The sequence below is a fragment of the Rutidosis leptorrhynchoides genome, chromosome 6 (assembly GCF_046630445.1).
Source record: "Rutidosis leptorrhynchoides isolate AG116_Rl617_1_P2 chromosome 6, CSIRO_AGI_Rlap_v1, whole genome shotgun sequence".
Lineage (NCBI taxonomy): Eukaryota > Viridiplantae > Streptophyta > Magnoliopsida > Asterales > Asteraceae > Rutidosis > Rutidosis leptorrhynchoides.
In genome coordinates, this window is record NC_092338.1 from 345,538,389 (window position 1) to 345,789,546 (window position 251,158).

General features: G+C 33.6%; 2 protein-coding genes and 1 pseudogene across 2 annotated transcripts; 2 read left to right on the forward strand and 1 right to left on the reverse strand.

The window, feature by feature from the left end:
• Window positions 1-65,596: 65,596 nt before the first annotated feature.
• Window positions 65,597-67,724, reverse strand: LOC139854765 (uncharacterized). Its single transcript, XM_071844049.1, has 2 exons — window positions 66,781-67,724; window positions 65,597-65,666 (listed from the first exon to the last, which is right to left on the reverse strand). Exons 1-2 carry the CDS (start codon window positions 67,722-67,724, stop codon window positions 65,597-65,599), a joined length of 1,014 nt encoding a protein of 337 aa, XP_071700150.1.
• Window positions 67,725-82,590: 14,866 nt separating this feature from the next.
• LOC139854766 (uncharacterized) lies at window positions 82,591-83,430 on the forward strand. Its single transcript, XM_071844050.1, has one exon. The coding sequence runs from the start codon at window positions 82,591-82,593 to the stop codon at window positions 83,428-83,430; it is 840 nt and encodes a 279-aa protein (XP_071700151.1).
• Window positions 83,431-84,017: 587 nt separating this feature from the next.
• On the forward strand, window positions 84,018-242,285 carry LOC139854767 (uncharacterized; annotated as a pseudogene).
• Window positions 242,286-251,158: the final 8,873 nt, after the last annotated feature.

Sequence of the window (251,158 nt, forward strand, 5' to 3'; positions counted from 1 at the left end):
TTCTTGGATATGTTTAAACAAATAAATGTCAATCTTCCTTTCATTGATGTGATTTCAAGATTGCCTAGATATGCTAAATTCTTGAAAGATCTAATCACAAATAGAAAGAAAATGGAAGAACTCTCGGCTGTTACTATGAATGCCAATTGCTCTGCAGTACTGTTGAATAAGATACCAGAGAAATTATCAGATCCAGGAAGTTTCACGATTCCATGTTTTCTGGGTAGTCTTAGTTCAATAGAAGCATTGGCAGATTTAGGTGCAAGTATAAATCTAATGCCGTATTCACTATACGCTAAGCTAGACCTTGGAGAATTGAAACCAACACGAATAAGCATAGAACTAGCAGATCAATCAGTAAAATATCCTAGAGGGATAATGGAGAACATGCTAGTTAAAGTTGGTACTTTAGTATTTCCAGTAGATTTTGTTATTCTGGACATGGAAGAAGATTCTCGAGTTCCTCTCATATTAGGAAGACCATTCTTAAACACGGCTAAAGCAATAATAGACGTGTTCGGTAAGAAATTGACCCTAAGTATAGAGGACGAGAGTGTTACCTTTTCTGTTGATAAAGCCATGCAACAACCGCAATCTGCAGATGATACATGTTATTATATTCAAACTATAGATTCACATGCAGAATTATTAGAAGAATTTCTAGAATTACAAGGAACAGGGGAATGTTCTTTAGGAGAAGGAACTGAACCAATTGATGAAACTGAAATGTTAGCTACACTTATGGCTAATGGATATGAACCAACAACAGAAGAAATTCAAATGCTAAAAAAAGAAGACAGATATCGATATAAATCATCGATAGAAGAACCACCGACATTAGAATTAAAGCCACTTCCAAACCATTTAGAATATGCTTATTTACATGGTGAATCTGAATTACCTGTAATAATATCGTCTTCTCTTACGAAAAATGAAAAATCTCAACTCATTTCTGTGCTAAAAGCTCATAAACCAGCTATTGCATGGAAAATTCATGATATTAAAGGAATAAGTCCTTCGTATTGCACACATAAAATCCTTATGGAAGAAGGTCATAAAACGTATGTGCAACGTCAACGAAGACTAAATCCTAATATGTAAGATGTTGTTAAGAAAGAAATTATTAAACTGCTAGATGCAGGTTTAATTTATCCAATCTCTGATAATCCATGGGTAAGCCCAGTTCAATGCGTACCTAAGAAGGGTGGCATGACTGTCATCACAAATGAGAAAAATGAGCTTATTCCTACTAGGACTGTAACAGGATGGCGTGTTTGTATTGATTATAGAAAATTAAATGACGCCACCAGAAAAGATCACTTTCCCTTACCTTTCATTGATCAAATGTTAGAAAGATTAGCCGGAAATAGTTACTATTGTTTTCTTGATGGTTTTTCCGGATATTTTCAAATTCCAATAGCACCCGAAGATCAAGAGAAAACCACATTCATGTGCCCTTATGGTACTTTTGCTTACAAACGCATGCCATTTGGACTTTGCAGCTCCCCTGCAACCCTTCAAAGGTGCATGATGGCGATTTTTCACGACATGATAGAAGAATGCATGGAGGTTTTCATGGATGATTTTTTAGTCTTCGGTGATACTTTTGAATCATGTCTAGTTAATCTTGAATGAATGCTTATTAGATGCGAACAATCAAATTTAGTATTTAATTGGGAGAAATGTCATTTCATGGTTAATGAAGGCATCGTTCTTGGACATAAAATCTCAAAGGAAGGAATTGAAGTGGATAGAACTAAAGTAGATGTAATTGCTAAACTTCCACATCCCACCAATGTTAGAGGAGTTAGGAGTTTTCTAGGGCATGCCGGTTTTTACCGACGTTTAATAAAAGATTTTTCTAAAATTGCCACTCCTATGAATAAACTCCTAGAAAAGGATGCACCATTCATCTTTTCAGATGAATGCATCAAATCTTTTAATATTCTTAAAGAAAAACTCACTAATGCACCAACCATGATAACTCCAAATTGGAATCTACCATTTGAACTAATGTGCGATGCAAGTAATTTTGCAATGGGAGCCGTTTTAGGACAAAGGATTGAAAAACGATTTCAACCTATTTATTACGCTAGTAAGATGTTACAAGGAGCACAAACAAATTACACAACTACTGAAAAAGAACTCCTTGTTATTGTCTTTGCTTTTGACAAATTTCGTTCATATCTCGTTCTAGCTAAAACGGTGGTCTATACTGACCATTCTGCTCTTAGATACCTATTTTCAAAACAAGATGCCAAGCCACGATTAATCCGTTGGATCTTACTCTTACAAGAGTTTGATATTGAAATCCGAGATAAAAAGGGAGCAGAAAATCTCGCTGCTGATCATCTTTCTCGTCTTGAAAATCCTGAATTAGAAGTTCTAAATGAATCGGCCATACAAGACAACTTTCCTGATGAATATCTATTGAAGATAGATTATAATGAAATTCCATGATTTGCAGACTATGCAAACTACTTAGTATGTGGATTCCTTGAAAAAGGGTTGTCGTACCAAAAACGAAAGAAATTCTTTAGTGATATAAAACACTATTTCTGGGAAGATCCACATTTGTTTAAAAGTTGTCCCGATGGAATAATACGCCGATGTGTATTCAGAGATGAAGCTAGTCAAATCTTAAACCATTGTCACACAGGACCAACAGGAGGGCATTATGGGCCTCAACTCACAGCAAGAAAAGTTTACGATGCTGTATTCTATTGGCCTACAATTTTCAAAGATGCACACCTTCTTTGTAAATCCTGTGATGCTTGTCAAAGGGCCGGAAAAATAAGTCAACGAGATGAAATGCCACAAAATGTCATTCAAATATGTGAAGTATTTGACATTTGGGGTATTGACTTTATGGGTCCATTTCCAAAATCTCATAATAATCTCTACATTCTCGTTGCCATTGATTATGTATCTAAATGGGCGGAAGCACAAGCTCTCCCAACTAACGATGCACGAGTTGTAGTCAACTTTTTAAAACGTCTTTTTGCAAGGTTTGGAACACCGAAAGCTTTAATAAGTGATCGGGGTACTCATTTCTGTAATAATCAACTTGAGAAAGTTCTTAAAAGATATGGAGTAACTCATAAAATCTCCACCGCATATCATCCACAAACAAGTGGACAAGTTGAAAATACCAACCGAGCTTTAAAACGTATTCTAGAGAAAACCGTAGGATCAAATCCGAAGGAATGGTCCATTAAATTGGAGGATGCACTCTGGGCTTTTAGAACAGCCTACAAAACTCCAATTGGAACCACACCTTTTAGACTTGTTTATGGAAAAGCATGTCATCTTCCAGTAGAAATTGAGCACAAAGCATTTTGGGCTTTGAAAACATGTAATCTTGATTTACATGAAGCTGGACGTCTATGATTAAGTCAACTAAACGAATTAGAAGAATTAAGACTTGAGGCATATGAAAATTCCTTAATCTATAAGGAAAGAACGAAGAAATGGCATGATAAAAGAATCAGAAGTTCAAAAGAATTTAAAGAAGGAGACAGAGTTCTTCTTTTCAATTCACGATTCAAGCTATTTCCTGGAAAATTGAAATCAAGATGGTCTGGACCATTTATAGTCAAAAGAGTTTTCCCATACGGAACAATAGAGTTAATAAATTCAAATGGGATTGAATTTAAGGTTAATGGTCACAGAATTAAACATTACGTACATGATCCGATGGAAGTTGACAACGAAGTTAATCACAATTTCAACACCACATCTAACTAAGTGTGGGGAGGTTCGAATCTTTTTAGGGTAATATGTATTTCTGTTAGATTTAGATATTCTGTTTTCGTGTAGTTTCCGAGAATGGAATCCGAATGGTCTTTCCCTAGCATACCCTAAAGAACTAGTCTTCTCCCCCCATTCTGAATTTTTATTTTTTTAGGTTTTATGAAATGAAGAATTCCTTTGATCTGAACCATGGTCTAATGCTACATGCTATGATTACTAAACGTAATAATGACACACTCCCGAGTGACCTGGTATCAGTAATAAGAGCCAAATTGGACGGAGTAAGAAAAGAACTCAGAAACGATCATAATAAGTTACATTTTGGTAAAGGAAAATCAAAATCCGCAGCTAAAAGAAGAGCACGACACCTTGAAAGATGTCATAAATGCGGAAAATGGTCACACGAAGGAAAATGCTCGACGAATCAGACATATTCCAATACCGAGTTCGTTACTTTATGTAGAGAAGGACCGTTCATATGTTTCGAAGAAAAAACGTTGAATGCTCGAGGTTATGCCTATGTAGCTATGGAAAACCAATTAGTCCGACTATCTTATGAGTGGGCTCAAGCAGGTCACTGTGAATTCTATCTCACAGGTAAGTATGTACAGTTTTTATTTTTATTTTATTGCTTTTAACCTTTTGATAATAAATGCTAAATCGTTCGCTATAATGTATTAAATTGGTATTCAATAAAATTAGGTTTTGCGACCGAAATTATTGATATCATACAAAAAATTATTAAATCACTGCGAAATTTACCGTTTATTCTTAAGGTATAAATATCTTTAATCAATTAACCCAAAATATTTCAAAAATTCGTCAGGAGTAAAACTAGGTAATATAACCGAAATTACTTTACCGAAAAAGAGGGGCGTATATTTTTGTTAATACTTGATTGATCAAAGTGGGATAAAAGACCAAAAAGATTTTTAATTTTATTTTTACTTGTTTTTAAAACTAATATTAAATTATCATTATAAACTTTTTAAAATCAATATATTTAAGTTTGTAAATATTTAAAAAATTAATATTTTTAATATAAGTTTGTATGTATAAAATCAAAAATATAATATTAGTTTGGTGTGAATTTTTAAAATTTTAGATATGAATTTTTAATTTTATGCATTTTAAATTTAAGTTTGGTGTGAATTTAAAAACAAAAATTTACTTTATTTCACTAAAATAAAAATATGATTTTTAAAATTCGTCGTGAGTTGAAAACTAGGTCATTGAACCGAAATTGCTCTACCCAAGGGAGGGACGAGAACTTTTATTATCATTATTTTTAATCTTATTAAATTAAAGTAAGTCAAAAACATTAAAAAAACCCCCAAAAATCTTTACTTTTTAAAACAACGCTTTGAAATGACAAATTTTAAAATTTTGTCGAGGGACGGACTAGGACGATGATCCGCAACGCCCTCATCCTAAAAAGAAATAAAATTTTAATTTTTAATTAATTATATGTTTCATTAGTATAAGGTTTTTATTTAAAAAAAAATGCAAAAAGTTACTGTACCCGGACCCCATGCGATCGCATGGGATTTGGCCTTCAGAGCCATGCGATCGCATGGAGCTGAATATTTGGACAGAATCAAAAAGCTCAGTGGGTCTGCTTCTGTCTCCATAAAACACAACACACACACACAAAAAAAATGTAGAGAGAGAGATGAATGAGAATGAAGGTGATGTACTAGTGTATCAATATGTAGGCACTTGTATGTAATATTTAGTTATTTAAAGAGGTTTGGGTCATTTTTTCCTTGTTGTGACCACTCTATAAATAAATAATACACGAACATACACATATATACACTCCTAAAATCGCCATTTTTTTTTACCAAATTCAACCAAATTTCTCGCTATAATCCGCTCTAAACATGAATTTGATAAGAAGTTTATCAAGAAGGGTAACAATTTCAACCCTAAACCTCTTTAAATTTGATTATTAGTGTTCTTGAGCTATAATTTACCTAATTTGATTTTGTTAATTTCTAGTGTAATTAGAGTTAAATTGTTAGTATATTATGCATGTATAACCTAGATTGATGCTATTTAACATGATTTGAAGCCAAAAACTTCAAAATTTTTAGAAATCTAGGGTTTGTGTTCTTGAGCAATTTGGGGCTTTTTAATATAAACAGGTTATGGCCGATTTTTGTCATGAATTATTGCTAAATTAAGTAATGTAACATGTTTAGGTAGCTAAATGATCCAAACTTTGATCCTAAACATGATTTTTGAAAATTAAAGTGGACTTTTTAGGTCTAAAATTCATGAACTTGATTAAATTGATGTAAATGCCATTTGAGACTTGTTTAATTGCTAGTAATGACTATTTTGACATGTTATTTTAGTTAAATGCTTATGAACTTTGTATACATTTTCATATATGCTTATTTGAAAAAGTGTAGAATTGATAAAATTGTGAAAATGAGCATAAGTTTAATTTTGATTAAACATGTCATTATGATTGTTTTAAGTTGTTATTTTGATAACACTAATGCATATTTGGATGCACAAAATTTGTGTTTAATGTGTTTTGCAGAGATTTACTAATACTGAAACTGGAGGTGCATCATCATCATCTAGACAACCACAACCGGAACCTGAACCAGAAATGCAATATGAACCTGAACCGGAACAACAACAGGAACCACAACAACAACCTGATCAACATGTACCTTATTATGATCTGCTACAATTTGTTGATGCCTTTATAGTATTTCCGATGCATTCGTCTGTAAAATACCCAACGATTCCTGAACACACGTTGCATCCTAATCTAAGATTTGATAGAAGTTGGAGAGATTACCCAACATATCAAAGTAACAAATTCAAACTGATACCGAAAAATGTAGAAGTGCCAAGGGTAATCGATTGGGAGCCTTTGGAAAGGGTCCAACTTGCTAACTCAGTTAGACAGCATTTGATCCAAAGGTATGGCAGCTCTTCTTTTCACGATTGGGAACGTTTATTCACCATTCGTAGACCTGTATATAAGGAATGGTGCATTGAGCTTATGAGTATTATAGTTTTAAATGCAGATGTAGATAGATTAGATGATAAAAGTTTTCTTAGATTTATACTTGACCGTAGGATGTACAGGATGTCCATGCTGGACATGGCCAGGGCTTTGCAGATATATACTCCTGGTGAATTACTACTACCCGATTGTATGAATTTGATTTATTGTGGTGAAAGGGTAGATAGGAATTTTGACGCGAACGCCGTCTGGAGGCGTATGTCAGATTATAATGTTTTTACGCTGGGAAGAAAACACTCCTACTTACATATTAACAAAGCCGAGCTTCGTATAATTCATAGATTTTTGGCTAACTCGATTACACAGAGAGGTCACAACATGGAGAAAATGACCTTACATGATTTATTTTACCTAAAGTGTATTCGAGACCCAAGAGGCTTTGTTAATATCCCTTACTGTGTTGGTTTTTATTTGTCTAAAATGGTAGAAGGAATACAGGAAGGGGGAATAATAGGAGGAGGTATTTTTGTTACTCTCATTGGAGAGTATTTGGGTGTAGATAGGGACCAAGGGGGTCCACTTTTGGAATGTAGGGAACATGTTGAGCCTTTAGGATTGAAGGTCTATCAGGGTGCTAAGGTATTAAAGAACAGACGAAACCAGGCAGTACCCTATGAAGGTCGTCATCCACAGGTAGAGAGAGGATCAGATGAGGAAATGGAGGAAGCGGATGACATTAGGGATGTCATTAGGGAGGCTATGACTGGCGTCTACCAGCATGTAGATGAGGTAGATATGATAAACGAGGAGAGATTTAGTCGGATGGAGCAGTGGCAAGCCCGGAATGATTACGAGCATTCCAGGCAACGACAACATGATAGATGGGACTATCATCAGCGTCAGATCATGAGCCAGCTGTCACCTCAGGATCACTACGTTTTGACCCGACCCGCTTACTATCCTCCACACCAGCCCGAGATTAGACCACCATATACTCTCTACGACCCTAACCAGGCCTACCAGTACACCTATCACCAACTATGGAACCCAGACGACAACATGAACTGGAACCCCTATCCAAATTGATATAGTTCTGTTGGTAATTTCTATGATTTTTATCTTTTTATTATTTTTATTTATTTATGTTTAAACATATGATATTGTGATACATTAATGTATTGTTTAATATTTATATTATTTTGTACTAGTATTTCATATTTGATTTTAAAGTGGGATTTAAAGTCCCATTTCAAATTACCATGCATGTTTATATTTGTATGTATGTATATTGTCAATTTTATACAACAGGGTAAAACAGCGCATTTTCAAAGACTGTCATTAAGTTCAGCAAAAGCTACTGATTTTGATGACAAAACGAAAAACAAATATGATGTAACAACAAGACAGAATGAACAAATGATGTGCACCATTTATCATTCAACAAACAAACGCCAATATGTTTGGAAACTTTGGTAAAATTTAATCCTTTTTCTACACTAATCACCCTCAATAATTTAAATTGTTACTGATTTCTTGCAAATGAGGGCATTGCAAGATCTTAAGTGTGGGAAGGGGTTAAATTCTTTCGGATTTTTAAAATTTTAACTTATACACTTGGTTACCATTAAAAATACTAGTAACGCAGTAGTTGTATTAGAATCTAGTGCTCTCTGATAATAAAGAACAGCCCTAGTCTTATATACTGACTACCCAATTCTAGTAAATTTTTTAAAAATTTTCAATTAAATGAACTCAAAATCATGTTTATACATATTTATGAGCGATAAAACTAGGTATTAACACTGAAATTATTGTTACCTCGGAAAGGACATAAATTGAGAAACAAACCAAAATGTTAGAATTCATTTAAAATGGAATAGAGGACAATAAAAAGGCAAAGAAAGGAAAATAAAAGCCAAGTGTGGAAAAAATTTACCAAGTTATTTAAAACATATATCACATATTTTTGTACAAATAACTGAGGATACTTTTGTTTTAGACAATTTTATCAGTTTTACCCAATTTCTTATAATATATTTGAAAGAAAATATGGATCTACACGATGAATTAATTCCATCATTAAAAGGAAGTAAAGTCTTCCGAAAAAGAAACGCGCTTCTTTATTTAGGTCAGGAAGTTGTCGTCCAGACCAGTTGTAGAGTATACGAAAAACCTTGAAAAGTTTTCTCGAAAATCAGCTGGAAATCCACGGACCTCAGCATCAAACAGGGTCGCCAAGTGGTCAAACATTGGTCCTTTTGAAATCTTGGAACGTGTTGGACCCGTTGCTTACCGTTTGGATCTGCCAGCACAATTGAGCTCAGTTCATCCTACCTTCCACGTGTCAAACTTGAAGAAGTGCCTTGCTGCACCTGAACTTATCATACCACTTGAAGAACTTACGATTGATGACAAACTTCACTTTGTGGAGGAACCTGTTGAAATTATGGATCGTGAGATCAAAACTTTGAAACGCAACAAGATTCTGATCGTCCGAGTGTGATGGAATGCCAAACGAGGACCTGAGTTTACTTGGGAGCGAGAGGATCAAATGATGCGGAAGTATCCTCACCTTTTCCCGACTCCTCCATCTACCTCAGCTTAAATTTCGGGACGAAATTTTCTTTAACAGGTGGGTAATGTAACGACCCTGGACTTTCCAACGTTTATTTATTAATAATTATTATTATTAATACGTGTGATTAAACGAATGTATGTTATTACATTTACATGTTGCCATGATTGCCCGTACTTGACTTTAATTGCCCGAAACGTCTTTGTGACACGCGAAACTTTCACGAATAATATTTTTAGATATTATTTGCATTCATGATTAAGTTTTATTAATCATTTTAATTAACTATGGTTATTAGTTAGTTAATTCGGCTTTAATTGGTTTAACTTGTGAATTAATGAAACTTGGGCTTGTTTAATGTTAATGGACTCATGAATATGGGCTTATAAACCCACCCTACACCTTGTTGGATTAACTAGCCCATTTATACTACATGTAAGTATCATCATTAAGTGTAACTAGTTAGTTTAAGGTGATTGGAATCTAGTTATACATCTTCCCCATGAACTAACCCCTAATAACCAACTTTGTAAGACTTTACATGCAAGTGACCAAGGAATAAATCCCTCCCCCCTTAGAGCCAAAAGCCGTCGGCCTTTAGGCCTTTTGATGGGGTTTTGGTTTCAATTTTTTCATTACTTGTTTACTCACATTCTCTCATTCTCAAAAACACTCTCAAACTTGCAACTTTCTTTCTCACTTTTTCTCTCTTTTCTCTAGTTCTTGTAAGTAAACTTGAAGCTTTTTCTTCCTTTATTTTTCTTTGTAAAACCGTGACCTTACACCTTAAATCATCATCATCTTTGTTCTTTGTTGTTAATTGTTTGTAGTTGTTAGTTGTTGTTACTTTGTTACTTGTTATTATTTACTTACTAGTTTCCAAGAATCAAACTCTTTAGTTTCATTCTTCATAATATCTTAATTTTCAAGAACACAAGAACATAAACTTACTAGTTTATGATTCTACATTTATTGTTTCAAAAGTTTGTAAGTTCATAGTTGTTAAACTCATATTTGTAATTCATGTTAGTAAACTTTAAAGTTTACTTTCTTAAAGATCAAACTTTGGTTTGAATCTTTAAAGTATGAACAACCATGACCTATTAACTTATTTATTTAGTTTGTTACTTCATATTATGCACTTTAATTTCATGTTTGTTGGTTATTATTGGTCAAGTGTTACTAGTTAACCTTGATCTCATTTCTCTTGAACTAAAAGTTAACTTTACTAGTTCAAGAACATGTAAATGAAACTTTTTAATTATAACTTGGTACACTTATGTTAGATCTAGACTTTTGAGTCTTGGATCTTCAAGATCAAACTAAGAACTATGTTCTACAACTCAAGATCTTGATTTCATAAGTTTACTTTCAAGTTTGTAACTTATTATTAGTTTTAAAGTTCATGTATGTGTTAGATATAAGGCTTTGATGTGACTTTGGTTCATCAAACTTCATACAACTCTTAAGTGAGTTGTGCTACATGTCTTAGACCTACACTTGTGTCATAATAGTCAAAACTTGGTTAATATTACTTTTACATTTCATGTATGTGTTGAATCTAAGACTTTGATGTAACTTTGGTTCATCAAACTTCATACAACTCTTAAGTGAGTTGTGCTTCATGTCTTAGACTTGCACTTGGGTTATGATGGTTAAACCTTGGTGAAAATGATGCAAACACATCAACGAGTTGTACACTTGAAGCTACATGCATCAAGGATGAGAACCGTGATAAGCATCGAACACCAAGAACCACCGGAACCTACTGACCTGTCTGTTTTCTGTATTCTGGGTCTGATCAGTAAGACCTGGGCTTTTGTGATTATGATTTTCAAATAGCTCTGTTCGAGTAGATAACTTTTCATATAGGACTCGTCTTAATCCGAGTTACGGTTTAGGATTTATGGCCCTCCGATTGTCACTATGTCCTTTTAACGATGTGCAGAAATTTCTGACCTACTCGCACTTAGACCGTCGCCATGGTCAAACGAAAACGGTATAGTTCATAGGGATTTGAAGCCGGAGGAAGCACATTTCCTAGCCCTGGAAACCCTTCTATGGGCAATCCCTAGTGATTGGTGCCCCACCCATCATTCCCTATACCCTTATGGGTGGGTTGTAGAACAGAGAAAATTTTACCACACTTAAAGGACTCATATACGGAGCCATGGCCACTGGTCTCACCTTAATTCAGTAAGGGTAGAGGCCGTGGTGACTGATCGAATTCAGCCCTTGTTTTAAACTACTTTCATAAACGAAACTTACTTTACACCTTTTGTTTGATGATGAATGATGATGACCTTTAAGACCTTATTTACATACTTTTAAACCTATTCGGATGATTTACTGACTTAGTACTATTTGACTTAGGTTGAGGACCCGTTTGGACAACCTTCATTACTTGCTTACTTTCCGAGTCATACTTTACCGCTACTTTATCATTGTGAGTTATAGGATTCTCTTTTTACTTTAACTTATTTTGGGAACTGAGAATACATGCGGATTTTATGTTTTACATACTAGGCACGAGTACTTAAACTTATATATGTGTGGGTTATACAACGGCATAAACATTCCCTTTAGCTCGGTAACGTTTAATCATTGGTTTTTGAACCGTGAACGCGAATCTTAGATATGGATCCATAGGGTTTGACATCCCCACTCGGGCTAGTAGCGCTAGCATTTAACGAGTGTTTAATACTTCGTAAACATACGCACTTGCCAAGTGTACTTTCAGGGGGTATAAACGTTAAGTTAGTTACCAAGTGCCCACGGTTAACATATACTTTATCATACTATTTTAAAACGCTCTTTGTAGCACTGAAATCTCGTGGTCTACCTTACTTACTGTTATACTTAAACTATAGCTCACCAACCTTTGTGTTGACGTTTTTAAGCATGTTTTTCTCAGGTGCTTAAGGTTATTTTTCTTCAGCTGTCGTGCTAGTCTTGCCGTAGACACCCGCTGCTCTAGTGTTATCACTGCATGAACTACTTTATCTTGCATTCAAACTTATTACATTTGAAACTATGTTTTGTAACGACCTAAGGGTCACATACATTTATTCATGCTTGCTATTCGTAGAAGCATACTGTTGGTGTAAAACAATTGACGTCGGTTATGATGTCATCTTTTTATCGTGAATGCAACTTCTTTTATTACAGCATGTAGTACTTAACCTTGTAATGATCCTATTGTTGATGATTCGTACACGATGGTTTTGTACGGGGCATCACAAATTGCATCCGACACGTTATAGACCATAATTAAAAGCATGTCATGGGACAATGCCTTAACAGTTGCTTGTTCAACGCTTTCCTTTACAACCGGACGGTAGTTTACCAAAAGGTAATATACGGAGCAAATATACTGGACGTGTTGCTTTCCCAATACAAGGTTAGCTAGTGGGTGACACAAAACCGCAAGTTTTGAGCTAAAATTTTCAAATCTGAAACTCACACAACCTACAAAAATATTTTGCAAACACCGGTGAAGGGTTATTTCGGAAAACTTATCTAGGGTAAAAGCTAGATTGAATTTTCAAAAGATCAAATGTTTTCATAAAGATCTAATTTCCTTAAGGATCTAAATTTTTATAGTCATGTGGGACTGTAAACGACAACGTTACTATCATTGTTTATACCGCCGTATAGAAATCACTGATGTATAAAGTGTGAAGAATAAAGAAGTGATTCTAGTATTTTTATTTCAAGACTATATTGCTTGAGGACAAGCAACGCTCAAGTGTGGGGATATTTGATAATGCTAAAAATGAACATATATTTCATAGCATTATCCCTCAAGAAAGACAAGCTTTTATTTGCAATTGTTCTATTTACAAGTGATATTCGTTAAATAATAAAAGGTGAAGACAAAAGACAGATTCGACGAATTGAAGACGCAAACGACCAAAAAGCTAAAAAGTACAAAGTACAATCAAAGTGGTTCAAATTATTGGTGAGAAACGTCTCAAAATTACAAGAGTACAAGTCGCAAAACGCAAAATACAAGATATTAAATTGTACGCAAGAACGTTCAAAAATCCGGAACCAGGACCAAAGTCAACTCTCAACGCTCAACGCAACGGACTAAAAATTACAAGTCAACTATGCACATAAATATAATATAATATTTAAATAATTCTTAAAATTATTTATATATTATATATATTTATATAAACCGTCGGCAGAATGCAAACAAAATCTTGTGAGCTGGAAAAAGGGGCCATGCGATCGCATGGCCTGGAGGCTATAACTCCATGCGATCGCATGGTGAACAGTGACAGGTCAGGTCCTATAAAGTTCGCGAGTTTTGGACGAATTTTTACACCATCTTTTTCTTCCTTCTTACTCACTCGTAATATATATATATATATATATATATATATATATATATATATATATATATATATATATATATATATATAATATGTTAATTTTAATTTTAAATTCTAATAATAAGGGTATGTTAGCGAATGTTGTAAGGGTGTAAGTCGAAATTTTGTCCGTGTAACGCTACGCTATTTTTAATCATTGTAAGTTATGTTCAACCTTTTTAAATTAATGTCTCGTAGCTAAGTTATTATTATGCTTATTTAATACCGAAGTAATCGTGATGTTGGGCTAAATATTAAAATTGTGTAATTGGGCTTTGGACCATAATTGGGGTTTGGACAAAAGAACGACACTTGTGGAAATTAGACTATGGGCTATTAATGTGCTTTATATTAACTAAATGATACCTCGTTAATTTAATATATAGACTTATAATTTGACGTATTTATATATAACCACATACGCTTGACTGGGTACGGTGGGCGGGATATCTATAAATACCAATAATTGTTCATTTTACCGGACACGGAACTGGATTAATAGTTAATAGACTTGTTGAAATAGGAGTGGATTACATTCAAGGGTAATTGGTGTAATTGTTAACAAAGTAATAAAACCTTGGTTTATACGCAGTCGATAACCTGGTGTATTCATTAAACAAAGTATTAAGACCTTGTTACAATTCGAATCCCCAATTAGTTGGAATATTTGACTTCGGGTATAAGGATAATTTGACGAAGACTCTCGAACTTTATATTTATGACTGATGGACTATTATGGACAAATCCGTATGGACATATCGAATAATCTAGGTCAATGAACAATTAACCCATGGTACTAAACTAAAAACAACACGTCAAACATCATGATTACGAAAGTTTAAATAAGCATAATTCCTTTATTTCCTATTTAATTTCCTTTATTTCATATTTAATTGCACTTTTAATTATCGCACTTTTATTTACTGTCATTTTATTTAATTGCACTTTTATTTATCGCATTTTTATTTATCGCAATTTCATTATCGTTATTTACTTTACGCTTAAAATTAAGTTATATTTATTTTTAATATTTTACATTAGGTTTTAACTGCTACTAAAGTTTTAAAATCGACAAACCGGTCATTAAACGGTAAAAACCCCCTGTTATAATAATAATAGTTAAAAATATAGCATTAAACTTGGCGAGTTCCCCGTGGACGAACCGAACTTACTAAAAACTACACTACTGTATAATTAGGTACACTGGCTATAAGTGTTGTAGCAAGGTATAGGTATATCCACTCTATAAATATATAAATAACTTGTGTAAAATTGTATCATATTTAATAGTATTTCTTAGTAAAAATATAACTATTTTGTATACACATCTACGCACATCACAGATCAAGAAACTTGGTGATCAAGAAAACGAAGTTCTAGAATGTACGAAAGAGGATAGCCGCAGGCTATATGTAACAACCCTGCTATTTCCGTTAAGCTTCGTTAACTATACGTTAAGTTATTTAACGGAACTTACTTGAATTTTGTGTATTTGATCTAATTAAATGCATACTTGAGTTCATGATGAACTACTATATGTAATAGATTATTATATTAGCCGAAAAACGTATTTCATGTTTTGAAATACTGAGGAAACGATACGGTTTTGAAAACTGCAACAGAGGTCCTGTGAGACTGCGAAACGATCGATTTTGTAATAAAATAATTATTTTTAATAATTATTAACTTTAAGAAAAACTTATTTAATTTATTATATATTTAATGAATTAAACTTGGTGGGATGGGTTTTAACGACCGGTTAACGTTCCAGGAACTCGGTACGATTAACGGCAACTAGAAACGAACCACACTTAGCGTACTAGCAAGCCAAAGCATAATATAATTTAATTTTAATAATTATATTATAAAATTATTATGTTTTAAAAATCTTTTCAATTTATTAGAATCTATATTGATTAAAAACGCGAGAAATTAACGTTTAGCGACTCGGTTCGCGTTTTTGGGCCACAGAACTTATCGACACCTAACGGGCTACACTATGAATGTACTAATTTGTTAAATTCAGCTCATGGACTTCCTCTTGGACCCTCATGGTCGAAATCCACCTTAACCCCCCTTGTTGGACCTTTTTGTTCACTAATTTGCTTAATGGGTTGTAGTTAGGCCCTAAAACTAACCCTTAAAACCCCTAATTATAAAAACACACTTATTCACTCCCTCATACCCTAGAGCCACGAAATTTATAGCCTCCCATCATCATCTTCATCGTCGATCACCATCCCCACAAGAACACCACTCAAAACTCAAAAATAGAACAAGTCTCGTCAATTAAAGTTGTTGCTTTCTTCATCCTCTACACGTATATACTTGAAATTTGTGTTTTTAAGGTATAATCACTAACCCTAATATTTCTAGATCATATTTTTGTTCAATTACATAGTGTATTAATGTGTAGTGCTCAATTGATTGCATGTATAGTTGTTGTTAGTCGTTAATTTGCTCGATCGTTGTCTTTTGCATGAATCACGAATTTAATTGTAATGAATCTGATTAAATGAGTTTATGTACTGATCTTTTAATGTATCTATATGGATAGATCTCGAAAAATTAATAAATTTGGACTTTGGATTTGCGTATTTTCGTGACCGTATGCGTAAGTTATGATCAATCGAAGTTTTCGTTAGGGTTTTGCATGCTATACGTATTTTCTGTTGTATGTGCTCTATGAATTAGTCATTGATATGATAAACATTGAATTCTTTGTGAAAAATTACTCAAGTTGGGCTCAAGAATCGTGTCAAAAGGTTTTGTATTGTTTTCAGTGTGATAAAATGAAAATTGGCGCTTTATATTGAGCTGAAACTGTTTTCGTAGTCACAGGAAATGATCTCACATGAATTATAAGTTGATTGAGACCTTGACCTTCTGGAATATGATTATTTAGATGCTCCTAAGCATATTACATTTGTATGATAACTTTTTAAAACGTAGTTTGATATGTGTTATATGAATCACCAAATGACATGTCTGATTGTTGCTCAAAAACTGAAGGTCTGACTTTAATGAATTAACTGTACAAATTGACTACATGAAAGTCTTTGGTTATTTTACCACTAAAACTTTTGAGTATCTAGAGTAATCTCCAATTGACTGTTCATTAAAATATATTTTCTAAATTAAATGAGAATTTTTCGAATATATTTGCGCGTGCAGAAACTGATTTGGTAAACCTTAATTAGACCCTTTCTGAAACCCAACTTGTAGACATCGTATGAGGCTCTGGCCAAGCTTTTTAGAATCTTTTATTAGTCTAGTTGTGATCTGGAGTTGTTCATATTATGATGATTTATGTGCTATGAATTATGTGCGTTGCTTGCGACACGTGCATGAATTTGATGCTAAACGATAAACTGTGAACGCGTACTTGACAAACTGTGAACTAAAACATGTTAGTTGACTTAGTATTGATATGTTGACCAATATTGCATGACCTACTGATATTTTTTACTTTAGTTGACCACTTGACCAAGTTTGACTTTTAGTTTGACTTTGATTGACTTTTGTTGACTTGCTTGGACTAGTTAACTTTTTCTTGCATGTTGAGTCAGTCTGAGCACTAGGGTACACTATGGGTTGACATAGTATGACTTATGTATTTACTTAAGGTAACCTATTTGATTAGGTTGCGTTTTACGGTCGTGATCGTCCGACTACCATATTGTTTTACTAAGAGTTTACTGTGCATTTTCAAGGTGAGTCTACAGTCCCCTTTTCATTAACATTTTTGGGATGAGATAACATGCTATTTCAAATTGTTTTACATATTAGGCACGAGTAACTTAAATGAATTTACATATGAGTTCAGATCAAAAATCCCTTAGCTTGATTTTATTAATTACTTTACGTAAGCTCGACTTATAGGGACGGTACCGTTAGGTTTGACAAACCTCGCCTCAACGTACGGGGTGATTATTGTAACTTTGTAATACCCTATCTATTTCCATTAAGCTTTGTTAACTGTCCGTTAAAGTATTTAACGGTGTTTACTTTCGATTCGTGTATTTAATTTAATTAAATGCATACCTGAGTTCATGATGAACTAACATATTTAATATATAATTACATTAGCCGAAAAACTTATTTCATAATTTGAAATACTGAGAAAACGACAAGGTTTTGAAAACTGCAACAGAGGTCTCACGAGACTATCGGGTAATTGAAATTAACAAAACTTTTAATCTTTGACATCATCATCAAACTAATTAAATAAATAAACTTACAATGATCAAGGACTAAATCGTATATTATAAAATAAGAAAATCAAAATAGATAATATATATATATATATATATATATATATATATATATATATATATATATATATATATATATATATATATATATATATATATATTAAAGCTTATCTAATACATATCATTTAGACACAAATTTCCACACATGGAACCTACTAGTTTTAACCTTAAGGAAAAGACTCACTTAAAGTAGCCAAGATTTTCAACATTAATGGGCTACTATTATTTTAATTACACACGAGTTTTATTACACACCGTTTATTCTAAAGGTGACTCTATAAAGAGATGTATTTACATAAATAATATTGTAATACATATTGAAATATAAGGACTAAAAATGTAAATGTGGAATCCATTTCATTCATTCAATTCATATTCATACGTAAGTAAATGAACGTGTCACTTTCAACTTTATTTGGCCAATTATATAATACATGATATGATCTCATATCCCTTGAATATAGGAATCATGTCCCACGTAGTATATCAATCAAATCTATGCTTACATTTAATATGAGATATGCTAAATATTAAATATGATATTGTCTACAATAAATATAAATAAATATTTATTAATTCGTAAGCCATGAGTCTATATATACACCCTTAAAACCTCACAATTTATTCACCACCATAACACCATCATCTACTTGCTATTTGCAAAAACCTTGAGCATCAAATTTGTTCCTTGCATCATTCTACATCTAGTAACGTGTGTTGATTGCCCTAGAAAGGTATAATTGCAAACCCTAAATTAATAAATCTGATTTTTAATGTTAATCTTATGCATTAGATGTTCTATTGCTTAATTGGTCGCGTTTGTACATGTAATTAGTCATTGTATTGTCCGATCTACGAGTTAGGGTTTAATCACGAATTGTATTGCTATGCTACTGGTTTTTGTGACTTTGTTTTCTACAATTACAATATGTATAGATGAATAGCTAACAAAAAACTATTGAATTTGCTCGCTGGAATCGCATGATTTCGTTTAGTATAGCCTAAGTTATGATCGTTTGAAGTTTCGGTATGTAATTGTGCACTAAAATGAAAACTGCAATTTGTGAGTTATGAATTGGCTTATAAACTGATGATATATGGATAGAGGATTGAAAAACACATAAAATGGACTTGGATATCATAGTAAACAGATTTGTAAAAGTCGTTTTATGATTACCCGATTGTTCGTGCTACAATGTATTGACTAGTAATTAGTTCATAGACCAAACAACCACTTAATATGCTTTTTGATGACCAAGATTTTGTTTTCTGTAAATTGCATGAGTAGTACTTGATATTTCATGTATACTTCATGTGCTAAATATTCCTAGATATTCATATATTCGACCTCGAAAACAGCTACCTGATTAGGATCGAATCTGTCTATTTTGCACCAATAAATGTCTAGCATGAAGTAGGAGTTGAATTGGACTTTATTCTTCTATTATGTTGTAGTATATATGTTACTTAGCATATCTCTTTTATATGTCTACCCTCTGAAAGCTTCGTTTGATATGTGTTGTATGCGTGCCAAAACCAAAGGTCGAAATTCTGTCTAAATCAGAAAACCTGACTTGTTGGTCAAAACTGTACGAATTGGCTAGATAGATTTATTTGATTATTTTACCACTGATAATTTAGAGTGTTTAGAGTCATCTCCAATTGGCCGTTCATTAATTTCTATTAATATCAACTATTTCTTTTTGGAGTCCAGCATGGGTTTTTTTTTGTCAAGAACATTTGATCGCATTTGAAACTATTTCTTTTTAAATAATGTTATAGATTATTTACTTATGTCATTAATATAAACATTTGGTTTTATTTTACTTTAATGAAAATGCTTTTGAAATCAATCCGATTACTTTTCCGAAAATGTCTCATATAGAGGGCGTGACCGTTAACTGTGGGACCAGAAGTTAATATTCCGTTAGTGAGTTCTGACGGGGTGTTACAAACTTGTACACCTGATCAGTGTATGCTTAGAAAGGGTGAAAGGAAGTAGCGTAGCGACTTTGCTATCCACAGGGTCAAAGCCTTATAATCAAGTGCTCATGTTAATGTATAATTTTTACGATGTTTTTCAGAAATCTCGTGGCTTAACTTACGATGAATGATACTTAAACTTGATGTTTACAAACTAGAAACTAGACATGGTAATGTCTACAAGCAGTTGAAACAAAAAAAACTTTTTGATGTCACACACAGTTGAAACATGACATCGCCGATTACCAATAGTTTAACACTTGGCGTTTGCTGTATACAAACTTTTGACATTAAACTTTGATGGTTTAAACTGATAAATGTTTACAGATTTCTGAATACTGATTTTGGATATCGATTGCTGATAAACGATTTTAATAACTGATTTTCGATAAATGATTTATGGAAACTATTTTATGAAACATACGAGAACTGTTTACTTAAATCTGTAGATTCACTCAACTTTATGTTGACCCGTTTTGCATGTTTTATCTCAGGTACTAGTTGTTTCCGCTGTAGAACATTGTTGTTACGTAGAAGTCAAGTCAAGTACTGGGACCAGAGTTAACATCACCGTTAATGCATTTTGACGGGGTGTTATAGGTGGTATCAGAGCTTTGGCTATAGAAACTAGGATGCATTAGTGTGTCTAAATGTAGGGCGCATTAGGGCGTATACCTTGGATGACTATTATACACCATGCTTACACTGTTTGCTTCACTATGCTACATGTAGGGCTATGCATTACATCACATACAGATACACCCTATACCCATATGATATGGCCTTGGACTAAATACTATGTCACGCATTACATCACATTGACTTACGTTGACTACGCTATCTTGAACTTATGGAGTAATGTCGAATGGAAATGTGAGATAGCGTAATGTAATGACCGGGATTACATTACGGTAACTCATATAGAAGTTTCGACATCGCAAATAAGAAATTGGGAGCGGGTCAAGTAGGTTACTTGGATAAATACCATTAGAACACAAACCGTATAATCTCATACATGAGTAGAAATTTACACTGTGCAAATTAATTGTTATTATAACCTATAAAAATCATTTAATCACGTCATAACTCGTCACTAATTGACACTTTCCGTCACCATCGATCACCACTTGACACTAGGAAGACACTGCTTGGAACATACTCATCATCTCATACCACTACTCCTTACTACTTATCGTTGCTAGCTACTACTTAACGCCGCCTCTCACTGCTACTCTCGGCCGATCACTACTTCTCACTGCTTGTCATTACTAGTTACTACTTAATGCTACCCATTGCTACTTACTACTGCTAAATACTACTCATCACTACTAGCACCTCCACGATTTACTACTAGCTATTATGCATCACGACTCATTTCTGATATATCTTAGAGGATGAATCCCCTGTGACAGCCCGCACAATACGTAGTATGTATTGTCTACTTGAATTCCGAATTACCTATCATTCAGCCACTTGCGACTTCACGATTTTACTTTCCAATACTAGTCTACCTGAAGAGGTATTCACACCCTCCCTCATAAAGGGTATTCCGTTCTTCTTCCCCACCGATGTGGGACAAGTCTGATGACTCACCCTGCTTTCAACATTAACTTCAATGAAGTTCGTCACGAGTTCGTTCTTACTCAACAATCATAATGTTTATATACTATCAACATTGGTGCTGATAGAAGCTTTATCGCTATAGAATACCGTCACAACATTTAGAACCCAATACCTTCCTTAGACAACGTATACTCTATATAACTATTAAACTGGGAAGTTTTGACCTCGTGGTTGGAATGGACTGGTTATCTGACGACAAAACCTAGGCTGCTGCGACCAGAAGGCTATTCGAATTCCTCTCACCAACGGAGATGGTGTACGGAGAGAAGATCAGTACACTGTTATGTTACATAAATTGCTAGAAGGTCCAGAAGTGCATGAGATAAGGATTTCTCACAATTCTGGAAAATGTGAGCAAAGTTGAACCACCAATTAAGGGACCCGAAGATGTCCAACAGTTAGAAATTGTTCTTAAGGTCCTTCCGGAAGAGTTACTAGGTCTTCCACCTCACCGTGAAGATGAATTTCAGATTGATCTAGTTCCAGGAGCGGTCCTAGTGGCTCGCGCACCGTATAGACTTACACCTCTAGGGCTACGAGAGTTGTTGGCTATGAATGCCAAGCTGAGGAACAAGGTGCTCGCACTAAATAGGAACTCCCCTATGGTGAAGAACATCAGGGTCATAATGCGTTGATCTGTGGAAAGTGTAAGAAGGCAACTACATAGCCAAGGACATCAGAGATGAAGCTCCAGTTCTTTTTGTAAAGAAGAAGGATGGATCTATGAGACTTTGTATTGATTACAGAGAACTGAATAAGCTAACTATCAAGAATAGATAACCGTTACCAAGGATCGATGATTTGTTTGATCAGTTACAAGGATCAGGATGTTACTCTAAGATAGATCTGAGGTCAGGTTACCATCAGATGAGAGTAAAGGAGACAGATATACCGAAGACAGCGTTTAGAACACGCTACGAACATCATGAATTTATAGTAATGCCATTTGGATTGACGAACGCACTGGCAGTGTTCATGGATCTCATGAACCGTGTGTGTAAGCCATATCTAGACAAGTTTGTTGTTGTATTTATTGAAGATATTGTGATGACCCGGAAATTTCTGACCAAATTTAAACTTAATCTTTAACATTTCTGACACGATAAGCAAAGTCTGTAAAACTGAATCACAAAATTCTTGAACTATTCAAATACCCTTCGTTTATTCACAATGATGCACAAACAATTATATGTAAATAGATACATATACTATAACTTGAAAACGTAACAAAGTGTTGAGTATATGATACTGTGCATTAAACTTATTGGTTTGATTATCTGATTGATATATTTAGCTACAGAGTTAAAAGATTACGCCAAACGATTGACTTAAAAGATATTTATTAAGTCCCTTAAGGATTATGATATTATTACGGATCTCTGTTGTAAGGTCCACGTTGATTTGAGAAATCATTCAATTTTAATAGTATTCGGAATAAATGGTAAATTGTTAGATAATGAAAGATAGATAAAAGTTAGTGGAGAACTAAACTACATAATATTCAATCGATTTTGTTTCAAACGTGTGAAAACGTTTATCGATATAATAGAATTGGTTAATTAAGTGTGTTTATTTAAATAACGTAATTTGGACACATACAATAATAAAGAATATTAACTGTTAGAATTAGTTATATGAATAATGTGAGATGTGTATTTTAAAACGTGTTTATTAATATTAAAAATATATATTAACTTGGTCATAAAACGATTTGATATTATATATATATTCACAAATAGCGAGACAATGATTTATAGAAGTAAATTATAACACCCCGCCAAAATACCATCTGACGGCGTGTTAATTTCCGGTCCCACGGTTAACAGTTACGCCCTCTATATGAGACGTTTAAAGCAATCGCATTTAATTTTATTTAAAATAATAACTTTCAAAAACAAAAGTCAAAAATCCCAAAATAGAAACACTGTTGTGATCGTAACCACAAGCCAACAGTATTTAAACAGTATAAAAGTTTTAAATGCGAAAGTAAATAATGTTCTTTAAAATCAAATGCTGACTCCACGGCCAGTCATGCAGCAAACACAGCGGAAGCATACCTCTTAAGGACCTGAGAATAACAACACGCAAAAACAGGTCAACAAATAATGTTGGTGAATCTACAGGTTTAAAGTAATGTAACAGTATCTGAAAAACAGTTATCAGAAAAATAGTTTAATTTCATTGACCACTAGATTCTATCGCTTGCATAAACCGAGCACCTGAATACTAGCATTAACCCGAGTATAGAAACCACTACACCCGACCTTACCTCGTAAAATGTTATACACTTGTTCAAATGTATCTAATGTTCAAAATAAATGCACCACTGCTTTTATAGTGGGTGAGGTTGTCAACCTAACGGATCCGTCCATCTAAATTGTGCTTACACCGATGGTATTAAAAGTATTCAAGCTAGAGGCTTTTTGAACAAACTCATTATGCATATGTGTAGTACTCATGTCAATATAAAAGTAATTGAAAATGTAAATATAACAGCGTGTATTCTCATCCCTGAAAACATGTAAAAAGCGGGACTGTAGACTCACCTTTGAATAAGCTCGGAATGAAAGACAAATGACTTGTACGGTTTAGACCCGAGTAATGTAACCTAAGTATACGTATGTAGGTTGGTCAATATATGTATCTTAAATAAGTGTGGTTTCATAGTGTACGTTGTCTTATTGCTCGACTCGACGCGTTTCAAAGTAAAAGTCAACTATATCATGCAAGTCAAACAAAGTCAACCGAAGTCAAACCGAAAGTCAAACTTGGTCAAAGTAGTCAACTAAAGTCAACATCAGTAGGTTCATATCAAATATTGGTCAACATGTCAAACCTAAGTCAATCAATACGTTTTAGGTCATGAATGATCATTTTCACAATTTCAGTTTATCGTTATGCACAAAGTTTATGAACACGTAGCATACTTAGCACATTATCTCATAGTACAAAATTCAAGTAAATATAAAAGACTCCAGATCATAATTAGACTCAAAATCAATTCCAAAAAGTCCAGCCAGGGACTCATACAACAATTAAAAGTCAGGAATCAGAAGGAATACATTTGGGGTTTGCCAAGTCAGTTTCTGACCATGCACCGATTTCATTTTGGCTATATCGGGAGTTAGGAACATGAAATTGATACAAGACCAGTGGAAATAGTTCAAGGAAAAATCAAAGTAACACATATCAAAAATCTAGCCACTTTTGTTTAGCCAATTTGTACAGTTTGTTCGTGCAATTTGATCATTCAGTTTTCAGTTCAAGTCAGAATTCACATAAAGTATAGCTCTATTGTGCCCAATGCATAAGGTTTAAGAGATTAACATAAACTAACAATAAGTCACATATCATATTAAGTTTCATTTTCCAGAAGCATACATGCTCAATCAATATAAAAAATTCACAAAGTACAAAACCGTGTTCAATTTACAGATTCGATTCCCATTTCGTTAGTCACATTCGCATACGATTATCCGAAGATCTAGATACAATTAACCTATGATATCTACATGAAATATGAAGTACTTTTTGTCTATTTTCAAATATGCAAAGCTTTAATCACATAGATTAACACATTTTATCATACAATGTTATTTTTATGCAAGTGCTGTATAAAACTACATTTACACTAATTCTAGCATATCTCGGGCTATACATAAGCAAACGACATGATATCCTAGTCTAAATTGAGTGTTTTTAAATTATATTTCCAGTGGTATAAGTCTCACATGCCAATTCGTTGTCTATCAATACCAGATTTCTGATCAAGCAACAAAAACACAACGATAATTCAAATCGACATAACTTAATCATACGAAAACGAAATCAAGCGAATCCAAAGCATAAACTCAATAGTTTTTCGCAAGGAATCTGATTATAACATAATAATTAACATTTGAAAAACTTAATTTTTCTGATCAAACAAATACAAATTCGTTTTTAAACCCTAGCGCATCAAACAATCAAAATAACGATTACAATTAACACGTATGCGTATAGACTTGAGCAATTGACAACATTATGAAACTCACATGAAAATCAGATTTTTAAGATTTAGGGTTTATGCAATTATACCTTTGATCGCTAAATTAAATACACCAACGCGTAGAGGAGATCGGGAATTACAACTTCCGTGTTCAAGGTTTAATCTAAAAATCAAAAATTGATGGTATGGTGGTGGTGATGATGTCGATGGTGGGAGGGAGCCAGGGAGGGATCGATTGCAGTTTTTGTGTAAGGGTTTACTAATTTTAGGTTAATACTTCTATTTATACTAACCCTAGTTTCACAAATTAGCACATAAGCCCCTAAACTTATCAAAAATTAAAATATAAGGGGGGGTATGGGGAGGGGTCGGGCGAATGGGGCCCTCAGGGGGTTCCCGGGCTCTCGTTTTGTAATCCCGTGTATTCGTGGTCCGTTTTAAGTGCCGTTTAGTCGTACCGAAGGCCCGGAATGCTAATCCGATCGTTAAACGCAACCAATCGCTTAATTTATTAAAAACCCAATAAATTAAATATTTTAAAAAGTTAATAATTAATAAAATTAATTATTAAAATAAACCCGAGCGTTTCGTTGCTCAAAAAGCTATTATCAAAATCGTATCGTTTTTATCGTGTTTCATTATCCGAAATATTTATTTGAATCAATATCAACCCATATTAATTATTGAAACCCTCCAAAAGTCAAGTACGCATTTAATACACGTAAACACATAAAAGTTAAATAATCGTCGTTAAATAAACTAACGGAAGGTTAACGAAAGTAACGGAAAAATCAAGGTTGTTACATTACCCACATGTTATTGAAAATTTCGTCCCGAAATTTTAGTGATCGTCCGCTGAAGTAGTTTCCTCGGGAAGCAATTGCGGATACTTCAGCCTCATCTAGTTTTCACGCTCCCACGTGAACTCTGGTCCTCTTCTCGCGTTCCACCGAACTTTAACGATAGGAATTCTGCTTTGCTTCAACTGTTTGACCTCACGGCCTAAGATTTCAACAGGTTCCTCAATGAAATGAAGTTTGTCATCGATACGTAGTTCCTCTAGAGGAATAATCAAATTATCATCGGCTAGGCACTTCTTTAGATTGGATACATGGAAAACGTCATGAATACCGCTGAGTGCTTGTGATAGTTCCAATCTGTAAGCTACTGGTCCAACCCTTTCAATTATCTCAAACGGTCCAACATATCTAGGACTCAGCTTACCTCGTTTCCCAAATGGTACAACACCCTTCCAAGGTGATACTTTAAGCATAACTTTATCCCCAACTTGGAACTCTATGTCCTTCCGTCTAACATCGACATAACTCTTTTGACGACTTCGAACCATTCTCAATCGTTCCTGAATCTGTAAAACTTTCTCAGTTGTCTCCTGAATAATCTCAGGACCTGTCAACTGACTATCTCCCAACTCGCTCCAACAAACGGGAGATCTACACTTCCTTCCATACAATGCTTCAAATGGTACAACTTTAATGCTCGCATGGTAACTGTTATTGTATGAGAACTCAGCTAGTGGTAAATACTTATCTTATCCATTTCCAAAATCAATGACACACGATCTCAACATGTCCTCAAAAGTCTGAATAATTCGTTCGCTCTGGCCATCCGTCTTGGGGTGATATGCTGTACTCATATCTAAACGAGTCCCCATTGCTTTCTGCAATGATTGCCAAAACGTGGAAGTAAATCTGCTGTCGCGGTCGGATATAATAGATATAGGCACTCCATGCCTAGAGACGACTTCCTTAATGTAAATCTGAGCCAACTTCTCCATCTTATCAGTTTCCCTTATCGGTAAGAAGTGTGCGGACTTAGTGAGACGATCCACGATAACCCAAATAGTATCGTGACCTCCTGCCGTTCTCGGCAGTTTCGTAATGAAGTCCATGGAAATTCCTTCCCACTTCCACTGGGGAATCTCTGGTTGAATCAGCAATCCTGATGGCTTCTGATGCTCAGCCTTGACTTTGGCACAAGTCAAGCATTTCCTTACATAAGTAGCAATGTCAGCTTTCAAGTTCGGCCACCAATAAAATGCCTTCAAATCTTGGTACATCTTATCTGATCCCAGATGAATTGAGTATCTCGACTTGTGTGCATCCTCCAACACTAGTTCTCTCAATCCACCAAACTTTGGTACCCAAATTCGGTTAGCAAAGTACCGTGTTTCGTACTCCTTGATGTCAAACTTCTTATCCATCCCTTTGAGAAATTCAACATCAACATTCTCTTGTTTCATGGCTTCTTGTTGTGCTTCGCGGATTTGTGATGTGAGATTCGTACGGACAACTATGTTAAGCGCTTTAACCCTAAGAGGTTTCTCTCTTTTTTTTCTGCTTAAAGCATCTGCCACAACATACGCCTTGCCCGGATGGTATTGAAGTTCGCAGTTATAATCATTAAGTAGTTCCATCCAACGTCGTTGTCTCATGTTGAGCTGCTTCTGATCGAATATGTGCTGTAAACTCTTATGGTCAGTGAAGATAGTGAACTTGGTTCCAAACAGGTAGTGTCTCCACATTTTAAGTGCAAAGACAACAGCTCCTAACTCAAGGTTGTGCGTAGTGTAGTTCTGCTCGTGAATCTTTAACTAACGCGATCCATAAGCAATAACTTTGTTTCGTTGCATAAGCACGCAACCCATTCCTTGAAGTGAGGCATCATAATAAACTACAAAATCTTCACTTCCCTCGGGTAGAGACAATACTGGTGCAGTTGTCAACTTCTCTTTCAACAACTGAAATGCAGTCTCTTGCGGTTCTGACCACTCAAACTTCTTGCCCTTATGAGTCAATGCGGTTAATGGTCGGGCGATCTTAGAGAATCCTTCAATGAATCTACGGTAGTAACCAGCTAGACCCAAAAATTGCCTAATCTGCGTTGGCGTCTTTGGAGTTTCTCATTTTTTAACCGACTCAATCTTTGCTGGATCGACCTGTATTCCCTTGGCCCCTACAACATGGCCAAGAAATTATACTTCTGGTAACCAAAAGTCACACTTAGAGGACTTTACATACAGCTGCTCTTCTCTAAGCATAGTCAATATCGAACGTAGATTCTGTTCGTGCTCTTCTCTGTTCTTGGAGTACACCAATATATCATCAATAAACACAATGACGAATTTATCTAGGTATGCATTACACACACGGTTCATGAGGTCCATGAACACTGCTGGTGCGTTCGTCAAACAAAACGACATCACTGTAAACTCATAATGCCTATAACGTGTTCTAAACGCTGTCTTCGGGACATCATCTTCTTTGACTCTCAATTGATGATACCCGGATCTCAAATCAATCTTCGAATAACAACTAGATCCTTGTAGCTGATCAAATAAGTCATCAATCCTCGGTAGCGGATACCGATTCTTGATTGTTAGTTTGTTCAATTCTCTGTAGTCGATACACAATCTCATCGACCCATCCTTCTTCTTAACGAACAGGGCCGGAGCTCCCCAAGGTGAAGAACTCGATCTAATAAATCCCTTGTCTAACAACTCTTGCAATTGACTAGACAACTCTTGAAGTTCTGGGGGTGCAAGTCTGTACGGTGCGCGAGCCACCGGTGCCGCTCCTGGCACTAAGTCTATCTGAAACTCAATTTCTCGATGCGGTGGGAGACCAGGTAATTCCTCCGTAAAAACTTCAAGAAATTCCTTAACTATAGGAACGTCTTCGGGTCTCCTTTCTTCTGGTACAATTTGGCTTACATGGGCCAAGAACGCGATACATCCCTTTCTCACATACTTTTGGACTTTCAAGCAGTTAATGAGATGTAATTGTGAGCCATTCTTTTCACCATAAATCATCATAGGTTCACCGGCAGCAATAGGAATACGAATAGCCTTTAGGTCACAGACCACCTCGGCTTTGTTATCAGCTAACCAGTCCATTCCAACCACAAGGTCAAAACTTCCCAGTTAAATAGGTATCACATCAATGCTAAAAGGCTTACTTTCTAACGTCAAAATACAATCACGATAAATCTTATCAGCTCTCATCAAGTTACCATTCCCTAGTTCTATGGAATACACGTTATCTAAGGAAGAAACAGGTTTCTTAACATTGTGACAAATATCCTTTGATATAAAACTTCTATCAGCGCCAGTATCAAACAAAACATAAATAAGTTGATCATCAAGTGAAAACGTACCCGTGACTAGCTTTGGATCATCACGAGCTTCCGTAGAATTGATGTTGAACGCCCTTCCTCGAGCATTCCCATTGTTGTTCTTAGGACAGTCCTTCTTGAAATGACCCGGCTGTCCACAACCATAACAGTTCTTACCACCATTAGCATTGTTCGTGTTGCTTGTAGTGTTGTTGTTGTTGGTGTTGCCGTTGAGGTTAACCTTGCAATCTTTTGACAAATGACCAAACTTCTTACACTTGGTACAGGCCAGCACTTTGCATTCCCCACGATGGTGCTTTCCGCATCTTCCACACAATGGTAGTTTTCCCTTGTAATTCGTGTTGGATGAAGATCCCTTCTCAAAGTTACGGGGCATCTCTTGCTTCTCACCTCGATTCTGTGCGAGATTTCCAGTATAATTCTCACATCATTTCCTGTTCCCATTAACTTCATTTCCTGTAACAGGCATCTCTTTTCCTTCCGATCGGCTCACTTGCTTCATTCTATTTATCGCCATGTTGATGACTCCGAGTATTGTCTTTCGTTGATGGGAATGGACAAAACCAAACTCTTCCATCGGCAATTCCGACATGTACCTCTCGATTGCTCTTTCCACTGATGAGACCAAATGTGGGTAAAGCAACGACAGTTCCCGGAATCGGTTAGTGTAACTAGCAATGTCGTTTCTAATGACCCTTTGGTTCAGAAGTTCATTTTCCCATATTATCCGCTCTCGTCGGGGACAATATTTCTCAATCGTGCAATCAAAACCTGCAGCTATAAGAGCTTCCATCACACGCTGGTTAACGAGTTCTTCCAATTGAGCCTCGAGCATTTCAGTAGTAAACATGGCCTCCTTCTACACAAACGATACATCGAGGTAAGATCAATGAAAAATAGAGTTATTAAAAATATACTAGCAACGAGTGTTGAAGACTAGTAAATAATAGTACGAAAAGATTCGCTAGTAGTGAGAAGTAGTGTAAGTAGTGATAGTAGTGTTAGTAGTATTAGTAGTAACACTAGTGGTAGTAGTAGTGGTGCTAGTGTTATGTAGTGATAGTAGTAACACTAAGTAGTAACATTAATGGCAATAGTAGTAGTATAACATAACACAAGTATTATGATCATACAAGTTACTAAATACAGAATATTACCGCATGCAATAAAAGATAATAGTTACTAATAGCATAATCCACCATTAATATAAACAAAAATCCGGAAGTGATAAACCAAATTCCAAAGTAGTAAACCAAACAATAAACATAATTTGCTAATAGCCCGGTTTATAACACCCGGTAAGTTTTATATAAATAAAGTATGGTGGATGGAAAAGGAAAAGAAGCTCATAGTCAATGACCCTTCACTTCCTCTTTTGTCGGGTATGGATGGAAGGTCCATCATTCCTCGGCCTATTACGTTCCGCCTCTAACGCAGCAACCCTGGCAGTTAAGGCTGCTATCAATCTCGCCATCTCAACGAACCTTGCTTCAGCCTCGTACGTATAAGTATTTATACCTGTGACTTTTTCCTCCATCCTCTCTAGATCATCGGGGTGCAGATATGTCCTAGCAATATCGCTCAAGGCGTTAACACGATCAACAATATCCCTGTTACGGTTAGTATGAACCAAATCCAATGCATAAAGATTCATGGGATGGTTAGGTATTCGATGCAGAGCAGGTGCCGGTGCTGGGGCTGGAGCATTCACCTCAGCCACACTGGAGTCGCTATCACTGCTTCTTGAATCCTGTGACATCTAACTCATAGTACAAGAACACAAACGAAATAGATTAGTCAAGTAAATAACGTTAGTCACAAAGTACTCATGTAATGACTAAGTCTCGGTCATAGTCTAGACTCATCAAGGTGTCCTAATGACCAAATCAGACACACTAATGCAAGTCCTAGTTTCCCTACGAACCGTTAACTCTGATACCAACTATAACACCCTGCCAAAATACCATCTGATGGCGTGTTAATTTTCGGTCCCACAGTTAACAGTTACTGTGACGCCCCGTACTAAATCATCACGTACGGACCATCATCAACAGGATCATTACAAGGTTAAGTACTATATGCGTTTTCAAAACAGAGTTTGCATTCATTAATAAAAGTGACGTCATAACAAACGTCGAATGTTTTACAATCCAAAAGTAAGCTTCACTAAGTAGAAGCATTAAATAAGTGTACGTGACCACAAAGGTCGTTACATAACATAGTTCCAAAAGTATATAAGTTTGAATGCAAGATAAGTAGTCATGCGATAACAACTCTAAGCAGCGGGTTCTACAGCACGACTAGTATGATAGCGGAAGCGACTTCAAGCACCTGAGAAATACACGCTTAAAAAGGTCAACACAAAGGTTGGTGAGCTATAGTTTAAGTATAACAGTAATGTAAGTAGGCCACGAGATTTCGGTGCTACAACGAGCGTTTCAAAAGTATGTAAAAGTATATGCTTAACCGCGGGCACCCGGTAACTAACTTAACGTTTGTATACCCCCTGAAAGTGCACTTGGCAAGTGCGTATAACCTCAAAGTATTAAACACTCATTAAATGCTAGCGCGACTAGCCCGAGTGGGGATGTCACACCCTATGGATCCATATCTAAGATTCGCGTTCACGGTTCAAAAACCAATGACTAAACGTTACCGAGCTAAAGGGAATGTTTCTGCCGTTATATAACCCACACATATATAAAGTTTAAGTACTCGTGCCTATTATGTAAAACATAAAATGCGCATGTATTCTCAGTTCCCAAAATAAGTTAAAGTAAAAAGGGAAAGCTATAACTCACAATGATAAGTAGCGGTAAAATAGTAGTAATGTAGAGTCGGGAAAGTGTGCAAGTAATCGGTCCAAAAGTCCTCAACCTAAGTCAAATAGTACTAAGTCAGTAGCTTGTCTTAAAAGGTTGATAAGTATGTAAATAAGGTCATAAGGGTCATCATCAAACATCATCAAACGAAAGGTATAAATATGTTTTGTTCATAAAGGAAGTTTTAAAACGAAGGCTGACTTCGGTCAGTCACCACGGTCTCTATACCTACTGAAATAACGTGAGACCAGTGGTCATGGCTCCGTATATGAGTCCCTTAAGGGTTGTAAAAATCTCAGAAGCAAACTCGTCTTAGTTTGACCGTGGCGACGGTTTAAGTGCGAGTAGGTCAGAATTTTCTGCACAACGTTAGAGGACCTAGTGACGATCGGAGGGCCATAAATCCTAAACCGTAACTCGTATTAAGACGAGTCCTAAACGAAAAATTATCTACTCGAACAGAGCTAACTGAATATCACAGTTACAGTAGCCCAGGTGTTTAGGTCTGACTCAGAAAACAGTAAACAGAAAACAGAAACAGAAAACTAGAAAAGTAAATGGACTTAGTGACGCTCGGAGGGCCATAGACTCTAAACCGTAACTCGTATGAAGACGAGTCTTATATGAAAAGTTATCTACTCGAAAAGTTCTATCCAAAAATCAAGGTTAGATCAGCCCAGACCTACTGGTCTGTTACGGGTTCAGCTGATCAGAAAGTTTGGACAGAACAGTAAGTTTAAGGGAGTTCCGGTGGTTTTGGTGCTTGATGTTCATCATGGTTCTCATCCTTGATGCATATGGCTTCAAGTGTACAACTCATGGATGTGTTTACATCATTTTAACCAAATCTTGACCATCATAACCCAAGTGAAAGTCTAAGTAAAGTCATTAAGTTAAATCATAATTACCATCCCTTGAATCTTTACTTTAGTGAAACCATAGGTTACAAAACTTTGATTATCAACTAGTAAAGTGTAATTTGAGTGCAAGAATGAAAATGATAAGCTAAATAAACAAGTAACAAGTTCATGAGTTTCATACTTTTAAAGATTCAAGCCTAGGTCTTGATCTTTAGAAAGTAAACTTCAAGTTTACTAACATGAATGCATGTATGATTTTTTTACAATCACGAACTTACAATCTTTTATAACAATAGAGGTAGAACATAAACTAGAGAGTTTTGTTCTTGCATGTTCTTGTTAGCACAAGATAAATGAAGAATCAAACTAGAAAGTTTGCTCCTTAGTAATTAGTATGTAACAACAAGAAACTAGTAATTAAAACAACTACAAGTAAGTAAGCTATAACAAGATTAAGTAACAATTTAACAACAAAAGAAATGATGATGAAGATGATTGTTGGGGGCTGTTTTAGATGAAGAAAAAGAAGAGTAAATAAGCCTTGTTACTTACCAAGTAGAGAGAAAAATGAGATCAATTGAAAGTGTGCAAGTATGTGTAAGTATAAGTGAGATAATACTAGAGAATATGTAGTCAAAATTTAAAAAACAATCCCACCCTCCAAGACCCCCATGGTGGACGGTTTTTAGGCCATCCATGGAGTGGTCAACATGCATTATTCTTGCATTGAAGTGTGGTGTTTGTGTGGAATGGGAAAAGCTAAGAGCATGAGGGAATATTGCTAGCATGCTTGTAAGAAATTGTCTTCCACTTAATTTATTTATTCCATGTTTATTATTAATTAGCCATTAGCATAATATGGGCTCCTAGTAGTCCATTAAGGGAGGTAGAGTGGGCCTATAAGTCCATAACCATGAGTCCATAACATTTAACAAGCCCAAGTTCAAGTAATTTACAAATTATTCCAACTAAAGCCCAAGTAACTAACTAATCACCATAGTTAATTAAAATGATTAATAAAATTAATCATGAATGTAAATAATACTTGAAATTATTATTCGTGTAAGTTCCGGGTGTCACAAAGACGTTTCGGGCATTAAAGAATCAAGTACGGTTAATCATGGCAACAAGTAAATGTAATAACATACATTCGTTTAATCACACGTATTAATAATAATTATTATTAATAAAATAATGTTGGAAAAACCAGGGTCGTTACATTACCCACCTGTTAAAGAAAATTTCGTCCCGAAATTTTAAGCTGAATCTGAAGGTGATGGAGGAGGTGGAAAAAGGTGAGGATACTTCTGTCTCATTTGATTCTCTCGTTCCCAAGTAAACTCAGGTCCTCGTTTGGCATTCCATCGAACTCGGACGATCGGAATCCTATTGTGTTTCAACTCCTTAACTTCACGTTCCATAATTTCAACAGGCTCTTCCACAAAGTGAAGTTTGTCGTCAATAGTAAGTTCCTCCAATGGTATGATCAGTTCAGGTGGAGCAAGACACTTCTTCAAGTTTGATACGTGGAAGGTAGGATGAACTGAGCTCAATTGTGCTGGAAGATCAAGGCGATAAGCAACGGGTCCAACGCGCTTCAAAATTTCAAATGGACCAATGTACCGCGGGTTTAACTTTCCGCGCTTTCCAAAACGAATCACACCCTTCCAAGGTGCAACCTTCAACATAACGCGGTCACCAACGTTGAATTCAAAGTCTTTACGTTTACTATCAGCATAACTCTTTTGGCGATCACGAGCTACCTTGAGTCTGTTTTGAATTTGGGCAATCTTCTCTGATGTTTCGTGGACTATCTCTGGCCCGGTGAGTTGCACTTCACCTAGCTCGGCCCAACAAAGAGGAGAACGGCACTTGCGGCCATACAATGCTTCAAAAGGTGCAGCTTTAATGCTCGAGTGGTAACTGTTGTTGTAAGAGAATTCGGCGAGTGGCAAATGCCTTTCCCAGGCCTTTCCAAAATCAATAACACATGCACGTAGCATGTCCTCCAAGGTTTGAATTGTTCGTTCACTTTGCCCGTCAGTCTGAGGGTGATATGCAGTGCTCATGTCGAGGCGAGTTCCCATGGCTTCTTGCAAAGAACGCCAAAATCTAGAAGCAAATCGAGGATCGCGATCGGAGATGATCGATAAGGGTATACCGTGTCGTGATACAACCTCTTTAATATAAAGTTGAGCAAGTCTCTCCATTGTATCGGTTTCTTTCATTGCTAAGAAATGTGCAGTCTTGGTAAGACGGTCAACAATAACCCAAATGGTATCGTATCCGCCCACTGTCTTTGGCAGTTTGGTGATAAAGTCCATAGTTATCATCTCCCACTTCCATTGTGGGATTTCCGGCTGTTGAAGTAACCCAGAAGGTTTTTGATGCTCGGCTTTAACCTTTGAGCAAGTCAAACACTTACTAACATAAGCTGCAACGTCTTTCTTGAGATTCGGCCACCAATATTGTTCTTTAATATCATGGTACATCTTGCCCGCTCCGGGATGAATCGAATATCTTGACTTGTGAGCTTCATCCAATATGAGGCTCCGTAAGTCTCCATAGCGTGGTACCCAAATTCTTCCGGCATAACATCGGAGTCCGGATTCTCTAACCTCGAATTTAGAGACGAGAATGTTCAAATATTCATATCGTAAGTGCTTCTCTATGAGAGCCTGTTCTTGGGCTGCTCGGATTTGGTTCTGGAGGTTGGAATGAATCGTGATGTTCAATGCTCGAACGCGAAGAGGTGCCGACCTCTCCTTTCGGCTTAAGGCGTCAGCAACAACGTTGGCCTTACCCGGATGATAGCGAAGTTCACACTTGTAATCATTTAGCGTCTCAATCCACCTTCGTTGTCTCATATTCAAATGTTTCTGATCGAATATATGCTGGAGACTCTTGTGATCGGTGAAGATAGTGCATTTAGTTTCATAAAGGTAGTGCCTCCACAATTTGAGCGCAAAGACAACGGCTCCAAGTTCAAGATCGTGTGTAGTATAGTTTCGTTCGTGGATCTTAAGTTGACGAGAAGCATAGGCGATGACCTTCGTGCGTTGCATAAGCACACAACCATAACCAGTTTTCGAGGCGTCGCAGTAAACAACAAAATCGTCATTACCCTCAGGAAGTGATAGGATAGGCGCGGTGGTTAACTTCCGTTTCAAGAATTGAAACGCTTTCTCTTGCTCGTCTCCCCAAACGAATTTCTTTCCTTTGTGAGTGAGTGCGGTTAGCGGACGTGAAATCAGAGAGAAACCTTCGATAAACCTTCGGTAATAACCGGCAAGACCCAACAATTGGCGGATGTGAGTCGGAGTAGTGGGGGTCTCCCACTTGCTGATAGCTTCGATCTTGGCGGGATCAACTTTGATGCCCTGGTCACTCACAACATGACCCAAAAACTGAACTTCCTTCAACCAGAATTCACACTTGGAAAACTTTGCGTAAAGTTGCTCATGTCTCAAAAGTTCAAGTACTAATCGGAGATGATGCTCGTGTTCTTCTTCGCTCTTAGAGTAGATGAGGATATCATCTATGAAGACTATAACAAATTTGTCCAAGTACGGCTTGCAAACACGATTCATAAGGTCCATAAATACAGCAGGTGCATTGGTCAGACCGAATGGCATTACAAGAAACTCATAATGTCCGTAGCGGGTTCTAAATGCAGTTTTCATCACGTCACTTTCCTTCACCCTCAACTGGTGATAGCCGGATCGTAAATCGATCTTTGAGTAAACACACGATCCTTGCAGTTGGTCAAAAAGATCGTCAATTCATGGGAGAGGATATCGATTCTTGATTGTTAATTTGTTGAGCTCACGGTAGTCGATACACATTCGGAAAGATCCATCCTTCTTCTTTACAAACAACACAGGCGCGCCCCACGGCGAAGAACTCGGTTGAATAAACCCTCGATCAAGTAACTCTTGTAGCTGGCTTTGCAATTCTTGCATCTCGGAAGGTGCAAGTCTATAGGGTGCGCGAGCTACAGGTGCAGCTCCTGGCACTAAGTCGATTTGAAATTCTACTGCCCTCGGTGGCGGTAATCCAGGCAATTCTTCGGGAAAGACATCGGAGAACTCGTTCACAATACGCACATCTTCCACTTTCTTCTCCTCGGTTCCTACGGTTTTCACATGAGCTAGGACAGCAAGGCGTCCTTTCTTCATTATTTTCTGTGCTTTAATGCAACTGATGAGGTTCAATTGAGAGCTACATCTCTCTCCATAAATGATCAATGGCTCGCCATCTCCTTGCGGTATACGAAGAGCTTTGTCTCCACAAATAATCTCGGCTCTTATCTTAGTCAACCAATCCATGCCAACAATAACATCAAAACTTCCCAACTTAATGGGTATCAAGTCTATCTCAAAGTCTACACCGGCTATGTTGATAATAGCCCCTCGGCCAATTTGGTCCACTTTTTCAAGTTTTCCGTTGGCTACCTCGACAAGCATACTTTCCTTTAAAGGAACTAACGACCAATCTAACTTATCACAAAAATGTCTACACGCATAGCTCCTATCGGCACCAGTATCAAATAGGACAGAAGCTAAAAGATTGTTGATTTTGAATATACCTGTCACCAAGTCGGGGTTGTCGCGGGCGTCCCTTGCATTAACATTGAAGGCTCTAGCACGTGGTGGTCCGCCATCCTTACGCTTGTTTGGGCACTCGTTCCTGAAATGGCCCGTCTTTCCACACTCATAACATTTCCTAGGCCCATTATTGTTGTGGTTTGGCTTCACGTTCAAAGTAGTAACCTTACAATCCTTACCAACATGCCCAGTCCGTTGGCATTTCTCACAGACAACATTGCAATACCCGGTGTGGTGCTTATAACACCTCTTGCATTGTGGTAAAGTTCCTTTGTAGTTCGGGTTGGAGCTGTTGTTGTTGTTGGGGTTGGTGTTGTTGTTGTTTTGCCTGAAACCTTCATGTCGCTTTGCCGGGTTTTGATCATAGTTTCTACCTCGGTTGTTGTTGTTGTGGTTGTTGTCCCATTTCCTCTTCTCGCCACTACCAGTTTCAAACTTAGCCTTCTCCGGCTCGTCAAGGATGATTTGATTCAAGAGAGTATGCGCCATGCGCATTGCTTCGGGAACACTTGGTGGATTGGATGAGGTAACATTGCCCTTGATGGACTTAGGAAGTCCCGAGAAGTATTTTTCCAAGCGCTTAAATTCGGGGGTGACCATGGTTGGTCACATAAGAGCCAACTCCAAAAACCTACGATTGTAACTGTTAAGGTCGTTCCCTACGGTCTTCAATTGCATAAATTCAATTTCCATCTTTTGGATTTCGGTCCTCGGACAGTATTCCTCGATCATAGCAGATTTAAATTCTTCCCAAGGCGTAGCATACGCCTCATCAATTCCTTGCGCTTGGGCCATGGTATTCCACCATATAAGCGCGCCATCGGAAAGCGTGCAAGATGCAAATTTCGTTTTGTTAGCCTCAGAGCAATTGCTAACCCTGAATACCGATTCTAACTTTTCGAACCATCTTGTGAGACCGACTGGTCCCTCAGTGCCACTGAAGTAGTGCGGCTTACAGCTTTGGAATTCCTTATATGTACACCCAATTTGGACGGGTGGAACAACTGGTGGTGGTGGTGGTGGAGCTTGGGGTTGCCTTTCAGCTAGAGCAGCAGCAACACGCTCGTTAATCATTTCTTCAATTTGTGCTGCGGTAGGGGTTGATCTCCCGTTGGCCATGATGTTCTAAACAAACATTTTTGACTCAAGTCAAAATCCAGTATGCAAATAATAATAATATAGTATATAACAATCAACATGAAAACAGCACAACACATGTTGATTAAGTAACGCAAGCAGATATAAGTACCACAAAACTATGATAATGTAAATAGAACACTTGTGCAAAAAGTAAACAACACAAATTTCCATTCATTAAAGGTAATAAGTTCCATACATTACAATAAGTTCGTACGATACATAAGTGAAATATGAAATTTCAAAAGAGATTACAATACAGAATCTAATACAAAGTCCTACGGTGATGGTGGGTGCAAGATGTCCAAAACCTGAGCCAACTGCTCCTCAAGCTCAGTAACTCGGGCCTGAAGAATCTCAATCTCCCGCCTCAGTCCCTCATTAGAGGAAGATGGTGGGGCAGGTGGTGCTAGCGGTGCAGGTGGTGCTAGTGGTGCTGAAGTAGATGGTCCGGCTCTGGGTGGAGATGGTAATATCAGTGGGTCAGCAGGGTACGGCACCAGCCGTTTACGAGCAGTAATCCTCTGACGCCGACCAAAAGCGTCAGTGATAGTACGACCCGGAATAATGCCAGCGAAGCGATACCGCTTCTTCGGCGGGGTAGAGGGTGCCTGAATCGGTCTGTCAGCGGGATCCTCCTCATCACTGGAGTCATCAGATGTGGTGTCGTCTGAAGGAGCATCGGTGGAAGACCCGTCGTCTGAATCATGTGATGGTGACACGGGTGGCTCAACTGGATATCCGAAGGCGGCCAACATCTGTCGGTGTCGGCCTGGCGTAATCACTGCTAGGTACCCGTCGGGAGTGCGTCGGCAGGGAGTGCGCCAGTGATTACGAAAAGGACCCTCCCCGAACTCCGCGGGGATCTCCATACCACCAATGCGAGCCAGTTGCCTCGGGGGTCTGGAAGAAGACGCTGGGGCAGGTGCACTAGAGCTAGCTCCGGAAGTGGAAGCGCCGGGATCGCCAGTGGGTGTCGGGGCCGAAATATCGGCAGCAGCAGCAGCAGCAGGTATAGCAGTAGGTGGGACAACGGGGTCTGAGCCTGTACTGCCCGGAATGCCAGCAGGTGGAACGTCCGACATCTGAACAAGGAAAAATAAATTTTTCCATGTCAGTAAGTCATAAAGCACGCAAATAATTGGCCAATAGTTTAAATCATGTATAACAGTAACTAGCATGGCAATAACAGCAAATCGTATGAAAGTAGCATGCAATCGAAAGCAAATAATAGCATGCAGTAGTGAAAACATGTAGTAACATACGGCATATAGCAGTAAAGGTAAGCAGCAACATGTAGTAAACACAGCGGAAACAAGTAAACTAGCAAGTTGTAGATTAGTCCTATTAGTGAATCCTACTCGGGTCGGTCTTAGACTCACTAATGCATCCTAATTCCCTACAACCAAGGCTCTGATACCAAATGTGACGCCCCGTACTAAATCATCACGTACGGACCATCATCAACAGGATCATTACAAGGTTAAGTACTATATGCGTTTTCAAAACAGAGTTTGCATTCATTAATAAAAGTGACGTCATAACAAACGTCGAATGTTTTACAATCCAAAAGTAAGCTTCACTAAGTAGAAGCATTAAATAAGTGTACGTGACCACAAAGGTCGTTACATAACATAGTTCCAAAAGTATATAAGTTTGAATGCAAGATAAGTAGTCATGCGATAACAACTCTAAGCAGCGGGTTCTACAGCACGACTAGTATGATAGCGGAAGCGACTTCAAGCACCTGAGAAATACACGCTTAAAAAGGTCAACACAAAGGTTGGTGAGCTATAGTTTAAGTATAACAGTAATGTAAGTAGGCCACGAGATTTCGGTGCTACAACGAGCGTTTCAAAAGTATGTAAAAGTATATGCTTAACCGCGGGCACCCGGTAACTAACTTAACGTTTGTGTACCCCCTGAAAGTGCACTTGGCAAGTGCGTATAACCTCGAAGTATTAAACACTCGTTAAATGCTAGCGCGACTAGCCCGAGTGGGGATGTCACACCCTATGGATCCATATCTAAGATTCGCGTTCACGGTTCAAAAACCAATGACTAAACGTTACCGAGCTAAAGGGAATGTTTCTGCCGTTATATAACCCACACATATATAAAGTTTAAGTACTCGTGCCTATTATGTAAAACATAAAATGCGCATGTATTCTCAGTTCCCAAAATAAGTTAAAGTAAAAAGGGAAAGCTATAACTCACAATGATAAGTAGCGGTAAAATAGTAGTAATGTAGAGTCGGGAAAGTGTGCAAGTAATCGGTCCAAAAGTCCTCAACCTAAGTCAAATAGTACTAAGTCAGTAGCTTGTCTTAAAAGGTTGATAAGTATGTAAATAAGGTCATAAGGGTCATCATCAAACATCATCAAACGAAAGGTATAAGTATGTTTTGTTCATAAAGGAAGTTTTAAAACGAAGGCTGACTTCGGTCAGTCACCACGGTCTCTATACCTACTGAAATAAGGTGAGACCAGTGGTCATGGTTCCGTATATGAGTCCCTTAAGTGTGGTAAAAATCTCAGAAGCAAACTCGTCTTAGTTTGACCGTGGCGACGGTTTAAGTGCGAGTAGGTCAGAATTTTCTGCACAACGTTAGAGGACCTAGTGACGATCGGAGGGCCATAAATCCTAAACCGTAACTCGTATTAAGACGAGTCCTAAACGAAAAATTATCTACTCGAACAGAGCTAACTGAATATCACAGTTACAGTAGCCCAGGTGTTTAGGTCTGACTCAGAAAACAGTAAACAGAAAACAGAAACAGAAAACTAGAAAAGTAAATGGACTTAGTGACGCTCGGAGGGCCATAGACTCTAAACCGTAACTCGTATGAAGACGAGTCTTATATGAAAAGTTATCTACTCGAAAAGTTCTATCCAAAAATCGAGGTTAGATCAGCCCAGACCTACTGGTCTGTTACGGGTTCAGCTGATCAGAAAGTTTGGACAGAACAGTAAGTTTAAGGGAGTTCCGGTGGTTTTGGTGCTTGATGTTCATCATGGTTCTCATCCTTGATGCATATGGCTTCAAGTGTACAACTCATGGATGTGTTTACATCATTTTAACCAAATCTTGACCATCATAACCCAAGTGAAAGTCTAAGTAAAGTCATTAAGTTAAATCATAATTACCATCCCTTGAATCTTTACTTTAGTGAAACCATAGGTTACAAAACTTTGATTATCAACTAGTAAAGTGTAATTTGAGTGCAAGAATGAAAATGATAAACTAAATAAACAAGTAACAAGTTCATGAGTTTCATACTTTTAAAGATTCAAGCCTAGGTCTTGATCTTTAGAAAGTAAACTTCAAGTTTACTAACATGAATGCATGTATGATTTTTTTACAACCACGAACTTACAATCTTTTATAACAATAGAGGTAGAACATAAACTAGAGAGTTTTGTTCTTGCATGTTCTTGTTAGCACAAGATAAATGAAGAATCAAACTAGAAAGTTTGCTCCTTAGTAATTAGTATGTAACAACAAGAAACTAGTAATTAAAACAACTACAAGTAAGTAAGCTATAACAAGATTAAGTAACAATTTAACAACAAAAGAAATGATGATGAAGATGATTGTTGGGGGCTGTTTTGAAGAAAAAGAAGAGTAAATAAGCCTTGTTACTTACCAAGTAGAGAGAAAAATGAGATCAATTGAAAGTGTGCAAGTATGTGTAAGTATAAGTGAGATAATACTAGAGAATATGTAGTCAAAATTTAAAAAACAATCCCACCCTCCAAGACCCCCATGGTGGACGGTTTTTAAGCCATCCATGGAGTGGTCAACATGCATTATTCTTGCATTGAAGTGTGGTGTTTGTGTGGAATGGGAAAAGCTAAGAGCATGAGGGAATATTGCTAGCATGCTTGTAAGAAATTGTCTTCCACTTAATTTATTTATTCCATGTTTATTATTAATTAGCCATTAGCATAATATGGGCTCCTAGTAGTCCATTAAGGGAGGTAGAGTGGGCCTATAAGTCCATAACCATGAGTCCATAACATTTAACAAGCCCAAGTTCAAGTAATTTACAAATTATTCCAACTAAAGCCCAAGTAACTAACTAATCACCATAGTTAATTAAAATGATTAATAAAATTAATCATGAATGTAAATAATACTTGAAATTATTATTCGTGTAAGTTCCGGGTGTCACAAAGACGTTTCGAGCATTAAAGAATCAAGTACGGTTAATCATGGCAACAAGTAAATGTAATAACATACATTCGTTTAATCACACGTATTAATAATAATAATTATTAATAAAATAATGTTGGAAAAACCAGGGTCGTTACAGTTACGCCCTCTATATGAGACGTTTAAAGCAATCGCATTTAATTTTATTTAAAGTAATAACTTTCAAAAACAAAAGTCAAAAATCCCAAAATAGAAACACTGTTGTGATCGTAACCACAAGCCAACAGTATTTAAACAGTATAAAAGTTTTAAATGCGAAAGTAAATAATGTTCTTTAAAATCAAATGATGACTTCACGGCCAGTCATGCAGCAAACACAGCGGGAGCATACCTCTTAAGGACCTGAGAATAACAACACGCAAAAATAGGTCAACAAATAATGTTAGTGAATCTATAGGTTTAAAGTAATGTAACAGTATCTGAAAAACAGTTATCAGAAAAATAGTTTAATTTCATTGACCACGAGATTCTATCGCTTGCATAAATCGAGCACCTGAATACTAGCATTAACCCGAGTATAGAAACCACTACACCCGACCTTACCTCGTAAAATGTTATACACTTGTTCAAATGTAGCTAATGTTCAAAATAAATGCACCACTGCTTTTATAGTGGGTTAGGTTGTTAACCTAACGGATCCGTCCATCTAAATTGTGCTTACACCGATGATATTAAAAGTATTCAAGCTAGAGGCTTTTTGAACAAACTCATTATGCATATGTGTAGTACTCATGTCAATATAAAAGTAATTGAAAATGTAAATATAACAGCGTGTATTCTCATCCCTGAAAACATGTAAAAAGCGGGACTGTAGACTCACCTTTGAATAAGCTCGGAATGAAAGACAAATGACTTGTACGGTTTAGACCCGAGTAATGTAACCTAAGTATACGTATGTAGGTTGGTCAATATATGTATCTTAAATAAGTGTGGTTTCATAGTGTACGTTGTCTTATTGCTCGACTCGACGCGTTTCAAAGTAAAAGTCAACTATATCATGCAAGTCAAACAAAGTCAACCGAAGTCAAACCGAAAGTCAAACTTGGTCAAAGTAGTCAACTAAAATCAACATCAGTAGGTTCATATCAAATATTGGTCAACATATCAAACCTAAGTCAAACAATACGTTTTAGGTCATGAATGATCATTTTCACAATTTCAGTTTATCGTTATGCACAAAGTTTATGAACACGTAGCATACTTAGCACATTATCTCATAGTACAAAATTCAAGTAAATATGATAGACTCTAGATCATAATTAGACTCAAAATCGATTCCAAAAAGTCCAGCCAGGGACTCATACGACAATTAAAAGTCAGGAATCAGAAGGAATACAATTGGGGTTTGCCAAGTCAGTTTCTGACCATGCACCGATTTCATTTTGGCTATATCCGGAGTTAGGAACATGCAATTGTTACAAGACCCATGACCATAGTTCAAGGAAAAATCAAAGTAACACATATCAAAAATCTAGCCACTTTTATTTAGCCAATTTGTACAGTTTATTCGTGCAATTTGATCATTCAGTTTTCAGTTCAAGTCAGAATTCACATAAAGTATAGCTCTATTGTGCCCAATGCATAAGGTTTCAGAGATTTATATAAACTAACAATAAGTCACATATCATATTAAATTTCATTTTCCAGAAGCATACATGCTTAATCAATATAAAAAATTCACAAAGTACAAAACCGTGTTCAATTTACAGATTCGATTCCCATTTCGTTAGTCACATTCGCATACGATTATCCGAAGATCTAGATACAATTAACCTATGATATCTACATGAAAGATGAATTAATTTTTGTCTATTTTCAAATATGCAAAGCTTTAATCACAGAGATTAACAAATTTTATCATACAAGGTTATTTTCATGCAAGTGTTGTATAAAATTACATTTACACTAATTCTAGCATATCTCGGGCTATACATAAGCAAACGACATGATATCCTAGTCTAACTTGAGTATTTTTAAATTATATTTCCAATGGTATAAGTCTCACATGCCAATTCCTTGTCTATCAATACCAGATTTCTGATCAAGCAACAAAAACACAACGATAATTCAAATCGACATAACTTAATCATACGAAAATGAAATCAAGCGAATCCAAAGCCTAAACTCAATAGTTTTTCGCAAGGAATCTGATTATAACATAATAATTAACATTTTAAAAACTTAATTTTTCTGATCAAACAAATACAAATTCGTTTTTAAACCCTAGCGCATCAAACAATCAAAATAACGATTACAATTAACACATACGCGTATAGACTTGAGCAATTGACAACATAACTATGAAACTCACATGAAAATCAGATTTTTAAGATTTAGGGTTTATGCAATTATACCTTTGATCGCTAAATTAAATACACCAACGCGTAGAGGAGATCGGGAATTACAACTTTCGTGTTCAAGGTTTAATCTAAAAATCAAAAATTGATGGTATGGTGGTGGTGATGATGTCGAAGATGGGAGGGAGCCAGGGAGGGATCGACTGCAGTTTTTGTGTAAGGGTTTACTAATTTTAGGTTAATACTTCTATTTATACTAACCCTAGTTTTACAAATTAGCATATAAGCCCCTAAACTTATCAAAAATTAAAATGTAAGGGGGGTATGGGGAGGGGTCGGCCGAATGGGGCCCTCAGGGGGTTCCCGGGCTCTCGTTTTGTAATCCCGTGTATTCGTGGTCTGTTTTAAGTGCCGTTTAGTCGTACCGAAGGCCCGGAACGCTAATCCGATCGTTAAACGCAACCAATCGCTTAATTTATTAAAAACCCAATAAATTAAATATTTTAAAAAGTTAATAATTAATAAAATTAATTATTAAAATAAACCCGAGCGTTTCGTTGCTCAAAAAGCTATTATCAAAATCGTATCGTTTTTATCGTGTTTCATTATCCGAAATATTTATTTGAATCAATATCAACTCATATTAATTATTGAAACCCTCCAAAGGTCAAGTTCACATTTAATACACGTTAACACATAAAAGTTAAATATTCGCCGTTAAATAAACTAACAGAAGGTTAACGAAAGTAACGGAAAAATCAGGGTTGTTACATAAATGAACAAAACACTCGAAAGTTTAAGATATACTTTGACTGGTGTAGTTTATGGATAATTTAAGGCTATATTTTGACAAAGGTACGTGTCACGAAACGTAAAGTACAAGTTTTCTCGGCGCACGAAAGGACATTCGAAAAACCGGAACCCGGACATAGGTCGAGCGTCAACGTACAAAATGACGGGACTAAATTTACAAGTGAACTATGCACAAGAATATAATATAATATATATATATATATATATATATATATATATATATATATATATATATATATATAATTAATATAAATTATATATATTATAATTATATTTATTTAATATGTCGACAAACAAAAAGTTAAAACATGTGAGCTGGAAAATCAAGGCCATGCGATCGCATGGCCAACGCCTCTCAACTCCATGCGATCGCATGGAGGCAAAAGTCTGACCTGATGCTATAAAATGGCATTTTGCTCGACACTTATCACACACACATACATATATTCTTATTATCACTCCGTATGAAATATATATATATATATATATATATATATATATATATATATATATATTATTTATATTATTATTAAGATTAATATTATTATTAATCTTATTATTATTAGTAGTACTATACATAAAATACTACGACGAGGTCATGAGCGTGTCACTTTCAAAATGGTTTTCGAGCGGGATAGAGCTAAGGAAACTATGGGTTATAGCTATGGAGGTTATGGGTAATGTTCGTGAGTATTATTTTGCAAGTCAAACCTAGTATTTATCATCTCTGTTACGTCTACGTACTTTCCTGCAATATTGAATCATAATATTGATACGTGAGTATTCATATCTTATCTTTTATATATTAATAATGTATCCATGTCTAGTGCTCGAGTATATATGTTTATAGGCTAAATTTCGTCGTTAAAAGTTTATGATGAATCACGAATTAAATACATATTTTACTGATAAAAGGTATATGATATGCATGTTTTTGGAAAGCTGGCGAAAAATCAATAACTTTTCATTTAGATATCGAATAGTTTCAATGAACGGATTAAAAGTTATGATCAACTGAAATATGATTGACGTTAATTGGAACTGCTTTTGAATCTGCAATTAATATTTAAACAACCATTTTACGAGATTGATAAATTGGGTTTTTGAATACTACTAGCCGAGTAAATGAATCCTTATATAAGGCACGTCTCGTTTTGATGAACAATTGTCAAAATTGATTATTTTATCATATTTTAAAGCCTTATAAAAACTATAATCTAATTTTACAAGAATTGAGAAACTATGTGAAATGTTAAAATGTTTCGATTGTCATGATCATTCAACTATAGTATTGAGTCAGATTGACTTGTTGAAATGACTTTTGATAACTTTTGTATGTCGATCTCGAGCATTAGGATTATGATACACTATGACCAGACCTAGCTTGTTAGACATTTATTGACCAACATATGTTCTCTAGGTTAAGATCTACGGTTATTTGGTATTCCGAGTTTCGGTCACATTTCGGTGAACGACTTTATGTGCTGCTAAGGTGAGTTTCATTTGCTCCCTTTTTAATTGCTTTTGCAATATATTTTTGGGCTGAGAATACATGCAATTTATTTTAAACACAATGGACACAAGTACATACTAAATTCTACACCGAGTTTGAACCGAAAATCCCTTAGCTTTGGTAACTAGTAACTACCAGTTATAAGAACTGGTGGGCGCGAGTAGTTGTATATGGATCCATAGGGCTTGACATCCCCGTCTGTTCCAGGTATAGAAACCCTAACCTGAACTATAAAATAGACGTATATTTTTGGGCTGAACTATAAAACAGATGTATGCTATTTGAGTTTAGTACACATTGGTTTGCGTGTATTATACACGTTGGTTTGCGTGCATTGTACATGTTGGTTGCATGTATGTTAAAACAGGGGTACTTATTATAGACGTTAAAGCTTAGTTACCAGGGTGCTCAATCTTGTAGAATATTTTGATAAACGTCTCGGATGAAACAACTGAAATCGTGTGATCCACTTTTATATACAGATTATACGAAACATTAAAACTATGAACTCACCAACCTTTGTGTTGACACTTGTTAGCATGTTTATTCTCAGGTTCCCTAGAAGTCTTCCGCTGTTTGCTTATATGTTATACAAGCTATGTGCATGGAGTCTTACATGACATATTTTCGAAAAAACGTTGCATTCACCAAATCATCACCATGTATCTATTTTGACTGCATTATCAACTGAAGTATTATTGTAAACTATTATATTACGGTGATTGTCTATATGTAGAAATCATCATATGTCGAAAACCTTTGATTTAAATATTCATTTATGGTGTGCCTTTTCAAAAGAATGCAATGTTTACAAAACGTATCATATAGAGGTCAAATACCTCGCAATGAAATCAATGAATGACGTGTTCGTCCATATGGATTTGGAGCGATCGTCACAGTTGGTATTAGAGCGTTGGTCCTAGCGAACCAGGTCTTGCATGAGTGTGTCTTACTGATAGTTGTTAAGATGCATTAGTAAGTCTGGACTTCGACCGTGTCTGCATGTTAAAAGTTTTGCTTATTATTTCTTGTCGGAAACTACATGCTTATCATTCTTAAGTCTAGACACGTTTTCCTGCATTTATTGCATAAATAGTGTATAGACAAAAATTCATATCTTAGCGTACCTGTTACTGTAAACTTTTCCTGACATCTTCCAAAAATTTCTCCGTAATTTATGGGATTTTGGTATTATATATACATATGTAAATTATGTATTGAAGAATATCAATCTAAGTTCTATAATCTAATTCATATCGAAAATCAACTCCCTAATTATACAAGATGGATCCCGCATTTAGTTCAAATTCCTTAAACTCCGACAGCTATTTCGATATGGATATTCACCTGAATTCCGAAGACAGTGTAACCGGAATTGATCAACCAATCAGCCATCACCTATTCTGGATGAATTGGGGATGGGTTCGTAGTCTGCTTAGTAATTGGAGACAAGAAGAAGGTGATCTCTTCCATCCACTACATTGCCCTCTTGACGAAGAACCTGAAGTACTTACCGGCGAACCTATTCGAGATACCATTTTCTCTCTCATTTCCAGAGTGTCTCGTCACGATTATATATTATCTCAAATTCTAGATCTTATTCGTCCACTCGTCTGAACCGACAATCACCCCGGTGTAATAGAAGAAGTCAACGAGCTTCGCGCTCTGGTAGTGGCTTTGGAGAAAGTGGTGCAAAGGTTACAAGCACCAGCAGCAGCACCGGCAGCAACAGTACCACCATCAGCAACACCAACAGTACCATCACCACCACCAACAACAACATCCGCATCCCACACCTCAACATCACAATTTGTACCTCGAACATCAACGTCATACGCACCGTAGTTACCAATAAATACCAGCAACAATAATCGATGAAGTATTAACTCATTTCCCCTGAAGAAATTTTATGTATATTTAATATATATGAATTTTGAAATCCAAATAAATCTTTTCGTACTAAGCTATTACGTGTGAATCTTAACTGGTAGGTACTACTCGGTTAGTTCATATTACTAATATGCAATGATGTACATCCTTGCTTAACAACTTAACCATTGTTAACTACAATCTCTGTTTCAACTTAATGAATTCTATTTCATAATAAACCAAGTGTATTATTCAATTACATAATTGATTTTACATTTTCATTTTCGATATACTCGAAACTTTCCAGAAAACATCATCTGTGCCTTGTAAGGTTCACAAAAATTCCACGAGCATCAACATCCTTCACCGAGGAATAAGGATAAATAATGAAGTATCAATTACATTAGCGAAATACTCCGCAAAGATTATGTAATCTTTAATGTTTTAGAGATTAATCATTTCTAAGTCAAGCCGAAAATCAAATGAGCTTATGACATTAACTCATTAAATTTGTGTTACATCTGAAGAAAATATACATACATATATTTTCATAAAGATGGTAATAAAAATTCTATTGTACAAAGTATTAATTGTGAAATCTTTAACGGGTAGGTAATACCCGAGAAATATTAAAGTTCACAATTAATATGTTACACTGTGCATTCTTCAATTTTGATTCAAAAATCATTAACTATACTCACTACCTTAACTGCAATACACAATCATTCTCATACAAATTCGATTACATATTCTGATATTGACGGATCAGAATCCAAGTCATAACTATGAACCGGTGACATCACTCTTAGATCTCTACGTCTTTCAAAGCTATACTTTGACTTCAAAACTGTGCAAGATCCTTTAGCGTTGTTTTTACCAAAAATAACCTTGCAATCCCTTTTCAAAGTATCCAGTTTTACTACACTTCCAACAAGTCAACTTCGACTTTTCAGATTAGCCTTATTATAACCTTGACATATACGTTTATGTTACTGGGGAACCTTTCATGTCCCACCACATTAGTAGTAAATTTACCAACAACTTCATTGATCCTTGACCTTCCGAAAAATCCTTATACTCATTGAAACCATATCATGTACTCATCCACATCTTGTAACAATAATTGCCATACCAACTACCAGGAATTAGCAATCAGTATTTAGAATTTCGCAGCAATTCTACGCCAACAGTTATATATATACATATAATGGCTATCTTCTAAACTTATCTACTTCGACTGTGAAATTTCTGAAAAACACCCCAAACTGCGAAACTAGTTCTCCGAAATTGGAAAATTGCCGATGAAGCAGCAAAAACTGTAAACGATCTTAACAGTCAAAAGTTTGATGATAAAGAATAATATGGTGGTAAAGCTGAGAAAAAGAGAAGGTTTGGAACTGGAAAACGGATTGAGCAGACCATGAAGGAGGCTGTGGACAAATCACAAAGACTAAACCTGCCTTCAAAGAATACAAATGATTCAGTATCTGCTGAAGTCATTAACGAATACCTTGCTCCTGACTCAAAATCCGTTACGAACAAATCTTCTTCATCATCCTTCGATATTAGAAATTCTAAGATATCACCGTATCTTTCATTATAAATATCCTCGATATTTCTGGAGATATCTTCATAACTATTCTTATCTGAAATCATTCATCTCTTTGCGCTATCTGTGTTACATCATAAAAGAAACTATTTTAGTTTCAAAAATCTGAAAAATTCGAAAAATGGATGTTTGAAGTAATGTTGGGAATTGAAGCATGAGTTAGTATAATATAATGACACTTGATCAATGTGATTATATTACAGTAAATCATGCTGAGTTTCTAATGGAACATGATAAAGGTTCACAGATCCCACCCTCATCATGAACAATGCTATTTAACTCTTTCATTCTATATAATCTCTAAATATATCAAGAAAATATATTTCTTGATGATTCGGTCTTTTCCGAATATTCTGGTAATTTGACAAATCAATATCGTACCAGTAGAATTCCCTTCTTAGAACATTAACTATGTTCATTTCAAAATCCATACCTACGAATTCTGGACCATTATTCGTTTGACTTGAAGGCGGAAAGAGAGAACGAAAGCATGAAGCTCCGAAATATAACGGAAAATATAAAGCCCGATAAAAACACATAAATTACAAACCATGTATATCAATAAGTATTGCAACGTAAAGACACGGGAGAACTAAAAACACTATAAAGCCAAGAGTATAGTAAAAGTGAATAGATTCCTCCGGCGGCAGATGAAAAAGAAGAATGATAGATATGAAAGTTAGGAGTATATCAAGAATCAGAACTGGATGAAGCATTTTCACAATCTATTAAGAAGTATGAAATAAGGAAGAAGATTATAGGAGTGGTGAAAATAAATGAAATAGAAGAGGTCAATTTATATAAAAATATCAGACATAGCAATCGAGGCAGATTACGCATTTAATCAAAGGAAATCTTAATTTTCTTAAATTTCGAAGAATCAAATCTTATTTAAATTATGAAGATTTTCTATTCCTTAAATTTCGGAAATCAATCGTTACTACATCAAGAGATAAGACGAATCTCTATTCTCCATTTCACTCTATTACGATAACTTCTCTCATACGCTTCGAGTAATCGGATTGTTTTATCCATATTATTCAACGGTGATAAAACTCTATTTATCAACTCATGTACGTCATGAAAACATTTTTATTGTTAGCCATGACGACCTCACTCAAATTTCGGGACAAAATTTCTTTAACGGGGAGGTACTGTGATGACCCGGAAATTTCTGACCAAATTTAAACTTAATCTTTAACGTTTCTGACACGATAAGCAAAGTCTGTAAAACTGAATCTCAAAATTCTTGAACTATTCAAATACCCTTCGTTTATTCACAATGATGCACAAACAATTATATATAAATAGATACATATACTATAACTTGAAAACGTAACAAAGTGTTGAGTATATGATATTGTGCATTAAACTTATTGGTTTGATTATCTGATTGATATATTTAGATACAGAGTTAAAAGATTATGCCAAACGATTGAATTAAAAGATATTTATTGAGTCCCTTAAGGATTATGATATTATTACGGATCTCTGTTGTAAGGTCCACGTTGATTTGAGAAATAGTTCATTTTAATGGTATTCGGAATAAATGGTAAAGTGTTAGATAATGAAAGATAGATAAAAGTTAGTGGAGAACTAAACTGCATAATATTCAATCAATTTTATTTCAAACGTGTGAAAACGTTTATAGAATTGGTTAATTAAGTGTGTTTGTTTAAATAATGGAATTTGGACACATACAATAATAAAGAATATTAACTGTTAGAATTAGTTATATGAATAACGTGAGATGTGTATTTTAAAATGTGTTTATCAATATTAAAAATATATATTAACTTGGTCATAAAATGATTTGATATTATATATATATTCACAAATAGCGAGACAATGATTTATAGAAGTAAATGACCAAAACACTCGAAAGTTTAAGATGTACTTTGAGTGGTGTAGTTTATGGATAATTTAAGGCTATATTTTGACAAAGGTACGTGTCACGAAACGTAAAGTACAAGTTTTCTCTGCGCACGAAAGGACATTCGAAAAACCGAAACCGGGACATAGGTCGAGCGTCAACGTACAAAATGACGGGACTAAATTTACAAGTGAACTATGCACAAGAATAATATATATATATATATATATATATATATATATATATATATATATAATATAAATTATATATATTATATTTATTTATTTAATATGTCGACAAACAAAAAGTTAAAACATGTGAGCTGGAAAATAAAGGCATTGTGATCGCATGGCCAATGTCTCTCAACTCCATGCTATCGCATGGAGGAAAAAGACTGGCATGATGCTATAAAATGGCATTTTGCTCGACACTTATCACACACACATACATATATTCTTATTATCACTCCGTATGAAATATATATTATTATTATTATTATCATTATTATTATTATTATTTATATTATTATTAAGATTAATATTATTATTAATGTTATTATTATTAGTAGTACTATACATAAAATACTACGACGAGGTCATGAGCGTGTCACTTTCAAAATGGTTTTCGAGCGGGATAGAGCTAAGGAAACTATGGGTTATAGCTATGGAGGTTATGGGTAATGTTCGTGGGTATTATTTTGCAAGTCAAACCTAGTATTTATCATCTCTGTTACGTCTACGTACTTTCCTGCAATATTGAATCATAATATTGATACGTGAGTATTCATATCTTATCTTTTATATATTAATAATGTATCCATGTCTAGTGCTCGAGTATATATGTTTATAGGCTAAATTTCGTCGTTAAAAGTTTATGATGAATCACGAATTAAATACATATATTACTGATAAAAGGTATATGATATGCATGTTTTTGGAAAGCTGGCGAAAAATCAATAACTTTTCATTTAGATATCGAATAGTTTTGATGAACGGATTAAAAGTTATGATCAACTGAAATATAATTGACGTTAATTGAAATTGCTTTTGAATCTGCAGTTAATATTTAAACAACCTATTTACGATATTGATAAATTGGGTTTTTGAATACTACTAGTCGAGTAAATGAATCCTTATATAAGGCACGTCTCGTTTTGATGAACAATTGTCAAAATTGATTGTTTTATCATATTTTAAAGCCTTATAAAAACTATAATCTAATTTTACAAGAATTGAGAAACTATGTGAAATGTTAAAATGTTTCGATTGTCATGATCATTCAAATATAGTATTGAGTCAGATTGACTTGTTGAAATGACTTTTGATAACTTTTGTATGTTGATCTCGAGCATTAGGATTATGATACACTATGACCGGACCTAGCTTGTTAGACATTTATTGACCAACATATGTTCTCTAGATTGAGATCTATGGTTATTTGGTATTTCGAGTTTCGGTCACATTTCGGTGAACGACTTTATGTGTTGCTAAGGTGAGTTTTATTTGCTCCCTTTTTAATTGCTTTTGCAATATATTTTTGGGCTGAGAATACATGCAATTTATTTTAAACGCAATGGACACAAGTACATACTAAATTCTACACTGAGTTTGAATCGAAAATCCCTTAGCTTTAGTAACTAGTAACTACCAGTTATAAGAACTGGTGGGCGCGAGTAGTTGTATATGGATCCATAGGGCTTGACATCCCCGTCTGTTCCAGGTATAGAAACCCTAGCCTGAACTATAAAACAGACGTATGCTATTTGAGTTTAGTACACGTTGGTTTGCGTGTATTGTACACATTGGTTTGCGTGTATTGTACATGTTGGTTACATGTATGTTAAAACAGGGGTACTTATTATAGACGTTAAAGCTTAGTTACCAGGGTGCTCAATCTTGTAGAATATTTTGATAAACGTTTCGGATGAAACAACTGAAATCTTGTGATCCACCTTTATATACAGATTATACGAAACATTAAAACTATGAACTCACCAACCTTTGTGTTGACACTTGTTAGCATGTTTATTCTCAGGTTCTCTAGAAGTCTTCCGCTGTTTGCTTATATGTTATACAAGCTATGTGCATGGAGTCTTACATGGCATATTTTCGAGAAAACGTTGCATTCACCAAATCATCACCATGTATCTATTTTGACTGCATTGTCAACTGAAGTATTATTGTAAACTATTATATTACGGTGATTGTCTATATGTAGAAATCATCATATGTCGAAAACCTTTGATTTAAATATTCATTTATGGTGTGCCTTTTCAAAAGAATGCAATGTTTACAAAACGTATCATATAGAGGTCAAATACCTCGCAATGAAATCAATGAATGACGTGTTCGTCCATATGGATTTGGAGCGATCGTCACAGATATTCTGGTATATTCTAAGAACGAGAAGGAACATGAACAACATCTCCGTTTGATACTTGAGATGCTCAGGAAGGAGCAGTTGTACACAAAATTTTTGAAGTGTGACTTCTGGCTACAAGAAGTTAAATTTTTGGGTCATATCGTAGGTGTCAATGGTATTCAAGTTGATCCTATGAAGATAGAAAAGGTCAAGAAATGGGAGACTCCTAAATCACCAACGCAGTTTCGAAAATTCTTAGGTCTCGCTAGTTATTATAGGAGATTCATTGAGGAATTTTCTACTATTTCCTGACCGTTAACAACATTGACTCACAAGGGTACGAAGTATGAGTGGACTGAGCAACATGAGTCTGCATTTCAGTTGTTAAAATAGAAATTGACTACTGCTCCGATTTTGTCTTTACTCGAAGGGAATGAAGATCTCTTGATTTACTGTGATGCTTCACGACAGAGTTTTAGTTGCGTGTTTATGCAACGGAAGAAAGTGATTGCCTATGGATCACGACAACTGAAGGTACATGAACTGAATTACACTACGCACAACTTGGAACTTGGTGTTGTGGTCTTTGCACTGAAGATGTGGAGACACTACTTGTATGGTACTAAGTTTACTGTTTTCACCGGTCACAAGAGTTTGCAGCATATCTTTGACCAGAAACAACTCAACATGAGGCAGAGACATTGGGTAGAACTATTGAACGACTACGACTGCAAGATCCGCTATCATCCTGGAAAGGCTAACGTCGTTGCAGATGCCTTGAGTAGGAAAGAGAAGGCTAAACCTCTCCGAGTTAGAGCGCTGAATATGACTATCCGAACGAACCTTACTTCTCAGATACACGATGCACAACTTGAGGCTTTGACGCAAGAGAATATTACTATTGAATCACTCAAGGGCCCAGATAAACAGTTTTCCATTAGTGATGATGGAACTCATTATTTTTCTAATAGAATTTGGGTACCGAAATTTGGCGTATTAAGGGAACTAGTACTAGATGAGGCACACAAGACAAGATACTTTAATCACCCAGGATCCGACAAGATGTATCAAGATCTTAAGGAACTGTACTGGTGGCCTAATATGAAAGCCGATATTGCTACATATGTTGGTAAGTTCTCGATATGTGCTAAAGTCAAGGCAAAACATCAGAAACCATCAGGACTGCTGACACAGCCGGAGATTCCCCAGTGAAGATGGGAATGTATTACAATGGACTTTATTACTAAGTTACCCAAGATGATGGGAGGTTACGACACCATCTGGGTTGTTGTGGATCGTCTCACTAAGTCAGCTCACTTTCTACCGATTAAGGAAACGGATAAGATGGAGAAGTTGGCACATATTTACATCAAAGAAGTGGTATCCCAACATGGAGTGCCGATATCCATTATTTCCGACATAGACATCAGATTTACATTTAGGTTCTGGCAAACATTACAGGATGCAATGGGAACTCATTTAGACATGATTACAACGTATCACCCATAAACTGATGGCCAGAGCGAGAGAACCATCCAGACATTGGAAGACATGCTGAGGGCATGTGTTATTGATTTTATAAATGGATGGGATAAGCATTTGCCACTAGCTGAATTCTCATACAACAACAGTTATCACGCTAGCATAAAGGCCGCGCCTTTTGAAGCACTTTATGGCAGAAAGTGTAGATCTCCCGTATGTTGGACTGAACTAGGGGATAGTCAACTGACTGGTCCTGAGATTAACACGAAACAACTAAGAATATTTTACAGATTCAAGAAAGACTGAAGACGTCTCGAAGTCGTCAAAAGAGTTATGCCGACGTTAGAAGGTGATATTTGGAATTTTAGGTTGGAGACAAAGTTATGCTCAAGGTATCACCCTAGAAGGGTGTAGTGCGTTTTGGTAAAAGAGGAAATCTAAGTCCAAGATATATTGAACCATATGAGATTATCGAAAGATTTGGACTGGTAGCGTACAGACTGAAACTAACGCAAGACCTCAGCGAAATTCATGACACTTTCCATGTTTCTAATTTGAAGAAATGTTTATCAGACTAAAGTTTAGTGATTCCTTTAGAAGAGATACAAGTTGATAGTAGACTTCATTTCATGGAGGAACCTATTGATATCATGGACCGTAAGGTCAAACACTTAAAGCAGAGCAATAAACCGATCGTTAAAGTTCGAAGGAACGCAAGCAGAGGACCAGAATTCACGTAGGAACGTGAAGGCCAAATGAAACAAAAGTATCCGCAACTGATTTCAGACGAAACAACTCCAACCGACGTACACTAAATTTCGGGACGAAATTTCATTAACGGGGGGATAATGTAACAACCCTGCTATTTCCGTTAAGCTTCCTTAACTGTCCGTTAAGTTATTTAACGGAACTTACTTGAATTTTGTGTATTTAATCTAATTAAATGCATACTTGAGTTCATGATGAACTACTATATTTAATAGATGATTATATTATTCGGAAATCCTATTTCATGTTTTGAAATACTGAGGAAACGATACGGTTTTGAAAACTGCAACAGAGGTCCCGTGAGACTGCGAAACGATCGACTTGTAATAAAATAATTATTTTTAATAATTATTAACTTTAAGAAAAACTTATTTAATTTCTTATATATTTAATGAATTAAACTTTTGGGATGGGTTTTAACGACCGGTTAACGTTTCAGGAACTCGGTACGATTAACGGCAACTAGAAACGAACCACACTTAGCGTACTAGCAAGCCAAAGCATAATGTAAATTAATTTTAATAATTATATTATAAAATTATTATGTTTTAAAAATACTTTCAATTTATTAGAATTTATATAGATTAAAAAACGCGAGAAATTAACGTTTAGCCACTCGGTTCGCGTTTTCGGGCCACAGAACCTATCGACACCTAACGGGCTACACTATGAATGTACTAATTTGTTAAATTCATCCCATGGACTTCCTCTTGGACACTCATGGCCAAAATCCACCTCAAGCCCCCCTTGTTGGACTTTTTTGTTCACTAATTTGCTTGATGGGTTGTAGTTAGGCCCTAAAACTAACCCTTAAAATCCCTAATTAGAAAAACACACTTATTCACTCCCTCCTACCCTAGAGCCATGAAATTTAAAGCCTCCCATCATCATCTTCATCGTCGATCACCATCACAAGAACACCACTCAAAACTGAAAAATAGAACAAGTCTCGTGCATTAAAGTTGTTGCTTTCTTCATCCTCTACGCGTATATACTCGCAACTTGTGTTTTTAAGGTATAATCACTAACCCTAATAATTCTAGATTAGATTTTTTTCAATTACATAGTGTATTAATGCCTAGTGCTCAATTGATTGCATGTATAGTTGTTGTTAGTCGTTAATTTGCTCGATTGTTGTCTTTTGCATGAATCACGAATTTAATTATTATGAATCTGATTAAATGACTTTATGTACTGATCTTTTAATGTATCTAGATAGATAGATCTCGAAAAATTAATAAATTTGGATTTTGGATTTGCGTATTTTTGTTATCGTATGCGTAAGTTATGATCAATCGAAGTTTTCGTTAGGGTTTTGCATGGTATACGAATTTTCTGGTATATGTACTTTATGAATTGGTCATTTATATGATAACCATTGAATTCTTTGTTAAAATTTACTCAATTTGGACTCAAGAATCGTGTCAAAAGGTTTTGTATTGCTCTCGGTGTGATAAAATAAAAATTGGCGCTTTATATTGAGCTGAAACTGTTTTCGTAGTCACATGAAATGATCTCACATGAATTATAAGTTGATTGAGACCTTGACCTTCTGGAATATGATTATTTAGATGTTCTAATCATATTACATTTGTATGATAACTTCTACAAATGTAGTTTGCTATGTGTTGTATGCATCACCAAATGACATGTCTGATTGTTGCTCAAAAACTGAAGGTCTGACTTTAATGAATTAACTGTACAAATTGGCTACATGAAAGTCTTTGGTTATTTTATCAATGACACTTTAGAGTGTCTGTAGTAATCTCCAATTAGCCATTCGTTAAAAGCTATTTTCTAAATTAAATGAGAATTATTCTAAAACTGTTGCGCATGCAGAAACTGATTTGGTAAACCTTAACTAGACCCTTTCTGAAACCTGACTTGTAGATATCTTATGAGGCCCTGGTCAAGCCTTTTAGAAACTTTTATGAGTCTAGTTGTGATCTGGAGTTGGTCAAATTATTATGATATATGTGCTATGAATTATGTGCGTTGCTTGCGACACGTGCATGAATTTGATGCTAAACGATAAACTGTGAACGCGTACTTGACAAACTGTGAACTAAAACATGTTAGTTGACTTAGGATTGACATGTTGACTAAGATTGCATGATCTACTGAGATGTTTGACTTTAGTTGACCACTTGACCAAGTTTAACTGTTGGTTGACTTTTGTTGACTTGCTTGGACTAGTTGACTTTTGCTTGCATGTTGAGTCAGTCAGTCTGAGCACTAGGACTATACGTACACTATGGGTTGACATAGTGTAACTTATGTATTTACTTAAGGTAACCTATTTGATTAGGTTGGGTTTTATGGTCGTGATCTTTCGACTACTGTACTGTTTTACAAAGAGTTTACTGTGCATTTTCAAGGTGAGTCTTCAATCCCCTTTTCATTAACATTTTTGGGATGAGATACATGCTATTTCAAATTATTTTACATATTAGGCACGAGTAACTTAAACAAATATACATATGAGTTCAGATCAAAAATCCCTTAGCTTGATTATATTAAATACTTTACGTAAGCTCGACTTATAGGGACGGTACCGTTAGGTTTGACAAACATCGCCTCAACGTACGGGGTGCTTATTTTGTTGTAACTTGTACACCTGATCAGTGTATGCTTAGAAAGGGTGAAAGGAAGACGCGTAGCGACTTAGATATCTGCAGGGTTAAAGCTTTATAATCAAGTGCTCATGATAATGTATAATTTTTACGATGTTTTTTAGAAATCTTGTGGCCTAACTTACGTTGAATGATACTTAAACTTGATGTTTACAAACTAGAAACTAGACATGGTAATGTCTACAAGCAGTTGAAACAAAAAGAACTTTTTGATGTCATACACAGTTGAAACATGACATTTCCGATTACCAACAGACACTTGACATTTGCTGTATGCAAACTTTTGATATTAAACTTTGATGGTTTAAACTGATAAATGTTTATAGATTTCTGAATACTGATTTTGGATACCGATTACTGATAAACGATTTTAATAATTGATTTTTGATAAATGATTTATATAAACTGTTTTATGAAACATACGAAAACTATTTACTTAAACCTGTAGATTCACTCAACTTTATGTTGACCCGTTTTGCATGTTTTATCTCAGGTATTAGTTGCTTCCGCTGTAGAACATTGCCGTTACTTAGAATTCAAGTCAAGCACTCGGACCAGAGTTAACATCACCGTTAATGGATTTTGACGGGGTGTTATACTATACCCATTACAACGGACGTCTATAGTGGCAGTTTTCCAAAGTTGTAAATAAATGACGAATTTTCCAGTTTTTAAATATAGTTTTTTTTTTTTTTACTTTTTATATTCAAAGTTACGAATTTAGTTTAGATTTTAGGGTTTTAAGTTAGTTTTGAAACTTCTTTTCTTTTGCTTTTTGGATTCAAGGTGTTCAAGTTTTTATCTTACTTTAAGGTACCATTCTATTTAATTTATTTCATTCTTTTATATTATGTTTAGTTTTATTTGTATGCTTTTATTTTCGTATCTAACCATGACTAAACGTTCATGGTGGTTATCTGGACAAAAAGATGAACTGGGATTAAAACTAATGGAAGCCGTCGGCTCTGGTGTTTATAACCGAGGGCTATACTCCAGAAAGCCGACGGCTATGGATGAAAATTTCGGTAGTTTTGGTCTTAACCAGAACTGTTGAATTCTGGCTTCTATGATTGTATGATTCCGTTTATTATTGTTATGATTTAAGACTTAATGGATTGCTTAATTTGTAAGTGGATAAATGCTTAGGTTAACACATCATTAATTTAAGTTATTTTTTTACTTGATTTAAATTACTTAGAAGATTAGCACATCTGAAAAAAGTGTTTAAATTGCATGAAGTTTAGTTAAGAATTTCTAGGAGTAGTTTATGGATGAATATTAATTACACTTATATAATATTGATTAAATTGTTAGGCTTGATTAATAAACCATGGTTGTTGTTAATTTGTATGGACAATTTCATGAGAATCTGAATAATGTTGAATCTGATTAGGTTGATTAGCTTATCTATTTGTCAGTCTGATTGAACGTTATCCTAGTTCTCATCACTAATGTTGAATCTGATTAGGTTGATTAGCTTATCTATTTGTCAGTCTGATTGAATGTTATCTTAGTTCTCATCACAAAACTTACTTGATATTTATTATGAAATTATATGAATTCTATAAAATCGGGATACTTACTTTGTATGCCTACTTAGTTGATAGGTTTATTCCCCTTGTTCTGGTCCATAGCTGCAACTCCTTTTCCTTTATTCTTTACAACATCTTTCAAACCATCCGCATCCACCTTCGCAGTATTCTGAATGTTGACATTCTCAGGACACTGAGTGTCCCGATGTCCAGAAACTTTACAACCCGAACAATGTGGAGGATTCCACTCTTATTCAATAATAACAAGATCTATAGACTTCCTTACACCATTCAAATCTGGAGTCGCATCTGTTTTATGCTTCTTAAGATCTCGTTTTGCTGAAACTTCAATCATAGCTCTAGCATAACTCATACGACCTCAAGCTCAACACACATTGTGCTCGTGTATGAGTCCAGCATGATGGGATTTCCAATTTTTAATGCAATGATACTTATACCATCTTCATTATAACCTGTCAGCAGAACATCATGGAGTTTAACCCAAACTGGCACCGTTATCAAGTCTTCCTTGGATAACACTATATTGGCCCACTACTTTCTCACCATTATTAGCATGGTTCTAATCATCTATGGTACATTCTTCAATACATCTAACATCCTTGAGTCGTGGCTAATTTTAAAAAGAAAAAACATTTTGCATTCATCATTATTTTTTTAATTTCAATGCCATACTTTCCTCGTACATTCATTACATAGTTTTTAACAAATGGATAGGAATACATTTACCAATAACGTACCCATATAATGTGTTCATATACATTTCAGTAGCTTCCAACAAAAGCGATAATGGTAATTCTACATTTATACCATCCTCCATATTACTTACACTATCATAATATCAAAAATCAACCTTTTGATAATCAACCTTACCATGAAAAGCATTACGATAGGAAACAGCAACACACATCTAACCACCATCAGTCCTTGCAGCAGCAGGTCTATTCATCGTACTACCATGTACGCTAGCTTAGTTAACACACCTTGAAGTGGGGAACGTTGATTTCTCTTAGGGTCTACACATAATGGCGAAAATATGTAATCTTGTTTTTCTTTATCATTCAGATCATTATGATTCATCTTTCTCATCCTCACACAATGAGTTAACCGAATGAACACTCACCCTTTATTGATCTTGAACATTTTGATCAACAGGCGATGCCACAAATTCGTTTAAGCTCAACCGCGAACTCCCTTCCATATCCTAAATGGGTACATCGGCTAACGTGTTATCCAAATCAGACTTTGCTTTCGAAATAGAATCATCTTTTGCAACTTGACGAGTTTGATTCATCCTTACCTCCAACAGTGGTTTTTTAAAACCCGTGGTTAGGGTTTTTAAGAATTCTTCTTTTTATTTTCACATTAAGTCTTACCCATGTCAGAGTACCGAGTAAAACGAACCTAGAAATAAAATTAAGTGTAGAGATTAGAACAATATTGAAGAAGAATGATCAAGATCCATGCCGCAGTTTTTCTCCCAAGAAAGTGGGGGTAAACTAGGGGGTGTTAAATTTTTGTTTAATCCATAGCTTAAAAAGTTTAGAAGCCAATTTTTTAGAATTTATACCAATAAGTGTTCGTGTATTTTTTATTTATTAATTCCTCTTGTCTAAATGAATCTATAAAGATTAGTGGGGATTTAGTGATTAATAAAATAAAAAATAATAAAATTTATTTGTTTTATTTGTTAAATAACAATCTGAATAATTATAATTAATAAATTAACCATGTAATATGGGTAGTTAAATGGCAGTTAGTAAATTAATGATTTTAATAGAAATTCATATTTATTTGAATTTTTTTTATTAAAACACGTATTATTTAATAAGTCAAGAACAAACGTCCTTTAGTAACTATTCATATTAAATTACTATATTATACAATAGATAAAAATGGTGAATAGTAACTAGGGGCATTTTTGTCCTTTCACATTTTTTTACTTCTAATTAAATTTCACTAAATTACTATATTATCTAATAGACAAAAATAGTGAATAGTAACTAGGGGCATTTTCATCCTTCTATATTTTTTTACTTCTAATTAAATTTCACTACACCAACAAAGACCCCACACTTTTTTCAAATATTCAAATCGACCCCCCAAACAGGGGGTAAAGTGTCAAATAACCATTTTCATAAAAAATCTTAAATAAACTCCACTCAAATATTCAACGGGTCATATCTTCTCGCTCGCAACGAGTTAAATTTTTCCGACACCATCGTTAAACTCGAAATAATTTTAGAAACACAATGTCACTAACTATACGCAAAACGGACGCTTTTTAAAAAACGCTAAATATTTGGGGTACTTTTTATACACATTGATTTCGTGTTAAATTTTTAAAAGTCGATAATTACATAGCTAAACGCGGAGATGGACATATATTGTTAATTTAAAATAACATTTAAATCTTTCACGGGTATACCTTTTAGTTCGACTCGAGTTGCGCTTCAACGACATCATTCTTTAGCCACGAAATAATTTTACAAACTAAACGCAATAAAATACATTGAAAACCGAACTCCCGGCGCGAAGCGAGGGTTCAACAACTAGTTCCATACTATTGAGTCAATTAAGTGCAATTTAAACATGGACTAAATATAGTTCTAAGGGCAAATCAGATTAAAAAAAGTAAGAATTTAGAAACAAGCAATTGGTCCACCGCGCGATGCTGCGGTAAACTTAAGAATTTAGAAAAGTCATAGGTTATCGCAAAAAGTTGTTGGTTGTTACATACAAAAGGTTATTACATGAGTTTGCATACATTGCATAATCACATACTCTTTTTGATCTTGGAATGTCTTTCCTGCACTTGTAGTTAGCGAAAGTTGTCCAACATGACTGTAACATCCGGAATATATTAACACAATTTAATAAGGCACCCTAAAACATAATAGCCCGAGATATTTAGCGTTTTTTGAAAAACGTCCATTTTGTGGATAGGTAGTTGCGCTGTGTTCATAAAATTATTTCGAGTTGAACCGTGGTTTCGAAAAATATAACGCGTGGCGAGCGAGAAGATGTGGTCCGTTGAAGATTTGGATAATTTTTTTATTTTAAGTTTTTTTATTTAGAAATATGTAAGTTTCACCCTTTTTTTAAGTTTTATTATTTAGAAATATGTAAGTTTCACTTTAGCTTTGGAGTTTAGGATGTTTGACATTTGGTGATAAAAGGTGCTAGTTGGTACAACGATTTAAACGTAATGTACAACTCCTCTAAGCATAAAGTTGATTACTATTCATAAATAGTAACTCAAACTCAAATTTGCTGTATATATGTATAATATAATGTTACTCCTATCTTTTAATGCAATTTTACTAAGCAATTGTTATATGATAAATGAATAAGTAATTGACACGTGTTTATTAATACGATACAGTTTAGGATAAAATGATTATTTATCCAGTTACCAATCGACACACGGCTCGCATCTGATTGGAGATTTTCTTGACTTTAAGCTATGTATTACAAAGCGCCACGTGGGACCATCTGGCCCCACCTATCTCTCTCAATCGTGGAGTTGCGTCCAACACGGCTGTTATAAAATAAAGTCAAAAAAGTTTAGTTTTTGAAAAAAAAGGAAATTGCTATTTTCAGATCATAAACTATTGTCACCAAGATATAATAACTCATATACAGTAATTAACTTGTACAATTTCTTAGCAAAATTAATGTAGTGTTCTGAAAATGTATATATTAGATTTGTTAAAAGACATAGTTATTTGATTGATTGTTTGTGTGGTGGGGTACCATGGGTTCCACTTTGTTCGATTCTTTTTTGCGGGAGAAAGCGGGTCACTTCTATGTGAGTGCTCGGTGTTGACGCGTGTACAGTGGCGACTGGGCCCCACACTCCGGGACCATCATCGGAAAATATCCCGATGATAACGTTAGCGTGCCACTAATTCATTTGATCAAAGTTTATCTTTGTTAGCATATATAATTTAGATCACTAAATACTTATTCTTTATCATTCATTCATTCTTCTAGTAACATAATAACATTTTTTTTCTAGTAACATAATAACATTAACATACTTTTTTGATAAAGATGATGAATCATTCACTGTTTGTTTGTGGAATCTGCTAGTACCCGAATTACGAAGTACATGTTAAGGTTTAATTTATCACAAGGTTAAGGCTTTTGTTAATTATTTAGAGTAGCATAGTAAATAAATAGTAATTGAATGCAATATAATTTTTTTTTTTTTGAAAAGCAGGATATCATTATCAAAGGAAAGAAACAACACAAGGAGCAGAGGGCCAAAAATGCCAGCCCAGGCTACTCAAAGACCACGATATTTACAACAGAAGCTTGCAGAGACAGCAAGCAAACAGAAGTAAACTCACTAGACACACGACACGAGACATACATACAAATATATAGATGACACACGAGACATACCCAAAACAAATACACGAAGCAAACCCACTAGGAACACGAGACAAACATACAATTATATAGATGACAGATAAATGCTAGGATCACTCAACCATGTAGTCCAATCGAAGTTCTTTTTGCGCGATCGATTTGAGATCCACTCGAAGGATTTGATTTGGATCTCATTCAACATAACCGGGGTTGTCCATGATTTCCCGCGAAAGACTAAATTGTTGCGATTCTTCCAAATGTAGTAGACGCAAACCCACTCGACCGCTTGCCATATTAATCTCCCGAAGCTAGTCATTGGAACCGAAGCGTTTCCTCGAAGAATTTCACTAATGCTTAGATTTGAGAAGTTACCTAGCCGCCACCAATTAAAGACTCTACACCAAATATCCATTGAAATGTTGCAAAAGATTAAGGAATGCTCCACACTTTCTAAATCGTCATCACAAATTGGGCACCGAACGGTATGGAGATCAATACCCCGTTTGTCGAGTTCTAATCGAACGGGGATCCGATACTTCAAAACCCTCCATGCAAAGATCTCAAGTTTTTTTGGAACCAAATTGTTGCGAAGAGTTTCGTTCAAATAAGTATTACCCGATAGAATTTGTTCATCGAGATGTGAGGACAGAACCTTAACAGTGAAGATACCATTTGAGTTTAAGGACCACTTCCACTTGTCTACACTTCCTGAATCAAACACGAATTCGGAAAGCATACTAATTAAATTCTGCAGCTCGCCTGCAGTGCGTCCACCCGGGACCCGAGACCAGTCCCATGCAAAGACAGAATTTGGTTCAGACGTGTCAATGCGATCTCGGATAAGTGCATCTGGTGACTTCTCCAGCCTATAAAGACGCGGAAACCTTTCACTTAATTTATTGTTGCCGATCCACTGCTCGTTCCAAAAGGATGTGCTTGACCCGTTTCCAACACTTTTAGAGAAAGTATTCCGAAACGGAATATTAAGATCTTCAATTAGATTACCTGCAATGATAATATTTTTCCAAGCGCCTGAAGACGGGGAATGACCAAGATCACTCCCAATTTCCAAGCCGCCACTCGGACCGTAAATGCTACGAATTATTTTGACCCAAAAAGAGTTGGTTTCGGTTTTAAACCTCCACCACCATTTTCCCAATAAAGCAAGATTTTTCCCTTTTAAAGACCCAATATTTAGCCCCCCATTCCCATAAGTTGACATGACACATAAGTTGAATGCAATATAATTTAACGTGGTTGAACGTGTGATTGTACATAAAATGTTTGCGGTTTAAGAAAAATGACTTCAAGGAAAAAGAGAACCTATTATATGTGTAGACAAATGTTTTTTACTTCGATTTTATTTACTAGTTAGACTTTTTACTTCGATTTTAAGAAAAATGACCAAGGAAAAATAGAACCTATTATGTGTAGACCAATGTTTTTTACTTCGATTTTATTTACTAGTTAGACTTTTTTGTGCCGTTGGTCCTTCAATTATACACCAAATAGGAAACAGCATCCCTTCAGTTTTTTTTCCTGCTTACAGCATCCTTCCATTATCTCATTTAAACATACAGAGTTCCTCCGTCAACCATCCGTTAAAAATATCCGTTAAGTCATGACATGTGCTATGCATGTGAGGATAATTCGTCTTTTTATAAAGACAAATATGTACTTTGCTGCTACTGTCACGAGTGCTATATCATCGTCATCATTATGAGTCAAATTCATAATTCTTTTTGGTGATTCATACAACAAACGAAGAACAGATTCATGATCCGTATACCTTTCTAAATGTTCATCGATCATCAGAATCCATTAACAATAACGGAATCATATCAAATCGGATCCTGGTCATCATCTTAACCGAAAATTCAACTCGTTGTGATCTCCGGAGTGATTCAACTATGTTCAAATCGAATTACATGGTTATTCAGAGTCACGATCTCTTCCTGAAGTTTCGTGTATCTTCAAATCAGATTACAAACTGCTACAGATTTCACGATCTTAAGGTCAACGATTCTACACTTTTGGTAAACTTTTTGATTCGGATGAATCAATGTGTTTCAGGTTAGAAGGATGATTCACGAAGGTTCTAATGGTGATTATAAGAATTTTTCATGAAGGAATCACTTATTGAAAGTGTCCGAAAACGAAATTCAATATTCATGTTCATATGAAGTTTTCGGCCCTGTTCATCTTAATTTTGTGAATTCGAAGATATTTTTGGTGAATGATTCTTCACATACAGTGTTAATTGCTGCTATTGGAAGCTTACAGATTCAATTTCGAAGTGATATTGCATCAGATTTAAGTTTGAAGAATTTTTGTTCTTCATCTTCATGAAGATGAAGACGGTTATGATAAGAAGCAGTTATGATACGGACTAGGATGTTTGCTAGATTCGCTCAGCTTGATATTGAATCAAATTCGCACACTTGAAGATGTGTGATTCGCACTTGCAACCACAACCGCCACCACCGCTGACTGTTTGTGATACTGATGTAGGTTAATCATGAAATTGATGTTATACTTATGTTTTATTTTGTGTGGATTTAGGTTTACAAATTATGGTTACATGTACAAACGAGCTGTAGAACTTATGCCACAATCATATACCTATGTTTTAAGGGTAATTCATTTTGTGTTAATTTAAGTTTAGTTTTACAAATTATGGTAAGGAAATAAATAAAATTTGTGTGGATTTAGGTTTAAGTTTTAGTTTTTTGTTTTATTTTTAAAAAAAATTAGGGTTTGTAAATTTGGGGAAGAACATGTTAAGCAAACTTCAGATTTAGATAAAGAAGAAAGATGAAAAGACGATTTTACCCTCACATGCAATGCACATGTCATGACTTAACGGGCATTTCTAACGAATGGTTGATGGAGAGACACTGAAACACAAAGTTGTAAAATAGAGGGATGCTGTAAGCAGGAAAAAAAACGAAAGGGGTGCTGTTCACTAGTTGGTGTATAATGGAGGGACCAACGGCACAAAAAAAGTCTACTCGTTATAATCTAAAAGTGTTTGGTTGAGATTTTTGTAGCTTTCATTGCATTTGAGTTTTTTAATTTTGAAAAAGTAAATGGCCGATAACTTACATATTTTTTTAAGTGTGTTTAGTATATTTTTCTAAGTTAGAAAAATTTATAGTTGAAATTTATGTTTGGAAGATCGTTGTTTTTTTGCTGAAAACATGAATATGAATATATATAATAAATTTAGAAACCTATCATCAATAAATTAAAGAAAAATAAACAGATAATATACAACCAATGGTGAACATCACGACTAAGAAGTTGAGAAACGAAAAATAAACACAACGGCATAATCTAGGAGCAAACTACCACCATGGCAACAAACTACCACCAAAAGCAGGCCTAATTACAAAAAGAAAAGCACAAAACAAACACCGTATTACAAAGACTACAAAAAATAACAAGGTCAAAGACAAACAGTAAGGAAACAAAACATGTTGAACCACTCAATTATTAGGGGATCCTTCACTATTCTCATCTTTAAAACTCGCCATAAAGCTACTAAGTATTTTCAATTCCGAACTTGGAGTGATCTTCTTCTACCTTTTGTTCTTAGGATTTAACAGCTTGCCTTCAACTCTAAAAATTTAAAGATTTAAGTGAGTCACATGCTTGAAGATTGGACATTCATGTGTGAAATCTAACTTTTAAATATCACTAAAAACTATCACACATATAGGCAACTATCATATCCGTGGTAGTAGAAGTTAATAGTAAATCCCGGTTCGTTCCCCGAGAAGCAGAGTATTTAAGAATTTAAAACTAATAATTAACCTAATTAAAGCGGGTTTTAAGATGAATATGTATATGTATTGAACTAAGATAATGCGCAAAGTAAAAAGAACAAGAAATCAATGAAGAGGCCGAAGTCAGTTCTCTTGACTAGGATAGTTTGTTAACCCTTTTTATAATAATCGCAAATGTGCGTGGTGATACGGCAATTATCCGTCGATTCTCACAATTTAGTAACAGTTATTTATCATAGGAGATGTCGCTAACCTAGATACAAGTTAATTCACCATTAATTAAATAACTTTGTGACTTAGTCTATTCTTATTCTCATAAAACATAGGCTACACTGGTGTCCCGATTATAGCCACACGACTGTAAGTACTAAACGCAAATCAATCACGAACTATGTTCCTACTCTTGTGTCTCGCATGCAGTTACACAATTGTCTAGATCGCTCTAGGTGTTGAAGCACAAGCAATATTTTGCAACCTAACTGTCGTTAACTTACTAACTTATGTAACTAGTTCAAACGGAATAATACTAACAAAAATGGATCTTTTAACTAAGCACACAATCAAATAACTTCAAACTACTCAAGAATATAATCCGATTTTAGGTTATTTTGGTGACCCTTTACTACCTCACAATTATTTCAGCAAATCAATAGTTTAATCGCTAATCGTCTAGTTATAGTTTGGTGTCACTTATGTAATTCAATGAATTCTAAATTATTCATTCAATTGTCGTTGAACAATCAACAATTTTGCGATAAAACTAATTAATACGCATATATAACGGTGGTTCTTCAATCAGACATAATCATGAGCAGTTAATCAATTATATAAAACAAAAATATAAACTATCTATCACCAAGGTTCAATTATATAAGTAGATACATAAAGATTTAGCTAGACATGGTAATAAAAGAAATCGTCATACACGAAGAATAATAATTAAGAATCATAGTATTAATCAAGAGAAAAAGAGTAATTGTTACAAAATGATTAAACACAACCACAATTTGTAAGCTAAGTGTTAAACCACAAAAACAATCATGAAAAACTCTCAAAAGACGACCTAAAGCTGCTATAGAAATTAATTTTTCATGAAGTAAAGTCATACCCAAAGTTAGGGATTACCCGTTGTATTTATAGATGAAAAATTGGACCCGCTGACCGAATCATTTTCGCGCCCGCGACTAGAAACTTCTCGGTCGCGAAATGTTGATTTTCATTTTCGCGACCACAATTTCTTAAAAGTAACTTCTCGCGATCGCGATTAAATTCTCGCTACCTCGATTGGTTCAGCAATTTCGAGCTGCTCTTTAATAAAGTTTTTGCGGGCACCACTCAACAAGTCACAACCATAAGACTCATTTTGCGACCACAAGAACAATTTCGCGACCACGAGAATCAGGCTGAAGGTAAATTTCTCGTTGCTCATCTAGAATCTATATTTCAACGTATTTTGAGCTGAAATCTTGCTAAAATCTTCAACAAAGCTCCAACAAACCATTTTATCTTCTAAATCATCACTTTGATTGATTACGCACCGAAAGATCTTCAAAAACCATCCAACACCATAAGGTTGGGAACTCATATAATGACTAAAAATATGTATAAATGGAGCGATATTATACTCATCCAATGACTCAACAGCCTTAATAGAATCCGTGAAATTCAAAATCTTCATCTTATATGTAAACCCACCAAAATCACCCCCGTAAGAGTTGAATAACTATGAAATACCTCCACCGAATACCCCATAAGAGACGAGAATGAGACTAATCTCACTGTGGCTAGATGTGCAAATTTTTGATATGAACGAGACTCGAACTTATGTCCATATAGTGAGTCCCAACATCAAAAGCAACGAAAAACATCCACGGTTAAGCGCTAGTTAGGTTGAACGTTTGAGAGAATATATACCAGTTAAAACCACGACATCTAAGTAATATTAAAATAATTTATTACTCTTTTTTTGTCTTGTGAATAAAGATAAAGTAATTAAGGGCGAGCAAAACACCGAATTAATCAAACTGAACCATATTAACCGATTAAACCAAACCAAACCCATAATCAAAGTCTCGATTAACGTTTTTGAATTAACAGAAATTTGTGGGCCGGTTATAATAATAAGTGATACCCGCCCCAAATTAACCGCACCCTCTTCATTATAATCATACAAAAAATAATGAAATAATCCCTTATATATTACACTTATAAAGTTACGTATTCGTAATTTGATTGATAACTTGTTTAATCATATAAAATATAACTTGTTTATTACGAAATTTGTAAATACATAGTGTGTAGTCCTATCTTCTAACGGAAGACTATTTATTTAGTCGATTTGTTTTTGGATGTGCTTCATGGTTTTGTCCTCATGACATTTTGTATGTGAAGTGTATGTTTATAGTGTATGTATGGTTTTAAGCTCCATTGTTCATTCGAAAAGTAAAATGTGTATTAGTGTATTTATCGATTATTATATAACTAAAAGTTTGCTTTATAAAAAAATACAAAGGGTGTCGTTCAGTCATTGTCCCCTTTGAAATAAATTTTATTTAAATACTATATTTGTTTTAATATAATTAGGTTCAAACTCATTTTTACGCGTAAATGGTTAACTATTTAACAGTTTTTTTTTATATCAAGTGGTTAAATAGTTTAACCGAATTAATTAAATCATTATTAACCGAACCGAACAATTAAAATGTTTTATTAACATAAGTATTGATCATGAGGGTGGTTATCATACATAATCGTCCCAAACCTCTCCATGCTCACCCCTAATAATAAAATTCTCATAACATAACTTATGTCTTTATAACTAACATTTATATAACATATCAATGAAATGTTAACTTCCCATGTTAATCATGTTAAACCTTTTTAGCGTTTCCAACATTGATGATTTAATACAATCAATTTTAGTGTAACAATTATTGGCAGTGATTACATATAACCTCGTTATATTCTCGTGTTTTATCATTTTTGCTATTTTTCTTCGTGTTCTTCACTTTATTTCGTTTGTTGTCAGTGGGTTTGATAACCTTGGGTTTCAAGTCTTGTTAGGGCTCACGTGTTGTATTCCAAACAAGTGGTGAATGCTAGCATGATGGAGGGTTCTTCGACGGCGGATCATGTTAACGAATTGAATTTGATTTTAACTCGGTTGAAATCGGTGAATATTAAATTCGATGATGAGCTTGAGGCGTTATTTTTTGCTATCTTCATTGCCCGATAGTTCGGCCAGTACGGGTACGGTGGTTAGTGGTTCTTCTGGAACTACTAAGTTAACTTTTGAGGGAATTCGGGATTTGATTCTTAGTGAAGGTATTCGTAGGAAAGATTCGAATGGAGGTTCGGGTTCGGTTCTAAGTAATAGTCGGGGAAAAGCTAGGTCAAGAAGTCCATCAAGGAGCAAGAACGTGGTATGTTGGAATTGTCAACAAGTTGGTCACTATAAGTCAAAGTTCCCGAGTCTTAAGTCGGGCGGGAGCATGTGACTACGGTGATCTACGATGCGTTGATGCGCCAAAAAGAGGTTTTTGACGAATATTGGGTTCTAGATTCGGGTGCCTCATATCAAGTTACCTCAAACATGAACGCGATGGTGAACTTAAAGGAATACTCCGGTAAGGTTCGAGTTGCGGATGAGAGTACACTTGATATTGCGGGTATTGGTGATCTCGTGGTTAGACACTTGAATTATGCTTGGATATTTAGGAATGTGCGGTTCGTTCGAAAGCTCAAGAGTCGATTGATCTCGATTAGGCAATTGGATGACGATAATTGTCATGTCTTATTTGGAGATCAAAAGTGGGTATTGTTTAAGAGATATTATGTAGTCGCTCGCGGGTATAAAAGGGGAACCATGTATATGGTGAAGTTCCTAAGGATGAATGGCTAGATGATTTTGTGGATGTCAAAAGTCCTATTGTGCTAATGATTTCCGGTATTGTTTAGGGATCTTGTTTGAGTGGGAGCTCAAAGGAAGTTGAAGCTAGTGAAAATTCGGGTCGAATTGGGTACACTAGAGCTTTCGTCACTTCGGGAAGATCTTCTCCAATGGCAACTTTGTTGCGGTCGGTCGATGTTGATGAACAAGGGGTTTTCTTAAGAGTCATGGTTAATGATACATCTGTACATTGTAAGTTGACTCGGGATGAAAATTTGGGTTTGTTAAAAGACGTGCACATGTATATGGTCGATGTTTCAATGGTAAAACCAATGGTGTTAAAGTGGACGATTACGTGTGCAAAAGTGCTCTCGTGCAAGGTATTAATCGGTAATGTCCATGTGTTCGTTCTACCGGCGGGTTTATTCTTTATTGAAAAGTTAAATCGGGTGGATGATATTGTGTATGGGTGGATCGCTTGGGCGATGAGTTGAATGGGTCGGGTCGGACTCAAACGACCTGTTATCTCCAAAACTAAGGAGGTAGGCGTCATAGCCAAAGAGAAGTTCTTGTTTCCCAAGCTAGTAACAAAAGGATCGAATTATAGCTCAGCGGTATTTTTTGATGTCGAAAGACTTCACTTGCTCGAAGTTTATTGGGTGAATTGCGACGTGATTCAGGTTCAAATCCGGCCGTATCAAAAGGAGGTATTATTAGCAGGTCAAGTTGTTGTTGTGGGATGATGATAGTAATGATGATGTTAGGTTAAAATTCTCTTCGAGTGGGAGATTGTTGGGAGTGCGAATCGAGTTAAACAATGATTCAAGAAAACAGAAAAACTGTTGCACGGGTTCGAGATCGCGAGCCTAAAACTCGCGACTGGAGTTTCTGCTCGATGTGCTTCTCGCAATCGCGAGAATATACAAAGGAGGTGACTCGAGATCGCGAGTTAGGATTTGACGGCCAAAGTTTCCAAAACCACGTTTTCTTGTTCGCTAACTTGTTCCCTTGTTGAGTTTTGCATATTTAAACATCCTATTATAACCCATACATGTATCTATGAAAATTATCAATAAAAGAACTCTCTTTGGTGGCCGGGGATTTAAGTAATCATTCGTGATTACATATAACCTCATTATATTCTCGTGTTTAATCGTTTTTGTTATTTTTCTTTGTGTTTTTCACTTTGATCCGTTTGTTGTCAGTGGGTTTGATAACATAGGGTTATCAAGTTTTGTTAGGATCACGTGCTTTATTCCTAACAACAATAATAATAATAACAATACTAATTTTCTAATATTGATATGGTACGTATTAAAGGTGTAAAATATAAAAAGTCATACTATATGGCTTATAGCCTAGCGCTATCGAGGTATGAGTTTGAGTTCCATTGTGAACTATTTATTGGGCATGTACGTTTGTGTGTATATGTTCGACCCAAATAGTTACAGTTTCATAAGTTAGACACGTCAAAGGGTATTCGACCTCCCACAGGGCCGAAAAACGGTCGAAAAACAAAAGTTACAAAGGCTTTTCTAGCTAATCGACCCAAGAAATATTCGACCTCCCACAGGGCCGTCCTGTTAAATTTAATGGGTCTTGCTCAATAATTAAATGAACCCTTTAAAAAGAAATACCACAAAAAAGATGAGAACTGCGAGAACTTTTGAATTTCATAGTTTTCATGCATTTATATGCAACAAATTACATGCAAATGTTAATAAATGTTCATATCATTAACAAATATATGTTCATTATCACAAATTACATGTTAAATTGTTAATTATATAAAGTGTTCACATGTTACACAAACATGTATGCACATGTGAACAGAAAACTATATATTTGATTCTATAGGTAAAATATACGTTTTTTCAAACTATTTTATGTCCATTCTTACTCTCTATTAACATTTATGAGTGATTCAATTTATTCACATGTGAAAATCTTAGTAAATTAATAGTTCTCGCGGTTCTCGCCTTTTTTGTGGTTCTCGTGTGAACTTATGGCTATATATATAATATTAGGCTACTTTTTTAGGCCTCTATACATATTGGGCCATGTGCGACCGTACGTCTTGCACGCTTCAATATTCGGCCCTAACCTCTCATGATTTCTAAACCAATTACAAAAGGGTATTTGATCGGGTCTTAAACGCCGATCATTATCGATGTTAAGAGGTGGATATTACGTGTATATTTGAGGTTTAGAAAGTTATTTCATGAGGTTTTTATAACGAGTAACGATTTGGGACGAGAACGCGAAAACGGGGGTTAAAAACAAGAAAAAAATGAAAAAACGGAAGCCCAGCCGCAAGGAGGCGACTGGGGGCGCAAGGAGGCGCCTGATGGGTGCCAAAACATCTTCAGGTGGAAAGCTGACAAAAGGAGGCGGCTGGTTTTTGCGGCTGGGCGCATGTAGGCGCCCGGTGAGAGTAATTTGCGGCTGGAACTATTTTTGGATAAAATTTAAGGCCGAATTTGAGGGATTTAATGCTTGGGGGTTACCTACTTCACCCCTATATAATAGAAACCCTAGGCTACGAATTTATATCATCTTCCATCAGTTTTTAGAGCATCAAACACACAAAAACACCATTAATCATCATCAAATCAAGATTCATGCTAGGTTTCAAGGAGTGTTCTTCATGCAACTTCAAGAAGCAACCATGATCATCATCACCAACATGCTTGTCTAGTTTCTTTCACTTTATTCCTTCCATGAACAATTGATACATGTATTCTTTTCATTCAAGTTTATGTGGTTTGTAATGTTATGAAACTTATGTCTTTTAAATTGTGGTATTATAAACCATTTGTTTATTTATCAATGCAAGTATTATTGATTGTGATTATTGCAAGTTGAATTATAGTGATTTAACATTGTGTTCTTGATCCAACTTAATGTTAATTAGATTAAGGATAAAGACATAGTGTCTAGGTTGCATGATTCAATCCCAAGATAGTTAGAATTGATAAGCCTAAGAAATCTTGTCTATCAGATTTGATCAATACTTGAAAACATAATACTTGTTTGAATGAATGCATGTTAGATTGAGATTGTGAAGGGATAAAGACTTCCATCCAATTGATTACAACCTTTTTAATTAGCTCGTTGTTTATGCTCTTAAATACTCAAAGTTTACACTTGCTTAGTAATTGTTAATCTAGTCTTTACTTTAGTTAATTTTAGTTAATCACAAACAAACAAATCCTGAAATTGCTTGCTAGTTAACCATAGCTTCCCGTGGAACGAATCCTGCTTACCCTATCTAAAGTAGAGTAATTAGGCTATTTTTGACCGGCTCTTCAACACCGATCAAATTTTGGCGCCGCTGCCGGGGAAGTGTGCGCTTGATTGCAAGCTCTTATTTTATTGCTTTCGTGTTAAATTAGAAAAACCATAAAAATTATAAAACCAATAAAAATCCAAAAATAGTGTTTTGTTTATTTTGTTTTTGTCAGTTTTACGCTCGGTGTTCTTGTTTTTGTTGAAGTGCAGGTTAGTGTATGCAAACTCGGAGTTTGGGAGATCAAAATCTTAAGCCTTTAGACCTGAAAATCGAGAAATCTACAAAAGCTAATCGAAAAGCTACAAGAATCTTAAAGGGTTCGACAGTGGCTTCAGCATCCACTCAACCACAGTTAGATCCACAGTTAGAGACACATCCGATTGTTCCACCAAACTCTCCTAAGTCAGAGTCTGACATTGAAGAGGAAGTTTTTGATCAATGAGACGAGATGGCCGAACGACCAAGAGGAGTAGACACCTACTACCAACCGGGTGATTTTGAGGATCATTCACCCATTGTTTATCCTGCACCGGCAGGAGGAAACAACCGACGATTTGAGGTCCGACCTCAACTCATTTCGATCTTGCCAACCTACCGAGGTATGGCTAATGAGGAACCATATGAACACATAACTAAATTTAATAGGATATGTGCTACTAATCAGGTAAACGGTTTCACTAATGATGAGGTACGTCTTCGATTATTTCCTTATTCACTTAAGGATAAGGCAAAAAGATGGTTTCTCTCCTTGCCCGCTCAGAGTATTAATACTTGGGAGGAAATGAAAAAACGATTTTTAGAGGAATTTTACCCCATAAGTAAAACTTCAGACATGCTTACGCAAATAAAATCTTTTAAACAATTACCGGGTGAATTATTTCATGAAGCGTATGAACGTCTGAAGGAGTTACTTAGGGCATGCCCACACCATGAGATACCCAATGTAGTGACCCGAACTTTTCCATGTTTATATATATTAATTGAGATTGATATTTACATGACTAAATATTTCCAACATGTTAAGCAATCAAACTTGTTAAGACTTGATTAAATGAAATAAGTTTCATATAGACAATTGATCACCCAAGATGACCGGCGATTCACGAACGTTACAAATTTGTAAAAACTACATGTTGTGGTATATATAGACATATATATATGGTTGACATGAGATTATGATGAGTAAGTATCTCACTAAGTATATTAACAATGTGTGATATACATAAGAAATGAAATTACTAAGTTAAGAAACTCGAAATGATATATATAACGATTATCGTTATGATAACGTCTACTAAATACATATGTATCATATTAAGATATTGAAACACTATATTTAACATGATAAAATGATATTTAAATATATCATTAAGTGTGTTAACAATGAACTACATATGTAAAAACAAGACTACTAACTCAAGAATTACGAAACGAGACTTATATGTAACGATTATCATTGTAACGATATTTTAATGTATATATCACATTAAGAGATATTAATACATCATAATATCATGATAATATAATAATTTAACATCTCATTTGATATAATAAACATTGGGTTAACAACATTAATTGAGATCGTTAACTTAAAGGTTTCAAAACAACACTTACATGTAACGACTAACGAAGACTTAACGAATCCATTAGAATGTATATACATGTTGTGTTTTGATATGTATTCTTACACTTTTGAAAGACTTCAAGACACATATCAAAGTACTTCTACTTAACAAAAATGCTTACAATTACATCCTCGTTCAGTTTCATCAACAATTCTACTCGTATGCACCCGTATTCGTACTCGTACAATACACAGCTTTTAGATGTATGTACTATTGGTATATACACTCCAATGATCAGCTCTTAGCAGTCCATGTGAGTTGCCTAACACATGAGGGAACCATCCTTTGGCAACTAGCATGAAATATCTCATAAAATTACAAAAATATTAGTAATCATTCATGACTTATTTACATGAAAACAAAATTACATATCCTTTATATCTAATCCATATACCAACGACCAAAAACACCTACAAACACTTTCATTCTTCAATTTTCTTCATCTAATTGATCTCTCTCAAGTTCCATCTTCAATTTCTAAGTGTTCTTCATAAATTCCATAAGTATAGTTTCATAAAAATCAAGAATACTTCCAAGTTTGCAAGTCTATTTCCAAGCTTTCTAATCCATTCCAAGTAATCATCTAAGATCAAGGAACCTTTGTTATTTACAGTAGATTATCTTTCTAATTCAATTTAATATTTATATTCAAACTTTGATTCAATTTCTACAACTATAACAATCTTATTTCGAGTGAAAATCTTACTTGAACTGTTTTCGTGTCATGATTCTGCTTCAAGAACTTTCAAGCCATCCAAGGATCCTTTGAAGCTAGATCAATTTTTCTCATTTCCAGTAGTTTTATCCAGAAAACTTGAGGTAGTAATGATGTTCATAACATCATTCGATTCATACATATAAAGCTATCTTATTCTAAGGTTTAAACTTGTAAACACTAGAACATAGTTTAGTTAATTCTAAACTTTTTCGCAAATAAAAGTTAATCCTTCTAACTTGAATTTTAAAATCAACTAAACACATGTTCTATATCTATATGATATGCTAACTTAATGATTTAAAACTTGGAAACACGATGAACACCATAAAACTGGATATACGCCGTCGTAGTGAAACCGGGGGCTGTTTTGGTTTGGATAATTAAAAACTATGATAAACTTTGATTTAAAAGTTGTTCTTTTGGGAAAATTATTTTTCATATGAACATGAAACTATATCCAAAAATCTTGGTTAAACTCAAAGTGAAAGTATGTTTTTCAAAATGGTCATCAAGATGTCGTTCTTTCGACGGAAATGACTACCTCTTTAGTAATTGACATGTAACTTAAATTTCTGACTATAAACCTATATTTAAGAATCCATGATTCTTAAATTAGAGTTCAATATGAAACCATAGCAATTTGATTCACTCAAAACGAATTTAAAATGAAGAAGTTATGGGTAAAACAAGATTGGATATTTTTGATCTTTTTAGCTACGGGAAATGTTTAACAAATCTATACAAATCATATCCTAGCTAACTTATATTGTATTATACATGTATTCTAATATATTATGTAATCTTGGGATACCATAGACACGTATGCAAATGTTTTGACATATCATATCGACCTATGTATATATATTATTTGGAACAACCATAGACACTCTATATGCAGTAATGTTGGAGTTAGCTATACAGGGTTGAGGTTGATTCCAAAAATATATATACTTTGAGTTGTGATCTAGCCTGAGACGTGTATACACTGGGTCGTGGATTGATTCAAGATAATATATATCAATTTATTTCTGTACATCTAACTGTGGACAACTAGTTGTAGGTTATTAATGAGGACAGCTGACTTAATACACTCAAATCTTTGAAACATAATAAAAATGGTTGTAATTATATTTTGATCATACTTTGATATATATGTGCATATTTGTATAGGTTCGTGAATCGATCTGTGGCCAAGTCTTATTTCCGAGGAAGGAAATATCTGTGAAAGTGAGTTATAGTCCCACTTTTAAAATCTAATATTTTTGGGATGAGAATACATGCAGGTTTTATAAATGATTTACAAAATAGACACAAGTACGTGAAACTACATTCTATGGTTGAATTATCGAAATCGAATATGCCCCTTTTTATTAAGTCTGGTAATCTAAGAATTAGGGAACAGACACCCTAATTGACGCGAATCCTAAAGATAGATCTATTGGGCCTAACAAACCCCATCCAAAGTACCGGATGCTTTAGTACTTCGAAATTTATATCATATCCGAAGGGTGTCCCGGAATGATGGGGATATTCTTATATATGCATCTTGTTAATGTCGGTTACCAGGTGTTCAGCATATGAATGATTTTTATCTCTATGTATGGGATGTGTATTGAAATATGAAATCTTGTGGTCTATTGTTACAATTTGATATATATAGGTTAAACCTATAACTCACCAACATTTTTTTGACGTTTAAAGCATGTTTATTCTCAGGTGATTACTAAGAGCTTCCGCTGTTGCATACTAAAATAAGGACAAGATTTGGAGTCCATGTTTGTATGATATTGTGTAAAAACTGTATTCAAGAAACATATGTCGATGTAATATATTTCTATTGTAAACTATTATGTAATGGTCATGTGTAAACAGTATATTTTAGATTATCATTATTTGATAATCTACGTAATGTTTTTAAAACCTTTATTGATAAAATAAAGGTTATGGTTGTTTTAAAAATGAATGCAGTCTTTGAAAAATGTCTCATATAGAGGTCAAAACCTCGCAACGAAATCAATTAATATGGAACGTTTATAATCAATATGAACTGGACATTTCACCCAAGTGGGAATTGGTTAAAGTTTTCTATGATAGTTTAGATTCCCAAAATAGGCAGTTTCTTTTGGCGGCTAGTGGTGGGGCATTCTTAACTCGGTCTAGTGATGATGAATGGACGTTCTTCGAACAGTTAAGCAAGGGTTCAAAAACCCAAGCTTTGGTTGATCGTAAACAACCTAGTACCTCCCGAGTGAATCATGTTTTCGATTCGGGTGGTTCATCTAGGAACTTAGAGCAGGAATTTGATGATTTGAAAATGCTTATATTTAACAACCCAAACCAGGGTCATGCTTGTAATGTTTCGCAGGTTCAGGAAGTATGTGAGATTTGTGGAGATCCTTCTCACTTTGCATATGGATGTAGAAATGGGATTCCACCGGTAAATCAGCACATAGTGGAAGAACAAGTTAACGAGGTTCAGGGATGGAGATATGATCCATACTCCAACACGTATAATCCGGGGTGGAGAAATCATCCTAATTTTAGTTGGAGCAATAACAACGCTCTGAATGCTAACCAAGGGAACCAACTTAGACCACAAAACAACTTTCAAAACCAGGGTAACTTTCAGAACCAAGGCAACTACCAAAGAAACTAGCAAAATCCTTATCCCAACAACCGAAACCAAAACTAAAACAATTATCAAAACCAAGGCCAAAACCAAAACCAAAATCAAAACAGTACTTCAATTAATCAGCCATCTAGCTCGGATGCTAAGATGGATGCTTTCATCTCCGAAATGCGAAAAATGATAGAAGTGCAAAATAAGTCGATTGGTGCATTAGCTAAGGAGATCGGTAATGTAGCGGAAAGTAAGGGAAATAGGGAAACAGGTACAATTCCAAGCTACACAATTCTAAATCCAAATCATAAGGATCAGGGAAAAGGGCATAGCGTTAACATAGTAGGTACCTTGAGAAGCGGAAATAAGTATGACAATAAGGTAGGTGAAAAAGAGGTAGTGCAACCAGAGCCAAGTAAGTCTCCTATTGTTCTTGATGAGGAAGAGGTAAGTGAAGTCGATGACCAAGGAGAAGGGGTGAAAAATAAGGACCCAATTGTTAATGAGACCGGGAAATCGGAGACGGAATCAAAATCCGTCCCATTTCCCAAGGCCTTAGAGTCCCCAAACCAGTTCCCTTATGGGAAAAAGGGACCACAACCAGAGGACATGTGGGAAACGTTTAAACAGGTTAAGATAAATTTACCCCTCCTCGATGCTATTAGGCAAGTCCCGTCTTATGCTAAATTTTTAAAGGACCTTTGCACTCAAAAGAGGAAGCAAAGGGCGACTTTACTCAAAAAGGTGGAGCTAACCGAGCACCTAAATGCATTTGTTTCGGGTACACTTCCACCTAAGTTTAAGGACCCAGGGACCCCGTTGATAGCTGTGACTGTAGGAAACGTGAATGTGAAAAAGGCATTATTGGACCTAGGAGCTAGCATTAATATTTTACCTTTTTGTCTAGTTGACCAATCTGAATTGGGTTTAATGAAAAGAACCGACATAATAATTCAACTAGCGGACCAGTCAATCAAAACACCTAGGGGGTATTAGAATATGTGATAGTAAAAGTGGAGGATTTTTATTACCCAGTTGACTTTGTTGTTATGGATATTGAACCTAGGAATAGAGATGCCCAACCCACTATAATTTTGATACGCCCGTTCTTGGCCACCATTAATGCTCACATTAATTGCCGAACGGGTGCTATGGACATATCTTTCGGGAATCGCAAGATGAGAATTAATATCTTTAATTCTCTTCACACCCCGAATGTCCATGAATGCTATCGGATAGATGTGATTGATGAATTAGTGGAAAAACATACTTCTGACCTAATAACCAATGACCCAGTAGAAATATTTTGCTTAGGTGACGAAGAGGATGTTGAATGTGAAGAGGTTAAGGCAGTAGAATTAGCAGTAGCAAGTACAATGGATGCTAGGTTGCCACCGTGGACTCATAAATTTGAGCCATTACCTAAATCCATTGATACTAATACGAGACCTTCACTAGAGTCACCACCAACTCTTGAGTTAAAACCCTTACCTTCTCATTTGAAGTATGCATTTTTAGGTACTGACGGCACTTTGCCAGTTATTATTGCTTCAGATTTGATAGGTGTGTAGGAAAAAACTTTGATGGAAGTGCTTCATAAGTACAAGGCCGCAGTAGGGTGGACGATAGCTGATTTGAAAGGGATAAGTCCCTCAGTGTGTATGCATAGGATAGTTACAGATCTGAAGGTTAAACCTGCTCATGATACGCAATGCAGGTTAAACCCGAATATGCAGGAAGTTGTAAAGAAGGAAGTTCTCAAGTGGTTAGATGCAGGGATTATTTTCCCTATTTCGGATAGTCAGTGGGTAAGCCCCACGCAAACAGTGGCAAAGAAAGTTGGGATAACGGTAATGGAAACTGAGGAAGGTGAAACGATCACAACCCGTCCCGTGAAGGGTTGGCGGGTATGTATAGATTACAGGAAGCTGAATGCTGCGACTTCAAAAGATCACTTTCCCTTGCCTTTTATTGATCAAATCATCGAAAAGTTGTCAGGTCAGAAATTTTATTGTTTCTTAGATGGGTATTCGGGATACAATCAAATACCTATTCACCCTAATGACCAAGAAAAAATGACTTTTACTTGTCCTTATGGAACTTATACTTTTAGACGAATGCCTTTTGGTTTATGTAATGCACCTGCTAATTTTTAAAGGTGTATGGTGAGTATTTTCTCAGAGTTCATAGGCGAGTCTTTAGAAATTTTCATGGATGATTTTTCAATATTTGGCAAGTCTTTTGAGTCGTGTTTGAGTATGTTGGAAAAAGTTTTAAAGAGGTGTTCCGAGACCAACCTTGTCCTTAGTTGGGAAAAGAGCCACTTTATGGTAAGGGAAGGGGTGGTTTTGGGACACATTGTATCTGAACGGGGATTCGAAGTCGATAGGGCAAAAGTGCAACTTATTTCCACATTACCTCCACCAACCAATGTTAAGGGGGTAAGATCGTTTTTGGGACATGCAGAATTCTATCGTAGGTTTATCAAAGATTTTAGCGTTATTTCTAAACCATTGTGTAATTTGTTATTAAAAGACGCACCTTTTGACTTTGATGACCAATGTAAGGAGGCCTTTAACACCCTTAAGCGTAAGTTGACCGAAGCACCCATTTTGCAATCACCCGATTGGACCAAACCATTTGAAATTATGTGCGACGCTAGTGATTTTGCAGCCAAGGCTGTTTTAGGTCAAAGAGTTGATAGGAAACCGGTTGTTATCTATTATGGTAGTAAGACGTTCTCGGATGCCCAGGTGAACTATACCACAACCGAGAAAGAATTATTAGCAGTAGTGTTTGCCTTAGACAAATTTAGATCGTATTTGTGGGGGTCTAAGGTAGTTGTCTTTTCAGACCATAGTGCCCTAAGGCACTTGCTTGAGAAGAAAGAGTCTAAGCCTAGATTGATTAGGTGGATTTTGTTGCTACAAGAGTTTGATTTGGAAATAAGGGATAAAAAGGGTATAGAGAATGTGGTAGCCGACCATTTATCTAGGATACCCCCGCCACTGTTTGACCCTGCTAAACCAATTCAGGAGAATTTCCTGGACGAATGTTTGTTTTGTGTTGTGCAGGTACCTTGGTTCGCGCATATTGTTAACTATTTGGTTACTAACAAGATACCGAAACATTGGAACAAGCACAAGCGGGATTACTTTTTATCGCAGGTTAAGCATTATATTTGGGAGGACCCGGTTCTTTACCGAATTGGACCCGATCAAATTATAAGAAGATGTGTGGCGGAAGATGAGCATAAGGACATTCTAGCTCATTGTCATACTTTTGCATGTGGAGGACACTACGGAGTCAAGAAAACCGGGTACAAAGTATTCAACTCAGGTTTCTTTTGGCCTACTATTTTTAAAGACGCATGTGAGTATGTTAAAAATTGTGCTAGGTGTCAAAGGATGGGGGGAATCTATAAGCGTAATGAAATGCCCATGAACCCAATCTTGGTTTGTGAAATCTTTGATGTTTGGGGCATAGATTTTATGGGACCCTTTCCACCTTCTTTTGGGTTTGAGTATATACTAGTAGCCGTTGATTATGTCTCCAAGTGGGTGGAGGCTGAGGCTACTCGGACCAATGACCACAAAGTTGTCCTAAAGTATGTTAAGAAAAATATTTTTTGCCGTCATGGTGTACCTAAGGCCATAATTAGTGATGGGGGTTCGCACTTTAAGAACTCGCATTTTGCTAAACTTTTAAAGGATTATGGGGTAAATCATCGAATTGCTACGCCTTACCATCCCCAAACAAGTGGGCAAGTAGAAGTATCTAATAGGGAATTAAAAAGGATTTTAGAAAAAAACCATAAATCCTAATCGCAAAGATTGGTCTTTAAGACTAGACGATGCGCTTTGGGCTTGCTTATAAAACCCCTATTGGTACTTCACCTTATCGACTTGTTTATGGGAAGGCATGTCACTTACCTGTTGAAATTGAGCATCGTGCAGAATGGGCTATTAAACAGGTGAACATGAACATGGATGAGGCAGGAAAAGCAAGAAAGTTAGACCTATCGGCGCTGGATGAGTTGAGACGCGATGCTTATGAAAGTTCAAAAATTTACAAAGAGAAAACGAAAGCATTTCATGATCAGCAAATCGTAAGGCGGACGTTTGAAGTGGGGCAAAGTGTGTGGTTGTTTAATTCAAGGCTAAAGTTATTTGCAGGTAAGTTGAGAAGTAAGTGGAACGGTCCCTATGTGGTTACCAAGGTTACTCCGTATGGGGCAATTGAAATAAAAGATCCAAAAGGTGGGGAACCGTTCTTAGTTAATGGGCAACGATTGAAAATTGCTTCCGGTTTGTCACTTGATGATGTTAGGGTAGTTGAGACAATTCGGTTTGAACCCATGAAAGTCCATCAACTTAGAACAATTCGGGTGAATGAATTAAAGAATTATGTTAGTAAAGAGAACATTGAAGCGTGGCTTGATCAAAATGTTACTATTAGTTGTATGCCCAATTGTGACGTTTGGGATGATGATGGGCGATTTGATGATGCGCCCGAGGACGAGGTGTCCGAGGTTATTTCAGATGAATGTTTTGATGAGTTTGATGAAAAGTTGTCATTGGAAGAAGATGTTAAGGGAAGGCCGGAGTTCCGTCGTCAAGAAGAAGATCCAGGGGAAGTATTGTTCGAATTGAGTTTCATTGGGGTCTTACCCCACTTTGCTAATGATCATCGTGAATTCAAGGTGATTGCCGATACGGGGTCTACAATTAATATCATGTCATACGAGACGTACAAGCGATTATTTCATGACAAATGTTCTTTATGTTCGTTGACTAAATCTGATGCGGTCATCACACTTGGCAATAATACTAAGTGTCAGGCACTTGGTGTACTTCGTGATGTGATGGTTAGTGTGAAAGGTGTTTTCCTTGAAGTACCATTCACCATTTTCGATATGCCTACAGATGAAGATGTTTCATTGTTAGTCGGGTGTGGATTCATTGCAACTGCGGATTGTAAAATAGACCCGGGTGCAGGTTCTATCACTTTTGAAGGAGGAAACGGAACTTTTAGATTTTGTAATTCGGAAAATATGCGTTTTCCTTCGGCATATATAGTTGTGAGAGAATTTGATGAGGGTTATTGTATGATGCTTGAGATACAAGAGGTTAAAATAAATGAAGTAGTTAGTGAAGAAATGGTAGAGGATGCTATAAACATGGAAGAAATCTATCAAAGTGTTGAGTGTGGGGGTATTCGTTTCGATCAACGCTTAGACTCTGAGTTAAGCGAAGATGAATGAGCTGAAATTATGTATGACTCCATGAAACGAAAGTATAAGGAGTTCAAGAAAGCTAGGAGCGACCACAAGTTAACCGAGAAGATGTTGTTCGAGTTATGTCCGGAAGAACGTGAAGTACTTCTAGAAATAATTGAAGAAGAAAAGTCTTTTCATCTCTACTTGGAAAGAAAATTGAAGAGGAAGAGTGATGAGGGTTTGATCAAAGATGAAACCATTTGTGTTAACACGGTTATGGAAACACCCGAAGTAGAAAAAGAACAGGATGTGGATGTAGAGGAGATTCATGAGACGCTTGAAAGTATGTGGGGAAAAGAAAACACAGAAAGATTCATGAATAACATCAAAACATCTTTTGTTGATGATGAGGGGTGGACAATTGAAGTTGAATACGTTGAGTCCAAACCAAAATGTGAATTCAAACCTCGCATTAAGTATAGAGATCCGGGTGAGTTTTTGGTTATTTGTCAATTTAAAAAGAAGAAGACTTACAGGGCTTTGCAAGATTCGGGTGCAAGTGTTAATATGATGCCAACTAAGGTTGCAAAATCAATAGGCATCCGGGAGTTGGTTCGAACTAATACGAGTATTCGATTTGGAAATCAAACGGTTGATGACCCAATCGGGGTTGCAGAAGATGTTCTTTTCATTATCTACGGTATTGGTTACAAAGAAGATTTCTTCATTATGGATTGTGAACCGGATGCAAACACTCGAATTATATTGGGACGAGGATTTCTAGCAACAGCAAGAATGTCACTAGATTTTGATACGGGGACTTTGATAATTAAAGATGAAGATAACATGATCACGCTGCGTATGGAAGATGGATTCGGCTCTAGCAACAACGGGGCCGATGATCCGGACAAATGCTAATCCAGAAGAGGAGTCGAGTGCACGACTCGAAAATAAATACCGCACCCTCTTGTAAAGTTTGTAAGCTTTATTTTTGTGTTTGTTTTTATTTTTCGTACATACGAGCGGAAAAAGGACCACATTTATGAGGGAGTCGGGTTAAACTTATGGACTATCTCTATTTTAGAGCATTGAGGACAATGCTTTGCTCTAAGTGTGGGAGGGGGTCAAAGAAAAAAATTAATCCCGACATCTATTCAAAAAAAAAAAAAAAACACTCCCAGCCGCAAATTACGGTGGCCAGCCGCAATTTGCGGTTGGCTTTTTCCAAAAAATCATTCAGGTAAAATACTGGCGCATGTGGGGGATGGTTTTTTGCGACCGGGCACCTCATTACGCCCACCCACCGCAAGGAGGCGGCTGGGTCGGGTTTTGATGTTGTAGCGTGGGGGTACGAAATAGTTATATATTTTTAATACGAAATACGTTACAAATTACACAAGTTTTAATTATTTATTTACAGATGGAATATACCTAAACCTTGCTACAACACTATAGGCAGTGTACCTAATCGTAGAGTAGTATAGTTTTTAGTAAGTCCGGTTCGTTCCACAGGGAGACGACTTATTTTACACTATATTTTTTTATATAACTATATTTGTACAAAATATAAATATATATATTACAATTATTATTATTATAAAAAGGGGGGTTTTACCGTTTAATGACTGGTTTGTCGATTTTATATTTTAAGCGAATCGTAAAGTAAATGACAATAATTAAAGTGCGTAAAATAAATAACAATAATTAAAATAATAAAAAAATAAAAGTACGAGGAAATATAAAATAAAATAATTATGCTTATTTAAACTTCCATAACCATGATGTTTGACGTTTTGATTTTAATTAATTGTCCTGGGTTAATTGTCCTTTGTCCTGGATGTATTTGAAACCTATCTGGTTTTTGTCCATAATAGTTCATCGGTCATAATTATAAACTGCTCGGCAAATTTAACCTTATACCCGAAGTCAAATATTCCAATTAATTGGGGATTCGAACTGTAACAAGGTCTTAATACTTTGTTTAATGAATACACCAGGCTATCGACTGTGTGTAATCTAAGGTTTTAATACTTTGTTAACAATTACACCAATTACCCTTGAATGTAATCCACCCCTGTTTTAATGAGTCCATTGATTATTAATCCATTCCCCGTATCCGGTCAAATGAACAATTATTAGTATTTATAAATATCCCGCCTACCGTACCCGATCAAGCGTATGTGGTTATAGATAACTAGGTCAAATTGTAAATCTCTATATTAATCAAATATAAAGTCCATTAATAACCCATAGTCCAATTTCCACAAGTGTCGTTCTTTTGTCCAAACCCCAATTATGGTACAAAGCTCAATTACCCCGTCTTTAATATTTAGCCCAACATCATGATTACTTCGGTTCAAATAAGCATAATAATAACTTAAGTACGAGACATTAATTTAAAAAGGAGAACATAGCTTACATTGATTATTTATCGCGTAGTATTACACGGACAGAGCTTCGACTTCAAAACCCGTAAAATAACCTTTACATTACCCAAACTAACTAATATAAAACTACCCTATACTATATATATATATATATATATATATATATATATATTATATATATTTATTATTACAGAGGGAGTATTATTATTTTTTTGGTGTATCAAACTCGGCAGAAGCTCGTGCCTTTTATAGGCATTTCTGATTTTGGCTGCTCCGCTATCGCTTAGCAATTGTGCCTTCCAGCTCCGAGATCGCGGAGTGACGCACTCCAGCTCACCAACTTTTGGCATTTGCTTGTCGACGTTATATTATATAATATAATATATATATAATTTTATATAATTATTTAAATATTATATTATATTCTTGTGCATAGTAGACTTGTAATTTTTGGTCCGTTGCGTCGGGCGTTGATAGTTGGCTCAGGTCCCGGTTCTGGATTTTCAAACGTCCTTTCGTATAATTTAATATCTTGTACTTTGCGTTTCACAACTTGTACTCTTGTCATTTTTAGACGTTTCTCATCAATAAATTGAACCACTTGGATTGTATCTTGTACATTTGAGCTTTTTGGACGTTTGCGTCTTCAAATCTTCGTTTTCGCCTTTTGTCTTCTCACTTATTTATTTAAACGAATATTACTTGAATATAGAACAATTGCAACTGAAAACTTTACATATTGGAAGGATATTGGTACTAAATATATGTTCATTTGGAGCACTATCAAATATCCCCACACTTGAACGTTGCTTGTCCTCAAGCAATACAAAACTTGAAATTAAATCACACGAATCACTTCTTTATTCTTCACACTTTATACATCAGTGATTTTGATACGGCGGTATAAACAATGATAGTAACGATGTGGTTTACAGTCCCACATGACTATAAAAATTTAGATCCTTTAGGAAATTGGATCTTTATGAAAACATTTGATCTTTTGAAAATTCAATCTAGCTTTTACCCTAGATAAGTTTTTCGGAATAACCCTTCACCGGTGTTTGTAAAATATTTTTGTGGGTTTTGTGGGTTTCAGATTTGAAAATTTTAGCTCAAAACTTATGGTTTTGTGTCACCCACTTGCTATCCTTGTATTGGGAAAGCAACATGTCCAGTATACTTGCTCCGTATATTACCTTTCGGCAAACTACCGTCTGGTTGTAAAGGAAAGCGATGAACAAGCAACTGTTAAGGCAATGTCTAATGACATGCATTTGATTATGGTCCAAAAACGTGTCGGATGCTATTACTATCCTTTGTAGGAGCAATAGTAAAGATCATCCTATAATTTTTCTGTCTGGCACAAGGTCCTGTCTCCGACCATGCTATGCAACCACCGTTCTTACGGTTGACACCCGATTTGGTTCAGGTGACCTAATGAATTCCAGGTGAATTCCTAGGATTTTACGTTTAATGGTAATGAACGCATTGAAAATAGGTTTTCAGAAAACAAATCGGTTTGTAATTTTGATCAAAATATTTTCTCGTTCAAGCTCGAGTTTAGATATCATTGAATTCCATGAGTTTGTAATTCTCAATCTTTAAGGTCAATCTCAAGGATTGTGTAATATCAGGCTTAAAAGCTAATTTTTAATCTTTAAGGAGATTATCCTTTCTGGGAGTCTGATTCATTAGCCTTATCAAGCTAATTTGCACGGCGCCCTCCCATTTTACGAGATAAATCCTTCTCATGGTTAGGATAAATCTGACCACATAGCGACCCTGTTTGATGCTGAGGTCCGTGGATTTTCAGTCGATTTTTTGAGAAAACTTTTCAAGGTTTTTCGCAGACTCTACAACTGGTCTGGACGACAACTGCTTGACCTAAATCAAGAAGCGCGTGTCTTTTTCGGAAGACTTTACTTCCTTTTAATGATTGAATTGATTCATCGTGTAGATCCATCTTTTCTTTCATTGGGTAAAACAGTTAATTTAGTCCAAAACAAAAGCACCTGCAATAACTTTACAGAAACATGTGATAGATAATTTTTAATTGAATAACTTGGTACATTCTCCCCACACTTGGCTTTTTTTCATGCATATTTTTATATCTTAATAAATAAATTCAAGCGTTTTAGTTGTTTCTCAATTTATGTCCTTTCCGAGGTAATAATAATTTCGGCATTAACACCTAGTTTTATCGTTCATAAATATGTATAAACATGATTTTGAATTCATTTAGTTGAAAATTTTTCAAATTTTCATAAAATTTAGAAAATAAGCCAAGTATAAACCCGAGAGAATTTATAACCCTTCCCCACACTTGAGATCATGCAATGCCCTCATTTGCATGAAATCAGACTATAATTATAAATTCATGAGGGTGATTAGTGTAGAAAAGTAGTTAAAGATACCAGTTTTTAATTACAAAGCTCGTCGAATGATAGATGGCGCGCCTCATCGTTCATTCCTTCTTGTTTTATCACACATGTTTTTCTTCAAAAACGGTTGCTTTTCTGAACTGTTTGCTAATATTTAAAAATACGTCTTTTACCCTAATCGTGCATTTTTATTAACGAGTTATGCACTAACCCGAACCTCTAATTTAATGTTAAGTGGGGTTAGACTTCCCCACACTTAGCTGACGACATGTGAAGTCGGTAGAATAAGTTCCACGAGTGAGCCAGTTATTTACATCTCGGGTGGTATAAAATATACCAATGGGTTTAAAGATTAGACCCACCCGATCGTCACTACTTAATTCTTTTTTAAGTGTAGCTTTTAGTAAATGGATATGTATCTTTTCTGGTTCTTGGTCAAATGGATCGATATACACTGACATACATACTATAGGGTGGAAAATTCCTAACATTTCCTTCCGTTTATTCTCGGGATCAAAGTTTTCACCTCTATTACCCAATTGGGTAAAATCTGAGGTGTCATTATTTATTACAGCTCGTAGTTCATCTTCGGTAGATGACTCGTCTATTGAGAATATTGGGTTGGAAGGTTGTGGCTGGATCGAAGCAAATTCTTCTTCATTAACGGTCCTTATCGGTTCCTCCACTTTGGTCTCGGGGGTAAAATTTTCAACGTTATCGTTTTCCCAAGAGTACCAATTTGTCACCCTTACTTCTTCTTCAATCATTGATTGATCGATGATTTCATCGGTAGAGGCTAATGTGTCGATATGTTGTGAAATTGGTAAAGCTGAATAAAAAGTATCATCGGAATAGTTGGTGATTTCGGAGCTCTCGAATTCATTAAAATTCGATGATATGAGATTTTCTTGCACAATACTCTTCAGATTAACAGGTGTGTAATCTGATAGAGTTTCAGCTTGCCGATTTACAAACTCTATCATTTGTTCATTTTGAGCATCGAGTTCTTCGAGTTTGATTTTCATATTGTCCAATAGATTTTCAGACACATAATTTTTCTCGTCTTCTGGTTGTTGAGTTTGGAAATATTCTTGGGAATAATCCCAATTTGAATTGTATTTCTCATAATCGTTCCATTCAGGTTCCGTGGGTGCGTAATTTTCCATAGGAACGTAATAATAACATTCCCATGTTGAATGATAATCTCCACAGATTTCACAACCAGTTATTGTTTCGTCATTCGTTATCCAAGATTGACCGAACGAATTGTCATCAACACCCGTTTGAGAGTATTGATTTCGTATGTCATAAAGAGTTTCCAAAATATTCTCGAAATTTTCCATAATGCGCTTATTACCAAATTTTAGCTACAATGTGGTGCATTTGCTAATTATTCTATTAGTTATAAATAAAAAATTATATAAGTTATCAAATTAATAGACTTTTCTGATTTTGCCCACGTTTCGAATAGCCAATAGATGCAGCAGGTAGCCAGGACCCTTTAAATCGGAAGCCCACAACTTGCCACTAACAAATTCAACTATTACTACGAACCAGAAAATTTGGATGTCTATCAATTTAACCGCTTAAAATAATTTTTCGTTTGAAATTTTAGAGAAGAAATAGAAAATCTATGTCCTAAAAACTAGCGTGTCGAGAAATAAGAAAGAAAAAGATTACGCGTCGAAAAATAAAAATAAGAAAGAAAAACGTCGAAACTTAAAAGTCTAAAAACTATATCTAAAAAGTTGCGCCTAAAGGTATTGAAACTTAAAAGAAATTCTATATCCAAAACGGCAATAACTTAATTAGGTACAAAAATCTAAAAACTGCGTCGCAAAATTCTAAAGCGCCTAAATCTTAATCTAAAGAAAAAGCACTTAAGGGATTTTACGGCAAAGCCTAAAAATCTAGAAATATAAAATAACTACGGCAAGAACTAAGTTTAAAACTAATTACGAACGAAACGATTAAAAATATACAAATAATAAAAAGATATATTATACAAATGATAAAAATAAAATTTTATATAAAATTATTATTTTTATAGTATTATTATATAAAAAATATTAAACTAAATGTGACAAATACTAAATTAATTAAAACTTAAAAAATAATTAAACTAAATAATTAATCTAAACCTAAATAATAATAATTATTAAAAAAATCTAACCCTAAAACCGTAATTAATGCTAGGGTTGACCTGTCAGGTCCTCCTACGCGATCTCGTAGGATTTTGCTTTGTAGCTCCGCGATCTCGGAGTATGCAGGTTCAATTTAAACTCGTTTTTTTTAATTTTATATTGTTTTTCTAAAAATTATATACAAATATATTTATACAAATATAGATTAAAAATATAGCGTTTCGCCGAGTCCCCGGCAGCAGCGCCAAAAACTTGATGTTGTAGCGTGGGGGTACGAAATAGTTATATATTTTTAATACGAAATACGTTACAAATTACACAAGTTTTAATTATTTATTTACAGATGAGATATACCTAAACCTTGCTACAACACTATAGGCAGTGTACCTAATCGTAGAGTAGTATAGTTTTTAGTAAGTCCAGTTCGTTCCACAGGGAGACGACTTATTTTACACTATATTTTTTTATATAACTATATTTGTACAAAATATAAATATATATATTACAATTATTATTATTATAAAAAGGGGGGTTTTACCGTTTAATGACTGGTTTATCGATTTTATATTTTAAGCGAATCGTAAAGTAAATGACAATAATTAAAGTGCGTAAAATAAATAACAATGATTAAAATAACAAAAAAAATAAAAGTACGAGGAAATATAAAATAAAATAATTATGCTTATTTAAACTTCCGTAACCATGATGTTTGACGTTTTGATTTTAATTAATTGTCCTGGGTTAATTGTCCTTTGTCCTGGATGTATTTGAAACCTATCTAGTTTTTGTCCATAATAGTTCATCGGTCATAATTATAAACTGCTCGGTAAATTTAACCTTATACCCGAAGTCAAATATTCCAATTAATTGGGGATTCGAACTGTAACAAGTTCTTAATACTTTGTTTAATGAATACACCAGGTTATCGACTGTGTGTAATCCAAGGTTTTAATACTTTGTTAACAATTACACCAATTACCCTTGAATGTAATCCACCCCTGTTTTAATGAGTCCATTGATTATTAAACCATTCCCCGTGTCCGGTCAAATGAACAATTATTAGTATTTATAAATATCCCGCCTACCGTACCCGATCAAGCGTATGTGGTTATAGATAACTACGTCAAATTGTAAATCTCTATATTAATCAAATATAAAGTCCATTAATAACCCATAGTCCAATTTCCACAAGTGTCGTTCTTTTGTCCAAACCCTAATTATGGTACAAAGCTCAATTACCCCGTCTTTAATATTTAGCCCAACATCATGATTACTTCGGTTCAAATAAGCATAATAATAACTTAAGTACGAGACATTAATTTAAAAAGGAGAACATAGCTTACATTGATTATTTATCGCGTAGTGTTACACGGACAGAGCTTCGACTTCAAAACCCGTAAAATAACCTTTACATTACCCAAACTAACTAATATAAAACTACCCTATACTATATATATATATATATATATATATATATATATATATATATATATATATATATATATATATATATATATATATTTTATATATATATTTATTATTACAGAGGGAGTATTATTATTTTTTTGGTGTATCAAACTCGGCAGAAGCTCGTGCCTTTTATAGGCATTTCTGATTTTGGCTGCTCCGCTATCGCTTAGCAATTGTGCCTTCCAGCTCCGAGATCGCGGAGTGACGCACTCCAGCTCACCAACTTTTGGCCATTTGCTTGTCGACGTTATATTATATATATATATATATATATATATATATATATATATATATATATAATTTTATATAATTATTTAAATATTATATTATATTCTTGTGCATAGTAGACTTGTAATTTTTGGTCCGTTGCGTCGGGCGTTGATAGTTGGCTCAGGTCCTGGTTCCGGATTTTCGAACGTCCTTTCGTATAATTTAATATCTTGTACTTTGCGTTTCACAACTTGTAATCTTGTCATTTTTAGACGTTTCTCATCAATAAATTGAACCACTTGGATTGTATCTTGTACATTTGAGCTTTTTGGACGTTTGCGTCTTCAAATCTTCGTTTTCGCCTTTTGTCTTCGCACTTATTTATTTAAACGAGTATTACTTGAATATAGAACAATTGCAACTGAAAACTTTACATATTGGAAGGATATTACTACTAAATATATGTTCATTTGGAGCACTATCAGGTTTCCATTTATAAAAAAAAAAAAAAAAAAAAAATTCAAAACCACTTCTACTCCATACTCGCGGTCGACGAAGAACACCCCCAAAAACTCAAATTTTTTGATTTTTTTTACCAAATCCACTCATAATCCATCAAATAATCATAACATAACATCATCCAAACATCAAACCTTCATCAAAATCAAAAATTTTTGGTTTTAATTGGGTGTTCTTGAGAAAAACCCAAATTCAAGGGTTTTCAATTTTGGGTAAATCTTGCCACTAATTGAGTAGTTTTTTCAATCATTCATCAAGGTACTTCAATTCCTATGTTCTTTTCTCTTTTTCTTTGTTTAATTTTAATTGTTGATGTTAATTGTGTTTAGGGTCCGAATTTACTAGTATACTTGTTCATCTCTTATTTTATTTAATTTTGTTTGTCTAATAGAATGTTTTAGGGTATGTCTAAGTTCGAAATTGTTAGTGTTTCATTGATTTATTGTTAAATTCGAGTTTGTTTGTTTGATAACATGTGTTAGGTTATGTTTACATAATTGTTTCATGATTTAAGGTGAACTTAAGAAATTACTTGATAGTAGTTGACTAGGTTTGACTTCTTAAGTCTAAATCAATTATGTATTGTGTTAAGTGAGTTAATTTTGTGATTATTGCATACCTTGATGATGATAAAGAAATTTAGTGGTATAAGTGTGATGTCTCTTGAAGCAAGCATGAATAAGTAAATGTATATGGCTTTAGGAGTTTAGAAGTGATGAAGTGGGGTGTTTTAGAAGTTAAAGTGCATGATTTTTATAATTGAAGTTGGAATAAGATTCGAAGATAAAAGTTAAGAATGCATGTATTGCTTTGTAATGTGAATGATTATTATTTAAGCAACTACATGTGGAGTGAATGTTTATTTGGACACTAATTGTGTGATTAAGTGTTGTTTTTCAGGAATAATGAAACAAGCACGAGGTGGTAAAGGTAAAGAAGTATTTGAGGCTTCAAATTCTAACTTGGACTTGGCGGATTTTCCAAGGCTTAAAGAGGCACCGTATGAGGCACAAGTCCAATTATACTTGCAAAGAAAGACCACGTTGTTAAAAGGAATGTTATACGAGAGGGATTTAACTCGGGTATCATGGAGAAGGTACGGTGTCTTTACGGTTTTTCAAAAGTGGGGTTGGGAGGCGGCGCTTACGCCAGTGATATGTGGTTGGGATGATAATCAAATCCCGATCAAGTATAATGTAGTTTATTCGAATCATGTCCTTAAGTGGATGTCCACGTTGAAATGGGAAGAAGGAGATGATTTTCCGAGGACACTTAGATTAGTTGGGAAAGTGAATAACAGGGAGATTCCACTAACAATGGAGACGTTCAACCAATTAGCACACTCGGACTTGCAATATGATGCGGGTATTGATTTGCAAGGCCGAACTGAGTATGATTATCCCACAAGGGAGCAACTGTTTGAACCTCTAGCGGATAGATATGATGAAATGATTCGGGAGTTGTTTCATGTACCACCGGGTACACTAATGCATAGGTTCACGCTAGAAAAGAAGCGGTTAAAGATAGTGCCCAAACTTCTCTTAACGGTGATTACAAGTAATATACTGCCTTGAAGAAGTGACTTAACCGAGGTTCGGTTGTATGAGCTTCCTTTGTTATATGCCATGGTTACTAATTCGGTGGTGCCATCTGTCACGACCCGGAAAATTCCGACTAATTTTGAACCAAACTCTCGATACGATTTAATATTTTTGACACAATAAGAAAAGTCTGTTAGGTTGAGTCTCAAAAAGTTTGAACTGTTTCATATGTTCAATTGACCTTCGACTGTTCTCGACGATTCACGAACAACTAATTGTAAATAGATACATGTATATTTATATATATATATATATATATATATATATATATATATGTATGTAAATATTTCTTGTAAATATATATAATTATATTAAAAATATATAATATATTTATTTTAGTAGTTAAAACTTGCTATTTAAAACTGTTTGCATATAGAAAGAGAATACATTAAAAATAACTGATTTCGAGCCTAATTAGTAAACGTCAGTGACACTCGGTGGACGTTTTGTTAGTTTTAATATAGATGTAATACACATTCATGAATGATTAAGATAAAAGTTTGACTGTAAATTGATTACGAAAATTTTAGATTTGTTAAAAATATTTTTACATTTTTAAGTTTAAATATTAGTACTCCGTATAGATAAATTGGAACTGAAAATAAATAATTATCTAATCTTTTTGATCAGGTTTCAAACAGTTAATGAGTGAAATAATTAAATATATTTAATCTAAAAATTTGGGATTTTTAGAAGCACTTTTATACGTTAACTGTTTAGCAATGGACACGATATATTATCCCTATAAACTGTCGGCAAAGATTTATGAATTGAATGATTGCCTTAGCACGTTTAAAATTTTCAATTTAATATTATAATTAGTAATTAACTGTAGATTATTTGTCTTCTTTTTCTTTTTCTTCCACTTGCTCCTTATGCATAATTGAGAAAAACAAACTAGTAGCTGTGTTATTTGATCATTGTGTTTACTCATATGGGTATTATGTCATGCACTAAACTAACACCTTCTTCAAACACATATTTTCTTTGCAATTATGAAAACACGTTTTTTTTTATGTAATAAATAATTATTATTATATTTAATTTAATATTGTATTATATCTAATCTAATTATATATAAATATATGTTACATATACATAAACAGATGGATAGAAAACCATCATCACCAAACGCCAAACTCTCATCACTATAACCATAGTGAGCCGCCGTCAATCTCCACCACCACTAACCACCATCTTCAACCTCCTTGCAACACCATCCTCCACCACCTTACACCTTCACGATCACTACCTTATAACCACCGGAACATCACCACAATACCACTTTCGGTTTTATTATTTGTGGTTTCTAATGTGAATGACCCAAACAACTTTCCACCGGTCATCTTCTACATCACCACAGCCAGCACACCATCCATCGACACTCACTTCAAACCCTCACCTATAATTTTTTTTTTCTTTCTTCTTTCTTTCTGTCGCTTAACCTTTACCATGGGAAACCGTTTGTCGATAATAACTGCTATACCTTTCTTCATATTCAACCCGTCACCTTCTAACATCATTAACCCGCTACAACTACACTTGAATGATTATTTTTTTCGGTTACTGTGGCAATAAGGGTGGTCGCTAAATAATAGAGAAGGTGTCCACAACATATAGTTTGTCAACTTGGGTAATTAAATATATTCATGCTTCAACTTTTTTTTCAAATACGTGGGACATGGATGGAGTTCTTGGCCGACCATTATGGGACACCCAAGTTGACGAGTAGTTAATTTTTTTTATGATGATGAAGTAAAACAACGAAGATGTGTTGTTTCTTAATCCTGTTTCGGTTTCAACACATACTTACGCGTGTTATTTATGTTCCTAAGCCTTTTACTGATTAAAGTTAATAATAATTAATGAAGATGACGATGATGAAAAATTAAATGGGTCTAGTTGTGGAAGAAGAAGAAGCTATTTAATTCGAGTTATATATATATATATATATATATATATATATATATATATATATATATATATATATATATTTTAGGGAGATAATATTTCAGATAAACATAAATGGATTAATGGTTAAGGGTTGTTTGCGTTATACGGAAGGTCGCAGGTTCAAGCCTTGATTGTGGCATTTTTTTTAGAAAAAGAAAGAGAAGAATAAGGGAAAACAGGAAATTATGGGTTATATAGATTTAAGTGGCGATTAATTCAAATATCAACGAACAGAGTAGTGGTTTGGGTGAGGGTTGTGTGAATGAGAGGTCACGGGTTCGAGTCTTGGCAAGGACAGTTTTATTTTTGGAGCTTATACCCTTAAGGTAGTAATTTATAATTATTAGTATTATTAGTATTATTAGTATTATTATTAGTAAAAGTATTATTCTTATTATTCTTATTATTATTATTATTATTATTATTATTATTATTATTATTATTATTATTATTATTATTATTATTATTATTATTATTATTATTATTATTAACTTCAATATTAGTATTAGAATTATCATTTTTATTAAAAATTATCATTTTTAATATTTTTATCAGTATTATTACAAATTTTATCATTTCTAATATTATATTATTGCCACTATTTTAGTATCATTGAAATTATTATTTTATCAAACAAATGATATTTATATAGATATATATGTTTACATATAACGTAATTGTATTGATATTTTTATAATAAATATTAAGCATTTATTTAAAATATATAAAGTAAATATAGCTAATTAGGTTATTAAGGAAACATATAGCTTATCAATATAATTGATATAACTAATAAAGTTATAAATATATAAACTTGTTCGATTACGATTATATGTGTTAATATATATAGTATTGATATAGGTTCATGAATCCAAGGCCAACCCTGCATTGATCAATACAGTCATATGTATTTTTACTACAAAATACAATATGTGAGTTCATTTGATTCCCTTTTACTCTTTACATTTTTGGGACTGAGAATACATGCGCTGTTTTTACAACTGCTTTATTAAATGCTTTTGAAATATATTTTGAACTGCGAATACATGAAATGCTTTTATAAATGTTTGACGAGATAGACACAAGCAAAACATTCCTCGAATGAATTATTATGCAAACGGAAGTTCTGTGGATTATTATTGAATTATGTGGACATGATAATTGCCACCAATTGATGAATATATTTTTCCCTGATTATTATTGCTTGGTAACCTAAGAATTAGAATCGGGTATGGCCCTAATTCACGCGAATCCTAAAGGTAGCTACCGGGTTTAACACCCCCACCTAGAATGTTCACTAGACGGAAGAGCTAGTGGGCGTGGTGTTTAGTACTTCGAAGTTTATATGATTATTATACAGACGAGATGTTCTGTTTTGGGGATATTATTTATGCGCATTATATGTTAAGGTCGGTTACCAAGCCAAGCTATGAAAGCAATGAAAAGTGAATGTTATGTATCGAGAGAATGATTTTATACACAGGTTATGTGTATGTTATTTTTGTGCACGAGATATGTGTACGATTACTAAGATTTATGAAAGATGATTTTGTACACGAAAAAGGTGTACTGTATTTAAAAGATATCGCATGTACATTACAGGTGGGTATAGGATTCGGGCCCATTTGTACCATGCAGGATTTAAATCTTGTGGTCTATCAAAATGATGAATTTTATTGTTTTATGATAAACTTTTGAACTCACCAACCTTTTAGTTGACACTTTAAAGCATGTTTATTCTCAGGTATGAAAGAAATCTTCCGCTGTGCATTTGCTCATATTACATGGAATCGTTCATGGCATATAGAGGTCAGAACCTCGCAATGGGACCAACTGTTGAAGACTTCATCTAGATGGATTAGGACGGGGCATTTCAGTTGGTATCAGAGCGGTGGTCTTAGCGAACCAGGTCTTGCATTAGTGTGTCTAACTGATAGTTGTTAGGATGCATTAGCGAGTCTGGACTTCGACCGTGTCTGCATGTCAAAAGTTTTGCTTATCATTTTTGTCGGAAATCATCTGCTTATCATCCTTAGGAAATTACCTGCTCATTATTCTTAGTCTAGACACGTTTTACTGCATTGACTGCATAAATAGTGTATAGACAAAATTTATATCTTAACGTATCTGACAATTCATATCTTAGCGTATCTGTTACTGTAGACCTTGCCTGATATCTCTCGTAAATTTCTCCGTAATTCAAGGGATCCTGGTACTATATATATCTATGCATGTTATGCGTTGAGAATACATCCAACTATCAATTGCTGTCACTAACTCTTCATATCAAAAATCTTTTCTGTGACCGCGTAAGATGGCCTCTACAAATCGACCAAGTTCCTCTGACTCTGAAGACAGCGTGACGGGGACGCAACAACCAATCAACTACCGTGATTACTGGAGAAAATGGGGGTGGGTTCGCGACATACTCACCCTATGGAAAAGGGAAGAAGGTACTCCATATCATGAACCGAATCTACCACCTAACCTTGGAGTACTCGACCCGCTCACCGGTGAACCTGTTCGCAACACTGTTTATACCCTCTTTGCGAGAATTTTTCGTCTTGAGACTACCATTAATGGAACTAGAGGAGATATCCAACCTCCACCTCACACTAATAACCAGCCAGGGTTAGTAGAAGAAGTCAACGAACTTCGTGCCCGAGTAGTAGCTTTGGAGAATATGATGCAAAACTTACCAGCTTCAGCAGCATCACCGGCACCAACAGTACCACTAGCATCAGCACCAATACCACCAACAACGCAAGCCTCAACACCAAACATCTCAACATCTCATTCTGTACCTCGAGAATAATCGTCATTCTACATATCGTTCTATCTACTTTATCTTCATCGATTATCTTCGTTCGACATGGCGATTATGTAATTTCTAAAGTTTTAGAGATTATGTAATCTAGTACTAACGGTAAATCAAATGAGTTTAATATCTTATTGACTCATTAAATCCATGATTACATCTGAAGGAAATATATATGCAGATATATTTTCATAAAGATTGTAATTAAAAATTCTTTTGTACAAACTGTTAATGGTGAAAATATTTTAACGGGTAGGTAATACCCTAGGAATATTTAGATTTCACATTAAAAAGTTACACTGTACATTCTTCAAATCTGATTCAACGATCATTTACTATCCTGTTTACATCCACAGATATACGAATCCGTTCACCACAGAATAACCATTTTTATTCAATTTTATATCTGGATTTTGACATCTCAGAATTCAACAAGTGGCATAATGAAGAAAACGTTTGACAAAATAAAAATTTGATAGAAACAAACAAATTAACTACGAAAAAAATTTGTTAGGAATCCACGCTAACTGTTCCAGCTAACTGTTCCTAGCTAACTGATTACATTTTATTTATCGCAGTTTGTTTATCGCAATTTAATTATCGCAATTTATATTCTCGCAATTTTATTTATCGTCATTTATTTTCTGTTATTTATTTTACGCACTTTAAATATCGGGACACGTATACAAGGTTTTGACATATCATATCGACGCATCTATATATATTATTTGGAATCACCATAGACACTCTATATGCAGTAATGATCGAGTTCTCTATACAGGGTTGAGGTTAATTCTACAATAATATATATAGTTTGAGTTGTGATCGAGCCCGAGACATGTACACGGGTCACGATAAGTATTAATTAATTCGAATATTATATATTAAACTATATATGAATGATTGGACTGTTAACTGCGAACTATCGACTGTGGACGAATAATATTGGACGATTAAAATGATTAAAATACTGATTATAACATATGAAACTAAATAATTCTTCAAGTTTGCCACTTGATTTCATCTTAAACCTCATTTGAATCTTGACGATTCCAATCCATGTTCAAATCTTTCATGATTCTTGAAAACACCTCGATCGAGAGGATAAACCAGCCGCACTTCATCTACGGAAGAAAAGATTGATGCATATAGTTATGTACCTGAAAAACCCTCGGAAACTGGGTAAATGTTTAACACGTAGCTGTGCTAATTCCTTTCGTGTTATTATTACCCAAAATAATTTGGTAATCCCTTTCAAAGTAGCAAATTTTGTCACAGCTCCAGCAATTCAACTCCGACTTTTCATCCGAAACAACCTTATTATAACCTTGATATATATGCGTACTCTTTATTGTTACTGGGGAACCTTTTATATTCTACCATATTACCATAAGCGTTTAATCATCTAAAAACACAATTATCCTGAAATCACCTCGGTTTGATAACTGATGACCCAGGTCCGTTAACTTTGAAAATGCTAATGAAGCAGCATGTTGTAGATGGTCTTAATGGCCAAAAGTTGATGATAAAGAAGGAAGTGTTAGGAACGCTCGATAGAAAATTTGGTACTGAAAATCGGATTGAGCTAACCGTGAAGGAAACAAAGAACAAATACAAGGACCAAACCCTATATTCAAAGAATCCAGATAATTCTGGATTTGATGAAAACTTTAGAGAATATCTTGCTCCGAAGTCATGTTAAAATCTTGCGGAAAAAAAAAAAATTTTCTTCATCAACCTTCGAACTTAGAAATTCCAAAATATCATCATAAATATCTTCGATATTTCTGAGGATATTTTCATAAATATTCTTGCCCGAAATTATCAACCTCTTCGTGTTTTCTGTATTCCATTATATTGAAAACTTCTGTAAAATCTAAGTATAAATCATGAATGAATTCTGGAGAAGTGTAGGGAATTGAAGCATGAGTTAGTATAATATAATGGCGCTTGGCCAAAGTGATTATATTACAGTAAGTCATGCTAAGTTTTTAATGGAAAGTGATGATTCACAGAATATAACGTCATCATGTGCCATGTTACATAACTCTTTCATTCTACTTAACCTCTAAACATATCAAGAGATTATATTCTTGATAGTTCTATCTTCAGTAACTTTGATAAATTTGAAAAATCAAATCGTGCTATCACGTTCCTTCCTGCTCAGGACATTATAATCATTCGAAATTCTATATTTACGAATTCTGGACCATTATTCGCTTGACTTGAAGTCGGGAAGAGAAAACAAAAGCATAGAGCTTCGAGATATAAGGGAGAATATAAAGCCCGATAACAACACATAAATTACAAACCGTGTATGTCAATGTTTATCACAACATAAAGACACGGGAGAATTAAAAACACTATAACCCCAAGGGCGAAGTAGAAGAAAGTAGATTCCTCTGGTGGAAGTTGGAAAAGGAGAATGAATGTTGCGATAGTAAGGATGAGGACAAGGATCAGAACTGGATTAAGCATTTTCACAATCGTTTGAAAGTATGGATCGAGAAAGAAAGAATTGGAGTGGTGAAAATAATGTAACGAAAGAAGTTCATTTATAGAGAAGATACCAGACAAAGCAATCTAGACAGATAATCGCATTAAATTAAAGAGGATCCTAATTTTTCATAAATCCCGAAGAATCAAATCCTATAGATTTCCAAGATTTTCTTTTAAATCCCTTGAATTCCGAAATTCAACAGAGACTACGTCAAAAGTTAAAACGAACCTCTATTTACTTTATTTCACTCTTCTGTGATAACTTCACTCATACGCTTCGAATAACTCAATTGCTTTATCAATATTACTCAATATTGATAAAACCCTATTTTGTCAACTCGTATTCGTCATGAAAACATTTTTATTGTTAGCCATGATTACCTCACTCAAATTTCGGGACGAAATTTCTTTAACGGGTAGGTACTGTCACGACCCGGAAAATTCCGACTAATTTTGAACCAAACTCTCGATACGATTTAATATTTTTGACACAATAAGAAAAGTCTGTTAGGTTGAGTCTCAAAAAGTTTGAACTGTTTCATATGTTCAATTGACCTTCGACTGTTCTCGACGATTCACGAACAACTAATTGTAAATAGATACATGTATATTTAAATATATATATATGTATGTAAATATTTCTTGTAAATATATATAATTATATTAAAAATATATAATATATTTATTTTAGTAGTTAAAACTTGCTATTTAAAACTGTTTGCATATAGAATGAGAATACATTAAAAATAACTGATTTCGAGCCTAATTAGTAAACGTCAGTGACACTCGGTGGACGTTTTGTTAGTTTTAATATAGATGTAATACATGTTCATGAATGATTAAGATAAAAGTTTGACTGTAAATTGATTACGAAAATTTTAGATTTGTTAAAAATATTTTTACATTTTTAAGTTTAAATATTAGTACTCCGTATAGATAAATTGGAACTAAAAATAAATAATTATCTAATCTTTTTGATCAGGTTTCAAACAGTTAATGAGTGAAATAATTAAATATATTTAATCTAAAAATTTGGGATTTTTAGAAGCACTTTTATACTTTAACTGTTTAGCAATGGATACGATATATTATCCTTATAAACTATCGGCAAAGATTTATGAATTGAATGATTGCCTTAGCACGTTTAAAATTTTCAATTTAATATTATAATTAGTAATTAACTGTAGATTATTTGTCTTCTTTTTCTTTTTCTTCCACTTGCTCCTTATGCATAATTGAGAAAAACAAACTAGTAGCTGTGTTATTTGATCATTGTGTTTACTCATATGGGTATTATGTCATGCACTAAACTAACACCTTCTTCAAACACATATTTTCTTTGCAATTATGAAAACACGTTTTTTTTATGTAATAAATAATTATTATTATATTTAATTTAATATTGTATTATATCTAATCTAATTATATATAAATATATGTTACATATACATAAACAGATGGATAGAAAACCATCATCACCAAACGCCAAACTCTCATCACTATAACCATAGTGAGCCGCCGTCAATCTCCACCACCACTAACCACCATCTTCAACCTCCTTGCAACACCATCCTCCACCACCTTACACCTTCACGATCACTACCTTATAACCACTGGAACATCACCACAATACCACTTTCGGTTTTATTATTTGTGGTTTCTAACGTGAATGACCCAAACAACTTTCCACCGGTCATCTTCTACATCACCACAGCCGGCACACCATCCATCGACACTCACTTCAAACCCTCACCTATAATTTTTTTTTCTTTCTTCTTTCTTTCTGTCACTTAACCTTCACCATGGGAAACCGTTTGTCGATAATAACTGCTATACCTTTCTTCATATTCAACCCGTCACCTTCTAACATCATTAACCCGCTACAACTACACTTGAATGATTATTTTTTTCGGTTACTGTGGCAATAAGGGTGGTCGCTAAATAATAGAGAAGGTGTCCACAACATATAGTTTGTCAACTTGGGTAATTAAATATATTCATGCTTCAACTTTTTTTTCAAATACGTGGGACATGGATGGAGTTCTTGGCCGACCATTATGGGACACCCAAGTTGACGAGTAGTTAATTTTTTTTTATGATGATGAAGTAAAACAACGAAGATGTGTTGTTTCTTAATCCTGTTTCGGTTTCAACACATACTTACGCGTGTTATTTATGTTCCTACGCCTTTTACTGATTAAAGTTAATAATAATTAATGAAGATGACGATGATGAAAAATTAAATGGGTCTAGTTGTGGAAGAAGAAGAAGCTATTTAATTCGAGTTATATATATATATATATATATATATATATATATATATATATATATATATATATATATATATATATATATTTTAGGGAGATAATATTTCAGATAAACATAAATGGATTAATGGTTAAGGGTTGTTTGCGTTATACGGAAGGTCGCAGGTTCAAGCCTTGATTGTGGCATTTTTTTTAGAAAAAAAAAGAGAAGAATAAGGGAAAACAGGAAATTATGGGTTATATAGATTTAGGTGGCGATTAATTCAAATATCAACGAACAGAGTAGTGGTTTGGGTGAGGGTTGTGTGAACGAGAGGTCACGGGTTCGAGTCTTGGCAAGGACAGTTTTATTTTTGGAGCTTATACCCTTAAGGTAGTAATTTATAATTATTAGTATTATTAGTATTATTATTAGTAAAAGTATTATTCTTATTATTATTATTATTATTATTATTATTATTATTATTATTATTATTATTATTATTATTATTATTATTATTATTATTATTATTATTATTATTATTAACTTCAATATTAGTATTAGAATTATCATTTTTATTAAAAATTATCATTTTTAATATTTTTATCAGTATTATTACAAATTTTATCATTTCTAATATTATATTATTGCCACTATTTTAGTATCATTGAAATTATTATTTTATCAAACAAATGATATTTATATAGATATATATGTTTACATATAACGTAATTGTATTGATATTTTTTTAATAAATATTAAGCATTTATTTAAAATATATAAAGTAAATATAGCAAATTAGGTTATTAAGGAAACATATAGCTTATCAATATAATTGATATAACTAATAAAGTTATAAATATATAAACTTGTTCGATTACGATTATATGTGTTAATATATATAGTATTGATATAGGTTCGTGAATCCAAGGCCAACCCTGCATTGATCAATACAGTCATATGTATTTTTACTACAAAATACAATATGTGAGTTCATTTGATTCCCTTTTACTCTTTACATTTTTGGGACTGAGAATACATGCGCTGTTTTTACAACTGCTTTATTAAATGCTTTTGAAATATATTTTGAACTGCGAATACATGAAATGCTTTTATAAATGTTTGACGAGATAGACACAAGTAAAACATTCCTCGAATGAATTATTATGCAAACGGAAGTTCTGTGGATTATTATTGAATTATGTGGACATGATAATTGCCACCAATTGATGAATATATTTTTCCCTGATTATTATTGCTTGGTAACCTAAGAATTAGAATCGGGTATGGCCCTAATTCACGCGAATCCTAAAGGTAGCTACCGGGTTTAACACCCCCACCCAGAATGTTCACTAGACGAAAGAGCTAGTGGGCATGGTGTTTAGTACTTCAAAGTTTATATGATTATTATACAGACGAGATGTTCTGTTTTGGGGATATTATTTATGCGCATTATATGTTAAGGTCGGTTACCAAGCCAAGCTATGAAAGCAATGAAAAGTGAATGTTATGTATCGAGAGAATGATTTTATACACAGGTTATGTGTATGTTATTTTTGTGCACGAGATATGTGTACGATTACTAAGATTTATGAAAGATGATTTTGTACACGAAAAAGGTGTACTGTATTTAAAAGATATCGCATGTACATTACAGGTGGGTATAGGATTCGGGCCCATTTGTACCATGCAGGATTTAAATCTTGTGGTCTATCAAAATGATGAATTTTATTGTTTTATGATAAACTTTTGAACTCACCAACCTTTTGGTTGACACTTTAAAGCATGTTTATTCTCAGGTATGAAAGAAATCTTCCGCTGTGCATTTGCTCATATTACATGGAGTCGTTCATGGCATATAGAGGTCAGAACCTCGCAATGGGACCAACTGTTGAAGACTTCGTCCAGATGGATTAGGACGGGGCATTTCACCATCCTTGAGGTTATTGATGATGTACTGGATTTCGGAGTGTCGAGATTTGGTGAAGTCAAGGGCTATTATTCCATATGCCCGATTTTTGTCGTTTTTCTTGCTTAAAAACCAAGGAGTTCCAGCAAGTACAATACCCTTCGTAGCAAAAATACAATATATGAGGGATAATGTTGTTGGGTTGACTTTTAACCACCAAGGGAATGTGTATAGAATTGAGGATCGGGATAATGAGGAGATTCACATTCATGGGCAAGCAAATGACTATGTGTTAGGATCGGATAATGAGGAAGCACATTCAATGAGTACGGGGGAGTGTATTAGGGAAGGTGTAGCAAGAGCGGATGACGTAGGTGACGAGGATTACGACCCAAATGAGGAAGGTACTAGCGGAAGGAGAAACCGGTATATTATGATTGAGGAAGAAAGGTTGATTCAGATGGAAGAGAATAGTGCTAGAGTTCTTGAGACCGCCCGGGCTCAACTTTATTTGACCGAGTATTATAGGCAACGGGATTATGTTCGGGATAATCGTAGATGCCAATATGACGATGTGATGAATGACCGTATGGTTACTCCTTATTATGAGCCGGTTGATTATATTAACTATGCTTCATCTCTTCCTGAAGAAGCGGAGTATGTTGAACCACCCGCACCATGTATCGACCCACGATTGTTTTTCCAACAACCGGAATCACTTCCCGACCATATGGAGCGTGCTAGAGAGGAAGGAAGGAAGAGTGTGTTTGACATGTCGGCATTGTCCAAGAGCATCTTCGAAAGTGTATTTGGTCCCGATCATAGGACAGGATGAGCCTCACTGATTCAATTCAGGTCCGGTGCTCCGTGTGTAATAAAATCTGTATGTACAATTTTCTTTTCTTTTCTTTTATTTTCTTTTATTTATTTTTCTTATTTAGTAGGTAAATGAACTTTGTGGGTATGTTCACTGCAAGCCCTCACGAGACAAAACTCGTCCACCCGAGGGAATCAGGTGGTTTAAAGCGGATCCCTCCGAAAGTGGGCTAGTTAGATTTTACACTTTTTCTTTTGTTTTTCTTTTTTAAGTTGTAATGGAAGGATAAATGTAATCGAATGGAATGCGTGATGATGAATCAAAATGATGTGCGATGGTTACTATTGAATGGTGAACTTGCGAGTATCTCGGTAATGCATTAAATTTCCCCCTTTTTCTTTTCACATAAGTATTGTAATATTCTAAACATGCGTACGAGGGCGTAGCATGCTTCAAGTGTGGGGGAGAAGGGGAAATTTTTAAATTTTTTGGGATACATTACTTGGTTTGAAGCTTAAAGTGAGTAAAACATTATGGTTATTAAAGTTGAACAAAATTTTTATCATAATTTTATAACAAACCAAGTGTGATTTTTGTGAAAAGGAGTTGAAAGAATAAATGAAGTGGCATGGTATTAATGGGTATTAAGAAAAAGTTGGTTGTAAACATCTAAATTAAACAAAAAGTTTCAAAGTGGTCAAGTTAAGAAGTAAAGTCTTCTTAGTTGAGTTATCAAGGTGTTTTCAAAAAGGAAGTAAAGTCTTCCGATTTATGTTTTAAAAGCGCTTTTAGTGTAGCTTTTTACCCATGAATTGACGAAATTGAAAGGTACAAAATGTCATTTCCTGTTCATTCACATCTTGTTTCGATACCGGAAACGACTTGTTCTGTGTCGCTATCCAAAACTAGGATTAGCTGTGGATGACACTAGCCATACCCGCAGTTCGCTGCAAAACTGCCAGTATAGGGGCTGGATAAATATTCCTACACGAGAGCCATGCTTGGGGCTAAAACCACAAAACGAGAGCTCGATGGAGCCAAATCCATAAAACAGCCAGTATAGGGGCTGGATAAATATTCCTACACGAGAGCCTGGTTGGGGCGTATAATACCGCTAAAAATAGAGCTATATGGGGCTAAATCCACAAAAACTATTTCTCATTATAAGTCACGTGGGACTTAAATTCCACTTCGTCGATTGTCCACCCTGCTCCGAGAGTAACCGGAGGAGTTGTTGGGGCATGAGATGAGTGCCGTGATCCTAAAACACTGGAAGAACCAAAAAGGGTGTCTTCGGACACTCTGGCACACCAACCTTTAAAACAAAATATGGAATTGACGGTATATGGTTCTTTTATCTAGTTCATATGGCGGATGGCTCTCACTTGACTTATGTTTTATTTGAAGATCACCAAGTTTGAAGTTTTGTTACATTTTTGAAGTATTTGCTCGAGACGAGATGTTCACATGATCGAGAAGTTAAAGTTCATTAAGTGAGAGCCATGTCGGAAGAATTTATGTTCCACATTGAGTTCAAGATGTTGCGGTTTTATACAATCCTTTGAAGATTTATCAGTTGTTAAAAAGCTTAATTAAAGGTTCGAGTCGAAGATTTTTTTTGAGATTGTTTGAGGACAAACAATGATAAGTGTGGGGGAGTTGATCGGGTCTTAAACGCCAATCATTATCGATGTTAAGAGGTGGATATTACGTGTATATTTGAGGTTTAGAAAGTTATTTCATGAGGTTTTTATAACGAGTAACGATTTGGGACGAGAACGCGAAAACGGGGGTTAAAAACAAGAAAAATGAAAAAACTGAAGCCCAGCCGCAAGGAGGCGGCTGGGGGGTGCAAGGAGGCGCCTGATGGGTGCCAAAACATCTTCAGGTGGAAAGCTGACAAAAGGAGGCGGCTGGTTTTTGCGGCTGGGCGCATGTAGGCGCCCGGTGAGAGTAATTTGCGGCTGGAACTATTTTTGGATAAAATTTAAGGCCGAATTTGAGGGATTTAATGCTTGGGGGTTACCCTACTTCACCCCTATATAATAAAAACCCTAGGATACGAATTTATATCATCTTCCATCAGTTTTTAGAGCATCAAACACACAAAACACCATTAATCATCATCAAATCAAGATTCAAACTAGGTTTCAAGGAGTGTTCTTCATGCAACTTCAAGAAGCAACCATGATCATCATCACCAACATGCTTGGCTAGTTTCTTTCACTTTATTTCTTCCATGAACAATTGATACATGTATTCTTTTCATTCAAGTTTATGTGATTTGTAATGTTATGAAACTTATGTCTTTTGAATTGTGGTATTATAAACCAATTGTTTATTGATCAATGCAAGTATTATTGATTGTGATTATTGCAAGTTGAATTATAGTGATTTAACATTGTGTTCTTGATCCAACTTAGTGTTAATTAGATTAAGGATAAAGACATAGTGTCTAGGTTGCATGATTCAATCCCAAGATAGTTAGAATTGATAAGCCTAAGAAATCTTGTCTATGAGATTTGATCAATACTTGAAAACATAATACTTGTTTGAATGAATGCATGTTAGATTGAGATTGTGAAGGGATAAAGACTTCCATCCAATTGACTACAACCTTTTTAATTAGCTCATTGTTTATGCTCTTAAATACTCAAAGTTTACACTTGCTTAGTAATTGTTAATCTAGTCTTTACTTTAGTTAATTTTAGTTAATCACAAACAAACAAATCCTGAAATTGCTTGTTAGTTAACCATAGCTTCCCGTGGAACGAATCCTGCTTACCCTATCTAAAGTAGAGTAATTAGGCTATTTTTGACCGGCCTTTCGACACCGATCAGTATTCGTCTGTTTAAATGTTATTAGAGCAAATATATACTTATTTATTTTTAAGTATTAATAAACAAATCTTAGTAATTAAGAATTGACGTTTTCATATTTTCTAGACGTACATTTATGTTTTAGCAACAAGAGCTGATCATTTCCTTCAAAAGTTGCCCCAAATGTTCATGCATTGAGAAAGTTATTGAATGTACTAACGATCTTGACTTTGAACCGACAAAGGACGATTATTAATTATGTGAGTAATTAAATAATTAATAGAGTATACGGATTGGTGTTGCTCTCAACAAAATTTTGACTTCAGAACGCTATTGAAGTATTGAACAATGTTTCCTCACATTTTAATAGTGTTTTGACTTGTGTTGTACATTACTTTTTTTTTTAACGGCAGAAACAAAAACTTTTATTAATAAGAAAATATATATATATATATAGTAGAGGGAGCTCTAGTTACACGAGATAAAAACGGAAAGATAAACTAAGAAACACGAAATAACATAACAAAGCGAGACTAAAGATGACCACCCAAAAACTGTTCAGGAATGACCATAGAGTACCCACGTATATGACAGACTTGAAAAAATCAAGCAGGGCGAAGGAGATGCTACAGTACTGTCAAAAAACAGCGACAGAGTACATTTTGCACTATACGTGCGGACATCTATAACCAAATGAGGCAAAACAGTTTGGGCTGCAAGTTCAAAATAAAATCAACCAATTCCCGAACGGCTAAAGGCGTCCAACTCAAAGATGCGTGGGTTACGAATCCAATGATCACATTCCAGTTGTGCCTTTTTGCTTCTATTAGATATCCATTCAAAAGTCTTCAATTGGATTTCTTTGAAAACAAGGCCACAAGTTGCTTTTGATTTGGTGAAGGTGTTAACATTACTGTTTTTCCATATCAAATAACCCGTAATCAATTCGATTGCTTGCCACATCTGCTTTTCAAAAAGTGAACAAAACGAAATACCATTACCAATTTGTGTTGTACATTACTTAATACTTAGTTTTTTTTTTCTTTTTATTTCCTAGATTAACACTCTAATTTGTTTTTAAAAGAAATTAAGAAACCCGGAAGCTAATGTCCTTTACTCCTCCACATTTCCAATATCAATGTTCTAAGCGTAACCCTAAAAAAATTGCGTTCACTATTTGTGCTGTTTTTTTCTATCAATAATTGTACGTATTGTATTAAATTGTATTGTTTTTGCACGAGCCAGAGATCCTTCTGTATGGAGTTTCTTTGCCCTCGCATAGAACGAGTGGTGATTTTTTCTACATGTGGAATTATCCGCATCTTATTTCCCGTACATTCACATTTTTTGAAATTATGCATTACTATTTTTTTTAATGGTGATATCTATAAGATATTTGATATTGATGAAGAAGTTAATTAATTTCATTCACGAACGTACATGTATACATATACAAGTTAAGTGATAAGATGCAACAATCAATAGCTAAAGTATAGGAAGGGTAGTTGAGATGATAATCGGCATGTGAGGTTGTTACGTGATCATATTATCCATTCAATGTATCTGGACTATTATGCCCCCGCAAGACGGAGGAACCGTTGGTGACTCCAATCTTGGACCGAAAACGAAGATACGGTATCCGGGACAACGGTTTAGTCAGAGTATCTGCCAGTTGATCAGTTGAGTTAATATGTTGAACTTTGAGTGTGCCATCTTGAATTTTCTCTCGGACAAAATGGTAGTCAAGCGCGATATGCTTCATTTTGCTGTGAAAAACGGGGTTTGCACAAAGGTAAGTGGCACCAACATTGTCACAATAAAGAAGTGGTGGAGTAATGCCAAGCTCGGACAGTAGATTTCGTATCCAAATTAGATCGGATGTCGCATTTGCTACTGCCTTGTATTCCGCCTCAGTAGAGGAGCGCGAAACGGATTTTTGTCGACTTGATTTCCACGATACAATGTTACCACCAAGATAAATGATATAACCCGAGGTAGATCAACCATTTTCTGTAGTGCCACCCCAATCCGAGTCACTAAACACAGTGTGACATGTAGATTGTCCTCGTTTGAGAAATAAACCATAGTGAATGGTGCCTTTGAGATAACTGAAGCGACCCATCCTAATCTATAAGGACGAATACATTAACATATGGATACATTGTGAGGTATTTGATCTCTATATGATACATTTTACAAACATTGCATTCGTTTTTTTTTTAAAACAAACTTTCATTTACATCGAAAGTTGACAGGCATGCATACCATTTCATAATATCCAACCTATAAATGACCTAATCTGTCATTTACTTAACAATAATCTCTATTGAACTCAACGACTTAAATGCAACATCTTTTAAAATATGCCATGAATGACTCCAAGTAATATCTTTAAAATGAGCAAATGCACAGCGGAAGATTTCTTTAATACCTGAGAATAAACATGCTTAAAAGTGTCAACCAAAAGGTTGGTGAGTTCATTAATTTATCGTAATCATTCATTTCCATCATTTTAATAGACCAGAAGATTTTCATTTCCATTTCTCATAAATAAACATCCCATGCATAGGGATAAAAATCATTCATATGGATTGAACACCTGATAATCGACATTCACAAGATGCATATAAGAATATCCCCATCATTCCGGGGCATCCTTCGGACATGATATTAAATTTTCGAAGTACCAAAGCATCCGCAACCATGGATGGGGCTTGTTGGGCCCGATAGATCTATATTTAGGATTCGCGTCAATTAGGGGGCTCGGTTCCCTAATTCTTAGATTACCAGGCTAAAAGGGGCATATTCGGCTTCGATCCATTCAACCATATAATGTAGTTTTCGATTACTTATGTCTATTTCGTCAAATATTTATAAAAGTACATGTATTCTCAGTCTCAAAAATATATATTGCAAAAGCATTTAAAAAGGGAGTAATGAAACTCACAATACTGTATTTCTAGTAAAAATACATATGTCGTCATTGAACAAGTGCAAGGTTGGCCTCGGATTCACGAACCTATATTAAGTATATATATATATATATATATATATATATATATATATATATATATATATATATATATATATATCTGTTGGTCAATATATGTCTAACAATTTAGGTCAAGTCATAGTGTATCACAATCCTAGTGCTCGAGATTATTATGCAAAAGTCAACAAAAGTCATCTAATCCAAAATGACTTCCAAAAATTGTATACATAAATATAGTCGTTAACTATATCTATCAGATTTTATTAGAGTAATTAATAAAAGTCATTTGTTAATAAAATTTATATTTAAAATTTATATATGATAAAATATACTTTTATATATCTTAAATAATAAAATTTATAAAGTTCACTTAATATCATAAAAATATATAGTGGTATGTAGGGGTGTTCATTTTCGGATATCCGAAATTCGGATATCCGAATTTTCGGATATCCGAAAATTCGGATAGTGAAAAACCCCATCCGAAATCCGAATCCGAAATTTCGGATATCCGATTTCGGATATTCGAAATTTCGGATTCGGATATCGGATTATCCGAATATCCGATATTTTTGAAGAATTTCGAATATTTTCGGATAATTTTTCGGATATTCGGATAATTTTTGGATTTTTCGGATATTTTTCGGATATTTTTCGGATATTTCGGATATTTTTCGGATTTTTTCGGATTTTTTTAGAAATTTTCGGATATTCGGATATCCGAATATCCGAAAATTTTAAAAACTCCATCCGATATCCGAATCCGAAAAAATCGGATATCCGATTTTCGGATATCCGATTTTTCGGATATTTTCGGATTCGGATTTCGGATAATTCGGATTCGGATTTCGGATTCGGATATTTTGAACACCCCTAGTGGTATGTAATTATATTACGTGTGGTAAAAATATCTTCGTATCACATATTTATTTGATAAAATAATATTGATAATTATAATAATAATAATAATAATAATAATAATAATAAGTAAAAGTTGTGTTATTTTGTAATAATAATAATAATAATAATTATTCTACTTAATAATAACAATATTTATATTTACTAAAAATGTTATTATGATGAAATGATAATTTTTATTAATAGAAATACTAAAATGATAATGATATTTTATATTAACAATGATATTACCATAAATAATAATTTTTGCAAAAATGATAGTTTTAATATTAATAATACTTTTAATAATAACAATGATAAAAATAATGAAAACGATATTGTTTTTTTTATTTAAATCAATACCTTTCAATATTTTAATTTCATCATGATACTTATACTCATTATTTCGTAATTAATTTGTTAATAGCTTTTAGTCGTCTTTTATATCGCGTTCATAATAAAGATAATAATAGTAATCATAATAATTAGATGTTACTAATATTGGTTTTAATTATAATAATACTAATAATAATAAATATTATGATAATATTAATGATAATACTAATAACTATTTTAATGATAATAATAATAATAATAATAATAATAATAATTATAATCTTAACGATAATAACGATAGTAATAATAATAAAAATAACAATTTTTAATGATAATACCTTTTATTAATAACGATAATGATAATAATAATAATAATAATAATAATAATAATAATAATAATAATAATAATAATAATAATAATAATAATAATAATAATAATAATTAGATAATAATTATAACGACGATAATAACGACGATAATAATAATAATAATCATTTTAACAATAATACAAAAATTCAGTTGACTATAACTTCTAATCTGTTCATTGAAACCATTCGAGTTCTAAATGAAAAGTTCTTAATTTTTTGCTAGCTTTCCAACGAAATGCATATCATATACCTTATCTCAACCGTATATGTAACTAGTTCATAATATATCGTCAACTATTTAACGACAATATTAAATGTACAAGCATGTAATATCCTATATACTCGAGCACTAGTCAGGGATACACTATTAATATATAAAAGTTAAGTTATGAGTGCTCACGTATCAATATTGTGATTCAATATTACAGAAAAGTACGTAGATGCAACGGAGATGATAAACGCAAGGTTGACCTCACGAGCTATACCCCCGAACATTACCCATAACCTCCATAGCTATAACCCATAATTTCCTTAGCTCTATCCCTCTCGAAAAACCCGTCTTGAAATAACTCACTCATAACCTCGTCGTAGTATTTTATGTATAATAATACTAATAATAATACTACTACTAATAATAAAAATACGATTAATAATAATATTAATCTTAATAATAAAAATAATAATAATAATATAAGTATGAATATATTGAGAGAGATATCGAGTGTGAATTATAATTCAGAAACTTAGAACGATCGAGCTTTTAAGCAATCTTTCCCACCTAAACCCCCCATGCGATCGCATGGGGCTTGAATGGTATAGCCATGCGATCGCATGGCTAAGTGAACATGGCCACATTCGACTTTTTAAACCTGCCGACACTTTATATTATATTATATTATATATATATATATATATATATATATATATATATATATATATATATTTAATTTATATAATTATTTATATATTATATTAAATTCACGTGCATAGTTAATTTTTAATTTTCGTTCCGATAACTCGTACGTTGTCCCTCGACTTATGTTCTGGTTCCGGTTTCTCGAACGGCTTTTCGTACACTCAGAAAACTTGTTCTTTATGTTACGCGACGTGTACCTATTATCAATAACTAGACTTAATCATCTATAATCTATATTACCCAAAGTATAATCTCTTCATCTGACTGTTGTGGTCATTTGCTTCTATAAATCAATATTTTGTTGTTTATTAAAATACATTTACTAATATCAAAACGTTTTATATTTAAATTATACATTAACGCATTGTAATATATATATATATATATATATATATATATATATATATATATATATATATATATATATATATATATATATATATATATATATATATATATATATATATATATATATATATATTCTTATTAAAAAAATATAAATTTGTATATCTTATATATAATTGAAATATCTATCTAATTATATTTCAAAGTTCAAAATGTGTAAGTAATAGAAAATATTATGTCGTATCACGTTTACATTTTTGAAACAATATATATATATATATATATATATATATATATATATATATATATATATATATATATATATATATATATAATTTATGATACAAAGCTTTAATTAAGTTCTTTAAAAGTTATGAACAAATTATCTTATAAAACGTTTTTCTAATAAAGTTCTTTTTAAACCAAAAAAAAATATTTTTGTACGTTTGAAACAATATTAAATAAATATGAAACCTTTGTTTTCGAAAACTAAATATATTTAAGAATCATTTTACTAAAAAGGTTATAATAGAAGAAGTTGTTATATCGTAAAACGTTTTAGAAAAGTAAGATTAAATATACTCTTAATAGGTTTCAAGTTTTTAAATTAACGTTTGTTGATGAAACGTGATATAAAATCCAAAGGTTAAATAAACATATGAAATCATCTTAATGTAAAATGTCGATATCCAACGTCTAAGTTATTTACATTCCACGTTCCAACTTTAAGATGAAAGTTAAAATAGTTATCTTATTAAAATCACGAGGAAAATGTTGTAAAGCATAAATTGAAAATCAAATAGGAATCTCCACTAACTCTTGTCTAGTTCCCGTTAATTGATACTTTTGTTCTTACTTGCAATTCACTTTACTAATTATTCCTAATACCGTTAAAAGGAAAAGTTTCCTAAATCAAAGTGGACCTCTCAACAGAGACTCGTAATCATAATTCAATGTATCTGATAATTCAATCATTTGATATTATTTTCTAATTTCACCGATAAACATATTGAAACAAATACGTTCATGTAAAGTATTATACGTTTAATACTTTGTTATTATTTTCAAGTTATATTATATACATATATATGTATAATCATATCCATTTAATGGTTCGTGAATCGTCGAGAATAGTCGAAGGGTAATGAATGTATGAATACAGTTTACACTTCTTGAGATTTATCTTAACAAACTTTGCTTATCGTGTCGGAATCATATAAAGATAAAGTTTAAATTTGGTCGAAAATTTTCGGGTCGTCACAGTACCTACCCGTTAAAGAAATTTCGTCCCCGAAATTTGATCGAGGTCGTCATGACTAACAGTAAGAGTATTATTATGACGAATATAAACTGATACATAGAGTTTGATCATGATTAAGAAATACGGATAAAATAATTTGATTTCTCGAAGCGTATGAGAGAAGCTATCGTAAAAGAGTGGATTGAGAAAATAGAGATTTGCCTTATCTTTTGACGTCATCACAGTTGATCTCTGAATCAAAGAAAATCTTTGTAATCTATATAGGATTTGATTCTTCGGCAATTAAGAAAATTATGATCCTCTTCGATTTAATGCGATAATCCATTTCGATGTCTCCGTCGGATATTTCACTATAAATCCACCCCGTTGTTTCCTTACAACTCACATCTTCTATTCTTTCTCCCTCAACTCATATTTTAAAGTATTCGTCAATATGCTCCATCCAATACTGATTCTCGATATATTCCTAACTTTCATATCTGTCATTCTTCTTTTTCATCTACCGCCGGAAGAATCTATTTACTTCTACTATACTCTTGGTTTTATAGTATTTTTAGTTCTCCCGTGTCTTTATATTGCTATATGTATCGATATATGGTTTGTAATTTCTGAGTTGTCGTTGGGTTTTTGTTGAGTCCCCAAAATAATTAAAGATTTAATTATGACAAAACTGTAATTTATTTGCACTAAAATGTTATGTGCAGCCAGCACAAGTTTGTTTATGTATAGACAGCAAATATTGCTGTGTCTAGTGTTTAGTATGCTGCCTAGTCTACCAGCACAAGGTAGAGTGTATTCTTCAAATCAGCACAGGATGAGTACCCAGCAATTCAAGAATATCAAGTGACTCAGCATAAGAAGAACCAGTAAACCTGGTAAGCAGCATACAACACAAGACAGCCATGCTCCATTACAAGCATGGTGGTTTCCTGAGTGGTCTACATCAATTGTACTATTCAACAGAAGTCAAAGACAAAATTGAACAGGAAAGGACACGCGTCGGCGGCTGACAAGTGACCTTACAAGACCACGTGGGAATGCAGAAGTTTAACACATGTGCAGACATGTGTTATACTTTGTCAATGCCTAGGGAACACAACATTCTATTTGTTTAAACGAATAGTGGTGCCAAACCGAATTGAGGTGTTCCTGCAAATAGCTACCAAAGAGGAAAGAGGAAAGCACGCTCTCTGATACAGTTATCCCCACAAGTATAGACATCCTATGTATCAGTGGATAATAGAACCATTACACGGTTAATAGGACTACTATAAATTGTTGTATCCACTATTGTAACAACTAGTGGTGTGGGTTTATTTATTTAGAGTCCAAAACGTGTAATAGCTTTAAGTTTATCCTCATAGCTATACCTAGGTAAATCTATATCAACCAACTATCATTCCGCTAAGGATAGTTGTAATTCTTTGTGATTTAATCAATAAAGAATAACAGTTGAAAAATTACCTTTGACTCTATTTACATTACATGCTTGAATAATAAACCGTGTTTAATTGGTTAGTTAATTAAAAGAAATTGTATTCACCCCCTACAATACTCCGGTTGTTAATCAAGGGACCAACAACTGGTATCAGAGCTTCATTCTTGATAATTTAATATATTGGATCTAAATTCTCTCATGGCTGCATACTCAAACACAGCTTACCTTGAAAATGGCTCATCCAATAGACCACCCAAATTTGATGAAGATTAGTATGAAACTTGGAAGGCAAGGTTCATGCTTCACCTGGAGTCTATTGACCCACTTATGCCTGGTATTGCCACAGATGGTCCATTTGTTCCAACTGAGACTATTGATAACATCCCAGCTACTGCTGACACTCCTGCTGTTTTTGGCAGAGAGGTTATTCTCACTCCAGCCAGATGGGATGCTAAGGACAAACGTCGTGTTGGACTTGACCCTAAGATTAGAACTCTGTTAGCTATAACTTTACCTAACCACCTGTTCAAACTGATTAAGGAAAAGCTGAATGCTAAGCTTATGTTAGACTATCTAGATGTCACTTATGAAGGCATGGATGAGGTTAGGCAGAACAAGATTATTTCTTTGAAAAAAGAGTATGAAATGTTCTTTGCCTATAAGAATGAGACCCTTAAGCAAACCTTCATTAGGTTTAACTCCTTAGTTGCTAACCTGCTTACTTTAAAAATCACATATACTGATTTTGAACAAGTAAACAAATTTATTGACTCACTGCCTACTAAATGGAAACCTGTCACTGACCCTTTAAGAACCACCCAGAACTTAAAGAACTTTAACATGTCCTCTCTCTATGGTACACTTTGGAACCATGAGAAGGCAGAAGCTAAACTTGAACTTAATTTAAAAGAAAACTTTAAGTCTGCCCCCACCACCTCAAAATCCTCAAAAATTGATGATACTACTCTTATTGCTGCTGCTAAAATGAAAGCTCAAAAAGCTTTACTGGTTCAAAAGTTGATGGCAGAAGATGAGTCAGCTGAAGATGAGGTGGATAGTGGTAATGGGTCTGAAGAAAGCAGTGATGATGAAGATGATGTGGAAGGGTTTGCTGAAGGTATGGCTTTGCTGGCTAGGCAGTTCAAAAGGTTCAATTGTAATAGAACCAGCAAGCCATACAAAGGGAGTAAGAAACCAAGTGCTAGGTATATCAGCAAATCTGTCAAGGGTCCTAAATCTGAGTGTTACAATTGTGGGAAGGTTGGACATTTTGCTGCTGAATGCATGTCCAGGAAACCTTCATCATCACATGCTAACTCCTTCTCAAAAGCTGATAAGTACAAGAACAAGTACAAAGCTATGAAGGCTCAGATAAAGGAAAGTGCAAAGGCTGATAAGAAGGGAAAGAAGCCAGAAAAGGTTCTAGTTGCTGAGCATCATGATTGGGATGAAACCAGTTCTTCTTCATCTTCTGACAGTGATACTGATGATGATGATGCTGGTTATGCTTCTGGTAAAAAGATGTGTTTGATGGCCAAGGAGGTCGAAGAGTCTGAAGAGGAGAATAATGGTACTATGTTTTTGGCTGATATGAGGGAAGCTGATCGGAATAAGGATTCACCTCAATGGAAATCTAAAATGCTGTATAAGGTTGATAATTTTCGAACTTATACTGATGATGAAAAAGCTGAAATGTTTGACTACCTAAGAGTTGATTTATGTAGAGGCAGTAAACGTGAAGAAGTTTTGAAAAATGATAACAAATCTTTAAATGATAAACTTAAAAGCAAAACTGATGAAATTAAGATCTTGAAGGATGAAATTTCAAAACTTGAAAAACAAAATTTTGCTTTAAAGTCTCTTCACGTTGAGGCAGCAGATGTTAAGAACCAGCTAAACGACCTCAAGAAGGTTATTGCTTCATGGTGTACATCTACTCAACGCACAGCTAAGTGTGTAAATGAGCAGGTGCCTGCCCAAGTTGAGGCTTTCTTTGCTGGTGACTATGCTGCTGCTACTCTTGCAGAAGTTACTTACATGGAACCCATTCTTGAAACAGATCCTGAAGCTGTCTTGCCAAATACCTTTGCCAAGATAGTTAAGGGTAAAAAGGTCTTAACAAATAAGTTTGTCATACCTACTGTGACCCCACCACCGTCCATGAAAGAAATTTTAGAGGATGAAGTAAAAGCCAAGGAAACCAGTACTTCAATTGCTGAAACTACTGATCCCTCTAGCATCTACTATATGACTCCAAAGGAAAGACGCATTAAAAGGGAAATCACTGAAAACAATCAAAGAAAGTTAAAATCAATTGATTCCCCTTCGTGTTCAAATTCCACCGATGCTGAGCCAGCTGATGAAAATTGTATTGGTAAACCAGTAGCTGATGACAAGCTTGCAAAACGCAATACTGGCAAGTCAAAGGCAGCAATCAAGATTCACAAGAATTGACCAGCATCAGCTAACGGGTCAGTAACTTCCCACGCTGATTCGTCGAACAAAGGCAAAGCAGTATATCATGATTATGGTACTGGTTCTAAAAGGAAAGCTGCCCTTAAGGGAAAAGCTAAAGTGAACCAAATTGTGGAATCAAGTGCCGTGTCATCTATCACTGAGATAATGACTGTCAAGCTTGACCAGCTCATAGCTGCCATATCTGAAAGTAGACCCGATCTTACTGCATCCATTTACTCAGTGTATGACCGGTCACCTATGTGACAGCAAGTTTCACTTAGCCAACCGGTGTACTTTAACCCTAACCCCATCTGCTGCTGTCTCTTCAAGCAAACCAGCAGACAGGAAGAGATCATCAAAGATGACCCTTCCAGAACCCATCCTTGGATGGGTTCTCAAAAAGAACTAATCTCTTAGCTACTGTGCAGGGCATTCAAAACAAGCAAATCTGGTATCTCAATAGTGGTTGTTCGAGACATATGACCGGATGTAAGTCCCTGCTGATGGACTATCAAGAAAAGGATGGTCCAGTGATGTTATGCGAGGTGTATATGAAATAGCTTATATTTTACAACGAAATACTATTAAATACGATACAATTTTACACAAGATATTTATTTATTTATAGAATGGATATACTTAAACCTTGCTACAACACTTATAGGCAGTGTACCTAATCGTACAATAGTGTAGTTTTTAGTAAGTACGGTTCGTTCCACAGGGAAATCTTTTAAACAAAGCTTAACGCTATATTAGTTTTATTTTATAAAAATACAAATATATATAAGTAATATTATTATTATAAAAAGGGGGTTTTTACCGTTTAATGACCAGTTTGTCGATTTTTAAAACTTTAGTCGCAGCTAAAACCTAATGTAAAATATTAAATAAATAAAAGACTTAATTTAAAGCGTAAAGTAAATAACGATAATGAAATTGCGATAAATAAAAGTGCGATAAAATAAAATTACGATAATTAAAGAGTACGAAAATTAAAAGTGCAATTAAATACAATGACAATAAATAAAAGTGCAATTAAATACAATAACAATAAATAAAAGTGCAATAATTAGAAGTGTAATTAAATATGAAAATAAAGAAATTATGCTTATTTAAACTTCCATAATCATGATGTTTGACGTGTTGATTTTAGTTTTATGCCCATGGGTTAATTGTCCTTTGTCCTGGATTATTTAATATGTCCGTCTGGTTTTTGTCCATAACAGTCCATCAGTCATAAATATAAAGTGCGAGTATCCTCGTCAAATTATCCTTATACCCGAAGTCAAATATTCCAACTAATTGGGGACTTAAACTGTAACAAGGTTTTAATACTTTGTTTAATAATTACACCAGGTTATCGACTGCGTGTAACCCAAGATTTTAATACTTTGTTATCAATTATGCCAAGTGTCCTTGTACATAATTTCACCCCTGTTCTAATAATTCTAGTGACTATTAATCCATTCCCGTGTCCGCCCATCGTGTCCGATCGAGTGTATGTGGTTATTTATAGGTACATCCAATTGTAAATCTTTATATTAAAATTAACAAACTATCATTTAGTTAAACAAATATAAAGCCCATTAATAGCCCATAGTCTAATTTCCACAAGTGTCGTTCTTTTGTCCAAACCCCAATTATGGTACAAAGCCCAATTACCCAATTTTAGTATTTTAGCCCAACATCATGATTGCTTCATTTTAAATAAGCATAATAATAACTTAGCTACGAGACATTAAATTAAAAAGGTTGAACATAACTTACAATGATTAAAAATAGCGTAGCGTTACACGGACAGAATTTTGACTTACACCCTTACAATATTCGCTAACATACCCTTATTATTGGAAATTAAAATTAAAATTAAAATTATAATATATATATATATATATATATATATATATACGTTGAGAGAGTTGGATGGATGGATATATATATATATTTTTGATGCACCAAACTGCGACTTTTATAGGCATGTGGGCTGGAAAAGGGCCTCATGCGATCGCATGGGCTTTGCCCTTCAAGGCCATGCGATCGAATGGCCAGCTGGGGAGGCTCACATGTGGTTGTTTTCTTCTGTCGACGGTTTTATAATATAATATAATATATATATTAATTTTAAGAATTAATTATATATTATATTATATTCATGTACATAGTTGACTTGTAATTTTTAGTCCGTTGCGTCGAGCGTTGAGAGTTGACTCTGGTCCCGGTTCCGGATTTTCGAACGTCCTTGCGTACAATTTAATATCTTGTACTTTGCATTTCGTGTCTTGTACTCTTGTAATTTTGAGACGCTTTTTTTTATCAATAATTGGAACCACTTTGATTGCACTTTGTACTTTTGAGCTTTTTGGTCGTTTGCGTCTTCAATTCGTCGAATCTGCCTTTTGTCTTCACCCTTTATTATTTAAATGAATATCACTTGTAAATAGAACAATTGCAACTAAAAGCTTGTCTTTCTTGAGGGATAATGCTATGAAATATATGTTCGTTTTTAGCATTATCAAATATTCCCACACTTGAGCGTTGCTTGTCCTTAAGCAATATAGTCTTGAAATATACTAGAATCACTTCTTTATTCTTCACACTTTGTACATCAGTGATTTCTATACGGCGGTATAAACAATGGTAGTAACGATGTGGTTTACAGTCCCACATGACTATAAAATTTAGATCCTTTAAGGAAATTGGATCTTTATGAAAACATTTGATCTTTTGAAAATTAAATCTAGTTTTTACCCTAGATAAGTTTTCTTGAATAACCCTTCACCGGTGTTTGCAAATTCTTTTTGTGGGTTTGGTGGGTTAATGATATCTAAAATTTTAGCTCAAAACTTGTGGTTTTGCGTCACCCACTTGCTAACCTTGTATTGGGAAAGCAACACGTCCAGTATACTTGTTCCGTATATTACCTTTCGGTAAACTACCGTCCGGTTGTAAAGGAAAGCGTTGAACAAGCAACTGTTAAGGCAATGTCCCCTGACATGCTTTTAATTATGGTCTATAACGTGTCGGATGCAATTACTATCCTTTGTAGGAGCAATAGTAAAGCTCACCCTTATAATTTTCCGGTCTGGCACAAGGTCCTGTCTTTGACCATGCTATGCAACCACCGTTCTTACAGTTGACACCCGATTTAGTTCAGGTGACCTAATGAATTCCAGGTGAATTCCTAGGATTTTACGTTCAATGGTAATGAACGCATTGAAAATGGGTTTTCAGAAAACAAATCGGTTTGAAATTTTGATCAAAATATTTTCTCGTTCAAGCTTGAGTTTAGATATCATTGAATTCCATGAGTTTGTAATTCTCAATCTTTAAGGTCAATCTCAAGGATTGAGTAATATCAGTCTTAAAAGCTGATTTTTGATCTTTAAGGAGATTATCCTTTCTGGGGATCTGATTCATTAGTCTTATCAAGCTAATTTGCACGGCGTCCTCCCCATTTTATAAGACAGATCCTCTCATGGTTAGGATACGTCTGACCACTTGGCGACCCTGTTTGATGCTGAGGTCCGTGGATTTCCTGCTGATTTTAGTGATGACTTTTCTAGATTTTTCGTTAACCTACAGCTGGTCTAGACGACAACTTCATGACCTAAATGAAGAAGCGCGTTTCTTTTTCGGAAGACTTTACTTCCTTTTAACGATGGAATTGATTCATCATGTAGATCCATCTTTCTTTCAAATATATTACAGTAAATCGGGTAAAACTGATTAAAATCGTCCAAAACAAAAGTATCTTCAGTTATTTGTTACAAAAATATGTGTCTTATGTTTTAAATAACTTGGTAAATTTTTCCACACTTGGCTTTTATTTTCTTTTATTTGCCTTTTTATTGTCCTCTATTCCATTTTAAATGAATTCTAACATTTTAGTGTGTTTCTCAATTTATGTCCTTTCCGAGGTAACAATAATTTCGGTGTTAACACCTAGTTTTATCGTTCATAAATATGTATAAACATGATTTTGAGTTCATTTAATTGAAAATTTTGAAAATTTTTACTAGAATTGGGTAGTCAGTATATAAGACTAGAGCTGTTCTTTATTATCAGAGAGCACTAGATTCTAATACAACTACTAAGTTACTAGTATTTTTAATGGTAACCAAGTGTATAAGTTAAAAATTTTAAAAATCCGAAAGAATTTAACCTCTTCCCACACTTAAGATCTTGCAATGCCCTCATTTGCAAGAAATCAGTAACAATTTAAATTTTTGAGGGTGATTAGCGTAGAAAAAATAATTAAATTTTACCAAAGTTTCCAAACATATTGGCGTTTGTTTGCTGAATGATAAGTGGTGCACATCATTTGTTCATTCCGTCTTGTTGTTTCATCACATTTGTTTTTCGTTTTGTCGTCAAAATTACTAGCTTTTGCTGAACTTAATGCCAGTCTTTGAAAATGCGCTGTTTTACCCTGTTTTGTACAATCGACAATATACATACAATACAAATATAAACATGCATGACAATTTGAAATGGGACTTAAAATCCCACTTTCAAATCCTAAATGTGAAATATTAGTACACAATAATAATAAAAATGATAAAAATTACATAAATATATCCAATAACATAAGTTTAAACATGAATAAGTAAAAAGATAAAAACATAAAAATCATAAAAAATAACCAATGGAATTAAATCAGTCTGGATAGGGGTTCCAATTCATCTCATCAGGTGGGTTCCATTGTTGGTTATAGGTGTCCTGATAGGCTTGGTTATAGTCATACCAGTTAAAGGTGGTCGGATGTCAGGGTTGTGTGGCGGAAAATGAGCAGGTCGAGTAGGTACGTAGTTATTTGGTACCTGATATGATAGCTGGCTCATGATTTGGTGCTGATGAACTAACCAGCTATCGTGTTGGCGTCGCCTATAATCCTCGTATACTCGCTCGGAGTTCCACTGCTCGTACATACTATGTCTTGCCGCGTTCATCATTGATTCCTCATCTATACCAACGTGGACGTCAAGAATAGCATCTCGAAAGACATCCCTAATGTCTTTCGCTTCCTCCATTTCCTCGTCTGAGCCCCTTTCTACATGTGGATGAGGGCCCTCATAGGGTACTGCCTGGTTACGTCTACTTTTCAATACCTTAGCACCCACATAAACTTTCAATCCTAAAGGCTCAACCTGTTCTCTACAAAGCTGTAATGGACCCCCTTGGTTCCTATCAACACCTAAATACTCTCCAATAAGAGTAACAAAAATACCTCCTCCTATTATACTCCCGTCCTGCATTCCTTCTACCATTTTAGATAAATAAAAACCAACACAGTAAGGGATATTGACAAAGCTTCTAGGATCCCGAATACACTTTAGGTAGAATAAATCATGTAAGGTTATTTTTTCTTTATTGTTACCTCTTTGTGTAATCGAGTTAGCCAAAAATCTATGAATGATACGAAGCTCGGCTCTGTCAATATGTGTATAGGAGTGTCCTCCCGCTCGTGTAAAAACATCAAAATGTGACATACGCCTCCAAATGGCATCAGCGTCAAAGTTGATATCTACCATTTCACCATAATGAATCAAATTTGTACAATCGGGTAGTAGCAACTCACCAGGAGTATATATCTGTAAGGCCCTGGCCATGTCCAACATGGACATTCTGTACATCCTACCGCCAAGGATAAACCTAAGAAATCTTCTATCATCTATTCTAACTATATTTGTATCAAGTGATACAGTACTCATGAGCTCAACACACCATTCCTTATATACAGGTCTACGAATGGTGAAAAGACGTTCCCAATCTGTAAAAGAAGAGTTCCCGTACCTCTGAATCAGTAGCAGTCTGACTCTATTAGCTAGCTGAACTCTTTCCAAAGGATCCCAATCGATTACCCTTGGCACCTCTACATTTTTAGTTACCAATCTGAATTTGTTCCTTTGATATGTCTCGTAATCTCTCCATCTTCTATCAAATCTCAGATTAGGATGCAAAGTGTGCTCAGGAATCGTTGGGTATTCTACTGGCGGATGCGGGGGAAATACTGTGAATTCATTAGGTAACTGTAGCGGATCATAATAAGGTACGTGCTGATCAGGCTGATGTTGTGGTTCCTGTTGTGGTTGTTGTTCAGGTTCATATTGCATTTCTGGTTCTGGTTCTGGAGCTGGAGCAGGTTGTCTAGATGATGATGATCCTGAACCTCCAGTATCGGCTTTCTGCAAAACACATTAAACACAAAATTTGTGCATCCAAATATGCATTAGTGTTATCAAAATAACAACTTAAAACAATCACAATAACATGTTAAATCAAAATTAAACTTATACACATTTTCACAATTTTTTCACAATTCTACACTTTTAAATAAGCACATATGAAAATGTAGACAAAGTTCATAAGCATTTAACTCAAATAACATGTCAAAATAGTCATTAGTAACAATTAAACAAGTATCAAATGGCAAATATATCAAATTAATCAAGTTCATGAATTTTGGACTTAAAAAGTCCACTTTAATCTTCAAAAATCATGTTTAGGATCAATGTTTGGATCATTTAACTACCTAAACATGTTACACTACTCAATTTAGCAATAATTCATGACAAAAATTGACCATAACCTGTTTATATCAAAAAGCCCCAAATTGCTCAAGAACACAAACCCTAGATTTCTAAATTTTTTGAAGTTTTTGGCTTCAAATTATGTTAAGTAGTATCAATCCAGGTTATACATGCATAAAATACTAACAATTTATCACTAATTACACTAGAAATTAACAAAATTACATTAGGTAAAATATTGGTAATTATCACAAAAACTAGGAATTTATAAAGTTTAGGGGTGTAATTTTTACCTTTTTGCTGAAGAATGCGAATCTAGGCATGATTAGAGCAAGAAATTTGACGAATTACGGTGAATTTTGGTGAAATTTGGAGAGAATTTGAGTGTGTTTTCGTATGTGTTTGTGTGTTGTGGTGTTGAAGAACAGCTCGCTGCCCTTTTGTGTCTGGCCTGATTTCCAGCCTCATGCGATCGCATGAGGTTGGAGTGTAAACCCCATGCGATCGCATGGGTATCCGGGTACAGTGTTTTGGCCCTTTTTTTTTAACATATAAAACTTTACACATTATAAAACATAAAATTAATAAAATTTTAAAAATTTGTTTCTTTTTAGGATGAGGGCTTTTCGGATCGATGTCCTAGTCCGTCCCTCGACAAAAATTTTAAAATTTGTCATTTTTAAGTGCGGTTTTAAAAGCAAAGATTTTTGGGTTTTTTTAATGTTTTTGGCATACTTTAATTCAATAAGATTAAAAAATAATGATAATAAAAGTTCTCGTCTCTCCCTCGGGTAAAGCAATTTCGGTTCAAAGACCTAGTCTTCAACTCACGACGAATTTTAAAAATCATATTTTTAACTTAGCGAAATAAAGTAATTTTTTTTGTTTTTAAATTCACACCAAACTTAAATTTAAAATGCATAAAATTAAAAATTCATATTAAAAATTCACACCAAACTTAAATTATATTTTTGTTTTTATACATACAAACTTATATTAAAAATATTAATTTTTCAGATATTTACAATATTAAAGAAGTTTACAATATTAATTTAATATTTATATATTAATTTTAAAAACATGGTAAAAAAAATTGAAAATCTTTTTGGCTTTTATCCCACTTTAATCAATCAAATATTATCAAAAATATGCGCCCCTCTTTTCGGTAAAGTAATTTCAGTTCCATGACCTAATTTAACTCATGACGAATTTTTGAAATATTTTTGGTTGATTGATTAAAGATATTTATACCTTAAGAATAAACGTTAAATTTCGCAGTGATGTAATAAATTTTTGTATGATATCAATAATTTCGGTCGCAAGACCTAATTTTATTGAATACCAATTTAATACTTTATAGCGAAAAAATTAGCGTTTATTATCAAAAGGTTAAAAATAAAAATAAAAATTGGAAACTGTACATACTTACCTGTGAAATATATTTCTTAGTGATATGCTCTAGCCTACTCATAAGATAGTCGGACTAATTGATTTTCCATGGCTACATAGGCGTAACCTGGAGCATTCAACGTTTTTTCTTCTAAACATATGAACGGTCCATCTCTGCATAAAGTAATGAATTCGGTATTGGAATATGTCTGATTCATCGAACATTTTCCTTCGTGTGACCATTTTCCGCATTTGTGACATCTTTCAAGGTGTCGTGCTCTTCTTTTCGCTGGGGATTTTGATTTTCCTTTACCAAATTGTAACTTATTATTTTCGCATCTGGATTCTTTTCTTACTCCGTCCAATTTACCTCTGATTAATGATACTATTTCACTTGGAAGGGTGTCATTATTACGTTTAGTGATCAAAGCGTGTAGCATTAGACCATGGTTTAGTTCACAGGAAGTCTTCATTTTGAAAAACCTAAAAAAAATAAAAATTCAGAATGGGGGAGAAGACTAGTTCTTTAGGGTCTGCTAGGGAAATACCATTCGGGTTCCATTTTCGAGAACTACACGAAAACAGAAAATCTAACTCTAACAGAAATACATATTATCCTTTAAAAGACTTGATTCTCCCCACACTTAGTTAGCTGTGGTGTCGAAATTGTGATTAACTTCGTTGTCAACTTCCATCGGACTATCTATGTAATGTTTAACTCTGTGACCATTAACCTTAAATTCAATCCCATTTGAATTTATTAATTCTACTGTTCCGTATGGGAAAACTCTTTTGACTATGAATGGTCCAGACCATCTTGATTTCAATTTTCCAGGAAATAGCTTGAATCGTGAATTGAAAAGAAGAACTTTGTCCCCTTCTTTAAATTCTTTTGAACTTCTGATTCTTTATCATGCCATTTCTTCATTCTTTCCTTATAGATTAACGAATTTTCGTATGCTTCATGTCTTAATTCTTCTAATTCGTTTAGTTGACTTAACCGTAGACGTCCAGCTTCATGTAAATCAAGATTACATGTCTTCAAAGCCCAAAATGCTTTGTGTTCAATTTCTACTGGAAGATGACATGTTTTTCCGTAAACGAGTTTAAAAGGTGTGGTTCCAATTGGAGTTTTGTAGGCTGTTCTAAAAGCCCAGAGTGCATCCTCCAATTTAATGGACCATTCCTTCGGATTTGATCCTACAGTTTCTCTAAAATACGTTTTAAAGCGCGGTTGGTATTTTCAACTTGTCCACTTGTCTGTGGATGATATGCAGTGGAGATTTTATGAGTTACTCCATATCTTTTGAGAACTTTCTCAAGTTGATTATTACAGAAATGAGTACCCCAATCACTTATTAAAGCTTTCGGTGTTCCAAACCTTGCAAAAAGACGTTTTAAAAAGTTAACTACAACTCGTGCATCGTTAGTTGGGAGAGCTTGTGCTTCCGCCCATTTAAATACATAATCAATGGCTACGAGAATATAGAGATTATTATGAGATTTTGGAAATGGACCCATAAAGTCAATACCCTAAATGTCAAATACTTCACATACTTGAATGACATTTTGTGGCATTTCATCACGTTGACTTATTTTTCTGGCCCTTTGACATGCATCACAGGATTTGCAAAGAAGGTGTGCGTCTTTGTAAATTGTAGGCCAATAGAATCCAGCATCATAAACTTTTCTTGCTGTGAGCTGAGGCCCATAATGCCCTCCTGTTGGTCCGGTGTGACAATGGTTTAAGATTTGACTAGCTTCATATTCGAATACACATCGGCGTATTATTCCATCGGGATAACTTTTAAACAAATGTGGATCTTCCCAAAAATAGTGTTTTATATCACTAAAGAATTTTTTTCGTTTTTGGTACGATAATCCTTTTTCAAGGAATCCACATACTAAGTAGTTTGCATAGTCTGCAAACCATGGAATTTCATTATAATCTATCTTCAATAGATATTCATCAGGAAAGTTGTCTTGTATGGCCGATTCATTTAGAACTTCTAATTCAGGATTTTCAAGACGAGAAAGATGATCAGCGGCAAGATTTTCTGCTCCTCTTTTATCTCGGATTTCAATATCGAACTCTTGTAAGAGTAAGATCCAACGTATTAATCTTGGTTTAGCATCTTGTTTCGAAAATAGGTATCTAAGAGCAGAATGGTCAGTATAGACCACCGTTTTAGCTAGAACGAGATATGATCGAAATTTGTCAAAAGCAAAGACAATAGCAAGGAGTTCTTTTTCAGTAGTTGTGTAATTTGTTTGTACTCCTTGTAACGTCTTACTAGCATAATAAATAGGTTGAAATCGTTTTTCAATCCTTTGTCCTAAAACGGCTCCCATTGCAAAATCACTTGCATCGCACATAAGTTCAAACGGTAGATTCCAATTTGGAGTTATCATGATTGGCGCATTAGTGAGTTTTTCTTTAAAAATATTAAAAGATTTGATACATTCATCTGAAAATATGAATGGAGCATCCTTTTCTAGGAGTTTATTCATAGGAGTGAAAATTTTAGAAAAATATTTTATGAAACGTCGGTAAAAACCGGCATGCCCTAGAAAACTCCTAACTCCTCTAACATTGGTGGGATGTGGAAGATTAGCAATTACATCTACTTTAGCTCTATCCACTTCAATTCCTTCCTTTGAAATTTTATGACCAAGAACGATGCCTTTTTTAACCATGAAATGGCATTTCTCCCAATTAAGAACTAGATTTGATTGTTCACATCTAATAAGCATTCGTTCAAGATTAACTAGACATGATTCAAATGCATCACCGAAGACTGAAAAGTCATCCATGAAAACTTCCATGCATTCTTCTATCATGTCGTGAAAAATTGCCATCATGCACCTTTGAAAGGTTGCATGGGCGTTGCAAAGTCCAAATGGCATGCGTTTGTAAGAAAAAGTACCATAAGGGCACGTGAATGTGGTTTTCTCTTGGTCTTCAGGTGCTATTAGAATTTGAAAATATCCAGAAAAACCATCAAGAAAACAATAGTAACTATTTCCTGCTAATCTTTCCAACATTTGATCAATAAAAGGTAAGGGAAAGTGATCTTTTCTGGTGGCGTCATTTAATTTTCTATAATCAATACAAATACACCATCCTGTTACAGTCCTAGTAGGAATACGCTCATTTTTCTCATTTGTGATGACAGTCATGCCACCCTTCTTAGGCACGCATTGAACTGGGCTTACCCATGGACTATCAGAAATTGGATAAATTAAACCTGCATCAAGCAGTTTAATAATTTCCTTTTTAACAACATCTTGCATATTAGGATTTAGTCTTCGTTGGCGTTGCACATACGTTTTATGACCTTCTTCCATAAGGATTTTATGTGTGCAATACGAAGGACTTATTCCTTTAATATCATGAATCTTCCATGCAATAGCTGGTTTATGAGCTTTTAGCACAGAAATGAGTTGAGATTTTTCATTTTCAGTAAGAGAAGACGATATTATTACAGATAATTCAGATGGTTTAAGTGTAATACCACTTCTTGTGGTAATGGCTTTAGCTGTTTCATTCTGAGGGTTAGCATTTGTATCACTAGGTAGACTTCCCGATTTTCTTTCACCTATTAACCTTGCTAGGTTGCTTAATTCTTGTTCCAGATTTTGAATAGAAGCTTGTTGATTTCTAAATGCTTGAGCATTTTGTTCATTCGTTTGTTTCTGGGATGTGAAAAACTGTGTTTGAGATTCAACTAGCTTCGTCATCATATCTTCTAAATTCGGCTTTTTATCATCGGTTTGTGGTGGTTTGTTTTGAAAATTAGGTCTTTGCTGGTTGTAAGTATTATTGGATACTTGTTGATTGTTAGGACCTTGTTGGTTGTTGTATGGAACATTGCGATTATAATTCTGGTTTTGATTGTAAATCAGTTTTGGCGGTTGATAATTATTCTGATAATTATTTCCAGGCCTTTGGTTTAGATATGAAACATTCTCTCTTTGTTCCATTGTTAGTTCAATACTGAGACAATCTTTTGTCAAATGTGGTCCTCCACACTGCTCACAACTAATTCGTATTGAGTGAATATCTTTGGTCATCTTTTCCATTCGTCTCTCGACAGCATCTATCTTTGCAGAAATGGAATCTAAGTCATGGATAGAATTGGCTCTAGCTGCTTTAGATGATCTAACGATATCTTTTTCTTGGTGCCACTCATGTGAGTGAGAAGCAGTGTTATCAATAATTTTATAAGCATCAGTTTCTGTTTTCTTCATAATAGAACGACCAGCTGTTATGTCGATGTCTTTCCTTGTAGTGATGTCACATCCTTGGTAGAATATTTGTACTATTTGACAGGTGTCTAAACCATGTTGCGGACATCCTCTCAATAACTTTCCAAATCTGGTCCATGCCTCATATAGAGTTTCATTTGGTTTCTGTGTGAATGTAACAATTTCTCCTTGAAGACTCACCGGGTTTTAGATGCCGGAAAGAATTGTTTAAGAAATTTTTCAACTAAAACGTCCCATGTATCAATCGCCCCTTCAGGTAACGATTCCAACCAATCTTTGGCTTCTCCCTTTGAAGTCCAGGGAAATAACATGAAATATATCTGTTCATCTTCCACTTCTCTTATTTTAAATAAAGTACGGATCCTATTAAAGGTACGAAGATGTTCATTTGGATCTTCCTTCGGCGCACCACTAAATTGGCATTGATTAGTCACCATATGTAGAATTTGTCCTTTGATTTCATAATCTGACGCATTAATGTCTGGATGAGTAATTGCGTGACCTTGGCCAGTGCGTCTAGCTCTCATTCGGTCTTCCATTTTAAAGGTTCCAGATTTTCCATGATTGAATTTGTTGAATCTGAATCACTAGAGGATTCTGATTTAATGGTTGGCTCCTCAACAATCTCTGTTTGAATGATTGGTGGTTCTGGAGGAAAAATTAATGGTTCAGGATCTCGGAATCGTCCCTGAATATTCTCCGGATTCTCAATTGTGAGGTTGGGTTCAAAAAATGGATTATCGAAAATTTGAATTGGAGTACTTGGTCGACTGGATGACGATTCTAAAGAAAAATCAACGGCGACAATGTTTGCTAGATGTCTTGATCGAGTTACAGGTGGTGAACGTACAAAAGGTGGTGAACGTTTTGCTCGGTGCATTCACTGAATATCTTATTAGTTTTTAAAAAGAAAGAAAAATTATATAAGTTATCCAATTAATAGACTTTTCTGATTTTGCCTACGTTTCGAATAGCCAAAAGATGCAGCAGAGGGGCAGGATTCGTTTGATCTCAATATAATTGAGTACTGTTTGGCTCCAATAACCCGGTCCACGTACAAATTCAACTATTACTACGAACCAAAAATTTTTGATGTCAATCAATTTAACCGCTTAAAATAATTTTTCGTAATTTAAAGAAATTTAGAGAAGAAGTAGAAAATTCTATGTCCTAAAAACTAGAATGGCGAGAAATAAGAAAGAAAAAGAGTGCGTCGGTATTAAAATTGGAGAAATAAGAAAGCAAAAGTGTGACTTATAAAACTTTAAAACACTCGACTAACCCAACCTTATTATTATCACTAACTTAAAATTAAAATTGCAAATTGAGATAACTAATTGGAGTGATAATTGATACATGGGTAAAAGGCGTCGAAAAATAAAAATAAGAAAGTAGCGCGTTGAAACTTAAAAAGGAATTAAAAACTAAGAATTAAAAGTTGCGTCTAAAAATATTAAAGCTTACAAGTAAAACTATATCCCAAATGGCAATATCTTAAAAAGGTACTAAAATTTTAAAAACGGCGTCGTAAAATTCTAAAGCATCTAAATCTTAGTCTAAAGAAGAAAAAAAACACTTAAGGAATTTTACGGCAAAGCCTAAAAATCTAGAAATAAAAATAACTACGGCAAAAATTATATCTTAAAACTAAATATGAGCGAAAAATACAAAAATTACTCTAAAACAAATAAAAGGGACAAAATATAAAAATATACTAAAAGTTGTTAAAAGTACAATTTTTATAAAAATATTATTTTTATATTATTTATTTTATAAAACTATTAATTTTATAATTTATTAAAACTAATTAAACTAAATAATACAAATTAAAGAATTAAAACTAAACTAATTAATAAAATATTAAAACCTAATTAGGGTTTAAATATAAAAAATAATAATACACCGTAATGATTACAGTTTTTAGGGTTGCTTGTGGCGTGTCAGGCACTCTCATGCGATCGCATGAAGTTATGCCTTCGGGCTCATGCAATCGCATGAGCCAGGGTTTTGGGCCAGGTTACGGGCTGCTACGGTACCAGGCCTCGAGAGTTTTTATTTTTATTTTTTTTTCTGTTTTGCTGTTTTAATATTATATAAAATAAAAATATAACTTAAATAAAAATTTAATTTTTAAAACTAAAATAAAAATAAAGAAACTTTATAGAACTTAAATATTTCACAAACTCTTAAAAATATTTATATTTTTGTTTTTCTTTTTATATATTTGAATTTTTAAAACGTATTTTTACAAAAACGTATTTTTATAAAAGTAAACTTAAAAATTAATAAAAATATTTTTTTATATTAGCGTTGCGCTTTCGGCGTTTAAGCAGAATTGGTCCCCGACAGCGGCGCCAAAAATACTTGATGTTATGCCAGGTGTATATGAAATAGCTTATATTTTACAACGAAATACTATTAAATACGATACAATTTTACACAAGATATTTATTTATTTATAGAATGGATATACTTAAACCTTGCTACAACACTTATAGGCAGTGTACCTAATCGTACAGTAGTGTAGTTTTTAGTAAGTCCGGTTCGTTCCACAAGGAAATCTTTTAAACAAAGCTTAACGCTATATTAGTTTTATTTTATAAAAATACAAATATATATAAGTAATATTATTATTATAAAAAGGGGGTTTTTACCGTTTAATGACCGGTTTGTCGATTTTTAAAACTTTAGTCGCAGTTAAAACCTAATGTAAATTATTAAATAAATAAAAGACTTAATTTAAAGCATAAAGTAAATAACGATAATGAAATTGCGATAAATAAAAGTGCGATAAAATAAAATTACGATAATTAAAGAGTACGAAAATTAAAAGTGCAATTAAATACAATGACAATAAATAAAAGTGCAATTAAATACAATAACAATAAATAAAAGTGCAATAATTAGAAGTGTAATTAAATATGAAAATAAAGAAATTATGCTTATTTAAACTTCCATAATCATGATGTTTGACGTGTTGATTTTAGTTTTATGCCCATGGGTTAATTGTCCTTTGTCCTGGATTATTTAATATGTCCGTCTGGTTTTTGTCCATAACAGTCCATCAGTCATAAATATAAAGTGCGAGTATCCTCGTCAAATTATCCTTATACCCGAAGTCAAATATTTCAACTAATTGGGGACTTAAACTGTAACAAGATTTTAATACTTTGTTTAATAATTACACCAGGTTATCGACTGCGTGTAACCCAAGGTTTTAATACTTTGTTATCAATTATGCCAAGTGTCCTTGTACATAATTTCACCCCTGTTTTAATAATTCTAGTGACTATTAATCCATTCCCGTGTCCGGTTAAATGAACGATTATTCGTACATATAAATATCCCGCCCATCGTGTCCGATCGAGTGTATGTGGTTATTTATAGGTACATCCAATTGTAAATCTTTATATTAAAATTAACAAACTATCATTTAGTTAAACAAATATAAAGCCCATTAATAGCCCATAGTCTAATTTCCACAAGTGTCGTTCTTTTGTCCAAACCCCAATTATGGTACAAAGCCCAATTACCCAATTTTAGTATTTTAGCCCAACATTATGATTACTTCGTTTTAAATAAGCATAATAATAACTTAGCTACGAGACATTAAATTAAAAAGGTTGAACATAACTTACAATGATTAAAAATAGCGTAGCGTTACACGGACAGAATTTTGACTTACACCCTTACAATATTCGCTAACATACCCTTATTATTGGAAATTAAAATTAAAATTAAAATTATAATATATATATATATATATATATATATATATATATATATATATATATATATATATATATATATATATATATATATATATACGTTGAGAGAGTTGGATGGATGGATATATATATATATATATATATATTTTTGATGCACCAAACTGCGACTTTTATAGGCATGTGGGCTGGAAAAGGGCCTCATGCGATCGCATGGGCTTTGCCCTTCAAGGCCATGCGATCGCATGGCCAGCTGGGAAGGCTCACATGTGGTTGTTTTCTTCTGCCGACGGTTTTTTAATATAATATAATATATATATTAATTTTAAGAATTAATTATATATTATATTATATTCATGTGCATAGTTGACTTGTAATTTTTAGTCCGTTGCGTCGAGCGTTGAGAGTTGACTCTGGTCCCGGTTCCGGATTTTTGAACGTCCTTGCGTACAATTTAATATCTTGTACTTTGCGTTTCGTGTCTTGTACTCTTGTAATTTTGAGACGTTTCTTATCAATAATTGGAACCACTTTGATTGTACTTTGTACTTTTGAGCTTTTTGGTCACTTGCGTCTTCAATTCGTCGAATCTGCCTTTTGTCTTCACCCTTTATTATTTAAACGAATATCACTTGTAAATAGAACAATTGCAAGTAAAAGCTTGTCTTTCTTGAGGAATAATGCTATGAAATATATGTTCGTTTTTAGCACTATCATCCAGTTGTATCATATGGAGATAATTCGTTGGGTTACACAAAGGGTTTTGGTACTTTAACAAATGAGAATGTTACATTTTCAAATGTAGCATATGCCGTTGGGCTTAAACATAATCTACTCAGCATAAGCCAACTGACAAGCAAAAGTGAGATAGTCCAGTTCAAAAAGAAGATTGGCACTATTTTTGATAAGACAAGAAGCCACTGCTGACAGCAAAAAGACATGAGAACATGTATCAAATTGACATGAACACAGCAGTCACAACAACTGATACTTGTTTTTATTCAAAGGCAGCAGACAACCTTAAGTGGTTATGGCACAAGAGACTCTCACATCTCAACTTAAAAGATATTCATAAGTTATCTAGTAAAAGTTTGGTGTCTAGGCTACCTACAATGTCTTATGTGAAGGACAGATTGTGTCCTGGTTGCGAAAAAGGGAAGCATCACCATGCCTTATTCAAGTCCAAACAAATTTCATCTGTTGAGAAACCATTTCACCTACTTCATATGGATCTCTTTAGTCCTGTTAATATAGCCAGCTGTAGTGGGAAGAAGTATACACTGGTGATTGTTGATGAATATTCCAGATACACTTGGGTATTCTTTTTGAAGCAAAAGAGTGAAGCTGCTGATGAAATCATCAATTTTATCAAAAGAATAGAACTACTGAATGGGCAACTGGTGAAGCAGCTTAGAAGTGATCATGGTACAGAATTCAGAAATGCATCATTGGAAGAATTTTGTGCTGACAAAGGTATTTCACAGAACTTTTCAGCTGTGAGAACACCTCAACACAATGGTGTTGCAGAAAGAAGAAACAGAACTCTCATTGAAGCAGCAAGATCTATGTTGGCTGAGTCTGGGCTGAAAAATTCATATTGGGCAGAAGCTGTGAACACTGCATGTTTTACCCAGAATAGATCTTTAATTGTGAAAAGACATCAGAAAACTGCTTATGAAGTTCTCAAAGGCAGAAGACCCTCAATTTCATTTCTTCATGTATTTGGCACTCCCTGTTTGATTCTAAAAATAGGGATCAGCTAGGCAAGTTTGATGCTAAGGCTGATGAAGGTATATTCTTGAGATATTCCAACCTGTCAAAGGCATATTGGGTTTTCAATAAAAGAAGGGGTTGTTTTGAAGAATCCATTAATGTTACATTTGATGAAACTGCCCCTATTTCATCTACTAGTCAAGAAGATGAAGAGTTAATGTTTGAAGAGCCTACTCAGCAAGCTCTTGATGACGAAGAAGAACCAACTGCAAATCCCTCACCAATCCATGTTGATGGGTTCTCTGATGATGAGATGAAACATTCTGTTTCATCTGTGTCTAAGCCATATAGACCTACTGGCTCTACTGAAGTTTTACAACTGGAGCATAGGTCTACTGGTCCTGAAGGATCTCAAGCTGGTACTGGCTACACTCATAATGAACAGCTGTCTCCAACTGCTGCTCATTCCTCTGAGCCAGCTGATGATCAAGATGCTGTGTGTTCCACAACAAGCTCACCTGTTCATAACACTAGATGGACAAAGGAGCATCCAATTGAACAAGTTATTGGTAATCTGGCAATTGGTGTTAAAACAAGAAGACATGCAACCAGCAACTTTTGTATGCATGTAAACTTTGTGTCTACCATTGAACCTACATGTCCTGATGAAGCTATTAAAGATCCAAGCTGGGCAGGAGCTATGCAAGAAGAGATCTCCCAGTTTGATAGTAATAAGGTTTGGACATTGGTACCTAAACCTGATGATGAAACTAAGAAGATCAATGGTACCAAGTGGGTCTTTAAGAATAAGATGGATGAAGATGGGATTGTGATCAGAAACAAAGCTCGATTGGTAGCTCAGGGTTTCAAACAGGAAGAAGGATTGGATTATGGAGAGACATATGCTTCAGTGGCTAGGATGGAAGCTATCAGATTATTCTTAGCATATGCTGCTAAGATGAACTTTAGGGTATTCTATATGGATGTTAAATCTGTATTTCTAAATGGGAAGCTGCAAGAAGAAGTTTATGTCAAACAGCCTCCTAATTTTGTAAGCAGTAAATATCCAGACCATGTCTACAAGCTAGACAAAGCTCTTTATGGCCTCAAACAGGCACCAAGAGCATGATATGAGAAACTTCATGTGTATCTCACTGGTATAGGTTTTAAAGTTGGAACAATTGATACCACTCTGTTCTCAAAAAAGATAGATGGTGATCTCTTGCTGGTACAGATATATGTGGATGATATTATTTATGGATCTAAAAATGAGAAACATTGTCAAAAATTTTCAAAACTTATGTCAAAGACATATGAAATGAGCTTACAAAGAGATTTGCAATACTTTTTAAGATTACAAATTAAACAACTTGATGATGAAATTTTTATAAGTCAAGATAAATATATCAAAGATATGTTAAAGAAATTTGGTCTGACCTGTTTAAAAGATATAGGGACCCCAATGGCAGCATCTATTAAAATAGATGCTGATCCCAATGGTGAACCAGTTAATATCACTGAATATAGAGGTATGATTGGGTCTCTACTTTATCTTACAGCCAGCAGACCAGATATTATGTTTGCCACATGTCTCTGTGCAGATATCAAGCTGATCCTAAAGAGTCACACTTGCTAGCAGTAAAAAGGATATTTAGGTATCTGAAAGGTACTACTAAACGTGGTCTTTGGTATCCCAAAGACCAGGATTTTCAGCTAATTGGGTATTCAGATGCTGACTTTGCAGGGTGTAAAATAGACAGGAAAATTACTACTGGTGGTTGCCAGTTACTGGGTGGTAGGCTAGTCAGCTGGACGAGCAAAAAGCAAAATACTGTGTCCACATCTACTGCTGAAGGACTATGGTGTTCATGTTACAAAGACTCAAATCTACTTTGATAACACAAGTGCTATTGCTATTACCAACAATCCTGTGATGCATTCAAGAACTAAGCACATTGACGTTCGATATCATTTCATAAGGGATCATGTTCAAAAAGGAGATGTGGAGCTACATTTTATTTCAACAGACCAGCAGTTAGCGGATCTTTTCACAAAGCCCTTAGATGAGAAACGTTTTAACTATCTCATCTCTGAGCTGGGTATGCTTGAACTTTAAAATAAAGGCAACTTTGTTGGTGTGCTGGCTCTACAACATGTAGGGCAAACCAGTAAGTCAAAATTTCTTTCACTTACTGCCTACATGTCAAACAGTCAGCACAATAAGGTCTTTTATATCATGGTAATTCAATGTTCAAAACGAAATAATAAATAGCTCACAATACTTAAATGATACCTTAAATCTGAAACTCATTTACTTCCAATGATTTAAAATTAAATTCATTACATATTAAATGTCACAAAGAATTTTTGTATTTAATACAAAATTTATCTTATGGTTTTTTTAACTTCAAATTGATTTGAAAACTGCTGCATTTAATGCTTAATGGGAGGCATGAGTGTTCAAGCCGATTAAACGTCATGTCAACAGTCTGTGTCCCCTCGAAAACGTGCCAGTCTGTCACATCTGCCCACGCGCCTGCAGATGACAGTTGCCATTTTCTCTCTCCTGCACTTTTTCCATCAATCCGAAAGGTTAAATAAGGCGATCAACTCCACATAATAACCTTCGGTTATTAACTCTTTGATTTACCTTTCAAAAACACACCCTTCTCTCTAAAATCACAAATCTTCATATCTTTCATACATCTATCTTCAACGATTTCATCAATGGCAGACCAAGAACAACAACATCCACAATCACCACCCATAGAATACAAACCGGAGGAACACCAACCACAGCAACAACAACCAGAACAGCAACCTCTACCGGTCGTTGAGGAACAAGCTATACAGGGTCCACTGTTCAATGTTCACCCCAATCTGATCAGGGCTGCTAATGCACAAGACCATGCACTGATTCGCCTTTCCAGAGGCAATGCAGCACACGCTCTCTTTATTCCCAAGTCTAAAGCCAACATTGGCTATGAAGCTTTGATTGACTACATCAGGCGATGCCCCTTAGCGAGATCCATCACCGGAGTTCCTTCTCGCCTCTATCTGACCTGTTTAGCGAGATTTTGGTATCCTGCCACCATAGACACCACTCAACAGAATGCTCCTTGGATTCGTGGCATGGTGACTGAAACCCTCAATTGATCGATCACTGTTGATGCCCTCCGACGTGCCCTTCAATTACCCGGTGGTCCATTTCTTACTTCACCGACGAGTGATGATTTGAGGAGGGAAGTGCTGGAAACGATTGGTTATGCTGGTCCAATTGCTCATTCACCACTAAGGAAGAACATGCCACCGCTATGGTATTACTTCTTTGGACTGCTGACCCAGTGCATCAGCCAAAAGTCCGGTAGTTTTGATCAGTGCTCAGATTTTGAGCTCAAAATTGGTCATGGTTTGCTGTTCAACAGGAACATTGACTACGCAGCTGAGATCTACCTCAGGTTAAGGGAAATGATGCTTGCACCCAATCCCCTATCCAAGGTTCTTGAGCCTTGTGTTTGAAAATGAGCTGGGTGAAGCTTACCAGCAGATTGCTGATGAATCATTTGACCTGCCTCTAAAGAAAGGGGGGATGCCAAAGGATAAACCTACTTCTCCATATGCTGCTTTGAAGCCAGCAATGCTTGAGTATCTCGCTGCTCAAGGTGGATTTGCCCCTACCACTGCCTCTGGTTTTGCACCAGCTGAGGGGGAGGGACCTCAGCAAAATCCAGCTGTGAAAAGGAAGAAGCCAGCTACCTCAACTAGTACAGCCACCGTCTCACATACTGGTAAAACAGTAGTTGTATTAGAATCTAGTGCTCTCTGATCATAAAGAACAGCCCTAGCCTTATATACTGACTACCTACTTCTAGTATTGGAATCCGTTGCTTAACTATTTCTTGGTAACAGGTAAATCCAAACGAGCTAAAGCTGGCTCTAAGCAAACCACAGGAAGGATTGCCCCTAGTCTCAACTGCTGCTTCTGCAAAGAAAGCTGCTATGGAACCTAGTACGTCTCTAGACCAAATAGCAGAAATCTCTAACTTAATTAAAAATCTTTTATCTGCTGACTTGAAAAATGAAATTGGAGTTAAAGACACAACCTTTACTCCCAATCTGACTGGTTTTAAAACTTATGTTAAGAAGAGTAGCAACCCATACTCTTCTAACCAGGCACTTCCACATTTTTCTAAAAAGAACATCATGCAATATCCTCTGCTGACAGTACAACCAGCAGAGAACATAACTGACCCCCAAAGCAGTCTTGAGCTGGTTCCTCATCGTGTTGAATCAGCTCAGGCCACTGCACAGCCTAAATGTTACTTGGATCCTGCTAAGAGTCTCACTCCTACATCATTACCAGCCAGAACTCTTACACTATCTGGGTCAACATGTATTGTCAATGAGTCAGCAGAGTTACAGCTGTACTTACATACACCTAACTCTGTCTCAATCGAAAGGCTGACTAAATTACCAGTCTATCCCCAGAGACCAACAACAGAAGCAATTGTTGAGTCAAATTTATTTGGTTCTACAGTTGTTAACATAATATGTTCTTTTGTTTAAGTTCTTAGCAGGGTAGATGAACAGGCAGAGGGGGAGCAAGAAAAGGATGTTATTATTTCTACTGATGAGCTCTCCGTTCCTGCTACTGTTGGTGGTGCTACTGATTTGTCTACTGGTGGTACTACTACTGGCACTGTTGCTTCTACTGCTACTGGCTCTACTGGAGACAATGTGGTTGCTGGTTCCACTGTTCTTACTGATAATGAGGAGTTAGCTACTGATGATATTTCTGCTACTCCTCCTACTGTCTCTGGTATTGCTGCTTCAACCACTGATTCTATTGTGGTTGAGGAGATGATAATGGAACCTCCTCCTGCACTTGAAAAGGTCATTGGTAATATTGTTAAGGAGGTTCTTGATATTGATATTTCTGGCACTACCACTGTTACTTCTCCAACTGCTTCTATTGAGGAGATTATCACAGGTAGTGACCAAGATGACGTGGTGCTTACTGATGAGCTTCTCGCGGCACATGCTGCCTATACTGTACATGTCACTGGTTCTACGGAACCCACTATAGATGCTGGTACCTCTGCTACTGCCACCATTGATTCTTCTCAGGCTACTGCTTCTGCTGAAAAGAAACCATATGTGTGCCAGGTACCAGATCCTGATGAAGTTGTACCTAACTTCATCTATAAGGGAGCTTCCATCACTCCTAGAGTTGCCTTGCTGGTGGATCAGCTGACCATTGATCCCCAAAGTGCTATAGTCTCAGCCAGCAAATTACCAGAAGAGGAGCTGACTGAGCTATTATCTCAGCTGGATCGACCAGCAAGAGAAGATATATATGAGAGGTTGGCCACGCTACAACAAGTTAATGAGTAGCCATACTATCACTACTTTGGTATGGCTCCAGCTGCTTCTCCATGGCCTGGTACATGGAGGCCTCTCAAGTTCATCATAGATCCTGCTACTGGTAAATGTGTTATACAGAATGTCCCTGATTTGCCAGTACCTTCTAATTCATCAGCTTCTTCCTCATCATCTTCTTCATCTGATGATGATGCTGATAAAGGTACTGGTAAGGGCGGACCAGTCACTCATGATAATGTGAGTGGTTCCAAAGACAAACCAGTGGATCTAACTGATGATGCTGATAATGATGCTGATAAGAATACCAGTGGTTCTAAACATTCGGGTGAAGGTAAAAATGATGGTGATCATGGTGACGAGTCAGATTCTGACCTTCCACCTCCACCACCCCACGGAGGTACTTCTACGTTAGCTGCTAGTGATCGTCCCTCAACCAGCAGTTTTAATGCTGATGAGGTAGCTGCCATCTCCACTATGGCTGTTTATAAGACATTAGCCAAGGTTACGCCAGATCTCCAAAGCACCATTCGCTATGCTATTGTTGATAGAATGACTGAGGCCATACGCAGATCTGGGGAGGTTACCACTTCTACCATTGAAAACCAGCTCAAACAAGTATGTGCTTTTGCTGATCTAGCGGTGGATGCTATTGTCAAACAATTTGAAGAAGAGGAGGACCTTAAGAGGCGAATCATCTCTCATAATGAATATGCTGATCATTATGCCCGTCTTCAAACTGATCTTGATGATGCTAATCAAAGGAATCTTTTTCTTAATGAAAAGAATCGGGTATTGGCAGAGAGGTTGGATTCATAGGAGCAGCAAATGGCTAATATGGTTCATGTCTCTGCTTATCTTCAATTGGTGGAGACTATGCAACAAATGGCTGCCCTACAAGCAGATGTTAGGGCCACTCTTAATCAAATGGCCATGGGTGTTGCAAGAAATGAAGTTAGAACTTCAAATCTGTGTCTCCGACAATATGGTGTAGATCCTGTGCCCATCTTTCTCCTGCTGATGCTGACTGGAACAACTTTGTATTTTCAGTTCCCGAGTCAAAAAGTGACCTTGATGCACATGTTTCCCCTGATCACCCTTCTGCCCCTGCTGATGACAAAAAGGGGGAGAACAAGTCTAAAAAGAAGTCCAAAAAGAGAAAAAAATCTGAGAGGGAGCATGAGCATGAGCATGAAAAGGCTCCTAAACAGCAAAGGAGAGATGGTGATGATGATGGTACTGGTACTGATCAAGGTGCTGGCACTAAGCCCATCAATGCTCATACTGAAGCTGGTGTACAGGTTGCTGGTGAATCTCAACCCAGTGTTTCTACCACATCAGTGGATGATATTGGTTCTGGCAGTAAGCCTAGTGATATTTTTGAGCTGGCTGTTGCTGAATCTTTTGTTGTCTCTCAAATGATTGAAAGGAAAATGAAAAGAAAACTGGAGAGACATCAGAAGAGACAGCAAGATTTAAATGATTCCTTTAATGCCAAATGGGAGGCTTATGTTACTCGTAAACATTACATAATTGAACATAGAAGAAGCCTGGACCCAGACAAGTTGGATATTAATGATGAACTAATTAGCATTAAAAGGTACAAAAGAGATGCTCGTAAAAGAAATGCTAAGTTCATGGTTAAGTATGACAAGAAAAGGGCAAAGCTGTATGCTAAGCGAGCAGACAGGATCAAGAGAATGACCCCTGAAGAAATGAAAGATTATCTGCAATCTACTGGGTCAGGGGGAGTAAGAGCTGACGTGTTCATGAAATGGCTAGATGCAATATTAGAAACTAGCTCATCTTCTCTACCAGCATCTTCTGCTCAGCCAGCTACACAATAACAGCCAGCAGAAATAACAAACCTTGATGTTGATGATGTTAAGGGGGATCATCTTGCTATTGTTCCCAATCTGCCTCCACAAGAACCAGTATCAACACAAGAACCATCAGCTGAACCCATTCCAATCGACAGACAAAGGGTGAAATTTGCTCCTAGGGACAATCAGCCCCTAAGGAAAGGACCCCTATTTGAGGCAGCTGATGAAGATACTGTGGCAGCTGTGCTAGCTGATACTAGTCAGTCAGCTGGTACTGAAGACACAACAAGGAGTGCTGTGAATGAAGACCCAGCCAGAAGTGTGCTGCGGGGTGCTACAAGTGTTGAAGACCCAGCAAAGGTGGTTGAGCTGGGTGCTAATCAAGATGATGATACGGCTAATCCTGCTGACTTTACAGTCTGGGGTAGAGGAGATCACTTATTTGTTCAATCACCTATCTCTCCCTGGACCCTTACTTATTTTAACAGAACACAGGATAATCGTGTTAATAAGTTTCCAGTGAGTTCTTCTGGCATTGCAGAATCAATCATGTATCCTCCATCTTCCCCAAAACGTCATGATAAACACACTACTTGGGAAGATGATTCAGTTTCCTGTGGTGAGCCTGATCTATTTAGAATGAATCCAGATGAAAGAGAGGCTTACAGGCTGGAGATCACTGTACCAGAATTGCTTGAGCAAAGACAAGCAGCTATTAATGAAAGTATATGCCAAGTTAGATTGCTGCATCATCCTCTTGATCAGCCATTCTACATCACTGCCTTGACTTATGGCATTGAAATTGGTGTATATTTAAATAACAGCGGTCAAAGGCTCTCTACTGATGAGGAGAAAGCTCAATTTTAAGAGGCTCTGCCGATTATTATCTGTTGGGCTTAGAAGCTGAAAGGCAAAGAAGGGAGGCTGCTGATGCTGAACTTGCTGAGAGGTTAAGGCTTCAGGAAGAAGAAGACAAATTGGCTGCTGATAGAAAGCAAGAGGCTAAGTCCCTCAAATTAGTTAAAGCCATTGTCAAGGAACAGGATAAGGCCTTTGATGAACTAGAAGCTACTGAGAAAGTACCTGCTACTGCTCCTATAGAAACTGACCGAACCATAGAACTATCTGATCATTATTATATGAGCAGGTATGGTGATGTGATGAATAGAAGATTAAATCCCAGCAAGATCATCAAAGTGCACAGAGGCTCAAAAAGAGCTTTCAATGTCAGCAGGGAGAATAATATTCAAGAAAGGATAAACTATGATGAGTTACGATCCTTAGGATTCAGTGAATGGATGGAGATATTGGAGTACTTCATTGGTAAAGCTGAAAGTGGTATTAAAAAGACATTGAAGCCAGAACTCCAAGAGCTCTTCAACAAAGCAACAAAATTTGGGAATGCACCAGTAGTAAATGTAGAAGAAGTACTCTCTCAAAAACCTAAAGAAAAGAAATCTACTGGTGAAGGCCCACAAAAAAGAGATCCCATCATTCTACCTCCTCATATCCCTGTATTTGACCCTGCTGATATACCTATCCTATTTCCTGAAGCCTAGAAAATCAAACAAGAGGAGCTATCTGAAGATGAATTAGATAAAGATAAAGATAGATAGCCCTCTAGTGCTCAAATTGTACCTTTTGTTTATTTCATTTTTCATTATGATGTTCTTGCAATTACTGTATATACTCTATTGTAATGAAAGTGAAATGAGTTTATCTTCAAAATCACATCAAATTATAAGATATAGATAACTCACCAAAAGATCCCAAAACAAACTTAAAAAGGGACAAGTTTACTGCCTATTTTTCAAATAGGTCCCTCTGTGCTAGCATTAGTGTTTTCTCTAAATGTCATAAGTTTTTTCATATTACGACGGAGTGCTGTCCAAGTAATTTTCAAAACGAGTTTCCGAGCGAGCCAGAGCTAAGGAAAATATGGGTTATTGCCAAGGAAATTATGGGTAATGTTCGGGGGTATTTTTGTGAATCAAACCTCGTGTTTATCATCTCCGATGCGTCTACGTGCTTTCCTGCAATATTGTATATCAATATTAAACTGTGAGTTTCATAAGATCCCTTTTACTCTTTACATTTTGGGCTGAGAATACATGCAAATGCTTTATTAACCGATATACAATATTTATATGTGTGAGTTTCATATGATCCCTTTTACCCTTTACATTTTTGGGCTGAGAATACATGCAAATGCTTTATTAACCGATATACAATATTTATATGCGTGAGTTTCATTGCTCCCTTTTTAATTGCTTTTGCAATATATATTTTTGGGCTGAGAATACATGCAATTTATTTTAAACGCAATGGATACAAGTACATACTTAATTCTACACCGAGTTTGAACCGAAAATCCCTTAGCTTTGGTAACTAGTAACTGCCGGTTATAAGAACTGGTGGGCGCGAGTAGTAGTATATGGATCCATAGGGCTTGACATCCCCGTCCGAGCTAGAGCGCTAGCCTTTAAACGGACGTATGCTATTTGAGAAGCATACACGTCGGTTTGCGTGTATTATTAAGATGATTATACAAAGGGTACAAATTATATATACGTTAAGTTTAGTTACCAGGGTGCTCAATTTCGTAGAATATTTTGATAAACGTTTCGGATGAAACAACTGAAATCTTGTGATCCACCTTTTATTTAAAACATAATGATAAACGTTTTGAATAAAACAACTGAACTTTTGTAATCCACATTGATATACGGATTATGTGTAATATTAAAACTATGAACTCACCAACCTTTGTGTTGACACTTGAAGCATGTTTATTCTCAGGTTTCTAGAAGTCTTCCGCTGTTTGCTCATACGTGATACAAGTTATGTGCTTGGAGTCATACATGCTATATACAAGAAACTTGCATTTATCAAACCATTACCATGTATCTTATTTTGACTGTATTGTCAACAGATGTATTATTGTAAACCATTTAAATGGTGATTGTCTATACGTAGGAATCATCAGATGTAAAAAAAACTGGAATTTATATATTCATTTATGAAATACCTTTTCAAACGAATGCAATGTTACAAAACGTATCACATAGAGGTCAAATACCTCACAATGAAATCAATGAATGACGTGTTCGTCCATATGGATTTGGAGCGATCGTCACAAAAATGTTATGTGCAGCCAGCACAAGTTTGTTTATGTATAGACAGCAAATATTGTTGTGTCTAGTATTTAGTATGTTGTCTAGTCTACCAGCACAAGGTAGAGTGTATTCTTCTAATCAGCACAGGATGAGTACCCAGCAATTCAAGAATATCAAGTGACTCAGCATAAGAAGAACCAATAAACCTAGTAAGCAGCATACAACACAAGACAACCATGCTCCATTACAAGCATGGTGGTTTTCTGAGTGGTCTACATCAATTGTACTATTCAACAGAAGTCAAAGACAAAGTTGAACAGGAAAGGACACGCGTCGGCGGCTGATAAGTGACCTTACAAGACCACGTGGGAATGCAGAAGTTTAACACATATGCAGACATGTGTTATACTTTGTCAATACCTAGGGAACACAATATTCTATTTGTTTAAACGAATAGTGGTGCCAAACCGAATTGGGGTGTTCCTGCAAATAGCTACCAAAGAGGAAAGAAGAGAGCACGCTCTCTGATGCAGTTGTCCCCACAAGTACAGACATCCTATGTACCAGTGGACAATAGAACAATTACACGGTTAATAGGTCTACTATAAATCATTGTATCCACTATTGTAACAACTAGTGGTGTGGGTTTATTTATTTAGAGTCCAAAACGTGTAATAGCTTTAATTTTATCCTCATAGCTATACTTAGGTAAATCTGTATCAACCAACTATCATTCCGCCAAGGATAGTTGTAATTCTTTGTGATTTAATCAATAAAGAATAACAGTTGAAAAATTATCTTTGACTCTATTTACATTACATGCTTGAATACTAAACCGTGTTTAATTGGTTAGTTAATTAAAATAAATTGTATTCACCCCCCTCTACAATACTCCAGTTGTTAATCAAGGGACCAACAGTTTTATATCCTCCTTTATATTTCGAAGTCCCTGCTTATGTCTTCTATAATCATTGTCATCCACAGTTAATGCTCTCTCCTATTTGCTGCAATTTATACTCCAATTTCTATTTTAGAGTTGCATTCTTTCGTTTCCTCTTCTTTCGATTAAGCATCGCTTGTAATGGTTCAGAATTCGCAGATATGAATTTCGGAATGAACATAGTTAATGTTTTAAGAAGAAAATGGTAATGGTATGATCTTGATTTGTCAAATTACCAGAATACCTCGGAAAAGACCGAATCATCAAGAAAATATTTTCTTGATATTTTTAGAGATTAAGTAGAATACTAGAGTCGTGTAACATGGCGCATGATGACGTTATGGTCTGTAAATCATCACGTTCTATTTAGAAACTCAACATGAATTACTGTAATATAATCACGTTGATCAAGTGTCATTATATTATACTAACTCATGCTTCAGTTCCCAACACTACTTCAAAAACATTCATACTTCAAACTCGAAGGTTTCAGATTTTTAGAAACTAGAACAGTTTCCTTTATGATGTGATACAGATGAGGGGATAAAAGATTTCAGAAAAGAATGAAAATATCTTCAGAAATATGGAGGATATCGTCCGCAAGGGTTTTGGAATAAGGAGCAAGGTATTTGCTGAGAATTTTAGCAGACACTGAATCATTTGGATTCTTTGAAGGTAGATTTCATCTTTGTAATTTGTCCACAGCCTCCTTCATAGTTTGCTCAATTCGTTTTCCAGTTCCAAACCTTCTCTTTTTCTGAGCTTTGCCAACACACTATTCTTTTTCATCAAACTTTTTACTGTTAAGGTTGTTTACAGTTTTTGCTGCTTCACCAGCATTTTTCCACTTTCGAAGAACCAGTTCGCAGTTCGGAGTGTTTTTCAGAAACTTCACATTCAAAGTATGTAAGTCTAGGAAATAGACATTATATGTTCACATATAACTGTTGGCGTAGACATGCTGCGAGATTTCAAAATACTGATTGCTAATTCTTGATGATTCGTATGGTAATTCTCATTACAATATGCTGATGAGTACATGATAGGGTTTCCAATGAATAGGTACAGTGATTTTTCGGAGAGGCTTAAAGATCAATGAAGTTGTTGGTAAGTTTACTGCTAATGTGACGAGATATAAAAGGTTCTCCGGTACCGTTGACGAAAAGGCAACGTATATATCAAGGTTATAATAAGGTTGTTCCGACTGAAAAGTCGAAGTTGACTTGCTGGAGCTGTGACAAAATTGTCTATTTTTAGAAGGGATTGAAAAGTTATTTTAGCTAATAAATTCCAAAGGATCTGACACAAATACGTGTTAAATTATGACTTTGGTTTCAAGAGTTTTTCAGGTACATAACTGTGGGTAACTGATAATGCTAAAAACGAACATATATTTCATAGCATTATTCCTCAAGAAAGACAAGCTTTTAGTTGCAATTGTTCTATTTAAAAGTGATATTCGTTTAAATAATAAAAGGTGAAGACAAAAGACAGATTCGACGAATTGAAGACGCAAACGACCAAAAAGCTCAAAAGTACAAAATACAATCAAAGAGGTTCCAATTATTGATAAGAAACGTCTCGAAATTACAAGAGTACAAGATTCAAAACGCAAAGTACAAAATATTAAATTGTACGCAAGGACGTTCGAAAATCCGGAACCGGGACCAGAGTCAACTCTCAACGCTCGACGCAACGGACTAAAAATTACAAGTCAACTATGCACATAAATATAATATAATATTTAAATAATTCTTATAATTATTTATATATTATATAAATAATAAAAATCCGTCGGCAAGAAAGAATCCAAAGTTTGTGAGCTGTATTTTCAAACTCCGCGACTCGCGGAGTTTGAAGGCAAAAAATGTCGCGAGTCTCGGAGCCCCAAATTCTGAAACACCCTATAAAAGCAAACGAATTCTGATCGCAAAAAACGAACATATATCCATCCATCTCTCTATCTATATCGTAATATTTATATTTATAATTTATATTTTAATTTTAATTTTAATTATAATTCTAATAATAAGGGTATGTTAGCGAATGTTGTAAGGGTGTAAGTCGAAATTCTGTCCTTGTAACGCTACGCTATTTTTAATCATTGTAAGTTATGTTCAACCTTTTTAATTTAATGTCTCGTAGCTAAGTTATTATTATGCTTATTTAATCCGAAGTAATCATGATGTTGGGCTAATTATTAAAATTGGGTAATTGGGCTTTGTACCATAATTGGGGTTTGGACAAAAGAACGACACTTGTGGAAATTAGACTATGGGCTATTAATGGGCTTTATATTTGTTTAACTAAATGATAGTTTGTTAATGTTAATATAAAGATTTACAATTGGGCGTCCCTATAAATTACCATATACACTCGATCGGACACGATGGGCGGGGTATTTATATGTACGAATAATCGTTCATTTAACCGGACACGGGAATGGATTAATAGCCACTAGAATAATTAAAACAGGGGTGAAATTATGTACAAGGACACTTGGTATAATTGATAACAAAATATTAAAACCTAGGGTTACACTCAGTCGACATCCTGGTGTAATTATTAAACAAAGTATTAAAATCTTGTTACAGTTTAAGTCCCCAATTAGTTGGAATATTTAACTTCGGGTATAAGAATAATTTGACGAGGACACTCGCACTTTATATTTATGACTGATGGACTGTTATGGACAAAAACCAGACGGACATATTAAATAATCCAGGACAAAGGACAATTAACCCATGGGAATAAACTAAAAATCAACACGTCAAACATCATGATTACGGAAGTTTAAATAAGCATAATTCTTTTATTTCATATTTAATTTCCTTTATTTTATATTTAATTGCACTTCTAATTATAGCACTTTTATTTAAGTTTATTTTATCGCACTTTTATTATTCGCAATTTCATTATCGTTATTTACTTTACGCTTTAAATTAAGTCTTGTATTTATTTATTATTTTACATTTGGTTTTAACTGCGACTAAAGTTTTAAAAATCGATAAACCGGTCATTAAACGGTAAAAACCCCCCTTTATAATAATAATATTACTTATATATATATTTGTATTTTTATAAAAGTAAACTAATATAGCGTTAAGCTTTATTTAAAGATTTTCCCTGTGGAACGAACCGGACTTACTAAAAACTACACTACTGTACGATTAGGTACACTGCCTATAAGTGTTGTAGCAAGGTTTAAGTATATCCATTCTATAAATAAATAAATATCTTATGTAAAATTGTATCGTATTTAATAGTAATTTCTGCTAAAATATAATAGCTATTTTATATACACCTCGCATAACTATCAAGTATTTTTGGCGCCGCTGCCGGGGAACAATTTAGCTTAAAAGCCGGAAGCGCAACGCTAATTAAAAAAAAAAACGCGTCAAATTTAAAACTGTACCAGAGTTGAATTTTGGAACCCCGCGACTCGCGGGGTTTGCTACTTGGAATACCGCAACTCGCGGAGCCACTCTGACACCGACAGAAACCCTAATCTGCATTTAATTAGGAGTAATTAATTATTATTATTATTTTAACCCTAATTAGTTTAATTATTATTATAATTTAGTTTAAGTTTTAATTTAATTAGTATAATTAATTATAATTAGTTTTAATATATAAAAATTAATGCTTTTATAAAATAATATAAAAATAATATTTTTATAAAAATTTGTAACTTTTTACAACTTTTTGTATATTTTTATATTTTGTCCCTTTTTAATCGTTTTAGCGTAATATTTGTATTTTTAGCTCATATTTAGTTTTAAACTTAGTATTTTGTCGTAGCTTATATTTACTTCTAGATTTTTAGGCTTTGCCGTAGAATTCCTTAAGTGCTTTTTCTTTAGACTAAGATTTAGGTGCTTTAGAATTTTGCGACGCCTTTTTAAGTTTTAGTTTCTTTTTAAGTTATTTCCATTTGAGATTTAGTTTTTCCTGTAAGCTTTAATATTTTTAGACGACTTTTACCTATGTATCAATTATCATTCCAATTAGTAATTTCAATTTGCGATTATAATTTTAAGTTAGTTGTAGTAATAAGGTTAGGTTAGTCAAGTGTTTTTTAAGTTTTATAAGTTTTTTTTATTTTTCCGTCACCTTTTATTTTTCAACCATTTTTCTTTTTCAACCTTTTTCGACACGCTCTTTTTCTTTCTTATTTCTCGCTATTCTAGTTTTAGGACATAGATTTTTATTCTACTTCTTATCTAATTTTCTTAAAATTACGAAAATTTATTTTAAGTGGTTAAATTGATAGACATCAAAATTTTCTGGTATGTAGTAATAGTTGGATTTGTACGTGAACCGGGTTATTGGAGCCAAACAGTCCTCAATTATATTGAGACCAAAAGAATTCTGCTCCTCTGCTGCATCTTTTGGCTATTCGAAACGTGGGCAAAATCAGAAAAGTCTATTGATTGGATAACTTATTATAATTTTTCTTTCCTTTTAAAAACTAATAGGATATTCAGTGAATGCACCGAGCAAGACGTTCACCACCTTTTGTACGTTCACCACCTGTAACTAGATCAAGACATTTAGCAAATATTATCGCCGTTGATTTTTCTTTAGAATCGTCATCCAGTCGACCAAGTACTCCAGTTCAAATTTCCGATAATCCATTTTTTGAACCCGACCTCACAATTGAGAATTCGGAGAATATTCAGGGACGATTCATAGATCCTGAACCACTAAACTTTCCTCCGGAACCACCAATCATTCAAACAGAGATTGTTGAGGAACGAACCATTAAATCGGAATCCTCAAGTGATTCCGATTCAACAAATTCAATTATGGAGAATCTGGAACCATTAAGTATGGAAGACCGAATGAGAGCTAAACGCACTGGCCAAGGTCACGCAATTACTCATCCAGACATTAATGCGCCAGATTATGAAATCAAAGGACAAATTCTACACATGGTGACTAATCAATGCCAATTTAGTGGTGCGCCGAAGGAAGATCCAAATGAACATCTTCGTACCTTTAATAGGATCTGCACACTATTTAAAATCCGAGAAGTGGAGGATGAACAGATATATCTCATGTTATTTCCCTGGACTTTAAAGGGAGAAGCCAAAGATTGGTTGGAATCGTTACCTGAAGGGGCGATTGATACATGGGATGTTTTAGTTGAAAATTTTCTTAAACAATTCTTTCCTGCATCTAAAGCCGTAAGACTTCAAGGACAAATTGTTACGTTCACACAGAAACCAAATGAAACTCTATATGAGGCTTGGACAAGATTTGGAAAGTTGTTGAGAGGATGTCCGCAACATGGTTTAGACACCTGTCAAATAGTACAAATATTCTACCAAGGATGCGACATCACTACAAGGAAAGACATAGATATAGCAGCTGGTGGTTCTATTATGAAGAAAACCGAAACTGATGCTTACAAAATTATTGATAACACTGCTTCCCACTCACATGAGTGGCACCAAGAAAAAGATATCGTTAGATCATCTAAAGCAGCTAGAGCCGATTCTAGCCATGACTTAGATTCCATTTCCGCAAAGATAGATGCTGTGGAGAGACGAATGGAAAAGATGACTAAAGATATTCACTCAATACGAATTAGTTGTGAGCAGTGTGGAGGACCACATTTGACAAAAGATTGTCTCAGTATTGAACCAACAATGGAACAAAGAGAGAATATTTCATACATAAACCAAAGGCCTGGAAATAATTATCAACCGCCAAGACCGATTTACAATCAAAACCAGAATTATAACAGAAATATTCCATACAACAACCAACAAGGTCCTAGCAATCAACAAGTATCCAATAATACTTACAATCAGCAAAAACCTAATTTTCAAAACAAACCACCACAACAAACCGATGATAAAAAGCCGAATTTAGAAGATATGATGACGAAGCTAGTTGAAACTCAAACGCAGTTTTTCACATCTCAGAAACAAACTAATGAACAAAATGCTCAAGCATTTAGAAATCAACAAGCTTCTATTCAAAATCTGGAACAAGAAGTAAGTAACCTAGCAAGGTTAATAGGTGAAAGAAAACCGGGAAGTCTACCTAGTGATACAAATGCTAACCCCCGGAATGAAACAGCTAAAGCCATTACCACAAGAAGTGGTACAACACTTAAACCACCTGAAATACCTGTAACTTCTGATGAAGCTATTCCTACTCCACAAGAACCCCAACCTAATCAAGATAAGGAAAAAGAACCGGTAGTTGAAAAGGTTAATGAAGATAACACAGTTAAGGCTAAACCTTATGTTAAACCATACCAACCACCACTTCCTTACCCGAGTAAAATGAAGAAAGAGAAACTTGAAGCCGAGCAATCCAAATTCTTGGATATGTTTAAACAGATAAATGTAAATCTTCCTTTCATTGATGTGATTTCAGGAATGCCTAGATATGCTAAATTCTTGAAAGATCTAATCTCAAATAGAAAGAAAATGGAAGAACTCTCGGCTGTTACCATGAATGCTAATTGTTCAGCAGTGCTGTTGAATAAGATACCAGAAAAATTATCTGATCCAGGAAGTTTCACAATTCCATGTTTTCTGGGTAGTCTTAGTTCAATAGAAGCATTGGCAGACTTAGGTGCTAGTATAAATCTAATGCCGTATTCACTATACACTAAACTAGACCTTGAAGAATTGAAACCAACCAGAATAAGCATACAACTAGCCGATAGATCAATAAAATATCCTAGAGGGATAATGGAGAACATGCTAGTTAAAGTTGGTACTTTAGTATTTCCAGTAGATTTTGTTGTTCTGGACATGGAAGAAGATTCTCAAGTTCCTCTCATATTAGGAAGACCATTCTTAAACACGGCTAAAGCAATGATAGACGTGTTCGGTAAGAAATTGACCCTAAGTATAGAGGACGAGAGTGTTACCTTTTCAGTTGATAGAGCAATGCAACAACCACAATCTGCAGATGATACATGTTATTATATTCAAACTATAGATGCACATGCAGAATTATTAGAAGAATTTCCAGAATTACAAGGAACAGGAGAATGTTCTTTAGGAGAAGGTAATGAACCAATTGATGAAGCTGAAATGTTAGCTACACTTATAGCTAATGGATATGAACCAACAACAGAAGAAATTCAAATGCTAAAAGAAGAAGACAGATATCGATACAAATCATCGATAGAAGAACCTCCGAAATTAGAGTTAAAGCCACTTCCAAACCATTTGGAATACGCTTATTTACATGGTGAATCTGAATTACCTGTAATAATATCGTCTTCTCTTACTGAAAATGAGAAATCACAACTCATTTCTGTGTTGAAAGCTCATAAACCAGCCATTGCATGGAAGATTCATGATATTAAAGGAATAAGTCCTTCGTATTGCACACATAAAATCCTTATGGAAGAAGGTCATAAAACGTATGTGCAACGCCAATGAAGACTAAATCCTAATATGCAAGATGTAGTTAAGAAAGAGATTATTAAACTGCTAGATGCAGGTCTAATTTATCCAATCTCTGATAGTCCATGGGTAAGCCCAGTTCAATGCGTACCTAAGAAGGGTGGCATGACTGTCATTACAAATGAGAAAAATGAGCTTATTCCTACTAGAACTGTAACAGGATGGCGTGTGTGTATTGATTATAGAAAATTAAATGACGCCACCAGAAAAGATCACTTTCCCTTACCTTTCATTGATCAAATGTTGAAAAGATTAGCCGGAAATAGTTACTATTGTTTTCTAGATGGATTTTCCGGATATTTTCAAATTCCAATAGCACCCGAAGATCAAGAGAAAACCACATTCACGTGCCCTTATGGTACTTTTGCTTACAAACGCATGCCATTTGGACTTTGCAACGCCCCTGCAACCTTTCAAAGGTGTATGATGGCGATTTTTCATGACATGATAGAAGAATGCATGGAAGTTTTCATGGATGACTTTTCAGTCTTCGGTGATACATTTGAATCATGTCTAGCTAATCTTGAACGAATGCTTATTAGATGCGAACAGTCAAATCTAGTACTTAATTGGGAGAAATGCTATTTCATAGTTAAAGAAGGCATCGTTCTTGGTCATAAAATTTCAAAAGAAGGAATTGAAGTGGATAGAGCTAAAGTAGATGTAATTGCTAAACTTTCACATCCCACCAATGTTAGAGGAGTTAGGAGTTTTCTAGGGCATGCCGGTTTTTACCGACGTTTCATAAAAGATTTTTCTAAAATTGCCATTCCTACGAATAAACTCCTAGAAAAGGATGCTCCATTCATCTTTTTCAGATGAATGTATCAAATCTTTTAATATTCTTAAAGAGAAACTCACTAATGCGCCGATCATGATAACACCAAATTGGAATCTACCATTTGAACTAATGTGCGATGCAAGTGATTTTGCAATGGGAGCCGTTTTAGGACAAAGGATTGAAAAACGATTTCAACCTATATATTATGCTAGTAAGACGTTACAAGGAGCACAAACGAACTATACAACTACTGAAAAAGAACTCCTTGCTATTGTCTTTGCTTTTGACAAATTTCGATCATATCTCGTTCTAGTAAAAACGGTGGTCTATACCGACCATTCTGCTCTTAGATACCTATTTTCGAAACAAGATGCTAAACCAAGATTAATCCGTTGGATCTTACTCTTACAAGAGTTTGATATTGAAATCCGAGATAAAAGAGGAGCAGAAAATCTCGCCGCTGATCATCTTTCTCGTCTTGAAAATCCCGAATTAGAAGTTCTAAATGAATCGGCCATACAAGACAACTTTCCTGATGAATATCTATTGAAGATAGATTATAAAGAAATTCCATGGTTTGCAGACTATGCAAACTATTTAGTATGTGGATTCCTTGAAAAAGGATTATCGTACCAAAGACGAAAGAAATTCTTCAGTGATATAAAACACTATTTTTGGGACGATCCACATCTGTTTAAAAGTTGTCCCGATGGAATAATACGCCGATGTGTATTTAGAGATGAAGCTAGTAAAATATTAAACCATTGTCACACAGGACCAACAGGAGGGCATTATGGGCCTCAACTAACAGCAAGAAAAGTTTATGATGCTGGATTCTATTGGCCTACAATTTACAAAGACGCACACCTTCTTTGCAAATCCTGTGATGCTTGTCAAAGGGCCGGAAAAATAAGTCAACGTGATGAAATGCCACAAAATGTCATCCAAGTATGTGAAGTATTTGACATTTGGGGTATTGACTTTTTGGGTCCATTTCCAAAATCTCATAATAATCTATATATACTCGTAGCCATTGATTATGTATCTAAATGGGCAGAAGCACAAGCTCTCCCAACTAACGATGCACGAGTTGTAGTCAACTTTTTAAAACGTCTTTTTGCAAGGTTTGGAACACCGAAAGCTTTAATAAGTGATCGGGGTTCTCATTTCTGTAATAATCAACTTGAGAAAGTTCTTAAAAGATATGGAGTAACTCATAAAATCTCCACCGCATATCATCCGCAAACAAGTGGACAAGTTGAAAATACCAACCGAGCTTTAAAACGTATTCTAGAGAAAACCGTAGGATCAAATTCGAAGGAATGGTCCATTAAATTGGAGGATGCACTCTGGGCTTTTAGAACAGCCTACAAAACTCCAATTGGAACCACACCTTTTAGACTTGTTTATGGAAAAGCATGTCATCTTCCAGTAGAAATTGAACACAAAGCATTTTGGGCTTTGAAGACATGTAATCTTGATTTACATGAAGCTGGACGTCTACGATTAAGTCAACTAAACGAATTAGAAGAATTAAGACATGAAGCATACGAAAATTCGTTAATCTATAAGGAAAGAACGAAGAAATGGCATGATAAAAGAATCAGAAGTTCAAAAGAATTTAAGGAAGGAGACAGAGTTCTTCTTTTCAATTCACGATTCAAGCTATTTCCTGGAAAATTGAAATCAAGATGGTCTGGACCATTCATAGTCAAAAGAGTTTTCCCATACGGAACAGTAGAATTGATAAATTCAAATGGGATTGAATTTAAAGTTAATGGTCACAGAGTTAAACACTACATAGATGGTCCGATGGAAGTCGACAACGAAGTTAATCACAATTTCGACACCACAGCTAACTAAGTGTGGGGAGAATCAAGTCTTTAAAGGATAATATGTATTTCTGTTAGAGTTAGATTGTCTGTTTTCGTGTAGTTCTCGAAAATGGAACCCGAATGGTCTTTTCCTAGCAGACCCTAAAGAACTAGTCTTCTCCCCCCATTCTGAATTTTTATTTTTTTTAGGTTTTTACAAAATGAAGACTGCCTGTGAACTAAACCATGGTCTAATGCTACACGCTTTGATCACTAAACGTAATAATGACACACTACCGAGTGAAATAGTATCAGTAATCAGAGAAAGATTGGACGGAGTTAGAAAAGAATCCAGATGCGAAGATAATAAGTTACAATTTGGTAAAGGAAAATCAAAATCCGCAGCGAAAAGAAGAGCACGACACCTAGAAAGATGTCACAAATGCGGAAAATGGTCACATGAAGGTAAATGTTCAAATAATCAAACCTATTCAAATACCGAATTTGTTACTTTATGCAGAGACGGACCGTTCGTATGTTTAGAAGAAAAAACACTGAATGCTCGAGGTTACGCCTATGTAGCCATGGAAAACCAATTAAACCGACTATCTTATGAATGGGATAGATCATATAACTAAGAAATCTATTTCACAGGTAAGTCTGTACAAACTTTATTTTTATTTTTATTTTTAACCTTTTGATAATAAAAGCTAATTTGTTCGCTATAAAGTATTAAATTGGTATTGAATAAAATTAGGTTTGGCGACCGAAATTATTGATATCATTCAAAAATTTATTACATCACTGCGAAATTTAACGTTTATTCTTAAGGTATAAATATCTTTAATCAATCAACCCAAAATATTTCAAAAACTCGTCATGGGTTAAATTAGGTCTTGGAACCGAAATTACTTTACCAAAAAGAGGGGCGCATATTTTTGATAATATTTGATTGATTAAAGTGGGATAAAAAGCCAAAAAGATTTTTAATTTTATTTTTACCATGTTTTTAAAATTAATATATAAATCTTAAATTAATATTGTAAACTTTATAAAAACAATATATTTAAAATTGTAAATATTTGAAAAATTAATATAAGTTTGGTGTGAATTTATAATATGAATTTTTAAATTAAGTTTGGTGTGAATTTTTAAAATATGAATTTTATTTTTATGCATTTCAAATTTTAAGTTTGGTGTGAATTTTTAATATTAATTTTGAATTTTATATTTAAGTTGTGTGAATTTAAAAACAAAAATTTACTTTATCTCATTAAGTTAAAAATATGATTTTTAAAATTCGTCGTGAGTTGAAGACTAGGTCTTTGAACCGAAATTGCTTTACCCGAGGGAGGGACGAGAACTTTTATTATCATTATTTTTAATCTTATTGAATTAAAGTATGCCAAAAACATTAAAAACCCCAAAAATCTTAGCTTTTAAAACAATCGCTACAAAAAGACAAATTTTAAAATTTTGTCGAAGGACAGACTAGGACATCGATCCGAAACGACCTCGTCCTAAATAACAAGGGAAACAAAATTTTAAAATTAATTACTTAATTGTTTTAATTAGTATAAGATATAAATAAAATATAAAAAAAAAAAATTAACAAACTCCGCGACTCGCGGAGTTTGAAGGTTTAAACCCCGCGACTCGCGGGAGGACCAAAAATCAGAAAAAAAAATATAAACGCAGAACAGCTCAGTCCACACCACAAACTCAAAAAAAAACTGCGAAAATACTGCCGAAAAAACCCGCAAAAACACCCCAAAATCACAATTTTTAACCGTTAATCATCAAATCTTTTACTAAAATCATGTTGAGAAGTATGCTATCAAGGAATTACTCAAGAAAAACGGTAAATTTCTACACCTAAACACCATTTAATCCGAAAATTAGTGTTCTTGAGCAATTTTTTCCCCAATTTGATTTTGATGCTTTTTAGTGTAATTATGCTTAAATTGCTTATGTATTATGCTTGTATAACCTAGATTGATGCTATTTAACATGATTAGAAGCCTTAAACTTCAAATTTTGAGTAATATAGGATTTGTGTTCTTGAGCAAATTTGGGGCTTTTTGATATAAACAGGTTATGGCCGATTTTCGTCATGAATTGTTGCTAAATTAAGTAGTGTAACATGTTTAGGTAGTTAAATGATCCAAACTTTGAGCCTAAACATGATTTTGAGAATTAAAGTGGACTTTTTCAAGTCTAAAATTCATGAACTTGATTTTTGAAAGATAATGCCATTTGAAACTTGTTTAATTGCTAGTAATGATTATTTTGACATGTTATTTGAGTTGAATGCTTATGAACTTGACGAACATTTTCGTATATGCTTATTTGAAAAACTGTAGATTTGATAAAAATATGAAAATGAGCTTAAGTTTGATATAAATTGATCATGTCATTGTAATTATTTTGATTGATGATTTTGCTGACACTAATGCATATTTGGATGCACAAAAATTGTATTTAATGTGTTTTGCAGACTGAAAGGGGTGAATCTTCATCCCAAGCTCGCAATGCTCCTGCTGAGAATGCGGAACAACAGGAGGTGGATAACTACTACAAACAAGATATACCTCATCCAGTCATGACATTTTCTGATATGCACTTGGAAGATTTGCATCCGAACCTGAGATTTGACAGACTTTGGATAGATTATCCAAAATACCAAAGGGGTTTGCATACTCTTCATTCTAAAGTTGTTGAGGTACCTAGGGTCATAGAATGGGGACCATTAGAAGCTGTAGAATTGGCCGGGCCAATTAGGGAATTACTTGCACAGAGGTATGGTAATTCTACTTTTAACGACTGGGTACGTTTATTCACCATGCGTAGACCTGTATATAAAGTATGGTGTGAAGAATTGTTATGTAGTATAGAATTAAATGATCGGGTAGCTAGTTTAACCGATCGATCTTTTATTAGATTTTTGTTAGGAGGTTCGATGCGCCACATGTCTTTACTAGACATGGCTCAGGCTTTACGTATATATACGCCTGAGGAGTTAGCATCTGCCGATTGTAGAGGGTTGATACTAAATGGTAGAAAGATAGATGAAAATTTTGATACACATGGTGTATGGAGTCAAATGACAAGCCATCACCGATTCAAAGGGGGAAATTACTCTTATTTAGATATAGATAGAGCTGAATTAAGAGTAATTCATAGGTTTTTAGCAAATTCGATTACACAAAGAGGTAAGAACAAGGAAAAGGTAAATGAACAGGATTTGTTTTACCATATGTGTATTCGAGACCCACAAAGCGCTGTAAGTATACCTTATTGTGTGGGTTATTATTTATCAGCTATGGTTAGGGGGATGAGACCGCATAGCATAATAGGAGGTGGTATTTTTATTACTTTGATTGCTGAATATCTCGGTGTGGATATAAGTCGGGGGTGATTATTAGTTGAAGAACCAGAACCCCGCGATACAATAGGTTTAAATGTATACCATGGTGTGAAAGTTTTGAAGAGGCGAAATAACGCCGCAGTACAATACCATGGTAGACATCCACAGGTTGAGAGAAACCAACAGCAAGGTAATGTAGGAGGGGGAAATGAAATGCAAGAAATGCAAAGGTTTATAGCTTCACAGGAGTACGAAAATGCTAGACAGAGAGCATTTGAAGATTGGCAAGTTCATCAAAACCAAATCATAGCTCATTGCCAACATATAGGTAGAAACTATATTCCTACTCCAAAACCCATATTCCCTCCCTGGTCTATAGAGATGCAACCACCGTATCCTACGTATAACCCAGCCGAAGCATTCTATAGCACCTATGGTTATGCATGGAACCCCTATTGGTATCAGTATCATCCCTAGTCTACTTAGTTTTATTTATTTTGTAATTTGTAATGTTGATACATTTAATACTTATGTTAATATTATAATAGTTTTTATAATTTTCTAACTTTTATTCTTAGATTTTAATAATTTTTGAATGTGGGGTAATATACCAAACTTCAAAAATATGTATATATGTTTGCAGTTTATCTTATGTACACAACAGGGTAAAACAACGCATTTTCAAAGACTGGCATTAAGTTCTGCAAAAGCAACTAATTTTGACGACAAGATGCAAAATATATGTGAAATAACAACAAGACGGAATGAACAAATGATGTGCACCATTTATCATTCAGCAAACAAACGCCAATATATTTGGAAACTTTGGTAAAATTTAATCATTTTCACACAAATCACCCTCAATAATTTAAATTGTTACTGATTTCTTGCAAATGAGGGCATTGCAAGACCTTAAGTGTGGGAAGGGGTTAAATTCTTTCAGATTTTAAAATTTTTACTTTATACACTTGGTTACCATTAGAAATACTTGTAAAGTAGTAGTTGTATTAGAATCTAGTGCTCTCTGATAATAAAGAACAGCCCTAGTCTTATATACTGACTACCCAATTCTAGTAAAATTTTTCAAAATTTTCAATTAAATGAACTCAAAATCATGTTTATACATATTTATGAACGATAAAACTAGGTTTTAACACCGAAATTATTGTTACCTCAGAAAGGACATAAATTGAGAAACAAACCAAAATGTTAAAATTCATTTAAAATGGAATAGAGGACGATAAAAAGGAAAATAAAAGCCAAGTGTGGGAAAATTTACCAAGTTATCTTAAACATATGTCACATATATCTATAACAAATAACTGAAAATACTTTTGCTTTGGACTAAACTAAACTGTTTTTCCCGATGAAAGAAAAAAAGAGATGGATCTACACGATGAATCAATTCCATCATTAAAAGGAAGTAAAGTCTTCCGAAAAAGACACGCGCTTCTTGATTTAGGTCAAGAAGTTGTGGTCCAGACCAGCTGTAGGTTGACGAAAAATCTAGAAAAGTCATCACTAAAATCAGCAGGAAATCCACGGACCTCAGCATTAAACAGGGTCGCCAAGTGGTCAGATTTATCCTAACCATGAGAAGGATTTATCTCGTAAAATGGGGGGCACCATGCAAATTAGCTGGATAAGACTAATGAATCAGATCCCCAGAAAGGATAATCTCCTTAAAAGATCAAAAATCAGCTTTTAAGCCTGATATTACTCAATCCTTAAGATTGACCTTAAAGATTGAGAATTACAAACTCATGGAATTCAATGATATCTAAACTCGAGCTTGAACGAGAAAATATTTTGATCAAAATTACAAACCGATTTGTTTTCTGAAAACCCTATTTTCAATACGTTCATTACCATTGAACGTAAAATCCTAGGAATTCACCTGGAATTCATTAGGTCACCTGAACTAAATCGGGTGTCAACTGTAAGAATGGTGGTTGCATAGCATGGTCAAGGACAGGACCTTGTGCCAGACCGAAAAATTATAAGGGTGAGCTTTACTATTGTTCCTACCAAGGATAGTAATTGCATCCGACACGTTATAGACCATAATTAAAAGCATGTCAGGGGACATTGCCTTAACAGTTGCTTGTTCAACGCTTTCCTTTACAACCGGATAGTAGTTTACCGAGAGGTAATATACGGGACAAGTAAACTGGACGTGTTGCTTTCCAAATACAAGGTTAGCAAGTGGGTGACACAAAACCATAAGTTTTGAGCTAAAATTTTCAAATCTGAAACCCACCAAACCCACAAAAATATTTTGCAAACACCGGTGAAGGGTTATTCCGGAAAACTTATCTAGGGTAAAAACTAGATTTAATTTTCAAAAGATCAAATGTTTTCATAAAGATCCAATTTCCTTAATGGATCTAAATTTTTATAGTCATGTGGGACTGTAAACCATATCGTTACTACCATTGTTTATACCGCCGTATAGAAATCACTGATGTACAAAGTGTGAAGAATAAAGAAGTGATTCTAGTATTTCAAGACGATATTGCTTGAGGACAAGCAACGCTCAAGTGTGGGAATATTTGATAATGCTAAAAACGAACATATATTTCATAGCATTATTCCTCAAGAAAGACAAGCTTTTAGTTGCAATTGTTCTATTTAAAAGTGATATTCGTTTAAATAATAAAAGGTGAAGACAAAAGACAGATTCGACGAATTGAAGACGCAAACGACCAAAAAGCTCAAAAGTACAAAATACAATCAAAGAGGTTCCAATTATTGATAAGAAATGTCTCGAAATTACAAGAGTACAAGATTCAAAACGCAAAGTACAAAATATTAAATTGTACGCAAGGACGTTCGAAAATTCGGAACCGGGACCAGAGTCAACTCTCAACGCTCGACGCAACGGACTAAAAATTACAAGTCAACTATGCACATAAATATAATATAATATTTAAATAATTCTTATAATTATTTATATATTATATAAATAATAAAAATCCGTCGGCAAGAAACTCTCCAAAGTTTGTGAGCTGTATTTTCAAACTCCGCGACTCGTGGAGTTTGAAGGCAAAAAATGCCGTGAGTCGCGGAGCCCCAAATTCTGAAACTCCCTATAAAAGCAAACGAATTCTGATCGCAAAAAACGAACATATATCCATCCATCTCTCTATCTATATCGTAATATTTATATTTATAATTTATATTTTAATTTTAATTTTAATTATAATTCTAATAATAAGGGTATGTTAGCGAATGTTGTAAGGGTGTAAGTCGAAATTCTGTCCGTGTAACGCTACGCTATTTTTAATCATTGTAAGTTATGTTCAACCTTTTTAATTTAATGTCTCGTAGCTAAGTTATTATTATGCTTATTTAATCCGAAGTAATCATGATATTGGGCTAATTATTAAAATTGGGTAATTAGGCTTTGTACCATAATTGGGGTTTGGACAAAAGAACGACACTTGTGGAAATTAGACTATGGGCTATTAATGGGCTTTATATTTGTTTAACTAAATGATAGTTTGTTAATGTTAATATAAAGATTTACAATTGGGCGTCCCTATAAATTACCATATACACTCGATCGGACACGATGGGCGGGGTATTTATATGTACGAATAATCGTTCATTTAACCGGACACGGGAATGGATTAATAGCCACTAGAATAATTAAAACAGGGGTGAAATTATGTACAAAGACACTTGGTATAATTGATAACAAAATATTAAAACCTTGGGTTACACTCAGTCGACATCCTGGTGTAATTATTAAACAAAGTATTAAAATCTTGTTACAGTTTAAGTCCCCAATTAGTTGGAATATTTAACTTCGGGTATAAGAATAATTTGACGAGGACACTCGCACTTTATATTTATGACTGATGGACTGTTATGGACAAAAACCAGACGGACATATTAAATAATCCAGGACAAAGGACAATTAACCCATGGGAATAAACTAAAAATCAACACGTCAAACATCATGATTACGGAAGTTTAAATAAGCATAATTCTTTTATTTCATATTTAATTTCCTTTATTTTATATTTAATTGCACTTCTAATTATAGCACTTTATTTGTTGTTATTATATTTAATTGCACTTTTAATTATCGTACTTTTTAATTATCGCAAGTTTATTTTATCGCACTTTTATTATTCGCAATTTCATTATCGTTATTTACTTTACGCTTTAAATTAAGTCTTGTATTTATTTATTATTTTACATTTGGTTTTAACTGCGACTAAAGTTTTAAAAATCGACAAACCGGTCATTAAACGGTAAAAACCCCCCTTTATAATAATAATATTACTTATATATATATTTGTATTTTTATAAAAGTAAACTAATATAGCGTTAAGCTTTGTTTAAAGATTTTCCCTGTGGAACGAACCGGACTTACTAAAAACTACACTACTGTACGATTAGGTACACTGCCTATAAGTGTTGTAGCAAGGTTTAAGTATATCCATTCTATAAATAAATAAATATCTTGTGTAAAATTGTATCGTATTTAATAGTAATTTCTGCTAAAATATAATAGCTATTTTATATACACCTCGCATAACTATCAGTAACATGTGGTTGGATCATCATCTCGATTGTTCATTGTTTGAAGTGTCTTCAGAAATTTCGAAGGGTTTGAACACAGATTGTAATCATCAATATATATATAATGTTCTAGCAAAGTTTTGAAGTCAAAGTATAGCTTTGAAAGATGTAGAAATCTAAGAGTGATGATACCGGATTATATTTTGAATTGAATTTGACGATATCAAAATCAGAATATGTAATTGAATTTGAATGAGTATGGTTGTTTTGGTTTCTATAAAAGAATGTATATTGTTGTGAAAGTAGTGAGTGTAATTAGTGTTTGCTGAATCAGATTCGAAGGATGTAACACATTAATTGTGAATATATATATCTCTCAGGTGTTACCTACCTGTTAAAAAAAATTTTCACAATTAATATTCTGTACAAAAGAATTTTATTATAGTCTTTATGAAAATATATGTGTGTATATTTTCTTCAGATGTAACATATATTTAATGAGTTAATATTAGACTCATTTGATTTACGGTTGAAACTAGAATTGAATAATCCCTAAAGACTTTAGAAATTTCATAACTTTTACGGAGTATTTATTCAATGAAGTTGAAATTATGAATTAATACTTCCTTATTTGTTGACGCATGATGTTGGTGTTTGTGGAATTCTTGTAAACTTCGCAAGGTACGAATAATGTTATCTGAAAAGTTTCGAGTACATTGATGATGAAAGTGTAAAGTCAAACATATATTTGAATAATATACTTGATTTATTATGAATTGGAATTTATTGAATTGAGACAGAGATTGTAGACAACGATGGTTAAGTTGCAAACGAAGGACGTAATATATTGCATATTTGTAATATGAATTAACCGAGTAGTTAAGATTCACACATAATAGCTTAGTACGGAAAGATTTATTATGGTTTAAAATTATATATATATAAGATACACATATAAATCCTTCAGTGGAAATGAATTAATACTTCATAACTCGTTGATATGAAATACTTGTTGTTGATTGGTAATGATGTCCATAGTGATTCTTGAACTGTCGGAGCTTGTGATGTTATAAGTGCTGCTAGTGCTGATGATGCTCACGATACTGACGGTGCTGGTGATGTTAACGGTACCGTTGATGCTGCTGGTAAAACAAGTCTAGCTTGTAAATCACGCATCATTCTTGTCAGGGTTTCTATTCTTCCTTCTATTATTTTGGTTCATTCATCTAATTTATGGTTAGGGATGGAATAGATAATCTCTAAGACTTTTAGAGATTACATAATTTCCGCAGAATGTTTTTCTAATGAAGTTATGAATTAATACTTCATCAGTTATTGTTGTTGGTATTCTTTGGTATCTATGGTGCGTATGACGTTGATGTTCGAGGTACAGATTGTGATGTTGAAGTGTGAGATGTGGATGTTGTTGTTGGTGGTGATAATGGTACTGTTGGTTTTGCAGATGGTGGTTCTGGTTATGCTGCTGGTGCAACTTCTGGTGTTTGTAACCTTTACACCTTATTCTCCAAAGCCACTACCCGAGCGCGAAGCTCGTTGACTTCTTCTATTACACCGGGATGATTGTCGGTTCGGACGAGCGGATGAATAAGATCTAGAATCAGAGATAGTATATAATCATGACGAGATACTCTGGAAATGAGAGAGAAGATGGTGTCTCGAACAGGTTCGCTGGTAAGTGCTTCAGGTTCTTCACCAAGAGGGCAATGTGGTGGATGGAAGGGATCACCTTCTTCTTGTCTCCAATGATTGAGGAGGGTACGAACTGTGACGACCCAGAAATTTTTGACCAAATTTAAACTTAAATATTATATAGTTTCGACACGATAAGCAAAGTCTATTAAACTGAGTCTCAAAATGTTGGAACTATTTATCATAAATACATTTGACTTTGACCATTACCGACGATTCACGAACAATTGTTGTAAACTAATATGTATGTATATATATGTGTAAATATAAATACTAGTATGATAATAAAATTTAGATAGTAAACTACAATTAAATCATTAGAATTAACTATGTAAAAATAATATACAAAGTAAATAAGTGTGATTAAAATGAATATATATAAATATATATATAATTTATAATTAGTTGTAAGATATAAATAAATGTTATCACATAATATAATATTGTATATTATATTTGTTACATCATTACATTCAATATTAATAATATTATTAAGACTTATACATTTGAGTTAATATAATTACTAATATTATTGTATCATTGTCAACATCATTATTATTATTAATCTCTTTATCAATAGTATTATTATTGTTAACAATATTATTATCAGTAGTATAAATAGTATTAATATATTTGTATTAGTGACTTATTAAAAATTTAGAATCAGATACTAAAATATATAAAACTTGAGGTGTGCAAGTATTGTTATTGATATTATTGATATTTATTATTATTATTATTAGTAATAAAATTAATATTTAATATAATTATTATTATTATGTTTCTTTATATAATTCATATACTAATATATTTACATATTCAATATAAAAGAATACAAATAAATATATGCAGAATATATATACATGTACACATAAATTTATATATACATATAATTACAGCCACATCATATAAATCTATATAATTATTATAAAACTTTGATTATTATTAAATATAATTATTAATCAGTATATATATTATATGATATCATGCGAATAAGAAGCTGGATCCGTTGCACATACCCATCACACTGTAACAAATTTTGTTCTTGTCTCTGGATCTACTACAAAAACGAATCTATACACAGGATTAATCTAAATTCAGATGGAAATCCATATCACTTTTTATTTTTTATTATTTATTTGTACGATTAATTGATATTTGGCGATTTGCTTCTGCCATAAACCAATTAAGTCAAGATATTTGAGAAGAGGGATTCAGTATGTCATTATCAGTATCAAATAAGATCAATACAGCCTTTATTTACTTGAATTTGAAACAAATTTTCTTTTAAAAGAGCAGTCCATGCTCTGTTCGTCTCTCATATTACCCAAAGCTCGATTTTGTATAAAATTTAAAAATCTATAATTGCAGATGTGTTAAGAATCTTTCATTTAGTCTATCTGCAAGTTTTTATTAACCAATTCGTTCTATTAATTTCAAATTTCGTGAGTCAAAGTTAATTTTTTTTTTAAACAAAAAAAGTCAAACTGAATTCTATGAACAAATTCGATTTCTGTGTTACAAATTAGATTCAATTGATTATGAAGAAAGTTTCTAAGAGTGATTTGCGAAATATTCTGTATAGAAATCATGGGTTAAAATGTCTCAATTTTAAAATCACCATTTATGTTCATCGTTTCCATTTTTTTTTCTGTTACAGCGAGCTGTACAAATTCTTTCTGCTATTTTAATTAATACCAGCAAATTTCATACAGCTCTGTTTAGTTTATAAATACAGAAAAACAAATCCAATGTGTGGGTGTGTGATTGAATTGATCCTGAGTCGATTTAAGTTTGTGAAAACGAAGTAGAAATAGGGTGACAGGATAAACGGGTTATAAATTAATTCGATTGGGATTATAACAGAAAGACAGTCACGGAGCAATGGTGTAGGGTGTTAGCGGGTTATCGAGAGGTTGCGGGTTCGAGCCTCGTTATGGGCAATTCTTTTTACACAAGCTTTAAAGGGTATACACAACTATTTTTTTTATTTTTATTATTCTTATTAATTATTATGATTATTATTATTATTATTTTTACTTCTATTATTATTTATTGTTGTTATTGTTATTATTATTACTATTAAAAATTATTATCATTAGTATTAATATGATCAATAAAAGTTTTGTTGTTATTTTTACTAACATAAGTATCATTATTCACAATATTACTATTATTATTAATATTATCATTATTCATAACGTTATTATTATTATCACTAGTAAAACAATAACATTAAAACTATCATTTTTAACAAATAAATATTTTGTACACAAAAACACACTTATTATATATATACTATAATTATATTGATAATCCATATAACTATATGGAAAATATATTATCGTTATATATATGATTACATATAACAAATTAGGTATTTTTAGTATAATACTAAATATATATAGACACTAATATAACTACAATAATCCTTTTAGATATATATACATAAATAACATAATCAATATTTCATATACAAAAAGAATATAAGAGACTTATATATATATATATATATATATATATATATATATATATATATATATATATATATATATATATATATATATATATATATATATGTGTGTGTGTGTGTGTGTGTGTATTAATATAAAAATGATATAATTAATAGATTAACTATATATAAACTTATTCGATTACAATAATGTGTATTAATAAATATACAAATGAAATATGTTCGTGAATCCGAGGCCAACCCTGCATTTGTTCAATATAGTCATATGTATTTTTACCACAAAATACATTAGGTGAGTTCATTTGATTCTCTTTACATTTTTTGGGACAGAGAATACATGCACTACTTTTACAACTGCTTTATTAAATGCTTTTGAAATACATTTTGAACTGCGAATACATGAAATACTTTTATAAATGTTTGACGAGATAGACACAAGCAAAACATTCCTCGAATGAATTATGTGGACGTGATAATTGCCACCATTGAATTATGTGGACGTGATAATTGCCACAATTGATATGAATATTTTTTCCCTGATTATTATTGCTTGGTAACCTAAGAATTAGGGAACATCACTAATTTTGAGAATTAATGCACGCCTAATTGACGCGAATCCTAAAGGTAGCTACCGGGTTTAACACCCCCACCCAGAATGTTCACTAGACGGAAGGGCTAGTGGGCGTGGTGTTTAGTACTTCGAAGTTTATATGATTGTTATACAGACGAGATGTTCTGTTTTGGGGATATTATTATGCGCATTATATGTTAAGGTCGGTTACCAAGCCAAGCTATGAAAGCAATGAAAAGTGAATGTTATGTATCGAGAGAATGATTTTATACACAGATTATGTGTATGTTATTTTTGTGCACAAGATATGTGTACGGTTACTAAGATTTATGAAAGATGATTTCGTACACGAGAAAGGTGTACTGTATTTAAAAGATATCGTATGTACATTACAGGTGGGTATAGGATTCGGGCCCATTTGTACCATGTAGGATTTAAATCTTATGATCTATCAAAATGATGAATTTTATTGTTCTATGATAAACCTATGAACTCACCAACCTTTTGGTTGACACTTGAAAGCATGTTTATTCTCAGGTATGAAAGAAATCTTTCGCTGTGCATTTGCTCATATTAGAGATATTACTTGGAGTCATTCATGACATATTTCAAAAGACGTTGCATTCGAGTCGTTGAGTTCATCAAGATTATTATTAAGTCAATTATAGTTGGAGGTATTATGAAATAGTATGCTTGCTGTCAACTTTCGATGTAAAGAAAGTTTGTATTTTAAAAACGAATGCAATGTTTGTAAAATGTATCATATAGAGGTCAATTACCTCGCGATGTAATCAACTATTGTGAATCGTTTATATTGTATATGAACGGGCCTTTCAGTTGGTATCAGAGTGGTGGTCTTAGCGAACCAAGTCTGCATTAGTGTGTCTAACTGATAAGTTGTTAGGATGCATTAGTGAGTCTGGACTTCGATCGTGTCTGCATGTCAAAAGTTTTGCTTATCATTCGTGTCGAAAATCATCTACTTATTATCCTTAGAAAATTACCTGCTTATCATTCCTAGTCTAGACACATCTTACTGCATTGATTGCATGAATAGTGTATAGATAAAATTCATATCTTAGTGTATATATTATTGTTACCTTTGCCTGACAGCTTCCGTAGATTCCTCCGTAACTTATGGGGTTTTAGTATTATATATGCATATGTAAATTATGTATTGCAGGGTACTAATCTACATCCTATAATCTATTTGTTATCAAAAATCCTTCATCTGATCGTACGAGATGAATCCCTCAACCAGTTCGAGTCCCTCAGATTTCGATAGCTATTCCGATAGTTATTCTGACAGCTATTCCGACATGGATGCTCACCTAAACTCCGAAAGCAGTGCAACTGGAATGGATCAACCAATCAGCCATCCCCAAATTCATCTGATGAGTTCGTAGCCTCCTCAATCATTGGAGACAAGAAGAAGGTGATCCCTTCCATCTACCAATCGAATTCACCTTTTGACAATGAACTTGAAGCGTTTACCGGTGAACCTGTTCGAGACACCATTTTCTCTTTCATTTCCAGAGTATCTCGTCACGATCATATACTATCTCAGATTCTAAACCTCATTCATCCGCTCGTCCGAACCGACAATCATCCCGGAATAATGGAAGAAGTCAACGAACTTCACGCTCGAGTAATCAATTTGGAAAACGTGGTGCAAAACCTACCAGCTTCAGCAACATCACTAGTGCCAACAGTACCAATCAACATCAACACCAGTACCACCAACAACCCAAGTCTCAACATCACATGCCTCAACATCTCATTCTGTACCTCGAGTATAATCATCGTTCTACATGACGTTCTACATCATTTATCTTCGTTCGACATGATGATTATGTAATCTCTAATGTTTTAGAGATTATGTACTCTAGTTCTAACTAAAAAGCAAATGAGATTAATATCATGTTAACTCATTAAATCCATGATTACATCTGAAGAAAATATATATGTATATATATTTTCATAAGGATGGTAATAAAAAGTTCTTTTGTACAAACTGTAAATGGTGAAAATATTTTAACGGGTAGGTAATACCCGAGGAATATTTAGATTTCACATTAATAAGTTACATTGTACATTCTTCGAATCTGATTCAACAGTCATTTACTATCCTACTTACATCCATAGATATACGAATCCGTTCACCACAGAATAACCATTTTCATTCAATTTTATATTTGAATTTTGACCTATCAGAATCCAACAAGTGGCATAATGAAGAAAACAATGGACAAAAATAAAATTTGTTAGAAACACACAAATTAACAATGAGAACATTTGTTAAGAATCCACGCTAACAAAATCCTAACTAACTGTTCCTAGCTAACTGTTAATTCCTTATTGTACATTTTAATTATCGCAATTTATTTATTGCATTTTAATTCTCGCAATTTTATTTATCGTCATTTAATTTCTGTTATTTACTTTACACACTTTAAATATCGGGACACGTATACAAAGTATTGACATATCATATCGACGCATCTATATATATTATTTGGAATAACCATAGACACTCTATATGCTGTAATGCACGAGTTCACTATACAGGGTTGAGGTTGATTCTTAAATAATATATATACTTTGAGTTGTGATCGAGTCTGAGACATGTACACGGGTCACGATACATATTAATTAATTCGAATATTATATATTAAACTATATATGAATTATTGGACTGTTAACTGTGGACTATCGACTGTGGACTAATAATATTGGAAAATTAAAATGAATTAAAATATTGATTATAACATAAGAAACTAAACATTTATTTAAGTTTGCCACTTGATCTCATCTTAGACCTGATTTGTATCTTGACGATTACAATCTGCGTTCAAACCTTTCATGATTCTTGAAGACACCTCAATCGAGAAGATGAACCAACCGCACTTCATCTACGGAAGAAAAGATTTATGCTTATAGTTATGCACCTGAAAAACTCTCGGAAACTGAGTAAACGTTTAACATGTAGCTGTGCTAATTCCTTTAGTGTTATTATTACCCAAAATAATTTGGTAATCCCTTTCAAAGTAGCAAATTTTGTCGCAGCTCCAGCAAGTCAACTTCGACTTTTCGTTCGAAACAACCTTATTAACACCTTGATATATATATGTGTGCTCTTTTATTGTTACCGGGGAACCTTTTATATTCCACCATATTACCATCAGCGTTTAATCATCTAAAAAACAATCCTCCTGAAACCACCTCGGATTGATAACCGATGATTCAGATATCGTAGCATTAAAGGCAGAGGAAACAGAAAATTGTAGATGGTCTAAATGGCCAAAAGTTTGATGATAAAGAAAGGAGTGTTAGGAACGCTCGATAGAAAATTTGGTACTGAAAAACAGATTGAGCAAACCATAAAGGAGACCAAGGCCAAATACAAGGACCATACCATATATTCAAAGAAACCAGGTAATTCTGGATCCGATGAAACCTTCAACGAATATCTAGCTCCGTACTCATGTTAAAATCATGAGGGAAACCTTTCTTCATCAACCATCGAACTTAGAAATTCCAAAATATCATCATAAATATCTTTGATATTTCTGAAGATATTTTCATAAATATTCTCGTCCGAAATTATTTATCTCTTCGTGCTATCTATATTACATCATAAAGGAAACTACCTTAGTTTCTAAATTTCTTTAAAAATTCGAGTTTGAATTATGAATGATTTTGAAGTAGTGTTGGAAATTGATGCATGAGTTAGTATAATATAATGACACTTGATCAACGTGATTATATTACAGTAAGTTATGTTGAGTTTCTAATGGGACGTGATGATTCAAAGATCATAACGTCATCATGTGCCATGTTACATAACTCTTTCATTCTGCTTAACTTCTGAACATATCAAGAAAGTATACTCTTGATAGTTCTATTCTCAGTGATTCAGGTAATTTGACAAATCAAATCGTGCGATTACGTTCTTTCTTATTTAGAACATTAAGTTCATTCAAAATTCCGTACTTACGAATTCTGGACCGTTACTCGCTTTACTAGAGGTAGAGAAGATAATAAAAAGGCAAAGAGCTCCAAAATATAAGAGAAAATATAAAGCCCAATAACAACACCGAAATTACAAACCGTGGATATTAATACGAATAGCAATATAAAGACACGGTATAATTAAGAATAGTATCACCCCAAGGTAATAGTAGAAGTAAACAGATTTTTCTGGTGGAAGATTGAAAAAAAGGATAACAGAGGTGATAATTAGAAAAATATCAAGGATTAGAACGAGATTAAACATTTTCACAATCTTTTGGATGTATGAATTAAGAAAGAAAGTATAGGAATAGTGAGAATAATGGAACAAAAGAGTTTAATTTATAATGGAAATACCAGACAGAGTAATCGAGGCAGATCACCGTATTTAATTATAGAGATCTTAATGTCCTTACTCACCGAAGGATCAAATCTTTTAGATTTTGAAGATTTTCTTTAAATTCCTTGATTTTCGGAAATCAACCGTGACTACGTCACCAGACAAGATGAATATGCATTTATTCATTTCACTCTTTTGTGATAGCTTCATTCATGCTCTTCGAATAATCGAATTGTTTTATCTATATTAGTCAATAATGCTAAAACTCTATTTATCAACTCATATTCGTCATGAAAACATTTTTATTGCTAGCCATGACCACCTCACTCAAATTTTGGGACGAAATTTCTTTAACGGGTAGGTACTGTGACGACCCGAAAATTTTCGACCAAATTTAAACTTAAATCTTATATAGTTTCGACACGGTAAGCAAAGTCTATTAAACTGAGTCTCAAAATGTTGGAACTATTTATCATAAATACATTTGACTTTGACCATTACCGACGATTCACGAACAATTGTTGTAAACTAATATGTATGTATATATATATATATATATATATATATGTAAATATAAATACTAGTATGATAATAAAATTTAGATAGTAAACTACAATTAAATCATTAGAATTAACTATGTAAAAATAATATACAAAGTAAATAAGTGTGATTAAAATGAATATATATGAATATATATATAATTTATAATTAGTTGTAAGATATAAATAAATGTTATCACATAATATAATATTGTATATTATATTTGTTACATCATTACATTCAATATTAATAATATTATTAAGACTTATACATTTAAGTTAATATAATTACTAATATTATTGTATCATTGTCAACATCATTATTATTATTAATCTCTTTATAAATAGTATTATTATTATTAACAATATTATTATCAGTAGTATAGTATTAATATATTTGTATTAGTGACTTATTAAAAATTTAGAATCAGATATTAAAATACATAAAACTTGAGGTGTGCAAGTATTGTTATTGATATTATTGATATTTATTATTATTATTAGTAATAAAATTAATATTTAATATAATTATTATTATTATGTTTCTTTATATAATTCATATACTAATATATTTACATATTCAACATAAAAGAATACAAATAAATATATGCAGAATATATATACATGTACACATAAATTGATATATACATATAATTATAGCCACATCATATAAATCTATATAATTATTATAAAACTTTGATTGTTATTAAATATAATTATTAATCAGTATATATATTATATGATATCATGCGAATAAGAAGCTGGATCCGTTGCACATACCCATCACACTGTAAAAAATTTTGTTCTTGTCTCTGGATCTACTACAAAAATGAATCTATACACAGGATTAATCTAAATTCAGTTGGAAATCCATATCACTTTTTATTTTTTATTTTTTGTTTGTACGATTAATTGATATTTGGCGATTTGCTTCTGCCATAAACCAATTAAGTCAAGATATTTGAGAAGAGGGATTCAGTATGTCATTATCAGTATCAAATAAGATCAATACACCCTTTATTTACTTAAATTTAAAACAAATTTTCTTTTAAAAGAGCAGTCCATGCTCTGTTCGTCTCTCATATTACCCAAAGCTCGATTTTTTATAAAATTTAAAAATCTATAATTGTAGATGTGTTAAGAATCTTTCATTTAGTCTATCTGCAAGTTTTTATTAACCAATTCGTTCTATTAATTTCAAATTTCGTGAGTCAAAGTTATTTTTTTAAAAAAACAAAAAAAGTCAAACTGGATTCTATGAACAAATTCGATTTCTGTGTTACAAATTAGATTCAATTGATTATGAAGAAAGTTTCTAAGAGTGATTTGCGAAATATTCTGTATAGAAATCATGGGTTAAAACGGTCTCAATTTTAAAATCACAATTTATGTTCATCGTTTCCATTTTTTTCTGTTACAGCGAGCTGTACAAATTCTTTCTGCTATTTTAATTAATACCAGCAAATTTCATACAGCTCTGTTTAGTTTATAAATACAGAAAAACAAATCCAATGTGTGGGTGTGTGATTGAATTGATCCTGAGTCGATTTAAGTTTGTGAAAACGAAGTAGAAATAGGGTGACAGGATAAACGGGTTATAAATTAATTCGATTGGGATTATAACAGAAAGACAGTCACAGAGCAATGGTGTAGGGTGTTAGCGGGTTATCGAGAGGTCACGGGTTCGAGCCTCGTTATGGGCAATTCTTTTTACAGAAGCTTTAAAGGGTATACACAACTATTTTTTTTTATTTTTATTATTCTTATTAATTATTATGATTATTATTATTATTATTTTTACTTCTATTATTATTTATTGTTGTTATTGTTATTATTATTACTATTAAAAATTATTATCATTAGTATTAATATGATCAATAAAAGTATTTTTGTTATTTTTACTAACATAAGTATCATTATTCACAATATTACTATAATTATTAATATTATCATTATTCATAACGTTATTATTATTATCACTAGTAAAACAATAACATTAAAACTATCATTTTTAATAAATAAATATTTTGTACACAAAAACACACTTATTATATATATATACTATAATTATATTGATAATCCATATAACTATATGAAAAATATATTATCATTATATATATGATTACATATAACAAATTAGGTATTTTTAGTATAATACTAAATATATATAGATACTAATATAACTACAATAATCCTTTTAGATATATATACATAAATAACATAATCAATAATGTGTATTAATAAATATACAAATGATATAGGTTCGTGAATCCGAGGCCAACCCTGCATTTGTTCAATATAGTCATATGTATTTTTACCACAAAATACATTAGGTGAGTTCATTTGATTCCCTTTTACTCTTTACATTTTTGGGACTGAGAATACATGCGCTACTTTTACAACTGCTTTATTAAATGCTTTTGAAATACATTTTGAACTGCGAATATATGAAATGCTTTTTTAAATATTTGACGAGATAGATGTTAACACCTATTTCCTTATGAGGTAAGGCTTAGTATGTCAACAAGATACTAGAAGTGATCTAGCTTTAGGAGGGCAGAGTGTTGCTGATTGATTTTTACCCTCGGGAAATAATCCCTGCAGACCCGGTTCACAAGTGTAAGAACTTGTGGGGTGGCTTAATCAATCTGTCGTCCGCAGAGCGTATAAGTGCTAGCCGGATGATTTCTAGTGAGAGAAAGTAGAGAGAGAAAGAGAGAGGTGAAGTCTCAGCTCTCAAAGTTGTAAGAATGTCTGAACTTGTGTAAAATGACGACCCAAGGGGTCTATTTATAGTGTCAGATCTACCAGATTTGTTTGGGGACACGTGTCAAATGATGATACGTTCTGTTACATGTGCTCCGAAATTTATGCTAAATGCGGCGCTCTCCGGCCAGGGCTTATGTGCTAGGCAGCCTTCAGGGCTTACGCATGACGGAGCAGCCTGTACAGCGGAGAACGCTGGACGGACAACTCCACAAAACTGTTGTTTCCAGCCTTCCTGATGCTATTTTTATGCAACTATTATGCCTTTTATGTGTGTATACGATAGGATACACCATTAATAGACACAAGCAAAACATTCCTCGAATGAATTATGTGGACGTGATAATTGCCACCATTGAATTATGTGGACGTGATAATTGTCACAATTGATATGAATATTTTTCCCCTGATTATTATTGCTTGGTAACCTAAGAATTAGAGAACATCACTAATTTTGAGAATTAGTGCACGCCTAATTGACGCGAATCCTAAAGGTAGCTACCGGGTTTAACACCCCCACCCAGAATGTTCACTAGACGGAAGGGCTAGTGGGCGTGGTGTTTAGTACTTCAAAGTTTATATGATTATTATACAGACGAGATGTTCTGTTTTGGGGATATTATTATGCGCATTATATGTTAAGGTCGGTTACCAAGCCAAGCTATGAAAGCAATGAAAAGTGAATGTTATGTATCGAGAGAATGATTTTATACACAGATTATGTGTATGTTATTTTTGTGCACAAGATATGTGTACGGTTACTAAGATTTATGAAAGATGATTTCGTACACGAGAAAGGTGTACTGTATTTAAAAGATATCGCATGTACATTACAGGTGGGTATAGGATTCGGGCCCATTTGTACCATGCAGGATTTAAATCTTATGATCTATCAAAATGATGAATTTTATTGTTCTATGATAAACCTATGAACTCACCAACCTTTTGGTTGACACTTGAAAGCATGTTTATTCTCAGGTATGAAAGAAATCTTCCGATGTGCATTTGCTCATATTAGAGATATTACTTGGAGTCATTCATGACATATTTCAAAAGACGTTGCATTCGAGTCGTCGAGTTCATCAAGATTATTATTAAGTCAATTATAGTTGGAGGTATTATGAAATAGTATGCTTGCCGTCAACTTTCGATGTAAAGAAAGTTTGTCTTTTAAAAACGAATGCAATGTTTGTAAAATGTATCATATAGAGGTCAATTACCTCGCGATGTAATCAACTATTGTGAATCGTTTATATTGTATATGAACGGGGCATTTCACGAACCCATCCCCAATTCATCCAGAATAGATGATGGCTGATTGGTTGATCCATTCCGGTCACACTAATGAAGAATTCCGAGGTATTTGACCTCTATATGATACATTTTACAAACATTGCATTCGTTTTTTTTTTAAAACAAACTTTCATTTACATCGAAAGTTGACAGGCATGCATACCATTTCATAATATCCAACCTATAAATGACCTAATCTGTCATTTAATTAATAATAATCTCTATTGAACTCAACGACTTGAATGCAACGTCTTTTGAAATATGCCATGAATGACTCCAAGTAATATCTTTAAAATGAGTAAATGCACAGCGGAAGATTTCTCTAATACCTGAGAATAAACATGCTTAAAAGTGTCAACCAAAAGGTTGGTGAGTTCATTAGTTTATCGTAATCATTCATTTCCATCATTTTAATAGACCACAAGATTTTCATTTCCATTTCTCATAAATAAACATCCCATGCATAGAGATAAAAATCATTCATATAGATTGAACACCTGATAATCGACATTCACAAGATGCATATAAGAATATCCCCATCATTCCGGGACATCCTTCGGACATGATATTAAATTTTTGAAGTATTGAAGCATCCGCAACCATGGATGGGGCTTGTTGGGCCCGATAGATCTATCTTTAGGATTCGCGTCAATTAGGGGGCTTGGTTCCCTAATTCTTAGATTACCAGGCTAAAAGGGCATATTCGGCTTCGATCCATTCAACCATATAATGTAATTTTTGATTACTTGTGTCTATTTCGTCAAATATTTATAAAAGCGCATGTATTTTCAGTCCCAAAAATATATATTGCAAAATTATTTAAAAAGGGAGTAATGAAACTCACAATACTGTATTTCGTAGTAAAAATACATATGTCGTCATTGAACAAGTGCAAGGTTGGCCTCGGATTCACGAACCTATATTAAGTATATATATATATATCTGTTAGTCAATATATGTCTAATAATTTAGGTCAAGTCATAGTGTATCACAATCCTAGTGCTCGAGATTATTATGCAAAAGTCAACAAAAGTCATCTAATCCAAAATGACTTCCAAAAATTGTATACATAAATATAGTCGTTAACTATATCTATAAGATTTTATTAGAGTAATTAATAAAAGTCATTTGTTAATAAAATTTATATTTAAAATTTATATATGATAAAATATACTTTTATATATCTTAAATAATAAAATTTATAAAGTTCACTAAATATCATAAAAATATATAGTGGTATGTAATTATATTACGCATGGTAAAATTATCTTCGTATCACATATTTATTTGATAAAATAATATTGATAATTATAATAATAATAATAATAATAATAAGTAAAAGTTGTATTATTTTGTAATAATAATAATTATTATTATTATTCTACTTAATAATAACAATATTTATATTTACTAAAAATGATATTATGATGAAATGATAATTTTTATTAATAGTAATACTAAAATGATAATGATATTTTATATTAACAATGATATTCCTATAAATAATAATTTTTGCAAAAATGATAGTTTTAATAATAATAATACTTTTAATAATAACAATGATAAAAATAATGAAAACGATATTTTTTTTTATCTAAATCAATACCTTTCAATATTTTAATTTCATCATGATACTTATACTCATTATTTCGTAATTAATTTGTTAATAGCTTTTAGTCGTCTTTTATATCGCGTTCATAATAATGAAAATAATAGTTATCATAATAATTAGATGTTACTAATATTGGTTTTAATTATAATAATACTAATAATAATAAATATTATGATAATATTAATGATAATACTAATAACTATTTTAATGATAATAATAATAATAATAATAATAATAATACTAATTATAACCTAAACGATAATAACGATAGTAATAATAATAAAAATAACAATTTTTAATGATAATACCTTTTATTAATAACGATAATGATAATAATAATAATAATAATAATAATAATAATAATAATAATAATAATAATAATAATAATAATAATTATTATATAATAATTATAACGACGATAATAACGACGAGAATAATAATAATCATTTTAACAATAATACAAAAATTCAGTTGACTATAACTTCTAATATGGTCATCGAAACCATCCGAGTTCTAAATGAAAAGTTCTTAATTTTTCGCTAGCTTTCCAACGACATGCATATCATATACCTTATCTCAACCGCATATGTAACTAGTTCATAATCTATCGTCAACTATTTAACGACAATATTAAATGTACAAGCATGTAATATCCTATACACTCGAGCACTAGTCAAGGATACACTATTAATATATAAAAGTTAAGTTATGAGTGCTCACGTATCAATATTGTGATTCAATATTGCAGGAAAGTACGTAGACGCAATGGAGATGATAAACGCAAGGTTGACCTCACGAGCTATACCCCCGAACATTACCCATAACCTCCATAGCTATAACCCATAATTTCTTTAGCTCTATCCCTCTCGAAAAACCCGTCTTGAAATAACTCGCTCATAACCTCGTCATAGTATTTTATGTATAATAACACTAATAATAATACAACTACTAATAATAAAAATACGATTAATAATAATATTAATCTTAATAATAATAATAATATAAGTATGAATATATTGAGAGAGATATCGAGTGTGAATTATGGATTCAGAAACTTAGAACTATCGAGCTTTTAAGCAATCTTTCCCACCTAACCCCCCCATGCAATCGCATGGGGCTTGAATGGTATAGCCATGCGATCGCATGGCTAAATGAACATGGCCACATTCGACTTTTTAAACCTGCCGACACTTTATATTATTATTATATATATATTTAATTTATATAATTATTTATATATTATATTAAATTCACATGCATAGTTAATTTGTAATTTTTGTTCCGATGACTCGTACGTTATCCCTCGACTTATGATCTGGTTCCGGTTTCTCGCGGCTTTTCGTACACTCAGAAAACTAGTTCTTTATGTTACGCGACGTGTACCTATTATCAATAACTAGACTTAATCATCTATAATCTATATTACCCAAAGTATAATCTCTTCATCTGAGTGTTGTGGTCATTTGTTTCTATAAATCAATATTTCGTTGTTTATTAAAATACATTTACTAATATCAAAACGTTTTATATTTAAATTATACATTAACGCATTGTAATATATATATATATATATATTCCTATTAAAAAAATATAATTTTGTATATCTTATATATAATTGAAATATCTATCTAATTATATTTCAAAGTTCAAAACGTGTAAGTAATAGAAAATATTATGTCGTATCACGTTTACGTTTTTGAAACAATATATATATATATATATATATATATATATATATATATATATATATATATATATATATATATATATATATATATATATATATATATATGTGTAATTTATGATACAAAGCTTTAATTAAGTTCTTTAAAACTTATGAACAAATTATCTTATAAAACATTTTTCTAATAAAGTTCTTTTTAAACCAAAAAAAATGTTTTTGTACGTTTTAAACAATATTAAATAAATATGAAACCTTTGTTTTCCAAAACTAAATATATTTAAGAATCATTTTACTAAAAAGGTTATAATAGAAGAAGTTGTTATATCGTAAAACATTTTAAAAAAGTAAGATTAAATATACTCTTAATAGATTTCAAGTTTTTTAATTAACGTTTGTTGATGAAACATGATATAAAATCCAAAGGTTAAATAAACATATGAAATATCTTAATGTAAAATGTCGATATCCAACTTCTAAGTTATTTACATTCCACGTTCCAACTTTAATATGAAAGTTAAAATAGTTATCTTATTAAAATCACGAGGAAAATGTTGTAAAGCATAAATTGAAAATCAAATAGGAATCTCCACTAACTCTTGTCTAGTTTCCGTTAATTGATACTTTGTTCTTACTTGCAATTCACTTTACCAATTATTCCGAATACTGTTAAAAGGAAAAGTTTCCTAAATCAAAGTGGACCTCTCAACAGAGACTCGTAATCATAATTCAATGTATCTGATAATTCAATCATTTGATATTATCTTCTAACTCCACTGATAAACATATTGAAACAAATACGTTCATGTAAAGTATTATATGTTTAATACTTTGTTATTATTTTTAAGTTATATTATATACATATATATGTATAATCATATCCATTTAATGGTTCGTGAATCGTCGAGAACAGTCGAAGGGTAATGAATGTATGAATACAGTTTACACTTCTTGAGATTTATCTTAACAAACTTTGCTTATCGTGTCGGAATCATATAAAGATAAAGTTTAAATTTGGTCGGAAATTTTTGGGTCATCACAATAACGCAGGAGATGTTTCAGTGCAATCCAATGAGCAGTGGAAGGATTATGCATATATTGTGATAATTTGTTGATAGCAAATGTGTGATGACCCGAAAATTTTCGACCAAATTTAAACTTAATCTTATATGATTTCGATACGATAAGCAAAGTCTGTTAAACTGACTCTCAAAATTCTTGAACTATTCAATTACCTTTCGTTTATTCACGATGATGCACGAATAATTATATGTAAATAGATACATATACTATAACTTGAAAACGTAACTAAGTGTTGGGTATATGATACTGTGCATTAATCTTATTTGATTGATTACCTGATTGATATATTTAACTACAGAGTTAAAAGATTATGCCAAACAATTCAAGTAAAAGACATTTACTGAGTCTCTTAAGGATTATGATATCATTACGGGTCTCTATTGAGAGGTCCACGTTGATTTGAGAAATCATTCATTTTTAACGGTATTCGGAACAAATGATAAAGTGTTTGTTTAAATAACGTAACTTGGACACATACAATAATAAGGAATATTAACTGTTGGAATTAGATATATGAATAACCTGTGTTATGTATTTTAAAAACGTGTTTATTAAATATTGAATATATATATTTAAATATAATATTAACTTGGTCATAAAACAATCTGTTATTATATATATAATAACAAATAACGAGACGATGATTTATAGAAGTAAATGACCAAAATACTCGAAAGTTTAAGATATACTTTGAGTGGTATAGTTTAGGAATAATTTAAGACTATATTTTGACAAAGGTACGAGTCGCGAAACGTAATGTACAAGTTTTCTCAACGTACGAAGAGACACTCGAAAAACCGGAACCGGGACATAAGTCGAGTGATGACGTACGACTTATCGGAACAAAAATTACAAGTCAACTATGCATGTGAATTTAATATAATATATAATTAATTATTTAAATTAAATATATTATATATATTATATTAAATTATGTCGACAAACAAAATTACAAAAAACATGTGAGCTGGATCTGACGGCCATGCGATCGCATGGCAAATAGGCATAAAACCCATGCAATCGCATGGGCATCATAATCAGGCCACACCTATAAAAGCTCAAGCATTTTGGTCTCTGTCTTACACACATACATATCATACTCCATATTTATATTATTATTATTATTATTATTATTATTATTATTATTATTATTATTATTATTATTAAGATTAATATTATTATTAATCTTATTATTATTAATATTATTAATTAGTATTATACATAAAATACTACGACGAGGTTATGAGTGTGTCACTTTCAAAATGGTTTTAAGAGCGGGATAGAGCTAAGGAAATTATGGGTTATTGCCAAGGAGGTTATGGGTAATGTTCGGGGATATATTTATGAATCAAACCTAGTGTTTATCATCTCGTTACGTCTACGTACTTTCCTACAATATTGAATCTCAATATTAATACGTAAGTACTTATATTTTATCTATTATATATTAATAGTGTATCCATGTCTAGTACTCGAGTATATATATTTATAAATGCTTGTATGCTAAATTTCATCGTTAAACAGTTTATAATGAATCACGAATTAAATCCATATATTACTGGTAAAAGGTATATGATATACATGTTTTTGGAAAGCTGGCGAAAAATCGATAACTTTTCATTTAGACACCGAATAGTTTCGATGAACGGATTAAAAGATATGATCAACTGAATTATGATTGACGTTAATTGAAATTGCTTTTGAATCTACAATTAAGATTTAAACAACTTGTTTACGAGATTGATAAAGTGAATTTTTAAATATTGCTAACCGAGTAAATGAATCTTTATATAAGGCACGTCTCATTTTGTTAAACTATTGTCAAAATTGACTTTTTGAAACGACTTTGGATAACTTTTGTATGTCGATCTCGAGCATTAGGATTGTGATACACTATGACCTGACCTAGCTTGATAGACATTTATTGACCAACATATGTTCTCTATGTTGAGATCTACGATTCTTTGATATACCGAGTTTCGGTCACATTACGATGAACAACTGTATGTGCTGCTAAGGTGAGTTTCATATGATCCCTTTTACTCTCTACATTTTTGGGCTGAGAATACATGCAAATGCTTTATTAACTGATTTACAATATTTATATGCGTGAGTTTCATATGATCCCTTTTACTCAATATATTTTTGGGCTGAGAATACATGCGACTGTTTATAAATACTGAAAATATTAGATTTATATGCGTGAGTTTCATTGCTCCCTTTTTCATTGCTTTTGCAATATATTTTTGGGCTGAGAATACATGCACTTTATTTTAAATGTAATGGATACAAGTACATACTAAATTCTACACTGAGTTTGAACCGAAAATCCCTTAGCTTTGGTAACTAGTAACTGCCAGTTATAAGAACTGGTGGGCGCGAGTAGTAGTATATGGATCCATAGGGCTTGATATCCCCGTCCGAGCTAGAGCACTAGCCTTTTAACGGACGTATGCTATTTGAGAAGCGTACACGTTGGTTTACGTGTATTATTAAGATGATTATACAAAGGGTACAACTTATATATACGTTAATTTTAGTTACCAGGGTGCTCAATTTCGTAGAATATTTTGATAAACGTTTCTGGATGAAACAACTGAAATCTTGTTATCCACTTTTATATGCAGATTATGCGAAACACTAAAACTATGAACTCACCAACCTTTGTGTTGACACTTGTTAGCATGTTTATTTTCAGGTTCCCTAGAAGTCTTCCGCTGTTTGCTTATATGATAGACAAGCTATGTGCATGGAGTCTTACATGGAATATTTTTCAAGAAAACGTTGCATTCACCAATTCATCACCATGTACCTTATTTAGACTGCATTGTCAACGGAAGTACTGTTGTAAACTATTATATAAGGTGATTGTTTATATGTAGAAATCATTAGATGTCGAAAACCTTTGATTTAATATTAATTTATGGTGTGCCTTTTCAAAAGAATGCAATGTTTATAAAACGTATCATATAGAGGTCAAATACCTCGCAATGAAATCAATGAATGACGTATTCGGCCAAATGGATTTGGAGCGATCGTCACAGTTGGTATCAGAGCGTTGGTCCTAGCGAACCAGGTCTTACATGAATGTGTCTAACTGATAGTTGTTAAGATGCATTAGTAAGTCTGGACTTCGACCGTGTCTGCATGTTAAAAGTTTTGCTTATCATTTTTTGTCGAAAATTACATGCTTATCATTCTTAAGTCTAGACACGTTTTGCTGCATTGATTGCATAAATAGTGTATAGACAAAAATTCATATCTTAGCGTATCTGTTACTGTAAACTTTTCCTGACATCTTCCAAAAATTTCTCCGTGATTTATGGAATTTGGTATTATATATACATATCTAAATTATGTATTGAAGAATACCAAACTAAATTCTATAATCTATTTCATATCAAAAATCATCTATCTAATTATACAAGATGGATCTCGTATCTAGTTCAAATTCCTTAAATTCCGACAGCTATTCCGATATGGATATTCTCCTGAACTCTGAAGAAAGTGTAACTGGAATGGATCAACCAACTAGCCATCATCTATTCTGGATGAATTGGGGTTGGGTTCGTAGCCTACTTAATTATTGGAGACAAGAAGAAGGCGATCCCTTCCATCCACCACATTTCCCTCTTGACGAAGAACCTGAAGCACTTACCGGCGAACCTGTTCGTAATACCATTTTCTATCTCATTTCCAGAGTATCTAGTCATGATTATATACTATCTCACATTCTAAATCTTATTCGTCCGCTCGTCCGAATCGACAATCATCCCGGTGTAGTAGAAGAAGTCAACGAGCTTCGCGCTCGGGTAGTGGCTTTGGAGAATATGGTGCAAAGGTTACAAGCACCAGCAGCATCACCGGCATCAACAGTACCACCGACAACAACACCAACAGTACCATTAACACCACCAACAACATCCGCATCGCAAACCTCAACTTCACAATCTGTTCCACGAGCATCAATGTCATACGCACCGTAGTTACCAAGAAATACCAGCAACAATAACCGATGAAGTATTAACTCATTTCCCCTGAAGAAATTTTATGTATATTTAATATATATGAATTTTGAAATCAAAATAAATCTTTTCGTACCAAGTTATTATGTATGAATCTTAACTGGTAGGTACTACTCGGTTAATTCATATTACTAATATGCTATGATGTACATACTTCGTTAATGACTTAACCATCGTTAACTACAATCTCTGTTTCCAACTCAATGAATTCCATTTCATAATAAACTAAGTATATTATTCAATTATATGGTTGATTTTATACTTTCATCTTCGATGTATTCGAAACTTTCTAGAAAACATCATTCGTACCTTGCGAAGTTAGCAAGAGTTCCATGAGCACCAACATAATTCACTGAGAAAATATCAATAAAACTGAGTATTGATTACATTAGTGAAATACTCCGTAAAGATTATTAAATCTTTAATGTTTTATTCATTTCTAATTCAAGTCAAAAATCAAATGAGCTTAATATGATATTAACTCATCAAATCTGTATTACATCTGAAGAAAATATACATACATATATTTTCATAAAGACGGTAATAAAAATTCTTTTGTACAAAATATTACTTGTGAAATCTTTAACGGGTAGGTAATTCCCGGGAAATATTTAAGTTCACAATTAATATGTTACACTGTACATTCTTCAACTTTGATTCAAAAATTATTAACTATGCTCACAGCGATATACAATCGTTTCCATACAAATTCAATTACATATTCTGATATTGACGGATCAGAATCCAAGTCAAGATTTAACGGGTGACATCATTCTTAGATCTCTACATCTTTCAAAGCTATACTTTGACTTCAAAAATGTGAAAGATCCTTTAGCATTGTTATTACTGAAAATAACCTTGCAATTCCTTTCCAAAAGTATCCAGTATTATCAACCGTTCAACCAGTCAACGACGACCTTTCAGACTTGTAACTTTGGCATATACGTTTTTGTTACTGGGGAACCTTTCATGTTCCACCACATTAGCAGTAAATTTATCAACAACTTCATTGATCTTTGACCTTCCGAAAAATCCTTATACTCATTGAAACCGTATCATGTACTCATCCACATCTTGTAACGGCAATTGCCATACCAACTATCAGGAATTAGCAATCAGTATTTTGAAATCTTGTAGCACGTCTACGCCAACAGTTATATGTGTACATATAACGTCTACCTCTTGGACTTACATACTTCGAATGTGAAGTTTCCGAAAAACACCCCAAACTACTAAACTAGTTCTCCGAATTTTGGAAAAATGTTGATGAAGCAGCAAAAACTGTAAACGACCTTAACAGTCAAAAGTTTGATGATAAAGAATAGTATGGTGGTAAAGCTGAGAAAAAGAGAAAGTTTGGAACTGGAAAACGGATTGAGCAAAGTATGAAAGAGGCTGTGGATAAATCACAAGGACAAAACCTGTCTTCAAAGAATCCAAATGATTCAGTATCTGTTGAAGCCATTAACGAATACCTTGCTTCTGAATCTAAACCCTTGCGGACAATATTCTTCATCATCCTCTGATATTAGAAATTCTAAGATATCATCGTATCTTTCATTATAAATATCCTCCATATTTCTGGAGATAATTTCATAATCATTCTTATCGAAAATCAATTTTCTATTTACGATATCTGTGTTACACCATAAAAGAAACTATTTTAGTTTCTAAATTCTGAAACTTTCAAGTTTAAAATATAAATGTTTTGAAGTAATGTTGGGAATTGAAGCATGAGTTAATATAATATAATGACACTTGATCAACTTGATTATATTACAGTAAGTCATGCTGAGTTTCTAATGGAACGTGATAAAGGTTCACAGATCATACCCTCATCATGAACCATGTTACATAACCCTTTCATTCTATTTAACCTCTAAACATATTAAGAAAATATTTTTCTTGATGATTCGGTCTTTTTCGAGGTATTCTGGTAATTTGACAAGTCAGATTGTGCCATTACCGTTTCTTTCTTAGAACATTAATTATGTTCATTTCAAAATCCATATCTACAAATTTTGAACCATTATTCGCTTGATTTAAAGTCGGGAAGAGAAAACGAAAGCATGAAGCTCCGAAATATAATGGAAAATATAAAGCCCGAAAACAACCCCGAAATTACAAACCGTGTATATCAATGCGTATAGCAATATAAAGACACGGGAGAATGAAAAACAATATAACCCCAAGGTAATAGTAGAAGAAAATAACCTCCTCTGGTGGCAGATGAAAAAGAAGAATGAATGATATGATAGCCAAGAAAATATCAAGAATCAGAGCTGGATGAAGCATTTTCACAAATCTTTTGTAAGTATGAAATAAGAAAGAAGATTATAGGAGTGGTGAAAATAAATGAAACGGAAGAGGTTAATTTATAGCAAAATATCAGACATAGCAATCGAGGCAGATTACGCATTTAATCAAAGGAAATCCCAATTTCCTTAAATTCCGAAGAATCAAATCTTATTTAGATAATGAAGATTTTCTATTCCTTAAATTACGAAAATCAATCGTTAATATGTCAAGAGTTAAGACGAATCTATATTCTTCATTTCACTCTTTTACGATAACTTCCCTCATACGCTTCGAGTAATTGGATTGTGTTATCCATATTATTCAACGGTGATAAAACTCTAATTATCAACTCATATACGTCATGAAAACATTTTTATTATTAGCCATGACGACCTCACTCAAATTTCGGGACGAAATTTCTTTAACGGGTAGGTACTGTGATGACCCGAAAATTTTCGACCAAATTTAAACTTAATCTTATATGATTTCGATACGATAAGCAAAGTCTGTTAAACTGAATCTCAAAATTCTTGAACTATTCAATTACCTTTCGTTTATTCACGATGATGCACGAATAATTATATGTAAATAGATACATATACTATAACTTGAAAACATAACTAAGTGTTGGGTATATGATACTGTGCATTAATCTTATTTGATTGATTACCTGATTGATATATTTAACTACGGAGTTAAAAGATTATGCCAAACGATTCAAGTAAAAGACATTTACTGAGTCTCTTAAGGATTATGATATCATTACGGGTCTCTATTGAGAGGTCCACGTTGATTTGAGAAATCATTCATTTTTAACGGTATTCGGAACAAATGATAAAGTGTTTGTTTAAATAACGTAACTTGGACACATACAATAATAAGGAATATTAACTGTTGGAATTAGATATATGAATAACCTGTGTTATGTATTTTAAAAACGTGTTTATTAAATATTGAATATATATATTTAAATATAATATTAACTTGGTCATAAAACAATCTGTTATTATATATATAATAACAAATAACGAGACGATGATTTATAGAAGTAAATGACCAAAATACTCGAAAGTTTAAGATATACTTTGAGTGGTATAGTTTAGGAATAATTTAAGACTATATTTTGACAAAGGTACGAGTCGCGAAACGTAATGTACAAGTTTTCTCAACGTACGAAGAGACACTCGAAAAACCGGAACCGGGACATAAGTCGAGTGATGACGTACGACTTATCGGAACAAAAATTACAAGTCAACTATGCATGTGAATTTAATATAATATATAATTAATTATTTAAATTAAATATATTATATATATTATATTAAATTATGTCGACAAACAAAATTACAAAAAACATGTGAGCTGGATCTGACGGCCATGCGATCGCATGGCAAATAGGCATAAAACCCATGCAATCACATGGGCATCAGAATCAGGCCACACCTATAAAAGCTCAAGCATTTTGGTCTCTGTCTTACACACATACATATCATACTCCATATTTATATTATTATTATTATTATTATTATTATTATTATTATTATTATTATTATTATTATTATTATTATTATTATTATTAAGATTAATATTATTATTAATCTTATTATTATTAATATTATTAATTAGTATTATACATAAAATACTACGACGAGGTTATGAGTGTGTCACTTTCAAAATGGTTTTAAGAGCGGGATAGAGCTAAGGAAATTATGGGTTATTGCCAAGGAGGTTATGGGTAATGTTCGGGGATATATTTATGAATCAAACCTAGTGTTTATCATCTCGTTACGTCTACGTACTTTCCTACAATATTGAATCTCAATATTAATACGTAAGTACTTATATTTTATCTATTATATATTAATAGTGTATCCATGTCTAGTACTCGAGTATATATATTTATAAATGCTTGTATGCTAAATTTCGTCGTTAAACAGTTTATAATGAATCACGAATTAAATCCATATATTACTGGTAAAAGGTATATGATATACATGTTTTTGGAATGCTGGCGAAAAATCGATAACTTTTCATTTAGACACCGAATAGTTTCGATGAACGGATTAAAAGATATGATCAACTGAATTATGATTGACGTTAATTGAAATTGCTTTTGAATCTACAATTAAGATTTAAACAACTTGTTTACGAGATTGATAAAGTGAATTTTTAAATATTGCTAACCGAGTAAATGAATCTTTATATAAGGCACGTCTCATTTTGTTAAACTATTGTCAAAATTGACTTTTTGAAACGACTTTGGATAACTTTTGTATGTCGATCTCGAGCATTAGGATTGTGATACACTATGACCTGACCTAGCTTGATAGACATTTATTGACCAACATATGTTCTCTAGGTTGAGATCTACGATTCTTTGATATACCGAGTTTCGATCACATTACGATGAACAACTGTATGTGCTGCTAAGGTGAGTTTCATATGATCCCTTTTACTCTCTACATTTTTGGGCTGAGAATACATGCAAATGCTTTATTAACTTATTTACAATATTTATATGCGTGAGTTTCATATGATCCCTTTTACTCAATATATTTTTGGGCTGAGAATACATGCGACTGTTTATAAATACTGAAAATATTAGATTTATATGCGTGAGTTTCATTGCTCCCTTTTTAATTGCTTTTGCAATATATTTTTGGGCTGAGAATACATGCACTTTATTTTAAACGCAATGGATACAAGTACATACTAAATTCTACACTGAGTTTGAACCGAAAATCCCTTAGCTTTGGTAACTAGTAACTGCCAGTTATAAGAACTGGTGGGCGCGAGTAGTAGTATATGGATCCATAGGGCTTGATATCCCCGTCCGAGCTAGAGCACTAGCCTTTTAACGGACGTATGCTATTTGAGAAGCGTACACGTTGGTTTACGTGTATTATTAAGATGATTATACAATGGGTACAAATTATATATACGTTAAGTTTAGTTACCAGGGTGTTCAATTTCGTAGAATATTTTGATAAACGTTTCTGGATGAAACAACTGAAATCTTGTTATCCACTTTTATATGCAGATTATGCGAAACACTAAAACTATGAACTCACCAACCTTTGTGTTGACACTTGTTAGCATGTTTATTCTCAGGTTCCCTAGAAGTCTTCCACTGTTTGCTTATATGATAGACAAGCTATGTGCATGGAGTCTTACATGGCATATTTTTCAAGAAAACGTTGCATTCACCAATTCATCACCATGTACCTTATTTAGACTGCATTGTCAACGGAAGTACTGTTGTAAACTATTATATAAGGTGATTGTTTATATGTAGAAATCATCAGATGTCGAAAACCTTTGATTTAATATTCATTTATGGTGTGCCTTTTCAAAAGAATGCAATGTTTATAAAACGTATCATATAGAGGTCAAATACCTCGCAATGAAATCAATGAATGACGTATTCGGCCAAATGGATTTGGAGCGATCGTCACAAAATGAGATATCGGGTCGAGTCATAGCTAGATATTGCAATTGTCCAACTGTCTTCCGAAAACCGTGAGGATCAACTTGATTAGTTTGTATCATTAAGAGTGAACTGGTGAGAGGAACTCATAGGAGTTGAGACAGGTTTAGCGTCTTCCATGTTTTGCCCAAGTAATATATCTCTGATACGGTTGTGTTGTGACAGGAACACACCAGTTGGAGTAGATACCACTTCTACCCCCAGAAATGGTGAAGCTCTCCAAGATCTTTGAGTGCAAACTTATCATGAAGATTCTGCACAAAAGTAACAATAAATTTCGAATTATTACCCGTTAGTATAATGTCATCGACATATACAAGAAAATAAACAGTGGTTCCATTCGACTTATAAATAAATAAGGACGGGTCAGCAATCGAATTTGTGAATCCAGCCGAGAGTAGATATTTTTTGAGTTCCAAGTACCACGCTCTCGGGGCTTGTTTCAACCCGTAAAGTTCTTTTCTGAGCTTAAAAATATGTGTGAGGAACTGTGGGTTAACGAATCCAGCCGGTTGAGCCATATACACATCCTCGGAGAGAGTTCCATTGAGAAACACGTTATTAATATCGAGCTGCCTAAGGGTCCACTGATGAGATAAGGCAAGATGCATAATGACACGAATAGTAACTGGTTTGGTTATCGGGCTAAACTTATCATGGTAATCAACTCCGGGATGTTGATGGAAGCCCTTTGCAACGAGTCTCACTTTATATTTTTGAATTGTACCATCGGTGTTACGTTTAACTCTGAAAACCCACTTGTTACCAGTAGGTTTTGGTCAGCTTGGGGCACTAAATCCCACATGTGATTGTGGAGGAGGGCATTAAACTCCATGGACATGGCATCACGCCATTCTTTGTGCTTTAGAGCTTGGGACACACAAGTTGGTTCAACTGTAGGTGGTAGAGGGTGAGCAGTGACATGGTTCACGTACATAGGATTGAAGTATTTAGCATTAGGTTTGCGAGAACGTGTGGGACATGGGGAGGGAGGTGGTGGAGCTTGTGGAGAGGAAGTGGTAGAGGTTGGTTCAGGTGTAGCATTATGAATAGGTGTAGGAGCATAAGAAGGAACCTGCATTGGAGATGGAGGGTATGGTGTAGTGGAGTGGTTAGGTGAAGGTACGTCTGTATTAATTAAGGTGGGAGATGATGAAATAAGAAGAGATATAGGTGGTGTATAATGATTATGATCAGCTTGGAGATCAGAGGCGCTAGACAAAGGTGGGGACTGAGTGATAGACCAGGTAATAAGTTGTAGTCAATGTTAGTTTGTTTTAGGGGAAATTGACTCTCACAAAACTGGACATGACGAGAAGTATAGATTTTGTTGGTATTGGGATCAAGGCATTTATACGCGGATTGAGATAGTGAGTATCCAAGAAAGATACATGCTGTGGAACGAGGTTGAAGCTTGGATGTAGTGTATGGCCGAAGCCACGGATAACATAAACATCCAAACACTTTGAGACGGGTGTAATTCGGTTTACGATGGAAAAGCAGTTCAAGGGGTGTTTTGTTTTTAAGCGTGGGTATGGGAGGCAATTGATAAGATATGCTGCTGTTAATACAGCATAGGACCAGAAGTTCATGGGGAGCCCAACATTCTGCAATAGTGCACGAGTAGTGGTAATGAGGGAGCGATGTCGACGTTTCGCAAACCCTTTATGTTCGGGGGTGTGCGGGGGTGTCGTGTAGTGAATGTAGTGACCCGAACTTTTCCATATTTATATATTAAATGAAAACTATATTTACATGATTAAATGTTTCTAACATATTAAGCAATCAAACTTGTTAAGACTTGATTGATTGAAATGAGTTTATGTAGACAATTGACCACCCCGTTTGCCTGATGATTCACGAACGTCATAACTTGTGATGATTATATAATCATTTTATTTTTTATGATGTAAGTTTTTATTATATATATATATATATATATATATATATATATATATATATATATATATATATATATATATATATATATATATAAAGAAGAAATACAATTAAATCAAAGATGTACAAGTATAACACTATTTGCTACAGTAAAATACTATTTGCTACAGTAAATTTTTGTTTTGCTACAGTAAAATGCTATTTGCTACAGTGAAATACTATTTGCTACAGTAAAATACTATTTACAACAGTAAACACTATTTGTTACAGTAAACACTATTTACTCATATTCAATCCGTATTCGTACTCGTACAATACCCAGCCTCTATACGTATATACTATTGGTATATACACTCAATGATCAGCTCCTTAGCAGCCTTAATGAGTCATCAAACATGTGGGAACCATCATTTGGCAACTAGCATGAATGATTACACTAAAAATTAAACTAATGGAGCCTATATCTTGACTCCATATTCACATTTTTTTTCACCCACCACAAACACATTTTCATTCCAACTTTTCTGCATCAAACACATCTCTCTCAAATTCTCTCTTGATGTTCTAAGTGTTCTTCATCATCTTCATCAGAATCTACATCAATCTAGCTCATAAATCCATACATAAACCAACTTACAAAACAACAACTCAAGAACACATCAAGAACACTTTCAAGTTTACTAGCTTACTTCCAACCTTGCAAATCCATTTCAAGTGACTATCCAATCTCAAGAAATCTTTAATATTTACAGTAGGTTATCTTTCTAATTCAAGGTAATACTCATCTTCAAACTTTAATTTAATTTCTATAATTATAACAATCTTAATTCGAGTAGTAAACTCACTTGAACTTGTTTTCGTGTCATGATTCTACTTCAAGAACTTTCAAGCCATCCAAGATCCTTTGAAGCTCTAGATCATTTCTTATCATTTCTAGTAGGTTTACCTACTATACTTGAGGTAGTAATGATGTTCATAACATCATTCAATTCATATATATAACTATCTTATTCGAAGATTTAAACTTGTAATCACTAGAACATAGTTTAGTTAATTCTAAACTTGTTCGCAAACAAAGTAAATCCTTCTAACTTAAATTTTAAAATCAACTAAACACATGTTCTATATCTATATGATATGCTAACTTAATGATTTAAAACCTGGAAATACGAAGAACACCGTAAAACCGGACATACGCCGTTGTAGTAAAACCGGGGGCTGTTTTGGGTTAGATAACTAAAAACTATGATAAACTTTGATTTAAAAGTTGTTCTTCTGAGAAAATGATATTTCATATGAACATGAAACTATATCCAAAAATCATGGTTAAACTCAAAGTGGAAGTATGTTTTTCAAAATGGTCATCAAGATGTCGTTTTTTCGACGGAAATGACTATCTCTTTCAAAAACGACTTGTAACTTATATTTCTGACGATAAACCTATACTTTTTATGTTTAGATTATTAATATTTGGTTCAATATGAAACCATAGCAATTAGATTCACTCAAAACGGATTTAAAACGAAGAAGTTATGGGTAAAATAAAATTGGATACTTTTGCTTGTTTTAGCTACGTGAAACTTTGTAACAAATCTATACTAACCATAACTTAACTAACTTATATTGTATTATACATGTATTCTAACATATATTATGTAATCTTGATAGACCATAGGCACGTATACAATGTTTTGGCATATCATATCGACGTCATCTATATATATTATTTGGAATAACCATAGACACTCTATATGCGGTAATGATCGAGTTAGCTATACAGGGTTGAGGTTGATTCCAAAATAATATATATACTTTGAGTTGTGATCGATTCTGAGACTAGTATACACTGGGTCGTGGATTTATTAGAGATAATATATATATTGATTTATTTCTGTACTACTAACTGTGGACAATTAATTATGGACTACTAACGTTGGACTGTCAACTTAACAAACTTAAATCATTAAAACGTAATAAAATATGGTATGAATATATTTCGATCATACTTTGATATATATGTATATATTTGTTATAGGTTCGTGAATCGACCCGTGGCCAAATCTAATTCTCGACGAATTGATAATCTGTGAAAGTGAGTTATAGTCCCACTTTTAAAATCTAATATTTTTGGGATGAGAATACATGCAGTTTTATAAATGATTTACAAAATAAACACAAGTACGTGAAACTACATTCTATGGTTGAATTATTAAACCGAATATGCCCCTTTTAGTCTGGTAATCTAAGAATTAGGGAACAGACACCCTAATTGACGCGAATCCTAAAGATAGATCTATTGGGCCCAACAAGCCCCATCCAAAGTACTGGATGCTTTAGTACTTCGAATTTATCATGTCCGAAGGGAGTCCCGGAATGATGGGGGTATTCTATATGCATCTTGTTAAGGTCGGTTACCAGGTGTTCACCATATGAATGATTTTTATCTCTATGCAGTTTGCGAAATGCCTGATATGAGATGGATGTTTATGAAAAGTGAAATCTTGTGGTCTATTATTACAAATTGATATACATATAGGCTAAACCTATAACTCACCAACATTTTTGTTGACATTTTAAGCATGTTTATTCTCAGGTAATTATTAAGAGCTTCCGCTGTTGCATGCTAAATTAAGGACAAGATTCGGAATCAGCATGCTTGTATGATAATGTTTAAAGAAAAACTGCATTCGGAAAATAAATTATTGTAATATATTAACGTAACCCATTATGTAATGGTCGTATGTAAACGTTGTACTTTAGATTACCATTATTTGGTAATCTACGCTATATCTTTTAAACCTTTATCGATAAAGTAAAGGTTATGGTTTATTTTAAAAATTGAATGCAGTCTTTGAAAAAGTCTCATATAGAGGTCAAAACCTTGCAACGAAACCAATTAATATGAAACGTTTATAATCGATATGAACGGGACATTTCATGAGATATGTCATGGGTGCTTAGGAAGGAGGCAAGTCCCAAATACTCCCCACCATTGTCTGAGTAAATAGCAGTAAGTGGTTGTTGACACAAGTTTTCTACTAAGCGTTTAAATTGTGGGAAAACAACAGCTACATCAGATTTATGGCGTAGGGGGTACACCCACATGTACTTAGTAAAATGATCAACAAAGATAATGTAATAGCGAAATTTATCATGAGAGAGAGTTGTTGGACCCCAAACATCGGTGTAAACAAGTTGTAGAGGTCGTGCACTAACAAGAGACGACTCATTAAATGGCAATTTTTGACTTTTATTACATAGACAAGAATGGAAAAATTTGCTAACATCAGAACAAGAATGTGATGATAAATTTTAATTTTTAAAAACAACTCGCAAAACACTAAAAGATGGGTGGCCGAGTCGATTGTGCCACGTGTTATTCAGAACAACAGTATTGACTTGAGGTACCTGAGGTTGATGCAGATAGTAGAGGTCATCAATGCTTTCCCCCTGTAGTGGAGGTGCTCGCGTGATCAGATCCTTCACAACAAAATGAAACGGAAAAAATTCCATTGAAACAAGGTTAGAACGACAGAATTTAGCAACAGAAAGTAAGTATGACGAGAAGAAGGAACACAGAGAATATCTTGAAGTTTAAAGGTACGATTTTTAGTTTCAATAACAGTGTTTCCAAGATGTGAAATATGTAAACCTGATCCGTCACCTAGGATGAATTCTCCGGGCCCTCCATAGTCTGAGAACGATTGCAAATTGTTGGTGTCAGGTGTGATGTGATGAGATACCCCCGTGTCCATAATCTACGAAGGAGATGATAATGAGTTAGCTGAGCTGTAATTAGCCACTAGAGTGATCTCGTTGTCTTTCAAGAAACGAGCAAGGTACGACAATCCTTGGTAGTATGCCCAAATCTGTTGCAAAAGTTGCAATAGGCATCTTTGTTATATCCTGTGTTCCTTGGTTCTTGAGAGGGTGAAGTGCGGTTAGCTGAGTTGCGAGTAGGGGCGTGAGAAGACTGAGTAGTACGAGAGTATCGGTTGTTGTTGTTTGACCGATACCCACGCTGGTAATAATTAGCAGTGGGAATAACAGGGACCACAGTCTTGACCGCACATTTCTGCTGCATTTCAAAATCAACAAGCTTATCGTGCAATTCATCAAACATGATCGGAGTGTCTCGAGCACGAGCTGCAACACATATTTCTTTGAAGTCACTTCCTAATATGTGAAGAATATGGAGTACTAGATCATCATCATTGATAGGACTATCTGCAAGAGCTAAGTCATCTGTAATACTTGGCATTCTTGAAGATACATAGTGATGGTTTTGTCTTCAGCGGTGTTTTCGATCAATCGTTGATATGCGTAAAACACACCTAATCTTATTGTAATATACTTACGAATTCGTTCACAGGGAGCAGAGTTTAGGATTAAAAAGACTAACAATTATTCTAGTGATTTAAGTTGTAAAATGTGATTTTGATTTAAAACTAATTAAAACAAAGAAAGAAAATAGGAATTCAATAGATAAAGGGGTATTCACTTAGATTCAATTCCCTAGGTTCCGAATTGCTTTTATTAAGAACAATGTAATTAAATCCCAAAGTATAACTCTCGTTCACTAAGTTCAATAATCGATTAGTAAGATAAGCTGGTGTCCCTCACTTAGATACCCTAATTCTATCATGAAAGTGTCAGTTTTTCACGTTGGTCTCCCATACACTTCTGAAAAACACAATCAATCAATATTAACTACTCGAGATTATGATTCAGTTGAAGGGTAAATCGGCGTCCCTATTTAGTCTTCACAATTACCTACTCAATTGATGGGATTAATTACTAATCTAATTACACCGGTCTCCCGTATGTAATTCAACTTATCTATCTATTTCTCAATAACCTAGATAAATTAATTGATCTAGTAACTCTCGTTACATCAACCAACAAACTAGTAATCAATGGGATCAATTAATGGGAGTAACTAAGAATCACAATCAAGAGCAATTATTAATACATGCAAAAGATCAAGTAATCCTTCACCTAGGTTAAATCATCTAAGCAAATACTAGGAATTTAGCTACTCATAATGATAATCAAAGCACAAAAGAAAAGAGATAAACAATAATCAACCATTGTAAAGATTAAAATAAAAGACAAGAGTTTTCTAATGATCAACAATTGAAATCCTAGTGTTTGGATGCTCCAAAATACCTTAGAAAGCTTAAAAATTCGTAACCCTAACTATTTTATTCGGAAAACTAAAACTGCTTACCCTAAAAAGGGTTAAAAACGCGTATTTACACTAAACCCAAAAACTGAGTCGGCTGCACAATCTCGCGACCGCATTAAAGGAATCGCGGTCGCGAGTCTTTATCAAAATCGCGGCCGCATTGCTGGAATCGTGACCGCGAGGTCACCTGGTTTCTGTCTTCCGAAGTTCTGTTAACGTATTGCGAACGTGAGATTTTAATCACGAGCAAATAATGAATCGGACCGCATTGGAGAAATCGCGACCGCGAGATGCCTTAACTCGACCAGTATTTTTCTGTTTTAATATATCACTTTGGCTCTTCGCTTCGACTCTCGATTTCTTCTTCAAAACAGCAGAACTTTCAACCAAATAACTTCTAAAACCATATAATTCTTCAAACCATTTCATAAAAACGTAATAACTCAAACATTAACAATTTCTTCACCATTTCCCCAATTATAACCAAAAACTCAATAAAAATTTACCGATATTGCGAGTAAGAATATGTATAAACGGAGCAATATCAATCGTTGCTTGAGAGAAATGACACGAGTTCTTGATTTGTTTTTGTAGAGGGCATTAAGTCTGTCCCATGCAGCTTTAGATATGGTGGATGAGGAAATGTGAGTTTGAATAATTGCGGAACAACTGCCAGAATTGCATTCAAGATGATTTGGTCTTGCCGATACCAAAGCTTATATGCGGGATTCACCTTATTGTCCTGAGTTTTTGGAGGTGCCGTAGTGGATCCATCGATAAACCCAAGAATATCGTGGCCTATCAGGGTAGAAAATAATTGCTTGCGCCAAACATCAAAATTGAATTGGGTAAGCTTTGTAGGCAGGTGTGTTGGGGCTGGGAGTTGGACGATTTCTGTGGATGAAGACATGGTTAATTGGATAGTGTAATACGGGTGGCGAGTTTAAGCCGTAATAGCTCTAGATACCATATAAGATATTTGATATTGATGAAGAAGTTAATTAATTTCATTCACGAACTTACATGTATATATATACAAGTTAAGTGATAAGATGCAACAATCAATAGCTAAAGTATAGGAAGGGTAGTTGAGATGATAATCAGCATGTGAGGTTGTTACATGATCATATTATCCATTCAATGTATCTGGACTATTAATATCGACATCGAATGTTCTTATTTGTCACTCACACATGTGTTAGAAGGAAATCCGATTCACGATGATGTTGGCAGTACAATCGAAGGTTGGAACCCCCAGAGACCTTCCCAAATCACATTGATGTTGGCAGTACCATCAAAGGTTGAAAACTCCTTGTTTGGAGTGAGAATTAAACACGAGTTAGCGGTACCCCAAGTTAGATCACACTCATACCACTCAAGTCAAGCTTCAGTAGTCTTTAAAATTTCGCATTATTGTTGTTGTTATTGTGTTTACTTACTCTGTATTTGAGTGTAATACACTAATTGATACATATGTACATGGATATAACCTCAAATAAATGAGGAATATATTGACTGATAAACATAATCACCATAACTAAATAATCATCAGAATTCAGAACCAACCAACCCATAACTTGTTAATATTAGTAATGTGTACGGATCATTTTCCTTTAAATGAGATGTGTAAATTGCTCCCCAGTTAAAATGTCCAAGTTATTGGAAATTTAGTATAATTGAGGGATTTAGTATATATTTGTAAATGGGTTACGAGGTACAAAGTGTACACCCATTAAGTGATAGAATACTCGGATCCAAAAGTAGTTTTCTGTTATTTACTATCATACTTGGTCTACTAGAAATTAACCAAGTGTTTTCGTGTTATGTCTTCTTAGTTAACTAAAATTTGATTAAGTGTTTTTTGTGGTATGTCTTCTTAGTCAGCTGAAATTTGGCTAAGGGTTGGTCTTCCCTCTAAAGAGGCGACAACAAAAAAACTTATTAAAATTCACTAAGTGTTTTGCTGTTTGGTGCTTCCTCTGAAGAGGGAGCACAAGAGGCAGCAAGGATTCCATGCTCCCTCTTTAGAGGCAGCAAGAACATAATCTTTGTTTTATCCCAAAATGATATTCGTGTAACTCAGACAATAAAGGTCGAATAATTACTTTCGGAAAGAGATACCAGGATTCAGTGATTTATCCGATCATCGATTATTTTACCCACACGAAAATATAAAACCTTCACACAAGTAAACTATCAAGTAAAAAGCAACTACTACGGTGTCTAAGTGCAAAAAGATGATGAAATAGTAGTAAACTAACCAAATGACCCGTTGAATTACGGGTTAGTTGAATAAAAATTATTGAATCATATATTAAAGTTGGCATTTGATATATAAGTTGAAAATTAAAAGTGGTCATGTTGAAAAAAAAAAGTTTTTTGTTATATATTATAAATTTAACTAGTATAAGTGTATTTAAAATTGTTAGATCATTTAAATATACGTACAAACTATGTATTAATATTTAAGCATTATAAATGTATTTTATGCAAAACTTTGTTTGCCAAAATTAATGCATTATTGTAAAAATATCAAAGATGATCTAATAATCCCTGTCTTCGGATCGCTTGTAATATTTTAATGGTGATGTAGTTACAATCTAATTTTTACGTTTTTGTTTTGTTTTTCAGTATTCTCATTGTAATTAATATAAAATTTTAAATTTATAATTGTTAAAAGAAATTATTTATGACATCACCTCATATCATCTCCTTATAACTTGTGACATTGCTTACGGGGAAGAAAGAATTGAACTTTGAAATGCTTATATCACAAGAATCGATAATAATATAGACACTTGATCACCTTTCTAGCATTTCATGTATTTTTTTCATTCAACTCTAATTCATGTGAATATACGTAGAGGCCCATTCGAATCTTCGGAAAAAAAGTATACCTATTGGTGATCACAGAGGTTCATAGACGATGACTCCAAGCTACCTGCTCGCCAGATGGTGACCATTCCGCTTTAGCCCGTGCACTCGTTAAAGCAAACTCATGAGATTAGTCGGCATGCAAAGTGAGTTGAATATCAAGGTTAATGAAAAAGTGCCAAATATGAATAAGAGAAATTTAAAAGTTTATAAATCATACTAGATTGTCTAGACAACAAGCTTCTAAATGAATAAACAAAAGAATATTTAAAAAGGAATACATATCAAACAATCATATTCCTCTTGTTTATTCATCAAAAAGCTTATATTAGTTTCCACTATAAGAAAAATAGTCATTTGTGATGATCTTTTAGTGATAACTTATTATTTGATCACTAATAATATTATTTACATACCATAAAAAAATCGTCACTAAATTTTGGTTACCATACGATATTAGTGACCGGACAATGGTCATTATAGTGACCAACTTTAGTATTTTGGTCACTAATAATGTTTTATAGTGACCTATTTAGTATTATTTATTGACCAATAGCTCTCGTCGGTAAAGCTCTTTTTTCTTGTAGTGTTCTGTCATTCGTAAAAGGTTAATTCAAATTAATTATCAAACAGGTTATTATCATTTCGAACCAAGTGTATTCTGATTTTGAAGCACGTAGTGCTTAATCATTATGTTTTCTTATCAGACCCACAATTATTAACTCGAGATCGAATACGAAACAAATTAATAATAATATATGTACTACATACGTTCATATACAATTGGCCTTAGAAGACTAGCTAGCCACATCAAATTAAAGACAGACCGTGAACGTGACACTTTGATTAATGTAACATCATGACATACAAGGTTTACTCAAATTGTACTTATAACTTACTAACTTAGATGTCGGAAAATATGGAAATAAATAAAGTAAGTTGGAATCATATGTCAAAACAAAGATTAGAATATGAATTTTCATTTTTCACGAATACTTGATGGTTGATTTCATAATGTGATTACATCTAAGAAATGACACGGACGCGTTTATCATTATTATATATCTATCTATCAACTTATAAATCTTATCTGATTTTGAGTAAATTTGACCAACGGTCTATTTTACCCTTTTATCAAAATACTATTTTATCAATTTCAATTAAAATGTTCGTTTTGACTTATGACTCTCCAGCATTACAATTTTTTAACAATAAAAATCATATTTATCCACAACTATCATGTTTAATTTTTTTTTTTTTAGGTAAATGGGTTTCATCCCGTGAATATATTAATAAAAAATAAACATGATACAAGACAACAGCTATAGGACAAGCCCTATAGCCCCTCGAAACAACCAGACAAGCACAACCTAGGCAAAACAAGCCACCACAAATACAACTACAAAATTAATGAATTTTCCAAGCGTCTTTCATGCGAAGAACTGAAGCCGACCTCTTCCACTTTAAGGACATAAGTTTAAGCCGAACCGTAGAGTAGATGCCTTGGAACACTTGATCGACTGATCTAACACCCTTCTTGAATAACCTTCGATTTCTCTCCTGCCAAACAAAATACACCGGCACCGATAAAAGAAGTTTTATGACCACAATTCTAGATGACTTTCGAGAGGCAAATAAACGGCGTTAGTAAAGCTATGAAGTCCTTCCATTCATCACAAAAGATTGGTAACAATTAAGTGAACATCTATTACTCCACCTATCTCACTATAAATCCATCTATCTCACTATAAATGTTAATTATTTACTTTTCAAAGTCTTTATTTATATATCAATTTGAGCTGTAAATATATATATATATATATTTTGTATAATATTAGATGAAAAGTATTTGAATGAATTGCGTAACTCTAAAATGATGATGTCATCATTTCACTAATTACCCTTTAATATTCATAATGTTGATGTCATTATTTTATATTAATATTAATATTAATTCTAATTAAAAAGATACAAAATAATAAAAAAAATATAAAGCTCTAAAATAATTATGTTATCCTTTCACTAATTACACTTTAATTTTCATAATAATGATGTTTTTATTTTATATTAATATTAATTCTAATTAAAAAAGATAAAAAATAAAAACAAATAAATGTTAATAATATATGAATGCTGATAATGCTAAAAACGAACATATATTTCATAGCATTATTCCTCAAGAAAGACAAGCTTTTAGTTGCAATTGTTCTATTTACAAGTGATATTCGTTTAAATAATAAAAGATGAAGACAAAAGACAGATTCGACGAATTGAAGACGCAAACGACCAAAAAGCTCAAAAGTACAAAAGACAATCAAAAAGGTTCCAATTATTGATAAGAAACGTCTCGAAATTACAAGAGTACAAGATTCAAAACGCAAAGTACAAGATATTAAATTGTACGCAAGGACGTTCGAAAATCCGGAACCGGGACCAGAGTCAACTCTTAACGCTCGACGCAACGGACTAAAAATTACAAGTTAACTATGTATATAAATATAATATAATATATAATTAATTATATTAATTATATATATATTATATTTATAAATAAAAACCGTCGGCAGAAAAAGACTCCAAGGGACTGAGCTGTAATTTCATTCTCCGCGACTCGCGGAGTTTGAAGGCAAAAATGCCGCGAGTCGCGGAGCCCCAAAAGTCGACTTTTCCTATAAAAGCAACCGAATTCTGATCGCAAATCATCATCTTTTTCTTCTTCTCTCATATATACGTAAAATATATATATATAATTTATATTTTAATTTTAATTTTAATTATAATTCTAATAATAAGGGTATGTTAGCGAATGTTGTAAGGGTGTAAGTCGAAATTCTGTCCGTGTAACGCTACGCTATTTTTAATCATTGTAAGTTATGTTCAACCTTTTTACATTAATGTCTCGTAGCTAAGTTATTATTATGCTTATTTAATCCGAAGTAATCATGATGTTGGGCTAATTACTAAAATTGGGTAATTGGGCTTTGTACCATAATTGGGGTTTGGACAAAAGAACGACACTTGTGGAAATTAGACTATGGGCTATTAATAGGCTTTATATTTGTTTAACTAAATGATAGTTTGTTAATGTTAATATAAAGATTTACAATTGGGCGTCCTTATAAATTACCATATACACTCGATCGGACACGATGGGCGGGGTATTTATATGTACGAATAATCGTTCATTTAACCGGACACGGGAATGGATTAATAGCCACTAGAATAATTAAAACAGGGGTGAATTTACATTCAAGGGTAATTGGTGTAATTGCTAACAAAGTAGTAAAACCTTGGTTTACACGCAGTTGATAACCTGGTGTATTCATTAAATAAAGTATTAAAACCTTGTTACAATTCGAATCTCCAATTAGTTGGAATATTTAACTTCGGGTATAAGAATAATTTGATGAGGACACTCGCACTTTATATTTATGACTGATGGACTGTTATGGACAAAAACCAGACGGACATATTAAATAATCCAGGACAAAGGACAATTAACCCATGGGCATAAAACTAAAATCAACACGTCAAACATCATGATTACGGAAGTTTAAATAAGCATAATTCTTTTATTTCATATTTAATTTCCTTTATTTTATATTTAATTGCACTTCTAATTATCGCATTTTTATTTATTGTTATTTAATCTCACTTTTAATTATCGTACTTTTTAATTATCGCAATTTTATTTTATCGCACTTTTATTGCAATTTCATTATCGTTATTTACTTTACGCTTAAAATTAAGTCTTGTATTTATTTATTATTTTACATTTGGTTTTAACTGCGACTAAAGTTTTAAAATCGACAAACCGGTCATTAAACGGTAAAAACCCCCCTTTATAATAATAATATTACTTATATATATGTATTTTTATTTTTATAAAAGTAAACTAATATAGCGTTAAGCTTTGTTTAAAGATTTCCCTGTGGAACGAACCGGACTTACTAAAAACTACACTACTTTACGATTAGGTACACTGCCTATAAGTGTTGTAGCAAGGTTTAAGTATATCCATTCTCTAAATAAATAAATATCTTGTGTAAAATTGTATCGTATTTAATAGTATTTCGCACCAAAAATAATACTATTATATATACACCCCGCTGCACATCAAGTATTTTTGGCGCCGCTGCCGGGGAACTTTCTAAACGCCGGAAGCGCAACGCTAATAAAAAAAAAAGATTTTTAGTTAACTTTTATTAAAATTCATTTTTGTAAAAATACGTTTTAATTATTCAAAAATATAAAAAGAAAAACAAAAATATAAGTATTTTTAAGATTTTGTTAAATATTTAAGTTTTATAAGTTTCTTTATTTTTATTTTAGTTTATAAAAATATAAGTTTTATTTAAATATCTTTTATTTATATAAAAACAGAAAACAGAAAATAAAAAAAAAATAAAGAAAAAACGCGTCGAATTTAATAAGCTGTCATCTGAATTTCTGAACCCCGCGACTCGCGGGGTTTTCTGCATTAATTACCGCGACTCGCGGAGTGACTCTGACACGCGACAGAACCCTAATTCAGCATTAATTACGGGTTATTTAATAATTATTATTATTATTAACCCTAATTATTATTATTATTATTATTAATTTTATTTTAACTTTTACTTTTTATTTAATTTATGTATTTAGTATTAATTAGTTTTATTAAATTGTAAAATTAGTAGTTTTATTAAATAAATAATATAAAAATAATATTTTTATAAAAATTGTACTTTTTACAACTTTTTGTATATTTTTATATTTTGTCCCTTTTTAATCGTTTTAGCGTAATATTTGTATTTTTAGCTCATAATTAATTTTAAACTTAGTTTTTGCTATAGTTATTTTTACTCCTAGATTTTTAGGCTTTGCCGTAGAATTCCTTAAGTGCTTTTTCTTTAGACTAAGATTTAGGTGCTTTAGAATTTTGCGACGCCTTTTTAAGTTTTAGTTTCTTTTTAAGTTATTTTCATTTGGGATTTAGTTTTTCCTGTAAGCTTTAATATTTTTAGACACCTTTTACTATGTATCAATTATCATTCCAATTAGTAATTTCAATTTACGATTATAATTTTAAGTTAGTTGTAGTAATAAGGTTAGGTTAGTCAAGTATTTTTAATCTTTTATAAGTTTCTTTTATTTTTCCGTCACCTTTTATTTATTTTTTTTCAACCATTTTTCTCTTTCAATTTTTTTTTCCGACGAACTCTTTTTCTTTCTTATTTCTCGCTATTCTAGTTTTAGGACATAGATTTTTATTCTACTTCTTATCTAAATTTCTTAAAATTACGAAAATTTATTTTGAGTGGTTAAATTGATAGACATCAAAATTTTCTGGTTCGTAGTAATAGTTGGATTTGTACGTGGACCGGGTTATTGGAGCCAAACAGTCCTCAATTATATTGAGACCAAACGAATCCTGCCCCTCTGCTACATCTTTTGGCTATTCGAAACGTGGGCAAAATCAGAAAAGTCTATTAATTGGATAACTTATTATAATTTTTCTTTCCTTTTTAAAAACTAATAGGATATTCAGTGAATGCACCGAGCAAGACGTTCACCACCTTTTGTACGTTCACCACCTGTAACTAGATCAAGACATTTAGCAAATATAACCGCCGTTGATTTTTCTTTAGAATCGTCATCCAGTAGACCAAGTACTTCAGTTCAAATTTCCGATAATCCATTTTTTGAACCCGACCTCACAATTGAGAATCCGGAAAATATTCAGGAACGGTTCGTAGATCCTGAACCATTAAACTTTCCTCTGGAACCACCAATTATTCAAACAGAGATTGTTGAGGAACGAACCATTAAATCAGAATCATCTAGTGATACCGATTCAACAAATTCAATTATGGAGAATCTGGAACCTTTAAGTATGGAAGACCGAATGAGAGCTAAACGCACTGGCCAAGGTCACGCAATTACTCATCCAGACATTAATGCGCCAGATTATGAAATCAAAGGACAAATTCTACACATGGTGACTAATCAATGCCAATTTAGTGGTGCGCCGAAGGAAGATCCAAATGAACATCTACGTACCTTTAATAGGATCTGCACACTATTTAAAATCCGAGAAGTGGAGGATGAACAGATATATCTCATGTTATTTCCCTGGACATTAAAGGGAGAAGCCAAAGATTGGTTGGAATCGTTACCTGAAGGGGCGATTGATACATGGGACGTTTTAGTTGACAAATTTCTTAAACAATTCTTTCCTGCATCTAAAGCCGTAAGACTTCAAGCAGAAATTGTTACGTTTACACAGAAACCAAATGAAACTCTATATGAGGCGTGGACTAGATATGGAAAGTTGTTAAGAGGATGTCCGCAACATGGTTTAGACACCTGTCAAATAGTACAAATATTCTACCAAGGATGCGACATCACTACAAGGAAAGACATAGATATAGCAGCTGGTGGTTCTATTATAAAGAAAACCGAAACTGATGCTTACAAAATTATTGATAACACTACTTCCCACTCACATGAGTGGCACCAAGAAAAAGACATCGTTAGATCATCTAAAGCAGCTAGAGCCGATTCTAGCCATGACTTAGATTCCATTTCCGCAAAGATAGATGCTGTGGAGAGACGAATGGAAAAGATGACTAAGGATATTCACTCAATACGAATTAGTTGTGAGCAGTGTGGAGGACCACATTTGACAAAAGATTGTCTCAGTATTGAATTAACAATGGAACAAAGAGAGAATATTTCATACATAAACCAAAGGCCTGGAAATAATTATCAGAATAATTATCAACCGCCAAGACCGATTTACAATCAAAACCAGAATTATAACCGAAATATTCCATACAACAACCAACAAGGTCCTAGCAATCAACAAGTATCCAATAATACTTACAATCAGCAAAGACCGAATTTTCAAAACAAACCACCACAACAAACCGATGATAAAAAGCCGAATTTAGAAGATATGATGACGAAGCTAGTTGAAACTCAAACACAGTTTTTCACATCTCAGAAACAAACCAATGAACAAAATGCTCAAGCATTTAGAAATCAACAAGCTTCTATTCAAAATCTGGAACAAGAAGTGAGTAACCTAGCAAGGTTAATAGGTGAAAGAAAACCGGGAAGTCTACCTAGTGATACAAATGCTAACCCCCGGAGTGAAACAGCTAAAGCCATTACCACAAGAAGTGGCACAACACTTAAACCACCTGAAATACCTGTAACTTCTGATGAAACCATTCCTACTCCACAAGAACCACAACCTGATCAAGATAAGGAAAAAGAACCGGTAGTTGAAAAGGTTAATGAAGATAACACAGTTAAGGATAAACCTTATGTTAAACCATACCAACCACCACTTCCTTACCCAAGTAAAATGAAGAAAGAGAAACTTGAAGCCGAGCAATCCAAATTCTTGGATATGTTTAAACAGATAAATGTAAATCTTCCTTTCATTGATGTGATTTCAGGAATGCCTAGATATGCTAAATTCTTGAAAGATCTAATCTCAAATAGAAAGAAAATGGAAGAACTCTCGGCTGTTACTATGAATGCTAATTGTTCAGCAGTGCTATTGAATAAGATACCAGAAAAACTATCTGATCCAGGAAGTTTCACAATTCCATGTTTTCTGGGTAGTCTTAGTTCAATAGAAGCATTGGCAGACTTAGGTGCTAGTATAAATCTAATGCCGTATTCACTATACGCTAAACTAGACCTTGGAGAATTGAAACCAACCAGAATAAGCATACAACTAGCCGATAGATCAATAAAATATCCTAGAGGGATAATGGAGAACATGCTAGTTAAAGTTGGTACTTTAGTATTTCCAGTAGATTTTGTTGTTTTGGACATGGAAGAAGATTCTCAAGTTCCTCTCATATTAGGAAGACCATTCTTAAACACGGCTAAAGCAATGATAGACGTGTTTGGTAAGAAACTGACCCTAAGTATAGAGGATGAGAGTGTTACCTTTTCAGTTGATAGAGCAATGCAACAACCGCAATCTGCAGATGATACATGTTATTATATTCAAACTATAGATGCACATGCAGAATTATTAGAAGAATTTCCAGAATTACAAGGAACAGGAGAATGTTCTTTAGGAGAAGGTAATGAACCAATTGATGAAGCTGAAATGTTAGCTACACTTATAGCTAATGGATATGAACCAACAACAGAAGAAATTCAAATGCTAAAAGAAGAAGACGGATATCGATACAAATCATCGATAGAAGAACCTCCGAAATTAGAGTTAAAGCCACTTCCAAACCATTTGGAATACGCTTATTTACATGGTGAATCTGAATTACCTGTAATAATATCGTCTTCTCTTACTGAAAATGAGAAATCACAACTCATTTCTATGTTGAAAGCTCATAAACCAGCCATTGCATGGAAGATTCATGATATTAAAGGAATAAGTCCTTCGTATTGCACACATAAAATCCTTATGGAAGAAGGTCATAAAACGTATGTGCAACGCCAACGAAGACTAAATCCTAATATGCAAGATGTAGTTAAGAAAGAGATTATTAAACTGCTAGATGCAGGTTTAATTTATCCAATTTCCGATAGTCCATGGGTAAGCCCAGTTCAATGTGTACCTAAGAAGGGTGGCATGACTGTCATTACAAATGAGAAAAATGAGCTTATTCCTACTAGGACTGTAACAGGATGGCGTGTATGTATTGATTATAGAAAATTAAATGACGCCACCAGAAAAGATCACTTTCCCTTACCTTTCATAGATCAAATGCTGGAAAGATTAGCCGGAAATAGTTACTATTGTTTTCTAGATGGATTTTCCGGATATTTTCAAATTCCAATAGCACCCGAAGATCAAGAGAAAACCACATTCACGTGCCCTTATGGTACTTTTGCTTACAAACGCATGCCATTTGGACTTTGCAACGCCCCTGCAACCTTTCAAAGGTGTATGATGGCGATTTTTCACGACATGATAGAAGAATGCATGGAAGTATTCATGGATGACTTTTCAGTCTTCGGTGATACATTTAAATCATGTCTAGTTAATCTGGAACGAATGCTAATTAGATGCGAAAAATCAAATCTAGTACTTAATTGGGAGAAATGCCATTTCATGGTTAAAGAAGGCATCGTTCTTGGACATAAAATTTCAAAAGAAGGAATTGAAGTGGATAGAGCTAAAGTAGATGTAAATGCTAAACTTCCACATCCCACCAATGTTAGAGGTGTTAGGAGTTTTCTAGGGCATGCCGGTTTTTACCGACGTTTCATAAAAGATTTTTCTAAAATTGCCACTCCTATGAATAAACTCCTTGAAAAGGATGCTCCATTCATCTTTTCAGATGAGTGTATCAAATCTTTTAATATTCTTAAAGAGAAACTCACTAATGCACCGATCATGATAACACCAAATTGGAATCTACCATTTGAACTAATGTGCGATGCAAGTGATTTTGCAATGGGAGCCGTTTTAGGACAAAGGATTGAAAAACGATTTCAACCTATATATTATGCTAGTAAGACGTTACAAGGAGCACAAACGAACTATACAACTACTGAAAAAGAACTCCTTGCTATTGTCTTTGCTTTTGACAAATTTCGATCATATCTTGTTCTAGCAAAAACGGTGGTCTATACCGACCATTCTGCTCTTAGATACCTATTTTCAAAACAAGATGCTAAACCAAGATTAATCCGTTGGATCTTACTCTTACAAGAGTTTGATATTGAAATCCGAGATAAAAGAGGAGCAGAAAATCTCGCCGCTGATCATCTTTCTCGTCTTGAAAATCCTGAGTTAGAAGTTCTAAATGAATCAGCCATACAAGACAACTTTCCTGATGAATATCTATTGAAGATAGATTATAAAGAAATCCCATGGTTTGCAGACTATGCAAACTACTTAGTTTGTGGATTCCTTGAAAAAGGATTATCGTACCAAAGACGAAAGAAATTCTTCAGTGATATAAAACACTATTTCTGGGAAGATCCACATCTGTTTAAAAGTTGTCCCGATGGAATAATACGCCGATGTGTATTTGGAGATGAGGCTAGTAAAATTTTAAACCATTGTCACACAGGACCAACAGGAGGGCATTATGGGCCTCAATTAACAGCAAGAAAAGTTTATGAAGCTGGATTCTATTGGCCTACAATTTACAAAGACGCACACCTTCTTTGCAAATCCTGTGATGCATGTCAAAAGGCCGGAAAAATAAGTCAACGTGATGAAATGCCACAAAATGTCATCCAAGTATGTGAAGTATTTGACATTTGGGGTATTGACTTTATGGGTCCATTTCCAAAATCTCATAATAATCTATATATACTCGTAGCCATTGATTATGTATCTAAATGGGCGGAAGCACAAGCTCTCCCAACTAACGATGCACAAGTTGTAGTCAACTTTTTAAAACATCTTTTTGCAAGGTTTGGAACACCGAAAGCTTTAATAAGTGATCGGGGTACTCATTTCTGTAATAATCAACTTGAGAAAGTTCTTAAAAGATATGGAGTAACTCATAAAATCTCCACCGCATATCATCCACAAACAAGTGGACAAGTTGAAAATACCAACCGAGCTTTAAAACGTATTCTAGAGAAAACCGTAGGATCAAATCCGAAGGAATGGTCCATTAAATTGGAGGATGCACTCTGGGCTTTTAGAACAGCCTACAAAACTCCAATTGGAACCACACCTTTTAGACTTGTTTATGGAAAAGCATGTCATCTTCCAGTAGAAATTGAACACAAAGCATTTTGGGCTTTGAAGACATGTAATCTTGATTTACATGAAGCTGGACGTCTACGATTAAGTCAACTAAACGAATTAGAAGAATTAAGACATGAAGCATACGAAAATTCGTTAATCTATAAAGAAAGAACGAAGAAATGGCATGATAAAAGAATCAAAAGTTCAAAAGAATTTAAAGAAGGAGACAGAGTTCTTCTTTTCAATTCACGATTCAAGCTATTTCCTGGAAAATTGAAATCAAGATGGTCTGGACCATTCATAGTCAAAAGAATTTTCCCATACGGAATGATAGAATTGATAAATTCAAATGGGATTGAATTTAAAGTTAATGGTCACAGAGTTAAACATTACATACATGGTCCGATGGAAGTCGACAACGAAGTTAATCACAATTTTGACACCACAGCTAACTAAGTGTGGGGAGAATCAAGTCTTTAAAGGATAATATGTATTTCTGTTAGAGTTAGATTGTCTGTTTTCGTGTAGTTCTCGAAAATGGAACCCGAATGGTCTTTCCCTAGCAGACCCTAAAGAACTAGTCTTCTCCCCCCATTCTGAATTTTTATTTTTTTTAGGTTTTTACAAAATGAAGACTGCCTGTGAACTAAACCATGGTCTAATGCTACACGCTTTGATCACTAAAAGAAATAATGACATACTACCGAGTGAACTAGTATCAGTAATCATAGAAAGAATGGACGGAGTTAGAAAAGAATCCAGATGCGAAGATAATAAGTTACAATTTGGTAAAGGAAAATCAAAATCCGCAGCGAAAAAAAGAGCACGACACCTAGAACGATGTCACAAATGCGGAAAATGGTCACATGGAGGTAAATGTTCAAATAATCAAACCTATTCAAATACCGAATTTGTTACTTTATGCAGAGACGGACCGTTCATATGTTTAGAAGAAAAGACACTGAATGCTCGAGGTTACGCCTATGTAGCCATGGAAAATCAATTAAACCGACTATCTTATGAATGGGATAGATCATATAACTAAGAAATCTATTCCACAGGTATGTCTGTACAGTTTTTATTTTTATTTTTATTTTTAACCTTTTGATAATAAACGCTAATTTGTTCGCTAAAAAGTATTAAATTGGTATTAAATAAAATTAGGTTTGGCGACCGAAATTATTGATATCATTCAAAAATTTATTACATCACTGCGAAATTTAACGTTTATTCTTAAGGTATAAATATCTTTAAACAATCAACCCAAAATATTTCAAAAATTCGTCATGAGTTAAATTAGGTCTTGGAACCGAAATTACTTTACCGAAAAGAGGGGCGCATATTTTTGATAATATTTGATTGATTAAAGTGGGATAAAAAGACAAAAAGATTTTTAAATTTATTTTTACCATGTTTTTAAAATTAATATTTAAATCTTAAATTAATATTGTAAACTTTGTAAAAACAATATATTTAAAATTGTAAATATTTGAAAAATTAATATAAGTTTGATATGAATTTATAAATTTTTAAATTAAGTTTGGTGTGAATTTTTAAAATATAAATTTTTAATTTTATGCATTTCAATTTTAAGTTTGGTGTGAATTTTATATTTAAGTTGTGTGAATTTAAAAACAAAAATTTACTTTATCTCATTAAGTTAAGAATATGATTTTTAAAATTCGTCGTAAGTTGAAGACTAGGTCTTTGAACCGAAATTGCTTTACCCGAGAGAGGGACGAGAACTTTTATTATCATTATTTTTAATCTTATTGAATTAAAGTATGCCAAAAACATTGAAAAAACCCAAAAATCTTAGCTTTTAAAACAATCGCTACAAAAAAGACAAATTTTAAAATTTTGTCGAGGGACGGACTAGGACATCGATCCGAAACGACCTCGTCCTAAATAACAAAGGAAACAAAATTTTAAAATTAAGTACTTAATTGTTTCATAAGTTAATGATTATAAAAAAAAAAAAATAGCAAACTCCGCGACTCGCGGAGTTTGAAGTGCAATTCGCCGCGAGTCGCGGGAGGACCGGATTACAGAAAAAAAAAATAAGAGCTGAAACTGATCAGTTCACTCCCCACAACAGCAAAATAACTGCGAAAAACACTCCGCAAAAACACGAAAAAACCCCCAAAATCACAATTTTTAACCGTTAATCACCAAATCTTTTGCTAAAATCATGTTGAGAAGGATGCTATCTAAGAATTACTCAAGAAAAACGGTAAATTTCTACACCTAAACACCATTTAATCCGAAATTTGGTGTTCTTGAGCAATTTTTTCCCCAATTTGATTTTGATGCTTTTTAGTGTAATTATGCTTAAATTGTTTATGTATTATGCTTGTATAACCTAGATTGATGCTGTTTAACATGATTAGAAGCCTTAAACTTCAAATTTTAAATAATCTAGGGTTTGTGTTCTTGAGCAATTTGGGGCTTTTTGATATAAACAGGTTATGGCCGATTTTTGTCATGAATTGTTGCTAAAATAAGTAGTGTAACATGTCTAGGTAGTTAAATGATCCAAACTTTGAGCCTAAACATGATTTTGAGAATTAAAGTGGACTTTTTCAAGTCTAAAAATTCATGAACTTGATTTTTGAAAGATAATGCCATTTGAGACTTGTTTGATTGCTAGTAATGATTATTTTGACATGTTGTTTGAGTTGAATGCTTATGAACTTGGCGAACATTTTCGTATATGCTTATTTAAAAAAGTGTAGATTTGATGAAAATATGAAAATAAGCTTAAGTTTGATATAAATTGATAATGTCATTGTAATTATTTTGATTGATGATTTTGCTGACACTAATGCATATTTGTATGCACAAAATTTGTGTTTGATGTGTTTTGCAGACTGAAAGGGGTGAATCTTCATCCCAAGCCCACAATGCTCCTGCTGAGAATTTGGAACAACAGGAAGTGGATAACTACTACAAGCAGGATATACCTCATCCAGTCATGACCTTTTCTGATATACACTTGGAAGAATTGCACCCGAACCTGAGATTTGACAGACTTTGGATAGATTATCCAAAATATCAAAGGGGTTTGCATACTCTTCATTCTAAGGTTGTTGAGGTACCGAGGGTCATAGAATGGGGACCCTTAGAAGCTGTAGAATTGGCCGGGCCAATTAGGGAATTACTTGTACAGAGGTATGGTAATTCTTCTTTTAATGACTGGGTACGTTTATTCACCATGCGTAGACCTGTATATAAAGTATGGTGTGAAGAATTGTTATGTAGTATAGAGTTGAATGATCGGGTAGCTAGTTTAACCGATCGTTCTTTTATTAGATTTTTGTTAGGCGGTTCGATGCGCCACATGTCTTTACTGGACATGGCTCAGGCTTTACGTATATATACGCCTGAGGAGTTAGCATCTGCCGATTGTAGAGGGTTGATACTAAACGGTAGAAAGATAGATGAAAATTTTGATACACACGGTGTGTGGAGTCAAATGACAAGCCATCACCGTTTTAAAGGGGGAAATTACTCTTATTTGGATATAGATAGAGCCGAATTAAGAGTGATACATAGGTTTTTAGCTAATTCGATTACACAAAGGGGTAAGAACAAGGAAAAAGTAAATGAACAGGATTTGTTTTACCATATGTGTATTCGAGACCCACAAAGCGCTGTAAGTATACCATATTGTGTGGGTTATTATTTATCAGCTATGGTTCGGGGGATGCGACCGCATAGCATAATAGGAGGTGGTATTTTTATTACTTTGATTGGTGAATATCTCGGTGTGGATATAAGTCGGGGGGGATTATTAGTAGAAGAACCAGAACCCCGCGATACTATAGGTTTAAATGTATACCATGGTGCGAAAGTTTTGAAGAGGCGAAATAACGCCGCAGTACGATACCATGGTAGACATCCACAGGTGGAGAGAAACCAACAGCAAGGTAATGTAGGAGGGGGAATGAGATGCAAGAAATGCAAAGGTTTATAGCTTCTCAGGAATACGAAAATGTTAGACAGAGAGCATTTGAAGATTGGCAAGTTCATCAGAACCAAATCATAGCTCATTGCCAACATATAGGTAGAAACTATATTCCTACACCGAAACCCATCTTCCCTCCCTGGTCTATAGAGATGTAGCCACCGTATCCTACGTATGACCCTGCCGAAGCATTCTATAGCACCTATGGTTATGCCTGGAACCCCTATTGGTACCAATATCATCCTTAGTTTACTTATTATTTTTATTTTATTTTGTAATTTGTAATTATTGATACGTTTAATACTTTTGTTAATATTGTAATCATTTTTATAATTATCTAACTTTTATTCTTAGATTTTAATAATTTTTTGAATGTGGGGTAATATACCAAACTTCAAAAATATGTATATATATTTGCAGTTTATCTTATGTACACAACAGGGTAAAACAACGCATTTTCAAAGACTGGCATTAAGTTCAGCAAAAGCAACTAATTTTGACGACAAGATGCAAAATATATGTGAAATAACAACAAGACGGAATGAACAAATGATGTGCACCATTTATCATTCAGCAAACAAACGCCAATATATTTGGAAACTTTGGTAAAAATTTAATCATTTTCACACAAATCACCCTCAATAATTTAAATTGTTACTGATTTCTTGCAAATGAGGGCATTGCAAGATCTTAAGTGTGGGAAGGGGTTAAATTCTTTCGGATTTTAAAAATTTTTACTTTATACACTTGGTTACCATTAAAAATACTAGTAAAGCAGTAGTTGTATTAGAATCTAGTGCTCTCTGATAATAAAGAACAGCCCTGGTCTTATATACTGACTACCCAATTCTAGTAAAATTTTTCGAAATTTTCAATTAAATGAACTAAAAATCATGTTTATACATATTTATGAACGATAAAACTAGGTTTTAACACCAAAATTATTGTTACCTCAAAAAGGACATAAATTGAGAAACAAACCAAAATGTTAAAATTCATTTAAAATGGAATAGAGGACGATAAAAAGGAAAATAAAAGCCAAGTGTGGGAAAATTTACCAAGTTATCTTAAACATATGTCACATATATCTGTAACAAATAACTGAAAATACTTTTGCTTTAGACTAAACTAAACTGTTTTTACCCGATGAAAGAAAAGAAGAGATGGATCTACACGATGAATCAATTCCATCATTAAAAGGAAGTAAAGTCTTCCGAAAAAGACACGCGCTTCTTGATTTAGGTCATGAAGTTGTCGTCCAGACCAGCTGTAGGTTGACGAAAAATCTAGAAAAGTCATCACTAAAATCAGCAGGAAATTCACGGACCTCAGCATTAAACAGGGTCGCCAAGTGGTCAGATTTATCCTAACCATGAGAAGGATTTATCTCGTACAATGGGGGGCACCATGCAAATTAGCTGGATAAGACTAATGAATCAGATCCCCAGAAAGGATAATCTCCTTAAAGATTAAAAATCAGCTTTTAAGACTGATATTACTCAATCCTAGAGATTGACCTTAAAGATTGAGAATTCAAACTCATGGAATTCAATGATATCAAAACTCGAGCTTGAACGAGAAAATATTTTGATCAAAATTATAAACCGATTTGTTTTCTGAAAACCCATTTTCAATGCGTTCATTACCATTGAACGTAAAATCCTAGGAATTCACCTGGAATTCATTAGGTCACCTGAACTAAATCGGGTGTCAACCGTAAGAACGGTGGTTGTATAGCATGGTCAAAGACAGGACCTTGTGCCATACCGAAAAATTATAAGGGTGAGCTTTACTATTGCTCCTACCAAGGATAGTAATTGCATCCGACACGTTACAGACCATAATTAAAAGCATGTCAGGGGACATTGCCTTAACAGTTGCTTGTTCAACGCTTTCCTTTACAACCGGACGGTAGTTTACCGAAAGGTAATATACGGAACAAGTAAACTGGACGTGTTGCTTTCCAAATACAAGGTTAGCAAGTGGGTGACACAAAACCGCAAGTTTTGAGCTAAAATTTTCAAATCTAAAACCCACCAAACCCACAAAAATATTTTGCAAACACCGGTAAAGGGTTATTCCGGAAAACTTGTCTAGGGTAAAAGCTAGATTGAATTTTCAAAAGATCAAATGTTTTCATAAAGATCCAATTTCCTAACGGATCTAAATTTTCATAGTCATGTGGGACTGTAAACCGCCTTTCAAATGTGCACTTTGCTTTGGAAACCGAAAGTAAATCGGCTATTTGATTGCAAGTGTCGTTGACCTAAACCCGAGGCAACTGTGGATGACACACCCACCTTTAACCATGGTTCTATCGTCACTATCATTGTTTATACTGCTGTATCAAAATCACTGATGTATAAAGTGTGAGAATAAAAAAGTGATTCGAGTGAAGTGTGATTTTATTTCAAGTTATGTATTGCTTGAGGACAAGCAATGTTCAAGTGTGGGGATATTTGATAATGCTAAAAACGAACATATATTTCATAGCATTATTCCTCAATAAAGACAAGCTTTTAGTTGCAATTGTTCTATTTACAAGTGATATTCGTTTAAATAATAAAAGGTGAAGACAAAAGACAGATTCGACGAATTGAAGACGCAAACGACCAAAAAGCTCAAAAGTACAAAAGACAATCAAAAAGGTTCCAATTATTGATAAGAAACGTCTCGAAATTACAAGAGTACAAGATTCAAAACGCAAAGTACAAGATATTAAATTGTACGCAAGGACGTTCGAAAATCCGGAACCGGGACCAGAGTCAACTCTTAACGCTCGACGCAACGGACTAAAAATTACAAGTTAACTATGTATATAAATATAATATAATATATAATTAATTATATTAATTATATATATATATTATATTTATAAATAAAAACCGTCGGCAGAGAAAGACTCCAAGGGACTGAGCTGTAATTTCATTCTCCGCGACTCGCGGAGTTTGAAGGCAAAAATGCCGCGAGTCGCGGAGCCCCAAAAGTCGACTTTTCCTATAAAAGCAACCGAATTCTGATCGCAAATCATCATCTTTTTCTTCTTCTCTCATATATACGTAAAATATATATATATAATTTATATTTTAATTTTAATTTTAATTATAATTCTAATAATAAGGGTATGTTAGCGAATGTTGTAAGGGTGTAAGTCAAAATTCTGTCCGTGTAACGCTACGTTATTTTTAATCATTGTAAGTTATGTTCAACCTTTTTACATTAATGTCTCGTAGCTAAGTTATTATTATGCTTATTTAATCCGAAGTAATCATGATGTTGGGCTAATTACTAAAATTGGGTAATTGGGCTTTGTACCATAATTGGGGTTTGGACAAAAGAACGACACTTGTGGAAATTAGACTATGGGCTATTAATAGGCTTTATATTTGTTTAACTAAATGATAGTTTGTTAATGTTAATATAAAGATTTACAATTGGGCGTCCTTATAAATTACCATATACACTCGATCGGACACGATGGGCGGGGTATTTATATGTACGAATAATCGTTCATTTAACCGGACACGGGAATGGATTAATAGCCACTAGAATAATTAAAACAGGGGTGAAATTACATTCAAGGGTAATTGGTGTAATTGCTAACAAAGTAGTAAAACCTTGGTTTACACGCAGTTGATAACCTGGTGTATTCATTAAACAAAGTATTAAAACCTTGTTACAATTCGAATCCCCAATTAGTTGGAATATTTAACTTCGGGTATAAGAATAATTTGATGAGGACACTCGCACTTTATATTTATGACTGATGGACTGTTATGGACAAAAACCAGACGGACATATTAAATAATCCAGGACAAAGGACAATTAACCCATGGGCATAAAACTAAAATCAACACGTCAAACATCATGATTACGGAAGTTTAAATAAGCATAATTCTTTTATTTCATATTTAATTTCCTTTATTTTATATTTAATTGCACTTCTAATTATCGCATTTTTATTTATTGTTATTTAATCGCACTTTTAATTATCGTACTTTTTAATTATCGCAATTTTATTTTATCGCACTTTTATTGCAATTTCATTATCGTTATTTACTTTACGCTTAAAATTAAGTCTTGTATTTATTTATTATTTTACATTTGGTTTTAACTGCGACTAAAGTTTTAAAATCGACAAACCGGTCATTAAACGGTAAAAACCCCCCTTTATAATAATAATATTACTTATATATATGTATTTGTATTTTTATAAAAGTAAACTAATATAGCGTTAAGCTTTGTTTAAAGATTTCCCTGTGGAACGAACCGGACTTACTAAAAACTACACTACTTTACGATTAGGTACACTGCCTATAAGTGTTGTAGCAAGGTTTAAGTATATCCATTCTCTAAATAAATAAATATCTTGTGTAAAATTGTATCGTATTTAATAGTATTTCGCACCAAAAATAATACTATTATATATACACCCCGCTGCACATCAAATGCCGATTTGGAAGGCAAAAATATTAATAAAATATCATTTAATATTTAATATTTAATATGGTATTATTGATTTATAAATATATATCTCGGAGCATCTTCACCATATATTATCACAACTCTTTTTCTCAATATGTACAAACTTTTACAACTAATTTTCTCGATCTTCACCATATTATTCAATAACATTTTGTTTTCAAAAAGCAGGTACAGACATTCATGTCATTGTTAATGGTTTTTTTAAAGAATTATTCTCTTTTATACGTTGTTTGATGATGAAATTTATCACACCTTGAATGTTTTATTATTGTATGTTAGTTAAACAACAAGAATTTGAAAATCGGTAACATACGTCATATCATATTGTGACTATTTAAAATGAATGTATATAGTATATATGATTTTTAAAAGAATTATTCTCTTTTATATGTTTGTTTGATGATGAAATGTATCACACCTTGAATGTTTTATTATTGTATGTTTGTTAAACAACAAAAATTTGAAAATCGGTAACATACGTCATATCATATTGTGACTATTTAAAATGAAGGTATATAGTATATATACGATAGAAGAATTCAAAAATAATTATGATTTTTGCGAGGTTGAACCAGATATCTTCAATCCATCTTTTAATGTTAAATTAGTACCATTTATGACAAGGAAAATAGTAGTTGTAATGAAAATTAGAGGTATGTGGTTGGAAAATGAATGTAGTTCATTTATTCTGACCAAGTAAACAACAACAAGTTTCTTAGTTGAAATATGTGGTCCCACGGGTCAGTAAACTAAATAATTTTAGCATTTACATTTACTTAATATCTACAATATATAATTATACTGTTTCTTTTAAACAAACCCGTGATTCCAAGGATCATTTCACTAGTTTTATCAATTTCAATTAAAATGTCCGTTTTAACTTATAACTCTCCAGTATTACAATTTTTTAACAATAAAAATCATATTTATCCACAACTATCATGTTTTAAATTCTTTTTTTGGTAAATGAGTTTCACCCAGTGAATATATTAATAAAAAATAAACACGTTACAAGACAACAGCTATAGGACAAGCCCTATAGCCCCTCAAAACAACTAGACAAGCACAACCTAGGAAAAACAAGCCCCCGCAAATATAACTACAAAATTAATGAATTTTCCAAGCCTCTTTCATGCGAAGAACTGAAGCCGACCTCTCCCACTTCAAGGACATAAGTTTAAGCTGAACCGTAGAGTAGTTGCCTTGGAACACTTGATCAACTGATCTAACACCCTTCTTGAATAACCTTCGATTTCTCTCCTGCCAAACAAAATATATCAACACCGATAAAAGAAGCTTTATGACCACAATTCTAGATGACTTTCGAGAGGCAAATTAAACGGCGTTAGTAAAGCTATGAAGTCCTTCCATTCATCACAAAAGATTGGTAACAATTAAGTGAACATCTATTACTCCATCTATCTCACTATAAATCCATTTATCTCACTATAAATGTTCATTATTTACTTTTCAAAGTCTTTATATATCAATTTGAACTATAAACACCTATCACATGTTTTGTTATATCTATTTTCATGAATCATAATGGCATAATTTTAAGTTATGCTTTATTTCCCAAGAGAATAACCACACTCCGATGAGCTTGGCCTCCTCAATTTTAATATTCAAGCTCCGTTCTAGTTAAGGGCACAAATAAAACTTAAACTTCTTATTCTTTTTTATTTATAGAAGTGAATAATTAACTTGAGATATTCTAAAATGGAATACTGGACAATAAATTATAGACGGCGGGAGTAGTATCGGTAATGAGAAGGATGATATTAGGCATGTGCGTTTGTGTTTATGTATATCTTAAATTTTAAATTTACTATGACAACAACATTTTCTTAAAGTTTTGATATATGGGATCATATATCCAAGGAAAGAATAAAGTTGAAATCAATAGATATAGAAATAGAAACAATGCACCAGCAGCACATGAAAACTAAATAAAAAATATATAATGAAAAACATGTATACTACTCCGTATTTGTTATGGTGGTTGGTCCAGTGTTCCCTAAAGAATTTAATTACTTTATCCTCAAACTTTTAAAATCCAACCACGCGATATTTGCCTTCAAATGAGAAATTTATACAGTACTACTTAACATTTAATTATTTTAAGATTAAGATTATACGAGGAAAAGACGATATGAACCCAACTCTTAGTTATTATCATCATTATATATTCATCTTCTTGATCCTTTTTTAGCTTATATTATTAAAGCATTGGGTATCGAAGGTCACTTCCGGCATTGGTACCGGCATCAGTTGTGACTAACGGTCACTCGATACCTGGCTTACGTCGCTTCGGCGTCACGGAGCTCAAAGTTGGGAAGGCGACGTTGAGGGTTACCGTTGAATGGGGCACGATTATTAAATATTGTACCGTTGGATTTGAATTTTGGCCTTTTTCAGTTTTTGTTTACTTTTTTTAAATACTAACTCATTTCTTTTTTGGAATAGCTGAAAATATATATAAAAAGCTAGCAAGAAGATAGAAAATTACAAAGAAAAAAGAGAATTTTGTAACCATACATTTCAATAAAGAGTAGCTTTCTTATAACGTGATGAAAACCATCAAAAGAGGATAAGACAATCGTATCTAAAATGTGACACTTCTTGAATTTTGAGGGGTCAAAAGTTCTTGCGTTTCTGAAATGCCAAAGAGTCTAAAGGGTTGCATAACTAACCGCTTCCACGATAAATAACTAACCGCTTCCACGATAAAAACTTTCACCTAGTTATGACTAGCAGACAAGATCCATTGTCACATATCTTCAACCGATTGCCAAATGGAAAGATTGATGCCAATCCACCAACCAATATAAGACCAAACATTTGAGCCGATCTCACATCAAATTCGGGATTACCACATCAAATTCGGGACTACCACACCTTTATCGAGCAAATTACATTTATCTGGCAACCTGTTACAACGAGCACGCCACATGAAAAAAAATTAATGATAGGTGGAACAACCTTACACCAATGCGTAGGACTAGAACCCTTTGTCGGTTGATCAAAGTATTTCCGAAACCTATTAACAGTGAAAATGCCATTTGGAAGCGATGAAAAGACCTAAGAATCAATGGAAGATGAAAAAATGATAGGATCAATTTTAGGTTGTAACTCCGATAGTTGCTGCGATTCAGCCCCGTCCCTTAACTATCTTCTCCAGTTCCAAGTCCACCCTTCACTCGTGTGTCTATCCGCTACGAATATGACTTATCCAGTTCAAGAGCAAAACGACGAGGAAAAAGAACACGAGGAGATGAACCATTCAACCGATTGTTGTACCCAAACATAGTGTAATACCATTGCCAACTTTAATCGAGAAAATATTACATAAAGCTGGTTTGCACAGATGGAGATCAACCAAAACATAATGTTAATACTAACTCATTTCTAACATTTTATCCACCGTTTCTTAACATTTTCTCAATCTTCAACTAAACTGAAATTTTAAACTATAAAATGAATCCAAACAAGCAATCAAAACAATCCAAACCACCCGCTGAACCCAGCTAATCCATACGACCATCAATGAATTTGGATAAATCCGAGTAGTTGGGTTCAAGTGAACTCAGATGCGTTTTCACATACACAACCAAAATTCCAACGATGCCAAATATAAGTATAACGAATTTCTACTTTGGCAACAAAGTCACAATCAAGGAAGAGCTGATTCGGGTCCAATTTCGATTAAATATGGGGTACCTAAGACGCCGCAAAAAAGACGAGATAAAGGAAAGAAAAAAATGGTTGAAGATGGAGAAACCGAAACCAAAACTTGTTGACTTCGAAGGATGAATTACGTTAGGCCAAGTATTGGGTACATGTGTCGGAGGATTCTTGTAGAGGAAACGCAATAAGCGGTATAATTTTATATATTTATATACATTTAAAATATATGTGACATTTATATTATATATAAATATATTTATTATACCTATTATATATATATATATATATATATATATATATATATATATATATATATATATATATATATATATATATATATATATATATATATATATATATATATGTGTGTGTGTGTGTGTGTGTGTGTGTGTATATTTAAAATATGCGTATTATAAATATTTATATATATTTACTAATATGTGATGACCCGTCCAAATCCATTTGGACGAATACATCATTCATTGATTTCATAGTGAGGTTTTGACCTCTATATGATACGTTTTATAAACATTGCATTCTTTTGAAAAGACACACCATAAATGAATATCAAATTCCAAGGTCTTTGACATTTGATGATTTCTACATATAGACAATCACCGTAAATAATAGATTACAATACTACATCTGTTGACAATGCAGTCAAAATAAGATACATGGTGATGATTTTGTGAATGCAAAGTTTTCTCGAATAAAGCATGTATGACTCCATGCACATAGCTTGTATAACGTATAAGCAAACATCGGAAGACTTCTAGGAACCTGAGAAAAAACATGCTTAAAAGTGTCAACACAAAGGTTGGTGAGTTCATAGTTTTAATGTTGCGCATAATCTGTATATAAAGGTGGATCACAAGATTTCAGTTGTTTCATCCAGAAACGTTTATCAAAATATTCTACGAAATTGAGCACCCTAGCAACTGAACTTTAACGTTATAATAAGTACCTCTGTTTTAACATACATGCAACCAACATGTACAATACACGCAATCCAACGTGTACTAAACTCAAATAGCATACGTCTGTTTTATAGTTCAGGCTAGGGTTTCTATACCTGGAACAGACGGGGATGTCAAGCCCTATGGATCCATATACAACTATTCACGCCCACCAGTTCTTATAACTGGCAGTTACTAGTTACCAAAGCTAAGAGATTTTAGGTTCAAACTCAGTGTAGAATTTAGTATGTACTTGTATCCATTGCGTTTAAAATAAAGTGCATGTATTCTCAGCCCAAAAATATAGATTGCAAAAGCAATTAAAAAGGAATCTATAAACTCACCTTAGCAGCACATAAGGTCATTCACCGAAATGTGACCGAAACTTGAAATGCAAAATAACCGTAGATCTCAACCTAGAGAACATATGTTGGTCAATACATGTCTAGCAAGCTAGGTCAGGTCATAGTGTATCACAATCCTAATGCTCGAGACCGACATGCAAAAGTTAACAAAAGTCATCTCAAAAGTCAACCTGGCCTAATATGATCTTTAAATCTATACATGTTTATTAACATAGTATAAGTCTTGATAATTGAACGAATTTATAGTTTATCAAACTCAAAATATTACTTACTTCAGGAGTTATATTATATTTGAATTATCATGGCAATCGAAAATATTTTATTATTTCACATAGTTTTTCCAATACTTGTAGAATCAGATTATAGTGTTTATAAAGCTTTAAAACATGATAAAACGGTCAACTTTGACAATTGTTCAACAAAACAAGACGTGCCTTATATAGAAATTCATTTATTCGATTAGTAATATCTAAAAATCCAATTTATCAATCTCATAGACAAGTTGTTTAAATATTAGTTTACAGTTTCAAACACAATTTCAATTAACGTCAAACATAATTCAGTTGACCATATCTTTTAATCCGTTCATCGAAATCACACGATTTCTAAATGAAAAGTTATTAATTTTTCGATAGCTTTCCAACGACATGCATATCATATACTTTATATCAGTAGCATATGTATCAAATTCGTGATTCATCATAAACTATCTAACGACAAAATTAAAGCATACAAGCATGTATAAACATATATACTCGAGCACTAGATCTGGATACACTATTAATATATAAAAGATAAGATATGAATGCTCATGTACCAATATTATGATTCAATATTGCAACAGAGATGATAAACACTAGGTTTGACTTGCGAACAATACCCATGAACATTACCCATAACCTCCATAGCTATAACCCATAATTTCCTTAGCTTTGACTCATTTGAAAACTCGGTTCGAAATCATTTGAGCAGTACTTCGTCGTAGTATTTTATGTATAATAATAATAATAATATTAATACTACTGATAATAATAATAAGATTAATAATAATATTAATCTTAATAATAATAATAATAATAATAATAATAATAATAATAATATAAATATAAATATAATACATAGTAATTTATGTTTGTGTGTGTGTCGAAGAAGAAATGTGCGAGCTTTATAGATGTTTGCTGAGATTGATCCCCATGCGATCGCATGGGTTTCATGCCCATTTGTCATGCGATCGCATGGCCAGCTGGTACGCACCCAATATGTTTTGTTTTCTTGTTTGTCGACATATTATTCACTGTAGCAAATAGTGTTTACCGTATCAAATAGTGTTACTGTAGCAAATAGTGTTTACTGTAGCAAATAGTATTTACTGTAGTAAAGTCATTTTTACTGTAGCAAATAGTGTTTTACTGTAGCAAAGTCGTTTTTACTTTAGCAAATAGTGTTTTACTGTAACAAATAGTGTTTTACTTGTTCATCTTAAACGTTTTAGTTAACTTATCTAATTATCAATCGAATCAATAAACGAATGTTACTATCGTTTACTAAATAACTTGAAATTATATATATGTATATATCTTTATTTAATATACATAAATCAGTTTTTAAATACACATTGCAAGTTATTTATGAATACTTAATATTCCAACTTATTATATATATATATATATATATATATATATATATATATATATATATATATATATATATATATATATATATATATATATATATATATATATATATTCGTGAATCGTCGGTCAATAGTCAAAGGTTAACTGAATATATAACATTTGTTCAAAAATTTTGAGAATCAATATTACAGACTTTGCTTATCGTGTCAGAAACATATAAATATTAAGTTTAAATTTGGTCGGAAATTTTCGGGTCGTCACAGTACCTACCCGTTAAATAAATTTCGTCTCGAAATTTGAGTGAGGTCGTCATGGCTAACAATAAAAATGTTTTTATGACAAATATGAGTGGATAAATAGAGTTTTATCATTATTGACTAATATAGATAAAATGATTCGATTATGTGAAGCGTACGAGTGAAGCTGTCACAAAAGGTTGAGATAGAAATTTAACTTTGGACGTAGTCACGGTGGATTTCCAGATTTCAAGGGATTTAGAGGAAAATCTTCGTAATAAGATTTGATTCTTCGGTAGTTAAGGAAATTAGGATCTTCTTTAGTTAAATGCAATAATCTGTTTCGATTGCTCTGTCGAATATTTTACTATAAATCTACTCCATTCGTTTCCTTATTTCCACAGCACACACTTTCTATTATTTCTCCCTCAATTCATATTTTAAAGCATTCGTCAATATGCTCCATCCAGTTCTGATTCTTGATATACTCCTAACTTTCATATCTTTCATTCTTCTTTTTCATTTGCCGCCAGAAAAATCTATTCACTTCTACTATACTCTTGGTTTTATAGTGTTTTTAGTTCTCCCGTGTCTTTATATTGCTATACGCATCGATATACACGGTTTGTAATTTCTGGGTTGTTGTTGGGTTCTATATCTCCCCTTATATTTTGATGTCCCTGCTTCTGTCTTTCTATAATCATTGACATCTACAGTTAATGTTCTCTCTTATTTGCTGTGATTTATACTCCCATTTCTATTTTGGAGCTTCACGCTTTTGTTTTATTCTTCCCGACTTCAAGTCAAGCGAATAATGGTCCATAATTCGTAGGTATGGAGTTTTGAATGAACATAACTAATGTTCTAAGAGAGAGATTGTGATAGCACGATCTTGATTGGTTAAATTACCAGAATTCAAAAGAAAAGATAGAACTATCAAGAAATTGTGTTCTTGATATGTTTATATATTAGATAGAGTGTATGAGTCGTGTAACATGGCACATGATGACGTTATGATCTGTGAATCATCACGTTCCATTAGAAACTCAGCATGACTTACTGTAATATAATCACGTTGATCAAGTGTCATTATATTATACTAACTCATGCTTCAGTTCCCAACACTACTTCAAAACATTCATATTTTAAATTCGAATTTTTCAGAATTTAGAAACTAAAATAGTTTCCTTTATGATGTAACGCAGATATCGCGAAGAGATAAATGATTTCAGATAAGAATAGTTATGAAAATATCTTCAGAAATATCGAGGATATTTATAATGAAAGATACGATGATATCTTAGAATTTCTAATATCGGTGGATGATGAAGAAGATTTGTTCGTAAAGGTTTAGAGTCAGGAACAAGGTATTCGTTAATAACTTCAGCAGATACTGAATCATTTGGATTCTTTGAAGGCAGGTTTAGTCTTTGTGATTTGTCCACAGCCTCCTTCATGGTTTGCTCAATTTGTTCTTCAGTAACAAATTTTCTCTTTTTCTGAGCTTTGCCAACACGCTATTCTTTATCGTCAAACTTTTGACTGTTAAGGTCGTTTATAGTTTTTTTTTGCTGCTTCATCAGCTTTTTCAAAATTCAGAGTATTGATTCGTAGACTGGTTGCTTTTTAGATTTTCAGAATGAAAGCTCATAATTCTAAGAGATGAATGTTATATGTATACATATGATGTTCTAGTACAGTTTTGAATTCAAAGTATGGCATTTGAAAGATGTAAGAATCTAAGAGTGATGTTTTCTGTTAAATCTTGGCTTGGTTCTGATTTTTCAAAATCAGAATATGTAATCAAATTTGGATGCAAATGGTTGTTTTGATTTCTAGGAAAGAATGTATATCGTTGTGAAAGTAGTGAGTATAGTAGATGATTTGTTGAATCAGAATCGAACAATGTAACATATCAATTATGAATTTATATATCTTTCGGGTATTACCTACCCGTTAAAAGTTTCACAAGTAATATTTTGTACCAGAGAATTTTATTACAGTCTTTATAAAATATATATATATATATATATATATATATATATATATATATATATATATATGTATATTTTCTTCAGATGTAATACAGATTTAATGAGTTAATATAATATTAAGCTCATTTGATTTTCGGCTGGATTATAAATGAATAATCTCTAAAACATTAAAGATTTCATAATCTTCGCGGAGTATTTCACTAATGTAATCAATACTTCGTTATTCAATTTTATTGATATTTCCCCAGTGAATCATGTTGGTGTTTATGGAACTCTTGCTAACTTCGCAAGGTACGAATGGTGTTTTCTGGAAAGTTTCAAGTACATCGAAAATGAAAATGTAAAATCAAACATGTATTTGAATAATACACTTGAAAAATTATGAAATGGAATCTATTAAGTTGAAGCAGAGATTATAGTTAACGATTGTTAAGTCATTAACGAAGGATGTACATCATAGCATATTAATAACATGAACTAACCGAGTAGTTAAGATTCATACGTAATAGCTTAGTACGAAAAGATTTATTTTGCTCTCAAAATATATATATATATATATATATATATATATATATATATATATATATATATATATATATATATATATATATATATATATATATATATATATATATATAAAATATACATATAATTTCTTCAGAGGGAATGAGTTAATACTTCATAACTCGTTGATACGATATACGCGTTGTTGATTAGTGATGATGTTTACGGTGATTATGGATCTGGCAGAGCTTGTGATGTTGTAGATGCTGATGACGCTGACGGTACTGACGGTGCTGGTGATGCTGACGGTACTATTGATGCTGCTGGTAAAACAGATCTAGCTTGTAAATCGTGCACCATTTCGATCAGGGTTTTATTTCATCATTTCTATTCGCTTACTCATCTGGTTTACAATTAGAACTAGAATAAGTAATCTCTAAAACTTTTAGAAACTACATATTCTCTGCAGAATATTTCTTCGATGAAGTTATGAATCAATACTTCATCATTTGTTGTTAATGGTATTCCTTGGTATCTATGGTGCGTATGATGTTGATGTTCGAGGTACAGATTGTGATGTTGAGGTGTGGGATGCGGAGGTTGTTGTTGGTGGTGGTAATGATACTGTTGGTGTTGATGATAGTGGTACTGTTGAAGCCGGTGATGCTGCTGGTGCTTGTAAACCTTGCACCATATTCTCCAAAGCCACTACCCGAGCACGAAGCTCGTTGACTTCTTCTACTACACCGGGATGATTGGCGGTTCGGACGAGCGGATGAATAAGATCCAGAATTTGAGATAGTATATAATCATGACGAGATACTCTAGAGATGAGAGAGAAAATGGTATTACGAACAGGTTCGTCGGTAAGTGCTTCAGGTTCTTCGCCAAGAGGGGAATGTGGTGGATGGAAGGGATCACCTTCTTCTTGTCTCTAATGACTAAGTAGGCTACAAACCCATCCCCAATTCATCCAGAATAGGTGATGGCTGATTGGTTGATCCATTCCGGTTACACTGTCTTCGGAGTTCAGGTGAATATCCATATCGGAATAGCTGTCGGAGTTTAAGTAATTTGAACTAGATACGGCATCCATCTTGTATAATTAGAGAGATGATTTTTGATATGAAATAGATTATAGAATTTAGATTGGTACTCTTCAATACATAATTTACATATCTATATATAATACCAAAATTTCATAAATAACGGAGGAATTTTCGGAAGATGTCAAGCAAAGTTTACAGTAATAGATATGCTAAGATATGAATTCGTCTGTACACTATGTATGCAATAAATGCAGGAAACATGTCTAGACTTAAGAATGATAAGCATGTAATTTTTGACAAGAAATGATAAGTAAAACTCGCTAAAAATAGATACGGTCATAGTCCAGACTCACTAATGCATCCTAATAATTACCAGTTAAACACACTAATGCAAATTCTGGTTCCCTATGACCTCAAGCTCAGATGCCAACTGTGATGACCCGTCCAAATCTATTTGGACGAATACATCATTTATTAATTTCATAGTGAGGTTTTGACCTCTATATGATACGTTTTATAAACATTGCATTCTTCTGAAAAGGCACACCATAAATGAATATCAAATTCCAAGGTCTTTGACATTTGATGATTTCTACATATAGACAATCACCGTAAATAATAGTTTACAATACTACATCTGTTGACAATGCAGTCAAAATAAGATACATGGTGATGATTTTGTGAATGCAAAGTTTTCTCGAATAAAGCATGTATGACTCCATGCACATAGCTTGTATAACGTATAAGCAAACATCGGAAGACTTCTAGGAACATGACAATAAACATGCTTAAAAGTGTCAACACAAAGGTTGGTGAGTTCATAGTTTTAATGTTGCGCATAATCTGTATATAAAGGTGGATCACAAGATTTCAGTTGTTTCATCCAGAAACGTTTATCAAAATATTCTACGAAATTGAGCACCCTGGTAACTAAACTTTAACGTTATAATAAGTACCCCTGTTTTAACATACATGCAACCAACATGTACAATACACGCAATCCAACGTGTACTAAACTCAAATAGCATATGTCTGTTTTATAGTTCAGGCTAGGGTTTTTATACCTGGAACAGACGGGGATGTCAAGCCCTATGGATCCATATACAACTATTCACGCCCACCAGTTCTTATAACTTGCAGTTACTAGTTACCAAAGCTAAGGGATTTTCGGTTCAAACTCAGTGTAGAATTTAGTATGTACTTGTATCCATTACGTTTAAAATAAATTGCATGTATTCTCAGCCCAAAAATATTTGCAAAAGCAATTAAAAAGGAATCTATTAACTCACCTTAGCAGCACATAAGGTCATTCACTGAAATGTGACCGAAACTTGAAATGCAAAATAACCGTAGATCTCAACCTAGAGAACATATGTTGGTCAATACATGTCTAACAAGGTAGGTCAGGTCATAGTGTATCACAATTCTAATGCTCGAGATCGACATGCAAAAGTTAACAAAAGTCATCTCAAAAGTCAACCTGACCCAATATGATCTTTAAATCTATACATGTTTATTAACATAGTATAAGTCTTGATAATTGAACGAATTTATAGTTTATGAAACTCAAAATATTACTTATTTCAGGAGTTGTATTATATTTGAATTATCATGGCAATCGAAAATATTTTATTATTTCACATAGTTTTTCCAATACTTGTAGAATCAGATTATAGTGTTTATAAAGCTTTAAAACATGATAAAACGGTCAACTTTGACAATTGTTCAACAAAACGAGACGTGCCTTATATAGAAATTCATTTATTCGATTAGTAATATCTAAAAATCCAATTTATCAATCTCATAGACAAGTTGTTTAAATATTAGTTTACAGTTTTAAACACAATTTCAATTAACGTCAAACATAATTCAGTTGACCATATCTTTTAATCCGTTCATCGAAATCCCGCGATTTCTAAATGAAAAATTATTAATTTTTCGATAGCTTTTCAACTACATGCATATCATATACTTTATATCAGTAGCATATGTATCAAATTCATGAATCATCATAAAATATCTAACGACAAAATTAAAGCATACAAGCATGTGTAAACATATATACTCGAGCACTAGACCTGGATACACTATTAATGTATAAAAGATAAGATATGAATGCTCATGTATCAATATTGTGATTCAATATTGTAAGAAAGTACGTAGACGCAACGGAGATGATAAATACTAGGTTTGACTTGCGAACAATACCCATGAACATTACCCATAACCTCCATAGATATAACCCATAGTTTCCTTAGCTTTGACTCATTTGAAAACTCGGTTTGAAATCATTTGAGATGTACTTTGTTGTAGTATTTTATGTATTATAATAATAATAATATTAATACTACTCATAATAATAATAAGATTAATAATAATATTAATCTTAATAATAATAATAATAATAATAATAATAATATAAATATAAATATAAATATAATACAGAGTAATTTATGTGTGTGTGTGTGTGTCGAAGCATAAATGTGCGAGCTTTATAGATGTTTGCTGAGATTGATCCCCATGCGATCGCATGGGTTTCATGCCCATTTGCCATGCGATCGCATGGCCAGCTGGTACGCACCCAATATGTTTTGTTTTCTTGTTTGTCTACATATTATTCACTGTAGCAAATAGTGTTACTGTAGCAAATAGTGTTTACTATAGCAAATAGTGTTTACTGTAGCAAATAGTATTTATTGTAGCAAAGTCATTTTTTACTTTAGCAAATAGTGTTTTACTGTAGCAAAGTCGTTTTTACTGTAGTAAATAGTGTTTTACTGTAACAAATAGTGTTTTACTTGTTCATCTTAAACGTTTTAGTTAACTTATCTAAATATCAATCGAATCAATAAACAAATATTACTATCGTTTACTAAATAACTTGAAATTATATATATGTATATATCTTTATTTAATATAAATAAATCAGTTTTTAAATACGCATTGCAAGTTATTTATGAATACTTAATATTACAACTTATTGTATATATATATATATATATATATATATATATATATATATATATGTTCGTGAATCGTCGGTCAATAGTCAAAGGTTAACTAAATATATAACATTAGTTCAAAAATTTTGAGAATCAATATTACAGACTTTGCTTATCGTGTCGGAAACATATAAAGATTAAGTTTAAATTTGGTCAGAAATTTCCGGGTCATCACATAATACGATTCACAATTGTACAAGAATAACATTATGGCACTTGATTGTAGACGAATACAATAAACGGAGAACACCATTTGAACGTACAAAAGATGCGCTGTCGTCGAAGTGGACAAAGTTGATTGCAACAACTATAACGCTATATATCACCATTTGAAAAAAGAATGGCGAAGTGGAGAAAATGATCAACTTTTCCAATGATGGTGTGACGAACAATTTCGTATCGAGGTTGGAGAGGTTTTTCCAAGTTATATGGCTTGGAGCTTTTTGATGAACAGGCCAAAGTTGCTACATCCCGAACCAGTTGTTGTTGGTAGGCAAAACACCCGACGTGAACACGTGCTTGAAGACATAAATAGTGGTGAACCTGATGCGTTTGACTTGAACGGAGATGAAGAAAGTCAAAGAAACCCAAACGAGGAGCTTTTAGGTGATGATCTTTAGCCCCGTCCACCCAAAAAACTAAGAAAATCAAGGAACTCAAGAGCCTCGACAAGCTAAGGGAATCAAGGAAAAAGTCAAATGATTTCGCGGAATCAAACTCGAGAGTCTTTGCATTTATGTTTGAAATAAAACTTTGAAGAAGTTTGTTTCACACAGAAAAGTTACTATAATCAAATGAAAATGAAATCACAGTTAAGGATTTTGGCAGTAGATACATATAACTTGAGTGATAAAGACATGAAAGCAATGGATAAGAAAACGAAGAAGATCTGTCGAGAGATGGCGTTGGAAGAACTGGATCCGGAGGAGGAAACACAGTGGTTCATCGTATAAATTGTAGTTTGTTTAATTCGTATCGAATAAGTAGATATTCATCAGGAAAACACTAAAAGACACTGAAAACTGACCACCACGACATCCAATGCTCTTATATCCATCATGTTTAATCAGCTCAGTAGTTGACATCTTGATGTTTTCACTATAAGTATTAATTCAAGCTACTCTTGTAGCATACATTGAGATGTTAGAGGAAGAATTGAAAGCAGTCACTAGCCAATCCGGTTGAACTGCATATATTTAAATAAAAATATTCGACATGAAAAAATAAACTTCACATGTTTATTATATTCATATCTTCTCTTCAATATATGAAAGTAAGACTTAAATAAAGTCATCTTTTGTTTAAAAAAATCAAATATTAACCTTTAGATTAGCTTATAACTTTGAATTTTAACCATTAATTTAATTTATGATATCATATTTGTCTCACTTCAATTAAACCATTGATTTAAATTTTACAATTGATGTAGGTGGTAATTTAAGCTATAAATAGGTCTTATGCCTTCACTTTTGTTCAATTGTAGGTTATATACCGAAAATAATACTATTGTAGTACATAAACAAATAGCGTATTCATATAAACTATGAAACTTTTTTTAACCTGCAATTGAAAAAGGTGATGACTTGAAATCCAACTTGGTGTTGAGTTGTCTTTAATGGTATCATTTTTTATATATTTTTTATTTCCATATCATTTTTTATTTCCATATCATTTTCATTTTTACAAACCCTCCATCTTCATTACAAGAATTCAAAATACAAATTAACACATTTTTGAGTAACAAACACATTTTTTCCAAAAATTTGTTAATAGTAATACAAAGTAACAAACACTTTTTGAGTAACAAACACTTTTTGAGTAACAAACACAAGTTAACAAACACATCGAGGGAATAATAGGTGAGCTTCTTTCCTGCCTGAAAATCTGTCATCGTTACTGTCATAGGTTGCAGGGCCCTAGTACTGTCGTTACTATCTCCGTTCAAATTCGCTCTCTCAATTTGGCGTCAAATTAAACACCTAATTGAATCAATAAACATATATACACACACACACACACACACACACACACAAGCACATCCGAAGTTTTCACCCGAGAAGAACGACCTAAACCCATATATGATAACAATGGCCGTGTAACAACCCTGCTATTTCTGTTAAGCTTCGTTAACTGTCCGTTAAGTTATTTAACGGAACTTACTTGAATTTTGTGTATTTGATCTAATTAAATGCGTACTTGAGTTCATGATGAACTACGATATTTAATATATGATTATATTAGCCAGAAAACCTATTTCATGTTTTGAAACACTGAGAAAAAGATACGATTTTGAAAACTGCAACAGAGGTCCCATGAGACTGCGAAACGTTCAATTTTTGATAAAATAATTATTTTTAATAAATATTAACTTTAAGAAAAACATATTTAATTTATTATATATTTAATGAATTAAACTTGGTGGGATGCATTTTAACGACCGATTAACGTTCCGGGAACTCGGTACGGTTAACGGCAACTAGAAACGAACCACACTTAGCGTACTAGCAAGACAAAGCATAATGTAATTTATTTTTAATAATTATATTATATAATTATTATGTTTTAAAAATACTTTCAATTTATTATAATTTATATAGATTAAAAACTAGAGAAATTAACGTTTATCGATCCGGTTTGCGTTTTCGGCTAACGACACTTAATGGGTACACTTAGAAAACTTGTCTAGAAACATTTGTGAGCCCATGGACTCCCTTTTGGACTGTTTGGCTGAATTCCTATCACCCCACCCATTTATGTGATTAATTTAAGCCCATGTGTGATAAACTAGTGATTTAAGCCCTAACCTAATTAAGGAAATAAGTATATAAAGCCTTTTAATCATAATTCCTTCCACCCTAACCCCATCCACCCTATAAGTTGTCGATCAATTATATAGTGTACAAGGGTCTAGTGCTCAATTGATTGTGATTGCATATGTTGTTAGTCGTTATTTTGCGCGATTGATGTATTTTGTTTGAATCACGAATTGGTTTGCTATGAATCTGATGAGATGAGTTTATTTACTATTAATATATGGTATCTAGATGGATATATCTCAAAAAATTAATAAATTTGGACTTTGGATTTGCGTATTTTCATTACTGTATGCGTAACTTATGCTTAATTGAAGTTTTGCTAGGGTTTTGCATGCAATACGAATTTTCCGATGTTTATGCTTTGTGAATGAGTTATTGTCATGCTAACCATTAGATTCCTTGTTAAAAATCACTCAAGTTAGGCATAAGAATCATGTTAAAGGTTATGTATAGCTCTCGGTATGATTAAACGAATATTGGTGACTTGTATTGCTCAGAAACTGTCTTTATATACACTCTAAATGACCTCACATGAACTAGAAATTACTTGAGACTTTTATCTTCTGAATTATCGTTATTTAGATGTTCCTAAACATATTGCATTTGTATGATAGCTTCTGGAAATATTGTTTGCTATGTGTTATATGCATCACCAAATGACATGTCTGAATGTTGTCCAAAACAGAAGGTCTGACTTTAGGGAATAAACTGTACAAAATGGTTAAATGAAATGCCTTGATTATTTTAACACTGAAAATATGAGGTGTCTAGAGTCACCTCCAATTGGCCGTTCATTAATAGCTATTTTATAAATTAAATGAGAATTTTTCTAAAACTGTTGCGCGAGCATAAACTGATTTGGTAAACCTTAACTAGACCTTATCTGAAACCTGGCTTGCAGACATCGTATGAGGCCCTGGATAGAATTTTTGGAAACGTTTATGGGTATAGTTATGATATGGAGTTTTCCATATTACCATGACTTATGTGCTATGAATTATGTTCGTTGTTTGTAAGTTGTGCATGAATTTTATGCTATACGATAAACTGTGAACGCGTACTTGACAAACTGTGAGCTAAAACATGTTAGTTGACTTAGAATTTACATGTTGACTAAGATTTCATGACCTACTGATATGGTTGACTTTAGTTTATCACATTGGCCAAGTTTGACTTTTTGTTTGACTTTGGTTGACTTTTGTGACTTACTTGGACTAGTTGACTTTTGCTTACATGTTGAGTCAGTCTGAGCACTAGGACTATGCGTACAGTATGGGTTGTGATGTCGTAGGGGGTGTATACAAATTAGTATTATTTTTAGTGCGAAATACTATTAAATATGCTACAATTTTACACAAGTTATTTATTTATTTATCGAGTGGATATACTTAAACCTTGCTACAACACTTATAGGCAGTATACCTAATCGTATTATAGTATAGTTTTTAGTAAGTCCGGTTCGTTCCACAGGGAGCTCGTGAAGTATAACACTATATTTTTTTTACACACAATAATTGTAAAAATACAAATATATATATATATATATAAGTAATATTATTATTATAAAGGGGGGTTTTTACCGTTTAATGACCGGTTTGTCGATTTTAAAACTTTAGTTGCAGTTAAAACCAAATGTAAAATATTAAAAATAAATACAAGACTTAAATTAAAGCATAAAGTAAATAACGATAATGAAATTGCGAATAATAAAAGTGCGATAAAATAAACTTGCGATAATTAAAAAGTACGATAATTAAAAGTGCAATTAAATACAATAATAATAAAAAATACGAATATTAGAAGTGCAATTAAATATAAAATAAAGGAAATTAAATATGAAATAAAAGAATTATGCTTATTTAAACTTCCGTAATCATGATGTTTGACGTGTTGATTTTAGTTTTATGCCCATGGGTTAATTGTCCTTTGTCCTGGATTATTTAATATGTCCGTCTGGTTTTTGTCCATAACAGTCCATCAGTTATAAATATAAAGTGCGAGTGTCCTCGTCAAATTATTCTTATACCCGAAGTTAAATATTCCAACTAATTGGGGACTTAAACTGTAACAAGATTTTAATACTTTGTTTAGTAATTACACCAGGATGTCGACTGAGTGTAACCCAAAGCTTTAATATTTTGTTATCAATTATACCAAGTGTCCTTGTACATAATTTCACCCCTGTTTTAATTATTCTAGTGGCTATTAATCCATTCCCGTGTCCGGTTAGATGAACGATTATTCGTACATATAAATACCCCGCCCATCGTGTCCGATTGAGTGTATATGGTAATTTATAGGGACGCCCAATTGTAAATCTTTATATTAACATTAACAAACTATCATTTAGTTAAACAAATATAAAGCCCATTAATAGCCCATAGTCTAATTTCCACAAGTGTCGTTCTTTTGTCCAAACCCCAATTATGGTACAAAGCCCAATTACCCAATTTTAGTAATTAGCCCAACATCATGATTACTTCGTTTTAAATAAGCATAATAATAACTTAGCTACGAGACATTAATGTAAAAAGGTTGAACATAACTTACAATGATTAAAAATAGCGTAGCGTTACACGGACAGAATTTCGACTTACACACTCAAACGATCTCTATCATAAATCTTATTATTATCATAATTTAAAATTAAAATTAAGATTATTGTTATATCTTATTAAGTTAACATTATGATAGAGATATAGAATATAGATATTGATAATTGATATTGATAATAGATAGATGGATCGATATATAAATAGAAATATGATAGAAAAAGGTGTCGTTAAAATTGATCGAATACACTGCCTTTTATAGGCGAATTTTGAAATTGAATTTTCATTTACGACCCCTGAACTATGCTCAATTAACAACTTTTTATTATTTAATATTATTCTTATTATGAATTATTTAAATATTATATTTTATTCTTGTGCATAGTTGACTCGTAATTTTTACACCGTTGCGTCGAGCGTTGAGAGTTGACTCATGTCCCGGTTCCGGATTTTCGAACGTCCTTTCGTACAATTTTATATCGTGTACTTTGCGTTTTGTAACTTGTACTCTTGTCATTTTTAGACGTTCTTTATCAATAATTTGAACCTTTTTAATTGAATCTTGTACTTTTTAGCTTTTTGGACCTTTCTGTCTTCAATTCGTCGTTTTCGCCTTTTGTCTTCGCACTTATTTAATATAAACGAATATTACTTGAAAATGGAACAATTGCAACTAAAATCTTGTCTTTCTTGGGGGATAATGCAATGAAATATGTATTCATTTTTAGCCTTATCAATATTCCCACACTTAAGCGTTGCTTGTCCTCAAGCAATATAGTCTTGAAAAACACTTGAATCACTTCTTTATTCTTCACACTTTGTACATCAGTGATTTCAATATGGCGGTATGAACAATGGTAGTAACAATGTAACCATGGTTAAAGGTGGGTGTGTCATCCACAGTTGCCTCGGGTTTAGGTCAACGACACTTGCAATCAAATAGCCGATTTACTTTCGGTTTCCAAAGCAAAGTGCACATTTGAAAGGCGGTTTACAGTCCCACATGACTATAAAAATTTAGATCCTTAAGGAAATTGGATCTTTATGAAAACATTTGATCTTTTGAAAATTCAAGCTAGATTTTACCCTAGACAAGTTTTCTGATTTGATCCATCATTGGTGTTGCAAAATATATTTGTGGATCAATATTTTGGCTAAAACTTTTAGGTTCGTGTAATCTACTGCTATCCCGGTATCGGAAAGCACACATCCAGTTTACTTGTTCCGTATATTACCTTTCGGTAAACTACCGTCCGGTTGTAAAGGAAAGCGATGAACAAGAAACTGTTAAGGCAATGTCCCGTGAGATGCAGATGATTATGGTCTTTTAACATGTCAGATGCTAGAACTATCCTTGGTAGGAGCAATAGTAAAGATCATCCTATGATTTTTCGGTCTGGCACAAGGTCCTGTCTCCGACCATGCTATGCAACCACCGTTCTTACGGTTGACACCCGATTTTGTTCAGGTGACCTAATGAATTCCAGGTGAATTCCTAGGATTTTACGTTCAATGGTAATGAACGCATTGAAAATGGATTTTCAGAAAACAAATCGGTTTGTATTTTTGATCAAAATATTTTCTCGTTCAAGCTCGAGTTTAGATATCATTGAATTTCATGAGTTTGAATTCTCAATCTTTAAGGTCAATCTCAAGGATTGAGTAATATCAGTCTTAAAAGCTGATTTTTAATCTTTAAGGAGATTATCCTTTCTGGGGATCTGATTCATTAGTCTTATCAAGCTAATTTGCACGATGCCCCCCCATTGTACGAGATAAATCCTTCTCATGGTTAGGATAAATCTGACCACCTGGCGACCCTGTTTGATGCCGAGGTCCGTGGATTTCCTGCTGATTTTAGTGATGACTTTTCTAGATTTTTCGTCAACCTACAGCTGGTCTGGACGACAACTTCATGACCGAAATCAAGAAGCGCGTTTCTTTTTCGGAAGACTTTACTTCCTTTTAATGATGGAATTGATTCATCGTGTAGATCCATCTCTTCTTTTCTTTCATCGGGTAAAACAGTTTAGTTTAGTCCAAAGCAAAAGTATTTTCAGTTATTTGTTACAAAAATATGTGACATATGTTTAAGATAACTTGGTAAATTTTTCCACACTTGGCTTTTATTTTCCTTTTTATCGTCCTCTATTCCATTTTAAATGAATTTCAACATTTTGGTTTGTTTCTCAATTTATGTCCTTTCCGAGGTAACAATAATTTCGGTGTTAAAACCTAGTTTTATCGTTCATAAATATGTATAAACATGATTTTGAGTTCATTTAATTAAAAATTTTGAAAATTTTTACTAGAATTGGGTAGTCAGTATATAAGACTAGGGCTGTTCTTTATTATCAGAGAGCACTAGATTCTAATACAACTACTGCTTTACTAGTATTTTTAATGGTAACCAAGTGTATAAAGTAAAAAAAATTTTAAAATCCGAAAGAATTTAACCCCTTCCCACACTTAAGATCTTGCAATGCCCTCATTTGCAAGAAATCAGTAACAATTTAAATTATTGAGGGTGATAAGCGTAGAAAAGTGATTAAATTTTACCAAAGTTTCAAACATATTGTTGTTTGTTTGTTGAATGATAAATGGTGCACGTCATTTGTTTATTCCGTCTTGTTTGTTATTTCACACATATTTTGCATCTTGTCGTCAAAATTACTTGCTTTTGCTGAACTTAATGCCAGTCTTTGAAAACGCGTTGTTTTACCCTGTCTTGTAAGATAAACTACAAACAAATATGTACATACTATTTTTTTTTTTTTATAAAACCTTTAACTTATAAAACAAATATTAATTAATTTTAAAAATTTGTTTCTTTTAAGAATGAGGGCGTTTCGGAACGATGCCCTAGTCCGTCCCTCGACAAAATTTTAAAATTTGTCTTTTTGTAGCGATTGTTTTAAAAGCTAAGATTTTAGGGTTTATTTTTTTTTTTTTTTAATGTTTTTGGCATACTTTAATTCAATAAGATTAAAAATAATGATAATAATAACTCTCGTCCCTCCCTCGGGTAAAGCAATTTCGGTTCAATAACCTAGTCTTCAACTTACGACGAATTTTAAAAATCATATTTTTAACTTAATGAGATAAAGTAAATTTTTGTTTTTAAATTCACACAATTTAAATATAAAATTCAAAATTAATATTAAAAATTCACACCAAACTTAAAATTTGAAATGCATAAAATTAAAAAATTCATATTAAAAATTCACACCAAACTTAATTTAAAAATTCATATTATAAATTCACACCAAACTTATATTAATTTTTCAAATATTTACAATTTTAAAAATATTGTTTTTACAAAGTTTACAATATTAATTTAAGATTTAAATATTAATTTTAAAAACATGGTAAAAATAAAATTAAAAATCTTTTTGACTTTTTATCCCACTTTAATCAATCAAATATTATCAAAAATATGCGCCCCTCTTTTCGGTAAAGTAATTTCGGTTCCAAGACCTAATTTAACTCATGACGAATTTTTGAAATATTTTGGGTCGATTGATTAAAGATATTTATACCTTAAGAATAAACGTTAAATTTCGCAGTGATGTAATAAATTTTTGAATGATATCAATAATTTCGGTCGCCAAACCTAATTTTATTCAATACCAATTTAATACTTTTTAGCGAACAAATTAGCGTTTATTATCAAAAGGTTAAAAATAAAAATAAAAATAAAAACTGTACAGACATACCTGTGAAATAGATTTCTTAGTTATATGATCTATCCCATTCATAAGATAGTCGGTTTAATTGGTTTTCCATAGCTACATAGGCGTAACCTCGAGCATTCAGTGTCTTTTCTTCTAAACATATGAACGGTCCGTCTCTGCATAAAGTAACAAATTCGGTATTTGAATAGGTTTGATTATTTGAACATTTACCTCCATGTGACCATTTTCCGCATTTGTGACATCTTTCTAGGTGTCGTGCTCTTCTTTTCGCTGCGGATTTTGATTTTCCTTTACCAAATTGTAACTTATTATCTTCGCATCTGGATTCTTTTCTAACTCCGTCCATTCTTTCTCTGATTACTGATACTATTTCACTCGGTAGTATGTCATTATTACGTTTAGTGATCAAATCGTGTAGCATTAGACCATG

Excerpts from the sequence above, each read along its gene's own strand:
- LOC139854766 (XM_071844050.1), top strand. The coding sequence starts at position 82,591 with ATGGATGCTTTCATCTCCGAAATGCGAAAAATGATAGAAGTGCAAAAT.
- LOC139854765 (XM_071844049.1), bottom strand. The coding sequence starts at position 67,724 with ATGTCAACTTATGGGAATGGGGGGCTAAATATTGGGTCTTTAAAAGGG. Across the intron at positions 65,667-66,780 it reads TTAATATGGCAAGCGGTCGA|CCGTGTTGGACGCAACTCCA; the intron begins GTGGGTTTGCGT and ends ATTTTATAACAG.